At 41.2% G+C, this 288,358-nt stretch overlaps 3 protein-coding genes across 3 annotated transcripts; 2 read left to right on the top strand and 1 right to left on the bottom strand.

Annotated features, from left to right (window-relative positions):
* Nucleotides 1-26,815: 26,815 nt before the first annotated feature.
* LOC115822738 (A-kinase anchoring protein 13) lies at nucleotides 26,816-93,192 on the top strand. The gene is made up of 38 exons (XM_030786659.1): nucleotides 26,816-26,848; nucleotides 32,648-32,801; nucleotides 36,370-36,696; nucleotides 38,125-38,139; nucleotides 41,983-42,166; nucleotides 45,041-45,233; nucleotides 45,580-48,085; nucleotides 49,528-49,604; nucleotides 61,651-61,738; nucleotides 62,912-63,036; nucleotides 64,816-65,150; nucleotides 66,170-66,217; nucleotides 66,759-66,818; nucleotides 68,199-68,385; nucleotides 69,121-69,223; nucleotides 72,300-72,342; nucleotides 72,497-72,611; nucleotides 75,124-75,286; nucleotides 78,525-78,592; nucleotides 78,815-78,881; nucleotides 79,103-79,250; nucleotides 79,384-79,496; nucleotides 79,875-80,021; nucleotides 80,641-80,894; nucleotides 81,174-81,299; nucleotides 81,535-81,652; nucleotides 82,323-82,574; nucleotides 82,872-82,948; nucleotides 83,552-83,733; nucleotides 83,903-83,985; nucleotides 84,338-84,529; nucleotides 85,547-85,702; nucleotides 85,827-85,897; nucleotides 86,675-86,719; nucleotides 87,142-87,192; nucleotides 87,622-88,101; nucleotides 89,119-89,455; nucleotides 89,987-93,192. The coding sequence occupies exons 1-38, from the start codon at nucleotides 26,816-26,818 to the stop codon at nucleotides 90,043-90,045; spliced, it is 7,782 nt and encodes a 2,593-aa protein (XP_030642519.1). The 3' UTR covers nucleotides 90,046-93,192.
* A 15,712-nt stretch (nucleotides 93,193-108,904) lies between these two features.
* enc2 (ectodermal-neural cortex 2) lies at nucleotides 108,905-121,011 on the bottom strand. Its single transcript, XM_030769592.1, is given in 6 exon segments — nucleotides 108,905-110,153; nucleotides 117,539-118,251; nucleotides 118,254-118,301; nucleotides 118,303-118,379; nucleotides 118,382-119,389; nucleotides 120,895-121,011. Coding segments are annotated over 5 exon segments (1,875 nt in total). The 5' UTR covers nucleotides 120,959-121,011; the 3' UTR covers nucleotides 108,905-110,153; nucleotides 117,539-117,573.
* A 28,742-nt stretch (nucleotides 121,012-149,753) lies between these two features.
* On the top strand, nucleotides 149,754-251,660 carry agbl1 (AGBL carboxypeptidase 1). Its single transcript, XM_030787767.1, has 23 exons — nucleotides 149,754-149,813; nucleotides 153,085-153,148; nucleotides 153,817-153,963; nucleotides 155,033-155,164; nucleotides 156,339-156,432; nucleotides 162,063-162,100; nucleotides 166,882-167,090; nucleotides 167,479-167,647; nucleotides 170,814-170,881; nucleotides 172,231-172,347; nucleotides 175,814-176,277; nucleotides 179,663-179,746; nucleotides 180,063-180,158; nucleotides 181,626-181,774; nucleotides 182,817-182,904; nucleotides 183,351-183,483; nucleotides 183,710-183,863; nucleotides 191,908-192,088; nucleotides 219,324-219,453; nucleotides 221,302-221,433; nucleotides 222,031-222,207; nucleotides 232,484-232,647; nucleotides 251,378-251,660. The coding sequence occupies exons 1-23, from the start codon at nucleotides 149,763-149,765 to the stop codon at nucleotides 251,658-251,660; spliced, it is 3,324 nt and encodes a 1,107-aa protein (XP_030643627.1). The 5' UTR covers nucleotides 149,754-149,762.
* The last annotated feature ends 36,698 nt before the right edge of the window (nucleotides 251,661-288,358 follow it).

The raw sequence follows: 288,358 nt of genomic DNA, 5'->3' as shown, positions 1-288,358 counted from the left end.
TAGTTCAGGTAATTTTTCTACCTGACCATAAATGGAGTTAAGTTCCGGGCACTGTGGGAGGTAAAAAGCTCCGCCCCCTCCAAAGTAAAAAGCTCCGCCCCCTCTATCCCCACCCTGCTGACCACCCCCACTGCAGAGACACTGGTTGGTTTGCTCCTTTGCTCTGATGGACCATCATTATGGTGAGTGGATATTTTGCACAGGAGGCTGAAGAGGAAGAGGAGGAGGAGGGAGGGGTGATCCTTAATCCCAATGCCATATAATTCTGCTCATAAGAAGATTAGATTTCAAACCGACTGGCAGAGCACACAACTAAATATAGATCATACTGCATGTCTTCATCAGCCATCATCGTTACCTTTACCAAGCTTACTTTACCTGTCAATCAAATCATCCCACTTCCCATATTATGGAACTGTTAAGTCTTCCTGTGTGGACGCAAACAATGTGTCAACGGCTATAGCCAATAGCAATTGTGTAGCCGTGGAAACAGCCCTGATAATCTCTTTCGCACGGAGCATTTCCATCTCTGTGTTTGGGTGGAAAAAGGATGTCTGATTGGGTGGGGATGGGTGAGAGCCTAGCAGCAATGGACTCCACATGAGACACGTCGCTTTAATGCACAAACACTATTCGATATTTTTGGCTACGCGTGTGGGTGGGTTAGTCCTCAAGGTTGAGCCTTCATCGCACGTTTTAGAAGACTGATTCAGTTTTCAATAAAGTCTCCAGAATGTTAGAGAGTCAAAGTCTGAGAAAGTCTACATTTATGATCAAAGCCTAACCAGCAATGACAAGTTAAAATGGAAATGGTATATTGAATTGTAAATGTAATACTACACAAACAGTCTGGCAGTCAGGGAAGCAAGAGAGAAGTCATTGTGGCCAATCAGTATTGCAAACGGAGGAGCTCTCTCTCTCTCTGTCTCTCTGTCTCTCTGTCTCTCTGTCTCTCTCTTTCTCTTTCTCTTTCTCACTGTCATATCTAAACCTTTGGGTATGAAAGATCAGTGGTTAAAAGGTTATATTTTCACTATTGAACTCTATAGCCCTGTGTTAATGTGAAGTTTTAATTTACAAGGCAACTCTGCACAGAAGGAGCTGGCAGTAGATTGGCAGTGTGGGGAACAGTGCTGCACCAGCAAGACAATATATTTCAGGTCTGGTAAGTACTTTCCTGGCAGACACACAGTACTCCCTGTCCACATTCATCACTGCAGAAATGCGCCATTTGAATGTATGACTGGCAGTTTCTGCCAAAACCTCATTTAATCAAACGGGATGCTTTCTTGCAGTGAATTCAACGGTGATTCAACAAACACATGATCAGAAAATGAAGGAAACACATCTTAAAGCATTTGGAAGAGAAAAGATTTTGTTGTATTTCTTAAAAATGTGCTTTTCTGTTTTACACGGTCAGCGATTGGCTGACCCCTTCAAATCATCCTGCATGTTCTTTTTCCTCAGACAGACAGGAGAAATGGGCGGATTGAATACCCTAATCCTTTTGCCGTGTATGGGCGTGGGTGAGAAAGGTCTACTGTGGCGTTTGGGCAGGGTAGGATGTTTTAAAACAGACCTGCTCTCAGGAAATACGGCTTGATAGCTCAGCAGAACAGCTCAGTCAGAGTGCTGATGAATCACTGAGCAACGCAGCCAAGATGCTAGTCCCCAAGAAGTGACAAAGATCATCATTAAAATCTGAAACATCAGGTCTCCACCAACCCCTCCTGTCCATCCGTCTATCTATCTGCTGTAAATCAGGGCGAGATTACGGTAGCCACAGCAAAGTAGATCCTTTCATTTCTATGGGAAAATAGCATCCACCAATAAAACACTGTTATAATGTGTCTCAGTATAACATTTAAATGGTAGCCCCATGCTGCTTTACAAGGCATCACAGACAAAATAGCGAAAGCATAAACTGCGGTCTGCTGGGTGCCTACACATAACTCAGTATCACATCTGTAGAATTGTGCATGTTCCTCAATGGCCACAGTGTGTGGCAACCTATTAAAACCTGTCTATTTCAAGATATTCAGGAGATGCAGTTACCCGTGCTTTCTGTCTACTGATACCCAGTCTATAATCTGAACTGTTTTATCGAATGACATCACTGAATGAAGCGTATGGGACAAACAATCAGAATCCACTTTAGTCTCTCTTTCTCTACACGTATACATTACAGGTGGGTAAGGCATCACATTCACGTGGATCAGATGGAAGGTTTTTAACCTGGCAACCCCGAGAAAGGCCAGGTGTGTGTGTATGTGTGTTTGGAGGTGGATTATCTTTTCTTTGGTCCTTGTAACAGCTGAACGATAATGAGGGCATTGAAAGACTGACGCATAGACAAACAAAAAGCTTTTTCCGGAGTGAACTGAACAGGGGATTCCCTCTTTCCTGATTGTTAGAGGTATAATTATCGTAGTTAAACAAATATCCTATTACCTGATATCGATCAGCCACACGCCCTCTGAAGAAAATAGTCAAAAGAAAAAAGAAGTCCTTTCACTTCGCTACCCGCTATCTTTCGCTATCTTTCATGTTTTTCAATTTCTGTATCGATCTACATATTTCAAACCATCCAACAAAAGAATATCAAAAGATTATCTTGTTCTGTCTGGTTTTGCACTCTCCCTCTAAAGGACCAACTGACATTTCACCACAGACGTATCATTATGTTACTTTACCTTTATCTCATATTGACGTCTCTGCCTTACTCTGTCCAGTGTACCTTATGCTGTAATACTGAATCAGGCCCCATGATCTTTCATTGTCATAACCTCTTAAGGCTGATGCAGTGCAATTATTAATGTTCTCCGTTATGCTATTGTGTGATAGATTAAGATAACTGGGTAAAGGACAGTGGCTAAACAGCTTCCAGTTGTGATATGGTCTAGTATTGACTTGCTGTTTCAGTACTTGGCAATTCCCTCCTTGGCGAGTCCAGCAGATGGATGTTGACAAACAGCGCTCTGAGTGATTGGCTGACAGACTGATCTGGACTCTGAACGTGCTGATGATATTTCAAAACACATTTTTTCCTTCCCTTGCCTTACCTCATTCTGACAGAGTTTGAGCTGATGGAAAACAACGGAGACCCTCGTGGAGACACATCAATCAAATCCACGTGTTTTTTTGTTTTTTTTTGTTCTCATGGCTGTCTGTACAGTGTCACTCTTGTAAGTGAAAGGAAAAGACAGGCTATAACTCTCAACTAACGTGAATGCTTATGAAAGGGAAGTTACAGACGTTTCAGGGGACCCTGTTGAAATGAAATATTCTAATGACTTCACAGTCACATAGCCATATGTATTAGGCCCTTCCACGGTGTTCCTCTGTTACATCCTTACATGTATAAAATAAACAAGACATGCTTCATTATTTTTCATTATGGGCTCAAAGAACAGACCCAATCATTCTTCTACAGAAACTATTTTACAAGATACATCACAAACTATGTGAATATAAGAATATATAATCATCAAATATCATTATTTAATTTCTGTCCATATTACACATTCACTATTTCTTCATCAGGGCATTATCTAACTGCTTTTTTGAACTTAGGGAATGGAGTCCTCCACCCCCCCCCCCCCCCCCCTCCACACACACACACACACATTTCCTTGTAATGAAAATGTAATTATTCTGGCAACCTGGACCTGAAAATGACTGAGATATATAACTATGACTAGGACGCACCATGTATTTAGAGAATCACAGCTCAGCGACACTGGAAATGTCTTTTGTAAACTTACTGTATGTCCACAGTCTGTTTTTGCTACAGGTGTATTTCCATTAGACATAACTGTAAAGTATCAGGAAAGTAATGCAGTCCATAACCAGAATTTCAGAATAGATATTTGATTGCATTGTTGTACTTTTTATCAAAGTGGTGGGTTAGATTTTAACTGCAGCTGTCCTGTTTGTTTTGACACCTATAATGCTTTCTGAGATAAGATGACTTCATAGACTTCTAATCCTCTTAAAGACATCAGTTAAAATAAAATATGATTTACCTTAAAACCATGAAATCCACACTGTATTCCTTTTGTGTGGGAATGACCGCAATCAAGCAGAGCAATGCAGAGAGAAAGGAGGTGTCGGGGAGAGAGAGAGAGAGAGAGGGAGAGAGAGAGAGAGAGAGAGAGAGAGGGAGGGAGAGAGAGAAAGAGAAAGAGAGAAAAGAAAGGAATGGAGTAGAGTGGAGTTTCTTGATGCAGTCTGAGCAAGAACTGAATGCTAATCAGTTAAGGGCCTTTCCCCATGTATGGAGCAGAGCTGGGTGTGTGCATAGATCTTGTCATCCACCACAGCACCAAGCTCTCACTACAGAAACCAGCCCTGTCAGCAATAAACAAGGCAAAGACCAGTGTATACACACACACACACACACACACACCTCATACACGTACATGCACACGCACACAAACACGGACATGCGCACGCGCACACACACACACACACACACACACAGTACTCTGGTCTTTGCACACAGGTGGCAGAGACAAGAACACAAAGAAACAGTTCATTGGGGGATTGAGAACCCAAACCACGCTCAGCAAAGAGCACATACGACACATGCTGAACATCTGTTTGCATCATGTGTGATGCTGAACAGATTTGTTTTCACTTGTTGGAAACACACTGTTACCGGTGAATATTTCAAAGAACAGTAGTAACCATAAGTAAGCATGTTTTTTTTTTTTTAAATCCAGATTAAAAAGTCTGGATCCAGATGAAAATCATTTATTTAATTTTTTTGGAATTTTTCAATAGATCGGTAATGCGTTTTTTTTTTTTTTTTTTTACTCTGCTGTTAACACCAAAGTAAATTATTCACCGTTATCGATGTGTCATTACACAAGGGCAATTCTAGGCAACAGTCATACATTATTGCAAACTGCAGTGCTTTGCAGAGCCCTGTCATATTTTATGCAGTGAGAGAACTCCACCCCAGTCCTACTGTTACCAGCCAAAGGGGGTAAAAACTGCATCAAAACCCTGACACTTCCTTCTGTGTGGAAAATTCCTCCACGCGTGCTATGCTGTTGAAAATACAGAAAAACATCGTAAGGGTAGATCGTACCTGTAATCTTTGCTATATTTTCCTCAACTGAGATAAAATTTTTGGTCATAAATCACGTTGTACACCCAGTGGTCAGAGAAGGGACTGCCGTTCCGTTTTTCGTTTGGGTATTATACAGTTTGTTTTTGTGTGATTTTACACTTTCTAGAAAGAAAACAGAATTTCAAGTTTTCTTCAAGGTGAAACTTTACTGTAAGGCAGTTGTCTTACCGACGTATCAACGTTCAGTTTCTGCGAACTTTAATTGTGACTCCAACTATCTGTCTCTTTCAGACTGTATTTTCATGATACAATTACTGTTTTCTTCGATTACATTCGAAATCGTACAAGAACACAAAAGCTTTGTGATACACGCTTTTTTAAAATGTTAATCAATCGAAAAGAGAAGATGTGGCTGCAGTATTGTTAAGATCGATAGCACCATCTGTTGGTCAAAGGAGACTTTTTTATAACGGGCAAAAAGATTTACTAGGCCACTGAGAGAGGAGAGCAACACATGAGAGGAGAACAGAGGTCATATTCCGTTTGACATCAGTCCTTTACCGATTCAATTCTAGTTGTAACATACATAGTTCAAAGCAATGTGTAAAATTAGACAAAAGAATTTGAATTAAATTTCACTGTTTTCCCAGTAGGCCTTTACTCTCAATGCACGCATGTTGAGAGCTACCTTTAAACTCCGTGTGAGATTAAAACAATACAGCCGCTGCTAAATTTAGTCTTACGGGTGTTTAAACTTTCATTTGCAGCCTGCTGAGAGTGTTGTTTTTGGAAAGTGTCAGGTGTAACGGGTATATCAAGGGTTGATTTTGTTAAGCTTAGATGTCTCGTTTGGCAACGCATTTCGTATGACGGAAATTCCTTCCGCGAGACATGTCTCGGCTTCTCCTAACCTTATTATTTTAAGGGACCACTGCGTCGAAATCTAAGTGAATATGTTAACTTTCCAACCTAACATCATGTGTGCAGTCCCTGTAAAAAATCACGCATGTTTCTTTAAGTCTTCTTTCTGTTATCCTAACAGAGCAGAGAATTAGAGAGAAAGAAGATTGCTCTTGCAATGTCTCTGTCTCCAGTGGCAGTCTCCAGATGCGGTCACGTGCCGGTGTGTTTGGAGGCAATGCATGGTGATTGAAATCGGACCTGGCTCATTTTGCACCGTCCTATTTAGCTAACCTCGCACTAGTCACAGAGGAGCAGGAGAGAACAGATCTACATTTGCTCTCTAGCCAGAATACACGACGGCTCCTCGCTAACGACCGTCACGTAGTAGCAGCAAAACCAGCGGCAAACTCCAGGGCATTTGTCTCTCATAAACAGAGAAAATAAAGACGAGGAAAGGAAATGAAAGGAGAGGAGAGGCAGGGGACAGCAGGAAGGTTGAAAAGGAGTTGAAGTTTAGTGACAAAACATGAAAGGATTTTTGCAAAGCTCAACAAATTGTGATGGTGGTCTATCCAGCCCTTACTTTTATGACAGTCTGTCTACTCAATGGGTCTAGCTGTGGTATACTCAAGCACATTCCCCTTGTATTAGAGACAAAGTGCAAGGGTCACTGACTTGATCTAATTCTCAGATCGCCAGGTTAGGCATGACTGAGTCATTTGTGTTCATAAAATACTTTAAACCACCCACTGAGCAGGTAAAAAGAGAGCATAGCACCAACAGTTTGCAACTACAATATTTCAGATTTATAGCTGTGTGTGCACTATGGTGTCAATTATTGTTTTAAGCCAGTTATAAACAGTCAATAAACACAATCCACGGCAAAAACAATTTTATGGTGCATTGTCATATTAGTATATATGTGTGCTGTGGGGGCAGGGTGTGAATATGACTGATAATGGGTTTGATGTAACCCATGGTCATTCCAACCCTGAACCCTCCTCTGCCATCTGATGTGTAAAGTCCTGGACACTCTACGGCTTATGGGAGATCCTTCTTGTGATTAGCAGCGTGCTAAAACCCATTCCTGGGTTTCCAGGCTCTTAACAGCACGGCACATGGTTCCACTTATTCAGGCAGCGCATTCAAATGAATATTTATTATCTGCAAATTCATTGGAAGTGGACCTGATCCATCAACAGCCTGGTGGTCTGAGGAACCAAACGAATGCCTCAGAGAACCGTGCTGTTGTCCTTTGACACCCTGTGTGTTTATAGTATCTCAACTGAGAAGCCTTTGGGGTCAACACAAGGGCTTTGGTAACATCGTTTAACTAACAGGGGAAGTTAAATGGAGTCTAGAGTGTAGGCCTCAGTTGTCCGTTTCTCACCAAAAACTGCCTTGTTTCCTGAAAACGTGACAGTAACACATATTCTCAACACATTCACAGAGCGTCCACAGTGATTCACAAACTAACACAATTAATGAGATGAGATGACAGTGAATGAAAGTGGATGTAACTCTCTCAGTTAACCGGTCAACACAAGTGCCTAGAAGCGCCTTGGTACTTTTTCACAGTCGGGATTAGAAGGTGTTTTATAAACTGAGGGTTCTCTAGTGTGGATTATTCCATGGTGTATTGGCAGTTAGCAGACATTTGTCACATTCTCATTGTTCAAGTTGTGAGGAATGCTCTTTGTATTCCAGATTTTAGATTGTTATGCATGGGTTTATTGACTGTGTAAGACCGCATGGATTATTAAAATTACTGGATGAATTGTTTGCAGGATTAGATGTGACATTCACACCAAAGTTTTTTTTCGCTGTTGTTGTTTTTGGGTTTGGCTATACACAGACTCACAGATGCAAACACTGATTAATTCTGAACTTGGTCAAGCTAAGCTTGTTGTTTTGGTCTTTGAACACAACAGAATCTAGGGCAGTTACTTAGTGGACCCTCTCCAAGTTTTTAAGGAGAATACATTGGCCTGCCTTTGGATTAAGTTTACACTTTATCACATTATAAAGAAAAGAGGCTGTTTTCAAAGAATTATGACGCACTAGAGAATCAATCTTGGTCACTGACAGTTCCATGCGATGACAGTTCCAGTACAACTGACAGTTCCATGCTATGCTTGGCATAGTGCTATTGTGTTATAAATACAAATGTGTAATATAATATTTAGTCGATAATTATGATCAGGGGTATTGTATTACATTGAATTGTGTCATAGTATTATGATAATGTGATGTACTCTACTGATATTAGAATGTATTGTGTCACAGTGTGATCTGTTCTATGGATATTACTTGTGGACATGTAGACATCTGTGAATTTCAGTTGGGATTTGTACAGTAGTGTAAAGTTATCCCATGACAAAAGGAGTCTCTCTCTCTCTCTCTGACCAGTGGTCATTGACAATCTGGTACCTTTTTAAGTGCTCAGGGTTCAGAGCTCCTAATTCCTAATGTGAAAGATACAGTGACTGGCTTATCATGTGTGTGTGTGTGTGTGTGTGTGTGTGTGTATCACCTCGACTGAGCAGATAGCTGTTGTGTAAGAATCTGTAGAAATGTAGACATTCCAAGTGATAGGGTTTTTAAAAACTGAGAATGTGAGAGAAAGTGACTTCATTTCAAAGTTGCAAATGGTGTTATTTCAGACGCATTTGTTAACTGGGTTTATTTAGTTTATTTTGATGAACTTAAATACATTTTTTATATTCAAAAGTAAAATCATATATAGTAGCTTGTTGAATTTTCTTATGTTCTTGACTCTCGTTGTGGAACAACAACAACAAAAAAGATCAGGCCTAAAATTAACACACCGCTGACCCTCATGGGGAAAGAAATATTATACTGCCTTTCCCTGCCGCTAGAGGGCGGTCAAATTCACCTTAAATGTGGAACGTGAGCCACAGGTTACTCGGGTGGTATGATTGGTATACCAAGATATTTACAGATAGAACACCTCTGATGTTTGGCTTCAAAATTCACGTGCAGAGAAACGGGAAAATTTATATTTTATTTTTCCCACAGTGTTAAGAATACGCTTGCTCAAATTAAAACCGCACTATTGCAGCTTGGTAGAAGTTGGGGTCCTCGGCATGAGGCTTCAAAAATGTGCGACTCTGTGGTTCTCATAACTGTTACTAATAACGTTATGTCTCAGTGCATATCCCATATATTTGAAAATTTACGTGTGAACTTCATAACCTAAACCTTATCATTGTCTTTCAGCATCACTAAAAAGCCACTCACAACAACACGAGTCTCTCTACAGAATAGTTGGCACTGAATTTTTTTTTTAATCATGCAAATAATCTGGATACCCTGGGGGCAAAAAAGAAAAACGAGAATGCAATTAACAAACTCGTGCACTCATGATAACGACAATCCAATGTAGTTTCAAACTCTATTCTCTAGGGACGCTCCGACCCGCCCTCTGCATGCTCCGCAGAGACTGAGCTAGAAGAATAGAAGTTTGTCTCCGAGTAGGCTATAGCAAGCGGACGCTACTGTAACACTGATCGAACACTGGGACAATATTTGCTTCGGCTTTAGTGTGCCGTGGACGTGACATCTGAGGCAGACAGTATTTCTCGGAGGAGCTGGTCGTTGTTCGAGCATATGAGCTTGATGAGACGACGCTGAACAATGGTTTGTGTCCCTGCTAACATTTGTTAGAATCGTGAGAGAGGGTATGCTTTTGAGAGAGGACCACAAGCAGTAAACACTTCGTACTCTGAGGTAAGACGCGTTTTATATTGTTCGAAGAAGAGTAACAGTCTAGTTATTAAGTTTTAAAAAGTGCCCAGTCAAGCCGGCTTTGAGCGTCGGTCAAACATTGCTAAGTTAAAACAGACATGCACAGGACTGCTGCTTAGAGGCAGCACTACCGATACCCCAGTCGGTATTGCTGGTTGAATGTCGTTGCAATTTAAGTTGTCAGTCTGGTATTTAACTGCGCTACTCGTCGTGTTGTTGTTTGGCTTTTTGTGCTATGTTTTGTTATTGTTGCTCTTTTTTTTGCCTCCAGGTTTTACACCCAAAGCGCATAAAGAAACTATGCATGCAAAATAACTTCTAAATTGGCTGATTTAGCCAGTTAAATCCCTCTGCTGTAAGTGTTATTTTATAATGCCGACAAATTAGGCCTGTCCCAAGTATCCTATGATGAGTGCTATGAAAAGAGAGGAATTTGGTACTAAAATCTGTCTCATATCATTCTTGCCTACAGTTTAGTCATCATGTCAGTTTTTGACATCACCTGCATCCACACAACACCCACTGTATGCTAATAGGGAACAATGACTTTCGTGCAGGTGCGTCACTTGAGTTGGGTGCCGAGTCGAGAAACAGAATTGGGGTTATGAATGAAACGTCGTTTGTTCCACGGTATAAATCATGACATTGTTCTCGCTTCTCTCTTCTTAAGGAAACAATGCAGAACGGGTGGAGCTCGTTCGCCGTGCTTTGAGAGTATGTCTGGAAGCATGAGAGCATAAAATCATGATAGCAGATGATCCGTCATCCGTGAATCTTTTAATATGCGGGATATTAGATCACTTTTTGACTGACAGTTAAGATGGCAAGATGCGATGATGACGTATGAAGAACATGTTAAGCATTTAGAGTCATTACAGCTGAGTCTGGTCTCATGCCACATATTTATATCAATCAAGTCAAAATGTCTGTCCCACCTTTTGGCGCCTGATGAAGTGAGTGTCAGGCTGGTCCAGGTACATATTTTTATGAATTCCAAAGTCTGTGAGAAGCTACACTTAAAACTTGATAGAACTTCATAGGGACTGCAGACATTAAAATTGGTTCATGGATTTCTATTTGGCATGAGAAATAATGTCAAAGTTTTTTCTCCCATTGTGTCCATAGTTAATATTTTGCCTTGAAGTTGTTGTTATTGAGACTTGGAGATTTGGGATTCCCAGACTGAGTGCAGTGTTTGTTCTTCCCTCATTCCACACCTCTCTCTCTCTCTCTCTCTCTCTCTCAGTTGAACTTTCCTACATACTTGTAATCCTTTTTTTTTCCAAGGCCCCCACATCTGTCTGTCTCCAAGATTCAAATCCAAGATTGAGCTTTTTTTTTTTTTTCCCTGTGAAATTTGTGTTGCCCCAGTGGTATCAAACATAGTTTGGCAAGACTTATATGTGAGTGTGAAACGCTTATGTATGCTTATAATAGAAAACAAACCTTGCCTAATAATTTATGATTGAGTATTATATCCTTGAGGTTGCAGATGTCCTCGGTATACAAGTTTACGTAATGATCCACACTTGAGGAGTGGAGCAGAGTCTAGAGCCATAGACGGGAGTGTGTGTGTGAGTGGTGGGGTACTAAGTTTCCATTGTTAGTGCGAATTTGGGACTCTTCAAATAGAACTGTCAAACAGCGAAAGTGTCTGCTAATATTTCTTACGCTGCATCTGCAGCCTGATGAAATTCGAGGGGGATTGTCTGCAATGCCTGTGTGGACGTTTTACTCTTTGAAAGAGTAACATTGCAAGGAATCAAAGGTACTTGATTTCGGCGCTTAAAATGTGTGGAGACAGCTGATAACTGCCGACTGATAAGTCACTGACTTTTCAAACACATACGCTTTTCCGTTGGAGAATATTCCCACACAAATTATCTGGAGTAGTGTTTTTTTTTCTCCCTAGTACTCTTTAACATGTTTTTTCCCCAAGCCTGACAAAGATAATGCGTGCTAATTCTTGTTGCTAAAAGCCAAATAAGTCAAAATATGGCTCCCTAGTCCACGATGCTTTCTGCCCCTTTTTGTAAGCTAAGGTCTTCCATGTCAGGTCGTTGCAAATTGAAAGAATTAAGAAACACAAAAACAATGTTCAAGCCCAAGATGGTGCTGATATAGTTTTTTTTTTTGTCAAGTGTTCCTTAGTTGTTGTGACTTTATTTAAGAAGAGAACACCTACCAACGCAATCCCATGTGCAGATGTTGGCGCTACTATTACTGTCTGCTATCCTGGACAGAACCACCATGAAACAGCTCAAAAGGATCTGATTGTTTTCACCTGTGCGCTCAGGGTTTCGGTCTGGAGTGACAGAAGGCTATGTTGGTAGAGATTCTGCCAAGTTTTTTCCATTACTCCCATTCCTGTGTCCCAGATTTTTATTTTCTTAACAAGAATAGCTATGCAGTAAATGAAGGAAACCAGAAATTCTGCTTTACAACCTGTATGACACACAACGTCAGTGTCTTATTTCTATGGGAAAAAAAAGAAGTCACCTCAGAAGTGTCTTATCTGGGACTGTTACCTTTTCACCGTGACTGAAGAAAAGAAGAAAAATCACAGCACGTGTGGGAAGTCCCCTTACTCCAGACAAACTCTTACATGTGGTTTAAATGTTTCAAAAGAACCAGAGGATTGTGTTTATTATTAGCATTCTCTAGGCCAGGGGTTTATGGGAAATGTATGAGAAAATACACAGTACTATTTCTTTCCCTGCCTTGAACTATGTGTTTTCCCTACGCGCTCCTAATATGCCTGTGGTTCGACTGCTTTGTAAAACGTGGTCACAATTCCATACATTCCTGCTTTTCCGGTTTTCTGTGCAGACTTGAGAAATGCTTTTCCCAGTATGTCTCTCTCTCTCTCTCTCTCTCATGATGGAGTGACATGTCCTGGGCCTCCCCTTTAATAAAAGGTAATAAAAGGATACAGACAGTGAAAGCAGACTCGTCTTCGGGAGACAGGGACTGTTATCCTTCCGCTACGGGACAGGAAACATGGCTCTCTGAGTGAGGCTGTGGTGGGGGAGTGTATTTGGATAGAAGTGCAGCGGTTCTCTGGAACCCTAATTACTCATGGTGTAATGCCACAAGAATGATGCTTTGTCAGTGCTAAGTTGCCCGTATTGTTTAACGTAGGCTACATAGCTAGTGTGTGAACTGGCAGGGTGCAGTGGATTTAAAAAAAAAAAAGAAAAGAAAAAAATTTGTCCGGTGCAGTTCGGTTTACATTACATATATGCTGTTATCTTTTTTTACCTTTGGTGTTACGCGTTCAGAAGGAGACCTTCTCTTATGTGTTTGCCAGGTCTCTTTTTCTGATAAGCTTTTTTTTTTTTTTTCTTAAAGCAACCTGATTTTCCTCTGTTGTGTATAAGCATAATAATGACATAGCCTTCGTTTGTTTGTTTAATCTCAGTTTACCTAGTCTGTCTATGCTGATGTGCAGAGTTTTGTTCATGCAGCCAACATCAGTATAATTCCAAATCCACAGGTGATTGTATTTTTTTCTTCACTGTGTAATGAATCAGGTGCTAATAATTTAAAAACGATAAGCTGAAGTAGAGCGAAATCACTACACTGGCTCTAAAGGTGTCACAGGCTGTCTGTTAAGGACTATACAGTCATGAAGGTCAAGAGCATTTAGTCTTTTTGTCACCACACACACATGCTCGCTCTCTCTCTCTCTCTCTCTCTTGCTCGATTGCCCCCCCCCCCCCCCCCCGCCCATTAAGTAGTCACGTTCAAGAATTTAGAAAACTGTGGTTGTGACCAATTGGAACAACATTAAACTGATTCAGTACACAGTGTAATACTCATGTCTTATATAGCTTTATACAGAGTTCACTTTAAATTGGCCATTCAAACAGTCATTAATCACAAACACTTTGTGTGGCTGTTGTGTCAAAAGGAACCACACAACAGCTAATTATGATTTAATTCTAGTGCCTTTTTTATGGCATCATAGAACAATACACAAATAGTCTGAAAGTGCATTTAATTTAGTTTTGACTTCTTTTTCTCCCCACTTTGCAGCTATTGTCCTTTCTTGTGTGTTCAGCTATTTCAAGCAGGGTACATTTAAAAATAGAAGCAATGAGAAACTCTACATAGAACTGATTGAAACAGTCTGTGTACTTCTGACTAGCTGCTGGACTTCTCAACCACCTGTCAGAAGTTTAGTAAATTTAGTAAATAGTTGTGTGTGTCTGTGTGTGTGTGTGTGAGAGAGAGAGAGCACATGTCCAAAGTGCTGCACTCTGTTGACACACACCTGTCCAGTGGTCAGATTGCCGCCCCCCCATGACATCACGGCTTTTTTATCTTGTCCTGCCATATTTAGCCCTGCTATGGAGTGCAGAGTGAAATGTGGCTCAGGTCACAGGCCTCTTGAGAGTCACTCCATACCACAAGCTCTTACTCATTCAGCTGTGTCTGGCATTCTTTACAAGGCTACACGAAGACATAAAGGCCAGTTTGCATCGACCGGATAAGAAGTCTGAACTGCTATTACAAAGTCCGGTCTGAACCAGTGTGAATGCAAATCAGCCTCACATTTATATGCACGCTGTAGATATTACAGGAGAAAAGATAAGAAGAAGAAGAAAAAACATCCAACCATCAACCAAGCAGTGAATGGGTTGGTTGCTAGTTAAAGTGTCACGGGTTATGTAGATTGTAAGAACTGAACCTGATGATCAACTGAAAAGGATGAACTGTTCTCTGTGCTGACACATTCCACTTTTCATGAGCAGGATGTCTAAAGTTTTACTAGTTATATTTTTGGTTAGTTTGTAGGTTTTACCGGGGGCCGTGCCCTTGGTGCTGCTGTACTTCCTTCACTACAGATTATAGTTTAGTCTCTAATGTGAAAATTCTAGCTAATAGTTACTTACCTCTTACTGTGTTTCTGTGTTGATTACCTAAGCTAAAGGCAGAGAAATGGACTATTTTTGATTCCCATTTGATCCAGCTCATTGTAACCTATTTGATTTTTTTTTAACCTCCAGGAAGCTACTTAGTTTCAGTGTCAATTGAGGAAATCACCTTGAACAAAGAAAAGGGAAGAAAGATGGGAAAGGAATGAATCTTGGAATAAAAGGCTTTGTCTGATGGAAAGTTGCTTTTGTGTGACATTACTAAATGAAATATGTTATGTCACCAGTCAAAACAATGATTATTTCATTTTTGTTTGGGATTGTATCCTCGACCACAATTTTTTTTTAACTTGCTTTGATTTTTTTTTTAACATTCTTGTCTATTTTCGTGTTTTCAAATCGTCAAGAATTCGGGCGAACACTCTCATTGAAAAGATATTCTGGGCATTTGAACTCTTTGAATAACTAGTTCTATAATAAGAATTTGGGTGTTGGCCTGGGTCCGGTAAAATCTTATCAGAACTTTTTCAGTGCAGCGGCGTATGTGTTGATAATGACTCTTAATGAGGACTATTTTACAGTTGACTTGACTCATATCTCCACCATGTCTGTTTAGTCACTTCCTTCTGGGAAGCCCAATTTGTCCAAGATGCCTTTGATCACTATGGCTTGGATTTTTGAACTCTTTGCTCTCCAGTTTTTACTAAAGCGACCGGGCTCCCATAAGAGAACGACCTCTGAGACATTGGGTTTTGAATTTAAGCACAGGAAGCAGTTATTTCTGTGCATTTGCCATTTCTCTGATAAGTTTGAGGGTCTACTTAGATTTAGTCTTTTATTTAGGTTTACTGAATGGACAGCAAAACGTACACATTAAAGTTAATGTTAAATTTATGAATTATGGTGCTAACCAAAGAATCAGCTTTTTTGCCATTTTGCGTTTAGCCTTGCTCATTTTTAGATGCGGAAATTTTGGTATATGTCAGTGTCTCTTGTTAGCCAGAGCTCCACTGGGCTGACCTAACCAGACATTCCAGAAGGATCAATGGCACCTTAAGTCACTCTCGTCTTCTCGTAGAAACCATCTCTCATGATGTCAGCAGTTAAATATTGACATGTCCAGTACACAAACTTCTACCGGTACAGTGCAGGCTGACTGGGTGAGTCAGTCAAGGCTGTTATTGATTCATTTCAAGGGGGAAAAATGGAATACACATGCCTACAGTGGTATTCAGAGATATCCAGGGAATTTTGTTTATGAGAAAAGAACATGTATTCATCCAAGTTGGTATGTTGTTAGCTCTGGCATTGCCCAAGGTTAGACGGGAATGTCTCGTGATGCTTTCATTAGAGGCTTCAGATACTGTCCTAGAGCACTTCTCCATGTTTCAAATCAGAAAGCTCTCCTCCCTCTCGCCCATTTTGGTAGCAATTCAAGAGGTGAGAGTTGTAATTAGGAAATTGCATAATGACAGGATGGATCTTGGGACACTTAATCTTTTCAGTCTCTCTTTTTAAGAACTTTGACAGTCAAATCTATCACTTCCTCTGCATGTTTTGGAGTCAGTCGTAGAGCTCTTTATTGTTTCTTGAATCTGTCGTTTTGGAAATGGAGGAAGAATACGTAAAGTGCATTTATGAAATGTCTTTAGTAAAATAGATGTAAAAATGGTCCTACACTGTGCTTATGTGTTGATTTAAAATGTCAGCATGCTTCAGAAGTACTCAAATTCTCCACTGACAGACATCTATGATAAATTTCTTATTGGATACGCACAGCTGAAATATTGTAGTATGAAAACCCATAAATCAGAATGTTGTTGTTATTGTCTCTGGCATGGCAGGCTGTTGAGATGGGTCTATGCCTACTCTGCACAATTCTAACGATATATCAAAATGTTCCCTTTCTTCTTTATAAAACTGGTAAAGCTCTCTCAAGTTAGTTGAAAACTGGGCATATTCATTAAAACTTTTTTTTTTTTTGATAGAATGTAGCTTTGAAGCTAAATATCGTTGTGTTCCTAAACCACTCCAGTGTAAGTTTGCCTCTGGATATGCTTAAAATTCTTGCCATACTGAGCAGCGAAGTTTCCCAGTTTCACATTTCTTAAATATCTGTAATATCCCTGTCATTTTGATGAATGCCAAATCTCTAATGAAGAGGGATAGCTCTTTGGCATTGCTCTGATTTAGACTACTGATTTCACTTAGTGGAATACTTTGCATAGAGGCCTGAAAGGTGTATGAAACTTTCTTCAGCACTGCAGTTTTTTCCCTTATAATGCTTCAATATACCTATTAATGATTGTCTTTACTTTATCCTAGCAATACTACCACTTTTTCTGGGTGTAACTTTCTCGTGATGCACACCTTTCCGGAACATTCCCAGGGTTTTTTTTTTTATTGGTTAAGTGCTTGTTTCTCATAGCTGTGTCTATGTAGTGAAATTCAGCCCACAGCAAACTAGAGGAGCTGTTCAGTTCATTCTGAAATTATGCAAATTCACATATGTAACCCAGTGAAGCTAAACCTGACCTAATTTTGGATTTCCATTACATTGCTTTTTTTCCACTCAGAAATTGTGAAGGAGGATGTGCAGAAAAGCCAGAAAATAGATGGAAAATATGAAATTTATGAACCTTCTGTAGGCACCAAACTAAAATAACTTTGGGGCAAAGTTGCGCTATCTCTACTTTTGACTCAGGAAAAAAAAAACCTGACTGTAAGTGACTGCGTGCCCTTTTTAAAAGGCCACCAGTGCTAGACAAGAATGTTGTGGTCGTTAAAGTGATTGTTTTCAGCTCCAGCTTTAAGAGTTGCCAGATTGCCTACTTACATGCAAGGCTCTCTCTCCCTGCAGAGCGAATACTCCACGACCACAGGAGCGACAGAGAACGCTCTCTCTCTCTCTCGACAGGCGGAATACCAAGCATTTTTTTTCCAGGCTGGCAACAGTAATCTAAGCATGAACAAAGTCGAAGCTTAGGTGCCCGGTGTGTCGTTTGAACTCGCCGTCGATAATCAGATGTTGAGGGGAGTGACCGCCGGCTGATTTGGGGCCGTGTGTCCCAGCTTACCTCTTTTGTGAACTGTACGTTGAGTGTAATTGGGATTGGCTCTTGCCAGGCTGTTTATTGTGCTTTTTCAGACCGTGCTTGTTTACCAACAATGGGGGCACTAAGCCCCTGTTTCTAAACCATCACCTCATGTGCTCGTGAGTTAAAAAAAACAAAACAAAAGAAACCCTCATTGTGTTTCTCGGTTGCGTTTAATTGGTTGAAAGCTGCTGTCGTACAGTGGGTCATATGGTGCAATCTGGCTGGTGTTCACAGGGTGCTTCTCTTAAGCTGACACACTAAGCATTGGATCAAAGTATAACAGTGTTTCCTAGCAATGTGTGACATGGTTTCTTTCATTTATTACTGGTCTTTGTCCATTTCTAATGAGCTGTTACAGTATTTCAACTAAACACCACTTCAGGACCCTCAGGTTCAAAGGAACTGACATAACTACTAAATATAAGGACTAAATATTACGAAGCACTTCAGCATTTCCTCATCAGTACGTATTTCAAAAGGGGCTTTAACTGGTCTAGGATACATTCCTTTGAAGGTTTCTAAGAAGGAACAGTTGCTAAGCAGAAGCTCTAAGCTCTAATGGAGGTGGTGGAGGAGTGGGGGGGGGGGTGGCAATGCTGTTGCCAGTGGAGATGTCTGAATGTGTGCAGCCAGAGCGAAAAAGAGAGAGAGAAAATCTGTAAGACCAGCTACTATATATCAGTTTTGTGAAAACAGCCAGTGAGGCGTTGGAGCCTCGCTGTCAGCTTGAGTCTCGACTTTTACCAAAACAGCGCCTCAGGCACGCTCAGAGACAAAACATTTGTTGAATGCTTACCTCAGCCGACCTTTACAGTCATAAAGAGACATCTGGTCTCTCCTCACGTAAGGATCACATTTATTCTGCCTGATGTTATTACCCAGTCAGAAATCTACACCCCTCTTACGTTACCCCCCTCAACGGTTATATCTTGTCTGCATCAACCACCACTTAGCTGTTACCCTTCACCTGTATAGCTGTTTCTATGGCTGACTGTTCAGAGAACAGACTTTTTTTTTATAAAGGCATTTATCTTTCTTTTTTGTTCTTTCTGAGAATCTTGTCGAAGAATGAGCAGTTCTAGTTCTCCAGCTGACTGCTGGTCGTTGTGGTTTCTTGTTCTTTCGCTCCGCTCTGAAGGGGACTGTGGGTTTAGCATGAAGCCAGTTGCTCCTGCAGTGACCCGTTGAAGGGGGGCTGTTAAACAATCCTCTGGTTTAACTTAAAACTCCATCAAGGCCTCTCTCTTTCATGCTTCTCTCTCTGTCTCTCTCTCTCAACACACACACACACACACACACACACGTGTACACTGCTCAACACATCTGATGGCTTAATGTTTCTAGCACATCCGGAGGCAGATACATAACAGTGAGAGAAGCCTCCCAGCCTTGACATTTGAAATCTCTCCCTCTTTTCTTTCTCTGTCCCGTCAGCTGTTAGATTCATGAATGATCTTCTCTTATGAGTTAGTTATGTTTTTCCTCTGGATGGACCAACTCTCTCCTCATTCCCTGGAATGTCTCATTGTCCAATTAGAAAACTGGCCTGCAAAATCGGTTCCCTCACTGTGATATGCTTGGTCTGTTTTTGTTTGCTGGTCGCCATAGAGACCATGAGACAGCTGATTGGTAGTGCTCCAGGAAGTGTGATGCTTATGACCTCAAAATCAGACTGGCAGCATATGTACACTCCAAATCATTCATCATTCTGTTGTTGTTGTTTTTTTTTTTGTTTGTTTTTTTAACAAAAAGACAAAAGATTGAGACAGTCTAATTGATTGATAAATGTGCAATATTTTGGGCTGTCCAAAGTCACAAGAAAAGGTACTGCTGATTGATCTATTAATGCTGTAAAATGGTCTTGATGTCACTGGAAACTTTGTTCGCCCTACAAGTGCATACCATTCCTATTATGGTATCTGAACATGTACGCATTTTTCATATTCCATATTTTTGCATATCCTTTGTTGTTGAATTGGTATTCAATGATTTTCTCATAGTCACTACGACTGTGTCTGCAGCACAAAAATATAAAAAGTTAGGGTGTTTTTTTTACTGCATCAAATGTCACATTTTTTTAACGTATCTTTTTTGTGATTTGGAATACCGACACTATATATACAGAATATCACAATGTTTTCTCCAAAGGAGCTTTCCAAATGAAATAAAATTAAAAAAAACCAAAACAAAACAAAAAAAAAACTCCAGGACAGCATCCAACCTAGTTACTCTTTCACATGGAATGACTCATTCCCAGGTCTGTGTTTGCTCTTTAAATACTTAATACTTGCTAAAATGTGTTTAGCGATTGCACGGTTCCTGCCTCTTTTCACCAGAGTGTTTACCTGCTAACAGGATCGTCACCATGACGACGGAGAAGTAAGTGACAAGCCACATCCCGAGTCTCAAATACTGATTCAGAGCAGTAGATTATACTGATGTATAATGTCCATTCATACAGAAGTCAAAAGCTTCCTTTTTCTATTAAATATCCGGTAGGACCTGCTCTACGAACAACTGTAATGATCCCAAATGATTTGGAAATGTTTTCTTGGGTTCAGAACATCCAAAGTGGGACGTGACATGCTATCATGATAGTTTAGCTGTGGTTGTTTTCATTATATAACTGATTTCTTCATGTACAATGTACCTCCAGCACTCATGTACAGTTGTCCCTGGCACTTCCTCCAGGTCTGCTTTATTTTACATTAGTTTCATCTAATAAACCTTTCTGTCACATCAGTTAGATTGTTTTAAGGGTCTGAAATTTGTAAAACATTGCATTAACAGTTATACAATGTGTATTTGACATCTTAAGCGTAATGGAAAGCCAGTTCTTCCGTAGATGCCTGTCAGTTCATTTGCCCTATTGTGCTCTCTCTCTCTCTCAGAGGACAGAATAGAAAAGAGTCTGATTGGTTGACAGTATAAAGAAGTCTGTTCCCAAGGGGAAGTCCCATTGGGAGTGTGACACACTCTACATCCTGTCTATGTCAGAAGGGCATGAGCGTTGACCCTCTCCTCTCGCCACCCTTCCCCCTCCCCATTTCCCCAACTCATCTGCTTAGCAATGACATCCCAACTATTCCGGCAAGCAGTTGCAAATTAGCATCAGCCCCTGTTGCGCGGATTGTTCACGCATTCTTCCAGCGTGACTCCGCCACGCATATTTAAAAATACTCCGACCCAATCAAGTCCAAGACCGCCTACGGCGAACCTGCTTTAATACAGAGGAATTAATAGTATTGAATCAGCTTTGCAGTTATTATGGAAGTTAAAAAAAAAAAAAAAAAAAAGAGAACAAAAAATGAAATAATCACTCTCTTTTCAGATTGCCACTCAAGGTGCTTATCGACAGTGTTGAGCGTTAACCAATCCAGTGAATGAGTCAGTGAGTTAAAACTCTTAGCCCTTAATCCTATTTCAAACATGAGCTTCATTCACTCTGCTGTCTCAGCTCCAGTCCCTGGGCAATAACAACACCACTGACCCACGCTGGCCATCAGATGGGTTGGCTGAGTCTCCGGGCTGGTAGCAGCGGAGATGGGGTGGGGGGCGACGGGACAGAGAAGCCTGAGAGACGAGTTGTGTTTACTCAGACTGAACAAACAGGTGTCTGGCTTGGGCTGGCGGTGGTAGTATGCTTCAAACACCAGACGAGGAAATGAGATTTCTCCTGCCGCTCGAATTTGTGCGGCCCTGCAGATTGGAAGAGCCTTGGCACTGATAAAATGTTGCGTAATGCTGTGTTGGTATGCTTAAGGAGAGAGAGAGAATGTTATAGGGAGAGAGAGAGAAATTAGTCTTACCTTATCACTGTTGTGTTTGAAATAAGCTAATTTGCAACACAGCCGCATACTAATCTGTGACCATCTTGATATGGTTCTGTTTTTACTTTATCCACCTTTGCAGCTTGTATTTGTGTTCATTTTTATCAACAATATTACTTTTCCATAATTGTTGACAGTGGTCAGATCATAGCAAAATGTTGTACAAAGTTCTTATGGAATCCACATTCCCTAACATGTAGAGAGTTGATTGATCAAATGCATCCACGCTCAGTGATTGACAGTGGCACAGGTCAGGCCCTACCTGTGTTCTGTGCCTTAAGGGTGACCTACAAAAAGCATCTTCTCCTTCCTCTCTGACCCTCATTACCCCACTTGAATATAGAAAGTACAAATGTGTGACCTGACTTCAACTAGATTAAATCAAGAGCCAATTGGCTTTTAACCAGGAAACAGATTATCCATTTAAGCGTCAATGTTTCAATGTTTTTTTTTCTTCAGCAAAAGCTGTAAGGTCTAAGGAGTCAATGAAGATGATTGTGTATTAAAATTTCATATTTGCAGTTCAAAATTTCTCATACATGTATTGAGCATGCCTGTCCCATTCGTGCATCAATAGCTGACACTACTCAGACATGTTGGCAGTAGAAACTTTGTCCTGTTAAGTTGGAAGATTTAGACGTAACGACTGGACGTTTGCCAACTCTAGAGAACAGCTGTAGTTCACCTCCAGGACCAAAGAGTTAGGCTCTTTATTTTTTCGACTGAAGATGATTTATTTTAAGTTCACACATCGTGTTGCATCTTGTCAAGATTCTTCGTACGACGGTACAGAATCTCTCTAATTATTTCTGCCACCTTTTTTTCTGATGATTTTTGTCAAGGTTTGAGTTCATTTGCTTTGCAGGGGTTTTTTTTGCCCAGTCTCTGACTGTGCGGATTTGGGGTAAGGCCGAGACCCCGCTCGCCGCCCTCAGGCAGCGCAGATGAAAGCGTTTGGACCTGCTGACCTCTCTCTCTTGTTTGTGGGGGACTCGTGTTTCTGCCACATCGAGGTGTACGCCTGAATGCCACAGTCAAACGACAACCAGTTTGCTCCGCCTTGCATCGTAAATGCAAACCCCACCGATACCAGACCTGAGTGATGATGATTTTTGCAAAGTTCGGTGTTGTGGTATTCCTCTTGTTCGCTGTCTGCGTCTGCCACAAGGTCCCAGGACGACCCAGAAAATGCTCCCTGATTTTCTGTCCTGAAATACGAAGCGACATGCTATGGACTTCTTCTGTGATGTGGATATCACGCAGTACTTCCCTTTTGGGGATGCAAAGCAAGAACCAAAAATAAAGGCATAATTATTATGTTTACCAAAACATAGCTCGCATAACTTGAGACATGTTTTTTCTCTTAGTGAGAGACCAGTGCTGGTTTTCTTGTGGTCTTGTGTTGTGTTCTATTGTGCTTGTTGCTAATTTAGAACTTTGGGTTCTCAATTCAGACACACAAAAGTGCCCCCCCCCCCATATCTCCTTTAGAAGTGCAAAGGTGCAAACCTCATATTTAACTGGATTCTCCATAGTGATTTGGAGGATTGTTCTTGGTAGCAAAGCCATCTCAGTGGTAATATTTGTACTAGTTGTCAAATTTTAAAGGTGCCCTTTGTTTGTTAGGGGCATATGAGAAAGAAAGCACGGATTCAGAAATATCTGGAGCCCTTTACATCTTTAACAAACTTTTCTTATGACTCTTCGAGATTTTCAGGTGCAACTGAAGAGGGACTTATGGAACAGTTGCTTGGACTTGTATCACTGCGTGTAAGTCTCAGCCTGTCTTTGTCTGTCAAACGGCATTGCCCTGCTTTACTATTTGAGGTTCAGTTTTTACAAGTTGAGTTATCATCTTTAATAAGGATTCGGCACACATGCTAGAAGGGTCAGGCTTCGTTGCTAGCGAGAAGTTATTTGTGCTGCGTCTCCTGGTTGTAGGAGTGCGTAGGCTTAGCGCGCGTGAATGAGATCAGCGGGTATAATTAGAGCCAGCTGATTATTCCTCTGTCTCATCCCGCTGCTCTTCAACAGAAGCCCATTTATTCAGCAAAGAACAAGAAAACTGTCCCAGAGAGAGAGAGAGAGAGAGAGAGAGAGAGAGAGCGATAGAGCGAGAGGCCGTGACCTGGCCCCGTAACATAACGACCCTTTCAGCCCCCCCCCTTCACTTTTGACTTATTTGTGTCACAGAGCTGCTAGTTGTCAATTCCTCTTATTTCTGATTCCTGCTTTCTGTTGTCGTCTCCCCCTCCCCTCTAGGGAGAGAGCAAGCTTTTCTTGGGGTTTATGGGTTCCCGAAACAGACCCAGTGTGCCACTAGAGTTTCAGCAATGCAAGTGTGCTGGCCAAGATTCGCAAACAAAAGCCTCTCTCTCTTTCTCTCTCTCTCTTTCTCTCTCTCTCTCACTCTGTCCCCTTCTCTATCTGTCCCTCTTTTTCTCCCTCTTGCTCTTTTTCTGTCTTGCTCATTCTTCCTCTCTCTCTGTTTCCTGAGTGTCTTTAGACATGGATCTGGTGCGGGAAACCGCCGTCATGCTGACTCTGCAGAGAGCTGCTGGCTCAGTTGCTTAACCAGGAGGCCCCGCACGGTACAGCTCTCTCTCTCTCTCTCTCTCTCTCTCTCTCTCCTTCTCGAGCCCCCTCCTCTTCTGCACACCACAACTCATGTCAGTTTTGTGGTCACCTTTTTTTTAATGCTTTCTGTGGCTCAGCATTTGCTGCGCAGTCAGGCTCTTCGCTTCCCTTCTCACCCTGACAGTCTCCCTGTCTCTGTCTTTATCTTTACTCCCCCTGCTGACTAGGCTAGTCCACAGATCTCTACAGCCGGAAATAGTACGGGGGCTCAGTGCTGGTACCCATGATGGTAAATACGCACCTGTCTGGGGGATGGGAAGCTGGGTGTGACAGGGACTGGAGGGTTGGATAGGAGAGGGCACAGACTGCACAGAGGGGCTTGGAGAGGGTAAACAGAATTAGAATTACCAGCATGATGTGAGATTGAGAGATTAGAGAACCCCATTGGTGCATTAAGATCCTTGGTAAGTACGGATCTGTGAAACTCGCACACAAAGGACCTGATCCGTGTTCGATATCAAAATATATATATATATATATATAAACAGCGGTTTTTCCATTTCAAAATAAAATCGTAGCAGAGGCCTTTACTTTTTAAGATCTTTTGAAAGTGAACCTGACATGGCTGCTACCCAAGTAGCTTTACCTAGGCAAATCCTCGCTTATCCTGGCTTTGCATTTCTTCATGACACGCTGATATCCAAGCGCTTATTATTCAGCTAAAAATATTTCCACTCCCTTTCAGGAACGTGTGTGTGTGTCTGTGTATTTGTCTGTCTGTCTGTGAAAGAGTTTGGGTGGGCATTTCTGATCGCTCCAATATTCCCACTTACCCCACTGATGTTTTCCACAGAAGCCCAACAGATTAAACTCTCTCTTCGGGCTGATGGCAAAGCAGTACAAGGGGATGGGTAATCGTCCCCTGTGGGCAGAGCGCAGAGCAGATAGCCTAATGCTGGTCCAACGTCTACTCTTAGGTCTCCTACAAGAATAACTATTAATCATTGTTTACATTGAGCACATGTTGAGAAACCAGATAAGATAGAAGTGCTGTCTTAATGACTGGGTTTATGTTAGCTATTGGCTGGAGAACTCACTCCAGGTTTACTCCAAGGCCTTGCATGTTTTGCATTTCTTAATAGTGCCTTGTATGTGTGCATGTGTGTGTGCGTGTGTGTTGTTTTATCATGCCCAGTTGGAACACACTAACTCTACCCTGTAGACAGATGGCTTCTATGCATGGCAGCAGACTGTCAGATTTCACAGTATGTCTCATTCACACAACACAACACACAGTCACTCTGTCATCGGGCTCAACTGTTCGCAGACATTTTTTCTCTCTCTCTCTCTCTCTCACTCTCTCACTCTCTCTCTTTTTTTTTCTTGGGACAGCACTCCGTCCCAGCCTCAGCAGTGGTTGTAATGGTGGGTTTCTTCTTTGTCTGCAATTCTCTGACCCCTGTATCTGCTCCTGTCAGTGCGTTTGCAGATCAGTGCGCTGAAGCTCGCCAATAGCATTTTCAGACAGTGCTGTAAGCTTTACCACGCGAGGAGCACTGGTGATACGAGAGAAGAGCTCTGGGATTCAGGGCAGAAGCATCGATTCTTTTTGAACAAGCAGTCTGGGCTCGCGTTTCTCATGCCTGCACATAGTTTGTGTCTACTGGAGAGTCCAAGTACGCTGAATGATGTGGCTGAAGCCAGATTGGAGTTGTTTGGGGTTCTCTGTTCTACTGAGTTCGCAACACATCCTGTTATTCGTCACAGACAAGTCTCCGTATTGAAAAAGACACGAGCCCTACTAAAATAGAGTCTTCTCTGTCTGTCAGCCCTGATTCTAATATGGATTTGTGATATTTGAATGATTTTCCCTGGCTGTATTAATTGTGGCAATTGACCTCCTTTCTTTTTCCATCTCTTTTTTTTTTTTCCCTAGTCTTGACCACAGAATGCTGAGGGTGTTCAGCCTACTTGCTGCTGTGCCAAGATTGTCTTTTTTTTGGGATGGGGGAAGGGGATGCAGGATGTGGACTAGTGTTTAAAAACCAAGTTGTACCTTTGGAAGTCTGAAACTTTTAGGTTTTTTTTTTTTTTAATGTGACTTAATAAATATATTGCAAATCACTTGACACATCATTAAGCATTAAGTATAGTAAAGTCAGCCACAGTAACATGGTTAACGTTAGAATATGCCCTGGTCTGTAAGTTATTGAAGAGTCTTTCTGATTTACGCGTCTTCCTGTACCCTATATCAAAAATTGTTTATCGAAGCCAAGTTTCATTTTGTGCAAGTGTCCCATTCACCAAACATGACAAAACTCAGCTGTCAAAGTGTCCGACTTAAATCAAAAACAAAAGCCTATGCTACCGTAGCCTTATTCACCGAACAGTAGGCTTCCAGCTGGAAGTTAAAGGGAAAGAAAAGCCATTTTTGAGAACAGCCACACCAGTAACCCTAATTAGGCTTCGTTTTTCCTTGTACAAGTCCTCTCAGAACATTCGTTTTATACTGCGGCCCGCAAAAAGTCCCCACCACACACTAATGCTTCGGGGGGAATCTGTTCTCTAAGATGTGCCAAACAAAGGAGATTCGCTGTCTGCAGCCTCCTCTGTTTTCTGAAATAATTGTTTCAAACCATCTAACAGTGTTTTTTTCCCTCCCTCTCTACAGTGGCCAGGGTCATGAAACTGAATCCACAGCAAGCTCCGTTATATGTAAGTGTTGAGTTTTTGTTCTTTTCATGAAAAGTAACAATGCTTTTACTTATACTCTAATTGATCATTTGTTATCTTTGTGTGTCTGTGTTTGTATGTGTGTGTGTGTCTGTGTGTGTGGGTTGGAAGATGGTGGAGGGGGGTGTCAGTTAATGATTAAGGAAAGTTTCCAAAAGTATTGTAGTAAGCACTATGAGAAAAAGATGCAGTCTACACAAGTCTGCCTTGTTGAACTAACCTGGCCTGCTCTCTACGTGGGTTACGACCAAAAAATGTGGGCTGGGTAATTGCATGTTCTTCCTTTTGTTTGGCTTTTAGGGACTCTTAATTAGATTTGCTCAGGGCATGAGGCACCCTCATGTCCAAAGGGTGGCTGCATAAGAACTACAGTGTTTTTAGAAAATATATGGGACGAGTTACGCTCGTTAGAAAGAAAAAAAAAAGTCAACTGTAAGAGGCTGAAATCTTGGTTCTTCCCCAAAGGCCTACCTCTGTTACAAAGGCTCATAATGAGATCATTCTACAGTAATGTAAAAACAGCCTTGCTTCAAGGATTTTTTTTAAAGAATTCTTTTTTTTTTTTAATATATATATATATATAACCCAGTTCACTTTAATGGCACAAATCACAGCCAGTAGAAGTATTCCAACAGTTGTGGGCTGCACCAATTTTTTGACAGAGGGAACTGTAGCCACGTTTAAGGTAGGGCTGAATAGTCAAAAACATGTCTTCTGACAGCAGTGCAGGTTTTTTTTCGTGGGTGAGCCTTTCGGGCCATCGACTTAAACTAGGGCCTGTCTTCAGCATGTTATTGGGCCCTGGAGCTTCCAGCACCACCTACAGATTGGAAAATTCAGAGAGGTTGGTTATGTGACGTGGGATGTGGGACTGGCTTCTAATATCAGAGAGTAGCGAACGGGGGGGGGGGGTCTCAGTAGACTATACACAGAAAACAGAGAGAGTGCCAAGTTTGGCCTAGTTAGACTTCAACTCAGAATGACTGATGTTCTTTTGCAAAACCTCATTGCTGTGTCCAGTAGCTCCTTGACTACAGACACTGTAGATCTGATTGGTCTTATAACTTGGTCCATAATTTTTCATTATTTTTATTCAGTAGAGGCAATGAAAAGCAAACACATCAGTCTATTACAGACCCACTTAAAACAGGCTATTTCTACTACTTGTAGTAAACTCAATGCAGATTTTGATTAAAACGTATTTATTTACACAGAGATATAATTAATGTAATCATTTTCACAGACTTCAGTGGTTTGCACATGCATAAACATGAACATGGCTAAAGATTAGTGTATTACAAATAGGCTTTAACTTTATGTTAATACTTATGTTAGTTTGATTGCTCTAAGGCAGGGGTGGGCAAATCCGGTCCTGGAGGGCCATGGTCCCGCTGTTTTTAATGTCGACCAACTCAATACAACCTGTGATTGAGTGAAGAGTGTGACACCTGTTGTCAAGGTGAAAATCAACAGATAACTAAGAGGCGAAAGCGAAAACCGACAGGACACTGGCCCTCCAGGACCAGATTTGCCCAACCTTGCTCTAAGGCATGTTTTTATAGTTATTTATTCATTTCAACAGTTTTGTTGTGCGCTGTCTCCACTTCCTGAGCTCAGTTTAGACTTATTATTAGTTTGCTTTACCATAATGATCTAAGGATGTGGGACGTGTGCTGATGCGACTCTCTTCGTTTGTAGTTCACCTGTTGGTTTGTACAGCTGCATTTGGCTGGGATGTGCTGTTTTTGATGTGTGTGTATGTGTGTGTGTGTGTGTGTGTGTGTGTGGTCACAGACCTCTGATTTTGCTCTTGCATGCATGCAGGTTTTTCCTGTCAAGTACGTGACATTTTTAATTTTGAGAGTTCCTGTGCGTTGTTTTCAGAAACTTTTCTTCACAAGCTGGGTTATTTACTTTCTCCTCACAAGTGTGTTATTTATTCAAGTTTATTTTTTAGGGGAGTCAAATCAGCCTTGTTTGCATGTGAAAAAGAATTCGATAAGTACCTCCTGCCCTCCTGTTTGACAGCGGAGAGATATAAATAACTTTCTCTTTAAGAAGTATGTTATTTAATGCATGCAGCTTTCTCTAAGTTTGTTTCTTTTTCATGTTGTTTTGTCATTCAGACTCCGTCACTCACACAGCCACTGATCAATCCATCCACACTGGAAATCAATTTTGTTTCTACTGTGGACCCTGGGTTACTGTCAGCAAGAAACTACACTTGGGAAAGTTAGTCATGTGCTAGTCAGTTGTCTTTTGACACTGACTCACTTTTGAGAGTTACAGTATACAGGGACATTATTGATTGGCTTCCTATACAGCAGCGCAGACGCGCGACATAATTTAGACTAAAGAACAAGCTAATCTTTTGTTTTTTGGACGGAGGAGAGTCTTTTCATTTAGTTAGGTGTAAAATCAGGATTTCACAGGCTAATGACTGTATTACAGTGAGGCTGAGCTGCCATGGCAGTTTCTGACACGAGGCTGCGTAATTTACTTTAAGTCCACGTTTTTTTTGAAGCACAGAGGGAAAGAAAGTGTTTATATAAGCATATGCTTCAGTGTAGCCTTTTGAGTGTGGACAAAAGTTTGTCTGGCCTGCTGCCCTGTCCTTCTTTTAGCTTGTAATGTAGAAAACCATTGAACTACTCACAAGCACAGTGTGTAGCTCTCACACACCCCCAGCTCTTAGCGAAGCCACTCCGGGGCTGTTCTTAGAAACGCCGAGCTAAAAGAGGATAGCTGCCCCTCCTCGGACAGTTTCTTGGCTTCTTTCAAACGCCTTACAACCAAGTGCTTATTTCTGCATCACAGCTCCGCAGGAACATCAGCCGCACCTTACCAATCGCCAGATGTCGGGAACACTTAGCATTTCAGAAATACTTTATTTCTGTGTTAATCCATTTATTTATCCCTTCATATAAGATGATCCGTGATGGGTTTTTCACTTTGGATATTAGGCACTTTACGTGCACGGCAGAAATATAACTTGGCAGGGATGAAACTGAAGAGTAAATCTGTTCAGTGATTAAACATTTTCCGTCAAACTATTATACTTGATAATATGTCACACTGGCTACAACAACATAGATAAAAGCAATCTGGAAATCTATATGTAAGTATGAATATGTGGTTGCATATGGAGCCTGAGTGGCTTCAGGGTGGTCTTTGTCTCATGGTTTTGTTTCATTTGTGCTCTTTGCGCCGCTGGCACCGATCCTGTAGGAACACCTGTTGTCCATATTGGGCTGCTAGACTATAAGTGTCCTGTAGCCAACTTTAGCATGCAAGCACTTAAAGAGACACACATTTAGAGACATCAGTTTGTTTAGGACATGTGCAAGCTATAGTTAATAGGGGTGAGTCCTTAAAGTCTGGAATCCTCTTTGTCACTGGTGAAAGAGACATGGCTTTTTATTAAAAGGCAGCTTTGGATCGGTCGTCTCATTTGTCCTGGTTGGCCCTCAGACAGTCTGACATATCATTGACAGCACATGTTAAGCCTTTTCCAAACATGGCAGTCTGACTAGAAGTGTTTTTTTTTGGTCCTGTTTTCAAACTAAGGATTTGTATTGACACCTCAGTTGTAAAAGCATATCACCAGCAATAACAAAAACAAATGTGGTTTGACTGTGGGTGGAATCTATAGCATCTTTATCTGTGCATCTTTCTCCATGCCCATACAGTCTTGTCTGGTAAATGTGGTGAAAGAGAATCCACTGTTTAACCCCAGTCCTCTTTTAAACTCTGCCACACCCTTCAGATCTGTCATGACTTAGGATCAGGGTGTAGTCATTTCCGACAGGTGAGGCAAGTTCTTTACATCAACGAGAGACCATAGACCATCCATCTCTCTGAAGATTAATCTCTATCATATTTTGATAGCTTTGAGGCATTCAGAAGCCTTAGTGTTGGGAGGCATGTAAAGAAGCTTGTCTGTCTGTGTTATTAAGGAACAGAAGTATAACTGTCAGCCCTGTCTTTGTCAACATGATTTGAATGTTACTGCTTCAAAAGGATAACTTGCTCAAACAGTAAACGTGTTTTCTTTACGCTAACTTGACACGTCACTGCTAGATTCGGTGTGGGTGCTTTATTTAAAAACAGGTTACTTATTGCTAGCTTATGCTTATGATGAGCATACTCAGGACTGCATGGCTGTATTGTCAATATTATAATGCAGATAGCTGGAGGGAACGAAAGTTGCGTAAGACTGATTTGAATTTTGAGCGCTTAGTCACTTTGGCGATAACTTTCTGCGGTTGTCGTCTAGACCATAAAGCTGTGTGTCTTAAAGAGGAGTTGTGGAGGTGTATTGTACTGTCTTTTTTTTGGGGGGGGGGGGGGGGCGGCGCTGTCAGGTGCTGCTTTGTGTTGAAGCATCTTGCATAAAAGTAGGACAACCTGTGGTATTTCAACCATTTTGGAAATTTAGTAGAGTTACATCTACGCAGGGACTAAGGGTTTTCTTTTTTTGTTGCTGTTGTTTTTTTACCTTGTGTAGAATTTGCTCTAAATTGTACCAGTCCTTTTGTCATCACCCAGAATAAGCAGCTGACTGGCATTTGGCACAGGAGGATGTGGTCTCTGCACTCGATCCAAAGAAAACAGTTCCCACCATCGCATTCAGCCCCGTTGCTTACATCACACTCTCTAACCCTGTGTTTTTGACATTACCAGTACGGGAAGCCAGCGAACCAAGCATCTAATGGATTTTGATGATTCACCCATTGAGATTGGCTCAAGTGTGCTTCTGCCAAGTTGGATCTGAAATATAAATTCCTGTGTTTTTAAGGGCATGAAGTACTGGCAGCATATTGAGAAAGTTTGAAAGAGTGACAGTTAGACTGTTGAATTATGCCTGGCTGTGTAGACAGACCTGACACTATTGTGCTTCATACTCTTCCATTGCATATGCTAATCTGTTAGCAGCAGTGGCTACACAGAACAGTGCTGGAGTCAACACTGTAACACTTTTTAACTTCACTCACTCTCATAATAACATATAAATAATCTTAGTTCTTCCAGGAAACATAACTGTCCTCCAATCTTATCTGCTTCCCCTTAGGCTTAGCTATGTGTTAATATTGCTTGTGCATGTGTGTGTGTAGTGTCATCTAATATTGTGTGTGTCCCAAGAGTTTAAGGTAAAACGAATGCTCTCAGGGTTATGTGAGGCCTCTCACAAAGACAAAGCCTTGGTCTCCTCATCTGTGTGTTAGAAAAAAAAAAAAGACGAGATTGTGACACTGGCCAAAACAAATGTTTCAAATTTGTTTGATTTTTTCGTTCAGTTGTTTCAGTGTTCTTTTTCAAATGTTTAACTTTGGTTCAGACCGTGATGAAAACACTCAGAAGCTTCCAGAAACCCACACAGTGGTTTCCTTCACACACACACATGCTTATTGTACATTAAAATACATGATGTAATTAAGTGGGGAGGGGTTGGGTAATTATTGTTTTTCAAAAGTCTATTTGTATTTACAGAGAGTGCTGTCCTGCTATAGGGTTGACAACAACATAATCAAAAACCACGTCTCCTTTATAGGCAGGTGTTGATGCCTCTCTTTTATGTGTGGTCTTTGATGCGAGGGTGTTTCTGTCACCTCTCTGTTATTTAGGGTTTGAGTTATGTCATTTTGACATTCATACAAGTTCAGACATTTTCTTTTCTTTATCGACCCTCTGATGCATGTACCAATGCATTTCACCTGAAAAAAAGCATAAATGTTAATAACCTTCTCTCTCTCTCTCTCTCTGTCTCTCTCTCTGTTATAGGGTGAATGTGTGCTGACTGTGCAGCTCGATAATGAAGAGTGTTTGGAGGATGAGGAGGAGGTAGAGTTTTACCTGCTGTTTGCTGGCACCACCCAGACACACCTGACCAGCACGCACAGACTCAGCCATGTCACCCTGCAGGCCGTGTGCCCAGGTCAGTGCCCTAAACACACACACACACACACACACACACACACGCACTTTCATACGCGCACACACACACACAGACACACGTGTGTGTGTGGGCACCTCTTAACCACTGCCAGTGACCCTGCCATTCTCTCTACAAATTTCGGAAATGAATCGTTTAAGAGAGAGAAGCTATGCAGGTTTTGGTTTTTTTTGGTGTAGGTAAGCTGAAGTTATTATCAGTCATGGTGCGGGGAGAAGGTGTTAATCTGATTCACTTGGCTTCATCCGGTTTGCTTATCAAACAAACTGTCAGTTATGTGCTATCTTAACACTTTTGAAATCTGTCATGTAAAAGAAAATCTCCCAAATTTTATCGTTACCTTTCAGATAGAAGAGTTTACACATGTATAATGTACTTCATACATATATAACACCTCATTGACCCCATTGAATACACTGAGAGTGAACTGGGCATAGAGACTTTGATTGGGAAGTCTTCCAAATGCAATAGTACGCAACTCACAGACATATATTATACACACACTCACTGTGTTCATAGCAAAAGAGCTGGACGTGCAGTTGGTCTGAATGTGAGGAAACATTATGGCTTGTTGTACGTTAAAAAATGGGGAGTGGCTGACAAGATTGTGCAGATACATAAACATTTATCTCTTGAATCTATGTGTGCATGTTTGTGGGTGTGTCCGTGTGTGAAGTCTTAGTTACCTGTATAAGGACATGTCTTCTTTCCTGGAGAGAACTAAGCTTTACTCAGTCCCTGCACTTTGAATTGTAAATGTTTTCCTTATATGTCTTGATACAGCTTAGACAGTGGGGGGTATATTTTAACATGGTAAGAACACCTCAGTTTTCCTACAGGAACCTATGACCATGTAGGTGCTTCTCATAGATCAGCAATGTAAAACTCTTTGGCATTGACACATTCTGTCCAAAAAGTGTGTAATGTTTTTTTTTTTTAACCAAACAGCCTTGAAAAATGCTCAGATTATTTTTGCTTGATGAAAATGATCCTTTTTTCTCTGCTAATAATGACTGTTAAACAGTTTGAAAACATAGGATGCTGTAACATAACAGTAAGTGTGTGTCTGGCTAAAAGTCTATTGTGTTCATTTTAGGGAGGAGGGAGGAGGGGGCAGAGGGGGTGGAACTGTGCTGCATCTTGGCACAGAGTGCTGTAATCACCCCCCCCCCCCCCCCCCCCCGGGTGAGCACTTAGAGGCTTTTTAGCAGTGCATTAAGAGGACGAGATGGATGGGTTTCTGTCGTCTGCCTCAGGTGCACTACTCTCAGCCTGCAGACCAAAGAGACGTGAAGCCCCCCTCTCCTGTCCTACCCTGGAGGTCTCTGCCGCTGTTGCTGCTTTTGTTTGAGTCAGAAGTCTGGTTGCTAAGACATCTTTATCAACAGGAATTAAACAAGACAGCCATTTCTATTTTAATTGTGTGTGTGTGTGTTTGAGAGAGAGAAAGAGGGTGAGTCTGTGAGTTCGTATGTGTGTGTGAGTGAGTGAGTGAGTGAGGTTTTAGCTTGTGAGTGAGTGTGTGAGAAAGTATGAAGGGCAGAAAGAGGAATGTTTTTAGAGAATTCACTTGTATTTTCTGCTCTATGCAAGCAAATACACACATGCGTACATACATACACATTCGCACATTGATTACTGCTATTATGTGTCCTCCACGAGTCAACTGAAATAGGACAGGCCCCTTGGCTATAGCCACAGGAAAGTCATAATTGTTTATGACTGTTTCTATTACTGTGTACCACTTCTTTCTCCCTGTTTCCCCTCTTCCAGTCCTGGAAATGAATAGTTTTAATGTGAGAACATTTTTCAATAATTATATCTGCCCCAGCTCAGCTTTTGGCAGCCAGACATGTTTTTCATCTGTGGATGTTTATGTCTGCCGTGCTTTTTTTAAGCATACGTTTCTCTTACTAACATTGCGAAACAAATGAAACGTATGCTGTGCATGTAAATACAGGTATTTAATGGTGCTGTAGTTTACAGTTATTGTATGCTGTAATATCGTGGAATGAACTCCTGTCCATTACACTGGTCTGATCCTTACAGTATAGTTATCTCTGATACTGAGTACAGTATTTGATGACTTGGTACTGTGGTGGCATTTTGGCCATGGTGACGGAAAATAATTAATTGGAAGCAGTTAGGGAGGAACTGCTGCTTGTTAGCGGTGTACTAGTTACTTAGCAATCTCAGACATGCAGGCCAACACCCACTCAAGGTTTGTATTGTTAACTCTCCACTCCCCGCTTACTTATTCGAAAATGATTGGTCATCAAGGCCACTGTTCGACAGTTTGGTTGGTTGGGTAATCAACCGCATACAACTACAGAGAAAGTCGTTTATTTTGTTTATTTCTGATTTAATGATTACTCAAGTTCAGATGATTCATTGGCATTCTCATCTATATTTAGACCGCACTTGGGTACGGACCAGCAAAACGGACCAAGTGCGAAAGCAGCCTAATTTGTCAATCCAACAGTCATGTGTCCAAACGCTGATTTACATCTGTTTGCGTTGTGTGTTGTGGACGTCAGCAAAAGTCAGGAAAACACGCATATGTTGGCATCTTGCATATTTACATGTTTTGTATTCGCTTCTTGTGTCATGGGGTAACATTAGCCCTCATAAATACAAGACTCCCATCTGACCCTCTGACAGACTCTCTAGGGAGAGCTATATCTGCCGTGTACAGTTTCGTGACAGCGATGCGAAGACCTCCCATGGCTATGCATATCCTTTTGACACTGATGTCCGCCGTACTGCTGCAAAAATTCCCTGTTGAAAGATCTCATTTTTAAGAGTAGCCACTTTCTCTAATTCTGGTCTCCTCGGAAGCCCCAATGTAATTTTAGACTCCAAAAGTTCTGTCTCCTAAAATATAGATATGAATCGGCTATAGTTGTTGCATCTTTTCACGGTGAGATGATCAGTGAAGTGTGCGCGCTGTATGGCGTAATGCATAGGTCTTTTTCTATCTGCTCCCCTTGCAGGATTTTTTTTTTTTTTTTACAGACTGTTCAATAAAATTAATGTTTGTGCCTTGTTTCTAATAGCAACTACTGATGGCACAGAGGATGTGGTAGCGGTTCTAGTAAATTGTCTGCCTCTCCTCCCTGTCAATGAGCTTTTCAGCTATGGCCTCATCTAATGGAACTTACGGAGAGTTTCACTGCGTTTTCACACTTTGGAGTGATCTCACTTTTGGGCACACTTCTGCTCGGATTTTTCTCACTACCCTGATTCTCTCAGAGAAACCACAGGTCTTACAAAGCAGTTCTTAAGAGAAACATCAGCCATTAAGAGTGTAACAAATATATTCAGTCAGCTGGAAACTTAGACTAAGCTTGGTATCTGCATAAATTTTCCAGAGTATCTTCGTTGCTGTAAGCCGGCCATGTATAATTATGGCTTGAATATAAAGCAATACTTTCTTTAATATGCTGTACTTGAGATGCTGTGGACTTGACGACTGCCTGCTGACTGGGGAACATTTAAATGTTAAATTGTGTCTAATAGACTCTGTGTTTGTTGGTTCTCTTCTCCACAGCCCACAACTGCAGTGAAACGGTACAAGTCACGTTGTGCTTGGCCAGACCAGGAGGGCCAGTGGACCCCTTGGCTGAGGAATGTTTCCAGTATGTCCAGGACCTGGCCTTGGACATGGCCCAGTTTCTGGTGAGCGCGTCAGGACATGCGGATGGCCTGGAGGGGGCGCTGCTCCTGGACGAATGTCAGATCCCCCTGCAGGAGTGTGAGAGGCTGGACCACACGTTGGCGCTGGCCCTCAGACACCTGTCCCTGCCCCAGGGCTGGAGCGTGCTGGGCACCGACTTCGCTAACACAGACGAAGGAACTCAGCCAACCCCAGCATTCGGTAAATACCTGTGTGGAATGTTTTTCTTTCGTTGGGTTTTTACCAAGAAATAGGCCTATGTTCTGGTTTTTGCACTCAGTAGGTGCTTTCAGACCAAACAGTTCTAGGGACTCGTTGAGAGGAACTACCTACTGGGGAGCTCCCCCAAGAACTACATACTTTCAAGGGCTTTTTTTCTGTTTGCATTCGCACAACCAGTAGGAATGTTGAAGTGACGTTTTACATGGATTTTTAAAAATGGCGACTGCATACCAGTTTTTGCTTGGTAAAATTTATAAAAAAAAAAACGATAAATTAAAAACTTGCCAGTCAAAATGTCTGGTAATAATGCTCATACAAAACGTAGCTATAACAGGATATTTGTATTTTGACAGCGAAACAGCCTGGAGGAGGAGAGAGTAACACGGCTTATGTGCATTGCAAGCTGCAAAGACACATTGGACACGTTTGATTTCAAGTCGGCAGGGGACTTTGCTGCAATGAAAAAAAGGAGAAAATAAAATGTTACCTGGCAGCCTTATAGGCTACATTTGATGCCATGTAGGCCTAGCCTTTTTTAAACAGACTACAGATGTTGCAGGTTACACATGTTCTGTAATGGCCTACATTTACAATAGCTCAGTCGTTACTGTGCGTTTGGCTTAATCGTAACCGTTCATTAAATAGTGCAACTGGTTTGAAGTCATTGTCACATCTTTCGTCAACCTAGGTGTACATTATATTTGTGTTTGTAACATAAACTGTTACGTGACTGGTAAGTTTCAAATTTGTCCGGTAAAATAATTTTTTTCCGGACACCAAGAAAAGATCCTAACGGAAACCCTGCTGCACACTTACGCCACTCATGGTTCCTCTTGTGCTGGGAGACTACCAACCCTTAAGTAGGAGCTAAAAAAGTCCTAAGTTCTAAGAACTATGATCCTCCTCAGTTCCTGCAATGCAGACACACAAAAAAGGGGGTACTTCCTCCAACAGTTCTAAGAACTGTGAAAAAGTTCCCCAAGTCCGAAAGCGCCTAGTGCCTTTGTAAAAAAAACAGAATTAACAAGAGACCTAAGGTCCTGAATGAGTGAATATGTTTGAAGGACACTTGCGTAATGTAGCTAAAGGACTTTAACGGTTAACCTTTCTTGTGAGTTGATTTGGTCTTACCACAGCTCAATGCTTTTTGCTGTGTGGTTTCTGAAGTGTGCATATCAGCACGTTCGCTAATGAAATTGGCCCTGTACTGCACTCTTAGCTAGTCATGGCCCCAGGAGAATGATATGTATGGTAAATATCCAATCACAGGTTGAGCATACTGAATTATTATTATTATTAATTTTTTTTTTCTTTTCTTGTAATGTGCAACTCATGTCACCAGTTAGAGAAGTAACTAGGTAAATTGGCAGGAAAACGCTGTTCAGTGTGTCCGTGGTTGTAATGAAGGATTTGGAGTTGTGGGTAGTATCTAGGAGATCTGTCTCTGACTAAAGGCCCTACTTGTCTGAGGGAAATTCCCCCAAGAGCTGCACCATTTGCTCCTTTTGGCTACTGATTTTCACTTCTAACCCCCCACCCCCTCCCTTTATTCTTTTCTGCCTCCCCTCTCCTGTTGGGACGCAAGAACAAGCCATGAACGTACAGTCAGATATTCTAAAGCAAACATTCCCACCCAAATTAAAGAGCTCGTTTTGGCACACAGCATGCCATGGCCTATTAAGAAAAGCAGGGAACTTGTTTTAGAACTGGCTGTAGATTGTTTGTGATAAGTGGGGAGGCCCTGGTCATAGATGACTGATCTTTTCTGTTTCTTTCGAATTGGCAGATCAGGCCGTGTGTTACAGTTGTTTTCCCCCTCTGTTGTAGTAGTTGTAAATTACAAGGAGAGGAGTTTGAGATGTCACTGCATATATGGTTCATAAGATTGTTTTGTGAAAGTTGAGATGTCAGTGAACGATGTTGACCGAAATCTGTCATTGCACAAAATAGGATTTAAATATCAATCATTTGCATACGGGTATTATTGTGTCCTACCGTTTTTTCTTTTTTTGGTTTTTCATATTCAAATTTTTCATTTTTGCACCATTGAATTAGTGACTGAAGTAGAGCCTTATGTTGAGTTATGTGCAGACTGTGGTCCAATTCCGGTCCAATTCAGATTCATAGGTCTGGATTTTGTCCTTTGCTTGCACGGACGGATACGTACCTGGTCAACACATGTGTGGACTCTTAACTCTCTGTGTCATATAGCGGTTTATGGAGACGAAATTTAACAGGATCTCACTATTCCATGGCCAACGTTGAATAGTTTTAGAATATACAGTACAATGTGAAGAATGGACTGCAGGTGAATTTGCAGTATAGCGTGCACAGTTTTTGTGGCACATATGGTTTTGTTGCAGAGGGAACATTTGAGAATCGGATTTTTAACACATTAAGTACGGCCTTGTCATAAAGAGAACTCCATTATGCCTGTCATGTGTCCATGTTTTGTGTATGACCTTGGAGCATTTGCAAAGAAGTTAAAAAAAGACTTGACATGAAATGAAGGTGCTAATCAGTCTAAGAAAATGGAGTACATGATTAAAGTGGTATTAGAATAGAGCTGATTGCTGCTGTTAAACTGAACAGTGCCTTTGGGAATGCTCAAATTCCTTTCGCTCATTTCGGACAGAGGCAGAAGCTTTGGCTCAGATCCTTGTTTTCCTTCTTTTAAACTGGTTATCAGATGCGCTGACTCATGTAAATGTGTGTTAAGCGTCTGTTTGTGCATGTGTGTTTATGGGAATATCTGTATTTAGATGAATTGGAAGCCATTGTCAGTGCTGAACGCACATGTGACAGATGTGCGGTTCAAACCATTTGTACGAAGATTAGAGAACAGCTCACTTGGATGACCTTAACCATATCTGCTAATGGTATGGTAGATGCGCTAATTTAGTGGCTAGTTAATGATTGGTGCCAGTGTGGAGGCTAAGTATGAGCTGTCTTGCTGGTAGTTAAAGACTAAAGCTTTAACAGTTGCATAGAATAGAAGACTAGCTATACAACAGCTTTGCTTGCTCTCTATTTTATATAAAAACAAAAACAAAGAAAGCCTGTCTTATCTCTCACCAACAGTTCTGGTCTCAAACAAAAGCTCTGTCATGTAATTTGATTGTCCTTTTTTTTATACCACAGAGGAAGTGGTATAAATACATTTGCTTTGCCTTTGAATGCTGGAGCAATGTTATTTTCCTTTTTGTTTTGTTGCTTGGCCTTGTCATCAGTCATGCCGGATGTATTGTGTACACAATCAACATGCCCACGGTGCTATAAAAAAAGGCATCTCTTCTGTACCAATGTTCTTTCGTAGGTTAAGTGACAACCTTTAAAACTCTGGCGGGATATTACTTTGCGGCTTTGTGATGCGCAGATTAAAACAAAGACAGACGATCGGTCTCGCGGCGGGATCTCATGTGTTCGGAAAATGAAATTCCTCCGGAGAAAACCTGCCCTTGGAGGAGAGACCAGCTGTGTAATGCTCCTCTGTAGCCTTGGCATTTCCTGCAGCTGGCGGAGTGCACCACCTGGGCCAGCCCCTGAAACTGGAGCTACCAGCGGGCTCTCGGCCCAGATCGTCTGTGGGCACGCGCTGCCCTGCCAAAAGTTCTCTCTGAGAGAGAAATAAAACATACTGGGCATTAATATAAAGGGAAAAGTATTAAATTAATATGAAGCATTTCCCCATCCATTATACTTCTTTCCAAGCTTTTCGGTGCCAACTTTGTGTTCGCTGGTATTTCGACTTGCTGTCCAGGGTTTATGAGACACGCAGTGTCTGTGGGAAAGAGCTACGTTGGATTTGCTCAAAATGTGGAAAATGTGATTTGTATGTGACCCCCCCCCCCCCCCCCCCCCCCCCCCCCCCCCAACAACGAGTGGCTTTTGTATATGATACACTTTTCAGTCCCTCTATAAAATCTGACCAAGTGAAAGGAAATGACTTGCCCTTGCTCATATTGTTTTCATGAGCCATGAATGGGTCTTTTGGTGCTAAGGCTGTTAGGGCGTGTATGCTGCCAGTGATTCAGCTGAGCATTGTCTCACAGAGTGAGACACGCTGCATCTAGGTCTGTTCCTAATAGTTTACATATTTGGAGTCTCCTGCTGCTTTAAAGATGGTTAGGGCCATAAACTGAATGCTTACTTACAAATATTCGCTTTTGATTCGGTACTAAATTTGCACTGCTTTTTATCCTCTTCTGTGCTTTTTTTTTTTTGTCCTCCTTAAATTGTGAACTTAAAAAAATAGAAGCCACATTGAATGGAGTGGGGGAAAAAAACTGAAAGCGACAGATTAGAGGCCATGTTATGACCTCACTATTTTACATTACTACCCCTGTCAGCTCTTTCAAGCACCTGAGTGCTTAGTGATCCTGATCCCCTCCTCAGTTCTCTTTTTTTTGACTACCAGATTACGCCCCACTACAGCATTTTTTTTTTCTTTTTTTTCTTTTTTTTTTTTAGTCAGGGCTCCAAATTGGCTGTTGAATGCCCAGTGGGGCTGTTCAAACGAGGACACTTTGGTTCCCAGCCTCTCATTAACCAGTCGGAACAATCCAGCCTCTGTGTCTCTGGGCTTGCAGGGAGGGAAGCTTCCAGAACAGCTCCACATAATCTCTCTCATTACCATGAAAGCCCACAAACGTTTCATTCCACACAGGGGCATCACACTGGACCTCCGAGGTCCCCCTAAAATACAACCACAAAGTGGGCAGTTTGCCTTCCATTTGAATGTTTTTATTGACATAATTCACCTCTTACATGTGAAATGCGTTGTGTAAATTAAATTTTTCTCCTTAAAACTCCTTATCAGGAGTTTTAAGCAGACAGGTAGAGGAATTTCATTTAAAGGGATGGCCCCAAACCTGTGTACAGGGTATAGATGATATGCTCGGCTTTAATTGGTCCTGCCGGTTTGGCAAGAGGAGGGACTAGTCATTGATTGGCTAAAGTTTAGAGAAATCCATGCCCTTATGCAACAGAGGCAGTGAGAAACTAGGAGGCTAGTCAGAGTCCAGTGTAGGAAGTGCTGAATCTCTCTGCTGTGAATTCTCACTCACTCAAATATTGTAAGAACTCTTCCATTAGACAGACAGTTCTAAGGATCTCACTTTAGTAAATTTACTATAGTTTTATTTTTGTAGCCGTGAAACCTCTGCTTGGGATTGTAGTGTGTTCTTAGTGACGTAATGCGTCTAGACTCTCTGTATCAGTGAGTGACACTGTCCCTGATCGAAACCACCTTCTTCTATTCTCCAGAACCTGGACCACACGAGACCCTCCTCCACTTTGCGGCACGCCGTGGGTTGCGAAAGGTTGCCCTCTTCCTGCTTCAGCAACCGGGAGCCAGGGAGGCCCTCAAACTGCCCAACAAACAGGGCCGCACACCGGCCAGTATAGCCCAGAAGAGGGGCCACACGCAGCTTCACAAGCTTCTCACCGAGTGAGTACCACTGAATTCCCACACATGACATGAGGAACAGCATTCTGGGAACAAGCGGGGGCTAGTTATGCAAACAAGGGCACTTCTTCAGCATTTGACAATATCTTTGTCTCTCTCTTCTTCTGTGCCCAAACTGCAAATGATTCCCATATGAGATAAATAGTAACATACGTAATGCTGCCAGGATTGTATTTGCTTTAAATTCCAAAGCAGACAGAATTTTTTTTTTGTCTTTGTCTTTTTGCATTCTGAGCAACGTATTGTAACAATAACAATAGGTATGTCTGCTAGTTCAACCAAAGAAATATTTCATGTCTGCTATTTTTTTTTTGTTTTTCATCAGTACATTGATTCATCTCACATGTCCAAGGATCATTTAAAAGAAAAATCCCTCTGCTTTCGTTGTTTTTCTTTTGCCATGTACCAGTATGTGGTTTGGGAATAGCTGATGTTGAAATATATTTAGAGCTAAGCAAGCAGCAGAGATAAGAGACGGCTACACAAGGACGGGTCATACGGCTCTGTCTGCACTGTGTGTGTAAACAGTTGAAGCTTGCCTTCCGGAGAGTTTTACAAACCTTAGCAACACACACAAACACACACACACACAACCACAAAATACAAAACCGGTTTCAAACAAGGCAAAATTCTTTGCGGAGTAAACCTGAAAGAGTGGACACACCTGAGAGTAGTGGGAACAGTTCGTATGAGCTCAGTCGCCTCAGACCGTGCTCTCTCTCTCCCTCTCAGACGGTGCCAGGGAGGCGTGGGACGGCTTCCATATGCTCTCTGACCCAAGCATGCTATAATAGGACAGATCACTCTATCTGCTGCATTAAGCCGACAAGAGCTCACTCACGCACCTTTGGCCTGTGCATCTCTTTTTCTCTCTTCTTGTCAGTCTTCAGTTGGCAGAGACAGTCTTGAGAATGTCCAGAATTAGTGATTGTTAATATTCTTTGTGAAAATACTGTTTATATTCTTGAATATTTTGTGAAATTTCCGTTGTCTTCTTAACCTTCATCATACTTTTCTTAGGCAAATGTTGCAAACTTAATGCTGTGGATAAAAGCATGGGCCACACTCTTGGTGTGAACTGAAGTAATCCCAGCTGTAAACAATGTCGTCATCTGACCCAACCCGTTTGTTTACCTGCCCTTTTGCTGTCCCAGACCTTTGTGTTCAGGCTCCTGACTAACTGGAACAAAGATCAACATTTTGTTGGGGGGAGTTCGGGAGGCGTCGCAGTCGGTTTGAACATGTATTACGTCAGATGTCAGCGATCTTGCCGCCAACCAAGAGCTTCTCACGTTTTGACAACTCGCGACTGTTTCGCCCGTGTCACACAGAGACTGATGTCTCCAGGGTCGTATGCTGTTCTGTTTTGGTAGTGAATGTGACATGTGATAGCCGTCAGAAAGAGAAAGCGAGGAGACGGGCCTCGGCCCGGCCATTACATGTGATCTTAGCTTCCAGGAATAGGGGTTTGTTACGGAGCGTTTTCATCACACCAGTCTGGTGCTAATGTTCCAGGGCTGCATTTATAGGACCTTAACTGAACCTTGCAACACCTTGTCACATTACTGCGTATTACCTGCCTTGCTGACAGATAGAGAATGTGATTCAGCATTCAGGTGAGAGAGACACCAAGATAAATGTGTTAAGTTTGCACGCAAGTGTGTATGTGGGCTCATTTCTCTTCAGTCTTCTCTGTTATGATTTGGAGTTATTGTGACATTTGCCAGTGCAGATGCAAAGATTTAATGGGCTATCACACTGATTGGTTGTATTGCATTCTAGGTGTAATTATAGTCCTTGAAAAATCCAGGCTCCCAAAACTTTGTTTCATACTGTCTTCATTGACAGTATCATCTACAAAGAACACTAGTGTGATAATCTCACATTGATCGGTGCACAACTAAATTCTCTAGAACGATGCAGCATCTTTTAAAACCAAACAAACAAACAAACAAACAAATTACTTTAGGTTTATGTCATTTCCAGAGACAGGGTGTTGTATCAGTAAAATTTAGCCCCCTCCAGGAAAATCTGACAGGAGGTTACATGTCCGTAGTTTTCTGCTCTCTGTCGTCCTTAAAGGTTTAAAGGCTATTATGTTTTAGCCATAGGCAGTTGAGAGCTGGCCCATGGTTTGTAGGAACTTGAGAATGCCCTCTTTTCTCTCAGCACGCCATTTAAGTCCAGTCCACTGAAAGCGATGCCGTGGAGTTGCCATGGACACACTTTTTTTGTCTCTTTAAAGCTTGGTGTTGAGAGACATGAAGCAGGTGGGAATAGAGCTCCCAGGTCTTACTCCGCAGACAGGGCCCGGGGGACAACTTTGCTCATTCTTCTGTTTACAATGCTTACTACCTCTTTTTATCTCCCTTTTCCCTCCTCCTCCTCCTCCTCCTCCTACTCTTTCTAACCAAATCGTGTACCTTTGGGTTGGTTACCTTCATTCTGTGCAATTTTACAATTCTCAGGATTCACAGTTCTTCTCAGAAATGCAGGTTAAGCCTAGACACAACTGTGCAATACTAATTCGCCCTTGTTCTTCCTGTCCCTGCTCTTCTATTTTAAGCTGCGCTCTCTCTATAGCTGCACAGGTTTCTATACGGCCGCACTCAGAGCTGTTAGAGTTGTTAAATGTCTGTGAATGACTACATGATCAAAAACAATTAAATATCCGTTCTTCGTATGATCAGTTACTAAGGAGTCAAACTTGTTTTGAATTTTACTGGGTTGAACACCGTGTTTTAATAAACCAATGCCAGAGGGAACTGCTCTTTGATGCACAGGGGTGTGGTGATTGGATGATTCAGCACCATATGACTGGGTGTTCCTCTGAGAGTCTCTGTTTGTATTCTGCAGGGTTGAGACGTTGCCAGAGATCGAGCTGAAGGCAGCCAAACGTAGTTACCCAGGAGGGCGGGCACTCCGGCACCACCCCAGACTGAACACCTACACCCTGACAGTGGACACAGTACCAGGCAGTCCTCTGCCCAGCCTGCAGAAACATGTGGAGGAGCTACAACATCTCATTCGGTGCCATCAGGACAATAAGGTCATTCATTTTTATGCCCATGCAGAAGCTGCATCCATCTTTGGAGTTGCGTTTCCTTGTTTCATGTCTTTAAGGATATGTTGTTACTGTCGGCTGGGTGTTATCTCCATGTTTGTTTGCTCTTGAACTCGTTCTCAACTTAAACTTCTGCAACAGGAGGTAAATATCAGTGGGGGAAGACAGCGATGCTGAACATATTCTCTTATTCTCTCTCTTTCACTCTGGGGGTGTGTGTGTGTGTGTGTGTGTGTGTATTCCTGTTTGTGATCGGATGTGTTTCGTCAAAGTATAATGAGCACTAAGTCAAGGACGCTGCTCTTAATAACTGTTACGTTTGCTCTTCCAGGAAGATCAGTTGATGCAGCAGCAACAGCAACAGTCAGTGGAGCTGAATCCTATCACAGACAACACTGACAGCCCATCTATCGCTTTAAGAAACCTGTCGGATTTATCGCGACTGATACTGCCCTGCACAGAGCAGCAGAGCTCCAGAGTCAAGCAAGGCAAAAACGGCGAACCCAGTTCTGCGGAACTCCTCCTCGACGGTTCGTGTGTAAAGCATGGTCAGTGGGACAGTCCAAACAGCGAGGCAAATCACGCCAAACTAGAGGAAGGGGAGGAGGGGCCTGCGAGGGGAGCTGTAGAGGTTTCTGAGAAGGCGTCAGATAAAAGTGACAGTGAGCAGTGGCTGGCAGAGGGCGAGCCCACAGCTTTCAGCAGTCCATCCTGTGGAAACCAGCAGGAGGAAACTGATAGAGCATCGGGCGTAATCTGTGCCAAGCGGGAGCCCGCTACAGAGCTTGATAAAGGGAATCAGGAAAGGCAGAGAGCAGACAGCAGGAGACCACAGACTGAAACAAACGATAAAACTCAATCTGGCAACACTGTGCGTACAGATATGGGACACGTTCAGTCCCAAGGGCTCCTCCCCACGGAAGCTGAGTCTCACGTTCTAAAAGGGGAGACTGAGAGGAGAATGAGCGGTAACGACATTCAAGGGGACTTACCAGAGGAAAGGCAAGGAGAAAGAGCTAGTAGTCAGGAAATGAACTCAAACTTGACCACCCCTCAGCCTGCGTCTCTTTCTCCGGCAGAAGACTGTAGGCACGATATCGGCGAGCTGGGGCAGACAGAAGTGAGCGCAAACGCAACGATGATGGGTCCAAACCAGGGTGAAATGGAAATAAAGGCTAATGCTTCACAACAAAATGAGGAAATTGCAGCGATCTTTCTTTCTGGTGATGAGCCCTGCTGTGTCCTGGAGCCACAAACAGGAAACCTGTGCAAACAGACTAATGGCAGCATTGACTCAGTCTGTAACGTTGCAACGAGTGACGAGAGCCTAAACCAGAACCACAGTTTGGGTGGATCAGAAACCGATCCTTTGGACTCTGTAAGTCTCCGACCCAATATGGCAAAAGGACCCAGGCACCATTCACAAAGTAATCTAGAACCTTCTTCTGAATCTACTTCATCTGAAATCACAATAGTGGATATTTTGAATGAGAACTCAAACGACTTGGTCCAACAACAGCACAAGGACAACAGTACTGAGGCCATGTTGGAAAGTGTGGAGGACCGGTCCGCCAGTTCAGCCAATGACGATAAAGAGAAGCCTGTGCATGCTTACGATGTCACAATAGAAAAAGGTACCCAAACCTCCCATAACAAGGGAAAGCCTGTTGAATCCGCCAGTGACTCTTTGGTTCAAGACTCTCACCCTCTCGAGGGTAAAATAGGAGAGGAATCCTCCAGTGAGAGCTTAGATTCAGAGGAAACAATGTGGACTGAGGAAGCTGACAAGAACAAAACCACTGATGAAATGCTTCCCTCTCCAGAGACTTCTACAGGAAGTGGAGTCAGCCCAGAGGGTGCACAAGAAACATCTTCAGCCTCCACTTGTACAGCATCAAATGAAGAAACAGCTGTAGAAGCAATCTCTGTTGACAAGATGTTACCTCAAGCACTTCCAAATGAGGAATGCAAGAGGAATGAGGAACAAGGTCCTCTTAAGGACCAGAAAATGGAAGAAGTGGTTGAATCCGAGATTCAAGATACACAAAGACCACCAAGCCCAACTTGTGAGAATTTAACCCCAACAGAAGAGGTGTCAGAAGGGAGTGCTGTACAGGAGTCTCCTCACCATAAAGAAGACTACAATTTAACGTCTGAGGAAGTAATCACTGATGTCTCTGAAACCAGAGATTCCTTTGGGAACGATTTGAAAGCCCTATCGCAGGGTCATGCCGATGAGTGTGAAGAACTCTTAACGGACAGTGAGAACAAGATGTCAGAGGCTGTTGGGGATTTTGTAAACAGGATGGTAACGGAGTTGCCCAGTGATTCATGCTCAGAGGAGCGCACTGACAAGAAGCCCATTGATTCTCAGCACATCGACGAGGTCAGCAGTTCTAGTGTTAATTCTGTCGATGAGAGCTGTACCTCTGAGGCTCCTGTGAAGTCCCTGGAGGCGACAAGTGAAACAGCTGTTTCAGACAGCCCTTCTTCCTCCTTGGACACAGCTAGTGACTCAGCTCTAGGTTTGGAACTCACCTCGCTGTCCGACAACCATAATGGTTCGATCCAGTGTGAGGATTTTCCTTCCTCGCAGGATGTAGACAGCACTTCGGTTTTGGATTCGGACCTGACTTCCTCCATGGATGTTGACAGAAGCCTAACCCCTGATTTAGGTCTTAGTTCCTCTGTGGATGTAAACAGTTTTTTATCCCCGGAAATGCAGCCTTCAGATACACTGGAGGATCTTAATGGACTGTGTGAGGACAATCTGAACAGCGAGAGAACCAAAACTGAGGAAAGAAACATAGAAGAACCAAATGCCAAAACAGTCTCAGGTAAGACCATCTCCATCCATCACAATATTATTCTTTTAAGTATGTAAGCGTTAGTTTATTTCCTCCTTTACATAAGAAAAGGAGCGTCCGAGGGTGTAAGTCTCACTGCCTAATTGTTCTTTATTGCTACTCTCTTTTTCAATGACCCAAGTTCCAGCCCAAAGCACTATTATGTGTTGTAGTGGCACACCATGTTCTCAATGCTGTCCTATGACTTTAAACATGTGATCATTGCTGTAGCTACTTGTTGCCCTGTGTGCTGTTGCTGCTAAAAAGAGCTTGTCATTTGTCATGTCAATCCATTCGGCTCATTCACTGCTGCTGTGGCCACTGTACGGCATACCAGAGCTTATAGAACATCGCTCCATGTGTTTAAGCCCCAAAGCGTTTGTCACAGGGATTTGCCCCCGTTAGATACCACATGACTTTTTGACAAGACAACTCTGTGTATGCTGTTAATTAGATCAAAGACACTATGAATGTTTTTTGGTTAGTGCTATCAGTTTCAGCAATGTTTACCAAAAGCTTGGAGCATCTGTTTGGATAAAGCGCTTTGTTTTCTTTTCAACGGTTGGGTCATTAATTGCTTGTCTGGCAGGGATGTGTGTATGTGTGTGTGTGTGTGTGTGTCTGGTGGAGGGGGGGGCGCTCTTGTATTCGTCATTCAGAGACCTGTGTGAATAGGCAGCATTTACGGAAGACAATATATGTATATATTCTGTGTATCGTATCCTAGCAACACTATGATCTCATCACCCCAGTCAGATCAGAGAATGGAAGTGACTGAAAGGTCGACTTCCGGTGAACGCATGTGGGTTTTTTTCTTTTTCTGTTTTGTTTTTGATTATATGACACAGCTCCTACTTAGCCATGTGAGTTTCCTGACATGAATGAGATTAGCACATTATTTTATGAAGAGCTGATCCTTGGAGACATTGTGTGCTATGAATATTACAGTCACGCTGATTCATCCCCAGCTGGCCTGATTGTTAAGAGACCGGTGTTTTCCCAGTTCCCTTTTTCCGAGTACTGTGCCATTTAATATGTCAGCCAATAACGACACTGTTGATGCTCATAATTAAAGTATTGTATTATTAACGCTGAATAGATGAGGGTCTGAGAATATTATCCATCCCCCAGAATGTGATAAGGATCAAGTAAACTTAAACTTCTCCTTAGTTGAACTGTTGTTTTTAATTTTTTGCTAGTTATAAAATGGTCTGAAAATCTGGAAAATTCTTACGTAGCATGCTGCTCTGGTGTATGTTGCTTAGTGGTGTGATCCAGGTCAGTGAACTCTATCATTTGTCTTCTATGGTTTGTTGTTTGCTCTGCAGACCTCACGTGGTTTGCGTGTATTCGGAAACCTGTGGTCTCGGAGATTTGACCTTTCCGTGATCCTCTACTTCTCTAATTCATTTGTCCTCTCTTCCCTCTGACAGATGAACCAAGTCCAGCGACAGGAGATGCAGTGGTTGAACAGCAGCACTCGTTGACTGAAATAACAGATGCTGTAGAGGTGAGTGTACACTCGTGTCTGTTATCCACCCAGTCTTTGAGAATCATTCAGACTTCCGTGTTAAACAAATGTTTTACTTATTTAACTAACCTGTTGCCATGTGACCCCCCCCCCCCCCCTTTTTTTTTTGTGGTGGGAATGGGGTTGGGTCAAGCAACTTTGTCAGTGAAAAGGAGGTATGTTCGCTTCCTAAAAGCTTGTCAGGCTGAAGTAATGATGCCTCATCCCTGACCTTGGCATCATCAGTCTGATGCCCCTCGGTGCCCTATGGCAAAATCTCCAGCCATATGACGCAAGTTTGGGCCTGAATGGCAGAACCCTGCCTTCCAGGGGTCAGGCTGGCAGATATGAGTAAACTCCCTGTGAGGCATTCCCTGCATGAGTGTCTGTGTGACACTCTCCCTCTCCCTCTCCCTCTCCCTCTCCCTCTCCCTCTCCCTCTCCCTCTCCCTCTCCCTCTCTCTCTCTCTCTCTCTCTCTCTCTCTGTCTTTTAGCAAGGAGGAGAGAAAAGAATGACCTCATCTCTTTTTTTTCCCCTTTGGTGTGTGAGAGAGAGACGATAGCCCAGAGACCAAGAGAGAGGAAGAGAAAGGGAGAGAGAGTATGAGATAAAAGCTTGCTGGTTCTGAGCTGCAGCTGTGTGAGAGGAAGTGCCTGATTAGCACCAGGATGGGTCCACTCCAGAGGGGCACGTTCTGCCCTCAATGCTCTATAGTGTCTTGTCTTCCTGAGTCAGCCCTTATTGTTTCCAATCCCTTTTCCTTTGCCGTTACTGAGCACCTGAGGCCTGACACCTGCAGTTATGCAGTAGCCAGTGTCCAAATGATAGGCACTTTTCTTTGAAAACAAAAAAAAAAAAGAATGAAGGAAAAATAGATAAAGAGGTAAATTTATCTAACTTTGACGGATTCCGCTGAATCCTAAATAAATATTTATATTACACTCCACATGTTGGAAAATGACAATCATAGCTCTTTACCTGACACAGTCCTTTTCTTGTTCCTCTCCTCAAAGGATGTCAGTAATTTTATAACTGTATATGACTGAAGCGACTAGTATGGCCGTGGGTCTCTATTGACTTGGCTTAGACTCAAAGCAAAAGCTAATCCAGAGTGAAATATAACAGTCTTTAGAAACGCATAATACAAAACACTGTGTGGTTGAGGCGTGGAGCTGGTTTTGTTTTACATTTTGAAGAAGCATGTCAGTCTGGGACATCTGATGGTGTATTTCAGTTCAGTAAAGGTATTTGACGTCCCGCTGTAACTTCATAAAGAGCCACTTTCATGAAGAGGAGTTTCTCAAAACTTCTCTTCGTAATGTTTGTTGTTGAATATAGTTGTTTCTGTTTAAACCGTCTTGTCCTTAAGCTCTCCGTGAAGTGGCATATAGACCTGGCCATAGAATGTCTCTCTTGGTCTGAGCCACCTTCTAAGGTAACATTTGAAAGACATTACACTCTAGAATGTTCTCTTTGAAGTGAATCTTGAGATAAAGTGACCAAGAGGAGTTTCTGGCTCAGCCACGACCTACATGGATGGAACAACATGATCTCCGTTAATCACTGCGCAGTTGTAGTAAACACATGCAGAGAGCAGTTTCTCAGTAAAAGGCATTTTTTCAGTCATCAGAACTAATCCCTGGGATAGTTTTCATAAAACTCTTGTTTTTTGTTGTCTCAAGTTCTGGGTTCTTTTTCTGTTTGCTATTGTTTTGTGATGAAGATGGACAACCCTGGCATTGCTATAGATGGCTACATTCACATTGTGTTTGCTCTGCTAATGAATTGCGTGTCTCTGCTTAATGGTTTGCTTCTCTAGTGTTCTCCAGTGATCATTGCAATATGTCAAACTCAGTTGGCACAATAGGAACTTCACAAAAATAAGTACCAGCCAAAAGCAATGAAACATCTGAGTCTAATTGTACGTTGGCAAGCAGTGGAGGCCCTTTTCTGTTATTTATGAAGGTCTCAATTTGAAAAGGAACTACAAGCAAATAAGAATTGAGAAATGAGCCTCTAAACCTTTCTTTTCTCTTCACTCTAACCGATTTGAATCCGTACAGTTTGATGTCTCTGTAAGATGACTGTGTCATGAAGCTATGTAGAAGTAGAGAAGAATAAATAAGCCCTAGATAAAATAGAAAGTTGTGGGACTGAGAAACTAAATGGAACTGAGTAGGACCCATGAATCCATGGAGCAGACAATACCAATGAGTGTGCCCATTTGTATAGGCCTGAGGAGTTCATTACTGCCCTCTTGTGTACAGATATGGGATAATTCTTTCCAGATGTGCACATTTACTGCTGCAGTGCTGTACTTCTTTTCATGTCGGAGAGAGAGAGAGGGGGAGAGAGAGAGAGAGAGAGAGAGAGAGAGCGAGAGCGAGAGCGCTGCAGTATCAACCCACACTTTGCTTTGCTCTCAGACATTGGCCTGTCTGACCAGAGGTGTGAGGGAATCCCCCTCATGTTTTTTCATTAATCCAAAGAGAGGCAAAACATATAAAACCTGACAGTAGGCTTATGGTCAAAGGGAACCCTCAAATCACTTTCACTTAAATACAAAACACATGCTTACCCAGATGCACATTCACTTTCTCTTTCTCTTCTGTCCTCTTTTCTCTCTGTCAGAGAACACACACACACACACCTACTATACTGTGGAAAATAGGAATAAGTCCTATTTTTAAGTCTTGTAAGTCCAAGAATAAGTAGTTTCTGTGATAACTGGTGATGATGTGGGTGAGGGAGTGGTGCAGTAGTGGTACATACTTGGAGTAAGATTGTACACACACACACACACACTGTGATAACCTGTTTGGCTCAATGTTTTCTGACTCACTCCTTTTCCTCTTCATCTCTCACTTGCTATTCCTCTGTCCCTCACATAGTAATGGGGTATGGGAGATCCTCAGGGTTAATGTGCACCTAGCTCTCACAAAGAACTCTTTTTTTTTTCTCTCCCACTCCATTCCCTCCCCCTCTTGTCCTGCTCCCTGACCTCAACGCTTTTATGTCAATTGATCCTTCTCTCCCAGTAAAGATCGCATAGGCTGCAGCCGGCACACAGTAAGTCCACACAAAGACTCCTCAGCATTCTGCCCCTCATTCAGACCCAAAACCATATGCAGAGACATGTTGAGACTTGTCTTTAAAGTTCTTCTTGTCTTTGTAGAACTTTGATTGTCACTGATTGGGGAAAAAAAAAAAGAAAGATGTTTATTGAAAGGGTTTAATTGAATGCAACCATTTGTTACCAAGCTGTTTCAGTTGTCCTTTGTGAATAGGATTGTTCCATTTGAATGTTGCTGGAAGGACAGGGTGTGTATGTGTATGTGTGTGAATGTGCGTGTGTGTGTTAGGGAGAAAGAGAAACAGATGAACTGCTCTGTGGGTAAAAGCAGGAGGTAGAGCTGCATGTGTTTACTTTGATGGGGATCAGGTGGTCTTGGGGGTGGGGTGCCAAAATGAAACTAGAAGGTGAGCTTTTGTGTGTGTGTGTGTGTGTGTGTGTGTGTGTGTGTGTGTGTGTGTGTGTGTGTGTTTGTTTGCGTGCGTGGGTGCTGTCAATGAAAACGTAGGTTCACTGCATTGAGAATTTATGAGAAAGTAATTAGGCCACAAAGTCAACAAATGAAGGAACTAAGAACAAGAAAATACACCATTCTGCATCTGTCAAATCTTCCTGGAATCCACCCTTGTGTCGTATCACAGCTGTGCTGTTTTTCTGCAAGGCCTCTCGTCTTCTGTCATGAAATGTCTGCCTGTGACTAGTATGACCATAAAAAACACAAAATGACCGCTAATGAGGTTTGTAATTTCATTTCCAACTCATATCCATGTGACATTTGAAATGCACGTTCTCCGAAGAGATTTTTTTTTTCCTCCAAACTTTTTTTTCCCTCGAGTCTAGCCGAAGCAAATTTGGCGACACCTGTGTTCTTTCGCAGGGGTTTAAGTAACAGCTCTCTCTCTCTCTCTCTCTCTGTCTCTCTCTCTCTCACTCTGCTACCCAAAACTGTTAACAGCAATTCCTCCCAGCTGTCCATAGGCACTGCCTTGCATTGCTTAGAGTTTGGTTGAAGTGGTTGCCATGGTTTTAGCTGTTTGGGAACTGAGAGCCCTCTGCAGAAGGGAGGGTCATGTGACCAGTTTGTACTTTTGCAGCTGCTCTCTTCTGATGTGCAGTTCATCCCTGGTATCATCATAAGCTTAAAAAAAAAAAAAAAAAGAAGGAAATCGGGCAAAAAGTTCTCACCAGAAACTTTTCAATTCTATTTGGACATTCTGTCAGAGAAACGGCTGTTAAACAGCCTGGCAGATTATTACCAATGCAATTCCTCTGGGGCTGAACAGCGTTATCTCACTCTCAGACAGAGCTCAGAAAGCCAGGAGAAAACAGTAAGTCGGCTTCATCCCTGAGACACACACTGGATCTGACAACTAGGCCTGTGTCACATAGGTCTCTTATCACATCGTGTGCTTGTCTGTATGCACAGGCTCTGTCTGTTCCTCGCTGCTCAAAACCAGGGGATGAGGCTCCCATCTTTACCCAGCCTACACTGCAGAGACAGAGAGAATGGATGAAATGGGGGATTTGTTGGTTATAACAAGAGATATTATTAAGGAACACATTGAAATGCCAAGGAAATGTGAGAAAATGATGGAGAAAATGGGAATGGAAAACAGACAGACGAGAAACGAGGGACCAAAAGCAAAAAAAAAAAAAAAAGAGAGAAAAAGTTTAGGGAATGCAAAGCAAGCCTTGTGAGAGAAAAAGAAAGGGAGTGTACTGAAGGAAGGGGAAAAAAAGGAGACCAAGGAGAGAGTGAGAAAGAGAGAGAGAGAAACAGAGGGAGAGAGGGGAGGGAAGGGAAGGGTAGGGAAGGAAAGGAAGAAATGAGTGTGTGAGGGAAGGAGGGAGGGAGGGACGAAGGGAGAGAGAGAGAGGGAGAAGACGTCTGGGGGTTGGCTTCAGCACAGATGTGTGGAGAGTCGCTCATTTCCCCCAAAGCTTCTCTGAGGACTCTACACGTTTGGGCTTCATGTTGGAATCTAGCGGCTCTCTCGGCATCTTCTCGACTTCTCGGCCAGGGAAAAGATGTACGAGCGACACAGGCGGAGGTACAGCCTCTGTGCCAAAGGGGAGAGAACAGTGGATGTGGTTCTGATCAAGGTACGAGAAGCTGCTCTTTCACAGCGATTAAAGGTCTTTGAGTTCTCCTCCTGGAGACGTAGAAACATTCTTTATTTCTGCATTTAAAGGATACGGAACAGTTTAAATGCTGTCGTTTGCCTTTTTAAGAGATTTCTTGGCTTTGGCTTTGCCAGTTTGGTTTTGGTATGTGATATTTGGCTTTGCAGAAGATGACAGTCATGTTTTCTGTCATTTTGAGATGATCAGCATTGCTGGAAAGCACAGTTGAGATGGCAGAGATGTCCTTGGCTGTCGCTGGTCTATGTGGGCTCTGCAGCCCCAGTGTCTGACTGGGGTGGAGTTTGTTTTTAGTTGTGGAGAGCCTAGATCCAGAAGTCTTGCTCTCTGCTAGTTCCCTCGATCCCTTAGCGTTTGGTTCTTGACTTTTGTATACTCTAGACATGGGAGCTTAAAGGGTTTTTGCTCTAAACGTGCATTTTGGGCTTATGGTTTGCCATTTTTATCGCAAAGAAAATAATTGTTGAGCGAAAGAAGAAAGTTCAAGTTTCAAATAGTCTAGAGAGATTAGGCTGCCTCCAGTTTCTGCAGTATTTCAACCCTTGCCCGTCAGCATGCACAGCAGACATAGTTTTCATTCTCTTTTGTCTAAAATGCATTCTCAAAGCATGACACTTCCAATTCTAGAACACTGAGGTCCAATAGAAGAATGCTGAACAAATGTTCCATGTAAATAACACTTGACTGAATGTCATTCAAATGACACTCGCACCTCCATCACTTTAATCACATGGTGTTTGTGTTAGTGCTTTGTCAGAAACAGGTTAGTGTCAGTTCTTGGTAAACAAAGCGGGTTCACTTGAACAAGCTTCCCATTTAATGCCATTAATCTTACGAGTGTCTTTTTTTTCCCCCGTTAGCTTCATCACCTTAAGTAACTGTCACTCACTGACTGAGAAGTGTGGGAACAGCAGGGTCCTGTGTGTTGGAATGTGGGAAGTCGTCCTGTGAATGTATATTTAGTGTTGAGGAGCTCTGTATCTGAGCTTCAATGAGCTCTGGGACCAGACGCACCAGGGCCACATTCACAGACCAGTCTCTGGATTTCAAGTCCCTGATAACAACATTGGTTTAGGCCTGCGTCAGCATCTAACTTTACCCCTCTCTCTCTCTCTCTCTCTCTCTCTCTCTCCCTCTCTCTACATACACAGGATTATTGTAATGCCTGTTATCGGAAACAATAACAACGTAAAATGCACTAAAACTACAGTGCTTTTCTGTGCCCTGAACAGTTTGGTTCACTCTGACAGGGAGTTTCCAAATACGGAATTATTTTTGCATTAAATAGGAATTTATAAAAAAAGAAACAGTTGCATGCTTGGTACTGTGGTCTTTCTGAGTGATGTTTAGTTGTGATGATTCTGTTCTCATTCATTCTCACAGGAAGTAAGATAAAGCGTCAGTTTTTACTATTCGCCCTTAAGACAGGATGTGAACCTATTTTTGCTCAGTCAGTTCAGCACTGGTATACTTACTAAACACCAAATGTCAAAATGCTAAAGACAAAACACATTGGTCATTTTTCTGATGTAACATTTCAGAAAAAAAAAATGATATTGACAATTTAATTACAGGGAGGCAGTTGTCAAAATTTGTCAAAATTTTCTAATAGTTCTAATCCAAGCTTATCTTCTTTTAATTTTCCAAATTCATCCAAAAAGCTTGTATAGTTTTGTGTAACTGAGCACAGGTCAGTTCAGATCCAGGAGCTGATTGCTTCTTCTTTGTGACATTACTCTTTTTCTTTGTCGTGTTCTCCTAGACCCACAGGCAGAGGGAAAAGAGACGGCTAGTGCTGGCTAGCAGAACCTAGCTTTCTTTACACAGGCACGAAGAGATGGTTGAGTGACCAGCTTTTTGGATGTTTGTCTCAAAGCGATTTTCTTTCACTCGAGGAGCATGTGGGCTCCAAATGTTACAGCGTAAGGTGGTGAATTAGGACAACACAAACACAGACGTGTGAGTCACATGCAAACGTGCGAGCATGGCTCTTTTCTGGTTTTTGTCGAGTAACACGGAGGCACAGGTGCTGGTTGAAACCTTGAGTGGAACAGAAAAGTGCACCCACACCCAGTTTGACAGCTCCCTTGTGACCGCTTAAGACTGTAGCGTGGAAAATGCAAGGTCCTTTGTTGGGTAGGAGTCCTTTTTAACTTAGGCAGGATTATAGCCTAGTAATGGGAATACCCAATAAGTTCACCATATGCTCTGTGTGTGTGTGTGTGTGTGTGTGTGTGTGTGTGTGTGTGTGTGTGTGTGTGCGCGCGCGCGCATGCGACTTGAGAAAGTGAAAACATGTTGGGACTGTAGCAGTCCTACATCACTTCCCGACACAGACAGAGTAAAACACTGTAGAACAAAGAGCTGATGACTGACTGTGGAGATCCAGTGAGTTAAGGAACTCATTTTCATGTCCTTACTGATGACATGGCCAAGTTTTGCATCCTGCCCTCAGCAATAGTAATACTCATATTTGAATAGTGTGTCCCGTGTGATGGATTTCCCTTTTCTTATCACAGTTAGTGCCAACACAGTATGCTAAATCTCTCCCAGTCGTAACCATAGCTCATATCCATAACTGTATCTGTAGTAGTTTCATCACTGTTCTAGTCTTCCATCGCCTTTCTTTGTGTTATCCAGTCTTGCAGTATAAGCCTGTGCTGGACTTATATTGATTAGCTAAGCTGTAACACATTGTATCTGTTTGTAACCACTCATTGAAGTGACTTTAATAGAGTTCTTTCCAAGGATGATCCTACCGCCACTACAGCACGACGCACGCACACACACACACACACACACACACACACACACACACCCTCTGTTGTGTCATCATTTTGGGACTGTTTTGTGGATATTTTTAATGAGGACAGTTATTAATGTCTTGGTTTTGAAACCCACCCACTCCGGTCCCATTCTCATTCGCTGCCCCCTGTATTTCCCAGGAAAGGGATGGGGTTGGTTCAGGGCTTGTTTTTGTTGGGCAGTTCAGGCCAGTTCAAGTTCGTCAGTCTCAAGTCACAGGAGGATTCTTTACGATTTAAATGAATTAAAATATCAATAAATTAAAATTGACTTTAATAAATGAATTGAAATCTATATTTATCTTCAACATCAGTCAGCATGTGGTTTGCTTTGAAATGGCCTTGATCTAAATGCTTCTTTGATATTAAAAGAGAAGGCTTGATAGTCGAACAGCTGTATTGGAACATAGATCTTTCTCTGTTTCTTTCTTGCTTTTTCTCTCTCTCTCTCTCTCTCTCTCTCTATCTGTCTCCCTGTAAGAGTGCACTACACCCCCCACAGTTAGCTCTCTTGAGGCACACACAGAGTGTTCAGTGTTGCGTTGAGCGGTCTAGTCAATGTGGTGTTGTGTATTGTTCATAGCTTTAAAACTGTACAGAGCTCTGTTATAATTCCACTCTGCCCAACCCCACCCCCTCCTCAAAACCACCACTGGTGTACAGACAATTAGCCGCACGCCTGGGGAAATGCTCCACTGTTTTACTGCCTACACATTCCAACTGATGAACAGAGAGAGCACTGGAAAACTCACACACAAGCACATGCAGAGTCCTCTCCCTCTTCTCCCATCTCTCTCTCTCTCTCTCTCTCTCTCTCTCTCTCTCTCTCTCTCCCTCCCTCCCGTCTTCTCCATTCTCTCTCTCCCACTCTCTCTCGCAAAAAAACAAGCAAAAAAAAAAACATACAGTGATGAGAAAAATCTGCAAAAAAACAATAAACGTACTGACAGTGAGCTCCATTCACGGTCATACAAACTGCATGTCTGTACTTTTTAGTGTCTTTTACAGGAGTCAGACTGTCATGATTCATAGTGTCATTACTATGTCATAAACCACTGCTCCCAACGAGTTCTTTGTCTAGTTTTTCTTAATGGTCCCATTGTCCTGTTCTGTCCTCAGTCCCTTAGCCCCATGCAACCAGTCTGCTTACTGGTTTGTGTACTGGCTGTTGACTCATGTATATTTCCTCCTTAACAAAGAGGTCCTGAACCTCCTGACCTTCCTCTTTGTCAGAGTGAAAAATAGACAACTGCCACTGTGATTTCTTTTTTTTTTGTGCGCGCGCATGTGTGTGTGTGTGTGTGTGTGTGTGTGTGTGTGTGTGTGTGTGTGTGGAGTGCAGTCGGTGTGCTTTGTTGGGGTTATCAAAGTTTAGGGTGCAATACACATTCACAGACTACAGTCCAGATAACAAGGATCTGTCGGTTCTTTTAAAGTGCTTTAATAGTTTTAAACTTAAATGGTTTCCAAGTGAAGTCAAACTGATTCAAATTGAAATTCAAATCTATCAGAGAAAGTCCAATATATTTGTATATACTTCTCTTTGTTCTAGTTTTTGTCCATGTTTGCTTATTTTTTTCCCGTTGGTATTCCTTTTAAATTTTTGTCCCATTTTGTGTTTAACATAGTAGGAGGACAAGCTCTTTTCATCAAATAGCATGCACGTTCCCCTTTTCTCCTGACAGGCGTGAATACCGCGGGCTTTCTGTCGTTTGTCTCATGTAATTAGCGTCGTAAGGGAATATTAAAAGTGCTGAAGTGGTCGTCATTAGGGTCGACCCTAATCCATATTCCTGTCATACGTCGCACCAGGACCCATTAGGTTATGGGACTTAATTTGTCTGTGAGGTGTTGGTGTGTGTGTGGCGGGTGTTATTTTGAGTGAATTCCTTTCGTGTCATTCTGTGGCCTCTGCTAAAACCTCATTTCTCTTGTTTGCTACATCCATTGGCATCATGAATTACCACACAGTAAAAGTGACTTCATCAAATATCTGAGCAACAAACCTGACCAGGCTTCTACTGTGTGCTGATTTGACACAAGTAGTAGCAGCACACATACGCGCATGCAAACATGCACTCAGTGGACAACGACACACGTATTCTAGACGCGTTCTGTTTCTCATCTCTTGCTGATAAATCTGCCAAAAGGTAAACACAGACCAGTAATTTGTGATGTCATCTCCTTTTTTTAAAGTGGTAATCAGCCACTGAATCAACAGATGCTGCTCAAAGTCAAATGTTCTCGCTCATTTCCTTTGAAAACGGAGGCATTTTACCGGTTGCATTTATGCTAGTGAGTCACTAAATTTAAACTGCTGAGATCACAAATCAGAAATCCCATCAGTGATGACATGTGTCGGTCGCAGTCAGAGAAACTGTGTCCAAAGCACTCTTTGTCCGGCGGGGCATAGACATTCATGGCATGATAGAGTCGGTTTAGATGTGTTGGAGGCAAGGACTGGACTCGATTCCTTTTTATCTCTCTGGCTGCAGAAGCTGCAGCTGCAGACACACAGAGAGCCGACAGAGAGAGTGTCACCCACTGCTTCTCAACGTTAACACACTGGCCTTCTGTCATTCTATGGGCTCTGTAAAACAATGAGTGCCTGTGCCTGCCACACATGCACACACACACACACACACACACACACACACACAGGGTATTCATGCATCCGTTTCACGTTGGCGTAAGGCTTGTGTCACATGCTTTGCTCAGTGTTGGTGGGTGTGTTGAGGGGAAATGATGTTGATGAAGATGATGATAGTAGACGTGGAATGTCCAGCACGACTCCTTTCTACAGGTTTCGTCTCTCGTTCGCTTTTCAGCCACACTTCGACATACCAGTCCAACCTACAAAATCTTTACCATAGACTTCATTAAAACCTCATCTCTGAAATCTTTAAAAGGTGAATATGGAGTGGAAATAGTCATTTTTAGCCTGTTTGCAGCTCTGGGCCACAGGATTGAAAAAACACTGCATTTGTTGGCTTAGAGAGATTGAAAGTGAGGCATTGTTTTTCTCACACGTGTTCGTGATTACTCTCTGTCCATGTTCACTTTTCTCTGACTGTTGGACGATTTACCAGTCCAGGCCTGGTTCAGACCAAAACAGCCACAGCGGCCAGAATGAAACTGGCGCGGTGTCCAATAGAAGTGTTACGACATGAAGTCACGTTGAATATGGGGATGCAGTAAGCTGCCGGCATGTCCTGAAAGAGAGCAGTTTATATAATTGCCCAAATTATCTCCAAAAGTCTTGTTGGAAAGTAACTTTTTTATTTATCCGAACTGTTCTCACAGCTTTCATCATCTCTGCATAGAGTTGTTTGGTTTTCTGGGTGGTGTTCTAACTTAAGCCAAAACACAAAAACATCTTTCTATACAAGGCGTGCTGAAGACTGACAGAATCACCAGTATCGCAAGCTCAGTTTTCGTGAACTTGTCTCTGATGTAAAAAGTAGTCCCAAATATTGCATCACTAGTGTCATCTGTGTTGAGGGAATGTTTCATTTCAAAGTATTCAGCTAATATTAAAGCTTTTGGTCCAGACAGATTTTGTCAAACAAAATGATTTATAACAAGAGTGAAACCATTGTGACTTTAGGATTGTAACTTTAAAGCACTTTTGAATTCCAAAAATAGTTATGGTTCATTGTTAACAATTAACAAACTGTTGATGGCATTTTTTCTATGTACATTTCAGTAATGTTTAATAACATTAGGATGTGTTTATGAGACATGCTTGTAAGAATGGCATGTTTGTCAGAACACACCAACAGTTCAAACCCATTGTATGATTTTTTTTTTTATATCAAGTGTTGCATTACAAACAGTTTGAGTGAATCTTTTTGTCGACAGTCTTTGTGAACTAGCAGGACACTTCCTGCTTTGATCATGTTCTTTGATTTTTTTGTCATTGATTTTTTTTTCTTTCTCTGTCTTGTCAGTTGAGTCCAGGGGCTGGCTGAGTCTTGATTAACTCAGACTGTTTCTCTCTCTCTCTCTCTCTCTCTCTCTGTCAGATCCACAGGGAGAAGGACTCGTTCTGTCCTGTCGATTCCTGTCCGGATGCTCAGGTGCAGGAGGCTAAAGCCAGCCCAGCCAGCTCAGGTAAAATAAACACACACAAGTCTCTTCCAACTATGGGTTAAGAGAGTGAAAATGCTAATGATGCTAAAGCTACAGAAACAGGAATCTTAATGTTACTGTGTAGTGAAAAAGACGTGTTGGAATTTTAACAGGTTGCAGATTACAGGCATGAATTAGTAGGTAAGTGTGAAACAAAAGACAATACAGGAGACAGGATTTTTATTGGGACAGAGTTCATAAAAGGCTAAACATTTGCCTGTCGTAGATAATATCTGTGTGGAATGGAGAACCTTAGGGCGGTAAGGTCGTGAGATATGAATGATCTGGTCTTGTTTGGGTTTTCGTCAAATGTTGCAGCTCTCTTTTGGGTTGTGTGAGAAACGGAACGGTTGTGATGTTGGTTTTAAGGTCAGTTTTAGGTTATCTGATAAGTGTTCAGTGCAGTAGTTGGTAAGATAGTCACCATGAGAGAGTTTTGAAAGATTTTTTTTCAGCTTTCTGCTCTGCTTTCTTTTGATAACAAAAACTTCTTTTTTTTTTTTTTAAGTAAGTAAGTACCTACTTTGTCAAAAATTCCTGTTAGTGTAGTAGACTACTAGTAGTGTGTATTCACTTAAGTGGAGCCCTTGTACACACAAACAAATGCATAAAATAAACCAAAAAGTTGTAAACAAATAGAAATGGCATTGTGAACAATGCTATTCATCTTACTGTACAGACCTTTGAGGCTTGTGCACCTTTGTTTCCTCTCTCTCGACTGCTCCCTCTCACCTGTCTCTGTATGTGCCTGTCTGCCAGTCTAAACAGTGCCCTCTTTGTATCAGATGAGAATAGACAGGCATGCTCTTGCACACCCTGCAGGAAAATGGATGGTTTCCTGTCAGTTTAAAAGACCGAATGAGTCAAATAAATAATCTGTTTAAGTGGCTGACATCAGCATCCTGTCTTGTGGGATTGCACGATGAGATGCAATACTGTTGGCTAAGTACACTCTGTCTTGTCTGTCTCTCTCTTTCTGTCTGTGGTTTTTCAGCTTAGTCAAATATTCAGTCTTGTGTTAAACCAGTTTTAAACCACTCTCTGTCTGTTTGTCTGTTTCTTTCTCTTTCTCCCTCTCTTCTCCTCTTCCTCTGTCTGTCTGTCTGTCTGTGTCCCTCTCTGTTTTTCCTCTCTCTCTCTCTCTCCCCTGTTCAGATTTCCCTCCATCTCCCTCTCCAGAGAGTCTGGGTCGATCCGTGTCCACTTCCCAGCGTGACTCAACCAGTGACGTGGACGTCCTCCTCGTGCCAGACGCGGGCGATGACAGCGTCTTTAAGAAGGTAAGCCTGACGCAGCGGAGACGGCGAAGAGTCGAGAAATACCGGGGGCTTGACCGCGTAATGTTTGTCTTTCTTTCTGCTTGTCTCCAAGGTACCCATAAACCTCTCCCCCCTCTAATTAGAAAAATGTGAACTTTCAGGGCCTGCATCACTGTTTGGTGTCCTCTACCAAATCTTATTTCAAATCTCACATGTCTGCTGGAGTTTACCTAGAAGAACCAGCGTACGCATGAACGGTGTGTCTGCAACATCATGTGACTCGCGCAGACCGAGTCGTAATTATGAAATGAGCCCATTCACTTCTTTTCTGCCTTTTTTTCACCTGCCTTTTTTTTTTTGACTAAACCTTACCACAGATTAAAATAAAACAAAAACTTTCTCTCTCCTGCCAACCATCCTTTTGTCATCCATATAGTCATCTGTATAATCTATATAATCTCTCTAACTTTTTTTTTTTTCCCTATAGATATGCTAAATGTAGTATGTACCCTCGTCTTGTCATCTTGTTTATTATGTACTTCCAAAAGTGTGAATTTTTATAATACTTTCTGTGCTCTTATTTCCGTCGTGTGTTGTAGTTTTGCAGCAGTGCAGACTGCTGAGCTATGCAAAAGCTTTCTGAGAAAATGTTCAATGACCTCAGCAGCTTAGGCACAGTCTGGAGCTGAAAAAAGCATCTGACTAAGTTTGCCTTTGTTACCGGTTATTGGTAATGATGCAGTTTCTCTCGGAAATTCTCTGTTCTCTTTACCCCATACTTTGGCCTGTATCTTTTTTTTTTTTGTTTCTTTGGTTCAGTATCTCTCCATACTGTTGAGTGTGTGTGCACTTGGCCAGAGTCATGTGATCTGGAAACGTTTCCAGGGCCAATGCTTGTAAAGCCGACACGGAATCAGTCTTCTCAAAGCTAACGCTAATGCACTGTAGCACGCCACACCCGTCCTGACTCTGGCTTTGGCATAGGAACAAACTAAAGATGCACTCTGAATGGAAACAAGCTCTCTCTCTCTCTCTCACGCTCACACACACACACACACACACACACACACACGCACTACATGTTCTCTCAGCATGGAGCGCATGTTTGACCCCCCCCCCCGCCTGCACAAAGTTGTGTAACATTTATGGGCCTGGAAAGAACTCCTGACAGCATGTCTCTGCTGTAGTCTGACCCTCGTGCCACAGAGAGAGGGAAAAACCCACGTCACCGGCTCTGACGCTGCTGGGGCGTCACCTCCGCGTCACCCAGAGATCCAGCGTTAAGGCTGTCAGGAAAATAAACAAGGAAAAGTGAAGTCACCCCAACCCAGCCTTGCAGCTCTCTTGTTATTACATGGTTAACGGCTCCAGCTTTTCTAGTTTCATAACATGTATCAAATCCATACAAAGTGGGGAATTCATTTTTTTTTGCTAGTAATACCTCAGTCCCTGTTCTAAAAACTCTTCTCTTGCCCTTTCGCACAGTGTACCAGAGTTATGTACTGGTTAAACAACAAACTGACGTTTCCATAACAACAGATAGTCGCGTGGATGTGTCTTGTTTTCGATTCTTTTATCTAACATTGACTCTCAGGGATCTTAACAGGCAACAGCAGATGTTCCTCTTCAGACTGATCAAATGTGAATTTAAAAGTCTCCTCTGCATCGTCTCAGTCAGACCAATATAGCCCTCAGGATTGAGAGCCTTTATGACTGTATCGTATGCAGCTTGTGCTGTTTAATGAAAGATGATTTATACTCCAGCGTTTGACCGGTCTCCCATCACCTCTCCGTCCGCAGGGAGAGGACAGCGCGACGCTAACCGGGGACAGCACCAGCGGCGTGTCGGTTTCCTGCTCTTCCACGGATGACACCGGCAGCCTGGGTTTACCCAGCACCCCGCCCAGTGCCGCGCCCAAAGCCAACGCGGAGCGGGAAGCCCAGAGAGGAGACGGGAGGCCCACGTCCACCGCCGCCAGAGAGACAGAAGAGGAGGAGAGGAAAGACCGTCTGACGGAGGTGCCGGTTCGCTCCGCCCTCATGAGGTCATCCATCCGTTCATTGTCCCCATTCCGAAGGCACAGCTGGGGCCCCAGCAAAAACGCAGCCGGAGAGGCAGAGATGAACCAGCGCAGGTAAACTACACCAAAACAAAGAACTGAACTCACACCTGTCAGTGACTAAAAGGGGTTAATGTAGGAAACCAGCATTTTTATGGCACAGCCTTGTGGTTGGTAAAGTCATCTTTAATCTTGTCATAATATGAGTGGCCTTGCAGATTAAATTACTATTCTGAATTTTATTAGGAATCACGGAAGAGTTATTTGTCCTCTGCGATATCAGAGTGTCTTGCTAAGGCTCCTACCATATAACACAAAGGAAACTGTTATTGTTCTCCTGTCTGTTTAATGTGAATGAAGCACTCTTCCCTCACTCTCCTTAATGAGAAACCTATCTGTGCCCTCAGACACAGAGGCCTCTGTCTTCTAGCATCTACTGTCTGCGCTGGCCTTTATGAGTCATAGGATTATGCCTTTGTGTGTGTGTGTGTGTCTGTATGTGTTTGTGTGACTGTGTGTGTGTGTCGGGGAAGTCCTGTTCAGCTCTGAGGAAGTTGCTCTCGAGGGGAAGAGTGTGGGTTGTGTGACTGTGCTCTGTGGGAAAAAGACCTTATCCAGTCAGAGGGATCCATGTCCTGTCCTTTGAACAGATGCTTGACCCCCTGTGCTGTATATACTTAAAGAAACTGGGTAGTTTTAAGGACAGTGGTTGTTTTAAAGTCTTGACCTAATTCTGCCCCCGTCATTCACGTGTTTGTATGTTCAAGACTTGTGTCATACAAGTCTTTGCTTCATCTTCCATCTTTTTTTTTTTTTTTTTTCTTTTTCTTTTTTTTTTTTTTGAACCATCACAAGGTTCTGTGGTCTATGGCAGGTCCGGTCACAAGGTTCTGTGGTCTATGGCAGGTCCGGTCACAGAATTTTAGTTTAGTCTCCTCCTCTTTGCTGAAAAAAAAAATCACTTTAATTTAACTCCATCTCTCTCCACACAACTCTCATTCATTTCATGTGTCAAACACATCATTTTCTCTTTGTTCATCCTTCTTTTTTTTTTTTCTCTTTTTTTCCCCCCACCACTTTTTCACTTTTTTCAGTACGGTACAAAGCCAAGAAGGAGGCAGGCCGGCAGGCCATAGGAGAAGGTACTACCAACCCACATTTCTCACTCTTTCCATTACCAACCGCTAGCATAGTGCCAAGCTTGTGTTTAATTGTTGAAGGAAATGTATAAAAGTTATTCCGTGACTCTTGCCTTGGCAGTGGGTGTTGAGGTGGGTGGGTGGGTGAGTGGGTGGGGGAGGGACACATTCTATGTCTAATGTGCTGTGGAAAAATGTCCCAGTTAACCATCAACTATACACTAAGCTGTATTAAAATGCCGCCTTGCAAAAAAGAGCGGAAAATTAATCTTGTGCAATTTGTAGTAAGCTTATATGCCGAGTGAGACTTCGTTCTATGACGGGCGGGAGGGGGGTGGGGTTGGGGGGGGGGGGGGCCGGGGGTGCTTCATCAATATCAGACTGTCTTTCTGAACTCATGATAACCGTCACTCTTTTGCATGCGAGTAACCAGACACTTTTCTCTTCTTTCTCTTGTCACTCCCTCCTTTTCCATCCATCCTTCCGTTCACCCCGTTCTCCATCCTTTCTCCATCTGTGCTTCATCACCTTTTCATTATGTCAGTATGAGCTGGTGTCCGGCTAAGGCTTCGTGTCCTGAGCCGGATGAAATGAATGGCAGAAGGTAAGGTCATCCAACGTGTCTGCTTATCAAGAAAAAAGAAAAAAAAAAGAAAGAAAGAAAAAAAGAGACGCTCAGAGAAAAAAACAAGAGTTGTTTGTGAGTGTGTGCATGATCTGCACTTTGGTTTTGCTTTTGTCAGAGATGAAGTTGATGAGATAAAGAGTGTGAGAGATGGGGAATATAATCAGCTGTGTGATGCTCTCTCACTTGCGTAGCCTGGGGGTGTGTGTGTGTGTGTGCGTGTGCGCGTGCGCGTGCGCGTGCGTGTGCGTGTTTGTGTGTATGTGTGTGTGTGTGTGTGTGTGTGTGTGTGTGCGTGCATGTATGTGTGTGACTTTGCTTCCTCTGGCGCTTATTCTGCCTTCTGATGGTGGTGGACTGGACTGGTAAACCTCAGACAAACCGACGCAGTCACATCCGCTTGCCTCACTACCTTAGACACGGAAACTGCCCTGTAACATAGACAGTGTTGAAGAACAGCTGTGCATACAACAGTCTGTAATTCACACTTCAAAATGAGCAATATAATAATTTACGTCACAGAACCTGACGTCAGGTGAGCCTTTTTCAGTTGTTATCAATTAATTAAAATGCTGTGATCGAATTCAAATGCAGCATTAATTGCTGATGCTTATAATAGAGTCCCCAGAATGCAGAGAGACAGAAATTTTAATGTGTCGTGTACTTATACTCTAGGAAGTCATTCCGTTTAGAATGTTATGATCTTCAAGCCAGGAAATTAGTTTGTTATCAAAGGTAACACTAGGTGAAGAAATATGTTTATCCGTCCAGTCAAGGACGCCATTTCTCTGATGCAGTCGCTTTTTCTTTCTTTTTCCTCCTTTTATCTTCCCCAGTTGTTTCCCACAGCTGACTCTTGCTCGCTGTCTCTTATTGCTCTTCTTTCTCACTGAACTCACACACAAGCCTGACTTGTGGTTTCGTTTTCTTTGGAGTCTCTTAGGGGGTATTATTATTATATATGTGTCATGTGTGCATGAGTTTGAATATATGCCTGCATGCACAGACGCTGGGCAAAAGGGAATGAGTGCATCGGCACAGACCAGAGTGTGAACTTGTGTGTTTGTTTTTTTGTGGTTTTTGTATAAGATACTAACACCTTGAAAGTTTTGTTACCATGTAAGGGTGAGCTACTTCAGTAGTACTATTAATTCATAGCAGTAATATCACACACACACACACACACACATACATATATATATGTATATACAGACACACACACACACACACACACACACACACACACACACACACACACACACAGCAGCCATATTAGCTTCGCTGCTGTCACACTGGTCAGTATCTCAGCTGGTCTGTCCTGTCCTGTCTGATTACTGTATTTGTTCTTTAAACGTTCAGTTACAGTCTGGAGGGGCTGTCGGCAGACAGGGAGGTGGGGAAGGCTCAGGTGAGTCGAGGAGGGGAGTCTATGCAGGAGCCTGGGCGTGCGGTTCGGCAGGAGAGTGAAGAGAGGGGTTCTCTGGTGTCCCTGACAGAAGAGGAACACGAGTGGGATCTTGGGGACTGCAGCAGCATGGACAGTCAGGTAAAATTCTACAAAACACCGTCGTCACCGTTTACCATTTCCCATCAGCTTCATCGAGAACTGACTGTTTTACAAAGCAAACAGGAATCTGCTGGAAACTTGTAACACTGGCCATTCCCATAGCAACACTTTTTTTTTTTTTTTTGCCATGGTAACATTTTATGTGGGAAGCAACTAACCTTTAGTGCTAAGTTTTTGCACCTACCTATAAAATGACAAATAAAAAAAAACACTGTAAAAGACACAAATTCATATGTACTACATCAAAAGGCTCCATGTTTACCTGATACCGTTTTACTTCACATCCTTTAGAAATGAAAATCAGTTTCCCAATGAGTTTTTTGTCATATAGTTTGAAGCTTCCTTCCAAAGTAGTGTTTGCATGTAAAATGAGGTTTCCTGTTAATTGTTTGTTTTAGTGGCGATTACAGCATGACTCACATCCATAAAAACAGACTGAAAAATGTTTTGATGAGGAATTCCTTAGCAATTCAGTGACCTTATGTCTGTACTCTGAAATCAGCTCTAATGTTCTGTCTTCATGCACAAAATTCCAAAGGTCTTTAGGATGTCTAACTTAAGAATGTCTGACTGAATTTTTTGTTGTTGTAGTGTGTTATACTGGAACTGACTGTTTTACAAAGCCAACCGGAAGTTGCTGGAAACTTTGACCATTCCAATAGCAACGCCTTTTTGATGTGTCATTCTGTCTTTCTTTTTTTTTTTTCCAATCAGAAATCTGCTGGGGCACACCCTGGAAGACGAGATCGCCCACCCACGCATCAACTGCTCACCAAGTCAGTGTCCATGCTGGCCATCAGCCAGAAAGATCTGGACGGTTAGTTGAACATATCACAATGTGTCTGATATCTCTCAGTGGCTTTGGTGTCTTTCTGCACTTAACAGCTGGTGTGGGAACACCTGTTTTAACCCAAATACTTATCTCAGCCATTATGAGCTCAGCATCGCCACTGACCTGAGATCAGCTGCTGTCTTTCTCACTGTCTCTACACTCACACTCTGGCAACTGTTTCCGGATCAGCAGCATCAGCAACTCACACCTCACCTTTTAAGAAGTGGTCCCTGATCCTCTCTCTCCCTGTACGGTTTTTTGGTTATGTTTTTTTTTTCTCCTCGGACTGTAGTTGGTTGAGGTGATAGGCTTTGCTTGACTCCTCCTGTCTTATCATTTAACCTCAGCGTTCCTCAGGAGATGCCCTTTCCCTCTACGTGGTGTTTATGGTGCGCTCACTGAGAATAGACACACATGCGATAAGTCACGCCCCCCGTTTTTTTTTAATTTGGTTTATGTAATGCCTGATTTGATCTTTTTTATGCCCCTCAACTGGGAACCCTACAGCAATTGGACGGCCTCGACCCAAGCGACGAATCTCCTTCTCCTTCAGCTTGTCTCCAGCCCTTTCCAAATCTAAAAGTGTCTTTTCTATTGGCTCTTCATCCAGTGATGAGGAGGGGACAGTCAGTAAGTAAAAAGAAACAAACAAACAAAAAAAAACCCCAAACTCCTTTAATGCTAAGTTCAAAACCCCTACCTTCACTCTTGTGAAATGTGAAATGTGCCTTGTATGCTACTAAATAGCACCCCCCCCCCCCTCAAATAAACCATGATCTGTGTTTCACCCATTTAAACTCTGTCCTCTTGGGTAATGTTCCCCAAATCAGATTTGTTCAGATAAACAATTAAAATAGAGCACAGAGAATGCAAATGGTTTTGGAATGTCTTCCCCTCCCCCGGATATACTAACCCTAAAGTTTTTTCCCAGACTGCCATTGAGCCTGGTGTGTATATTTCAGTCAAGCAAGGCCTGCCCTTGTGGCGTGGATGACATCATGTGTGTGTGTGTGTGCGCACTAATTCGTTCAATGAAAGAGTGCTCTGATGTACTAAAGACAATCACACAAGAGTGCTAATAGTATGCGTTGGATTTGGTTGGTTTTCATAAATATGCATGATTTTTTCATCTGATGTAGAATCTGTGTTATGGAAGCTGTTCTCTTGTACTCTGGTAATCTTGTTTGGTTCTTCTGTAAATGGTCCTTGAATTGCGCGCCTTGGTAAAAGGCTTGAACACTTTCAGATAAACTTTACAGTTTGTGTGAATATGTTAAAGCATGGCCTTTAGTATATTTTGTAGCAAAACAACATTAGTGATAGCAGTTAAGTTACCAAATAGCTGTATTTTGATTTTGGTTCTCTTTAGATAGTACTAAATCAAAATTAAAAAAAACAACCAGACTCTTAAGAATGTTTTTATTTCTGTACCCCCGCAAATACTTGAAAACACACGGTGGCCATTTAGACTTACCTGAATCGACTGCATATGAACCAGTATTAATAAGAATTCGTTCACTACCACAGAAAGAAGGGGTTGAGCAGACTCGTTCACCATCTGTTATCCTCATCTGCTTTTCTCCTGGTGGAACGTCCAGAGCTCCCACCCAGAAATTGACGTATTATTTCTCATTATTGGTTTCTAAAGGAGACTTGAGAATTGACTTTTTGGTAAATGTAGACCGCTACTCAAGTAACCTTTTTCCCAGATATATGAGGTTTCACCCGTAGATATTGAGGTCCTCCTGACGAACTTTCCGCCTTTTTTTTTTTTCCTCCCTCCGTTTCTTTCCGTTGGCTATGCCGTCCTTCGTCTTAAAGTTGTTCAGATCCACATAAACACGTTTCAAAGGACTCCCTTTCGACTTCGCAGCTGCTGAGAGAGAGAGAATTGCCTTTAGAAGATTTCATTGCTGACTGCCCACTCAGCCCCTCTGCGAGTTATAAGACCGACTAGCACATTTTTTTAATACAAAGAGAAAAATAAAACCCAAGCTCTCGCTATGCATAGTGATTAAATATAAATTGCACTTGGCAGAGCTAGTTTAGCATGTTATTTGAAATGGCTTAGAGACCAGTGGGGGGCTTCTGAACATTCCTTTAAAAAAAACCCAAAAAAACCTAATGTTAGATATTAAAAGATGGTTGATATAAGCCTTGATTCAAAGATCTGTTGTCCAGTCAAAAGAGCTCTACTGAACCACTGTTGTTCATGCACATGACCAGTGTGCAGAATGAGCTCAGTTCTGGGTCAGATAGCACTGAGTGTGGTGTGAAAAACATGTGGTCATGGCTCATTCATACAGTTGTATAGATTGTTGTATAGAATGACTCTGAGTTTTCTTATGCCCTGTCACATGTTGCATCAACCAAATTTTTTGCCGGTAAATTTCTGAAACTCCTCAGGCTCAAGTTCAAGTTAACCTTTAATTTTTGGACTGTGGTGTAGAACTATTGTACTTACTGTATGACATGCCAAAGTTCTGCCAAAAATACCATAATACATCACATTCCGTGTACAGTGATACTGAAATATGTGTACCATGGTAAAATTTTATGTGGCCTCAATTGCTAAATTTTTGCACCTACCTATAAAATGACAAATAAAAAAAACACTGTAAAAGTCACAACTTCATATGTACTACATCAAAAGGCTCCATGTTTACCTGATACCGTTTTACTTCACATCCTTTAGAAATGAAAATCAGTTTCTCAATGAGTTTTTTGTCATATAGTTTGAAGCTTCCTTCCAAAGTAGTGTTTGCATGTAAAATGAGGTTTCCTGTTAATTGTTTGTTTTAGTGGCGATAACAGCATGACTCACATCCATAAAAACAGACTGAAAAATGTTTTGATGAGGAATTCCTTAGCAATTCAGTGACCTTATGTCTGTACTCTGAAATCAGCTCTAATGTTCTGTCTTCATGCACAAAGGTCTTTAGAATGTCTGAAGAATGTCTGACTGAGTGTTTTGTTATTATGGTATATTATATTGGATCCACTCAGAACCATGTCAGTAATACTTGTTTTCCATTGGCTGATGACCTCTGTTTCGTTTCAGGGTTGAGCTCTTTCTCAGGTACCTCAGGATCCGTAGAGTACAGGTAAGACCCCCTGCTCTACCGCACTCTTAGGGCCAGGCCTACACAGGAACCTTAGACACCATGGATAGAGTGTCTTCACTGCTTAAAGCTCTCTCTCTCTCTGTGTCTCTGTGTCCCTCTCTCTGTGTGTCTTTCTTTTTTTTTCCTTTCTCAGCATATCTGAGGAGGATCCAGGGCCACTGAGGAGCGACAGCGAGGGGAGAACAGGGGGAACAAAAGTGAGCCGCACCTTCAGCTACCTCAGGAGCAAGATGAGCAAAAAGAACAAGGTCAGTTGGCCTGATTCACGCCTCAGCTCCTCCCACAAGACAACCATACTCAGGGTGTGCACGTCACTCTTGAGCCAAAGCTGAATCTTCTTGTTTTTCCTAACTCTGAAAATTTACCTTGCCCTCCCCAGAGCCTCGGAACTGTAATGTGATATTGCAGCATGGGTAAAAATTTAGCGTCTTATTGGGCTCCATTGAACCCAGCTAGGTCTTCAGTAAGCTTTGACAGAGCATGGTTTGTCAGACTTAACCCAGTGCATACATTCTGGAGATTTCTGTGTTTGTAGGGCCTGTGTTGATAGACCTTTGTGCTGCTTGTGCTGTGATGAGGGGAAAAAAAAGATGGGTCATGTTGTCACGACAACCATCAATATTTACTTTTTTTTCTTTTTTCAATCTTCTGAACCAAAGCTTTTGCCATAATGCTATGTGTGTTTTGAGGTTTCATATACTTGGCTTTACTCGGTGGTCAATTCTCTGTTTTCCCCACATCACTTACAAAACAGGCAGAAGGTTGGCGGTGGTGTTTTGCTCTCAATCTGACAGGTTGTGTGCAGCAGAGAGGCAAATGGTGTATGTCAGCAGTAGGGAAGTTGTGCAGGAAGTCGAGAGCGCAGTGCGGTCGCTTTTTGCATCGCAGTTTCCAGAGCTTCTCCGCTTCTGAACATCAACCAAAAAAAAAAACACAGAAAACAACTAAAAAAAAAAAAAAAGTCACAGCCCCGTGACATCATGGATTTGCAGAACGGTGTGGTTTGTTTGTAACCTGTGAATGCAGAAAAATGTTACCTCCTCTAAACTCAGAACATCCGCTTAAACTTGTCGGTTGTCGGTCTATTAAACCATTAGTGTGACTTTAGACTTTAGTGTGACCTGATGTGAGATCAGATCAAGAGTATAACACAAGAAACTGAACGAGTCAAGCTCGAGGGGGAAGTACCTTAAGAAACGGAAGGTGCTGCATCTTTAAGCTGTACCAGAATAAGAGAGAAACAGAGAGAGAGAGAGAGAGAAAGAGAGAGACGCGAGACACTTTACTGCTACACCCACTGCGACTTCACTTCCTGTAGTTCGTATTCAGTCACCGGTGTTGTGGGAATGGCCGACTGTTTGTAAATCACGACTCCAGCGCGGGGGCCAGTGCACCGTCGGCGGCTGTTTGCCCCCTTGTTAGACAGCCATGTCCATGCTGTGTCGGAGGTTTCTGCCCCAGGGCCGGTCCTTGAAGCTGCGGGGCCCTGCGGAGGGGCTGGGGGAGGTAGGTCTTTTCACTTGGCTTCAGGGTTGGCACATATGTGGAGAGTGTAAAGATAAAGAAAGAAGACTCTTTGTTGGTCAGCTTTGGAAAGTTTAGTACGTAGCCTTGCTGTGAAAATGTTCTCTGGAGCTGTGTCTTCAGTTGTTCCTTTTTCCCCCCCCACTTTTTCTGGATTCCTTGTCTCATGGCAGTTGTTTGGACTTCCTGTTTGCATGTAGAACAGTTTTCCCCATGTTGTGTTAGTAAAGTTGGGATAAGTGACCTGAAAGTAGTCGAGCATGTGATATCTGACCTGTGAAGCCTTGTGTAAGTTCGCAGAATCACAGAAACCCTTGGTCTTGTTCAGGAACTTTAAAAAAAAAAAAAAAAACTCGCTGTGTACAAACACCAAATGCTATGAAATGACTTCTTTTTAACATGTCTGAAGATGTGTTGCAAGACCTTTGTCGTAAGACCATAACGAGTGGTGGGAAGCTAACTTAGTAACTTAGGGGGGGTTAGGCTGTTGAATGAGAAAATGACACTTGTGTGTGGTGGCACGCAAGCGTGCACTGTTAAAAGGCTTGTATTTTCTCCAATTATGAAACAGCGTTTTGTGTTTCAAACAAATATCTGCTTGGATTACTGAATGATTTGTCCTCTACTTTAGATAGAGAGGAAACTTGTCTGAAAATAGCAGAAGGTTTGAACTCCCTCCTTTGTGTTCAGTATTACTCATGAATCAGAAGTGTGTTACTGCTTATAATCTAAACTGTGAAAGCACATTATATTGTGTTGTGTCGTATTGCGATTTCTTTCTTGAATATTTTCAAGATTTTCCGGTGCATTCATATTATGAAAACCATCCAGTCCAGTGGATACAGGACGAAGGTCTCCTTGTAAACTTCACCTGAAATTATGGGTTCTTTAACCAGTGGAAATGTCCACTTGGATGGATTCCGTTGGTTGACCTGTTGACGTTGGAAGTGCATAAAGAATTTGACTCGGTCAGTTTTAATTGCACGTTGGTGCCAAGGGTTCTGGGGTAATTGGAGGTCTAACGCACTTAAACCTGGCAACCTGCCAGACAATCTTAACTGTGGGAGGACCGATTGAACCCTGCAGCTCAGAATCAGAGAGACAGAGTGGTAGACAGTGAGTAAAAGTCAGAAGAAGAAAGAGACGGAGAGGCACTGAGTGGGAGTGATAGAGACCGATATCTGTTCTGACATTGTCTTCTTTCACTTTACCCATTCATCCTGTCTTTCTTCTCAGGAGAAGGACAAAGAGAAAAACAAAGACAAGGAGCGAGACGCCAAGGAGAAGGAGAAGAGAGCCTCCAATGGGCACCTCTTCAGCGCCGTGACTGTGGCCCCCGGGGGTCCCTGTCATCAATGCAACAAACCCATCAACACTAAAGATGCCTTCATGTGCACCAGTAAGATTTTTGTTTTTTTTTTCTCTCTCTTCCTCCTCCACTGCGCTCAGTTCAGAAAGCACCACTTCCTCCCTGGAGACACTGACTCTGCCCCTTTACCATGGTGGTGGGGGGGGTGGGGTGGGGGGGGGCACTCACATGATCAGTGGCTAAGGCAAATAAGTACATATTTAGACTGGAGATAGTTCTGGTTTTGTGACTGGTCTGAAGATAGTTTATGAGATTGATGTTGGATGTTCTCACTGGTCCGTTCTGATTTCTACTTCTCAATGCCTCGCCTCTTCTTCTTTTTCTTTTTTTTCCCCCTTCAGTTTTCATGCACAATACACCATCTTCAAAGACGAAAAAGATGAAATGCTAGATTTTGCATGAAAGTTCCAGAGCTTTCTGTGTGAACTGTGCTGTTTAGGTGGATGATGCAGTCAGTTCTTGGTCACTGGCCTTTTGTGTGAAAGTTCCTCCTTCAGTCACAGCTGCTGGTTGGCCATGCATCAGAGGGTCTATTTAAAGAGCTTTTTCACTTGTCTTTTTACAGATCAGACCATAGGTTACGTTAAAAGTTATAGACTGATTTTTGTGATTAAAAAAATTCACAACTGCAATTACAGCAACAACAGTAGCAACCCTAATAACGACAAAAACAAAAGCTAGTGTAAAACCAGGGCATTCAGAGGCATTTACATTTTTGAAGGCATCAAGAGCATGCCTTTGCTTTCTCACAGAACTTTAGTTTTTATGTAAGCAAACAGACGTGGTAAGTTTGCTATAACGGTCATTGTGACTAATGATGGACTTGTATAGCAGCGATAGATGAGAGCATTTCCCATGAGCTTAGGAAAAGTCTTTGTTTGTTTTCAGTCTAGGAGAAAAGGAGTTCATGTAGTGTCTCTCTCTCTCTCTCTCTCTCTCTCTCTCTCTCTCTCTCTCTCTCTCTCTCTCTCTCTCTCTCTCTCTCTGTGTGTGTGTGTGTGTGAGAGAGAAAGAGAGATTAGCCAGGGGGAACGGGGGTGGGGGGTGCTGGGGAGGTGGCGGTATGCCCAGTTCAGACTCCTCAGTCTTTCACAGAGTTGCATCACCCTTCCCCTCCGCCCTGCCACAGCTGGTGCAGCCGTAGCACAGTGCTGCATGGAGCAGTGCACTGTATGCATGGCAACATCCTGTCAGCTTCTTACTTCTTTTCTTTTCTTTTTTTTTTAACCTCCGTTCACCCCTCGTCTTCTCTCCTTCCCTCTCTTCTGTCCTCCTCCCCCTCACACAAGTTCTCAGAACACTCTGTCGTCGAGTTCCCATAAGTGACTTACACGTTCTCCACACACTTTTGGTGTTCTTTTTTTTTTTTTTGGGTTTGTTGGCTTTTTGTTTGTGTTAATTGTGTCATCAGATTATGTTTCCAAAACGCAGAAAATGAGCAACAACAACAACAAAAAAAGACCACACACCTCTACCAGTTCACATTTCACCGTAGCATTTCTTTCCCGATTTAGTCTCGAAGTTTTCTAATTCACTATTAGGGCCCTAATTAGGGAAAAATTCCATAACATTCATATCACATACCATAATTATTACTCTTTCATCTGAAACTCACTCTTCATCTTGACCTAAAACTCCTTCCACATCTCCTCGTAATAGAATTGAATTGGTGGAGAGAGATAGTTATAGTCTTATAAGATATGGCAGTAGAACATTTGCCAGACAAGTCTTGATCTGTTTAGCCTCACTTCATAATGTCTTTGTGTTCTTATGCTGCATTTCCATAATGTTTATTGAGGACTTGTGACTGTTTGTGTGTGTGTGTGTGTGTGTGTGTGTGTGTGTTGTAAGGTAGACAGGAGTAAGCTACTGCAGTAAATGTGTTCATGTGTAGTCATTAGAGACATCTCTAAGAAAGTGGATCCATGTGTGTTCTCTGCCGCTGACCCATTTCCACACATCTGCTCTCCCCATGCCTTTTCCTAACGGAGAAATCTCTAAAAAAAAAAAAAAAAAAAAAGAAAGAAAGAAAAAGAGTGTGTGTGTGTGGGGGGTGGGGGTGGAGGGTGGGGAGGTTGAATGGGGCTGACTGTAGGTACTGAGGACTGGGCTCTCCTCTGTGTGTGATACACCCAGGGTAGTGATTAAAGCAGTTATTAAAGACAGCATAATTATACACACCCCAGAGTTGTGTCTCAAACCAGACTTTAAAACAAATCATTCAGAAGAGGAGGGGAATGGGGAGGTGCTGTGAACAAACAGGCATTGTCCTCCTCCTGCATGCAGAATGATATGTGTGTGTGTCTGTGTGTGTGTGTGTGTGTGTGTGTGTGTGTGTGTATGCGTGTGTATGTGTATGTGTATGTGTATGTGTGTGTTTATGCGTGTGTGTTTGTGTGTGTGTGTGTTTGTGTGTGTGTTGTCAGTGTTTGGTGAAGGGGAGATGAGTGGAGGAGTGTAAATTTGAAGTGAACTGAGTCTTTGCTGCGGTACAATGGCACTGTACTGTATAGACATAGACTGCTTTTGTCTGTGCTCTGTTTGCTTTAGCTTTGAAAGAGCCCTTGATCCTCCTCTGAGTGTGTAGAGGATAATGGGTGTGTTTGCGTGTGCGTGTGTGTGTGTTGATATGTGTGTTTGACAATGAAAGCGCAGCCATTTGGAAAGGGTGTAAAAAGGTAGAGACCAGAAGTAGTTATTCAGTACATCAGCAAACTTATATGTGCACTTATATATTTTTGTTGTTGTTGTTTGTTTTCCTTAATTGGATGTAAACCTTTTCTGTGTGGTGAGATGTGACTGTTTACCCAGTGATATTGATCAAGCAGGAACAACTGAGATAGATTCCAGATTTCAAAGGTTTGTAGATTTTTTTTTTTTTTTTTTTTGTTTTATTTTTTTGTTTTTTGTCCAGTTCGTTTTAGGTGACTCTGTGTGTTTGAAGCGTGAGCGAAGTTTGACTTGCTCAGAGCCTAGATGTGAGAGTCAAGTGCGTGCGTGCGTGCGTGCGTGTGTGTGTGTGTGTGTTTCAGTCGAAAAAGGGCTGAACTGAAGCCCTGAGTTATAGACTCCTGAGCTGTCAGACAGTTAGGAGATGAGATGGCCAAGGCGCTAACTGCCGTCACACCACACTTTCTCTCTTGTGACAGAAACTGTCCTTTCTTAATCTTCTCCTAACTCTTTGAATCTTTTTTGGAGGGGCTGCATCCAAAAAGATTTGAAATCATTTTCAAATCACCTCTACTCCATTCCATTCCTTTTGTTTCAGATTGCAATTCGCAAGTTCATAAAGGATGTAGAGAGAATCTTCCTGTGTGTGCCAAAGTTAAAATGAAGGTAAGTTAACTACTCTATTTGTTGCATCCCTTTTACATGCACTTGCACACAAATGCGTAAGAGAGTATTGCTTATGTAGTATTAATATAACAGAGCTGATAAGGCTATGTATAGTTTACTGAGAAACTGGAAGGTTACGCATTAGTGTGTGTCTGTGTGTGTGTGTGTGTGCCTTTATATCGTACTTCTGTTGGTCTGAATTTTATCTCTTTTCATTCACAGCAACAGAGGCAGCAGCAGTCAGTTCCAGATTTTTCTCCAGTGCCCAGTGTGACCATGAGAAGCAAAAGTGAGTCTTTCATCTTTGATCTTAACATCCAATCCTAGATATTAATGCCAGTCCTTAATTAATTAATCTCAAAAATGAATTTCGGTCATATTATTTTGTGGTGTAGTTTGAGTGACAGTACAGCTCCATGCATTTGGTTTCATCTTTCTCCGTCTTTGCGTTTTTTTTTTTGTTGTTGTTGTTGTTTTTGTGTGTGTGTGCGTGTGTGTGTGTGTGGTTAGCCATCCCGGCACGGGAGCGACCGTGGTCGACCGTGTCTATCCCGGACGAACAGCCAGCCCCCCTTGTCCCCCTGGGACCCCGCAGGAGCACCGGTCTTATCTTCAACAGTAACCTGTCCAAAAGCGTCTCCATTAGCAACATAGCAGGGTAAGTCGCAAAGCTCAGCGCTTAACGCTTTTCACCCGCAGCCTGGTTTCATGTACCAACTTGTAGTTAATGCTCTGTCTTTCTCTCTCTTTTTTTTCTTCTTTCTTTTCTCTCCCTGTGTCAACCTGCACAGGCCCCTGTTTGATGAAATGCCACTGAAAGTTCCCAAGTACCTCTCCCAGTCCACAGACTCTTTACACAAGACTAGCAAAGTCAACGAGTCCACAGAGTCCCTTACTGATGAAGGTGAGCTTCTTAAGAAACTCACCGCAGAACCTGGGCTTGGTCTTGTTCTTCAACAAGTTCCACTGCTGTTACTGAATCGCCTTTTGGACTTACAGCACAAAGAATGGACTTGACTTAGGCTGGATTCAGATGATATTTTGTAAAAAATCACAACATATAGATCATCATCTGGATCCTGTAATAGTAACATTTGAAGCTGTTCATTGGTCTTCACCAAGATGATGATCTTATATAATTACAGTAACTGAGTAAATAATGATCAACAGTATTGACACTCTCTTTTAATCACACACATGAAACATCAGAGTTGGACAGTTTTGTTTATTTGTGTGTGTGTGTGTGTGTGTGTGTGTGTGTGTGTGTGTGTGTGTGTATCAGGGACAGAGATGATGGATAGTCAGCTGATGGGTGAGTTTGAGGCGGATGCTAAAGAACTAGAGGCTGATTCATGGAGTTTCACCGTGGACAAGAAGTACCTGAAGCAACTCAAGAAAGATGTTGTCAAAAGACAAGACGTCATCTATGGTAAGAATCTCCTTCTATGGTAAACTGTTTCTCTCCGCTTTCAATTGAAACCAGCAAGAGTAAAAGCAATGACGAATTTGCGTCGGCAAGAAGACATGCTGCAACAGCATGAAGATTCGATTTTGGTGGATGAGAGAAGATTTCAAAGAGATCCTTACGTGTCTCTTATTTTAGCGTGAAATTGAACACACTAGCTCACTTCCTCTTTCAGTTCCTCTTGGTTACTTTGTGCAGAGTGCAGTGTTCTGTAAATTTCATCTCTTGGTATCTGCAAGACTGTTTCATTTTGCTGCACACCAGTACTAACACACATCAAACGCTTGGCAATAAATAAGTGATCTGAATCAGGCATGTTTGTATGTGATTGCATTCAACATGTACAATCTTAATTGTAGAAATTCTTGCCTGTATTTTGTATTTACAGATCTGATCCATATACTGTTATTATTATCACTATGACATAAACGAAAAAAAAAGGAATCAACCAATGCAGTGAAAACTGTATTGGCTTCCGTCGACGTGTCATTTGTTGTGATTTGTCAGTCAACCATATTACACACGTGTCAGCCAGTCGTCTGATGGTAAAGTAATGTTATTTTCCTTTGCCCCACCCCCACAGAGCTGATTCAGACAGAGATGCACCACGTGAGAACCTTAAAGATAATGTCTGATGTGTATAGTAAAGGTTTACTGAAAGAGGTACAACTAGAAGCACAGACAGTAGAGAGAGTGTTCCCTATGATGGACGATCTGTTGGACCTACACACTCACTTCTTTTCCCGCATGCTGGAGAGGAAGAGAGAGGCTTCCTCCCAGAGCTGCGGGGAAGGTGGCTTCATCATTCGAAAAATCGGTGATGTTCTGGTCTCCCAGGTGAGTGAGAATGAACGAAACAGTGAGAAAATTTCATTAAACAAGGTTTAAGAAACAACAGATGTTCCTCTATGGAAAGTTAAATGAAGACAATACAAAGAACAGAAACATCAAGCACTTAGATTTAAAGCACATTTAACGATACTTTAACTTACTATGGTGGTTAACTTGCAATACATTGTGGGGATACTGCTTTTTAAGTTCCTGTTTTTGTCTTTGCTGAGGTTTTTTTTTTTCTTCTTGTCACTCATTTTAATTTCTCTGAATGCAACCCTTCAGTTCTCTGAATCTAACGCTGAGCGTATGAAGAAAGTCTATGGCAAATTCTGCAGTCGACACAGTGAAGCAGTCAACTTCTACAAGGAGCTCCACACCAAAGACAAACGCTTCCAAGCTTTCATCAAGGTAGCTTTTGTCTCTCAAATCACAGTGCCACAGGTGTCCACCAGATGGCACTGTCCAAAGCTTTTTCCCCTCCTAAAAATTTCTCTCTTTTTTTTTCCTTTTTCAACAAAGCAAAACTTTCATTTTTTTGGCCAAGAAGCTGTACTAATTCTCTTTCTTTTCGTATATCCACACTGACGGTAGTCCTAATTCAGACTGTGTGGTCTAAACTCCTCCATCTGGTTTTGTTGTGCAGAAAAAGATGAGCAGCACGATTGTTCGAAGGCTCAGCATTCCTGAGTGCATCCTCTTAGTCACACAGCGCATCACCAAGTACCCTGTCCTCTTACAGAGGATCCTGGAGCATACGAAAGGTAAAACCACACTCGCACACCACCACTTAAACGCGCGCACACACACAAACTCGCACACCACCACTCAAACACACACACACACACAAACTCGCACACCACCACTCGAACACACACATGCAGAGTGAGAGTGAGAGAGAGTGAGAACTTACTGGCCCATTCACCAAGTTCTCAAGCCAGTGTAGATCGGAAAGAAACTGTTAAGTAATTTGCGTCTGTTTCTTAGCGCCAAGTTAAGCGAAAGTCTTTGCCTAATAAATATTTCCAGTGCAGAATCTCAATCCAAACACCACCTCTTCAGCTGTTTGACTAGGTTTAGTCTCTGTGTGTCAAATTGGCCCCAGAATCCAGGGGTGAAATAAAAACACTGCATAGCTGAGGCTGCTGGGTACAGTAACGTGTATGTGTCTGAGTAAATGAACAGGCCTGGTCTGCTTGGTTGGTGTTGACAAACTGAACAAGGACAGATGCCAGATTCAGCTGCCATCATTTCCATTTTAGTCTTGCTTACTCAGCCGCCGATCTGAAAAATTGATATGCCAGACTGAAATGAAGTGGACCTCGATTCTGTATGGTGTCTCTCAAATTAGGTTTTCACAGGAAGAACCGACCAGCTGTAACTCATTTATGTCTCGTGTGTGTGTGTGCTTGTGTGTGTGTGTGTGTTTCCCAGATAACGAGGAGGACCACAAAGACTTGGCACTGGCTCTGAGGCTAGTCAAAGAGTTGATAGCTGGCGTGGACAACAAGGTGAACGAGTACGAGAAGAAACGGCGGCTGAAGGAGGTGTACAGCCGAACGGACAGCAAATCCATCATGCGCATGAAGAGCGGACAGATGTTTGCCAGGGAGGACCTGATCCGAGGTCGGAAACTGATCCACGACGGCCCGTTACAACTGAAGAACTCGGCGGGAAGACTGAAGGGTGAGTAATTCCGCATCTGAGTCTCTCCCCTCGGAACCGTGGACGTCTGGCCTGGCATAACCACACTCTCAATTTACACATTTCAACCTCAGCATCCAAAGCGTCTGGTCAACTCATCCGCCCCAGAATAGCTCTGAGCAGCCAGTTTTCACTGGTGCCCGTCAGCAGCTTCCACACAAAGACTGTTTGGCCAAATGATGTATTAGTTAGCTGTCTTTTTGTGTGTGTCTGTTTAAAATAGTCTTAAGTGTTACATTTCTTTCTTAACTCATTCTCTGTCTACCTTTCTTTCTCCAGATGTTCAAGCCATGCTGCTGTCTGATGTCTTTGTGTTCCTGCAGGAGAAAGACCAAAAATATGTTTTTGCCTCACTGGTATGTTTAAGAAATAAGATTGTCTCTTATGTGTGCTCACGCACACACTTAGGCATACACACACACTCAGGCATGCACAGGCACACACACACACACACACATACACACAGAGTATCACACAGCATTTCCAACACTGTCCTCCAATTGCATGACCTCGTTGTTTAGCAAGGCTGTGCAGTGTTGTGTAACGGGTTGTGACTGGTGTAAAAGGAAGTTGGAACGGTGACCGTGTGAAGCTCATGGCAGATTATAGCCGTGCAAACACAGCCGCGGCTCCGTTTAGCTGTTATGCCAATCTTTTCCAGGACTCGCTAGAGTGACTTTCCTTGCAAAAGCATTTTAATGTTGTTATTGTGACCTCACCCTTCCTCACCCCTCCCTTTAAATCCCTCACTCTCTCCTTTTTTTTTTTAACCTCTTTTGTTTCTCATTTTCTCCATCCCTGTACTCCTCACGCTTTCTCTTCATTCTCTTGCTTTCTCTTCATTCATTTATCCTCTCATTCTCCACCTGCCACCTCTCTCTCTTTTTCTCTTTGTCTCTGTCTCTCCCCTCTCTCTACCTCTCTCTTTCTCTCTCTCTCTCTTTCTCTCCTCACTGTAGGACCAGCGCTCCACGGTGATCTCCCTGCAGAAGCTGATCGTTAGGGAGGTGGCCAATGAGGAGCGAGGGCTCTTCCTGATCACGGCTGGCAGCGAGAAGCCTGAGATGGTGGAGGTACACGCCAGTTCCAAAGAGGAGAGGAACACCTGGATGCAGCTCCTCCAGGATGCCATGCACTTAATGTAAGGAGAGAAAGAGAGAGGGATGACATTGCAAAGGAGGAATGGAAAGACTAGGACTTATCTTATTTGTCTCTGTCGCTCCATCCGTCCGTCTGTGGTGGAGACGTATCTATGTATCTGGGCTCTTATTGATCTGGATAAATTGTAATTGCCTCTCCTCCCTCCCCAGGGAGAAAGACGATGACGAAGGCATTCCGAGCGAAACAGAAGAGGATAAGAGGTTACAGGAGAGCAAAGCCAAAGAGTTGAGAGGTACACAGCAGACATCCCGCTCTCGACCCATTAACTCACTGGCACAACAGCGTTTTCCATAGACAAACTTTTTCCGCTCACTGCTTACTGAACGTAATCCCTCAGACTTACACAGATCCATTCCAGTGGTTCTGCCAGAGGTATTATGAATGATTCATAGCCATCTGAATGTGACGAATACATAATGCAGGTTTTTTTGCGGGAAATCACTGTTATGTAAAATGCCTGAAAGAGGTGGACCTATCCAAACAATTGTCAATGAAGTGCCACAGTTCAGTATCCAAGACAAAGAAAGACATTGTCGTTAAGTAGATGGACAGGCGTTTGACTGGTTCCCTTTCCGTCTTATCAGACCAGCTTCATAAGAAGGACGAGCAGATCCTGGCTTTGCTGGAAGAGAAAGTGAAACTCTTTAGAGATCTGTGTCACTGCGGAACCCCAGAAGAAGGTTCCCCCACAGGCCTGAGGAGCAGGATGCTCTTTAGGGCTACGCCTGATGACATCACCAAAGGCGAGCCAATCATGAAAGACGCGCTGAAGGAAGGTGAGACATAATCCCCCCCTTCCCCCCCCCAATAAAGAGACTTGAGCCACAGGTTCTCGAAACTGAGCCGGAAACCCCAGACTTACCCAAGAGTTTTCTTGCTAAAGAGATCCTCTCTCTCTCTCTCTATTAGCTGTCCCATTATTAGCCGTCCAGATTATGACAACATCTCAAAGAGCCATTCTGTTTAACTGAAGAGCAGTTTTACCACATGGTTCTCTAAACAGGCTGTCTTCCTTAACCACCATTCAGCACTCCCTCCGCTATCGCTGCCCTTACGTCTGAATCGTGCCCCTTCAGTTATTATAATACAAGTCATCCGAATAGCTCAAACAAAGGAAAAAAAAAGGGAAAAAAACGCTGACCTGTCAGCATTGGAATGAGCTGAATTGAGTTCCAAACTGCTGAAATGCCAAATTGTTCCCATAAAGCTTTGATGATGGATGATGCTTGTCATTGCTCATAGTGAAATCTTGGTATTCATTTGGAAGATGTAGACATGGCTTGAATCAAAGCGTAGATGTAATAGGATTCTGGCGGGCAGAGAAAGCTAATGGATTGCTTTAATGTTGGACTGGCTGAGTACTGCACAGTGCCTATTGATCTTACTCTACAATTCTTTTTCTCTCAGTCTCCATCAGTAACCTGGTCAGTGTGTGTGTGTGTGTGTGTGTGTGAGTGTACATGTATGCATGCTCACACATGTGAATTCCTGTCCTGGTTGCAACAGGAGTATCTCTGTGATCTATTTACTTACTCATTTTCTTCTGTGTTTTTGCGTGTGTGTGTTTATGCGTGTGTATGTGTGTGTGTGTGTATGGTTGTGTGCATGTGGTTGTGTGTCTGTGTGTTTATGCGTGTGTGTGTGTATGGTTGTGTGCATGTGGTTGTGTGTCTGTGTGTTTTTGCATGTGTGTGTTTATGCATGTGTGTTTGTGTATGCGTGTGTGTCTGTGTGTGTGTGTGTGTATGGTTGTGTGTGTGTGTGTGTGTGTGTGTGTGTGCGCGTGCGTGCAGTGGAGACGTTACAGGAGCTGGTGAGTGGCAGTTTGGGCAGGGCAGTGGGCCAGCAGGTGTGCCCAGCGGGCGACAGCTCCAGTGTGAGTGTGTGTCTGCCCCGGCGGGCGGAGACCTTCGGTGGCTTTGACAGTCATCAGATGAGCATGGTTAAAAGTAAGCAGACTGGTCTATGCTGGTATGAGTGTGTTACCATGTGTCTGCATCCATGTATAATATGTATGTTGTGCCCTTAGAGAGCAGTCATGTAACATCACTCTTATGATCTTAATCCCCACAGACGGAGACAAAGAGGAGACTGAGGATCCAGCAGATCTGCGCAGGACTGAGTCAGACAGCATGCTCAAAAAGGTGCGTGCGTGCGTGCGTGTGCGTGTGCGTGTGCGTGTGCGTGTGCGTGCGCGTGTGCGTGCGCGTGCGCGTGCGCGTGCGTGCGTGTGTATGTATACATGCACGTAGAGTCTGTGTGAAAGTTCTTGGCTCAGATAGGAAGTTAAAGAGGGTGTGTGTGTATATTTGTTTAGCTGTCAGTGCTAAGAGTGTGACCAATGAGATTTGTTGACTTTGGTCCTTGTAAATATCTTTGGGTAAATATCATTCTGGGTGAAGGCCTATAAAATATATGCCCCATGTCTTCCTATATCACTTACCCAGCTCACATTCATATACACTGTGAATGTAGCTCCCATAAAGGCCTTAGTTATCAGAGGAGAAGAGTACAGTCTTTATCAGTTGAAAACACACAACTGGTTATAGAGGAAGTCTCTCTTTATCTCACACACACACACACACACACACACACATTTTCTTACACATATGCATACATTCACACAACCACACACGCACACACATATTCTTTGTACTTGTTTATGCCTCCATTTACTACTATTCATTGCCATAACACACAGAGAACACTAGACCAGAGTGAAAGAAAGGCGCAGTCATTAATGGCAGCAGGTTATGTGTGGGCATAAAACCTGTAATCTAGGCTAACGCTGTCATTTCCAGCAGCTGCTCTCAGGCTTTTCCCGCAGGAAAGGGAGGTGCAAACACAACATGATTAAAGCAAGCATACCACACCCTTTCCATCCACCTACCTAACCCTGCAACTGCACTTTTTGTCCACAGGGGGGCAATGCCAACCTCTTACTGCTGCTTAAAAGGAACAGTGAGGTAGGTTATAAAACACAGAGTTCCCTTTCCAACACACCCTGCTGTGGACGCTATACACAGTGGGTAGCAGTTACACCTAGTTAGATCACTGTGGTCTCTCACCAGTCCTGTCTCAAGTTATGTTTTAAGTTTGTGTGTGTGTGTCTGTGTGTCTGTGTCTGTGTGTGTGTGTGTGTGTGCGCGCGCGCGCGCGTGTCTTGAGGAATGAAATAGAAGGGGTCTATTCCGCAACAGATTATTGAGTGAACAGTTCCAAATGACAGCCAGAGTTTTGATTGACAAACTTGACAGAACGATGATAGCATCTGAATACACTGAGCCCATCTCAAACAAGTTTCAGACAAATAAGTGTGTATAGCCTTAATCTCTCTCTCTGTCTCTGTCTCTCTGTCTCTGTCTCTCTCTCTCTCTCTCTCTAACAGCAGGTCCTTCAGGGCGTCACTCGTCTTCACGACTTGCTCAACGTGCTGCAGGTGAGCTGACAGCTTCCTCACTCCTCCCCTCTTTTCTTTTGCTTTTCTTTTCTTTTCTTCACACCGCTCCACTCGTTTATTGCCTGCGGCTGGATTGCAGCGGTTACGTGAGCTTGGCACAGAGTAAAAAGGCAATGCAGAGATGAGCTTTAGAAGCCAAGCTTTTAACTCAGGCCCAGCCTCCCTAATCCTTTGGAGATTTTTTTCCCCCTCCTAGATTAATACCGTGTGTACCTGAGGTCAAACCCAGAGTAAAAGGCAGATGACTGGAACACATTATAGATCAAAGCAGCCTAGATTCTCAGCATGATACATTTTTATCTGTTAACAATGGAATTCGAGTATAAATTTATATATATATATATATATATATATATATATATATATGGATATGTTTGGGCTCACTGTCTCTTTCTCTCTGTGATACAGGGTGTAGTGATACAACAGGACACTTTTATCGAGGATCAAAGGCAGGCACTTAGTGAACGTCCGCCATCACGCCACCCCTCTGTCTCCTCCTCCACCTCCTCTTCCTCCTCATTCTCCTCGTCCTCGTCCTCTCGGCCCAACTCCCTGATCGAGCAGGAGAAACAGCGCAGCTTGGAGAAGCAGAGACAGGAGGCGGCCTCCCTCCAGCGTCAGCAGGCTGCCCACGCCGAGGAGAGGAGGCGCAGGGAGCGGGAGTGGGAGGCGAAGGAGCGAGGGCTGGCCGAGAAGGAGGCACGGGTACGGGAGCAGCAGGACGAGACGCAAAAAGGCTTCAGGCTGTTGGAGGAGGAGAAACAGGAGCTGCAGAGACGGAAAGAGGAGTACCAGCGTGACCTGGCCCGACTCAGAGACAGCCAGAAGAAACTAGAGAGAGACCGTGAACAGTTACAACGGGAGGTAGAGCAGTTGCGACACACGGAGGTAAAAACTCCCGATTCTCACTTAGGCCTTTTCCCAAGCTCAGATGTACTCCATGGTCTTCAAAAACAGTTTGAATAATGGTCTCCACTGAACGTACTTTTTAATTCAGTTCTGATTCTGAAACTCACCATAATGTTTCAGCCCAAATAATTTGACATACTGGTCAGCTAGTGTTTTTTTGTTTTTGTTTTTGAATTTATTTTCCAGTAGTTAGTTGTTTCATCAGTGAGCAGATTTTTTCTTTTTAACTTTTCACAATTACACGTGATATTCCGCTTTGATTTGACTTCTCAAAAAAAATAAGTCACTATTATAATCATAAAGACAATTGTCATTGTATTAAGTCACTATTATAATCATAAAGACAGTGGTCATTGTATTAAGTCACTATTATAATCATAAAGACATGGTCATTGTATTAAGTCTCTGTTATAATCATAAAGACAGTGGTCATTGTATTAAGTCACTATTATAATCATAAAGACAGTGGTCATTGTATTAAGTCACTATTATAATCATAAAGACAGTGGTCATTGTATTAAGTCTCTATTATAATCATAAAGACATGGTCATTGTATTCAGTCACTATTATAATCATAAAGACAGTGGTCATCGTATTCAGTCACTATTATAATCATAAAGACAGTGGTCATCGTATTAAGTCTCCATTATAATCATGAAGACAGTGGTCCTTGTATTAAGTCACTATTATAATCATAAAGACATGGTCATTGTATTAAGTCTCTATCATAATCATAAAGACAGTGGTCATCGTATTCAGTCACTATTATAATCATAAAGACAGTGGTCCTTGTATTACGTCACTATTATAATAATAAAGACAGTGGTCATTGTATTAAGTTGATTGCAAGCATACTTTGTTAGTGTTTTATTTAAAAGAAAATAAACTGAACTGAGACATTTTAGTTGCCTTATAAATGAACTGTGTTCGTAAACCCAGAGAGATTTTTCTATGTTGATCTTTCATTAACGGTAATATCCTCCTCCTCGTTTTAGGAGCAGACACAGAGGATGTACAGGACCTCCTCCACCACCTCGGAGGACTCCCTAAAGTTTCAGAGCTCCGGGTCGTTGGACCGGGACCCCAGCGAGGTGGAGTTGTCTTCCTCGCCTTTAACCAAAGAGTTCATGTTCCGCAAGGCCTCCAAACACAAAGGGAAGAACCTGAACCCCTTTTCTGCCTCCTCCTCCTCCTCGGCCTCCGGCCCGTGTGATCCACAGGGGACGGAGGCTCAGAGCCAGATCCCCAACCGCCTGCTGCAGCTGGCCAAACCCAAGGACAAGAAGGACAAGAGGAAGAAGAAGAACAAGGGCCAACAGAGCCAAGCAGCAGGTACCAAGTCATACCCCCTCCCCCATGCCAGCATGCCCAGTGCCACCACCGCTGTCAGTGAAGACTGCAGCATGAGGGCCTGGGATTTTTAATATAGATGTAGGATGCAAACAGACAGCAGACCAGCACAGGGTGCAAAGAGGATGTTTTTTTTTTTTTAATTATTATTATTATTAATTGTTTATTATTTTTAATCATTATTTGTCATATTTTAAATCTTAATTGAGAAGCTGACTGAGGAATGGATTTAGATTAAAATGAGTATTTCATTGTATTTATGTTATTAAAGACACACACACACACACACGAGCTCTGATGATTCTCCGACATGAAGTATTTCTAGCGGGTCTTTCTTTAGCGTTGTATCTTAATCCTTTCTTCACAGACCAGAGGAAAACATCCAGGGTTGTGAGCCCTGGAGACCAAACACTGTTCCCAGCAGAAGCTGAGACTTATCCTTTTATTATAGTGGGGTTTTTTTTCTGTTGACTGGGTAATACCGTGCTCATGATCTCTTGTTTATGTTTGCAGACAAGCAGAGCACCGTGGTCCCTGGGCCTACTACAGATGGAGAGATATTCTTCTGTTGATCCACTCCTTCTTCTTTGGCCTCTCCCCCAGCAAACCCACCATGCACTCTCTACACACACTTGTGGTCTTTTGGGGGTGGGAGGTGGAAGGAGGGGGGGGGGGGGCCTGTCATGCCTGGACAGGAAGCTAAAAGTGGATGTTTCCTGTGACCCGATTGCGGCTGACTACATGCCGTACACCCATGCTCACGGTGGCAGGAGTGCAGTCTGGGACTTTGTGGGAGCATGATGACATTTGATTGGATAATGAGCGGTCATCTGAAGAATGACTCTGAAAAATATGTGTGGAATAGCTTCAGAAGGAGAAAAGAACACATATGGAGACTTTATTTTTTTTTAACGCTTGACTTTTTCTTCATAAAGAAGTGAAAGAAGGTGCTCTCTCTCACACACACACACACACACTCAAAAAAGAGAAAAAAAACCCCATCTTCTGCAGAACACGGCTTGAATGCTCTTTCTGTCACTGAGGGAAATCTCATTGGTAAACATACTAACAGTGAGTGTCAAATCTGAAGTGAACACATGCTGTTTTCGACAGAAGAGACCCACTCCACCTTGCCCCCCCCCCCCACCCACCCTTTCCTCCTGTTCCATACCTCTCATGTTTCTCTCTGTCCTGCTCCAGTGGATTTAGTACTGAGTCTATTAGAAATTAAATCCCAGTGTCTACAATGACCTTTCTCTCAATACTGTCAAGGATAGGAGAGCATAATCTATGTTGTGGTGCAAAGCATGGGATCTAGTGTAGCTTCGCTAATCAAAGGTACTGGCATTTGAGTTTGGGAACGGTCCACGCTGTACAAAACCTGAATGGCGAGAACGTATTTCAGTGTTTCTTATTGTTTTAATGTGCGTTTATCTCCAGTCTTGTCAAGTGGCTTTGAACCAGTGTTTTAGCAAAACACAACACAAGCATCAAACCAAGGTCCTTCAACAAGTGACAGGAAAAAGAGAATCGGTTTTGTAGTCAGCGTGGTCACAGACTGTCCTCCATCCTGCGTAGTAGTGGAGATGTAAAATTAAAATGCGAAATAGTTATTACTCGCGTCAGTAAGACATTCTACACGGACGTGTAGAAGGAGTGGGGGAGGGAGACAGTTTGTTTAAGTTGGTCAATGGTTGCAGACGGCAGAAAGAGACGGTAGACAGAAGAGATGGAAATAGTAAGATGATGAGAGAGTGAGATGCAGGATTATTCAGGGGAAGTTAACCTGAGGGACTCAAAGACACTCATGCAATTTACATTTTGTTTTCCTTCCCCTGTTTGATTTCACAAAATGACTGAAAAACAAAAATACCTGAGAACTCATTTATGGCTCTTTATACTGAAGGAAACCTAACTCATGGTTATTGGTTCATCTCCTTTTTCTAAATGCCTCACATGCGACCATGCTAGTCCATTTGTCATTTAAACTCAATGTCATTTTTCAACAACATGGTTGTTTTTGTTTTATTTTATTTTATTTTTTGAGCACTTTATAAAAGTACAGTGAGATACAAAGTGGAAATACTTCCTGCTTTAAGATGAGTGACAATCAATCAGTCAATTCCACGAGACTGAAAATGCTTCTTCCCTGTAAAGGAAAAGAAAAAAGAAAGGAAAGAAAGAGAAGTTGTTTCCATTGTAGTAACTTTTGGTTGTACCAGTTGAATGTTATGTAAATTGATTCAACCAAACTCAAAGCTAGCTTTGGCATAAGCTTTTCATAATGCTTCTATCTGATACTGTCATGTCAGTATTTTTGCCTTTCGTTATGAAAAAAAATGATATTGTTGCTTCTTTATCAACAGATGAGGGAATCATCATTCTCAGGATTTATGAGTGATGATAATCATAAAATTAGCGGAAAGCTATGTTGAATGTAACTAGTTTGATTTTCGTGTTGTATCATAAAAAATACACACAAAAAAAAAAGCCAAGCCAATTTTTTCTCATATGAATTTGACTGACTGGTGTGTGCACTGAAGGCCAGATTTAGCTACTAAAACTATATGTACATTTTTTTTTAGTAATCATACATCAGTAATCAGTAACGTTGCGTGACTGGTGCGTTGGAAAAAAAAAAAAACCCTGGACCAACCGTTAGCTTTGTTTCTAGTTTCGCTCAAATTTTCTAAAAATGTTTGCACATGCTTAAGACTTTAGTAAAGCAGGCCCAAAAGAGCAAGAAAGAAAAAAAAACTTGTGACCATGTTGCTAAAATTATCGTTTGCCTGCGGGCCAGGCCCTAATTTTTATAAAGATACAAGGAAAAAAAAGTAGGACTGTTTAGTAGCATGAATGAAATATGAATTTAAGTTCATTCACATATCCCTGTATTTAAAGCTATTTTTCTCCCTTATTGACAGTCTGACGAACCAGCAGTCTTTTTGCCTCCTTAATGATGCAGAAAGAAAATGTTCCAGGATTTCTTTTGTTGATTTATTCCCCTGTCACTCTCTCTGCCTTTGATTCATATGTACATGAGGCAGTTGGAGACATGCTTTATTAGCTGTCGTTATTTTCTGCTGATGAGTGGAATATAAGCAGAAAGCAAAGCCAGCAATATCCTCTTCATGGTCCTACAGACTCGCACACAAAGGGTGCTAAACTGGCATGGCTTGCATTGGCCGTCAGAGGGCGCTGTGGAGACGATTGTAAGTCGCTGCCATCAGGACACCGCATAAACAGCTCAAAAATCTTCTTTGTTTCTCTTGAACGATTCTTTCTAAGGTGTTCCAGGTGATACACATGGGTCACGTTCCCAGGGCTACGCATGAATGTAGGACATGGTTTTATGTGCAGATGAATTACCGTCGTGTCCTTTGATTGCTGAAGAAATTGAATCTTAGGAAAGGTGATTGTATGTTGCGGTATGGTTCATGCGTTTTGCACCTTGCCGTAGGGAACTGTGATTCCTCACCACCTCTGCTACCGTTCAGGGACTTAAAAAAAAAAAAAAAAACACCTGAAAAAGTTACGCTTCCCTCGACGTTCAGAATATAAATGCAAGTTTAATTAAGTGAATTTTTATTCATGAATTGAGGATTATATTGAAAAACAAGTAATGTTGGGGCAGCAAATGCACTAGACAATAACCCGTCATTACCGTAACAGTGAGGGCAGTCATATTAAAGGGTTGTTACTTAAAAAAAAAAAAAAAATAGGTACCGTTTTAATTTCGTACTTAATTTTGTATAAAGAAGGGCAAAACAACCATTTGTAAATATCTGTAATGTAAATGAAACTGTAAAAGTATTAATTGTGTTTTGTGGTTTTGATTTAAGCTTTTTTTATAACAAGCTTTATTTATCAGCCTTCTCCCTGTTTTGGAGATATGAAATGTAAATTCAAAACTTTTCTCTTAATAAATAACTGTTATTGTATGTGAAGTGGTTGTTGTGATGGTTGTCATTTGCCTCCCGACTGGAATGGATCTTACCATTATATAATAGGCCTAGTTGTGGACCCCACTTATATCAAGTTTCTAAGCTATTGGACGTGTGTAATTGACAGGTTGATGGCAGCTGTGCGGACACAGTGAGTGGTTTATCAAACCACCTGTTGCTACTTTTTCTCTTGCTGCCCTTTCCGTTTTGAAGTTATTTTTTTAGTCGCGTGGCGCCGTTTGGATTACTCTCTTTTAGTCATAAAGTGGAGAAGGACTTTTGTTTTCAACCTTTTTTGTTCTTCTCTTTGGGCTATCTTACGGTAACGCCATGGCGTGAGCATTGGACAAACTCGGTGGGTCGGACCATGGCACGTTCGCCTTGCTTGGTTGCGACCGACTTGATCGTTTCCAACACCAAGCGACGTCGGACAGCTAGCTACCCTAAAGGAAGGGGAGAGGAATAGCGGGCTGCAAGGTAAGAGATCACGATACAATCTATGTCCTGTTTACATTCACGAAGAGACGGGCAAATTTTAAAGAGACCTTATCTTTGTGGAGGTCTCCTTTTTTTTTTTTCTTGGGTAACCATATCATTGATGATAATTTTGAACTTTTCATTGAAGGTATAGGTATTTTTTGGGGTAATCAGGTAAAATTACATTGATATATCAAATGTAATCAGGTAAATGTCTGCTCAACAGCAGAATTTTATCATCCTAGCTCAGGTTTCAATATTTCCAGAAGCTGAAGCCAATAAAATGGCAGGTGTGCTTCATCCTGACATAGATTCATCTCTTCCAGAATGACCTTTACAGTGGTCAGGGTTGCCAAAGCTCCCACCAGCTCTTCACGCCACAACAGCAAGACTGAGCAAGAGACAATTATTAACCTAATCCACACTGTCTCATGAAAATTTGGCTTTTAAATGATGAGGTACATGTTAGTTGTGCAGAGTGAAGTCCTCCCCCCTTTCTGTTTGTTGTGTGGGGAACAAAGAATAAACCTTCAGTCATACAGAAACCTGAGCCTTTGTTGTGTGAGGCTGGTCGTTGCTTGTATACCAACTGTGTGTGTGTGTGTACGATAGAAGACAATGGGGGCTGGCAATGGTGACTGTGTTTTCCTATTCGAGTGTGAGTGAACATTGGTTCCTTTTTTTGTACACTTTGAAAAACCACACACAAACACACATCTCAGTCAGCGTAGAATCACTGTAGGATTAAGCTACGCAGAGCTATCTGATCCGACTGCTTAGAGTGTGACATTAGCATAAAAAAGAAAGCCTTGGTGTCAAGGATAAATAATATCCTGTTGTTATTAGGTGCTCCAGAGATGACAACGAGAACCAGATGAATACGCCCAGCGCAACGTTTAAGCGTCTTGGACACAGCGTGATAAATTGTGCCTGAAATGAGCACTCTCTTGAGAAACCTGTGGGACAACCAATGGCACCGCTAAAGAATGATTCAAACAGCGACGAGATGCTTTGAGCCAAGGCGTGAGTGGTCTGCTAGTTTACATGATGATCAGATTAGCGTCATGAGTAAGGCGTTGATTGGTCCAGTTTGGGGATATTCAGCAGTAATGGAACTCCTGAGACAAGAGACGGTATGCGGCAGTGAATAACTATGCAAGCTCTTTGTTTTAGGATGAGCTGTGCAAACTGACAGGGCGGTACCTAAAAAAAAAAAAAAAATGAGTCCCACCCTCATCTCGTAAATCAGAGAGGTTGGCTTTTGTTCGTGCCATATAGTCCAATTTCACTGGTGTGCTCTTTTCTCTCCTCCTTCCTTCCTTCTCTCTCTTCCACCCTGCTTCAGCATTTAGGAGCTCCATCTCTGTATGGGGTTAATGCAATGAGGGAAAGGGAGGGTGAGTGAACGAGAGAGAGAGAGGGAGAAAAAAAAAAAGACACATTCTCTCTGGAGCTCTTCTCCCTGGGGTGGCCTGTGATGAGGCTATGAAGCTGGGCCTCATCATTTAGCTGCCAGCCTCCCCCCGGTTCCCATCAGCCCCTAATCATATCTCACCTGCCACCTTCAGAACAGCCTGCCAGTGTTCCACTGTGCACTGCTCTTTTTTTTTTTTTGTCTTTCTCTTTCACAATCACCTTTTTTTGGCCCCCCCCCCCCCCCCCCAGTCTGTTTTTTTTCCCCCAGTCTCTTTGTTGTGCCCAGCTCCTCTTCATCTATTTGGTTTTTACCTCTCTCATTTCCCCCCTCCTTTTCTGTTTCTTTTTTTACTCGCCTGGTTCGCCTGTCTTTTTCTCCTAATTGAACCTCTACGCTCAATTTGCTGAATAAGCCTCTTTTTTTTCCAACATCTCCATTACCCGTAAATTATGATATTAGGGCCTTTATCGATCAGACCTGAGTGGTAGGGAAAAAGCAGGGCTCACAAGTTACACCCTGCAAATCTTGCTCTTTTTTTTTTTTTTTTTCTTGTATTTATTTATATATTTACTTTTTGCCCTACTCAGGGTCTTGGTAATTATTGGGCTTTTATCGAAATTCCCCTGAAATAACCATTTGAAAATGGATTTAAGGATTCAGTCTGAGGGGTATGGGCTTGAAATAGGTATATTATGTTCTGTGTGTGTATGTGTGTCTCTCTTTCAGATTAACCCCCCCCACCCACACACACACACTTGCACACACTTTTTTTTTTTTTTTTTTTTTTTTTATTGAAGCACCCATTTCCAAAATGCAAGCCCTGCAGTGAAGAGGGGTGCAGGCCCAGGTGATTTTTGCCACAGTCCTCCCTGTATCTCTACAGCCACTGTGGTGGTACCTACAAAAAAAGGAAAAGAGAGAGAGAGAGAGACGGGTGCAGGAGGAAAAGGGAGGGGAAAGGATGAATGAATGAAAAAGAGCATCTTTTTCTCTCCTCAAACGGAAAAGAGGAGGATTATGCAAGACTATCTCACGGGGGCCCACAGCGGGACTCCGTCGGTCGGCCATTTAGAGTGGTGGCTGATGGAATGATTTTTTTTTTTTTTGTTCCTCTCTCCATTCTGGCTGTCAGTTAGGCTTTTTTAATGTGTCCGTTCAGTGGGAGATTAGCGCGGGGCGACTGGCTAGCAGGGAGGCCTTTTGGAAGCTTCTGTGCTGATTGTGTGAGATCACGGTGCTTTTTGGTCATTAGCAGTGGGCTGACTGTGTTCTCTTTGGAACAGATAGCGCCACTGGCAAGAGGGCAGAGGGAAAATTTTCAGTCGGCCCGCAGTCGAACAATGGATCAAACGGGTCAGGCGACCCAGCGAACCTACAAACTGGCTATGCTTGAAGGAAGGAGGGAGGGAGGGAGGGAGGGAGAAGGCCGTGATGAGCAGGAAAGCACCATGGTTTGGTCAAGTGTCTGCTCTGACTTCACATGCCTCCACTCCCCTGTTCTGAGTGTAAAGGGGAAACCCATTCACTTGTGCCGACTGGGGAAAAACCAGTGCATTGTGGAAGTTCTCTGAAACAGCGTGGGCACCCTTTTCATTTCCATTTCGTTGTTTTTTTTTTGTTTTTTTTACAGCAACAAGTACAAGTCTTGAATTGATGGTGCCTGCTTAAGTAATTGTTAGCATTATGATATTATTGAATAAAAAGAGAAGAACTGACTTGTCAGCGTTTGACATAAATGGGGATTTCATTTTAGGCTTAATGAAGCAACACATTCACATTCTCCCTCAAAGCTTATGTTAAAGAGCATTTGAACAAAACACAAATCATGACTTGCAATCTTGCTTTACCGCTTTGTTTCGGCAACCAGAATGTTGCAACATGTGTGTATGGAAAGTTCCAGAATGACACTTCCAGAGCACCACAAGAGTACATGCAGTGAATACAAAAACAACTGCACCACAACTGCTGCAGTCAGTTTGTTACAGCCACAAGCTGAGAAGATAGCTGCTACGTCCCGCATGTGCAGCCAGATTGAAATTTCGGAGCAGTTCATTTTCACGTAGCACCCTGAAAAAACCCTGAGGGCTCCTTACACACATTGTCAGTGTCTACTGTTGTCGCTGTCCCAGACCCTCTGCAGAGACTGCAAACATTCGGAAGGCGTAGCCAGCTACAGAGAACCTGAATATTTCATACTCTAGACTATCTCCTGTTTTAGGAAGAGAATCACGGGTAAGAAGCCATCGAAGCAAGGTCAGACACGTATGTACGCATGCGGGCCGTGCGTCTTGTCGGTGTCGGCTATTAGATAAATTTGTTAGGAGACAGAGAAGAGTGTGAGCAGAAGAGGAGGAAAATGTGAGGAGGACTTAAAGCCAGAGACACGCTCCACTCTCAACGAGGGTGCGTCTAATGAGAGAAACCAAAGAGATGGACAGCTTGAAGACGTGAGGAAAACTGCAGAGAAATGGCCTTTCCTTCCCAGGCACATCCTGTCATAGACCTGCTTTTAACACATTAGCCAAGCACCATGGGAAAAACGGAAGTCCTGTGTTGTATTGATTTGTGCACAGCTCATGAAGAATACATCATGGGATGTTACTCTCACTCCTTGAACCAACTACTTGGTTAAAAGCCATTGCAAAACGCTGATTTGCACAAATTATGACCTCCATCATCAAAACAACAAGAGTTGTGATGAAACACCAAAACCCTGACACACAAAAATCTTTCAGTTACATAAATTTTAAATACGTTTAAATACAGTGCAATACATAAGTTGATTGTGTTGTTCAGTTAAAGGTGATAATATGGACTGTCATACCAAAAAAGAAAAAAAAAAAGAAAAAAACCTTGATGCAGAGACACAACTCTGGGGCCTGTCAGACTCTGAGTTGAGATGGCAGGTAGATGAAGGGGTAGAGATGTCATAATGAGAGACTATTAGGGAGACGGGGCTTAGGGACGGTTCCGCCGGAATGAATAAGGTTAGTCAGCCCGGCTCAACAAAGGGCCCTTTTTTAAAGGAAAGAGAAAAAAAGCCCCTCAAAGGCGGCAAGCAGGATAATAGTTTGGCTGCGAGTGGGGGGGGCATCTACTTCTCACTACAGCACCCCACCCCCCACCCCTCTCTCTCTCTCTCTCTCTCTCTCTCTCTCTCTCTCTCTCTCTCTCTGTCTCCCCTCCTTAACCCCATCTATCCACAGACTAAGCCCCTAGACTGCCTTTCGAATGCAAATGTATATACAAGAGGAATTAGAAAAAAAAAAGCCCTTGGACAGGCTTCGAATGCTCTGATTCTTGTGCGCTGCTCTGTACTGACTATCTTTAAGAGGCCCATTTTAGAGGGGGGGGGAGGAGGAAACGGGGGGAGAGAAAAGATCGAGATTACAGTGTTTAAGCCAATCGGTGCGTGCTTGGTCGAGCTTCAAAGTTCAATGCCAGATAAAGGAATGCAGAGGGGGAGTCGCGGTCCCAGCCCATGAGAGAGCGCTGCTTAGCTCTTACTGCATTGATGACTCAGAGGTATGTCTCACCTCTGTGCTGCTGGTTTAGTCAGACCTATGGCCTCAGAGCGCCCATAGCACCAGGGCTGCAGCAGGCCAGAGGCTATTCCTCAAGGATAAGAGAGTGAGATGGAAAAACTCTTCAACTGTATTTTTTTTTTTTTTTTGCTTTTTACATCCATCCAGTTTAGTCTTATCATGTGGAAGATGTCTTTCATCAGTAATAAGCTGAATCTTACACACTGGAAGTTGCACTTTATTGATGCTCTAGTATCTGAAATATGCAAAGAGGCCAGAAATACTTTCACTGGAAAACTATGTGTCTAACATTTGTGTCTTAATTAGTTTAAATGAAATGATTTAAGGAGCAGTAGTAATCATAGTATTTGACACAACCCTGAGTAATTTCTGGAACCTTCTTCCAGCTGGCTGCCTTTCCTCCCATTCTTGCAGTATGAAACAAATAGATTATGATGACTGTAGTATGAAAAGGAGACACACAATATGGATTAAAAATAAGTACCGTGTACAGGGGCTCACATTTTTCGGTCTGAGTCATGACTGCCCCCCCTCTCCCCACACCCATACCCATACACCCACCAATACTTCTAACAAGGTATCAGACACTCTATTTTTTAAACCCTGCCTATACATTACAGCTCACATAGCAACACACTATAGCACAGCCAGTTTGCATAGCACGTGAGTCCTCAGTTTTTCACTTGCACCGTATAGAGTGTAGTGTGTGTATGATATATCCTGAGGTGGTTGTTGCTGAATGTCTGAATGTAAGGACGATTCAGGAGAGTGCAGCGAGCCATTTGGGACACAGCCCAAAAGCGCTCCCACCCACGGAGCAGCAGGGCTGTGGGTTGTCAAACAGCTGCGGGGCGGTGAAGCTCAAGGATGAGCGCTGTATTTCAGTGAAGACCGTCTGAAAATAGCTCTTCCATTTTTTTTTGCCGCAGTTTCCACTCGGATGAAACGCTCGCACGGTCGGCCCGACAGCACAAGAATGCTTTTAAAGCGTTCGGTCAGTTCCTCCCATGTGTTTACTCGTCCAAGACCTTACACAATCGATGGCAACTGTCCTCATGTCTAAATGTATGTGTGCCAGTGGCCATTCCATTCCCAGACAGACTTAAGTGCTCCTGCTTTCAAACTGCGGGGACGTCCACCCGCAGGGTTTATTTGTAGGTGTTGTGTTTATTATGGAGGAGATGAGGCTGCAGTGCGGTCAGATCCTCACCCCCTCCGTCTGACACGAATGAGGGCATTAGGGCTTAAACACAAACCAATGTCCATTTCAAAAGGAAGCCAAACACACTTGACCTTACACAGACCATATGTGATTAACAGACTGCACCACTACTCTTAAAGGATTGGTTTACCACATTTGAGTCAGAGGAGAATGGTCTATAGCCTACTTTCAGTGCCTCCACTGCCTTAGTTTTGTTTTTTTTTTTTTAATTAAGAGGAATCGACAAAGTGAAAGAGAATGGAGGGAGAAAAGAAAAACTTCAGCATTACGAACCATCCGGTTGGTCATGGCTATCGGAGGCTAGTGAAAAAGGCCGTGTCGCCCCCCCCCCCCCCGTGGAAAGTCTTCACGACTGATTGATTACACCAGGGAGATTTCTGGACTCAGAGCTTGGAGTAATTAAGCCAGCTAATAGGGTGTGACTGATGAAGATGATAATTAATTCTGGAGAGGTCTTTTCACCTCTCGAACAATGACACTCTGTCTGCAGCCACCATTTTGTCTCCTCTGTGTCAGCTCAGCTTTTGACTTCGAAAGGCTTTTGTTTCCTGTTCCTCTCAATTGCCTCTAACACTGTACATCGCACACACTTTGAGCAATGGTGCAGTGGGGCACAGTTGACTACCTCTCGCTGCTGAATTGTGCTGGTGAACTGACGTTCCTTGAGATTTAAAAAGCTCTGTCAGTCAAGCTTGGTGGTTCCATCATCGATTCCCTTTATCAACGACATCAAAATCCAGCGCTCCAAACCATATTGCTTGGAGAGGCCCTGGATTGAAGCACAGACCAGATAGAGTTAACCCCATGTTAAGAGCTGTCAAATCTGAGCACTGCTGTCGTATTACATGTTGTACCACATCTTCCTCTCCCGTGCCATCCGTCATATTCCTGGGCAGACTGACATTCAATTTTCTTCCATCATAGAAGCCCCTATCCTTGTCTCCCCTTCAATTTTCTATTGCTCCCTCCCTCTCTCTCCCTCTCCCTCTCTCTCTCTCGCTCTCTTTTCCCCTTGTATGCCCACCCTGGGCAGAGAGGAGGTGACAGGCGAGTAATTGAGGGGACGATGTCATTATGCAGCCTGGTGAAGTACAGCAGGAGACCCTGAGAGTTGTGAAAGTCCGTCACCTCGCGTCAAGTTCCTGCTCCCTGGACTGGCACGCCGACAGCCCCAAAAAGGCAGGCCTCTCTCACTTTCAGTGCCCTTGGATGTCCACTAGCAAACTAATGATTTACACCTCTAGAGTTGGCCATAGATTTTAGTTCATTTACCGCCCCCCCCCCTACCCCCACCCCTCCTTTTCTTTTCATTCCTCCATTCTAATTATCAATTCTTTGACACATATGTATGTATGACCAAAGTGCCTTCAGCATGACTGAATCCTAGCATGAGAGAGAGAATGGAAATGAGAGAAAAGAACGTCTAACTCATTAGCTCTGGGAACTATGGAGGTGCACCATTACGAATAAGGTTCCACCAGTGAGCTCTGGCCTCAGGCTCATCCTCACATTGCGGTGTGTCTGCCATATCCTTTTTCATTATGCGCTAAGAGTGCATTTGGGCTGTGAGGATCAGAGACTCATCGAATCAGCCAGAGAGATGAGGAGTCACACTGCGCTAAGTCCTTATCTCTCTCTCTCCCTCTCTCTCTTTCTCTCATCAATTGGAAAATGCATTGAGACATTAAGAAGCAACAGGAGGTTAGTGGCATGAACAGAAACTCTATGGACCTTTCTGCTGAAGCATACTCAGCTGTTGATGTAGCTCATTAACCAGGATTGATCTTTTCTGCATCACCAAAACAGGAATAAATGTGCTTTACATGTCCCCTGTTTTTTGTTTTTTTTTCCCCCAGTGCTTTTATGTGCTGATTGTGTTGTATTATGTGCTTTGTCATAGTCTGGTACTTTAAATATGAGAAGAGATCGGAATGAGTGACTGATGACTCTGAATAAATGAGACGTTAGTCATGCTCTGATTCAATGAAAGAAACTTCTAAAAGTCCAAAGTGCTGCAGACCTCAGACACTATAAACTCATCTCCTGAGGAAATTGAATTCTGTCCACTTAGACTCGGATAGCTGTTCCAAAAAGGCCGCATGCCAAATGCAGCTGTGCCATCATGGGCTACGGTGGATCTGAGCAGTTTGGCTCCTATTGTGCCATTAAAGTCCTTCTCAGATATTTCCCCCTTTCCCCCTCTCTCTGTCTCACTCACTCACCCTCGTGCTTTCTCTTTCTTTTTTCTATGAAAGGTCCAGTGGGACTAGCAAGATGAACAAAAATTCATTCTGTCCAGCACCTGGCAACCGTACCACAGAGAGATTCCCCTTGCTCCATTCCACCTTGCTCACACACACACACACACACACACACACACATATACATGCACGCAAGAAAAAGAGATGTGGTTGGAGGAAAGGGGAGGTTGTGAGCATATGCCTCTTGTTTCTTGGGTGGATTTTGTGAACATTAACTTTTTTCCCCCAAGGTGTCTGAATTACAGCCTGATGATACAGTAGGGGCTGAGACAGGCTGAGTGCAGGGATGGTGATCTTTTTAAGGACTGGCTTTGACTCTGTGATCCACACCCTGCCCAGAACATCTTTAATTGCCAGTCATTACATGACACAGCGGCTGCAAGGTGACTCCGCTCGGACAGGTTAGGCTCTCGTCCCCCCACCCTCTCGCCCCCTCAGCCTTATGTCTCTTTGACCGGACTGTCTGGGCTAGTCTAATCATCTTTGGCTTTGCGTGGAGCAGCTGTGTTTACCTAGGGCGGGGGAACAAGAGATGCCAACGCGGGCGGCCTTAATGAGAGAGCTTCTTCGACCCGTTCTGCAGGATCGCCACGGACGACGGCAACACAGCAGCCTAGGAAACAGAAGACCGAATCCATCTGCAGGGGCTCTCTAATGAATTCATACCAGTGGGAACAGATCTTTAGTAATGCTCTCCCTTTGGGTTTTTGTTTTTTTTTTTTCTTTTCCCATCGGTAACGAAGATCTGCTGGATTGCTTTTAAATTGCACTGGGTAATGCAGATTAGATTCCCATTCTGCTGCTATGAGTTTAAGCTCGTGCACACGCTGGCCTGCTATCAAATAGGTAAACAGACAAACAAGCATCTTTTAATGAGTGCCTCCCTCAGGTCATATGAATCAACGGCAGCAAAATTGGTACATAGAACCGACTGCAGCTGAAATAAGAATGCTTTTCATTTTTAAACAGAGCTACATTAATGATTTGTGCTGATTTGGAAAGACGCAGCCTTTTGTGATTGAGCGAAATGTCATTTAACCCTGCTGCAGGCTGTCAGTTTCTATTTAATATCCGCTGAAAGGAAAGAAAGAAAGGAAAAAAAACGGAAAAAAACAGGTGAGGTCTATTAAGTCAGCATAGCACATCCTGCCTCCAGCAGATCTGCTTTGGTCTCTCGTTGAGTATCGATTAGCTCAGGGGAAGCTGGCAAAGAGGAGAAACCTTACTAAGGGTAGCTGGATGGAGCTTGGGCTTAAGTCTTACTGTTTTTTTCCTTCTTTTTTGTTTTTTTTTTTAAACATTGTCTAGTAATTGGACTCTTTAAATATGTATAAGCAGGAGAGGGGAGTGTTAGGATTGACCTTCTGTCCCTTTGAGGGGTCTCTATGAAAGGTCCTGACGAGTCATCGCTCTTGACCATGTCACCTGATACCTGATCTCACACACAAAACACACAGTCCTCACCCGTTCTCTGAAAGGCTGGGCATATTTGAGGGTTATTTGTTTTATATTTGTCTGAATAATCATGTTAATATCAGACAGGAGCATAAAAACAAATGTGAGGGATGTTAGGTCTTACAGGCCTCAACTCAGACACCCCCCCCCCCCCCCCCCAAACGCACACACACACACACATTTTATTCACCAACAAAATGGTTTTGCTCTACTTATTCTCAAATTGTCAATTCATTGATTTGAAGAGATTAGTCAGTTCAGCAAATCCGCCAGTTTACACAGCTGAGTGACATGTGAACCGGGGGCGAGATGGCTTTGCTATGCTTGGTTGCCCTGTCAGGGCCTACTGACTGTAACAGCTCCCTTTATTTGTGAATTCTGCCTCAAAAACCCCCCCCAGCTTTTTCTTTAATGTGACCCTAAGAAATGAAACTCACTGCTGCTACCACCCCCTTGTCGTCCCTCCTATTCCGAGCGAGAAGCTCACTTTCATAACTCGACTAACGCTCCCCAGACAATAGGAATGCCATTACAAACAACAGCAACAGCACACAAACAATAGTGTCCTACATTGAAAGGCGAGGTGATGAATGGCTAAATGTTGCTCTCAATAGGCTCCTGCTTACTTTCCTCACTGCTCCAGAACAGCAGTCAAACATAATCTTTTCATCTTTGGCAAAGACTTGAAAGACTATGGAAATTTGTTTTGTTTCCTTGGCTGAATATTTGTGTTTATTGCACTATGGATGTCTGTGAGATTTGTGGTAAAAGACCGAGGTCTCTCTGTTGGCTTAGGATGGGATGTTTCGCACGTAGATCTGAAGAGAAACATGCTTTTTGTGGTTTTCACATAGCTCTTCACCCCCACACTCCGTGCTTGCGCGTTGTAACAACTGATGACATCACCACAGAATTATGTTGTAGACAGGTGGAGGTGGCCTCTGTTTACCTAGACGGCTGACTCCAACAGCAGCACACAAGAGCGGTCGCATAAATCACACCTGGAATGAGAAGACAACAGTTTCCTGAAAACCTTAAAGAACACCTATGGACCATGGGCTGTGGAAATGCCGAGGTGTTTGTCCCTGCCTGACAACCTGAATGCTTTATCTATCATGTCATGGTCTTTATGGGGTCTTCTCCTACCAGAACAGACAGCTCACTCACTCACTCATTTTCAAAGCTGCTTATCCTAATTGGGGTCGTGGGGGGGGGGGGGGGGGGTGCTGGAAGCTATCCCAGCGCTCATAGGATGAAAGTCAGGGAAACACCCTTGACAAGTCGCCAGTCCATCGCAGGGTAGACATACAGACAAACACACTCACACACACATTCCCACCTAGGGGCAATTTAGTGTTTCCAATTCGCCTAACCTGCATGTCTTTGGACTGTGGGAGGAAACCAATGCAGACACAGGGAGAACATGCATACTCCTCACAAAAAGGACCCTGGCTGGGAATTGAACCCAGGACCTTTTTGCTTTGAGGTGACAGGTTTACCCATTGTGCTGCATGCAGATGCTTCATAAAAAACAACCCCCCCAAAAAACTCATGGTCCGTTTGGAAAACGGCACTGCCTGTCACATTTATAAAAGATTTATAGGGCAGAAATGTTACTCTTGGTTTTTTAAAAGACCAAACCGTAAGAATATGTGTTATTTGATGAGATCAGTCACAGTGCTTTGTTTTTCAGTGGAGCTTGACCTCATTCAGTGGCTTTTCCTCTTCCACCCCACGCTCTGTCCTCTGACATCACGGCCGTCTGCCAGCCGCTCGGTGCCTGGACTAAACCTCAGAGACTCCAGTCGGCCGGTCACTGTTTGACAGGTTTGACACCGCTGTAGTCAGGTCCTGGCGTTAAGGTCACCGTGGTATGCATATGCTGCGGTTGAGAAGACTCTGTGCTGGGCTTTGTGGGGGTGGGGGGTGGTTGCGGGGGTGTTGTGATGGAGAAGAGTGTTTGGAACGCCATCAGTGCCAGGTCTTATTTATGAGACAAGCCCCTGAGTTATTGAACTGCACTGGCTGCTAAAGAAGGAGCTAGAGGCATTAATCCTGCCTGCCTTGGTGTTGAAATAGGAGTCAGAGTATGGAGGGTGGATGGATGATACGTTAATCAGATATCCATTTGCTGTCCTGACAGAGTGATCACGTGATCTGAGAATGATAGCGTGCCCTTCTGCCTACACTGATAAGACACTTCTTGAACAGGTTTGTAAAACATCCAGTTTGTAGTTTATCAGATTTTTTATTTTCATAAATGTAGTAAACAGAGTCTAAAAACAGAGCTGAAGATCACATAAAGATCATTTTGTAAAATAAAAAAAAAAAATCTACTGCTTTTGATAATTTCACACACCAGTTCATGATTCAGTTTGCAGTTTTGCAAGGGGGGAAAAAAAAAGACCAGATACCAAACAACAAAAGGTTTGACGTCATTCGTGAGACCATCTCCACCAATAAACAGGGACTCGGATCAAAGAGAAACACTTGCATCGTTTCTACTGAGCTACACTTTTTTTTTTTAATGATGTTTGCTTTTCCCAGTTCGTGCTTAAGTCCACATGTTGTTGACAGACAAGACAGTGCAGCAAACATCCAGTTTCTGTACAGGCCTTGAACCCACGCACAGTAAGCCAATCAATTCATCCTGTCAGTTCAGCGTGCCTCTCAAACTGACAACATATTTGTTCCATAAAAACGATATTAGTAAACAGTAATGTCCTCAAACTATGCTCACGTTACACAAATCCCCTTTATGTTTGCCTCACATGCTAGACCAGCACTCGACCTGTTCAGTAAAACACACACACGCCACACTCCCTGGCCAGACCCACCTTGATCCTCGACCTCTCTGCCCCAGTGGAATTCTGTGCATGTCACGGTACTTTGAGATGTGCATGGCTAATTCTCTGCTGGGTCAGGGGCAGTGAGAAACAGTAGGGGGCTAATGTATTGACAGGGACGTATAAGGACTAATGGAATTATTGATTTCACATAAGCCACTTAATGAAATGTAAATAGAATAGGGGCTGCATGTAGCTCTGATGCACTCTGATTGCTGATAAGTGTTATCTGGAGGGGAGAGTGTGTGTGAGAACATGAGTGTGTTTGTTTACCTCAGAACATCAGGACACCAGTGTTTGCATTTGTGAGCTCTGGACAATTTGGTTATTTCTCTCAGCACTTGGCGATAGCTGTAATAAGATGGTTCGCACAATGCTATCAAGATTTGAAAACAACAACAACAAAAAAAAAAACTAACAAATTCCAGATGCGGAAGCTTCTTTCTTTCTCTCTGTAGCTGTAGAAAGAGTCATTGTAGCCTTTTGTAAATTAATGTCACAATCCAGCATTTCTATCCTTGGGTATTATTAAAGAATGTGGTTAAGAAGCTTTACTTTGATGTGCACTCTCTTATTACAGACTGAAAATACAAGCAGACAATGGTGGCTTGGACTCTTAGGGTCATGTAATTGCTGATATTGAAATGCAAGACAAATATCTGAGAGAGACATTTCCAAGACCCAGGATTCTGAAGACTGTATTCTGTACAACACTACCAGGCTTTCACTGCATCAGCAGAAATACTCTTTTGCAGTTTTCGAGTCAAGCCCAATTTGATTTGAAAAGGCAATGTTTTACTGCAACCAAAAAGCAGTAATGTAGCTGTATTAAAATCATGTGTGTGTGTGGGGGGGTGCTCAAAGATAGCACTGTGCGACAGTCACTAAATGCCTTTTGTTGTGAGCTGAGGTCGTTTGAAGTTTTATCAACACACAAGTGTTGCTTCAGGGACTGTCGAGGCAGGCAAAGGAAGGTTCATCTGTTCAAATATACATGAGCGAGATGCTTCACAGGCTCTCAATTATGCAGCCCTTCAGAGATCAAGCAAAACACCAAAGCTGCATCTAAATTAGAGATGTTTTCCGTGTGAACTTTTCCTCTGCTAATATGGGAATATATACACAGCCGAGCTCACAGAGCCTCTATTGTGGTAGTTGGAACCCATAAGAATAAATTCCGAAGTCATTCTCGTTCGAGGTCGCGTAAGCTGCATGTATGGAATGTAAAAACGCTAACTCCAGTTTTGAAGAGCCTTTGCCTAGAGGCTGATATGTGATGTTTATGCTTCCAGGCAGCAGGTGGGCTCACAGGCAAGAGGAGTGGCAGATGGGACTGGAGCAGTGCTCTCCCCTGGCAGTGTATGCGTTCACCTTTTTCCCTTTCTCAGGAGACTTTCTGCGGGGGACCGTGTGCCCTTGCCTGCCTCTGGAGCCCATCTCTCCCTGAGAAGTGTCTTGTGCTGACAGCCAGTGTCCAGTGTGTTTTTTTTTTTTTTTTTTCGAAACCGAGGGGAATTCATTTTGAGCTTTAAAATCAGAGTTGGAGGGAGGGAGGGAGGGGAGGACATGGTATTGAGAAGCCCTGGAACCTTGCCATATCTGACCTTAATGTTCTGGGAGAGATTGCATCTTGATAGCTACTTTTGTTGAAAAGCTGCCAGTAAGTACTAGCCCTACTGTTTGCTTTCTTTCTGAGCCTGTGCCAGAGAAGAAAGGGAAGTAAGTGCTGTTTGCATTTTCTCCTGAGCAGGACAAAAAGATGAGGAAATATCATTGTTATGTAGTTCTTACCCAGCCGCCAATCAAGTGTCAGCCATGATGTTCTAATATGTCCTTACTGGTATAATGCAAACACAACAGGAATCTGTCTCACAACAGATAGCCTCCCACCCCCCCTAAAAAAATTCCCCACACCCCATGAGGCTAATACTTCTCTTGCCTATCAGAGGCTTATGATAACATGTAAATCACCAATTCTGGAATGTTCTGTGAAGAATTTCAGTTAAATCCAGAGAGCTGGATATTCTAAATTTTAAGAAATGGATTAAAAAGAAAAAAAAATCTAATTTAAGAACTATTTTTAAATAAATCCCCCACATAGGTTTTTAAAGCTGACAGTGTAATAGTGTGCTATTAATCGAAAGCTTATTTTTCAGTGCTTCAAAGCACCTAGGAATGTTTCTGTTTTGAGAGGTGATGTATGTGCTGTGAGACTGAGCGCATGTTTAAGCCACCACTGCACTTCTGAAACCATTAAGTAAGCATCAAAAAGTCATTTATTCAAACCCTTGAGCAGAGTGAATTAACGACAAAACATTTCTACCATTATTAGGCACCACGAATCCAATTCACAAGAGGGCATTCAGGATCAAATACGGTTTCCCAGAAATGCCTTCATATGATGATGACAAAAAAGTTTAAAAGTGTTTCATTACTATTTAAAAACAGTTCCAATACCTCCTCTTCAAAAATCCCTTAAAAACAGTTTGTAAGACTATATCAGGGCTGGAAAACAGGCCCTTTCCTTCTGAGTTCTCATTTCCAAATTCATTCAAATCAGAAAAAAGTCCAGTAACAAAGCATTAAGTACCCTCATTGACCAGTATCAACCTCATAGAGACATGTGCAATTTCTCAATTTTTTTTTCCTAACACATCACAGGCAATGCATTTCTTACTCTTGTATCTTTAGTAATCAGGGGATGTTCAAAAAAGCAGGAAGTCCACTATTGTAGATAGTGCTGTGGATCTATATAAGTTCCAGGTTACATTGTATTTCACAGATAGCAAATAAATATAAGTAGTATAAACAGTTTACCACTCAGTCATGCCTTCGATGTTAAACCTGCGTTTCCCCAATGGGATATTTTGTATTTTTCTCTGTTTGCATGAAGCAGAGGTCTGACTGAACGTAATGGTCATAATGTAACATCCAGAAGTCCCTTGAGGCAAGGGAAACCAACATTAAGCATATACTGAAAAATTAAGCTTTGTGATGGCATAGTGATATTCATGCATTGCTTGCCTTTTTTTTTTTTTTTTGGTAATCCTTGTAGTTGGCCTGGACTCCTGAGTTCCCTATTGGAATGTTCTTCGCCAATTGCCTTTATGGGTTGCAAAAGTGTTCACTACACAAATACATTTCAAAACAGTCCTAAAAAAGAAAAGAAAAAAAAGAAAAAAGAAAACCAGGGCTGAGGTCAGTGTGTAAGTGCGCCTCTTTATGGTAACAGAAGAGAAGCACTGACATGGAGTTTTAGCTTTGTGCTGTGATGAGATGTCCAAACTTGTGACACTTCTCCCCAAAGACCTTTTTTGTTCTGCTACACCCTGCTGTTGCTCTTGGAGGTGGGCAGCTGGTTTGTTTTTGAGTGACGTTCAGTGAAAGAGACATGACCAACCACACTGCAGCCATGTTCTCATTGGGCACACGCTGAACTTCCCTGGGCCGACCTAAAAGACAGTTCCAGCAATGCCCCGTCCTGTTCACTGTGTCCGGAGTAGTGTGCGGCACCTGCCAAGACAGACAGGATACAGTGTGAAACCAAAGCTTCCAGGCACTCAGGCAAAATGTTGTCATTTGAACCCAGCTCTAGGGTTGTCAGGGACATGCACATGGAAGATATTCATTTAAATGCTCACCCAGTTTAAACAAGAAAAGGACACAACAGTCGACTGAAGGGTCTTCTGTATTATACTAAACCCATATTTGGTCTGTTTGCACGAACACCGCTATCACTAGACACATGGTGACTGTGTATCTGATGTTGCATTCCTCTGGTTTGGCTTCTAGGCAACACCCCCCTTTGCCCCACCCCACCCATCCACTTTGTCAGCAGTCGGCACATTGTGCGAACGATCCCGTGTATGGAGCATGAGCCGACTCAGAGGTGGTTGCTTCACTGCGGCTTGTGAAAACAATGGCAGAGTGAGCTGTTCTGCAGGAGATGGCTTCAGGTCAAAGGGTGAAAGATGACTCTTATAAGGCCAGGACACAGAAAGCAGCCCAACCTCTTTTTTTTTCTTTCTCAAACAAAGAGGCATTTAGGGCCAGGTATCATATCCTTGTTTGTAACCTGTGCCAATTCACAGCACAGCTATAAATCAAAAGTATGTTGAAATATGTGTATTGTGTGAATGGCTGTCTGACAAAATGGTGACCCCTCTGACAAGAAAGCAGGGGAACAGCCTTGTGGAAGGACAAATTAGTAAGTTAAACTGTACTGTCCTGGAATGGCTCCCGGAAGCTAGCCTATATTTTATTCTCTTTACAGCAAAGAACAACATCAGATACAAAAACATAAGCAAAGGAGGAAAAGAATCAGGATGAACAGAGTAAAAAAAAGTTGCTTTCAAACTTCTAGCTGAATGTTTTTAGGGCACTTTGACAGAAAAACAAAACAAAACAAAAAGTAGCCAAATCAGTCTCAAAAAGCCTTTGAAAATCTTTCCCGTTGTCACCCATGAACAGATGAAGGGATTTGTGGTCTCTTGGCACTTCACATCTGCCTTCTGATGGAGTCCTCCCCCAGACATCCCACTGTTCTCTCAGGAGGATTTGGAGCAGCTCACCGCTCGCAGGGCTTCCTGGGCCCACCTTGGCAGCTTTCAGACTCTGCTCAGCTTAGCCTGGTTAATCCTATCCTCATCACCTTGACATGTTTCTATGACGCTTCAATTTGATGCTAATCCTTTCTTCAGAGGGCATGAAGGCATAACACTAGAGCAATCAAACAGTTCCTCCAGAGAGCGATGCAATGCAGCGTAAACAGACATGAATGGAAACACTGTATCTGCAAAAGGCGACGAGCTACACGAGGCCTTGCATTCCCTAACTCTCTCTGAGCACAGCAGACAACCCTCTATGGAGACTTCTCAGACCTCCCAACCTTCTCTCTTATTTGCAAGCTGGTAGATAATCTGTAGCATGTGGCATTCTGAGGTGGGCTCAAATGCATTTAAAGACATAACCTAGGCCATAAGAACCCCGTGATGGTTAAATCTCTCCAGTAACGCGGAGGATTTTGAAAGGTCTGAAAAATCTTAACTGCTTCAAAACCAGGAAATGTACAATAGAGTACAAACTAGGAAAGCCCGTTAAAGGAGTGTGTTTTGTTAAAAGAATAGGAGGAAACACTGCAGGGCAGACATTCAAAACAGCAATTAATCAAAAAAAAAAAAGAAGAAGAAGAAGAAGACAAACTCCTGTCAGTGACCGAGGGCACATCAGCAAACAGAATAAGCAGAGGATAATTAGTCACTGAGTATTCTCATTCTCTAAACAGCAGGCTGCAGTTGTTTATAGCTTTCTGACAAGACAGAACTTGTCCAGGAAGTTCAAACCAACAAGGTTCTATCAACTGGGCCCTGTATGTCATTATTTTGTGGCACCAAAACCACAGCTAACTGGTTTTACACTCAGGCACCGCATGAGAACTGAAACAAAAGGAGGAATAATTAAAAGGGGTTTTGTTTGGAGATGACCAAGGTCATCAAATCCAAAATAGGAAATGGCTTTGTACAGATAATGTTTCTGCAGAATTCTCACTGTGACTCAGTCAACATGTTTTCACCCTGTAGGCTACTGATTAAGGGCAAAGCAAAGCATGAAACGCAAACTTTTTTTCTGTTGCTGGTCAAAAACGAAAACAGACACGGTTCATTTCCATGTGGTGTGTGACAGAGAGGTTGTGGTATCCTTACTAAGGCACTTCTGTCTAGACTGGGGTGTGGATAGCACACAGCTTTGCTGCTTAATGCGTTGATGACAAAGTAAATTTCAGGGCTCAATGAAACAAGCCAAACTCACTCCTAGGAAAGAAGGTCCAGTTTCATGCCCGTTCAGATGACTGCTTAAAACCAAGAACCAATTTAAAACAGGGCACGTCTACCAAGCACAGATTATCTAGTTTTTTGCCCCACTGTTTCTGCATTTGGCAGGGAACGGGGGTAAGTCTAATGCGTCACTTGGGAAGCTTCTACCTGTATTAGTCTGTAGTCTCCAGTTGGCAGAGTGGCAAGTTGGGCCAAAACATCGTGTTTCCAGCAACAGTAACATGCATTCCACAAAGAGAGATCAGATTATAGTGGCACAATCCGATTTACGGGGCTCGGCAACAGCAGAACAATTAGCTGGCTTAGTTTTTCTAGAGGCAGGTTGGGTGGGGGAGAGATGGTGGTATGGGTGGGGGTGGAGAGTGGTTGGCATTGGGTCAGGATTTTTCCAACTAGCATATTACCTGGATTAGTGGAGCACAATGCTCTCCAATAAAACTGCACTGTAGGCAGGAAAAAGCAGTGACTAGGCCTCGCAGTGACCATATGACACAGGCCAAACAAACAGGGGTCACATCAACTGCCATTACAAGGCAACAAGCTCCCGTGATTTGCGTTCCCTGCTGCTGTTATAGCTGCTGCTGGTAACAAGAGACCCAGTCTGGCCTCATGGATTAATTCATCTACATCCATATTATCTGTACAGTAAGAATTAAAGCCTCAGGAAAAAAAAAGAGCATGTTCTGGAACACGTGGCTAATGGTCATTGCCAAAAAGCTCTTGGCAAAGCTCAGAGGAGTGATTTCCATAGATCATTATGTTCTGCAATAAGATCTATTAATAATTCATCTATCCCAATCACATTATATCAGCCAAATAAAGCAATTAGGGAAAATGACTGCAACACATGTGGTGAGACACAGAAACCCCATTAGAATCCCTCCTGGATTGAAGTGCCCAGAATGGACTTTTCCAAGAGGAAAATGGAGGTAGCCCGCGGCGTCCAACTGTGACAGTTCCCGTGAAGCGCTGTCACAATTCTCTCCCGCTGGGTCGCAACATTTCACTATCTATGAAGTGGAACAGTCTTAAAAACAACTTTTTCCTTTCCTTCCGCCAATGGTATTCGCTAATACACAAACAGCAGACGTAGCCAATGGGTCTTTTTCAACAAAGAAGCCATGCATGGTCATTGTTATTTCTGATCTTAACTGGTACATTAAAGCAATCAGATGCCGGTGATTTTTAAACACATTGCATGCCAAATCAGACATTACACCTTAATTCCTGTGATGGAGAAAACCTACAGGAATGACAGAAGCACCTCATTTCCGACTGACAGGTCACCTCTTGCCAAGCAATGACTCAAAACGAGAGCACACACCGAAAGCTGTCATGAAAAACAGCTAAGTTTATCCAAAGAACTAGAAGTTCAAGACTTACCAAGAATCCACAAAAAGAATTTGATAAAGCCTTTCCCTGTTCTGGCCCTCTAGAATCTAATTTTGGGTCATGCGCATTTTGGAGGCCAGACGAAGGGTCTCGAGATTTGTTACAAAAAAAGAGGCCAGACCAGAAGCTTTTAACAGTGAAAGACAGGGTGGCATTTCAGTGGTCCTTGAACAGCAGCTAGATGGTGATCCAGCACTCCATTTACACTACAGTAGTCAAAATTCACTAAGTGCCAACCGCTCTCCTTCTGAAATTACAGAACCGAAAGTCAGCTAACTCTGGGCAGAATAAGATGCCTGGGAAACAATATTCTCAGCCAGACAAATGTCAAGAGTGCTGCAGGGAGAAAGGCCTTTGTTCACCATTTTTTTGGTGCGCTGAGGAGAAGAGAGAGATTCACCCAGGGGACACAGCTAAAGACGGCATGCCATGTCCTTGATGCCAAAAGAGGCTTTTGTGTGTTACATGCATTCTCCTCTTCTCTAATTAGAGCTTAGTTGAGAGAACAAAGCCAATGAGACTACCTTAATATGAGGGCAGGGAAGCAAAACTATGGTCATTAGCCTGCTGCATTTATTCAAGTCAAATACAGGCTAAATTCAGGCGTTTTAAAATGCTTTACATATATATTTTTTTTTTTAAAACATGATTGTAAGATGTACAATAATATTCTATATTTCTACATCTGGTTTTACCTCAAAGAGTTAAAATGTTATAGTAGTAGCAGCACACCCAACAATCAGACCACCCAGAGACATCCGTTTTGTAACCTTAGTCCTCATGGGATTAGAGCGCAGGGCGCAAATGAGGTTGGACATGGCCTGTGTCAAGCCTCCATCAGCTCCACTTTCAGATGCCATGAGAGCTGATAGGATGAAGGTAATGGTTAGGCTTAGCTTTGATGTGTTATAATATATCTGAGTGAGAACTCTACAGACATAAATACCCAACTTAAGAGGATCCAAATACAGAGCCTTTCTATCATCAAGTGCATTCTTGCTCTAAAAACACTTGCTGTCACATGCACCTACAAACAAAACAATTACGATACTATATTAACCAAAAATCCTTTTCGTTTGATCTAGTCTTTCACAACCTCTAAAGAATACTCGACAAAATCTGTTTTTATTAAATAAAAATACTTGAAAACATGGCACAGAATTACAGACTACAAATACTGGTGATTAGAGAAACCGCTGATAATTCCAGGGCTATTTGGTGTATGACAGTACGGTGCTTTGATGTTTGGTTGTTTGATATAAGACTTTCAATTGCAAGTAGTTAAAAACTCTTCTGAGATATAATGAGTATGAAACAACAGCTGTTTGAAAAAGTCATTCAATGTCAGAACTACCCGACCATTTGGTATACTGCTACTCCTGGAAAAAAAAAGGGACAGGTTTCACTGGGATGACATTGGTATAGGAAGGCCAAGGTAGGAGAAAAGGTTCTGAAAAGAGATGGCAGAACAGAGTTGCAGTCAGGTAGGCTCCTGCTCTCCCCTTCCCATCTGCTGCTGCAGTTGTTAAAATATTTATGAGCTGAAACAGGATTCCCAGCCTTGTGTCTTGTGTGTTCATCATTCATGGTACTTGCTCCTTCTCTCTCTCTCTCCCTCTTTTTTGTTTTTCTGCTGAGACATAGCACAAAAACAACATCGAAGCCCACAGGTATATTTTTAAAGCCAGACCAAAAGAACGCAGCAAGATGTACTGCTCACCTACACAAACACTTTTGAGCAAGGAGACCGCTCAAAACGGAGACTGCCGTTCACTCCGACAAAAGGAGACGAAAGCGAGAGACACATCTGAAGTTCTGCTTTCGTCCAGAGACAAATGCTGAGGGCGAGCGAACAGGCGGCTGGCGAGCGTGTGACGGGATGGCTCAGCTGTTGCAGCATATTTACCCAGAGCCTTTTTGAGTTTCCTCTGGGCGTCCCTACCCAGAACCACCTACTGCTGCCACCATCCTTCTCCAGGCCTGCCAGGACCTCCAGACTGCACCTCCAGGATCTAATTATAAAGTAGAGCATACACTTGGCCACCTGCTTCTGTGTGAAACAGTGCGCTGTGATGCTGTGTCACTGGCTGACTGGGGGTAGAGTGGGGTGGGGTGTTAGTGATTACTCATAGGAATAATCATTCACTTCAGGGAGCACTGCGTCTGCAGCGGTCCTAAAATGCCCAAAGCCCATGACAGACTGACCGGTCTATGGGAATACGCAGGAAATGATCACACGCCAAGTCTCTACTCTGTGTGCTTGCACTAGTCAAGTGGCCTTGGCTGATATTAAAGGAAGAAAGAAAAAAAAAGGCTGTACGGGAGCCTGGGATTGATAAAAGTGTAATCCTTACACTGAAGCAGAAACAACTGCTGAACAGTATGCACAACCCCCCCCCCTTTCCTGCTTTAATGAACTGTGAGACAAGGTGTATTGACATTCTGCTGAAAAAGATGGCAAGAGTTCAAGAGGACACTTCCTATGATCTCATGCCAAGTCACCACAGCGGTGATCTTTCAACAAGGCAGAACACAAAGGAAAAAATATATAAAAGCAAAAAAAAAAAAAAATAGTCTTGAATGATTCAGGATATGACATAATTGTGTAAAACAGTGTTAGAAAATTAAAAGATAAAACAGACATATACTTGTATATTGAATACAGTTAGAAGGTAAAAGACTGAATGAAGGACTATTCTTTAGTTGTTTACATATGTAACAGGCTCAGACATTCGAGGTAACTTAAGGGTCATTTTGTTATGTTTATCCCACAAGTCATTTAGACTTGGGTTTTTGTTTTTCCTGTCCAGCAGCAATGAAACTTCACTGGCCATCATCGATTAAGAAGCCATAATCAACACTGTTCGCAGTTTTAAAAACCATTATAAGTCGCTCCTGAGATCATAGATCTGAAGGTGAGGGAATACATTTGAGAGACAATGCTCAAAACGATATTAGCACTCTCCTCCTCTCTTCAACGAGTCCCTCTCTGCAGTCTGTAATTACTCAGACTGAGTCTGAGCGTGTTCACCAGCTTGTGAGCTAATAGCCAATTGACTGAAAAACCTCTGTAATGCAGATCACAAATCAATTTTTAAGTGGCTCATTGCTTCACTGGTTGAAATGTGTCACATTGATCCCGAACGAGAGGCAGTAGGATTTTTCAAACTCTAAACCTTGAGCTGCTGCTGTGATTGGTCCCAGCGGTTTGCCAGACGCCGCAGTGTTGCTGATTTTCTTTGTTAGAGCTCCAGATGGTTTCACAGTTTTTTTTTTCCCTTTTTTTTTCCCTCCCTTCCTCCTTTAGAACCCACATCGCCCCCAATAAAACAAGATATTCTGCTCCTGACTTCAAAAAGGGCCACTGACCGTGCTTGGCAGTCTAGCTTTCGCTTACACTGACCAAAAAAAAAAAAATTCTGTGTGCTTGGTATGTTTATGTCAAAAGCAAGCAGACTGCAGTGTCTCCTCCACCTCAGATCTTATCTCAGACATTTTTCCATTGTGACATAGCACCACAGGGAGAACAGAACATGGGCTGTAGCATTTAAATATTCTTAGCAAATGGAAGCAAGTCACATGACATCAAAAACAGCACAGTCCATAACTTACAGACCCAATAAATTATTTACTGAAATTAAAATTAAAAATATATTGTTATGAGATTCTTACCTGGGTTTAGTCTACCAACTGTTTCCGGGAAGTTACTAGGCGGGAAGATGCTTCCAGGTGCTAACAAATGCAGTAGGAATCAGTGAGTAAGGCACAGTTGTAATACTGTTCCAACTATCTGATGTTGGATCGTAACAGTCCAGTGTTTTGCAGCGCTGTGTCCCAAAGTAGCCCCCAACCACATAGAGTTTGTTACCAGAGGCTACTGCATGGCAGCTCATTCGCTTAGAGGTCATATCGCCCACCCGCGTCCATAGGTTTGTCTCACAGTCAAAACGGTAGGCGGAAGCGGCTGTGAATTCCGTGTCCCCGCCCATAATGAAAATCTGGCTGCCCAGAACGGCAGCCGCCGTGTAACGCCAGGGCTGCGGGCACTCGGCTGCGATGGTCCAGCGGTTCTCGATGGGGTCGTAACACTGGACTTTGGAAGCTTTGTCCCTGTGGATGGTGGTACCACCAAAGACAAACAGCTTCAGCTTAGCACTGACCACCGCCGCATTACTGACACCGTCCCTCAGAGGTGCCATCATCGTCCACTTGTTGGTAAGCGGATCATACCGCTCCACCTGCTTAAGGGACACAGAGGGTGAGGCTGGGAAGACACCTGCTATTGCTGTGTGTCCTCCTACTACGTATAAGCAGTTTTCCAATTCGGCTGAGCCATGACCGAAGCGCGCAATTAACATGGGAGCACCTTTGGACCATTCCTCGTGGGACATGTGTCGTATATCCACACATCCTTGGATACTCCATTCTCTGAGCCTTCTACCACCTGTCACGACAACCTTGCATCCAATGCACATGCACTAGAACTCTTTCCTAGGACTAGGCAGGTCTGATTGGGATTGATTTCTTTTGCTTTATGGTCCACTTGATAGATCTTATCACACATGAAGGTCTGACCACCGAGAATAAGCAGAGTGTGACCTGCTTTACGAGGTCTGGCGCAGGGACTGGTGACCACGCCATCATTCTGCAGGATTTTTTTTTTGCACTGCATAGCCTCGTCCACTATCTGTCTGCTCCGTTTGTCTGAAATGACCAGCTCCTCACAAGCCACTGCTTCAATCAGACACTCAGAAGGTAGCAGGGCTAAACGGACGCCTCTAAGTAGCTCAGGGAGGTAGTCCCTCCGACTGTCCAGATCGTACCGGACCCAGCGCATGACGGCATTGAACACGATTTGCTCGTCCTCTATTTCCAGCTCGTCGCTCAGAATGAGGTCCAGGAGCTTGTCTTTAGAAAGGCTGTAGAAGTCCTCCGTGTCTCTGACGGCTTCAAAGTGGACAAGGCACATCCTCCACGAGAGTTCGTACAGGCGCTTGCATTGATGAGCATCAGAGAGGAGCATCATGCCAAGGCAATTGGACGAATGCAGGTTCTTCTCGAGGAACTCCGCAGCTGCATCGCGAATGTCGTGGAACTGCAGCATATCTCCCGCCTCCAGCAACGACTCTGCGTTCTCCTCGTTGATGATGACTCGTGACGAGTAGGCGAAGTCTAACAGCAGCTCCAGTACCTCGGGGTGGACGCTATCACGGAAATTGACCTCGCTGTCGAGACTTTCGCGAAGCCCTCCGCTGAACATGGCCTCAAAGTAGCGACTACAGGCGGCCAACACAGCACGGTGGCAAGGGAAAGAGCGGTCGCCTGCCCAGAGCGTGACATCCGTAAACATGCACTGCTTGCGGAGGGTGTTGAGGTGGGTGAGCACACTGTCTGGATGGGAGGGCTTGTGGAACAAGGAGATATTCATGGAGCCTGTGCTCGTTCGTGACTTGCGGTTCTCGTGGACACTAACTGACATCTTTTCTGGCACCTCCAGAGATTCGGCTGCCCCGATTTCTCGAACTGAAGAAAAATAAAGGAAACAAAGAAAACGTTTCGATTACAACATTTAAATTTTTTACCCACAAAAGCTGTTCACTTCAATGCAGGAAACAGAGGGGTATTAGGCAAGCATGAAGGGATATTTGAGGTACAGTTCATTGTAGTACCAAAAGATATTCCTCATTTACATGGTACTTCCAGAGTCCAGATGCAAGATATGTTTTCCTCTATTTAGTCAAGATGATTCAGTGAGACTCTGCTAATCTCGACGTATTAACATGTCTGAATCCTATCTTTTAATTCTTTAATCCATCCATGCACACACCCACCACACTGGGTAGAAACATTTTAAAACTAGACTGCTTATATCTGCCAAGTTCTAAAAGAGTGATGAATGCAGTATTTAACAAAAATGGCATCATAACAAAAAAAAATCAACTGAGGTCAGTGACAAAGGATTATGATGTGCCAGTCTGATTACACAACCGGACTATTTCAGATTCAGAGTTCGGATTATCTGATATAGGCCTAATACTCTTATTGAATCAGTTGTAGATGATGTTGAAATATAAACTAAAGCCATTGTGTCTGTACCTGTGGTAGCCAAACCAGAATCTACAATGTACAAAAGTTATTGTTACTGCACTGTACCAAAGTGAAATTTCAAGTCTGGCTGAAAGTTAACCTGTATGCTATAAAGGTTAGGCAGGATTTTTCATGGAAACAACAGCACCAATTTATATGTTGACATCACACAACTTCTGTTATTGCTGAAATAAGACTACTGACCTTTTTAAATTATGGATGAAGCACTTTTTTTCTAACCACTAATCAATGACAAAGCTTGTGTAATGTATTTCAAATCTTGCCTTGCTTTGAGGGACCAAAGCAGAGATCAGACGTTCAATTTAGATACAGAAAGATGCTTAACACACTAGTTTTAAATCCATGGACATTATGAGAAATGACAAATTTTTCAGACAGAAATGTGGCACAGTGTGTCTGCTGACACAGCCTATTTCTCACTGCAGCTTCTCTGAAGAGCTTACATCTCTTTAGAGCTAGAGCAAGAATTAAGAAACAGGAGACATTCCAAAAAAAAAAACACACAATGGCTAATGTTACAGCAGCCAGTCCTCTCAGAGGCCAAGGGCTAATTGTGGAGTCAAACATGCTGACATGCATATTGATGTCAATAATTTGAGAGCAGTTTTTTGGGGGGGGGGGGTCTGCTACAGAGAGCAGGGGCTGCAGGAGCAGGCATGCACACATCAGCAGGGTCTTTAAAACAAACAAACAAAAAAAAAGAACAACAAAAAAAAAAGAATAATGATGGTTTCGCAGGGATCACAATACCAGGGGTCAATAACAAAAGATGCACGGCACAGCGGGGGTGTGCAGATGAGGCGACGCAAGGGGGAGAAAGAAGGGGCTCAGAGGGGGTGCGGCTAAGGAGAGAGTGGGATTTTGATGGGGGAACTGTCATGGGGTGAGCTGGAGGTGTGTGTCCGTGTGGTACCACTTACAGCGACAAAAATTGCTGACCCAGGCACAGGCACTGACAGTGAAGATCTGAGGTGGGGTCTGCATCAGTCCCCAAAAGTGCTCCCCCCACAGGCTGGGCTGAGAGAGAGGGAGAGCGCTGTCCTCTAAGAGGCCATCGAAAAGGGAAAAGATAGGCAAAAAGAAAAAGAAACACAAAAGATTTGTACTCATGATGCTGGGTTTTTTTTTTGTGAGAGAGAGAGGCTGATCTAGAAACACGTTTGTAGATTTTTCCCCTCAGGTCTTGGTGTTGGAGAGAAAAGGAAAAGGAAAAAAGAAAAGGAAAGAAAAAAAATAAGCCTACTGATCAATATCGGTAAGCAGAGCTTTTGTAGTCATTTTTGCCTTCAGAAGAAAAGCTTGATGAAAAGGCAGTGTGGCTTTTATCCGCGGGCACAATAAAACTGTTGGGTTGAGTTCCTCAACAGTTCATCTCACTGCCTATGGCTACCGTCACTCAACAACTGCCAAAGCCATGCCAAAGGTGCTGAATCACTCACCGTGAAGAGACTGCCTAACTGCATAGACATTCACGTAAGCATGAATGACACCCCTTAATTGCAATGCCACCGAGCAGCCCAGGCACAAAGGTCCTCCTTCGATTTGAATGTGCCTCCATAAACATCCCAGCTCTCTAGACTAATAGCCTTTCCAGGATCTTTTCACTGCAGAGATTTGGTATTCTGGTGCTTCTCTAGTTTAGCAACAGCAAAAAGAGGAGAACTGTGAAAGGTATGTGGGTGGGTGTGCTGATCTTTTCTACTCAAGGCAAGTCAGAAGCTAGCAACCTCTGTTCGTTTTGCCATTCGGACCGCTTCAGCAGTGGGCATGCAGTCTCTGTTGTTGGTGATGAGGAGAGATCCTCCATGTCCGGGGAAGGAATGCATCCTGTTCATGGCCCTGGAACAAGGCAGCCATGTCAAACCCTCTTAATGCACCTTGGGTTGTCCCGTTTTAATTTTAAAAAGTACATGAAAGACAGGCTCCAGGGCCACCGTGTCCAACTCATGAGTCAGACAAATGGACAAAAGTATGTAATGGCTAAGAAACGATTGCTACAATGACCACTTCTCTTCCTCCTCTGACAAGAGGAGAAAGCCACAGGAAATCAGCAACTAGAGATGACTGTTTTAAACATGGACAACAAAATCTTGTTGATAACTAAGGACCCTGTTTATTATGTGCACTGGTAATAATTATCTTGGGAGGAAAAACGAAATATGTGTGGAAGTCACTCCCTAAATGCAGGTAATCGAATCAAGGTGGTGCAATAAATGCTAGTACATAATATATAACCTAATTTCTATACCTGACACGCCTTTGAATGTCATGTTTGCGTGCTATGTTCCTCTGGCCTACAATATGTGCAGGCTTTCTGTAGTTCATGGGAGTTTGCAGCTGGCTCCTCAAAGTGTTTAACATTATGACCAATTGTGAAATCTCAAGCCTTTTTAAATCACACTAGACCTGTAAATCAATCTATCTGCATTACACTAATCCCCTCTTTTCTCTATCATCAATTTTCGGACCATCTGCACACTGTTTTGAGACACTGCTGGTGTATGAGATTGGTTCCCACAGTACATATAGACTACACACGTTTTTTGTTTTTTTTTTGCTCACACCTTTACACATCAGCGAAGTCAAGCCCATAACTGGGTGATTAAGCTAATATTAGCAGGAACAGATGACTAGTGTTGTTGCAATGGTATCATTCACCCAGTAAGGCAGATGAATACGGTTTTCCATCACCATTCAAGGTGAGTACATCAGACCTTATCTAGTTTCAGGTCTTGATTAGCACACCAGCCTAGATTTGCAAAGCAGTAAACAGTCTGAGGACAACCGGAAGTCTAAAGTACTCATGGCTCCCACACATTTTTCAGTACATAGTTTCCTGTATAAATCATAACCGATAATTATCCGATTTTATCATTACTTTTGATATTACACCAACCTCTAATCCTAATCGTGTGAATAAATGAGCACAGAAAGTACAGAAAGTAACCTTTTGTTGTTGCTGAATTATTTATGAAATCTACAACACTTTGATTATTTCCAGTACCTCTGAAGGAAAAGTTAGTCTCTAAATACTAGGATCAATTAGATACACATGGTTATGATTCCAGACTGTGATGTGGGCTTTGTCAAAGGACAAAATGTACTAGAGTGGGCTCCCTAAATGTGGTAGATTTATTTGTCTTAAAACTTGTAAATGTTGGATCATGTTATTACGTGAACTCAAAACAAACAGGTTATAACTTGAGAAAATAAAGACACGCAGATGTAGGGAGCCATGTAGAATTTGGCACTGGCCCGCGTAATGACCCATCCCTTTTGAGAGCCGGACAGCGGTGTTTTACTATCGCCGGGGCAGGAAGGCTGGAAGTACGTCTTAAAACCAAACTAACCCAGGACAAATAGCTCCTCTTCCCAGGCCGTAATTTATGTCAACGGCCAAATTTACTTTAGAAGGCCTGAATTGTCTCACCTCCTGAACAACGTTTCTAATAATGGGAGTGTAAAACCAGTGGGGTTGAAAACGTTCGTTTTTTTCCCTCAACACCTGGTTTGGTACATTCATTTGATAAAAAAATAACAGCACTAAACAAGTTGTCTGCAGAAGCTACATGCAATATTCACACAGCAGCTGCGGTTAACTTTCAGGCATTGTTACAATGAAGTACAAAAAGTTGGTACAGTTACTAAAGTGATATATGCTCGTGACAGACATGCAAACTATTTTGTCAGAGCTTCTAGTTCATTTCCAAATACTCATTTTACACACTCTCGTGGACTCTGACCTCATGCTCTTAACCTGAACCGTCCACTAACATTCCAAGAATAAACTGCTAGCTAGTTAGCCAACCTGTAAAACAGTATCCAGTACAAACTGCTACATGACAGCAAGTAAACGGTAGCCCGGTGTCTATTTTCTGTATTACAGCTCGTCAAGAGCGTGAAAAGATATATGAAACCCTTAGAAATTACTTCAGTACAAGACAAAAAGCTCCCTAGTTATCCACAAGCCACAGTGCAGTTGTTCACAGGGGTAGCTAACAGTAATGTATTGGCATGCAGAGCTACAAGCGTACACGCGCGGCAACGTAAGCAAACAACTCATCGGAAGTTGAGAGTGAAATCTGGCCGTATGAATTAGCCAAAAGAGAGAACTTTTGTATGAAAACTTGATTACGATTGTTGAAATAGTTTAAAGATGGTATATACCTTGTGTAGTAAGCGTACGATAGGTTGACAATAATTGAACTACCCAGCTAACATAGTCATAGCCTATACGCTAGCCAGCTATGCTGAAAACATATGAAGTCAAATTAAATAGCTCGTTTGAAGTCTCATGTGAAAATCGAATTACAATAAAAGACTCCTCAACTGGAAATGAAACTGCGTACTTACAGTAATGTTGTTGTTAGAAAAAAATCCAAATATTTAGTAGCTTCAGGTTCAGTGACCAAATCATGTTTTACTCAATGTCTCTGAGATCTCCTGCGTTACTTTTGTCTGCGATTCTGGCCCCTCTGAGAGAAGAAATTTCTGAAGTATCCAACGAAAAGAAAGCGGGGCAATGGTTTTGTACATTGATTGACATGTTTTCCACCAATTCTTAAAATGCAAATACAAAATATATCCAATAAAAATAGAGAATTACAAGAATGGGCGTGACCTGAGGACTAAAGCACCCAGTTGTTGCTTTGAGTAGGAGGGAATTTGTTTTGAGTGATGACAAGGTTTCAAAACAATAGCTGGGAAATACTGATACATAAGCACAAGGTGCATATGGTTCGAAGATAAAAATAATAACAGAAATAATGATAAATAAAAACAACAAAACCCCCTCCATTTGTTGTGTTTGTCATCCCTCTTGAGTCAAAACCGCAGATTGTTTTTTCTTTTTCTTTTCTGCGAGAATAACAATATTTAAAAAAATGTAAAGTGCGATATCGGAGGGATGAATATACACTCACATTCCTGTTTGTATGCGAAACCCTGAGTTTTAAAGTTGTTGCACTCTTAGTATTTTAATTGGTTGCGTGAAATGTATAATAAACAATATGGAAATAACCAGTTTTGAAGTTATCCTGGAGCCCCATCTAGTGGAATAGAAAACACCCCTCTGTATCTGGGAATCATGTTGAAATTACGCCATAAACTAAAGAACAAACAGTTCATCGTCGGCTTCGTCTCGCTTGTTTACAGTTTATAGTCTCATAATACACTAGAACTCTTCTGGTTCTATTACTTTGGGATCAAATATGTAATTGCTTATATCATACGTTATAGAGAGACAATTCCACCAACACTGTGCTTGTACCATAGTTGTACCGTAACATTTAACATTGATTTAGACTGATGACAAATACTACAGTAATACAGTAAATAAAATATACAATGACTTTCTGTTCTTCAACTGCTGTCTTTGTTTGTCTTTTACATATTAAACAGATAAAATCACAGTTTAGTATAGGCCTATTACTCATAGCCAAATCTGTGGTTTCATCTCAAGGAGACCTAGCTCTTGATCGCTATTTGAACTCAGTTCGACCAGCGCTGAACTGGGCTTGAATGGTCTTCTTAAAAATTACACCTCCAGGGTTTCCTCTTTAGCTGAGGTGTGGAGTGATTTTGTTACCTCTTAACTGATATTGAGGGTTGCAATTAACCCATTTCAAGCAGCTGGTTTGCATGAGGATGCGGTGAGTGTAGTAGATCACTCTGTTATAAATTTTAATTCAGATTTAGAGAAGGAGAGAAATGAGATTATATATAGGCCCCATTGCCTAAATTCTGATGTGCTTTAAAGGCACATGTGCTGGTACCATTAAGATTTTTTGTTATAGTCATAAGCATCTAGTACTGGATTAAACTCACAGCTATTTGCTTACAGCAGCTTAGTGGATAAAAGTGGCCTCAGTATTAAAGGACTGTGAAATATGAGTCATATCTAATTTTATGTCTACATATTAATAAGCACATCTGAAGCCACTTTCAGGTCCTTTGGGGGAAAGGAGAGTCTTCAAAATATTTTATTATGGTAGATTGTTTGATAAGGAGCCAACTTGTATGTTTGAAATAAACTGCAACCTGTCTGTGTGGAGTGGAAGACTATCTCAGCACTATGAAATTTCTAATATGACCCCCAACTTGTAAAGAATTATATTTTGGGCTGTGTGCCCAGCATGCAAATTCATTCAAACATATCTTGTACTGGATGTCAAAAACCAACAGTAAATCATCCATTGTCAACACATATGGAATAGTACTCTGGTATGGTCATTTAATAGGAAAATCAGAGGTCACCTAGTTCTCTCATAGAACTAAGTCCTCTCCTGAAATAGAGATAGTCTAATCCTTGTGATACTTACAGGATCACCATGAATTTCTGTAGGTGGTGGTGGCCAACCAGAACTAATCAGCCAACAAGACCACATGGCAAACCTCTCGGTCTTATGCAATTCTCTCCGTAAAATCGAACGTCAATTGGTGGATTTTATGATAGGTTGTTAAACCGGATCTGTATAAGTTCTCTCGGCGAGTCTAGACTCAAGCCTCTAGATGCAACTGCTGGCTCCGTGAGTATATTGTCAAATTGTCATTTGAGATTTTTGGCAGTTCATTTTCATTTTTCTTTGATAATTTACACTTCAAAAAATATTAGTAATTAGTTATTATTAAGCAGAATGTTACCATGGCTGAGGGGTCAGCTGATATAGCCAAGCTTCAGGTCACATCACCAAGGCCATTACGCAAGTCACTTTTGTTCAGAAAGTTGAGAGAACATTTACAAACTGGTAAGTTTGGCATGGTCACATCAATCAAAAAGTTATTCCCATCTGGTTATTTTATTTCTTTATTATATTTATGTATTTAGTATTATCTATTTTTTATTCTTGATATTTTTATTTTCACTGTGCATGGGATGATTAAAAATGCAAAAATCAATGATTTCAGTAACTAACAAACTTAAGGTATGCCAATCTTTATGTAGCTAATGTTACAATGGTTTTCTGTCACAAAAAAAAAACATATTAAGATGTTTAGTGGTATTCAAAGCATTCAGTGAAACCATGCATGCATGTGTTTTCGATACTTGGGTGGAAAAAGTCAGTGAAGATCACATAAGGGCCAACAGCTTGGTTGCTGTCACTGTCACCATGACTATGGGACTGGTAGTGATGCGTGGGTCAACCCATAACCCATGGGTTGGGCAGGTTCGGGTGAGCTTGCCAGAAAATATCATGGGTTTGGGCGGCTCGGGTCAAAAAGTGACAAAGCAGCTTTCTGGCTCATTTATAAATGACTTACAGAAACGTTGCGTGCAATAGGCTTTGCGTTATGAGCCGATTTAATCAGAGAAAAGTTAAAAACGGGTGATGCTAAGGTTATGTGCAAAGTGAACCAAAAAAGTAAAGTATTGAAGAGATTCGAGCAGGTTGTTCTGTCCGATGACACAATCAGGCCTACAGACTACTTTATCTGCTTGAGTTGTGAGGGATGCATCATTTTTGTGTGTATGTGTGGGAGTGAGTGAGAGAGAGAGGAAGAGAGAGAGGGTGTGTGTGTGTGTGTGTGTTCATGTCTTTAATGAAAGGTTACTTGTTTTGCTGCTATTCAACAATAAAGAACACCGTTTGGAATGATGCATCTGTTTATTTGGTAGCCTAGACCCAGACGCTATTAGGTTAAGATACAATAGGCTAGGCCTTGCTCGATGTATTATGGTAATGTTTGGGCAAACAGCCCAAAAACAAAATAGTGTAACACTGCTCACTTTGAAATGTGCACTAAATAAGAAAACGTCATCTTGCACTTTATGATATGGATTCCATCACTATAGAGGCTAAAGTTGGTGGTTTGCAGGTCAGGTCGGGTTCAGGTGGTTCATTAACGCATGTTTTTGTGGGTTGGGCGGTGCGGATTGGCCCTCAGGACGGGATGGGACGGGTGGGTGCAGGTATTAAAAACCCCTGACCTGCGCATCACTGGGGACCAGGGTTTGAGATCACAACCTTTTTATACCACCTCTTTTTTTTCTCTGAGCCCAGTGGATTAGTTTAATTTAGGCTGAGGATGTTTAGTGGGGGCTTCTCTCACAGCTGATAGTACAAGGGCAAACAGCTAGACAGCTGATCTCTTTGCGGTTTGATCCTTCCACATTTAGACTTTAGTCAGAAGTCTGCTGGGTAAACTGAGTAATGTGTCAGGTACAGCCTGTGATTTGACACCAAGATGGATTGTCAAAATAAACGCATGAAAGTACACAAAGATGGGAAATACTGCCAGGCAGGAGAATTGGTCGTCTCCATCCTCAGGACCATAGCTGCTATCTTAGAGACCTGCTGATATTGAATGAGACAAGCCTTGTTTTCACCTCGAGATAGAATTGGCTACACAGTGCATTTGCACTGAGCTATACAATACATATACAGCAAAATGATGTGACTCTGCACACACTTTAGGAATAAACATGAGCTTAGACCGAGTTTTAGTGTATGTTTGATCAATAGACCATTGCTGTGATTCTTATCACACAGCTGCGATACGGTTCCCCTTTATTACTTAGACTGAACAAGTCAGTGTAATGTTAAAACTGCCCTGAATAGACGGATTCTACTCCATTCAGATGTAAAGAACATGTGGAACAGAGGGGAAAAGGCCTCAGAGAAATATGGGAATGGAGGCAACTATTCAAATGCATCCAATCGGGCATGACCTTACACTTTCTGACTCGGTTACATCACAGCTAGCCTGTTTTCACGTGTAATTTCCTCCCATGCAAGAGATGGTGAGGTGATTATGTGTTATCTTCCATTATCATGCGCTGTGTATTGTAATCCCAGCCTCACTCTTTTGCCATCAGTGAGCACACTGACAAACATTTCAGTTTTCAGCATTCAGTTCCAGAGATGAAAATGAGCCTCCTCAGACAAACTGGACATTTCGAGAGCTGTTTCATAATCACTCACCGGTTTGATTCTGTAGATGCCTAAACAACCCAAACCCTTGAATATCATTGCTCACCCATCATGTAGGAGAGCAATTTGGATTATCTGATCACACTACTGAATGTTTTTTATAATGTCAGGCTCTGTCCTTGCGTTGGTAAGCAGATGTAGATCAGGGTTAAAGCTCAACATGTGATCAACGTGTGATTTGCTGTGAAGCCAAAGAACATTGCCTGTGATGTTTAGAAGTCACCAGAGAGCTGAGACTGAAATGCAGATTTGTGTTTTGTTTCCCACCATCTGTTGTTTACTCTGTCCCATCCCTTAAGATAGAAAGAAAGATGATAGATAGATAGACAGAGAGAGAGAGAGAGAGAGAGAGAGATGTAATTCCATGTGTGAATCAGATGGATTAAGAAGGCCTCGCTGGATAAAACACATGATAAAAAAATGGCTTTGTGTGGTGAACCTCTTTAGGAAATGTAGCTGAAACACAGCGTCTTATCAAAATAATTTTATTTCAAAGAGAAGTGGAGTTACCAGAAGAAGCTCAGATCTCATAATTGCCTTCAGTAAAAGCATTTAGCCTTTTAAACCAGATGATGATGGAAATCTTTCACATGCCAAGGAGGTTAAAGCAAACAACAGGCTGTTGGAAGTTATCTGCATTCATTTTTGATGGTTGCACAATAGAATAACAAAGACCCTCTGAAAAAATATTTGGACAGGGTTTGTGAGGTGAGGTTGGAGAGGGTGCTAATTACACTAATGGACCAAAAATGTCTCTTACGAAGAAAAGACTGTATTATCAAACTTCACTGCATGTCGTTGAGGTAGAATCTGCAGCGCACCATTTGCATTCACAAATGTATGTCATGCCATTTATCCAAAAAGGCTGTAGGACTCAGGCTGCCCTTGCAGTCATTTTACAATATAGCATTTCGTTATTGAATTTTTTTATCCATGCAACCGGATGTACTGATCTGTCGTCAGCAATACAAATGTCAAAAGTTGTCCGCACTCACTTTACCTTTAGTTTCTGCCTTTCGTTTCACAGAAATTGATAGGAACAAGAATGACCTTCCAATTGTGTTTAGTGCAGTGCAAATCCCTACTGTGCGTTGCTAAGCAGTGTGTGCTTGTCAGACAACTCTACACACGCATGTCTGCCAGCCTGCTCTATCCCAGTGCTTGCACAGAGCTTCTGCTGAACCTGCTGAATCAATGTAAATAATATTTAGCCTGCATTTGATGACAGGGTATCTGAAATACAATCTTCACACGCCTTGGCTATTTGCTGTTACATCAGATAGTGGTCTCCTAGGAGTTTCAGATGAGGCAGGGCAATATATACGTGCGCATATGGTTTTAAAATTATTTTCATTCATCTGTCATAATGTGTGCGTGCGTGCGTGTGTGTTTGTTTTGTGTGTGTGTGTGTGTGTGTTTTCGCCTGTGTTTGTGTGTGTCTTCAACGGTTGCCCGTATAACATGCTGTTACTGTATTGAACTCATATTTTTCAGCTTTAAGTCACGAGGTGTTGAAGTCATGACTCCAGTCTTCAGTTTTCTTGAAGTGTTCATGAAATACCACCACCTCAAATATCCTTCTATAAATGCTTCTCCAGCTGCATTTTAATAACATGCACCTTTCCCCATCCTGTTTCATGCTGCAAACTGTCACAGGCAGTGTGTCCATACATTAGACAACTCATAGTCTAATTACTGGAACACAAATGCAGTCAGTAAGAATGTGACCACCAGAGGGAGGTGACAAGCTACTTATTTCACTCTGCTTGCCAAGCAGCCATCTCTTCAGCTGATATGAAGAAAGAGAGAGAGAGAGAGAGAGAGAGAGAGAGAGAGAGAGAGAAACATGTCTCTTCAAATCCCTTTGAACTAAGTACACATCAAGATTTGTCCTAGAATTGAAAGGCAGGCTGTATTCTCATTCAGCATTCATGCCATGTTATATGAGACAAGACAGCATGACAGACTCCAGTTCTTTTGTCACAGACAATACTCTGAATGACTGAATGAATGGATAGTATTGAAATGGGAGCAATTCCATGTTGAGATTTTTGATGTTTGTAGTCTAAGAGGCATTTTTTTTTTTTATCACAGTCAAGTTTTTTTTTTCCTCAGCTGGGGATGCAGGTTGTTAAGCTTACTTCACAAAACAGTTGTTTACCCACTCACTGTTCTCTTCATCAAGAAGTCAACAGAGAAGATGACTGCTGTAATTTCCAAAATTCCCTGAAGTCTCCTTACTCCTCCATGAAGCAGTATGGTAGGCTGTCAGTAAAGTGTGTGTGTGTGTGTGTCTGTGTGTCTGTGTGTGTTGGGGGAAGGGGTGATTGGGGTTTTTGGGCTTGGGTCCCACCTTGTGGTCAGATTTCACTGGCCTCTTCTTTCTCTTCCAGTCCAATGGAAAGTGCTATTTCAGCCACGCTGGGCATGTGAAGCCCTGTGTTCAGCCGATCTCTCACGTTACAGCCGCCTGTCACTGATTGACAGTTCTGTTCTCGGGCTCACAGGAGCACTGCACCTCACTAGAAAATGTGAGGTTAGGCCACGACGTACAACCAAGACATTTACACACTCAATCGAGAGACAGCTGGGTGTTCTCCAAAAATACAATTCATGATCAAAAACACGACATAACATGTGTTTAGCCTAAGTCACATGCAAGGGAAATTAGTTCAGTATGTAAACAAAACCATATTTTAAAGGTAAAATCAGCAGGGTTTTTTTTTTGTCATTTTACAGCAAATATGTTGATGGAGAGCAGGCCTGCTGTGTCGTTAAAAACATTCAGCCTGAAAACGCTGATCAAACATGCATAGAAAATTTAATTAGCTCCTCTCAGTCAAGCCCAGTCCATTATCTGTTGTATGCATTTGAACAGAGACACGATTAATATGACTAATCTCGTCCCGACTGTGTCATTAGAGAATCAAGTCATTCTGATGCAGCCTTGGCATTTGGAGTAAAGGAAGTAATAAGTCAAGTCCTAATAATTTCTGACAACACGTTTGTGCCCTGCTGGCCTGCTGGGAAAAAAAAACCCCAAAACTTTGAAAGATGTCTAATTTTCATAACTTAAGGCCAGAGGCACATACGAGAAAGGGAGTCTGCGTTCATTTCATGCCAAGGTTATCTTTCACTAAGCACATGGGATGACAAGTATGCCAGCTTAAGAGTCTCAGTGTCCACTCTTACCCCGTCTCCTTTGGGGGGAAAGCATGTTAGCATGGCATGAAAACACATCTGAGATATGGATTGTACAACACTGTTGTCATCACCTCACCGGCCACTGCGATGCTAGCCACTGGTTCGCTCTCTTGGTTATGACTGTCTCACTGCCTCCTCATCTGTCATGAACTCTTGAATACAAAGGAAGTTATATCTATGTGAGCCTGAATGTGAACTTGTTTGGCTTCATCATTCAGGGGTTTGTGATGTCCTTGGACAGACACTACACAGATGCTTGAGTGGAGAGCTGAGCCTAAAATCATCAATGATTTCCTGGTTGACAAAACACAGCTTAGCTTTGATTCCTACATTTATGGACCATCTCTGGATGCAAAGATGTAGAACTCCATTTGCATGCTGATGAATTCTCCCTTCTCTCCCAAATATCTTGACTGAATGTAAGGTGTTCGTGTAGATAATGGAATTACTTTTTTTTGCCATAGATATTCATGCCTTAGGTTACAAATTCTAGTTTTGTTTTGTTTTTTTTTACTTCTTGGTTGGTTTGTTTATTTGCTTTTGTTTTGCTCATCGTCTCTGTTACCGCTTCACACAAAAAAAGTGTTGTGAACTTGCAAAAGCCGCTTTTGTTTTGAACTGAGAGACGATGTGTCGTGTTGGGACCCAAAAATGGATTATTCATTGACAGCTCAGGGCAGCATACTCCCTTCCCATGACCCCTTGTGCTCTCCTCATTTATTCATACACTGTAGCTCTGTGCAAAGCTTAACACAGAGGCTTTCATAAGCTGAGAGCAACATAGCCAGATAGCATGGCAAACACAAGTACCCCGCTAGCGCCGATAATTTATTTATAGAGATTCTTACCAAAATAAAGGAGGAAACAAGACAGGGGTCACCTCCAGTGAACAAACATTTAGTGAGTGGAAAAGAAAGAGAGAGAGAGAGAGAGAGAGAGAGAGAGATAAACTTATGTTCATGCTATGCTGAATCCACTGGTGAAGGTTCTTCATGGAGGTTGATAAAGTAGGTTGAGATGATTGTCCGTGGATCATTCTTTGCCCAAGGGCAGTATGGATTAAATTGTCCACTGCCACTGACTCTGGAGCAGGCCAAGAGCTTTATTAACCCTTAGCCTGAAGACAGGTTTCATCCCACTCTGTCTGCTCTGTCGCCAGCAGTACTTAAAGTGTCTCTCTTTATTTATTCTCCCCTCATGTCATATGCAGCCCTAGCAATACCTGCTGAAAGAGTCTTTACTTCCACTGCAGATGCTGAAAACAGCCTGTGACCATGTATTTGACTTCTGACATAAAGCTGTAATAGCCAGGCAAGTGTACTTTTGTTTTATGGTTGGAATGGCCAGCATATACTGTTAAATGTCCAAAAACTGACTTTAATAGACACAGAAATACTATTTTCTGCTATTGCTTTTTGTAAACCAGTTTCAGTGCTTAGCCTTCATATCGGATAAACTCAGACTGAATATTCCTGAAAACCAATGAGAACAGACCGTGAAATATAGAGAGAAAACACAGAAATATATAAAGCATGGAGGGGAGAGAAGCCAAGAGAGCTTCTGGCTCCATATTGCACATGGTGCACGGTGGCAGTCATTCTAAGTGTTAATTAAAAAGTTGAGAGGCAGCTTGGCAGTCGTAAATCTCGGTCCCTGAGGCTTCTCTTTAAAGACAGACCATTTCAAGCTCTCCTGGCATATAATGAGACACAATGTCACAACTTTGTCTTCTGACGTCCGGAAGCTTTGTGAGAGCTCTGGCAGGTCAAACACTGTTACCCCGCCTTGGGTTTCTGACATTGTTGCCAATGAGAACATTAATGGATTGCTTGACAGTAATGAGTGTTTGCGACAGTGAATTATGGCCCTTGTCTTTTTTAAGAACCAGTTTAAAAAAAGAAAAGAGCGAGTTTGACTTTTTTTTTTTTTTGGCCTATGCGTGTTTTGAGGGCTCCATTCAGTTCTTATACATTCTACACCCTATACTCATTCTATACAGCTGTATTTTGGACGTTCCACCGCACTGAATAAAAAGGTTTCCAAATTGTCAGTAGACCCAGGAGTATGAACTTTCACTCCAGCAACTGTTCACTGATGGTCTGTAAATTGCTTAACCAATTATGCAATTATGACATTTAACACGATCATCTGAAATGAGGAAAGTTGTCTCCAAGTTACAGACAGTGAAACAAATTTTGCATTCACACGTATGGAGTCAGGTTTCGGTCAAATTCTTGTCACGCCATACTGTTCATATTGAAAGGTGCAGAGGGACTCATCAAGTGGATCTGCCTCAGCGCAACTGCAGACCCTTCAAAAGCCAGATACTATATCCACCCCCCCCTCCAAAATCGACCCCCACCTGCCCCCAACACTTCACTCTCCCTCACGTCTCCTGGTCTTCGCACTCTCTCTCACACACACATACTCTAACACACAAACACACACACACACACACACACACACACACACACACACAAAAACACAGTTCCGCCAGTTCCCTGAGTGTCCATATCACCACAACAAGTTTCCACCAACACCGGTTTATGATGACAAGGGTCTCCTGAGATGATTTAACCCCCCCCCCCCCCCCCCCCCCCCCTCCTCCTTTTGGCTCCATGGTTTTCCTCTGATTCTGTGTCACTGTTGACATTTGGGCTGTGCTCCAGCACAGTTTTACGTACATGGGGGCTTTTTACAAAAAAGGCCAGGTGTGTCTCTTCAATTCACAACGGGTGGGCTAACAGTACACTGAGGGAGGAGAGGACAGCAGGAGAGAGAGAGAGAGAGAGAGAGAGAGAGAGAGAGAGAGAGAAAGAGAACAGGAGAACAGATACACCCCACTTTCCCTCTTTTTTCTGTCTATTCTCTCATTTTATTTATTTATTTTTCCACTTCACTGAGTAGCTGAATAAACCTCAAATGATGTTCAGCTATGCTAAACACAGTCATTTTACCTGGACGGGGACTTTGAAGGAGTGTGGTAACCTCACTGGCAACGGTAAGACGCCATTCATTCTTGACATGTCCTGAATGCACACATGAAATCCTTCACTTGGCACAAGCACAGCGTGTGTAAGGAGAGACTGTAGAAGGTGCTGAGATGCTAAGCTTCAACTATGCATGCACAAGTTTTCATTTTTGAATGTCTGTGTTTTCTTTTTTTCCTCGTTCTTTCTTTCTTTCTTTCCTTCTTTTTTTTCCAAGTTCACACTCCACCCTCCCAACACTTTGGCTCCTGTATGTGTTACTTGACAGTCATCTCTGACATGTCTGTTGCTATATTTGTGCTTTTAATCTGTTGGCTACCAATGATGCGGCATAATATCTCCATGCATTAATACAGATAACAGTCTGTTTGTCCTACATTCTTACACTCACTGCATGATACTCAGTTTTTTTCCACGCTAAATTAAGGCTCCAAATCTGAGTGTGTGTGTGTGTGTGTGTGTGTGTAAGCATGTGTTGTACAAACAGCTGTTTGTGCTACAGGGAGCAGAGTGTCACCCCAAGACATTTTGTAGTTTGACACTCACCTTTCACAAATTCTGGAATTGCACATGGAAAAATTCAGCTCTCCACCTGCTCCTTGCTTTTAACTAAGCCTTGAGTTATTTCCATGCACCCAAGATGTTGCACAACAGCCCTATCAGGTTGTGTTTCTATTATGAGATCTACTGGTGACTATATATCTCTCCTCTCTCTCCTCACACAAGTACTGCTGGATCATTAGTGCCAGACTGCAATTACCTATTTTTTGCTCTCGTATCTGTATCCAATTACAGGGTCCTTTTCATCATCATTTGTGTAGTCTTGTTTTTTCTTTTTTCTGTTTTTCATTTTGGAATCACAACAAGATTCTTTTCATTTTTTTGCACACACACATCAAAATATTTTTGGTTAGATTTTCCTCATATGAATTTTTACATTGAACTCAGTGAAGGCGGACATGCTCTGCAGTGTTAAAGAGCTGCTGAGTTGTATTGGTATTAAGTTACTGTATTTGGCCCGTTAGATAGAGAAAGATAGAGAGGGAGAGAGAGAGGGGGAGAGGGACAGAGAGAGAGAGAGAGAGAGAGGGGGGGGGGGGATCAGTTCCCAGGTGTGGGTCATAATTTAAAGGACTTGTCTGTGTGGATTAGCTGGAGAATGTAGTGCTGTTATGACAGACAGAGTCACCTTGTTTCTCTGGCCTGGTCTGCCTAGCTCAGGGCTTTGTGAAATGCAAACAACTCCCCCTTAAGGACAGAGGAAGTGGAGTGTGCCTGTATCTATCTGTGTGTGTGTGTGTGGGGGGGGGGCATGTATAAGCCTGGACTGTAAAGAAAATCAACTTAATTGGTTGCCTCATATGTTTTTTCCCCACTTCAAGGTAATATGTGAAGTGATATGTGTATTTTTAGAACCAAGGACAAAAATAAACATAGGTTTGTTTGTCCATAGAGTGCACCAGCTCTTTGATTAATCAGGCTTGAATACAGTTTTGATATGAAAGAATAAGCTTGTTATGTATTTAGCTGATTTTAGTCTCACAACAAAAAAGTAGGTATATATATATGGAAGTTATACATAATGTATAGGAGCATACATAATGATGCATGATTAATTATGAATGACATTATTGCAATAGTTCAAAACATCTTTGTTTGCATCTTCACTTGCAGTAAATTATGTCTGACATTTCTTTGAACAGCATCTGTTTACTTCTGACATATTTGTGGCATAGATGTTATTACTGAATGTTATCACTTTGACTGGCAGTTAAAATATGTTTTATAATAGAAATTACCATCCTTTGTCACCTTTTTTTTCTCAAGTACCTAAAACTCCCCTATAAATGTTTAATGTTTTGATTAGTAAAGTGAATCAAGCTCTGCTTTGAAGAGCTCAGTCATCTAATTGTAACTGCCTGTCAGATTGAAACTGTGAAATCATCCTGATTGGCTCTTTATTTTTCACACCTCAGAGATTACAGTAACCTTTCTCATTTGTATCCAATTAGCATTTGCCAGAAGCTTCAGGATTAGATAGTTTCTTAATGCTTAACTGACACACAACTTTGGTGCTTTGTGAATAGGTTTTAGGCTGGGGAGTCTGCCATAGCTCAGTTTTCCACTTGACTTGTAACTAAAATTAGACACTCATAGTTCATGGTTCCCTAATAATTATGGTTTTGTAACTATCTGCGTAAGTATGTCGTTTGTGTGTCAGTGTATTGTGTACTCAGTCGTAAGTAAATAAATGTAATGTGAAAAAATGTAATTATGTAGCACTTAGAATGTATCACTTGAATTAATTTGCAAATAGAGTTTCCATAGACATCCAGTGTATTGAGCAAACAGAGCTACCTTAGACATCCAGTGTACTGAGATTACAGTGGACAGAGATTGAATCGTGCCATTTTGTTGTGTCTTGCTTTCTTTGCCCAAGACCAACAAATAATTGCCTTCCACAGCCACCTGAGGAAATATGAGGCCATTTAGTTTTATTGGAACTTTTTTTGTCCCTCCTCTTTTTTACTATTTGTTTTGACATTTGTCAATCAATTTTATGAAACTCAAACTGTCCTTCTGACAGGGTCTGTCGTATAGCAGGAAGAGCCCAGGCTGTTGGAGGTTGGCATGGCACAGTGGATCTCAAATCATATATCTCAACATTACGTTTCCTTTTAGCTTACGATGCTAAAAACAGCTCGAGGACACATAACTGATATCATGTTATCTTATTGTCGGACACAAAGAATGATCATTTAAATCTGGGTGTGCCAAGTGAAGCTTTTACATATTTAGTCTATCCATGTGTGCGAGTGGCGGCTTTAGGTGGCTTAGGTGCAAAAGTCAAACGGCGTTACTCATGTGTCAACAAACCTGAAGCAGCACACAAAAAGGGGGAGTGGAGGAACGGGGCTTCAAGTCCAGGGTCAGGCCATTACTTATAAATAGCAAATTATTCACAGAGATGTGGTCACCCCTCTGTTGAGTTGTGCAGAATGTGTTTCATCAAAGACAGCTCACAGATCAATTTCTGATGATAAGTGGGCTCAGACCCTCCCTTCCACCAGTCTCCCCCCCACCCACACACACACACACACACACAGAGACAGTTGGGTCACCATGTCGCATGTTAATTGTTCAAGGGCCATCTTACCTGTCTGGGCTTGCCTAGGTGCTAATAAAGTTGTAGCTCTGTTGTCGCGCCCACAGATTAGATGTAGGATAAAGCCGATTCTCGAGTGGACATCATTATCCCAATGGCTTTAGGGATCACCTTCTCCATTCTCCGCGCAGTGCCAGGAGCTCATCTCCAATTTCCTTTCAAGGTCAGTCCTGCAGCCTCCCCCCCCCCCCCCCCCCCCCCCCCCCCCCCCCGCCCCCATCATGTTTAAGGCCGCACGGATGGGTAAACAACGAAAAACAAATCTTGACAAATAAGCACGGGAGAGGTGTCTCACAGTAAGTGGCGTCTCTGCAGCACGGTTCCTACACTGTTTTCAAAAAGTTTGCTAAAAACTTTTTTTTTGTATAGCTGATTCGCTGTTTCACCCAGAGTTTTGTGTAAAACCACAGTTGCTAGATCTCTAAAAGTATTTTTCCCTATACTTCTAAATGCTTCTTTTTTCCTCCATATTTCTAAATGCATTTTCCATATTTTATTGCTGGAGGATTACAACTTTATTTATTACATTGCACTAAGTCTAATAACATGGAATGTCTCAGCTTTGTTTTATGACAGGTTTTTTATTTTACCGTATCAGTATAAATGCTGCATTGAAAACAGGAATTTACTGTCTGCCAGCCTTGTCATCATCTTAAATTTCACATGCATCATAATATAGAGTTATTAAACTCCCCCAGCCCAACTCCCTGTTATATACCACCAGTGATTTATCGATCCCATGGAATGTGTAATATTCTGTTTTGATAATATCACATTTGTCTTTACCCAATGCATTTTTAAAAATCCAGATTGAGATAACATGACAGTCCATTTCTCAACAAGTTGTAGATTTTGTGGAGCTGACATAGGACTTGACACTTGTCACATAAAGTGTCAGTTTTGCATTGGGGTGGAGGAAGCAAGTATAGACGTGGGTTTCAGCTTGCTGCAACTGAGAGGCAGACGCTGGAACGTCTAGAATACAGGGTAGAACCTTGCAATCAATTCCCACCTCACGTTGAAAAACCCCCAATATTAGGCGGTGTAGGTGGTGTGGGGGCTGGTGGGTTGGCTGTTGGGGAGGGGGGGGGGGGGTGGTCCGAGCAGGGAGGACATGATGTAACCTTTCAGATCAGAATTTTCTGGTGTTAAGCTAACCTGCCTGGCCAGCTTGCTTTACAATGTTGTTTTTTGCGCCGAATGCTGCAAGGGTCAGCCTGCACGTCATTTCTCTCCCTGTCTCTACTCTCTCCCCCCGCGTGCTTGGAAGGAGGGGAGTGGGCAGTGGTCAAGCCTGGCTGGAAGCTGTACTTGGCAACGGTCTTAGCAACAGGTCTTGTATGTTGTCTCAGGCATGCGGCTGTTGGCCTCTTGCCATCAGAATCTGCCGCGACAGGGTTTCAGAGGCCAAACTTGATTGAAGCTTTTACGAGCCTACACATGGCAGTGAAACCATGGCCACGGTCAGGGGGAAACTGCGAGGTTGACACCTGAAGTCAGCAAACAGTCCCACAGCAAAGCACATATAATGCACGGTTCTGCTTTAAATCACATTATCATACTGTTTCGACACTAAAGGTGACCTGGTCCCATTAACTAAATGGCTAATTGACTGAAAAGGCTGATTGCATATAGTTAAATTGCAGAGGTTCACCACTTTGCAGTTGCTTGCTGTTAGCTGGAGAAACCCCCCCCCAAAACAACAACAAGAATTTTTTTTCTTAAATCACCACATGACCATGGAAAAGGCAGAAAAGACATTCTGGCTCTCTCTCTCTTTGTCAGCACTTCGCATTTTTATCACTGAGCATTAAGAGCATACAGTGTCTGTGCATGAGAGCAATCAGTTTAATATGTATGCTCAGATTAGGTGAGCTGGTTGCTTAGCAATGAAACCTGTTGCTTGGGAACAGTTGACCTGAATGAACTACACAAACAAAACTCTAGAACTTTTAAAGTGACACTCCTCCTAATATTTTTTTTGTTTTGTTTTGTTTTTATCTTTCCCTTCAGTGTTCCCAGTTCATGTTGTGGAGTTAAATTGACAGGAAATGAATGAATGCTGAGAAGAGCAGAGCACAGATGGGCGTTATTCTTTCTTTTCCTGTCATAGTCACTTGTAATAACAAAGAATATACATTGTTCTATACAAATCCACCTTTCACATACAGTACATGGTATTTCTGCCTCCAGTTTTATGATGATGTCTAAAAAAGGATTATGGTCATGTGTCCTTTCCATTCAATACATGTCATGGAATCTGACGCTTGCTAACAGACCGAAAATTTAACTAGACCTGTCCCAGCTTTTTTAGAGTCAACCTAACGGCCAAGAAAAAAAAAGGGAAATTATCATTGACATCAATTAGAGGGCAGATTTTTTTTTTAATCTTTAAATCTTAATCAGTGGTCCAGTAACCAACCTCTGGACTGCTTGGACTACTCCTCAGTCAGCCTAGAGTGCTGAAAACAAACCGTTTTCGTAGCCTGTTTTGTTAGTAGCTCAGATTTCTGGTGACATTGCTAGCCAGTTGATCAGTTAAAACAAAATCTGTTTTCAGATGCACTGTGTGAAGAGAGTGATTGTCATTACATGACAAAACCTCTGCTATAGCATCTGTTTTTGATGCTCAGTCTTGAGAAGCCAGTGGAGAGATGGTTTTATGTCAGTTGAATTAATCTGGTAATAAGAGCAAGCAAAAGTAGGAAACCTCATTATATCAAATTCTTAGTCTTCATTAAGCCATATTGTGTTTCCTTACTTTCCGCCTGATGTCAAATGCAATATCTTCACTGTGGATCATGAAATGATTTGCAGCTGCAAATGTTAAGCCAATCATCAATCATTCAATCATCTGTGTTTGTTTTGTTTCAATTCTCATTTGGCGGATAAACGTCTAGTTTTTATGGTCTTTGTCCAGTTATCCCACTGTTCACACACCCTCTCTCTCTCACACTCAAACATACAGATCTACTGCTTATACAGTTGTTTTTAGCCATATAGTGAAACCTTGTAGAAAAGAGTCCTGTGTCTATGGGATGTAGATTTAGGCTCAAGACTTTGCGTGTACTAAATAAATAAATAAAAATACAAAATAAGGGCAGATGATTTTCTCCTCAATTCTCCCCTAATGTCTCTTGATAGAAGATGATCGTCAAATTATGCTGTTATTTTGAAGCTCCTATCTAGCTATCAAAGACCGTAATTCATGTACGTGGTAAGAATATGCTATTATGTTCTACATTGTCCCCTAATCTAAAATGGGAGTTGCGTTTAAATTACAGTTAATCATTACGAATCAGACTCTTCCATTAACGAGCGACCCCATAATCACGCACAGACCGTCATTTTCACAATATATTTCTCTGTCTTTTTGAATGTGAGGTGTAACCAAAAGAGAATAGGTCATTACTCACAGGTAATTTTGTCATAATGTAACATACCACTGGAGGAACAGGAATGGCACTTATGTAGTGTTCCAAAATCTAATCCTTCCATTTAATTTAATTTTTGAGTGAATTGACTGGATTTTTCTTTTATTGTGAAGTCCTCATGTACGTTATGGGAAAATTGGAGTTAGTGTGTAAGTGTTTTTATGAGACTGGCCAGCACTATGCTGGAAAGTTCTGTAAGTAGCCCTCTCTGTGCTGTTTTCTTCCATGGCACCAAGTGGTGTGTGTGCCTGAGCAAGCTGCTAAGGCCTGGCCAGTAAATAAGGTGTATGGTATGAGTTACTGGCATCTCTCTCTCTCTCTCTCTCTCTCTCTCTCTCTCTCGCTACTGGATGCCAGTGGGCTCTTAGCCTGGGCCATGTCAACAAGGTGGGCCAAAGGTAAAACATATCTGCCTGCACCTCCCCTTAACCCTGGTGTCTCCGTTCTGTTGTGAGCGACACACACACACACACACACACACACACACACACACGCACGTACACTCTTTCACTGAATTGTTTGATTTGGAACATGGGCCCCTATTTTCTCAATCTCATCGACCTTTTCTAATCCTTTAATTCACTCCAAGTGATTAAATGCTGGACACCTGCGTGTGTGTGTGTGTGCATGTGCGTGTGTGTGTGTACGCGTGTGTGTGTGTCTATGTTTGGGGTTTGTGTTTGTGTGTGTGTGTTAGAGTGTGGCTTTGTGTGTGTGTGAGTATGTGCTTTATGATGGAGTCAGTAGGATTATGAACCCATGTGTCCTTCAGTTGGTCCACATATCCACTGAGTGGTCTTTGCGTCTCCGCCTGACCGCGCCCTTCACACTGAGCAGGCTGCAGCCAAGTTTTCAGTCTGTGAACCTCACCATGCTTTTTCCATCCCGCCTGGGATGACATCGTTAATCCAGTCCTGACATCAGTCAACTACTAACTGCCGTGTTTGTAACATAGAAGTCCAGTATCTGACTGAATCTGCCGCCACATCAGGACATAATGTCAGAGATCAATCAATGCATTCCACCTAGCTTAGCATAGCAGTATTTAGCTGTGTAATTATATTTCACTCTATGCAAAGATTCAACACAAACTAAATTTAGCGAGCTATCTCTTAGTTGATTAAAGTGGTTATTTGGTTGAAGACTGGTAGGATGATTGTTAAGCAAGGAAAGGGAGGGGGGAGGGGGGGGGGCAGGGGGATAATTTTCTATTGGGGGGGGGGGGGGGGTCTTGACTTGTGCTCTTTGACTGTCTAGCCAACCTGAATATAAAGGTTAGAGATATTTTTAAATTGACTGCTCAGGGAAACCTTTCTTAATTCATGTCTCAGACAAAAGGGGAAAGAGGTGTGTGTATGTGTTTGTGTGTGTGTGTGTGTGTGTGTTGGGGGGGGGGTGGTATCTTCTAACACTGATCAGAGCACAATGCCACAACTGTTGTCCAGCCAGTTAAAAGGTCAGTGTACACAACATATGCACAAGTAATGTTTTAGTGTAAATCTTCAATATTCTCATATTATAAACACTGTTTGCACATTCTGTGAAAAGTACACTTTAACAAGGAATGAATTTACTGTGGATAAATACACAGTTGTTAGAGAAATTTAATATATAACATATGATAGAAGAGTGACTGTTTTTGTGAATATCTGTAGTTTATCAGTCAGTATTTTGTTAGAGGATGCCACTTTCTGGTTGATCACTGTTTTATCCACTTAAACTTATCTTAAACGGACATAGTTATTTTGTTCAGCTCATATTAAAAACATATGAAGTCATTATGACCACTGCCCTGTCTGTTCGTATCAGGTATACTGCCCTCTAGTGTTGGAGAGGAATACCCTACCCTTAAATCTAACCAATTCTGTAATTTATGCTGTATGGTGAAGGGAAAGTGTTCTCATTCCATGCCTCCCGCTGCTTAGCTATTTAGAGTATACACAAGGCACCACATGTCTGTGAAACATACACATAGGTTCTGGACATGCTATATATCACCTCACTGGCCAGCATAAGTGATCTGTAGATAAACACTTATGTGGATAGAATGTTGTCTCTGCTAATTGTAGAGGCATGTTTTGAAGAAAGATAAAGTAACCTTTCTGTGGATTTGTGAGTGCTTTTCAAGGAAAATATGTTAGGCTGTTAAAAGAGAAACAGATATTAAATAATTTAAAAAAACTGTCCATATGCCTGACATCCTTTAAGTTATTTATAACAGCAATAATAATAATAATAATAATAATAATAATGTTCAAAATATGTCAGTGCAAAGAATATTACATGTGGCTATGATTAAGTTCCTTTCATTATGGTTATTGGCAAGCATTCATATGTTTTGAATTTTTTCAGTGTTTCTCAGTGATTGTTTTCATGTTTAGTGGAGAAACTGATGGAAAAGAGGATGGGTATATATTTAATTAAACTGAACGCTGATGTGTGGCATACTTGTATCATGTCTTACGTCATTTACGTTGTCCAAAGCACATTGAGAGACAATTACATTTTCCTGTTTCTATTTCCCTGTTTTTTGTAATTAATAGGATTAGATTAAATACTGTTAACACAAATAATATTCCAACTAATTTGGAGTCATTGAATGATTGTTGTGATTGTGCTTCATATGTAGTGGAGATACTAATGGAAAAGAGGGTGGAAATATACTGACCTGAATTCAAAAGAGTGATGCATTGTCATTCAAAGAGTGACACTCACACCTGCAGAACTCTTGTGTCACTGGGTAATGTTTCTCTGTCTGTCTGTCTGTCTGTCTGTCTCTCTTTTTTTAAATGACCAAAGACCAAACAGTATAGTGCAAATCCAAATTAAAACCGGTACCAGCTGTACCAATTTTTACTCATATTATAAAGATCACTTACATTTGTCAAAACCCAGTGCTTGAGATTCAAATGAATGAACCAAAAGGCATTCGTTGTCTTTCATTTACGGATATAAAGCCATTTTCAAATACTGTTCTTCACTTAACTGAAAATCATTCTTTGACATTTCTACCAAAGCAATAGAAAAAAGCACCGATTGGAGAATCACAGGGGGTGTTGTTCTGCTCCTAACAGCAAAAGCAAAGTGAAATGTAGAAAAAGACAGGTTCAAGAGAGCTAGAAGTCTGACTTATCACAAACTAGCACAGTCAAAGAATAATGCTTAAGAAACCATACAGCCTGTGTAAACATGTGCATTGTGTTTTTAAACTTAAAGATGGAACAAATAACTTGTGTCTTTCCCTAATTTGTGAAGTGCTTTTGGGCAAGAGAAAAAAGCCCAAAACACATTAGTTGGTTTGCATTGCGCTACATATGTAAATGATTCATGCTCACTTCAAAACAACGCTTTCAGATGTCCGGCTGACCAAAATGTTGAACGAGAGGATTGGTACCCTCATTAGGGAGTAAATAACTGAGGAAGGCTTTTGTGAGTTTTGAACAGAGATGCTAATGTGTGAATTCCAGTCACACAGTTTATTTTCAGACGTCTCTAAATAGCTTGTTTGTGATATCTGATTTTGGTGGTATGTTGAGTGAGAATTACTATGACAAGCAGTTGCATTTGGACTCTGATGAGAACAAGGGTCTGCAGTCCATGGAAACCATTCTAAAATTAAAAAAAACAAAAAACCCCCTCAGCGATTAAGGTGGCAATTAGACCGGAGTCATTAACTTACATTTTAACTCAGGAACACCAGTCACAACTGTGGAAACAAGAGCTTCTTCTTTTGAAATCAGATCTTGAGATAAGACCTCTTCAGATGAAGCTTATCCAGTCGGAGAGGCGAGGACAGATTTTGTGACGCTGGCTGGGCAAGCTCAATATTTTTGTCAGCCAGAAAAGTGTCCCCTTCACCCCATCCTACTGGGTGTCTGGTTGGAGGTCAAGGTCCTTCACAGAGATATCAAACTACGCGCCGTTTTTGTATAGCAACCATTTAAGCCGAGTCACTCCAATTTGTGTTGTTCATATTCTAAGGGGCGGTTAAGATCGGTATGTGCTATAGACTGCATCACTGGGACAAGAAGAGCAGTGGGAAGTAACGTGAACACTTGGCTAGAATTGCAAAGGAAAACAAAAAAAAAAGCTCTGATGAACTATTTATCGCTTGACTGCGACAATACTTTCACCTCACTGGTTTCCTCAGTCTTGTTACATTGTCTAATGTTGTCAGTATAGTGAAACTATATCCCAACCGTCAGCAGTTTGGTTCTGTTCTGTCGGGTTTGTGTATGGAGGTTAAACACGTATGCCTGTCCCTCTGTATACTAAACAATCCATCCCAGCTGTTTACTTGCCAGATATCTCAGTGTTTAACTGTGGTGGAGATTTAGAAAATTCCTTCAACCGTCCACAACACAGCATGACGGTACCGACCAAAACTGCTTGATGACGAATGGTGGCTTGATCAGAATGGCATGAAAAGCCTTCTTGGCTTTCTTCTATCATCTGAAAACTTTCCATCAACCATTCTTTTCAGACAGCTTGGCTATTCGGCGCATCCTCTCTCCTGTACGGGTGCTGCTTTAGCTTGCCACAAGTCTGTGGTGTTTTGTGAATTCGAGTCTACATTATTTCTTACTTTTACATACGTCTCTCTTGGACGTCATGTTCTCCCCCGTCCGTTACGCCAGGGCCAGGGTCTTCCTGAGATGCCCGCCTGTCGTCGCGTGTGCTTTACGGCTTGCGCCGTCCATCCTCTCTCTAATCCCGAAGGTAAAAATAACCGTGCACATGCTCGGTCAAGGCCCCCCCCCCACCCCGCCACCCACCCCCCCCTCTCTGTCTCTCTCTCTCTCTCTCTCTCTCTCTCTCTCTTCACCATCTCCCTTCCTCCACTCTGTATACTCTGATGGGACATTTAGATTCACTCTGAGCCCATAATGGTGCTGTCATAGGATGTGATTAAACACTAGAGGCGAATGAGCTTTTAATGAGGTCTGAGTGATGGACAGTGCTGTTGGTAAGTTGGGGAGATGGTATGGGGTGGAGTGGACCGAACAGTCATTGTCAGAGAATGGCTGAGGGGTTTCTTGTGCCAGAGGTCTTGGGGGATGGGGGTGGGGGGTGGGCAGTGATGAGGGGTTTGGGGGGTTGGAGTGGAATGAAGTGTTGCCAGGGCAACTCTCAGCAGTTGTGCTAGAGGGTTGTCTTGTTCATCTGTCAATTCCTGAGATCTGGAAGCGTTAAGGGGACCAATATAATCAAACAGTGTCATGTATCAGCTTTCAAAAGCATTCGCATTTCACCGTAGGATGATCAGTTGCCAGAATGTGCTACGCTTGCGTTTTGTGTATGTCAGAAGTCAAATCTTTTTGGAGTTGAGTTTAATGGGGGTTTGGAACAGTACAACCTAATAGAGTGGATTTGTTTAAGCATGACTGTGACTTCAGCTTTTGAAAGATCTTTCACTTCTGCCTCAGTTTTCAGGTGTTTTGTAGTTGAAGAGAAAGCCAAAATCCTCTGTAAATGTCCCTTGATAATGAGTTTAGGTGTGACCGTTAGTATTTTGGTGTTATCTCTATGATCATAGACTCAGAGTACGTGTGAAATCTACCTCCACTTTCATGGTGAGCCAGCGGAGAGGATTCTCTCTCTCTGATGTTTGGTTTGTGTGATGCACTTTGTGGAAAGTGAAGTTTACTCAGTGTATTGAAAAATTCAGTCCACGCTGCTTTGGCTTTTTAAGAGTCCTTCTAACAACTGAAAAACTTTCAATATTATAGCCATCGCGCACACACAATATATTTCATATTTCAAATCTCAAAATTTAGATGTTCCTTTACAGATTACTTAATCTTGAGTATCAACGCGTTATCTTTACAGATAGAGGTTTATTCTAGACAAAGTGATGTTGTTTATGTGGAGTTCTAAAACAATCCATTTCTCAATCTGTTACTTTAGATGAACTGCCGATTTAAGACTAACTTAAACTTTAAATTTTAATTGTTTCTCCATCATTCATAACTGTGTGTTTAGATTTGATATAATTGTGTATGTATGCATGTGTGTGTGTTTAGATGTGACTGTGCCGTATACTTCATTGTCCTATAGCTATGAAACAGTGTTGTCTATGGGATATAGCTGCTGTTAATGTGCACAGTCACCTTTCATGGTCACACAAGATGTTCTATCAAAGGAAATCTAATGAACAATGTATTTCTCTCTTAGATTTACAGTATCTCAGCAATCTGTGCACTCTGACATTTTGTTACATTATTTCATCATGTGCACGTTTTGGTGCTTTTTCTAGCCAGATTCTCATTTATGGCCATACAGTATTTTCAGATGTGCTGTGTGAAGAGAGAGATTGTCGTGACATGATAAAACCTCTGCAATAGCATTTGTTTTTTGATACTCAGTCTTGAGAAGCCAGTGGAGAGATGGTTTTATGTCAGTTGAATTAATCTGGTAATAAGAGCAAGCAAAAGTAGGAAACCTCATTATATCAAATTCTTAGTCTTCATTAAGCCATATTGTGTTTCCTTACTTTCCGCCTGATGTCAAATGCAATATCTTCACTGTGGATCATGAAATGATTTGCAGCTGCAAATGTTAAGCCAATCATCAATCATTCAATCATCTGTGTTTGTTTTGTTTTAATTCTCATTTGGCGGATAAACATCTAGTTTTTATGGTCATTGAAGATACTAACCACTTGCTCTGCTCCACATCTCTTTCTCACACACACACATGCACACATGAACGAGTCACGATCAAAATAAAGGAAATGCTTGAGTAAATGAGAGACACAAAATATGTTGAAAACACTAGCTTTCATGCAGGTGTGTTTACTGAGTTAAATAAGCAATTAGCGCACTGTTATGCTTTCGGTAATGTACAAAAATACTGAACAGACACAGGTTTTCAATTATTTTGGTTCTCATGACCAGAGAGAGAGAGAGAGAGAGAGAAAGAGAGAGAGAGAGAGAGAGAGAAAGACAAAGATCTCATTGACTTTGAAAGATTGGGTGATTGGGCATGTTTGGCAGGAGCTTCACAAACGAACACTGCTTGTGGCCTGATTCCGACGTGGCATTCATTTTCCTGGAAAGGTTTAGGATTGCTTAATCCCCTGTATGGAGAGGTAAACACCGAAGAATGGCGCAGTTTATAACGGAGATTCAATGAGGAGAATATTACAAGCGCATTCTCACATTGTTATTCACCACCAGTGAATAACTGAGCTATTGAAATGCCAATAAATACAGGCTAAGCCATCATCAACATCTTATGGGGAGGCAATTCTATCCTGATTGAAGTGGTCTATTCCAGGAATGGCACCGTTCGTAGGGTACAAGTTGTCGCTGAACGGTTTGACAAGCTTGAAAACAATCTAACCATACACCACAGCACAGTCACCGTATCTCAACCCAGCTAAATATTAATATGCGTCTCTAGAGCGGCAACCATGACAGCTTTTTCCACTACTATCAACAAAACACCCAGCTATAGAATTGCAAGTGAAATGCTGGTGTGGCATCCCTCCAACAGAGTTCTAGAAATTTCTCTACAATCTGCGTGACGGCACGCTGAATATATTCCAGCAGCTTGTGGTCACCCAATGAAATACCCTGGTAAAGCACTTTATATTGACCTTTCCTTCATTTTGGGTGTTCTTCACCTATAATCACTTCATCTTGCTTACGGGTGGTGTGTGTGTGTGTGTGTGTGTGTGTGTGAGGGGGGGGGGGGTTTCTGTGTCCCGCCTTCTATAAAGTGCTTGGCTTGGCTTAATCCCTGTGTCTCATCAGGCCTCTTTTTATAGGAAACTCATCTCAATGTTCAAGCACAAATGGACTAGGGAGGGAGTGAGGGTGTGAGTCTGTGGGGAGGTTTATCTGCAGAGATAGAATTTCAGCCTCGGAAGCTGAAAGCGCCTCTGACTAACGGCCTCTATCTCGCCTTTCTCTACAAGTTAAGACAGAGGGAGGCCGCGTGCCGCAGCTGGTCCTTCCCTTTGAGGAGTGTACTGACACTCTCTCTCTCTCTGTCTTTCTCTCTTTCTCTCGTTTCCCTCCCTCTATCCCCGTCTACTGTCCAGCAAGAGCAAGGCCCACTATGGCAGCTCCAAGCTCCAGTGGTTTGGAAGTTCTCCTGTCCTCACTTCAGGTAGGAAAAGGCTTTAAAAGCATGTGTATGTTTTTATGTGTGTATGTTTATATATGTTTATGTGTGTGTGTGTGTGTGTGTGTGAGTATTTGTATGTGTGTGTAAGAGAGGGTATTTATATTCTCTCGTGTTTCTCTGACGTGGTACAACCTGAAACAGAGCGGTGGTCAAAATAAGTTAAACGACTCACGCAGCACCGTCACGGGCTCTCAAACAGAGTGTTTCCATACCGAATGTGGGGGTGAGGTGTGTGTGTGTGGGGGGCAGGGGGTGGGGTAAAAGAGTGTGAAGAGCAGTCTCTCAACACCCAGAGAAAAGTCCTTTATTATCACCGTGTTTACTCTCTCTCCTGTTAGGCTAGTTTATGTAAAGTGCACACAGTGCCGTGATTTTTTTCCCCCATATATGCTGCTGCATGTATCATCACATGTTAAGACTGACACGCTTCTACTGGATAAAACACACTGTCATTTCCCGTCCTCTTTAATGTAGTTGTAATGCTGGGGTTGGGGTGCGGTGTGGGGAGTTTAAGGGCGAAAACCTGATGTTCATGAAGTCAGAAAGTCGTTTGAGCTGCACACAGTTGTGTATCAAGTTAAACATCTTGGACAAGGAAGTGAATAGTATTCAGAGTGCTGGTCGTGGTTATTTGCCTGATGGCAACTGCTAAAGTGATTTGGGATCAAATTATTTTCCAGTGACACTGGGCATGTATTTGGATTGATAGCTGTAAAGTAGAATATTAGCCTACGTGGTCCAGGAGTCAAATGAACTGTTTGAGGAGAACTCATTGCAATCAGTGTATTGTGTTTGAAATTTTGGTACTAGCATGCACATACACACAACTTCAAGAAAGAGTTATATATCCTAATTAAAGCTGTTTACACTTTTCATGGTTACTAAAGGTAGTGTAGTCGTGTTTCTTTTTTGAAGATAGAACAGAGAAATTAACTGACCCTACCATTACCTCCTCATACTTGAATTTACATAAAACTTTGTCTAAACTGTCTTGGCTCTACTATATCTACTTTATACAGAAGTCTTGGCAATAACCAGAATAAATAAATAAATAAATAAAAGCTAGAAAAAATCTTCTGCCATTATTAATCATAATCATAGAGTCATACATACATACATACTACTACTACTACTAGTACTACTAATACAAAATGTTTCTATTTATTGTTTCTCTTAACCTCAACTAAAAACTAACTCTTGTGAATAAGCACCTCGTATGGTAAGACTTGATTGCCGTGTAATCAATTTGGATTACAAAGTTAGAAGTAATATAGATGGTCATGCAATCTTTTGACGTAATTCTACCTCTAAAAGGTTCGGATTAAGCATCCTGCATTTGAAATCTGATATTAATTTGTGTATTAATTCTCAGAAGATAGAGATAATCAAATTCATATACAGATTGAGAATTTGGTAGGGTTAAATCTCCCTGCAATTTGTAAATTATTATGAGTCTCATGGTAAATTTGTCTCATCAAGTAAGACAATCTTGATATTCACAAACAGGCTGTTTGTCGCATGATTGTAGAAGCACACTCCCTCAGTTGACAGCAGTACAATGATGATTATTGCTATGGAACCACATTTAGAAGATTTATCTTTTGAACTTTTAACCAAGGATAGTTTCTTGCTAGCTCAAGTCCATAGTAAGTATCTTCGAGGCCAGGTCAACAAAAGGCAAATGCACTTAGCCTACAAAACGCTCGTCATTTTAAACTACACACATGCAAACTCCTAACCCTCTATTACTGGCCCATAGTTATGGTTATTGAAGGTTGTGTACCTGAAATTACATGCATGCCTTGAGCCCAACTCACCTCCAAGGTTAGTTTTCACAACTAGAAGGATTAAGAGGGTTTGAAAAAATGTTTTGAAGAGTAGCTCAGCGGAGTATAACGCCCACGTTATGGTCAAACATAACATGATACATTTTTTCAAGGCCGATGGATATTTTTAGTGGAATGTATTGAAGCATTTCCACCCAAAGTTAGATCATCTTTAGTTATTTGGGTGCACGAGCTGGCAAAGTTTTCTAGTTATCCTTTTGTGACTCAATTAGGCAGGTATTATCCCAGATGGTGGTTGTAGGCACACTGCTTTCTGAGATGGATTTGTGCGGCAACTAATGTTTTAGCTGTGTGAGATTTCTTCCTTAGTTGTTCATTACCAGAAAAATCACATACCTCCAACCACAAATGTTATTTTTGTGCCCTTGTCTATTTTTTGAATGATGTAATCGTTACGGAGGAATATTACACAGTCTGATGGCTTACACTTGCCACACAGCGAATATGTCTTGGCGCACATTTTATATGCAGATATTTAACTTACGCTTAATTCATGCAGTGCTCAATCACATTTCATGAATGTTCTTACTAAGGTGGTTGGAATAGCACTAAAACCTTATATAACGGTTTTGGTTTCTAGATATGTTTTTACATAGCTTTTGAAGTTATTAGTGTCTGCTGAACACTGAGCACTACGATAATAATTTGTCTTGGTCCACAATTACAGTGAAACTGTAGCCACTATAACATATGACCTCTGTGCTGACAGAATTCTCCTTTGTCAGAAGACTAATGTGAAGTAGAGACAGTTCCCTGGCATAAGTGTATTGTAGTCCTGCAGTGACTTGAAGAGATGCCTTGCCAAACTGTACTGCCATTGGATAATCATAGACCAAACATGTCAACAAGCTACTCAAAGTGCAGACAGGACAGCTCTCCCTCTCTTTCTCTTGTTCTCTTCCGTTTCCTATTTCTCTCTCTCTCTTCTCGTTTTCCTGACTTGCTCTCCTTTGCTTCTTTTCTAACGAAGCTGAGTGTGGAAAACACAGCTGTGAGGTCTTTTCTCAGTGGTATTATGGACCCCCATAGACCAGCCGCCAACTGCTGCTGCTGCTTTTAACTGCAGGACCCCAGCGGGGAAAGCTCTTATGAGTTGGAGCATTGCGTTCCAATAACAGGCACTATTTGAGACTGTCCCACTGAGTTGTCTGGGACACTCTCAGTGCCTGATTCATCAGTGAGAGAGAGATAGAGAGAGATAGAGAGAGAGAGAGAGAGAGAGAGAGAGAGAGAGAGAGAGAGAGAGAGAAAACAAATATGTTATAAAGAGTCAGAAGTTTGAGAGACAGTGGTGGTCAGCTGCTCTGTAACGTTAAACTTTGAAGAGCTGAGGAATATACTGGATCTGCAGGATCTTGGTTTAATTCATGTCCTTAGATGAGTCGTTGTGTTTTCTGCCTTTGCAGAATGGAGATGATACTGAGAGTATGCTTAACACGCTCAACGTTCTGGATGAGCTGCTTTCTGCAGGTGGGTTACAGCAAAGTCATGCTGTTCTTTTCTACCTGGTCTCGCTGTTAAAACTTAAATCTGCCTCACTATTTAAAACATGCTCATGCAATGGCAGGTGTCACAGGTTGACATCAATAAGGAAATATAAATTCATAAATATTAATACGATTAACCTTTTCCGGTATAGGGAAGTGTTCTGTGAGCATAGATTTAGGCCTTGTGTTTGGAACAAGAGACCAATATTAGAAAAACAGAAAAGAGGTGCTGACATCAGCAACATTTCCTCCCCCTTTTTCAGCTCATTCAAATGCATTATGTGTAGATATCTGGCCGAGCATTTGGATATCAAATGAAACAACTGGAAAAATGTGATTCTAATGGCAGAGTAACATAGTAAAAATCCACTAATATGAAATTAATGTACTGTGAAGTAATTATCCCTGACTTAGAGACTTCAGCCCTAGTTATCACGTAGAGTACATTAAAAAAAAAGTTTGAGCTCACACAAAGTGCCACAGAAGTCAGAAAACATAGGGAATTGTTATTACCCATTACCCAAAGAGAGAGAAATATCATTACCATGCAGCAATTTGAAAGACCTGCAAATAAATTTCAGCTGATTGCTTGCAAAACCGTAACGTCCATCTTTGGACAGTGATGGAGTATCCCCCTGTTGTTTTCTCCAGGCACGGACAGACGCATCCATTACATGATCTCAAAAGGTGGCAGTGAAGCTCTGCTGATGGCCCTGGTGAACACGGCCAGGACCATTAACCCCAACTACACCATCCTTTTGCCTCTGCTGCACCTGCTGGCTAAAGTTGGCCAACGAGGTGAGTGAATAGATGGAGGAGAGGCGGGAACGATTGCCCCAGAGTATTAAGCCTTCATAACGTCAGTATTACGGTTTGTCAGAGACACGTGCTCTCGACCACGTTGGCCCCAGTGAACACGTTTATTGCTGTTAAATGCTTGTCAAAGCTTTACTGGAACAGCGCGTAAAGTTGCTTCCATCCTCCGTAGTGGCCATCGGCCAAAGCAAAGCCTGAAATCAATCGAATTCTTGTAGCTTCATGTATATTGGATCTTGCCTAATACAATGCACTTGTCTGTGGTTTTCTGAATTTAGAACTTATCAACAAATACTTATCATTGGGCCCCACTGTGTAATTCTGCCAGTTTGGTGAACCAGGTCTGAGAACATACACAAAACAATGGCTCAACTCTGTATAATCAACAGTCAGCACTTAGCTCTTCAACTGACCTTGATTTTTTTTGGATAATACTGTTGCTAAGCTAACTCAAGGGTATCAAGTATGTTCAAAAAACGTTGTGGGGGGGAAGGTTTCCTCCTGTCCTTCATTTTCTGCTGCGAACAAAAGAATTGAATAGTTTTGACCCTATGACCAGATGTCTTAAAATCTTCAACATGAATTTTCCCGTTCTCTTGTATGTTCTCCCTTAACACTACTATTCATTTCAGAGAACTGACTAGCTGAATTTAGGGGCTTGCTCTAAAAATCACTACAGCTGACCTCAGCGAACATATTGTGACTGATTGATAGACTTGAGCTGTTGGGCCATCAGTTCTGTTTAGCAGGTTTGTACAATTCTAACTTGCTAAAGCATAATACTTCAACTCCTTGTAGCATCAGGTCTAAAGGGTCCCATTCCATCAGAACTGTCAGAGAAAAACACATTATTAATTTAGAGATAAGCTGAAGAAAGAATGTCAAGGATGTCAAGGAGAATTTTTGGTGTCAAAAGCAGAGGCTGCGGTTATACCGTGATAAAACAATGACATGACCATTGACACACCACATCCAGTCTGAGCTGCCATTCTAAAGCAGTGACCGTAGATCCGAACCCTGTGTGTGTACATGTGTGTTTTGTCTGTTTCAGATTGCAGGATTGGCGTGAAGGCAGAAAAGGCTGAGGCTGTGTTGCTGACTTTGAGTCTGCTGAGGCAGAACATGAACCATGCCAGGAGAGCAGCCGCCTGTCTCTGGCTCCTTAGGGTCTTCTGCTCCTCTGGTAAGTCCTTATCTCCAGAACAGGAACGGTATTAAGCCACTTTGTAGACCCAGCATTGCACTGTACACTCAGAATATTGCACAAGGGGCACCAAACGCATTCTGAACGCTATTTGTATGCAGTCAGTATTCTGTAAGACAGGGACATTGTGTACAAAGCTACATTACTCCAGTTTGTTGATGTTACAATCCTTTTGCATTTGACTGACTGAAGTGAGAATGATAGTCTATATCCTAGCAGGAGACAGTCCCTAGCGGTAAATAGAGCTTTGTTGTGCCATTTTGCATGTACACAAAAGTATCATTGAATTTTGGAAGGTGAGTAAGATAAGGAAATTGCTCTGGGAGAGAGGATGGGTTTTCCACCTTTAAATGCAAAATGGAGAATGTGTTTATGTATTTAAGTTTTATTGGATCAAACATGCTGTCATTTTGCTTATGTATTTGGTTGAAATTTGCAAGGATATGGGTTTACTTATCGTGAAAGGGATTTCAGCTGCTCTATGAATGATACATTTAACAGAACTGTTTTTCCCATTGTAGCTATGGGAAGCTTGAACCACTACTTATCAGTGGGAATGGCATCCAAATGTTGCTTTTATGTTTTATCGTAAAACTTTGAAATATATCTTTGAAACACTAGAACCTCCACCCTCTGCTCTAACAAGATGCTGCTTCACTTCTGTCTGTTTATATGGCACCATCAGCTCCAAAGAGAAATGGGAGAGAGTGAAACGGGGGCGTAAAAATAGAGGAAGGATCATCTGTGCACATTCCTCATTTATGTTTTGGATATTTGAGTTTCATTAAAAAAAAAAAAAAAAAAAAAAGAAATCTTGTAACATGGAACCAGCCCTCTAGTACCATGTTTCTCAATCCTTCACTCAAGTACCATCAGGCATATCACGTATTTGCCTTAATCGTGATCTGTCACACCTGATTTAAACTGTCAGTTGATAACGTAGTCAGGATTTTGGCAAATCAGTTGTGCTGCCTCAAAGCTACAACAATTGCTTAAGACATTTGGAAGTCCCTGAAAGGCTTGATACATGCTACTAATGGGAGAAGAGTATCCAATTAAATAATCTCCTTTTTTGGGATTAAAGGAGTCAGAATTGTCCCTGTTTACCAATCCACTGGGGTTTAAATTTATTTATTTATTTATTTATTTTCAGTCACCACGGCAACCTTGCTCGGAAGGAACCGAGGGCTGGACGCGGTCTTCAAACTGATATACCCTCACACTACCAAGCACTTGCGTACAGTTAAGTAAGTATCGTGTGTCACATTCATCCATCATTTCTGGGCCTTGCAGGATACATGCCAAGGCCAGCAGTCTCTGGCTCTACAGTCTAACCAGCTCTGCATTCTGAGAGTGCTGGAAATTACTGCTCCAGCTCCCATACTCACTCTCTCTTTCTCTCTCTCTCTCTCTCTCTCTCTCTCTCTCTCGAACATACACAAACACATACACACACACACACACACACACACACACACACGCACACACACACACACACACACACACACTCACACACACTCACACACACACATACTCACACACCAAAAGAGTTTACAGTAACACGTACTGTGTGGATGAAATATTAAGCCTGACTAATTTCTAAAGTGATTCCCAGGCCATTTTATAAAGACGAGTGTGTCTGTCTGACTCCAATGAGTTGGCAAACAAGCTGTGTGTGTGTGTGTGTGTGTGTGTGTGTGTATATGTGTTTGTTTCTCATGTCGGTTATAGTAGTACCTTGAGCAATTCCATTAATCCACTGATTTAATAGGGTAAAAATGTTTGACATGTAAGAATGTGTAAATGAAAATGATGGAATTCACATGGATTGATTAGCGTGATGGGAATGAGTCAGTGGGGGTCATGTCTTTAGGGTCACGCTCATAGGAGTAACTCAGTGCTATACTGAAGTATTCCTGTGGTTGCATAGCATGTTGCAATGGTGCTGTGTTGTGTTTCAAGTCTCTGGGTGGTTCAACCAATAAGACAGTCATCAGCTGTCAAGCACACTAAATCTACTAAGCTTCGTTCTGCATGTATGTGATTACTCACACTACTCTATCATCTAACAGTTCATGCATAAAGTCAAATACTTGAAATAGTATACGCATAAACAATTTTACATGCTTTGATTAAAAAAAAAAAAGTAAACAAGTGGAACAGAAGCAAAATGTTTAGTTATCCTTTGCTCAGAACCACTTTTTTTTACCCCATGTGGTTTCCACGAACAATTTTTTCATCTGCGCGTTTATAATTAGTACGTGTAACCTCCCACTCAGTGTCAGCTGGGCAGAGAGGCTGAGAGCAACTCGGTGAACTCACGTTTACCCCGGTTCTCTTGATTTCACTGAGAGGGAACAGTCACCCCTGGGAAGCCCGCTGACTAAAGCTGAAAAGCCTGTTGTTGAATGAGTCATTGTACCATAGCAGTACTCAGTAATTATAAAGGGCACACTTCATCCAACTGTAGTAATCTAGCACTCTAGTAAATATTGATTAATACTGACCTTGTTGTATGGGCTGTTTTTTTTTTAAACATATTAAATATAAGTCAGTGCTGTGAAGTCAGATAAGTACTTTTTAGGTAAATACACGATCAATACACAGGGCATAGTTGGCCCTTTCTTAGGACCCCGCTTTTGCATAGTGTATAAGAAATCTATTTTTCAGTCAAAAACATGCTGAAAGGTTTCACCATGGAAACGCCAAATGGTCTATTGATATTTAATAATCAAATTTGTTATTCAAATTTGCTTGTAAAAGGAATTTAAACTGTGTCTGTTTCTAAACTGGACTGGTGTTTAGTTGGGCAGGTCATCAGTTCTTTGAGAACTGAAAAATGTTTAAAATGTACTCCGCACTTGGTTCTCCAGAACCTTCTATGAAGATTAGGTGATGTGAACAAGAACAAGTGATTGGATAGGCCTGGAAAGGTGTTTGACCTCATTCTAATCTTCAGTAAGCTGCTTTTTAAATCCATTTAGCAGTCTATGGTTGTGTATGTGGCATTGTTGCTTTAGAATAATGCAACCCTACTATAAACTTGTGTTGCATTGTATTTTTTTTAACAATATCCTAATAACCATACTGCAAAGCTTTGACTTGAGACCTCTGTTCCTTTTTGCTCTTGTAGTTTTGATGTATTAGGTATGTTAGCTATTGCCCTTGCTTTATTCAATCTTTTTTTTTCCAGTTTTTTTTTGTAACATGTAAACTTTCAAACTCACCATCTGGCCTCTTTTAAATGTCTTGTAGTGCTTTCAGAAGCATGCATTACTGCTGCTGATTGTCAGACCTCTTTTATAGCTGACATATTTTGATAATTAGTATTCCACTTAGTAAGATTGAGCTGTACAGCTGCCTTTGTAATTGTGCTTTAGCTGCTTCAAAATTCGAAATGTTTTTTTCATGTAGTGTAGCAGTTGTTCTTATCTGGAATGCCTAAGGATCACAGCTTTCCTGTTTCTCTGAAACCCTGTAACGTGTGTGTACAGATGTGTGTGTGTGTATGTGTGTGTGTGTGTGTGTTCTTGGTAGCACTGTCAGTCTTTACCCCTTTGAGTGACAGTTACAGTGCATGTCAGCATAAACACAGCTCAACCTTCAGTGACCCAGGCTACATTCTCACTTTTAAGTGACCAACAAGGCCCAAGTGTTGGCTGACACTGGACAGACAAGCCTGACCCCTGGGGCCCAACTGCCATCTCTTCTCCCCCTCTCTCTCTCTCTCTCTTTCTCTGTCTCTCTCTCTTTCTCTGTCTCTCTCTGAACTACACCCCACCGGGGTCTCTCCTTCTCTCAGTACTGTTGCTAACTGACAACAGCAACAATCAACTAAAACATCAGCTCCTTCTGCTGTTTTTCTGTACAAACAAAGCCTTTGTATCAAATGTGCTCTTTCACAAGATGGAAAAAGGGAAGAGAGAGAGAGAGAGAGAGAGAGAGAGACAGCTGTCATTGTCTTTTCTTTACATTAATTGTTGTGTTCTTTTAGTAAACAGAGATAATGAGGTAGTGCATGCTTTTTGTTTTTTGTTCTCTCTCTGTTTCCCTCTCTCCACTTTTCTCTCTTTCCCCAGTGACTGCTGCAAAAAAATTGGACAGATTCCATATCAACCTGCTGATAGCCACACATACATGCAGGGTTGTGGGTGGGGAAGAACACAGCAGAAAGTCAAGTCTAATTACTAAGCTCCCTGTTCTTGGCTTGGAATCTAATGGGAATTCTGACACATACAGAGATACACACATGCGCACACACACACATACATATACACACACACACGCACACATACAGACCACATAGACACACATAACAGACATTTGCTTAGCCTTACCCCATACTTGTCCAGCATTCATGTAGAATCTAATTTGACATTGTGTCAAGTCCAGGTCTGTAGCCCTTGGGCATGAGGCACTGCAGGGTTGGCAGGTTATCACACAGACTCAGAGTTCCATTGATTAGCTGCAGCAATTAGTTTGATGGAGAGTTAAAGCTTAAGAGCAGCTCCCATTTGTGAAAACTCTCTGACCGCTAATTGGTGAGGTCACCGTTTGGTCACCGAAACTCAGAAAAATCCATTTGGCACTGGTGTCCCGCTAGACCAACACCGCAAACCACCAGAGCTAGTCAGTAAGCAAAAGATATTAAACCTGTCGTCACAGAAAGTCCTTTAAAAAAGGACTATTAAAAACGAATACTACATAAATTACACACACACACACAAGAAGAGACATAAAAAGGAGTATACTAGCTATACCAGGGACCTCTTCTAAGCTTAATCAGTTACATGGGAGAAATGTGAATAATAATGGTCTCTTTTACTGCCAACTGACGCCAGCTCACTGACTTAGCTTAAGGTCCCTCCTGTAAAAGAAACCCCTGTTTCTCTGCAAGGAATTAGAGCTGTCTCATGATTTTGTTTTGTGTTCATCCTATGAAGAATACCCATTGGTGCACAGATTACTGGAACATATTCATGACAAAGCTGATTTCAGTCCCCTCCCTGTGTTAGTGAGACAGAAGAGCACATGCTGGTCAGGTTCCAGTATTTGTCTGCTACTAAACAGAAACTCCAGAGTTTACAACAGTTTGTATGAATATTTACAGTTTGTGAATCAGACTGTTTGTTGATTGCAGATACAAAATGATTACAAAATGGAAATGACATTCAGCGCTTAACCTTACAGTGAAATGGGTCATAAATTTCACTGGAATCAAGAAACATCAAAGAGTACCCACATTACCCACTGTCACGTCAACACCGTTGATTACGTATGACTGATGAGAAACGTTACCATTTGAGTAAATATATGGAATCTCATAGCTGCTGATGGGTGGACAGGATATTTCTTCTCCCCTGTAATTGCTGAGGTTAGAAAAACTGATCCAAACCTCTGACCTGCTGTTAGAGGCTGAGAGTAGTCTGAGCTCCACAATACGCAGTCACAGAGAGAAAAGAGAGAGAAGAGAGAGAGAGAGAGAGAGAGAGAGAGAGAGAAGAGCTCAAATGCTGTTCAGTGATGAGCCTTCACCACCTACCACTAAGATAATGCTGGAGACTCTATGTCCTGTTTGATGTTCCCACCTTTCACACACACACACACACACACACACACCTGCTGTGTCTGAGGGAGAGACAGGGAGACAGAAAGAGAGAGAGAGAGAGAGAGAGAGTGAGCACAAATGTTGGCTGTATTGATCTGCTCCTGGCTGCCTTTCATTGTCAGCCACAACAACAGCAGTGGCAGCAGCAGCGGGTAGAGGTGTTTGTATGTGTGTGCGTGCGTGCATGCATGTGCGTGTGTTTCCATCGTGTGTAACAACTGCATGACCCCGTGTTCAAAGAAACATAACAGATATGGATCCTACTTTTGTATTTTTGATGAGCTGTACTGGGGAGAAATTGGCCTGATGATCTGTTTGGTGTTCATTGCCTCAAACAGCACAATGCTGGCTTTTGTGCAACATTGGCTGAAGTGCTATGAGACCACTAGATTCATTTGGAGTGAAAGAGACGATAGAAGTAAAAGTACCAAGGCACACTATGAACTCCCCTGTGGAATAATAACCATTATCAGACTTCATTAATGAGATATTGAAATAAAAATCATACAGGTTAACATGCAGCAGTCTCGCTTTGCCTCATGGAACAAGTGTCTCTTGAGGGAGAAACACCTTCTCCCTCCCTCTCTCTCTCTCTCTCTCTCCCTCCCTCTCTCTCTCTCTCTCTGTCTCTCTCTCTCTGTCTTTCTCTCTCTCTCTCTTCTCCCTCTCTCTCTTTCTCAAATGCTGAGCAACCCAACAGCATAAGCGAGTGACATTTTGCTATGTTCCTGGAAGAGCAACAAGCGCTGTCTTGTTTTCCTCTTCACACACATCCCCTCCCCCCAATCCCTTAGTGGCATAACAATATGTCAGCACTCTCATCCGTAACTCAAAATTTCACATTTTGTCGGACGGCTGGATTTACGGAGAGCAGAAGGACTGTAAAATGCATTCATAATTATTCCATGTTCGTTCCGTGTCTTTGGTCGGGGAAAATAGGTGGTGGAGGGATGCTGGGGTGGGGTGGAGGGTTGTTTCAGACGGCACTGATTCAGCAGAAATCCTGTCACTGTATATAACAGCGTCTGATGTCAGCGACAGGAATCCTGTTCGTGCAGACAAGCGTAGCTCTGCCTTGCGCTTCAGCAAACAGAAATCGCTGACTGCTGCTGGAGGCATGCCCTGACTTCCAAAATCTTGTTTTTCTTTTTTCCCCCCTCTATTTTGCATTCCTCACAAAGTACTACTTTATTATCAATAAAAGGGTGTGAATTATAAATTGTATAACCCTAGATCCATTTCTTTTCTTTTTCTTTTTTTTTTTTACAGGGCTGCTATTGATGCTCTAGCAGCATTACTATGCTCAAGTAAGTATTTTCCTATCTTTATTATTGCTGTTGTTGTTGTTGTTGTTGTTGTTACAGCATGATACAGAGTAAAGGATGAGGGTTGTTGCCAAAGCAGGGCCATCTAAAACCATGTAAAAGGGTTCACAAGACAGGGATACCATGTTTTCACATCTATCTGAGGAGTCAGTTACAAGGCCACACTATGGCCATGAATTCATGCTTTATCATCATACAAGAAATGCATTCTTTGACGTGTAAGTTGAATATGTAGTGCTTCATGAGGCCTAATTACTCGCTGTATAGGCATCACTGTTTTTTTTGGCACAAGAGAGGAAAAAAGCAGAAAATGTGTTGTGGTGACATTGGGGTATGGGGACCTCAGTGAGACAGATGCTTGTAACCAAAATTGAGAGAAAATACACTGTTCTAGAATTTTCCTTTCAAAATACAACCCCCCCTCCCTTCTTTTCTTTTTTAAAGTACAGAGTAACCTCCTTGTTGGTGAAGGCTTTTTAGAAATGGAGAGTGGTCCCTGATGAACATGTTGTTAACAGAAACTTGCGGTGACAGTTGTTGCATTGTTTCTAAAACGGGTTTACTGAATGTCAGCTCAAAATGGAGTCGACACAGGGGTTGAAAAGGGTTTATTTTTTTCACTGCAGTCTGTCATGTTGCAGCCTCTCCACACGACATCTAGTTTATCAAGCAGCTAGCTCTAGGTCGTTCTTAGCACAAACCTTAGTGACTATTTCTCAGTGACTCTACTCAGTTATATTTAGTAAACCTGCTTTTAACGTCTCTCACTTCATTTCAGATGCACGACATTCCTGTTAGATGTGTGAAGCTCACCTTGATGTGTTTTTAGACACAAATGCTTTGCCGTTTAGCTTTTCATTCATTAATGTGATCCTTGATTGATAATGGATCATTTAGTTTACAGCAAATGTCACCCACGTACGAGGAATGTTTTCAGTACATTTGTCTTTGTCCGTGCGTGAGTTGTTTTTTGAACTGTAAACTGTAGTCTCCTTGTTTACTGTCGCATATGCGACAGTATGTGATCTTCATGAAGTGGTTAAATTGATTTGTTTACCTGCGGCAAGTCACATATTTGTGAAAAGTAATTGTACACAGTTTATTTATTCATTCACAGCAGTACCAGATAGCCAAGTGTTTATCATACGATCCCTCTCAGTCTACATGCTCCCTCCCCACCCCCACACCTTATAATTCAGCTTTTATTAGGCTACAACTATTACCACAAATCTAAAATATGATTTTGATATAGAGATATATGTCTGTTTCACTATTATTGTAACAGGCTATGCTTATCGCCCTAGTTTTTCAACAGAAATTTCATTTTCCTTCCCAGAAAAAAAAGAATCAAATTATGTCTTCAGCTTCATTCAAAATGCATAAGGAGTGAGAAAAAAGAAAGAAAGAAAGAAAAAAAAGGAAGAAAAAAAAAAAGTCGCTTCCCAAATCCTGGAGCTATTAATCTGCCTAAAGCTAGTGGGCAGACTGTTTTTGCAAAGATTACCCTTATAAAACACATTTCCCCCCTCTGCATTACCAACATTAACCTGCAGGTGGCAGTGTGACTCTGTTCTAGTTCCCTCATTGTGTATACAGGCTCTGCACCTGTTGATGCACTGCAGTTGCTTGAGTATGCTCTGCCTGTGAATAACGTCACGCTTCCAGGGCTTTCAGGAGCCACCTCTGAAGATGCTGCTCCTGGGGAATGATGGTAAAATTAGTCCTCTTTCTTTCAGCAGCAGTAGCACTGCTACCATCACCAAATAGTGCGGTCAGCTCTCTTTATCTTCGTAGTGTATGTGAAGCAGCGTGACTTTCTTTTCTTTTTTCTTTCTCTTTGCGTTGTCTCTCTCTCTCTCTTCTCTCCTTCCATCTCACTTTACTGTTTCTTGCTGGACCTACGGGGATCAGAGAGAGATAGAGAGAGAGAGAGAGAGAGAGAGAGAGAGAGTGTGAGTGTGTGTGTTTTTTTGGGTTTTTTTTTACAAGTTTTTGCTTGTCTTTTAAGGTTTTGTTTTTAATATGTTATGGTTTCGTAGTGTTACTACAACAAGCCCATGTACTGAAATGTGTATTAAAGAGGATTCATCAAAGTAGACTGCCTCTTTAATGTGGACCCATATCCTTTCTCATGTACTCCTCCTTTTTCTGAGAGATTTTATAGACATTTTTATAGAAATGCTGATTTATATTATTAGGTCAGCAGTACGGGTATAAAAACTCCAGTTCCATCTAACATCTCCAGAAAACACAGACAGTGTTTCCCAATTTCTTTCTTATTGGCTATATCTGGCGTTAATCTGATTCTCTCGAAGCCATTCTTCATCCTCTTCGACCTAACACAGCAGGACCCACTAGTGAGTAGAACAACATGAATTAGTATGTGTTAGGTGAGATTTCCCTCCCGTTTATCCGCATGCATCCATCTCGAGGTGAACCCACCCTGCATCACCAGCGCCTCCCCATGGGAATGTGATAAAACCAGTACGGTCATTAATATTTTAACAAGCTGTATTTGAGACAGGCAAAGGACTGCAGCTCTCCCAGCCCAGAGACCCCATGCTGAGTTAGTCCAGGGAGAAGTGAGAGAGAGAGAGAGAGAGAGAGACAGACAGAGAGACAGAGAGTGAAGGAAAGCACGCACGCGCACACACACACACACACACACACACACACACACACACACGTACAGGCACAGCATGCACACACTTGAGGCTCTCTCCCTAAGGCCACATTTTCTGGATCCCATAGTGCGTATTGATATCAGTCAGCATGAAGGTGTACAACATGCTTCTCCAGCACTAACTACAGTGTACACGCACACTATACTGACCTTCATACCATACTCTTGGTCTGGGTTTTCCACCCTGTTTTTTCACTACTTGTGGTCTGAATTCACCTCTTTACTAAGCTATTCTCCAAGTCCTTCTATAGATATGAGGAGACTTGATGTTAGGTCCTACTGTTAGATCTGCAAGCTGTTGCTTTTCATGTTGTCGTCATGGAGAAGTGCCTTTAGCCTTTTTTTCTTTCTTTCTTTTCTTTTTTTTTTTTTAAAGAATAATAGGTTTATTTCTGCACTGTGAAAAAAAAAACAGCTGCAAGTGATGCTGAGGGCAATGTGACCATGGTTTTGGCAAGAAAAACAAAGCACTCAGTGCCAAAACATATTTGTGCAACATTATTACATAGCCTGTTGAGACTCTGTTGCTCGCTGTAATTTTTAAACAATATCCAAACACATAAAACTACAACAACATAAACAGAAGAAGTGACAGAAACCAGACAGGCTCAAATCAAATGTTACCAACATGTTTTAGGTAGAGCGGTGACGTGACTCAACCGCTAAATTGTTTCCGCTGTTGAGTCATCAAAAGGAAAAAAAAAAGTCAATTTTTAATGATTCAGGATATCACACTTTTTATGTATTCCCTAATGTTTTAGAACGCTAAGAGGCTGACCTTTGAAAATGTTTGTGTGACAGCACAGTTCATTTCGTGTGTATAAATATAGACAGTTATTGAGGAGGAAAATGCAGCTTTCAAAACAATGGGTCTGTTTATCCCTTTTTGATGGTGCACATACTGTAGACCTCTTTTACACTGGCCAGGATTTCTAAGCCAATCAAACAATACGTTCGCTTAACTCTTCGGAGTAACATGTGAACGACATTGAGCTCTCCACTTTGTATTCGGCTGAACAAACCAAAAACTTGAATATTAATATTAATGTTCAGCCGTGAAGCTGATAAATCTTTAACAGGATGATATAGCGATACTTTACCTTGTGCTGCTATTACGTGCAGTAAGGAATTTTCTCTAGATCGACTATTTGTCACTGACCTCTCAAATACAACTTTGATACAGACAATAAACCATCCTCACCCACATCAGCAAAATAACTGAATATTTTCTTATCTCCCCCTAGCATCCTCTCGCTTCTCCCTCTCTTTTTTTCTCCAGCTTTACCTGTTGTACCAATTTGAAAACATTAATCACTCTGACATGCTTTTTTTTTTGCCCCGCTCTCTATCTCCCTTTCCCATTAGAGTCCGTTATTGTGCTGTTGATGTAACTCTTTAGTGCAACAATGATATATGCTCTTTATTATTATTATTATTTTTCCCAGTAAAATGCATCGTCAACCATGACATAGAGGAAAAAAAAGAAAGAAAGAAAGTGATGTATTCGCATCATTTGGAACACAAACACCTAGCGTAGCTCTTCCCGGTAAATATGTACTCATTCGCGAGAGAGTAAACAAACAAAGAAGCTAATGCGACTGCAAAGATGCTCTTTTCTTTCATGCCATCCCGGCTAATGCTTAAATGGAGGCCAGGGATCGTTGTTAAATAGATGTTCTGAATCAGTTCCTGACCCTTTTAATTATTCCTAATCCATTCATGACAGTGTCTTGGGCTCTCAACCGGTCAGACGATGTTTGGTCTCTGCCTCATTTGTATATTGAAAAAAAAAAGAGTGAGATTACTGGATTATTAAATACAGAAGTGCAGTCTGTTTATCAGTACACTACATCACTTTACTTCTGTTTCATATCATTTATATTTATGACATAACCCATCTGACTTTTGCCACTCTTAAATCTGATTACACACTATAGTCAACTGAATGCTATTACAAATTTGCTCTGTGTTTATCTTTAAATACCCTGAAGTTTTGTTGTTGCGAGTTGATTGATGTTTTTGGATTGTCTTATGAAGTTGAAAGGCATGAACAATGTTTTGTTGTCGTTGTTGTTTTTAGAGGCAAACTGTAAAACAGCGGTTGCCAAGGGCTACATCTCTGACCTGTTAAAGCTGTATGAGGACTGGCACATCAATGATGCCAGCCACGAGCACGTTCCCATTCGCCGGTCTCTCCTCCACTGCCTGCATCACGCCTCAAACACTAGTGTTGGCAGAACCACCCTGGTGGCAGAGGGGGGCATTGCTCTACTGTACCACACCACACAGGTAAAAACAAATCTCCACTATCTACAAAACACCGCCATCTGCGTTCTGTTTCAGCATTTGAGAAATTCTTTCCCTCTCAATTTCCTCTAGTTGTATTTTCTGTTACCTTTTGGTAATTGCACTCTTCCGTTCATATTGCTTTAATCATATGTCTTTGATATTTCAAGCAGTTTGAAGGGCAATGGTTTTTATAGCCAAGTGGTCCAACCCCAGTCATTAGCGAATGCCCAAACCAATTGCTAATACGCTGAAAGCTTTGAGGAGAAAAAAAAAGACTTTATAGATTTTCTGCTTTTTGCTGCTCCATCTGCTTTAAGGGGTGACATTTGCTTTCTTTTATTGTGTTTTCAATGTGCATGATCCTTTTTTTTCTTTTCTTTTTTGTCAGATGTGCTTGGCCACCAAGAGCCTTGAGTGTTTGGTTGAATCTGCAGTGCAGCTCATGAGGAAATGCTATCCAAAATGCCCTATTGCACTGACCTCAGATCAGAGTGTTCACCGTTTCCCACTGCCTGGCAGGCCTGATGACGGCTGGGACGATGTTCTAGGACTTCAGGGTAATATCTCTTTCCTTCCTTTCTCTCCTCTTCTTATCATAATCAATTCCCTTTTTAGCTCAGGAGAATAAATAAAAAGAAAATGACTATGATGGCACAGTGGAAGTTATGGAACTGTTTAATAGGAGGCCAAATCATGATGAAAGAGTAATGGATTCAAGTTTACTTCTCAAAGTTCTCTTCAAGTAAACTTTCACTGTGCTTTGAAAGGAGCTACTTTGAAAGAAGTACTTCTCTACATCTTTGTAGTTCTTTTGGACTAAACTGACCCACTTTCAGTGAGTTTATACTCTTAAGTGTGATGGAAATTATTTAACAGCCAAAAGTAAACAACAACAACAACAACAACAACAACATAAAAAGTTGCAAAGCATATTTAGATAAACACACATTGTTTTTTTTTAAAGGTTTTTTTTTCTTTTTTGTATTTTTCCCTCGCAATGGTCCATTTAATTTATATGATCTTGTTCTTTGGCTCTCGGCGCGGTGGTTACTTCCTGTAGAATATCAGAATAGCCTTTTCTGCAATTATATTGCTTTTAGCTTAATACACCACCCACGTGCTTCTCACAGTAGAGAAATCACGCACCATACTGTATGGCTTTCCTGCCCCTGTACTCGATCAATGTTCCTGAAACTGTGCAGAGACTATGACTGCAGTGAACCGGCTACATAAACTTAGAGGTCCCGTGGGAAGATGTTAGTTGGTTCCACAGTAAGAAAAAGGGAGAGAAAGCATCATTTTGGGTGAGGGCTTACAGATATGGATTTAGTTACTGTGTTAGGTCATTGTGCTGGGTCACTGGGATCTTTGTGCTGGTGTTCTTTCTCAATGATCTCAATATGATTTTTTTTTTTTTTTTTGCCAAGGTCAGAACAATAATTTCTATGATGGCAAGAAAAAGAACATGCATTTAATTCATTGTCAGACTTTAAAATCCAAACCCAAACACACACACACAATACACAACAGGGCAAAAAGAACTGGAGCTCGCTCTTTGTCGACCTCCAGTAGACTTTGCTTACATTTGTCATTCGGGAGGAGTGCAGCAGCGGTTGCTCTGGCAACCTTTCTCAATGACACTGAGAGAGAGGCAAGACTGTCAGATTCTCAGCTCTGTTCGTTCAGGAGAGAGCTAAGGCTATGTGCTCCATTTTATATACACCGCCCATGTGTGTGTGTTCTCCAATGCAAACCTATGTCTCTCTGCTGCATCCCGCTGAATTAATACAGGAGACAACACGAAAAAAACAAAGAATAGAAACGCTCGCAGACATTTACAGCGGTCATGGGTAACACACAGATCTGAAAGGCTGTCAAAAACAGAAAGGGTGGTGTCTTTCTGCTTATTATTAGCCACGAAACAAAGTCCCTCTTCTCCTCAGACAGAAACAGAACGTAGATGTGTTTATAAGAGCAGATAGATGCATTGGCTAAATGGGCTGGAGAGTAATTCATGTTGGATCTTTGTCTATACTCCAACTGGGACATAACCACATGAGCTGTTAAGCAAAGGAAAAAATGCTTTCAAGGCTGTACCTGTTGCCTATGGAAGATTTTTAAAGAGATAGACAGAGGATTCCTGCAGAGAGCAGCCCAACCAGACCAATGCAATAACAAAGCTTCACATTAAAAGCCCTATGTGGGCTTTAGTTGTCCAAAGGCAAGTCTTAGTTTGACAAAGAAAATCCCTTTAGTAGCATAAATTAAAGCATGACAGGTTCTTCAATTCTTCTTCTTTTTTTTTTTAGCATCTGCTGCTTCTCTTTCCTTTTCTCCTTTCCTTATTAACTGGGTAATATCCTGACTTGACAGATTAGCATTACAGTATGGTCTTGTTCATTTGGTCTACAATCTGACAAAGCTCTCTGCTGTGACCAATTCAAACGGTGCCAGTACCTTCTGGTTCCTTTTCAGTAGTACTGGTTTTACTGGTACAGCGTCTCAGTTCCTTATGAGTGTAACCAGTTCTTTTGCTCTGTAAGTGCACATGGAGGGCTGTATTTTCTCTGTTGTTTAAGGTGAACTAGCTCTAAATATCTACCTCTAAAGCATTTCATATGTATAATGACTGACAATTCTTGTATCCAACAATGTAGATAAAGTTGAAGACTCCACTCTAATCCTCCTCTTAGTTTCCAGGCAAAGTGCTTGGGCTGATGTGGTGGAAGTGGGATTTCTGGCTTTAAACTAAGGCTTTGGCAGAGTTAAAGGACTGTACAGAGTTATGAGAATTCCTCAGAATTCTGAGGTACGGGATGCAGAGCCAAACATTGTATTTTTAAATGTCCTTCTTTAAAGACTCTGTCGCTGTATGGGTAGTTTCTCTCTCACTCTCATTACTCCGGGATAAACTTGGTCAACCTGCCGCAGGGACATTTCAATGGATATTTTACTTTGCTCTGTTTGCTCTATTATATTTTACAAGTAGTTTGTTAGTTTTGTTTTTGTGTCATTCCAGGCAGAGAGACGTGCCTAAACTACATTAAAACTTTAAAAGGTGAAGCACAGCGTGCAGAGGTCTTGGTGACCTGATTTATAGAGTCATCCAAAATTTGTACGTATCTGAAAAAGAAAATAACCAAACTTGACAGAAAAAAAACAAACTTCACACAACTTCAGAAGATGTGAAAAAGATCTATTTGAAGTCACCCCAAAAAAAAAACTGTGGGATGAAATAAGAGATTTCTATCAAAGATAAGGCCTTTGCTCTAGGTTTTTTTCCCCCTTTGCATTATGTGGCATTTCTATGTATTTCTCACTGCTGTCGCCTCTCTCTCTCTCTCTCTCTCTCTCTCTCTCTCTCTCTCTCTCTTTCACACACATCAGTCGATTTCAAGACCAGAGTGAAATAAGACCTCAGGAAGTTACTCACCCTTTGATTTGTGTGTATGTTCGTGGGAGTGTGTGTGTGTGATTTAGATTTGTGTGGTATTGTGGGGACCAAAAGTTCACTCAAGCATATATCCACACTGATAAAGCTGTGTGTTCATTTTGTGTGTGTGTGCATGTACGTATGTGTGTGTGTGTGTGTGTGTGTGTGTGTACACTGAAACTGGGCAGAGAGCATGTGAGTACTAGCTTTGTTTAGCTGTGTTTGATCTCATACTTGAGTTGTACCAAAGTGTGTGTGTCCTTATGTCCCCGTTTTCTTCTCTGGCACAGATGACAGCTTTGAAGACGACAGTGATGATGACAACATGGAGAACGAAGAGTCTGACTACAAAGACTATGTGAGTACGTCAGCACTGATGTCCATGTCTCCTGGACAACATAAGTGACAGTTTTACACACACACACACGAACGCACACACACACGCACGCGCGCGCACACACACACACACACACAGAATGTTTCTGCATCCCTCTGAAGCTTAACCTATGATAGGTAGTCATTTATGGTCAATGAATTAAATGCACACATATTCAAGATAATGAGATGCTGGGTGAGTGTACTATGAGCTGGACAGACAGACACACACACACACACACACACACACACACACACACACTCAACAGACAACACAACACACTTCGCACGCTTGCATTACCTCAATAACAGAGTCCCTGATGTGGCCATAAATCAATGCCAGTACTTTACACTCCTCATCTCTGAGCTCAGATTGGAATACTGGTCTGATGCACTTATTCTAGTCATCCTCAACACCAAATAATCCACTTTTTGTTTCTCTCTCTCTCTCTCTCTCTCTCTCTCTTTCTTTTATGAACCTATTGTTTTCTGTTACCTTCTCTGGCCACATGTCAAGGTTAGCTATGTGTGAGAATGAAAAGTTTTCATACTGTAATGAGATGCAGAGGGGGCAGAGAAAAAGAGACAGAGCTTACTGTCAGCTGAGGGCTTCTTGTTCACACACACACACACACACACACACACACACACACACACACACACACACACACAGAGAGAGAGTGAGAGAGAGAGAAGGAGAGAGGCAGAGCCATTAGTTATCTGCTTTCCTTGATGGTGCTTCCTTTCTTCTTTGGACAGTACGGCATGCCAGTTAGTATGACTGCAACCTATAGATGCCATAACACTGTATCTGTACATGATCCCCTCCCCACACCCTTACATGACTGCTCTTCAGTATTTACTTAGCTCCAAAGGCACGGGACAAGGACAGTGTGCTTAGCTACTCTGTCTCACTCCTACGGGAACATGCCTGTGTCTGCATGGCATATGTGTTTGACTAAGAGGCTCTGGCTGTATGCTTGTGTGTGTGTGTGTATGTGTGTGTGTGAGTGTGTGTGTGTGTAGTGTTGTAAATGAGATACCAGAGGTTTGTTTACCTGCTGTCTCTGGCCGACATGTCTGAGTGAGTGAGTGAGTCAGAGGTCTTGGCCTGCTCTTGCTTATTGACACTTGCGTTGTTGTTCGGACTCCCAACCCTGGCATGCACTGATAGAGAGAAACAGAGAGAGAGGCCTTGTTCTGTTAGAGAGGCCTTGTTGTTTCTGTTTGTGTGTGTGTGTGTGCTTGTGTGTGTGTGTGACAGGGCATCTGTTTATATGACAGAGGTGAGCCTGACTGTAGTTGTCCTCAGTGTCTTCTCTCATCTGACAGGAGGATGACCTGGAGACAGACCTGAATAAGCTGCGTGCGCGGCCCGAGTCAGACAGGCCCCTGGAACAACTGGCCCAGTACATGCACCTCTGTCCAGAACTACACCATGATTTCCAGGTGAAGCTCCTCTCCACTCGCCAGTCTCCCCCGAATCAAAGAGTTTAGAGAGATGTCATGCACTGAGATCTGTATGAAAGATCTGTCTCTCAGCTATAGACCTAATGTCACATGTCACTCAAAGGCCGAAAAGTCCCTTAATTAGCCCAAAGAGAGAATGTTTCTCTGAGTCAAAGACCTACAGGAAATACTCTGCTTCAGTCAAGATTTTGAAGGCATTTTTTTGGGTCGGGGTTCGATGGAGAGAAGTAAGACAAATTCACAAGGAAATGTACCATTTTACAGCCAGTCAATAGACTTAGAGCTGAGAAAAGACAAATATACCTAGTAGAGAGTTGGCGCTGGCTATTTTCCAGGAGGACGTCTGCAGATAATGTCTGAATGTGTGGTAGCTCTGTCTATGAGCTTGGAGTTTCAGCACTAATAGATTGTTGTGAGTGCATACTGTGCAATAACGGCTAACGAAAAAACCCTACAGAGAAACTGTAAATACAGTGCTGGGAGCCAGCTCTTGCCCAAACAACCTCATTAAGTTTGAATACTTAACACTTGTGCTTTTATTTTCATACAACTGCAGTTTTCTACCTTCAAGAAAGTGTTAATCAGTGCTGATTCTGACTTTGTTCTGCTGACTATAGAGCTAAAAAGCCTGAGCTAAAATATTGTGATCACAGGAGATGGTCTATGAACTGATATTTTGTGAGATAAAAATGTTTCCTTTCAGGTAAAATTATGGATCACAGCTGAATGCAACAGTTATCAAGCTACCTGACAGGGAAACCATTTACCCTCCCCCCCGGGCTATGGGGGTGTTTATTTCTCTAAGGAGATAAGAAGTTACAGCACCAGTATTTCTGTCAAGTTTTGAACTATTTATATAGCATTTGGTTGCCGTGGTAATGTTAAAATAACTTGGCTCTCCTGTCATTTAGTGTAGCTCAGTGTCATTTTGACAGGTATCTTCAGAGTAAGATTTTGTCCAGCTAGAGAGGCATTGTGTGAATTTCAGCATATTAATGGGTTTAAATGAATAGAAATGTCAACATGCCCCTGGTAAATCTGCTCTGCCTGGGTTCTGTTACTTTAATGCAAATGATATCGCAAGTTGAACTGCCTCTGTTGGAAACTGCTGCTGCTATGCCTGTCCTCAATTAATTTGTTGCTGCTCATGTTGATATAGTAATTTAGCGTGCCACCAGACAACAGATAAAGTGGTTTAAGTTCAAGATTCCAATTCCTGAAAACAGAATTGAGCAGTACACAAAAAGGTCAATCAATAAATGAACTGGCCAAGTAATATCCTGACTGCCTTGTAGTGTTTCTTTTAGGAAATAAATTGAATACACAGACCTTTGGCGATAAGCCTCGATGTTTATCCAGGTATTAAGCGTTCATGGGAGTTTTTTTCTGTTTTAATCACCTTAATCATGTTTAGGTCCATGACGACAGTAACAATGATCAGATTGGATTATGAGATGAAGTTTATTACATGTGTTCAAAGGAAAGCACAATAGCACAATGAAAAGAGGCATGTTTCGATTCATCGAGATGTTCTTGTTTCATTAAAAGCCTGTTATTAATCATGTATGATAACCTGACTGGCTGTCTGAGCAGCACGCCAAAACAGCGCATCAAATTAAGCCCGCCGTAATTCAGCGCGGCGCGCTCGCACTTTGCCGCAGCCCGTCACAGGTCTGACAAAAAAAAAAAAACCCTCTCTCTTTAATTGTGTGTGTCTCTCTCAAGCGTTGTCAGGCCAGATGAGAACATAAGATTTTTCCCTGTTCTGCCCTAGAGAGAGTGAGGATAGTGCAAATCTCTCACTATGGGAGCGTAGAGGAGGGGTCTGTTCTCCCCTAGGAGACACCTCAGGACACACACCAGTTTTCCTTTGATCTCCCTAACTCCACAGCAGTAATGAGGAATGAGATAGAGCTTGTATGTTTTCATCACATTCCCCCAAGGTTTTCGATCCGACAGTGCTATATCTCCGGGGGTTTTATCAGTGGTTAAAGTCATGGATTTATTTTCATAATCTTTTCGATACATGTTTGCCATCTGTCTTGTTAATGTCGTAATCACGCAGACAGTTTACAGTTGATTCTACGACGTAACTGGGTTAGATTAATCTAAAATTAAGTGTATTTTCAGACACTCACACATACAGACCAGAGACGTTTTGGTAGATTCAAAGTTATCAAATCAATCGCAACAGATTCACTCTCTGTCTCTTTCTTTGTTCTCCAAATGAAAAATGTGGGTCCACTCTCATCCAAACACACCACGCTATGCGTTAGTATCACATTCTTGATTAATATAAACATGATCTCATTGGGTAACATTTGTAAATGAGATTGTCTGTTCTTTGTTGTTATTTATTCTTTTTGAAATAAACATGACACACAGATAGCCTAGTGAGATCTAATATAAAGCTCTTAAGCTCATTCTTTTTTATGCTGCCTAAATGTTGTGGGAGACATTTATATTAATGTATCTGCGTCTAATAGTATTCATGAAAGTAAAGCCCCCCCTCCCCCCACCTTTTTTTTTCTGCTTACACATTTTTTTTCTGGTCCCAAATGTAAAATTAAAATGCAGCAAAATAGCAAGGAGCTGAAATGCTGTAGCTAAACATATAATGAATTCACTTTGATAGTGAGAGAGCGTACTCAATGCGCTCTATACAAAGGATCACAGCTGTCACACAGCATAAGGAGGGGGGGGGAACTTTTTGAGTCATGACTGCTGTGTAAGGAGGTCAGCACAAGTGTTTGTAGTCATCTGAGGACTTCCTATACTTTGCCTGGCCTAACAGCGTGAGTCTCTGTGTCCATGGCCTGTCTCTCCTCAGGGACTTCAGAGAATTGGTCGCCGCTCGTTCCTTTCTGTGGACTTGTGAAATGGGAACGCTTATTATATTAAATATTTAAATTAATATTTAGGTTCTGTTAAGACTGGCAGGATGTCTACAGTACTTTTGATTTGGCAGATTTTATGCCTGTCAAGAGACTATAATTGGAAGACCTAATCTGCTTTCAATATCAAAGGAAGGATCACCTTTTTGATGTCACTGGAAAAAGGGGGGAAACCGCAACGCTTATTCTTGGCTGCATCTCGAGAACGCTCCTTTATGTCTTCCCCCAACAGCGTCGAGACGTCTTTTTTATTTCCTCTGAGTTTATTTTTGGTTGTTAAGCGCCGGGTATTGTCGGGAGGAGCTGCTGTCTTGGGAGAAAGGGTACCTTTGAGTGATGTTTAAAGTAATTCTGCCTCTATTCCCTCAGGGAGTTTTTTCTCTTCTCTTCTCTCTTTCTTCTTTCTCTCACACTTTCTAACGGGGGAAACAACTGATGTAGTCGCTAACACCATTTGCTGACATCTGTGGATGTTGTTTTTCTCCGTTGCTAGTTAAATTCAAACATTAGCCTTCTTGCTGCTCTAATGGTTGAGTAAACATGTCTTCCAGGATTTGGACTCGGGTTCTGAGGGAGAGGGAAGCTCAGACGAGGACAGCCTGCTGAACGGGAACTTTGAGGACAAGAGGCAGAGAGAGAGACATTTCAGAGCGGGCCCCAAGAGTTCTCATTCACCTTCTTCCTCAGATACCTGCTCTAAAGCTGGGGAAGAAAAGCAGAGCCTGACCTTAAAGGAGGGACACCCAGAGGAGAGCCAACTGAAAGCCCAGGACTTTCATAGCCACAATCTGAGCTGCTCCAGAACCAAACAGTCGGACCATTGCAGCATGGTGGACCGACTTCTGGAGAAGTATGGAGCCTGTGTTCCCCATCACGACCCGCGGCTCTATGCTGCCTCTGCCGCCCACACCAAATCCATCGCTAATTACTCCATCCTGGCCTTCCCAGATTTCTGGGGCCACCTTCCACCACGTGGTCAAGAACCAATGGCTAACCGCCGACCCCATGTGCAGAGGTAACCCATTAGATACTTCTGGTACATGATTGCTGTGTTGTCTTTTAGCCTCCTGAGACTTTTTTTTTATATTACATACAACATACAAATAAACACAAGAGCACAATACATGTGAGGAGTTCCACTCCATCAATAGTACATACTCCTTCCCCGCACTATTGGACACTTACCAGGGAATGCCCTGTCATTGCATTCATTAACCTGTACTTTTGTCAGTGGGGTATCTGCACAGATGCATGGGCTTCCACACATGCAGATGCACGGGTTTCCACACACGCAGTGTTCCCGTGGAGACAAGTGAGCACTAGCAGATATAAAGAGAAGCTGACGTCACACGTATTGGAGGATTTGTGGTTAAGTCTTCACTCTCCTGCATTGCTGTAGTGAAAGTGCAATGGCGGGGACCTGTTAGGGTACTGGAAATTGGACAACCAAAATTGGGAAGAGAAGCAGGGGGGAAAAAAAATCAACCCTTCCCCTCCCCCTCCCCTCCCACAAACTCTAAAGATTAAGCGTATGTTTCTGTATACAGATCTGTTTCCTTCATTCTTAGCACTGGTCTCTATCAATGAGACTACATTCTCTTTTCCACAGGTGTTAGGTAAGAAGTTGAGAAAAAGGCAGTTGAGCTCAAAGAATGGCTAAAAATAAGGACCGGAGTATAGATCAGTTTTCACCTTAAAAACATAGCACCATATCAACACAGATACAATCCCCCCTGTTCTCTCTATTGGACCATTATGAGGTAAGCCATAAGAGCCAGAGTTTTATGGTGCCTGTCAACAGAAGACTGAATCAAACACAGATTCTGTTCCTCTACCACTGCCTGGGCCGCTGCTTCCAGATTACCTTGTCTGCTTCAGCTCCATCTCTGTCACAAAAGGCTGCACACGTGAGATGTTCATCAGTTCAAACCACACCACTGGAACATACAGGAGCTCGAACAGTGACCAATGGCGATATTCGCATTTACCTTTTTTTTCCAATTTTCTTTTTCTCATTGTTACGAAAGGGTGCCGCACAGAGCGATCATCACAGATTCTGTCAAAAATCAACAACTGGAGCATTTATCAGCCTTGCAAATGGCAATTCTGTATCTGGCAGCAAGGGAAATATGATAAAGTCCTGATTATAATTCATGTAAACTCCCCCTGTACCTGCTCCTCAACAATATAGTTTATTACATCAAGCCTGGATTCTTGTATGAAACAATGTCAGTTGCTTATCAGCATACCAAACATACAATAGCTTGTCCTTGCACCCGCACACTTAAAGAACCTGATTCATTCAGATTACGGTCATGTGACTATGGTGAGCATGTCTAGAGTGAATAAGAGAATGTCCCTGGTGAAAGGAATCATGTGATGGATTTCACACTCTTCAGAAATATGAGGCAGAATGAGCTTGCATGTAACATTTACCAGATAATCTGATTATAGATTTCAATCTTATTAAACAGGTGTGTGTGTGTGTGTGTGTGTGTGTCTGTGTCTGTGTCTGTGTGTGCACATTCACGTTTGTGTTCTGCACAATCCTTTATATAATTATCATTGAAATGAAATGAAATGAAAATGAAATGAAATGAAAGAATTGGAGGCTGTCTGACTATGCTTTATGAAGTGATGTTTGGAATAGTTTAAATCTTCATGAAGAGAATTGGAATGGTGAAATTATATTATTTTCTTAGAGTCTCCCTGACTCCCCGCCCACCCCCCCTCTCTGTCTCTCTCTCCTTTTTCTCTCTCACTTTTTTGGCTTTTCAAATTCAGTTTTAAATGTCCATGCACATCGTCATCTTGCTTTTACTCTTAAGTCAAAACCAAAGTCACCCGTAGTCATCCTCATCAAAAGAAGGCTTCTCATATCTAATTACGTGTCAGGGTCCTTCAGTGGAAAACCTGTTTTCTCCAAGAGCTTTTTCCATGTGCACAGACGAGATTGTGGTGAATTGACATTTATTTCAGTCATTTCACAGTTCATTGTGTTTGCTCAAGGGTGAGATAAGTCCCCCTGGTTTCTGTTTAGTGTCACTTCTCTGGCAGAAAATGTCATTTTTGGAGTCTTAAAGAAGAAAAGTGTCAGACAACCAATGACATTCTGGTGGAACTGGTATTTTTAATTTCACTCTGCCTCTTCTTACCACTCTATTGATAGAGCAGAAAGTTGTTGTTGTTGCTCTTTTCTTTGTTTGTTCCTCAGATTCTGTAGCTTACAGAATGTTTGCAATTAAGTAGTTTATTTCTTTACGCTGACTAGATGTGATTTTTTTCATATCATGGGACTTCATTATCCGAGGTAAAATGCAGTTAACCAGGATTGTTGATCTGCTCTGAGGAACTAGAGTTCATTCAATGGCTTTTGTTTTTCATGTCTGCTGAGTCCCAGTCCTTAAACTGTGCCTTTCACATTGTTTTGCTTACCTAAAGGACTGGATTGAAATAAAGCATGTTTTTTGCATAAAGGACATAACTAATAAACAAAATAAGTCAGTTTATATAACTCATTCAGAGACATAGAAAAGAAGACCTTGGGGGTGGTTCTGAATTGAATCCTCAGCTTTGGGAATTCTTATTCTCTTAAGCAAGCTAGCGCCCCCTACAGGCAATGTCTAACTTCATCCAAATCCTGGCAGTGGAAAATCAGCATTGGGTTGGGCAGTGGATGTCTCAGACCCAGATTGGACAATCCCCATAGAAAGCTGACAGAAGATTTTGTGTAATTGGGTGGACTATACTCTTCTCTGTCTGCTCACTGGTCATTTGTGTATATTGAGATATGAAAGTGTGAGAGAGAGGATAAGGGATAGGTAGATAGACAGAGAGACGGGGGGGGGGGGGGGGGGGGGGGGTGTGCAACAACAACAAAAAAGATGTACTGTTCATTCTTGTGCTGAGTCAACTCTGCAGAGAGAGAGAGAGAGAGAGAGAGAGAGAGAGAGAGAGAGCAACAACTTACTCAGTTCATATGAAAGTGCAGATGTGCCTGGAAGCATAGAGACACACACACACACTCACACGCACACATGCACACCCACACTCACATACACATAAACAAATGGCTGTGAAAAGTGCAAAATATCCCAGAGGAAAGTGTATGATGACTAATTGTGGTGACTAATCATTCCATTTAAAAGTGAAAATGATTGTCCAGAGTTTTAGACGTTTATAGACAATAATGCACAAATAACATTAATGCGCACTGTCCACAGTAATATCTTTTTGAAATGACAAAATTAAACATGACAAGGGACTATCCTTTTTCCTCATTAAATCAGCTCTAGTCTATATAATAATTAAAGCTATTCAGTCTGTCAAGCCCGGGAGACTACACAATCCCATTCAAATTCGTATCCATTCTGAAAGAGATGTTTTTTTCTTGTTCTCAGAAAGAAAGTATTTGAAGACATCAAACGCCTTCTCTGTCCTGAAGATATCATCAACAAAGTTGTATTTGATTTAGAGGATCCCAGGTAAACACAATCAGTCATTACTACCTGTCAATCAGCATATTCCATCTGTACACCTCCATGTAAACATTTGCCATCTTGGAGCGAGTTTGAAAAGTTTGATGTAATCTACTTAAATGAAAGACTATCCTGGCACAGTTATCCTTGTACAAGTTTACCTCTGGGTACATAAAGTACATCTCGGAGATGTCATGGGAAAAAATTATAATCGTTTTATAAACATCAGTAAGCTCCCAGGTCTTTAGATCTGATTATGTGTTTCCATGACTCCTTCTCTCTCTCTCTTCTCTCTCTCTCTCTCTCTCTCTCTCTTCTCCAGCACCCAGTGCTCCTCTACGGAGACTCATCCACCCTCTCTACGTTTCTTTTCCAAATTTGAATGTGGTAACCTTCGCAAAGCCATACAGGTTCGCAGGTGAGCTTTTGGGTTTGCTTGCTGACTCTTGACTCTTTTTTCTTGGAAATTTAGAACCAAAACTTGTTCTCTCTCTCTCTCTCTCTCTCTCTCTCTCTCTCTCTCTCTCTCTCTCTCTTTCTCTCTCTCTCTCTCTCTCTCTGAGCATGCTTAATGTCACCTTCTGACATGTGATCTAATTTCAGTGACACTATAACCATTAGAAGGTGACACGGGAGTGGGTTTTCACTCCTGTCCAATTCCACTCCCACAAAAATACTCCTGTCCCGTCCCAATCCCATGACAGAATAAAAAATAATTCCTGTCCCATCCCTGATTTTGGTTTGATGTTCTCAGCATCCTTTTCTTAGATTACTTTGAGTTCTACTGTCTTACAAACAGCGTCCAGAGTTTCAACAGGAACTTCTTTAAAACTTTAGACTTGCCCGAAAGCTCTGTCAGCATGATACACAGATGATTGTTCTTTACTCTGTGTTGCAACGCTGTCTTCCCCCAATCTGACTCCGACTCCATTGTTGGCAGTGGCATTTTTTGGTGAACTGCACCATGCGTCTCCAATCCACACATGTCATGCAGTGGTCAGATGACTGCCTGCAACCAGCCACCAGAGCAGACAGAAGAGAATAAAAAAGAATATAAAAGAGACAACAGAATGATCAGCATTAAGTTCGAAATAAAGAAAACAGCATTTATTCATATTAGAACTGCATATTTATTTATAAAAACTGACCTATTGTCATTATGATTCCCATCCGGCCTGCCCCCGTTGACTTTTTCTCCTGTCCCGTCCCAGTCACGTGATGAATAGTGAAATTGAATTCCATCTCGTGGGAATCCCACAGGAATCCCGTGACCCACAGGATTCCCGAAAAAATATCAGCCTCTAATTACTATCAATTGAGACATCTGTAAAAAGAAAATCTGTCCGTAATGGCGTTCCATGTACAAGTTGTGAATAAGTTTTGCAGGGCATATCTATGCTTCTGAAGTATTTTATTTATCTATTTTTTTACTTAGCACATTCGTTTTACTGTTGGCTTGCCGTTTATTTCACTAGTTTTGAGGTTTATTTGAGCTCAGAAGGTTCTGGATTTGATCGTCCTCTGCAGTAAGGTCTACTGCATTGTGTTGTTCAGGAGAAACTGAAATGGTGGTCTTACATCTGCAGAAATCTTTGAATGTTGTCAGAGGGACATGGGGACAAAAACCCTTGGAAAATATCTTCAAAACACACTTTAAACTAAGAGGACAATCATGTTTTGTTCTGTTTTTTCTCTCTTTATGTAGTCCATTGTCATGCTGTGAAAAAGAAAGGCATTGTTTCTGTTCAGTAAACATATACAAAAGAAGAGAAACAGCTTATTTCCCCTTCCAGCTGAAATAATGCCTCTGTTTGTGGCTTTGAGAAATGGAAATTTCCAGAGATTTCTCTCTTTCCTAATACAGTCTCTTTCCTCTTCCTGTTAGCCATGAGTATGATCTGATTCTCAACGCAGATGCCAACTGCTTTCAGCATCACCAGTGGTTCTATTTCGAGGTTAGCGGCATGGTGGCTAATGCTCCGTACCGCTTTAACATCATCAACTGTGAGAAGGGCAACAGTCAGTTCAACTACGGTAAGCCAAAAAAAAAAAAAAAATCGATTAAGTAAACAAACCAATAAACAATAGTCCATGTTCCCTCTCTTTCAGTGCGGTCAGCCATGCAGAAATGAAGCCATAAACACAAATACACAGATATAAAGAAGTCATGCTGTCATTTTGTCTCTGACAAAAAATGTCTCAGTAGCATTGCATTTTACAATAAAATACGAAGATATCAAGAAACAGCGATATAAATACATACCAATTTTCTCATTTCAGAAGGAATTAATTAGGACCTATCCTTCATAGATTTGAACATGCGAACTTCTAAAGTACATATTTAACTCCTCAGCAGTGTCTTCATGCTCTAAATATATGCATTCAATAAAAAATACAGTCAGAATGACTTAAAAAGGTTTTATATGTATATGTATATATATATATATATATATATATATATATATATATGTGTGTGTGTGTGTGTGTGTGTGTGTGTGTGTGTGTGTGTGTGTGTGTGTGTATATATATTACACACCCCGTATAAAGAAAACACCACTGAAATTCTCTGGCTAAATGCTGTAGCAGGTGGATGGCTGAGGGATGAGACATCATGGATTTGATTGTCCCTGATGATTTTGATCTCCAGGTTTTTCTTACAACAGCAGCAGGTATTTTGAGATTCCCTCCTGTGCTGTGCCCATCAACCCCCCCCCCCCGCCCCCCTCCGCCTACCACCGTGTTTGGTGGTCCCTTCTGCACCCAGGTGGGGGAACAGTGACACTGCGCCTGTTAAATTATGTCCCAGGCCAGGTGTTGCTCAGGAGTGCAGCAGTGTGTGCCTAGACTCACAATAAAACATCTCTTAAATCTGACACAGGTCGCATATCCAGGGGAAAATACGGCGTCGCCGTGGCATCCGAGGGTCTTCGTATAGAGAATGTTTTTCAGTGGCCCTCAGTTGTCTTTTTATGCCCCCTGTTAAGTGACTGACTGTGAGAGAGAGGGAGAGAGAGAGAGAGATTGGTTGGAGGGCAGATCTTTATTGGCTCTCTGAAGGTAACTTCTTTGTTGACAGGCATGCAGCCAGTGCTGTACTCTGTGAGAGAAGCTCTGGAGGGCAGGCCCCATTGGATGAGAACAGGCAGTGAGATCTGCTACTACAGGTTAGCAGCAAACATCAGCTACCGTCTTCATTTTGTCTGGTCTAAGAGTGTGTCTTGAACAAATTATGTTCAAGTAGCGAGTATTAAGTCTTATGCATTTCAGTCTGCTCAAGAGCGTTTGGCATTTTCTTTTCTTTTCTATTTACTCCATTATTGGAAAAGAGACTTTTTATTTTCCCATGGGAAAAAAAAACACGACTTAAGACTCACATTGGTGTCTTCATTTCAGTTAAGAACGCTGACTGAGTCAGAACATTTTTAATGTACTAGTGCTGGAATTTATAGTTATATAGATTGGCATAATGTTTGGCTCATGCCACTAAAGAACATTGTGTTTACCTATCAATTTCATTTTTTTCTCTTGACATAGATCATTATTAAAACCGAGAATATGATGGACACATGCACACACACACACACACAAATCTCTACATTTTCCTCTTCAGAAATCACTTCTGCCCCAGACGAGGTCAAAAGCGAACCAACTTCTACACCCTGACCTTCATGGTGACCTTTCGACATGAGGAGGATGTCTGTTACTTAGCCTACCACTACCCTTACGCCTACTCTGCCTTACAAGTACGTGATATTCTCCTGTGTGTGTGTGTGTGTGTGTGCGCACGCGCGCACGCACGCGTGTGTTTGTGTGTATGTGTATGCGTGAGTTTAAGTGCATGTGAATACGTGTGAGCGTGAGAGAGCGCAAAGGAGGAGACCAGAGAGATGAGTTGAGACGAGGTTTTGAGTTAGGAGTTTGTGTTTGTGTCTGTTTGTGTTGAAGGCTATTTATTGCTTTGCATTTCAGAGCCACCTTCAGCTGCTGGAGCAGTCAGTAAACCCCCGTAAAGTATTCTTTCGGAAGCAGAATCTGTGCAGTACACTAAGTGGAAACCCGTGTCCACTAGTCACCATCACAGCCTGCCCTACATCCAGAGCCTGGAAACATCTTCATCAGCTTCGTGAGTCAACTCCTTTCTCTGTGTGTGTACATTTGCTTGTTTTCGAATCTACTGTGTGTTAGAATGTGTGGTGTGTTGGTGTTCACGTAGCTGCAAATGTGTCTGAATGTCTAATTGTGTTGTACAGCAAGGTGTGCATTCGCATACAATCTGATGGCCACTTGATATGCCTTCTGACACTGATCTGACACTGATGTGGCCTGGCAGAAACTGCTGGGGAGGGGAGGAATATGTTTATGTGTATGTATGTGTTTGTTTGTGTTTGTGTGTGTGTGTGTATGTGTATGAGGCACGGGGGCGGGGGGGTATTCAGGGAAGCAATAGACTCAACGCCAGCCAACATTTGACTCACTAATTGGTACACACCATTCTGCAAGTCACCTGCCCAGCCAATTCTTTGAAGCAAACTCCAGCAAACAGGGCCGAGAGGAGTAGCTTTGATGCACATGCTGTAATCTGGCTACAGAACATGTTGCTTGTGGGTTTTGCCCGTGCCCCAGAGGTCATCGTTAGCAGGATTTGGGTTAATGTCAGTGCAGATAATGGTAAGCCAGCATGGATCACCTGTGTGCCGCTGAAACCAATGTGGAGATGATGAACTGACAGAGAAATGAACAGAAGGATGGCTCGTTGAATCAATGCATGGATGTTTGAATGAATGGATGGATGGCTGGTTGAATGGATGGATGGATGGATAGATAGATAGACGGGTATTTGAGTGGATGGACTGATGGATGTGTTGAAGGTGGGGGACAGGATTATGTGATTTAGGGTGGTTGTTGGTGAATCCTTGGCTGCTGTGTTGGTTTAGACCCACTGGGCACCCTGTCCACTGAGCCCTGGCTACTTCTGATGTTAAATGTTTGATAGAAGCAGCTGTAGCCCTGTGTTCGTAGAGGGACTGGGAGTGTATGGTACAGAATGGAGAGAGGGAGGGCAATAAAACTGGCTGTCACTCTTCCTGGTTTTTTGGAGCAATTGTAAAGTGACCCTCTGATAATCAACAAGGGTGCTTGTACGATTGATCAAAGTCAGACACTTATTTTCATACTTACCATTACTGGGCGAAGTGTGCAAGTGTGCGTGTGTGTGTGTGTGTGTGTTGTAAATGAAATCACGTTATGAAAGTCTTTGTGGCACTTTTTTTTCTCCCTTTTGAGTCTTCTTCGCTTAATGAAATTACCGTGTGCATTGATGTGTGACTTGTTTCCATCATTTTGGTTTTGGAGTACTCGGCCATGCATTAAAATAACTGTGAGTCAGGGAAAATGGCTCCCGCCTCTCGAAAAAAGCTCTGACGGGTTAAATGACCCCTCCGTAGCAGAGCCAAGTTAAACTTCATTTGAAGTTTTCCGTGCTGGTGCATTTAAATGTAGAGACATCTGGCCATGGGACAGACCCCATTATGTGGAAAAGATCACACTCTTATGCAAGGAAATAGAAGTTAATTCCTAAATGGTGTTTGGCAAGCTAATCCTGTTTAGTTACAAACCATCAGGAATCTTATTAGTTCAAAACAGTTTACTTTGTTTTGTGATGCGTAACACTCTGGAGCGTTCCAGAACTGACTGGAATATGGATTCAAATGCTTGTCTTTTTTATATTTTCTGTTAAAAAAAGAAAACACTTGGAGCTGTCTTTCAGACATGGTAGGTGCATCTGCAATTCATCTGGCAGCACTTTTGAGGTTTTTCAAGAACTTCTAGGCTCATGTGAACTCACAAACTAGCACACAATGCACCGCCATCCATCTGCCACACACCCGAGCTTGTCATCCCAGCTGCCACATTGCCAAAGGAAAGAAAGGGTGAAGAAGAGTAAAAGAGAGAGGAAAACAAGCCAGTTTTTCTAACTCACAGATGCTTTCCCATTAGCTACACAAATAACAGTGTCAACACGCATGTTTCTTTTTTCTTCAGACATGTTACTTGTTGTAGTTTCCATTTGTTGTATTTATCCAATTAAGGAATGCAACATAATTAATGCTATCGCAGCAAGCAAATTAAATCTCACTTGTTAACCAGCAATAATTACAGTGTTGTATAGGTCACAGATAATTGTCTTCAGCTTAATGTATCTGAAGGATGGGTTTCCAGGAGAAAGATAAAGAAAAAAAAATGTTATGGTAGGCAAAGGGTCTGTTGACTTGTTGAGACGTCAGAGCCGAGTCAAGTCAACTGCTGTTTACTGTAGCTAAAGCCATGCAAGAAGAGATAAGAGGGCCTGACAGCGAATAAACACTGAAGGAATTCAAAAAGCAATAAACCCAGCAGCTTAATTGGAGTCTTGTTTGTTTCCAAAGCAATTTGGAATAGTTATGAGCTGAGAAATATTGTTGCTTCAAAATTGAGTGCAGACCCACACATTATACTTGTTTGTGGGGGGGGGGGGGGGGTGCAAGCTAGCATTGATGGGCTAAAGTGAAGTTCCTCTCATTAGCTGAATGAAATACACTTGCAGTTCACAAACAAAAAAAGAAAAGAGAGAGAGAAACATCTATGGTTTCTCACTTTTAACACCGAGGTGAGGTTATAAACAGTCCTCAAAGCTTTCATTTGTACTGGGTAACAGTTACCACATAAGCGAACAGATGTTTGTGAAGCATGAGGATATTGCAGTATGCCTCTTTACATAGTCAAACAGAAAACCACAGATCTATCCAAAACTCGTAACCCTGACATAACTGCATAGAAAACTTGTTATAACCCCTTTACGACACTTATATAAGCACAACTCATGACTAAAAACAACCTCATGTGAAACCTGCATCAAAACTTTCAACATGTAAATATACATAAGTTTCTTTTGTTGCGAGAATCAGACGTATCCACATCTTTTTAGCACTGCATTCCATATTCCCCAACACTGAGTGAAAACTTCCTTCTCTCGACGCCTTGTCAGTCGTGGTGCCTGTACTCCACTGACAGAGCAGTAATATTATTAGTATGCATCCTGTGGCCCGTTTGTTTCAGTCAGGCCATCTGTGCCGTTTCTCTCGTCTCCCTCAATCAAAAAATCTCCCCACGTAGACATCATAGCCTCCCGTCTCTCATAGCCCATTGGACACAGGGCCACTTCGAGGTACATTAGGTGAAGATAATTACTTTGATATCACATGATGAACTTGTCTCTGGTGCTCTGTCTCCCAGTATATTTTGTCAGCAGGAAAGTGTAGTTCCAGCTTGAGAAAAAAAGTATTGTAATACGTGCCGCATGTGCATTGACCTTGGTTATTACGATTTCTTTTCTTTTTTTTCTTTTCTTTCTTTTTTTTGCCTTGTATTTCCTTTGGCTATAATAAGACATCTGGGATGATAAATGGATTATGCTATCTACTGTAACTTTTTTTTTCTCTTCAAATGCATGCAGTACAGGAGAGAGTGGCCGAGGATTTACACTTGAGGCATGGTTGTGATAAGAGTCGTTCAGTAGCTGTAGGTTTTGTAATTATGAGGTCTCTCAGCCTCTCCCATGAATAATTCCATCACTGGAATTTAACAGTCTTTGAAATTTCAGTGTATTTGGGTGTGTGACGTGACATGCATTATTTGTATCTGAATCTATTATTTTTCTGAAGAATATAAACTTAATATCAACATGTCTGATTTTGTATATATGTTTATATATTATTTTATATAAAAGAGTATGATTATATTATGTATTATATATAGAATATACTGTGTACTATATATATGACTATGATTATATGTTGTATGATGATTATCCTATGACTGAGAGATATTTTGTTAAAATACCATTCATTCATTTGGAGATTTGTTGTTTTAAGTAAAAAAAAATCTGCTGATCTGCACATACATTCAAAGAACAAAACTTCTTTAAAAGTGTATTTTTCTTAGTATTGCTAATTCAACTAGTTTGGCACAATTATTTATGACAAAACAAACAAGACAAAGTAGCATTTGAAAAAAAAAAAAAACATCCAAAAACTGCTCCAAATGTCAACTGAGATAAACTGACATGTGGTGCAACTGACATAAAAAGCCATTTTATATCATAAGACTTGGAGCAAATCATAACACAGAGGGACCTTGTGAGGAAGAATCAAACGGATCCATGAGCAAGTCTCCCATAAATTTTGGATAGTTTCACATTTTTGAGAGCGGGCAGAGTTGGCAACTTTCCATGTTGAATGGTGTAACTCATGGAAAACTTTGGGGAAAAAAAAATTAAAAATGTAAGTACAGATCTCAGCTGAAGGGATCTCAGCTCTCAGTATAGGTTCCAAAGTTAATGATAAAAAATTCAGGTGGCGTAAACAATAGACATTAAATCGTGTAATCCTGATGACTACTTACACCACATTGACTCAGTTACATGTCCCAACAAAAGTAATTTAATTTCATGTCTCAGATGATATTATATAGTATTTATTGATTAAATGAAGCTCAGTGCATTACATTAAGCAGCTTTTTTTGTGGATTTGTATTAGACTAATGCATTAATGTATTGACAAATCTTTGAAAATGTTTTTCTGAGAAAAGAAAGAAAGAAAGAAAGAAAGAAAGAAAGAGAAACCAGAATAAATGATTTTGGGAATAGACAAATGTAGCGGAATGTCAGAAGGGATAGCCGGTCATGGCCAGATGGTATAAATAAATAATTTAAACCGAAAATGCATCTATTTCCATTGCTATTGCTAACTTAGCCAGTAATATAAATTTAATGCTTTTTTAAAAGCTTTAAAACCAACATAAGCACATTCTCATTAACTTAAAGGAGATTTTAAATCCATTTTGCACAGTACATAGTAACTTTATTTTTTTCCCCTCATTTTCAGACCTTATTTTGTCAATGTGCCATTTACACAGAAGTTATTAGTACTTATTATACAGCAGAAATTCTCAGGCTGCCTGTGTTAGCCAACCTGATCCATAATAAACCATTAGCATAAACACCTCACAATGCAGTTAACAGCACAGATGTGCCTATAATTACTTCACACACCCCAAAAAGAGGAACCTCTCATTCTGCAGTGTTCCTCCTTTTCCATAGCTTTTGGCCAAACTGTCACGCTAAACAGGATTACGCTTGATAATTAACAACCCAAGAAATGAGCCCTGAATGCAACTGCGGTGGAACACTTTTAATTAATAAGAGGCAAAATGAAAACTGCATTTTCATAAGCTTCATCAGGGCAAATTCATCTGATGATTATAAATGGACAACCCTGATTTGTACTAATTAGACCCGATTTGCATATACAGGAAAGGATTACAGAGATTGGTTTTCGATTGCTCAAGGCTGCCTTTGTACTCAGTGTATACGTGCATGCGTGTGTGTGTGTGTGTGTGCAGTACAGTGCAGTGTAGAGTAGTGTATTGCTTTTCCCTTTGACTCTCCCTCATACAGAACTCATGTTATTCTAGAGTCCTGAAGGCTCTCACATTCTCTTTTACACTGATGAGTGTTTATGGGTTGTTATGTTACATCTAGGCCTCCTGTTAGCTCTCAGGTCAATTTCTTATACAAGTTTGTGTCAGATGTCGATGCCACACATTGTCAGGGCAGCCATTAAACAGTCTCTCTCTCTCTCTCTCTCACACACACTCATGCATAGACACACACGCACGCACGCGTGCACACACACACACACATTTTTAGCATGTTATGGGAAAGTGGAGAAGTAGAGGTAGGCTTTCTAATACAGCCAGAAAGCAGCATGAAATAAAGGTACAAAGAAATCTCTCTCTCTCTCTCTCTCTCTCCATACTCTGTGTACCTTTTTCTGTGCTGCGTGAGCTAATGGAGAGTGCATGCCAAAGACACCTCCATAGACAGAAAACCACACATAAAAGCACAGCTGAAAACCTTAACACTAAAACCTTAACATGGCTGTCTCTACCCACAACTGAAGTGTGGGAAGGCAGGCTTGTGTAGGAGCAGAATGGACTTGTAGTGTCAAATGTGCACTTTCACTTGCTTTTCTCAACACACCCACTCCCTTCCGCACTCTACATGTGCCAGGAAAGATCTTTATTAGGTATTTAGTAGTGTAAAATATGTAAATGGGGTTATATTGAGAATGACTAAAGAGAGAAATGTGTGGGCACTAGCCTGCTGAAGCAGCTTTTTGTGGAGGTCTTTTTATATAGCATGTTGTTTCTTCTTGGTTATCAGAGGAGGTTGCTTGTTTAGGTTCTGGCACATTCTTCGATGTGAACATTGTATTTGCAAAGACAGATCTGGTGGCTGTTATATATGCCTTTCTCATTGTAAAATGATTTGACAAATATACTGCATTCTGGTTTTACAATGTTTGTACAGTCTCCTGAAAAGGTCTAAGACTTACAGTGCAGGGGAATGCATACAAACAGGCGCCACTGCCATGTGTGTGGCTCCAAACAGACGTACATGCATGCATGTGTATATGTGTGCACTCAGAACACACACACACACACACACACAGACAGAGAGAGAGGATCAAGAAATCTAAACCAGTTAAGTGAAAATATGTTATTGTGTATGCAGCATGCTAGCAAGAGAGATAGAAAAGGAGGGCGAGAGAGAGAGAGAGAGAGAGAGAGAGAGAGAGAGAGAGAGAGAGAGAGAGAGAGAGCACTAAAGCTCAGAGACAGTATTAGAGAATGGTGGAATCTGTCCCCCCTCAAATTGGAAAAGAAATGATCAATTTTTCCTGAGCTCAAACGGGCTGTTCTAAAGGGGAATTGAACGCAGGCCTCAGCCTGATGTGATATTTATCACTCTCATTTTATCTTCTGGACACTTCCCATCAAATATTCCTGCTTTTTCACCCGCTCACCTTTTGTATATTTCTCTCTCATCGTTCCTCATTTCAGCATATACTTTTTCACATGTTTATTTCACCATCTATTTAATTGATAGCATATTTGCGTTTTTTCTTTTTTTTCCCCCTGCAATTGAAATTTCTCTTCAACACTGACAGCGAGTGAATGACTAGATGTTACAAAATTACGTATCTACGAATAAGGACAAAGAAGGAAGAGAGAGAAAAAAAGAGAAAGAATTCTTTTCTCATTTATTTTACAAAAACAAATTACTCATTACTCAAACCCGATTGCACAGGCTTACCGAGATTCAATTAAATACAGAGATTAAATGAAGCCAGCGGAGAAACAAATACACCTAAACACTCCACACAGAAACTAATTACCATCTGATCAATGCCAAAGTTGCTGAAATTTGTCTCCTCCTCTGCCGTCCTTTTGTTGAGTGGCGGCCGGGTCTGCAATTGTCGGATGAAATGAAATTTTAATTCGTTTTTGATAAAGCGTGTCCATCTCGCCATCTTTTCTGAAGGTAAACACGCTCTGGAGTGCGATGCAATTTTCACCTGCTGGTGGGACAGACATGTTGAGGCAGACATGGCAATTGTCCAAGCTCAGTAATAATTTCATCGTGTCATTATTGTCATGATAACGATAGCTTTGAGGCGTCATCGTACATGGGAAAGCTTCACTCTCATTTTGACACGACAGGTCATAACATCTATTCTTATTTGATTATCTGTTCATGTTGTCTTTTCATACTTGTGTGCAGCAAGGTCAAGAGGTTTTTTTTTTTTTTATCTATGCCTATATAAATTCCCTTGTCTAATGGACGTAGACTTTGTCAGAAACACTCACTGTGTGAATGCAGTCTTACAAGTAGCCATTAGGAACTTTAGGTTGTTTTGATGCTTCAAACTTTTCATCATATGTGATAAACTGGCTCTGATATATTTTGTTGGTCTTATGATGTGTTACTACATATGGCATACATGATATAACAACAGAACAACTCTAAAGTAAAACCCATAATGTATCTTATCTAGCCATAGCTCTGGCTAATGTTCTGTATTTGTGCCTGAAGGGTGTTGTGACAGCCATCCTTCATACACATTAACGTGACGACAGTTTGCTATTATCGGCGTGCTAATCATAATGCACTGACCTGGCCAATTCACACTCCATATCCTTCCTCACATCTAGAGATGGCTGAAAGTGCTGAAAGTGATTTCAGAATCTCTGTCGTTCTCTCTCTGATGCAATGTCTCGTCTGCTAGGCAACCGGCCATGTGTGGTGCTGACAGCGCGGGTTCACCCAGGAGAGAGCAATGCCAGCTGGGTGATGAAAGGAACCCTGGAGTTCCTGTGCAGCAGCGACCCTGTGGCAGAGAGTCTGCGTGAGGCCTACATTTTTAAGATCATCCCCATGCTTAATCCAGACGGAGTCATCAATGGCAAGTGAGTCCCTGCTCTTCACCAACACCGTTCTATTCTGGCGACAGTGAAGGCGACGGTATATGGAAAAAAAATACAACCACTGTGGGGTTGAATAGGTGTCAGAAACCACATGCAGGCATATTTAATATTAAGCAAGCTTTCTCCATGTCAGCTAACTGTTTTCAATATGAAGCAAGCAGCACAGTGCTCTGGTGTGTATGAGTCCATGTGCATGCATCCTAGAGTTCAAAAGATCCAATCAACAGTCTTCACCAATCAGTCATGCTGTGATTGGTCAGATTAGATAAGCAATTGTGTTCTGGTCCATTGCAGTCAAAGTCACTGGTTGGATATCTAGCTCTAACATCAAGGTGTAAGATACTGGAGAGAGCATACGTGGGTATTTCTCTGAGAATATAATGTCTTTCAAGGGTGAGAGAACATATGTTTTTTTTTGTTTTGTTTTGTTTTTGCAAGGAGTGCATACAAGTGAATTTAGATAAACAGAGTAAGCAAAGCCTGTGTAGAGAGACGATATTCATGCACTCAGAGTCTGCAGGTGCAGGTTTAAATTATGTCATCTTGTTTGATTTCATGCATCTGTGTTTATCTTTCTGTCAAGCCTGATATTTCACCTCATCACCTTATAGCAAGATCATTAGTAGAGCAAAGTAAACATGTTGCTCATAGGAGAAAGTTCAAGGGTGTTTTGAAGGTCATCTCAATGCATGAAGGGCGTGAGTGTTTCTAAGTCCATGCGAGAGCTCAACTTGATTTGGATCTTTGGCGAATTTCTGTATCCGGGATTTCAATTTTCTGGGGCTGTCAGTCACAGATAATATTTTCGACTAAACGCTCAGCAGTACCAGTTTTTTTGGTTCATACTCAAATATCTGATTTATCGCCGTCCTTGGCGTCACCTTCGTCCTCTGTGTTCTCGCTTTATACAACATCTGGTCTCAATTTGTTTTTCACTTCAAGTGTAATAAGCAGATGGCAGAACCATGTTGGATAAGATCACTCACGATGGAACTTTACATGTGTTAAACCAATATCTAGTTTAACCCCAGCTACACACACACACACACACACACACACACATACGTCCACCACCCCATCCCATCAGGTGTTCTTGGAGCTTCACGCTTATTGACAATCTATTCTTGGCCAGGAGATGATCGATGCTCCACTTCACTTCCCTGCACCCCTCACTGAACTGATTTCCTCACTTTACTAAGCTGGGTGGACCTGGGCCTCCTCAACACCACAATCTTTTCTTTATCAGCAGTCACGCGTCTTAGGGAGCAGCCTGTTTAAGAGGCCTATTGATCACATCTACTAACTGTATTAAACTGAAGAGTAGGTGGGGGGTGATGGTGATGCCAGTGGGAGGTTAGCCATAGGTAGCCTACTGTTGTCTCACTGAAGCTTTTTTTTACCTTTTGGGTCAGGGCTGCCAGAAGATAAAAAAAAGAAAAAAAAGTTTGTTTCGAGAAGTTGGAGGTCAGTATTGTCTGTGTCCAGCTGCAGAGGTGCTTAGTGGTGGGAATGCCAGTGTAACAGGCCTCAGATCAGCAGACATGTTTAATGGTGGGAAAAGCTAACGTAACAGGGCTCAGGTCAGCTGAAGTGTTAAATGTCGGGAATTCTAATGTAACAGGCCTCATATCAGCAGATGTGTTTTGTGGCAGGAAAACTAATGTAACAGGTCTGAGATCAAGCGAGGTGTTAAATGGTGAGAAAACTGATGCAACAGGCCTCAGTTCAGCAGACTGATATTTTGATTCTGTGCCACGGTTTTTTCATAAATTCCAGTGGCAGATGTGTAAATGCATGTGTAATGAAAGTCACATAAAAACAACAATTGGCTCATCAGTGTTAAATTGAGTGTTTAAATTGTGCCTTAAATTGAGTGTTTGATGAAATGTAGGGGTATAATATATTTTGTCTTTCATAAATCACTAAACGCTCCAGATCTGACATTAGATTTCTCATTGTAGCCATGCAAAAAACATCACCATAGCTTAGTAATGGCACCTCCAAGTACACAGGTTGCTGATAACTCTGTGAAATGCAAGCCAATTTGCATCTGTAACTCATTCGGAGATGGCTTTGAGCTCACCTTTAAGAGAAGACAGGCTCACCTAAATATGGATACCTTCCTCAGATTCATTTATATGTTAATGTGGTTTGCCTACATTTGGCCTAAATGCGTTGCCGCCTTTTGAAATGAAAATCGTGATTTGATATGTGAAAAGGTCACATATTTTTTGATCGATGTTGTGGTTGAAACTTTAGATTCTTTTTAAGAGGACTATGTGTTTGAGAGGTCAAGGACCTTGATCATAGATCAAAGCCTCCTGTCTGTTTTGATTCGTCTTTCAATTTTACGCTCACCTAATCTCGTAAGATTTAAGGTATAGCGCTAAGAATGGCGCTCAAATCATTCAACTGACAGTGTTTCACTTCTTGTTTGTTTGTTTTTGTTTATCCATCATATGCAAATAATCCAATTCTTCTTTTTTTTTTTTTTTTTTACTTTGTTCATTCCTATTTGCGCTGGAACAACCCAAAACATTCTGCTTGTCAGTCGATAATGATGCAGTGAGAGAATCTTCCTCCTTTAGTCCTCCTCTACTCTGAGCTTGTAGCAGGTAGCATCCAAAAAGATCCTGCTGTTGTTTTTCTTTTTGTCCTCTGTTGTTTTTCCATTGCTGGAGGAACCGGGAGATGTAAATCGAAGTGACTTGTCACTATCAGCTGTTTGCATTGGTGTTATCCCATTTATTAAAGGAGAGTGAGAGAGTGATGACAGAGTGCAAGCTTGTCGTGTTTTGTTTGAGCAGCAAAGAAAGAAGGTGAGAAGACACTCTGAATCTTCAGGGAATGGTTTATCGTCTGGGGGGTTGGGGGGGGGGGGGGGGTATTCACATTCTTGGCCATTGCTGAAAAAGTCATCTGTTTTTTTTTTCTCCTTATTTTATCTTAGTGGCAGTTACTTTGATGCCTCACCTGTGTTTCACTGTAAGTCTTGCACAGATTGAGACAGCATTCAGTGAGGGGAAAGAGGAATGAGACAATAATACAGTACCTGTATTTTCTCTGTGTTTTTATAGGATTTTAAAAGCTGTAGTCCTAGCTGTTGGATTGCCTTGAAGATCCCCAAGGTTCCATGATTTGGGAAAAAACATATAATTTAGAATAACTTGTGTCTTTGTCTAATTGTCACGCTATTCATCACCATTTGAGGTCTTAACACATGTCAACAACAACAAATGTATGGTGTTAGACAGTGTTAAATCATTACTGGCTTTGACTGACTAAAGACCTCATGAAATAAACAAATAAATTAACTGTAAACTGTATTTAGTCATGTATGATGGAGGATATCAACACAAGATGGCAGTTAATTGTGCCTGAAATGAGATATGTTCTTGAAATGCTTTTTGGTCTTCCATCAGAGCTTGCAACATGTTCCCTTTGATATGATGTTTTGCATGAGCATTGGGAAATTTAAAGGGGCCTTCTTGCTGGCCAGTTTTTCCAGTTGTCAGATCACAGGATTTGTAACATGGAAGCTACGGTGCAGATCACAAGTGTAAGCCAAGGCCCATTATTGCTGCATGGGCTGCGTCTTGTACCAATCAGATTATAGTATCTTCACTCAATGATAGCCCTTTGTGTTCCATTAATGGTTGATTGTGATTGGTTGCTTACAAGCACCAGGATGATGACATTAATTGGTGAATTTAATTAACACCAAACACCAAGTGAGTCATGGAATAATGAATCTACAAAGGTAAAGCTAAACAGATTTTCTGCAGGATCTTTGCCTTCTTCTCTCTATATCTCACATCTATCTGTATGTGTTTGCACACAGGCTGGTAGAGTACAGTGTGTGCTTTCCTTCATGTTTTGTGTGCCCCTGGAACATTCTGGAAGGTTTGCTTTTGGAGAGAAAGCATTAATGTTGTTTGACTTGGGCGATGAGGTTTGCTGGGACAGCTTGCGAAACATCTTGGGCATACTCCTCCACAGCATGACTGAAGTGAGAAAGCTCCCTGCATCTTCTCTCTGACTGTCTGCCTCACCTCCCTGTCTCTGTCAGTGATATTTATCTTGACCCTCTTAGCACTAATTATAATGGTGAGGTAGTTCAGGGCACAGAGGGAAAGGAGTGGAATGCTGGGTGTTACACGCTTACCTGTGGCCCCCCATCCTCTCCTGAAACAGGTAGGTAGTGGTGAGAACAGATTGTAATTTACAAAAATGACCTTGAGAAATGAGGGCAGTGAATTGTATTATGGAGCTCCCTTGGGGAGTGAAGAACAGATCTCCTGTAGCCAAATGTGAGAGCCTGTCAAGGGGGATAATCTTGTTATCAGCTTGCAATATGGTTTTCTGCTCCTGTTGTGATCTGCCGTCAAAACATGAAGGCCGGAGTATGACGCTCAAACACTTTGAGCTTGTTGTGTATGTTCGGCTTTTCTTGACCTCCCGGAAGAAAACAAAGTGGAGGACAAACACTCTTATGTAGACAATATCACAAAAAAAAAAAAAATTTAGATGAAGGTGTTACCTCCTGAAACTTTTGAACTCAATGCAAACAGGAACTTTAACTGTTGTTTGTTCTCAGTTTGAGGAAAGGAGTTGATGGTCTAGTCTGTCGTAGTGCATTCCTGCCCCTCATTTACACATACCAACCTTAGAGTTGGCACCCACGACAAAGAAAGTCTAGTTTCAGCACAGAGTGGTCCAGAACCACACCAATGACGAAGAGGCAATTAAATTCTCCAGCTGCCCTGGCATCGGTGACAGCCTGGCTCTCTGGTGTATTTCTTGACGGTAATGAAACAGCTCAGCTGGGATATGCTTAACCCCTGGTCAGGGACAGAACGCTTAGTATTGTCACGCCCACCAAAGAGGTGCAGCTCCAAAATACAGTGGCTCCTCAGAGGAGATTATTTATACCAGTGGTGCCCTGCTGTCCTGCCTGCTCACGTGGGGATGGAGAAAGCTGGCCTTGGTCATGGACGACGTAAAAAGTTTGAGGGGAGATCGACCGTATTTGGCTTGCGTCACTGATGTACCTACATGGCTTTTACTGTTATGGTAGACCCCGTCTGGTTCATAATTTTCAACCTCTACCTGCTAGAGTAAAAAAAAAAAAAAGGGGGGGGGGGGGGTAGATGCCTCTTAGCATCCCAGCTTATAATGGCCTTGAATTGTCTCTTCTCCTCTGGTATCTGTACTCTTTTTTCCCCTCCTGATTTGCTCTGAAGTCTCATCATTCAGATTTCTCTACAAGAGATATTCTGGTAATTCTGAAAGTTTCTTTGGATGAATGCATTTTACTTTGTGCTTGCCCTCGCAGTGATAAGTAGTTCTATTAAGCTAAAACTTTTATGTCTTACTGTCAGATGGTCTATTTACTTCACAGGTGAACTATTACTCCTGCCTCTCAACGTCAATGTAACTGCTCGTCAAATAGCTAAAAGATCACCAGGCCATTCAAATCTACATTTCATTTAGTCAGTGATACCAGTATTCCCCTCAAGCGCTCTTTACAGGGAAGCCATAGTCTGTGTTAACAGTAAACTTCAGTGTAAGTTATGAGATCTGATAGACCACATCCTGGGTACACTCTTAAATTGTCACTTTGTTCTTGGGAAACAATTCTTTGGTTTGTTTAAACTTTTTCTTTGTTCTTTGTCAATTACTCTTGTGGTTTTCTTTTGTCTTCTTATTTCAGTGCAAATAATTTGTCTTGCTTCTTGGATACCCCCTAGAAATTTAGCAGAAATTGTATGATCATCTTTCATCTGAGTCGTTTCCAAACAAAAAAACACTTTTTTTGAGTGTGAACAAATCTTTATTGTCTGCTGTTTATAGGATCTTTGCTGCAACAGTGCAGCTTTTTCCTCTGTTGTTCAGGGAACACTTTTTTTTCTTTCTTTCTTTCCTTCTTTCTTTCTTTTTTTTTTTTTTTAGCTCATCTTCATCTGCATATTATTAATGTACTTAGGGGTACACACTTCCCTCTGTCTGCTATTACAGTCGCAACATGTTTCAATCAGATCATTAATATTCTCCTGGAATTGAAAGCAATTTTTGCATTCATCCCCTAGAAAAAAAAAACCTCACAAATAACCTTAACAGGCCAAATGCTTAAAGGTGAAAAATCTTAGATTTGGGTTATGTCATGTCACAGATATGAATCCAAATGCAAAGTGTGTGTGGCAGGCAGGTCACAATGCTTCCCTGTGTTGAGCAAAGAGGGAAGTGCCTAGAGGAAGCGTGGAACACAGTCTGTATTAAAATGTTTTGATGCATGGGGGCGGTGTGCCAAGCGACATTGACATATTGTAGAGGCCCCTATGGGCTGGACCGAGACAGGCTGATGATAAATGGCACCCGGCCCGTGCTGTTCATCATTCCGCTGGGTTAGAGTTGACCACAATCCAGTCAGCCAACTCCCCCCAACCCCCTACCCCCGTCCACCTCTGCCCTCCTTCTTTCTCCCTCTCTCTCAACAGACCTCTGCTCTCGCGTAGGTGACAGCCATCTTTTTTTAAAAGCTGAGTGTCAAAGTGTCAAGGTCCCCCCACGTTCGCCAAACCACTCTACTGATCTCTTACCACCCTGTTTCACGGCCCGCCACTCGAACTGGACCATGTTACACCCACAAGAACTCAATACAACAAGGGAAATAATTCACAGCTCTGCCTGTGGATCAATACGCTGCCATTTAAGAGTGACACGCTGATAAAGACATCGAGAGCGCTGTCAGTGACATACGTAAATTATTGTATCTTCTGTATCTGAAAAAAATGTGTTAGTGACAGGATCCTTGGAGATCAACTTCAATATCAAGGTTATCACAGAAATCCTAATGTCTTAACATGAGAGAGAGAGAGAGAGAGAGAGAGAGAGAGAGAGAGAGAGAGAACCTTTCATGCAAGTGGCTATTTTAGTGCAGGATCAGTAACTATGGTCTAATTATGTAACATTAACAGTGTATGAAATTTATTTGTGTGTCTTTTATTAGGCAACGGCGAGTATAACTGCTTTTATCTGCTAACAGTAGCACGCTCAATTGCAAAATGTTTTTTAGGTTTTAAGTCTTTCCACATTTTTATATGGGTTTCATCTCTCAGTGTGATATTTTCCATCTAGCCTGACATCTGCAGTGTGTGTGTGTGTGTGTGTGTGTGTGTGTGTGTGCGTGTGCGTGCGTGTGTGTGTGTGTGTCCATTTGTGTTCAGCACTTGTGAGTTTTTCAGGAGATAAAAGAAAGCCATGATGCAAAATGAAACATCAATGGTCCTAGAGGTATTGACCAGCATGGGGCATAATATGTGAGCAGATATATGGTTTACAAACAACAAACAGTCCCGAATGGTCGATTGAAAACATTTTTCACGCAGGGAATCTCGGCGAGGTAATCTATCACACAAAGCAAGCCTATCATGTTCATCAGCCAAAGGGATGTCACCCTCCGAGATTGCTGCTTGATCAGTCTCTGCGTTGGAGGAGATGGAGAGTTTGGCGATTGTGTACGAGCAGTGCCTTGATTTTCAAGCACAGTCAGAACACTGTAGACCTTTGAAAGCAATTCAGCCTACTTGTCCAGAATGAATAGCAGGGGTTTAGTCGATTCAGTTTTGAGACACTCGTGGTGGCGACAAAGAATTGCGTAGATAATACAGAAGTTGATGGATGGCAGATAGGACTAACTCTATGGCCTGATTAAAGGAGACAGTAGCTTTAACCATATTACCATCAGATGACCTAGTGTAAATTAAATTTGACCAACACAATGGGATTTCAGTCCCAAGGGATGGTACTTGATCCTTATTGAACCACTGACTTTCACTTGGCTCAAATCTGCTAATTTCTGATTTCTTTCCTAATGTAGTGTGGTAGGAAACTAACTGACCATGAAAACAACAAATGGCATCCTGTACCACTGGACACGCGTGTTGGACATCGACATGTGCTTAAAACACTGTCATTGACACAGTAATTTCCACTCTTATATCTCTTTATCTGTAATGACAAAATCAAATAAGCTGGATCAAAGTCACTGGAGCAAAGGGCTAACTAACAGACCAGGATCATCTCGGTGCCACAGACATGCTGTGAATGTTCACATGGTCTGTGGATGGCATGACTGATCCCATGTTTCCATGCAATCACACAGCCAAAGAAATTAGGACCAGCATCTATGTGAACTGGAATAACATCACCTGATCTGTTACAAGAAGAACCTTAAGGGAAAAGACTTATCCAAGAGCCACACCAAGGTCATGAAAGGGAAGCGTCGCCACCATGCTATACAACCAAAGCCCAGAACATACACCTGAAGCACTTCATTTAGTTTCAGAAAGTTAAGAAAGCTCTGGAGAGCCAGAAGAATTGAAGTCTTGCAAAAAGACCCAACAGCTGATTGAGACCAACTTTAGTGTTTAAAAAGTTTCACGCTTGAAACCCTTGACAGAAGTTTCTTAATCCTTTAAATATGTAGCTGAGCAGCGATGGCAGGTACAAAAAATAAAAAGACTGCAGAACATTATTTAAGTTTTATCTTTTTTTTTTCATAGGTGCATAGTGTGGTCTGTTTGTCATTCCAACAGAGAATGGTGAAGTGGCAAAGGAAGAGAGATATGGACTGGTTCATCATTCTTTAGGCTTGAAGAGGGAGATGCTTTATGATTGGCTTGCTGACATGTGCAGGTTTTTCTTTTCTTTTTTTTTTCTTTCCAGAAGGAACAAATAATGCATGAACAATGTATTTCTCAGGGACTGAATGAATATAGGCCCCCCCCCACCAACAAACAGTTTCACAAGCTTTCCATTTTGGCAAGCTATCTGGCTATCTGAGGCTGAGAGAGAAAGCCTGTTGGCCCCAAGATTACGACTCGGCTAGAAGCTTCATTTATTCAACACACTCAGGAGAACACCGAGCGCCAGCTTCTGGCTTTATACAGCACATCCTGGGGGCACTGTGATGATGGGGGGGGGGACTCTTCTCTCTAATCTTCTTCTCACTGCCATCAGTTCTACGTCTCTTCCACCCAACACCCATAGTATCAGCCGAAAGATCCTATTGCTGCCCTCCTCTTTAAAAGCTTTTTCTTCAATTTTTAGAGGAGAGGGACATCCTTTGATATAGATCAAAATGCCACTCCCTCACATTCTCATCCTTCACAGGCTAGTTGCACAATCCCTCCCACTCCCTTTTTTTTCCCCGCTTCAAAGAAAGTGGTAGCTTTCTTTGACAGGTGAGTCATTTTGGCAGGGATAGAGGGTGTTCATTTGAAGAAGCAGGGCCATGTCTTAATGCAAAGTGGGCAGAATTCCTTCTTAGATGTTGGTAAGAATTTACTGTTTGTTGTCAGTATTCTTTTGGACAGGGCAACCTTTTCTTGGCGACCGGTGTGGATATCCTTGAGCCAGCCATTTGACAGTCACTTCCAGTCACTTTCAGTAATAAGAGAACGTTGCTGAGTTAAGACCCTGAGTTCTGATGATTTACTGTCTGAGAGCATTACATCTTCGGCTGTCACTGCTGCCATAGTTCTTCAAATGCAAATTCGTCAGCTAATAAACATATTAATCTCTGTTGTTCCTGCTGCCAAGTGTGTTCCCACCCACCCGAATGTTAGGTAACCTGGGAATCCAAACTGTTGTGAGAATTTAAAGCGAAAAAAACGTGTATGCATCTGAGTGCATTATGCATTAAGATTCCCTCCTCTGTGTCCGTACAGCTATTCCATGTCTTTGAGGAAAACCGGTAGTGTTTGTGGTTTGCGGCTGCCACTGCAATGACAAATTGACGGAATAAAACAAGCCTCATTTATGGGCACCTGTGATGGCGATCGAGTCTTGGCATTTTACTCAATTGCAGACCGCACCGCGTCTCCTCCCAGGCCGGAATGTGTTTCAGCAGGGAGAAACTTATTTAAATACACCTGAGTATTTCACAGAGGGAAAACGTGCCAATTAAACCGCAGAGGTCACCAGGAGGTCCCAAATAAAACAAACATGGGCTTACATGTCCAGAACGGGGAGGGAGAAAAAATGGAAATATATTCTGCCGTCCCTGTTTGGTCAGGCCGAATGACGGTGGAATGGAAAATGCTCTGCTCATTATAACTCTGGTGCTGGAGGACCTTTCGGCTGTGACTGCTGGAGTCAGGGCAGAAGAATGTTATAAGCTCCATTAGTTACCCTTTGGTAATGACGAGGGGCACTCAGACAGGCACACGAGACGAAAAAGGGAAGATGACCGCGCGCTTTATGACAATGAAGCTCTCCAGCCTGTGGTGTCCCAACACGTCATCAAGCACTTAATTGGTGATTCACCTGAACACTTCGGTTTGATATTTAGCATAAATTAATGAAAGTGAGCTGGGGGCTGTCCATATTCAGGGACCATTTCAACCAATCGACCGTAATTGTTTGGAAAATAGGAGAATGTTTGAAGGACTTTGGGTTATGCTAATGTACTTGTCTCAGAAGTAAACACAATGCTACTTTTGTTGCTGTGTCATTGTTTTTTTGTTGGCTTGTTTGTTTCTTTTGCTAAAATACATCTCCCTTTCTACTACTACTACTACTACTTCTACTACTACAACTAAATCACTGTGATGTGTTTCTTTAGAGTGAGGAAGAAGGCATTATTTGGAATAGTATGAACGGCACTGTGATGCTTTTGTAGTTCTTGTTGTGTTTCTCCCTGTGTAATACACCAACAACAAGAACAACAACAAGAACAACAACCACTACTACTGCTACCTCCACTACTACTACCACTACTGCAACGTCATTTTTTTTTTCTTGAGGTTGAGAAAGGAAAGGTTGTTTGGAAGTACATAAATGGCTCAGCTTTAGAAATATTACCACCCAGATGACAACATTCTCCACACAGTAACTGGCATTTACTTGAGCCTGTGACTGTTTAATGAGATGTGTTATGACATAAATGACATTGCTCGTGGTACCTCACAAATGTATGTGTAATTGGATATGGTACACTAGTCAGGTTCCTTTAAAACAGAATCATGGAGGCTCCAATCGCTCACTAATTTTATGGCTTACATTTAGTACCCACACTGTTTTGACTTATGCCCAGAACCATTGAGTAGTTTTTTTTCCCATACCCTGCTATTTGACACCTGTGGGGAGGTAACACTCAAACAGGGCTTCATGTGAACTCCACATCACAAAATGGTGATACATTCCTGATTTCATAAACATATCCTTTCTCTTTGAGAGGTTTTGATTGCCAGTTTCATGGGAGAATATTAATGCCTAAACTTTTTGGAGCAGAACATTCACAGGAAGTGTCTCTTCAAAGTGTTTCATTACCTCTGTGTTGATAAGAGGTCAGGGCTAAGAAGCAGCCCATAGAAGTAGGGTTTTCTTTTGTTAGGGGTGTGGCGTGTGGGAAGGGGGTATTGCCACTGTTACTGTACTCCTTTATCAGTATGAGCCGTGTTGTCAGTCAGGGTTAATACCTGACTCATAAGGTGACTTCATCCTTAATCCTTCCTGCCCTGGGAGATGAATGTGACCCCGGTCTGATGTTCTTGTGTAGGGCACATCAAGTCTAGTGTATGCTCATGGTGACATCTTTTGTTAGAAGCAAAATGAGATATGTACAATATGTATTACGTTGTATATTGTGAGAAGGTGGTGAGTTAAGTAGGACTTAAGTATTGCTTTGATGCATTTCATGGTGTTTTTAAGACTATAATCACCAGACATGGCGTATATGTAGCTCAGTAGCATTGTGTGTGTTTTATTTTTTCTCTTTTTTTTTTGTCAGGGTTTTGCCTTTCTGAGCAAGGTCTTGAAATCCATAAATGAGTTCCGACGGCCCTTAATTTGCTCGCGTTACAAAATGATAATGAGGCTTGTGTTTCCGCTACAGTTAGCACACTGCTGGACAAATGAAAGCTTTCATAAATGTAAAGAAACATTGTCACTCTCATCTGTAAAATATGATGCACATAATGTGATGGCAGGTAACGGTTGCTGGGGGAAATTTGAGTTCAATGCAGATACTTAAGTGTGGGCTTGAATAAATTGCTGCTACTCATTCGATTTGACAAAGCCTCTGTTTATGCTTTACTTGGAATGAATAAGCCTCAAATTATGTTTTTTTTTTTTCTTTTTAAATCATACTCAGTGTGAAGAGTTTTTGAAGTGTTTGCACTTAAAAGTTAACACGATGGACATCAGCATTATGAGATTAAATCCAGAATAATCTTTAGTTTCTATTAATGATGCGATGACATCATTAATGCAGTAACATCATGATGATGAAGACAATGACAGTGATGAAGAGGATGATGATAATGATGAACCCTGGCCACCACAATACTCTATGTTTTATGTCCATATCATCTCAGAAAGTATTTTCTTTAATTCAGTTTCTCTTTTAAATTTAGCTTTTGCTATATGCACATGGCACTGCAAATTCTGAATTATGATGTTTGTGATGTTGATTATTATTATTATCATTATTATTAGTAGTAGTAGTAGTAGTAGTAGTAGTAGTAGTATTGTTAGTAGTAGTAGTAGTAGTAGTGGTAGTAGCAGTAGTAATAGTAATTGAATTGGTAGTAATAGTAGTAGTACTAATATTGGTAGTAGTAATTTGTTACAAGCCAGGTGTGTGTTCTAGTTTCTGGTAAGCTACAGCTGTGTGAAGGGGGGTGTGTGTGTGTATGCGTGCGTGTGTGTATGTGTGTGTGTTGATGGGTATGAGTGTTTGAACCAGCTGCAGAAGATGCAGATCAGGCCAGAAAGGGGGACTTTCAGTGAAGGGTCTCTCCAGCCACAGTGCACAGTCACCCAGGTGTGTGTAGAACGCCGCCCAGGGCAGTGAATATGCATGAGTTCTCGTGAGCCACTGATTCAGGGTGTGTACTCTCTCTGCCACCAGAGTCTCTCATAAACCCAGACACTCATAAAAAGCCACTGCCAATGAATCATTTAACATATTTTTAAATAATTTTCACAGGACTGGAAAAAGAGAGAACACCATGTACAATACAAGTTTAACTACGCCTGTGCAGCTGACAGGTTTAATAAGAACAAAAAACAGGATGAATGAATAAATAGTATTTGGTATTAAAGTTTTTTTCTTCCTTCTTTTTTTTTGTCTGAGGAAAATGAGATGCCTATTGAAGTGGCAGGGATAAACCTAAAACTCACATAATTATTCAAAATCAGAGTGCAAATAGTGTAACATATACTGCCTCCTGTTTGACGAGAAACTCATTTGAATTTGTACAGGCTACAAAACCACATTCAGCTCGCCTTTGTATGCATAAGTATTGTAGTAGAAGAGAAGCATATTCAGCCTTAAAAGCAAGGGTGCATGTGAGCATGGTAGTGTGTGCTGATGTGGAAGGACATGCATAGAGCAGTTCTGTTCACATCATCTCCCCAGAGAAGGTGCCATACAGATGGGTGGCTCGTATGAGGGCTCACGCTAAAAAGGTTAAACACATACAGGAGGGAGATTTGGTCTTCCAAAGGCCAGATGTCTGGCCAGTGTTCTAGTCGCATAACTTTAGTTAATGCTTACAGATGATATCTCAGTGCAGCATAACCTGAATTAAAAATGCACTGTGAACGGGAGAGACAGGAATCAGCAGACCCAAATCAATTAAGTGAAAATATGATATTGTTGTAGGATATATGCTCGCAAGCCAGAGAGAGAGAGAGAGAGAGAGAAAGAGAGAGGGTGTGTGTGTGTGTGTGTGTGTGTGTGTGTGTGTGTGTTTGCGTGGCTGTGTGCGCGTGTATATAAGTGTGTTTGAGAGAGAGAGAGATAAACCCAACTGTTAGGTTGATGATAATCATGCAAAAAACCTCTGAAGATAGGTGCTGAAAGTAATCCAGACTTATTTAAGATACACATTAAAATTTTATTCAACATATGGATATCTAACACACCCCCATTTGCCCTGCTGAGTGTTCCTAGTTCTACCCATTATAAAAATTATGGAATATATGATCATTTGTTCAAACCATCGGACATGAGGAATGAATCTATAAAATTGAATGAACATAATGAAAGTTTGAATACTCATTATAAAATGAATATAAATTAGACTTTACATTTTCACTAGGGATCATGAATATTTCGATTTGCGAGTAAGCTTCTCATTTTCTGTAGCCTGTATGCTTGTCTTTTTCCCTCATCCTCTTCCACTGCTGGTGCAGCAAACAAGAGAGATATTAAACAACCTCCCATGACTTCTCCCTTGGCAGAGTTATTGTGCCTGTTGGGCATGAGTACATAAACACATGAATATTCAAAACAAAAGCTGTATCCAAGCTCCTTCATGCAATCCACACAGGTGATAATGCAGAGTTACCTAACCATGCCCAGCAAAAGGGTCGCTCCCTGCCCTGTTTTTCTTTTTCTTTCTTTTTGAAGTGAAGGACGGAGAGACATCGTACACAGAAAGGGGAGGAAAGGTAGGTGAGATGACATAGAAAGAGGATAACACACACACGCATACACACACACACACACAGAAAACGAAGAACGTCTACAGACTTAAAGGGAGAGAGAAAGAGAGAAAAAGAGACAAAGACAGAGAGGGAGCACACATGCAGAAGGACACTTGATGCTCCTGAGACACTATAAAGGTGCCTGTGCCTTGTTGTGTTACTCAGGGTAGGTGTGCTGCACCGCGGAAAAGTAATACTTGTATGAATAACTCATGAGCCTTGGAAGAGGAGGGCTGGCTGCATTTTGGATCGGCATAGTCAGGCCGGTGTGCCTGGAGATGCATGGCATTTAATAAGCACTGAACGCAGCATAAAGAACCTGTCAACAATGAAAAATCGCCAGTAATCTGTTACAGTGTATTTCAGCCGGAGCAGCGTATAGAGAGTATCAGCCATCGTTTCGGCTTTCAGAAGAGGTGTGTGTGTTGTCGTACACCCCTCCCCACCTCCTCTTTTCCTCCCTTGACCCACTGTCGCTGTGAACATTTTGATGGATATGACAGAGAACCTAGCCACGCAAAGGTGCTCAACATCCAGGAATGGTTGGCAGGAGTGAGCCACTGTAATACCCTTGGAAAAAAAGTGATGTCATTTTCTCTAATAATTGCCCACTCCAGCAATCCCAGCAAAGATGTTGCCTTTAAGCATACTGATTTTTTTGTTGTTTGTTTTTTACGCTGTCCATGTTGACTGCAGTAGCATTTTAACACATACTTTAACACAAACTGAGAGTCTGCTTTTCTACGTACTGCTATACATACCATATGAAAATTTCTATCAAGATGTAGTTGGTAGACTTCCATAAGAGACTCAATTTAACCACATTTGCTTTCATTTTGCCAGTTTCTTCCACAGTGTCATGTCCTTAAACAAGGCGTGCTATTCAACCAGTACTGAATGGCAGGATCCCTAGTGGTTCTAGGAGCTCTGAATGACTGATGTTCATTGGCTAAATTTTACAGTGATGGTCAACATAAAGTGATTACAAAACAGATTCACGTACTCTATGAGGCAGATATGAAGCTATCAAACATATAGCTATGGACCAATCCATGTTTAGCCATTCGTCAGTTTTGTCACGTTTCAGTTTATATTAATTGAGCTGTACTCAAATGAATGGAACCAGGTCCTGAAACCTGGCCAACAGTAACATTCCTAAATGATTAATGAGTATTCATGTTAAGGTGATTCATTTATACATGATCAGCAAACATCTCGTAAGCGGTGGTACTACTCGAATTTCTTGAGTAGTCCCAGGCAAGCCCTTTAATGACATGTTGCTCCAAGCCAGATCATCTGATCTGACTCAAGACTGGGACAACACTGCAGGGCTACAAGTCACCTACAGCTCAGTGAATCTTTTTTTTTTCCTTCTTCTTTTTTTTTTACTGCTGTTTTCTTGAACAGCGCTAACTTTAATGGAAGCTGCAGCGTTTCTGCGTGAACACAGACAGTTTACGGTGTGTTTATGTCAGACTGTGCCAATTAGGTGTTGAGGTCTGGGGAGGGCCGTTTGCACTCACTGGTGGAGGAGATGACATATCCTTGGGCTTTGACGTTCAACAGCATTTTACATTTAACACTGTTAAAAAAAACAGCCGTTGTCACGTCAGCTGTCGTGTACGCTCACGGCTCCCTTCCCGTGGGTTAACCCAAGGGAAGTGTCAGTCACACGCACTGGCGGCCTGGAGACCCGACAGCAGCTCTGGGGGAGTTTTCATATGTAAATGAATCAGTGAATAGTTCAACATTGGAATGCATGTTGTATTTAGATTGGGGATGTAACAGTACACTAAGCTCACAGTTTCGATTTGATTCACAATACTATGTTTATGGTTCGAGTCTTCCAAGATATTTTTAAGAAAATCAATTGAACTGACACTGGAATGAAAACAATGGATTTATTTTAGATGCATTAACAGTGCTGTACCATTAAACCAAAAGCTTGACCCCTAGGAGGAATTCTTTGAAAGTTAGACAAAAATAAATACTCTTCAGATGTAAAATATTAAATTGTATGGGTCTGTCAGTATTACATTAATATGAAATTATGAAAATTGCACCTCAACACACAACGTTCAAATTTAGACACAAGTTAATGAGCTAACTCTCCCCACTTTTCAGAATTACTGTCACTTTGGTTTTTGCTTGGTTGTACAAGACTAGTATTACAGACTGACCAAAGTGTGGGCGTGACAGAATGTTGTATTTGGGCTGTAGTGTGTTAAAAAGTACGCAGAATCCTTCGTTGTCAACTACCGAGAGCAGTCTCCTGTCTTTAGCAATAAACACTCCTATGGATTTGGTGATATCTTGTGCTCTTGCAAAATGGATGCAAAAACTTTTTTCAAGAGAAGTTTGGCCTTCAGGCACTTTCTTTCTCACATTTCCTGACTGGAGTTTGCTGTTCTGGTGGCGTTGTAGATGCTGCATCATATTCGTGGTATTAGCAGTAGTGTAGCTGATAGCTTTTCTACAGTACATACCATCTTCATTTTGTCCGTCAATTTGCCGCCATTTTCCTGTTGAATGATCGGAAAGCCACACTTCTGATTTAAGGAAAGATGACACATCCTCGAGCTCAATCTCAGCTCCAGCCACACTCATTACTCTTAACACTGACGCTGCTAGTCTGCTACTGAAACCTCTTCTTTTTGTCTATGACTGAAACAAGTAAAACGTGAGGCCTCATTTGGAATGGCGGAAGCGTGACGTATGACTTTGTGCACTGGTAACACAAATAATGATACAGGTGACTACTTTCATCTCATATATTTATTTACTAACGCTGATGAAGTGTAATGTACTGTTTGTTATACTTGGTGTTTGTATGCATTTGTATGTCTAAACATGTGAAATAAAATGTATGTTTAGTGATGATAATAATACAAAAATATAATCAGAGCTGAGGATCAAAACCGTCAAACTTATACGGTGTCTACTGCCACATTTATGCACTGCGATGTCTCGTGCTACGATGCATTGTCACACCCCTAAATTAAATGAGGGGTGAGAGAAGAGTAAGGATTTTTTACAAACTATAGGTGACATAGCTGGAGTCACCAAAGGTTACCAGAGTGGAAGGATGAAAATGTAGAACTGTTAAATTGAAAAAGGTCAGAGACCTAGTAAAGTTTGTTATTGAGGATGAGAATAGATTCATTATTCACTATTCATTAGAGCACCTGGTCTGGAAAAAAATAAAATGGATGCAATTCTTCAGAAATTCACCAGCGTTTATGACTGTTTGGCTCTTTACATTAACAGAGGCTACATTATGTGGAAATAAAAACCAGTATTATGTTATCTTAGGTAACACTTGCTATGAGTCAGTTGTATGGACGTATGGGAGTCTTTCTCTAAATGAGGGAAAGGAGTCACATATGAGGAGCTCTTCAAAGTCAGAGGAAGGCAAAGGAACATACAGCACTCGCAACTTGAGTGGTCAGGAATACACGTTTTATTTCAAATTATTGTTTAGGTGCTTGTAAACAAATTGCTGTTCTTGTCTGCCAACTTTCCTGCTCCAATTAAAAGATGTTCGCAGTCTTTATTATAGGCTTTTGGAATCTATGGCTTGTAAACCATTTATGGCTCTTTTCAGGACTTCACACAACTCTACAACATTTAGGTATACTATGAATATACGGTCAAAAAGTACTCTAACAAGACTAAAAGTGATATTTTATTTACAAGTAGATGGCGTGTTTCATTTGGAAGACTGATAATGATTATTAATATTAGTATGTAATTTTTTTTAGCAATTACCCATAGTCTAGACTTTTACATCCCCACTGTTGCCCGTCCCTTTTGCAAATTCAGGGGGGTGAAGTCAGTCACCGCTTCTTTTCACCTGCCAGTGGATAGCATCTCCACAGGAATGTAACATGCTGTTTCCCCAAATTTACCTGCAATGCTGCAGGTGCCAGAGGAGTGTTAGGAGTCACTGAAGGCCAATGAGGAGCGTACCCTGCCTGACTAACCCTCTCAGAACATGGCCAGTTGAGCTTTTGACAATGCCCGACCCAGCCAGTGGTAATTCTGGGATTTGAATGCACAACCCCAGTTCTGGGCATAGTACCCGGATTAGACCCAGAGAACCAAGGGCCAAGTTTAAATTGGACAGTTTCAAAGCCTCTGACATGGTCAGGCTTGACAACTGGCTTAAAAAAAAAACCTGTTCTATGAAAAGAGTGGAGTGGCAAAAATGAAAAAGAAAAATGACAATGGAGATGTATATCTATTTAAGCCCAAATGAGTAGATCAAAGTAGACTTGTGGAGAAATCACAGTGTCATTAGTGAAGAAGATGAAAACCACTGGGATTGAAATTTCTCAGGAAGTCCTAAGATTTTTTAAAACTAATGATCGATATTTCCTATATGTAATAGATATTTTTGTGGCATTTTGGGGGTGCTAGAAACCTGGACCTTGGCTATGAATTGGCTAAGGCACATTTTATTTTTTCATTTATTGTATTTTGTTTTGTTAGTTTCAGTTATCACAGCCATTTGCAATAGGTCTCAACAAGTCCTACTACCAGCACAGGCTTTGATATGTTATTGTGGTTGCATTATTATATTTTAAATGATTAATTATTGAAGCCACATTGAGCTGTTTCAGTTCCTGAAGGATCCCATTTTGTTCCTCTGTATGAATTTGTGTCATCTATCAAGATGTATGTGATGTTTTGTGCCGCCTGTAGTCCCCGGTGTGTCAACTACACAAGATGATGACTAGCTTTCTTTGTCTGTTTTTTCTCCTGTATCACGTCTGTATTTCTGCAGTGTCAAAATCAATCAGACATACTCCATATCGTCTGGAAAGGTGACAGTTCATTACCGCTCTTTAAAATGATAGAAAACATCACTATAGAAAGCGTTAATAAGATTAAAAGGAACGCATAGTTCTCACATGTACGTAGTCATTGTGAAGACGCGGCTGGAAATTATAGCAGTTCGATTTATAATGCAGGATGTAATTCAAGGGAAACCAGGAGCCCATAGGGACAATGAAAACAAACATAGCTTCGCATTGAAACTCTCCACGGACATTGCTGGATGCCTACTGTATTTCATGAATTGTGCTTTGTGCCAAACAGCTCTGAAAGATCAAATGTCGTCTGATTTCATTCAAATAACTGCTTAATTGCTTGAGTTTATGACGGCAGATTTGAACAGTTGACTCCGTACTCTAACCTGGCCTTGCGATTCAATTTAAAATTTGGACTCTATTGTTCCAGTCTAATCTCCTCAGTTATTTATTTATTTGTTTATTTACTTATTTATTTGAAATCATGATTATTAAGCTATTGTGAACTTCAGAATAAATAAAAATACTTTAATGCTGCAAACACACTTATTATATTTTGCTCAGAAATGAAGTTGTCAAGGGAAGGACAAATCTCAGAATTATAGTTCCTGATTTTTAGCCCAGTTCCTGTGTTTTTGTCTAAATCTCATAAACAAATGTGAAAGACCACGGATTGAATAGCAAACTGGGGCTCCCATCCAATAAATCTCATGCCAGTCGGCAGCCCTATCTCTCTCTCTCTCTCTCTCTCTCTCTCTCTCTAAGTGCATTATTCCATCAAGCAACTGATGGCACCTCTTTTTTTCCAAACAGATGTATTATACATGTAACCTTAATGCTTTCACATTTAAATAAGAGCCATGTGTCACATGGCATGTCAAAATGACACAACAGCTTTTTGACGCATCGCAGAGAAGCACTGGTTGAAAATAAGACCTTTCCCTGTTCCTACCCAGGTCGTGTTTATGAGTGGATGTACCACATACCAGCTTTGATGAAACCAGCCATGTGATCTGCTGCAGGTGCTTTTGCTTGGACCCTTCTTGAGGCTCACTTTAACCTCTATCTTCCAAGGCCATCATCGCACTCCAAACAAAAAGGAAAATGAATTTCCACTTTCCAATTCTCTCAGTTAATGGGACTTGGCCAATGTACAGACAGATGGCCTTACAGCCTCTTCCTTCTCTTGCTTGTTTCTCTCTCCCTCTCTCCCTCTCTCTCTCTCTCTCTCTCTCTCTCTCCCCTCATCTCTCCTATTCTCCATCCTCACATTTTTTTTTTGGAATTGAGATAAGAGCTTCAATATCAGCTCAATGGTTTTCATTAGTTGGAAATGATGAAGATAAACTCAGTGATACAGTAGCTTAGATTTTTTTACTTTCCCGTTTCTACCACAGCCTAGCACTTCTGTTCTGGTATGGTGGCGGGCAGTATGTCATTTTTTCTGTATTTACTCTTTCTCTCTCTCTCTCTCTCTCTCTCTCTCTCTCTCTCTCTCCTAAATGCCACTTAGCATACCACCTCTATAGCTGGTGGAGACTGGAGGAGAGAAGTCAAATGTAACCCCATTAGACAGGGTGAAGATAGGTATTCAGACCCCTGAGTCTTTGAGCCAGCACAGAGCTAAATTGAACTGTCTTTCCTGTGTGGTAAAGTCTGTCACGAGGGACAGCAAGAGGCTTTTACTATCAGGTAATCTAGGGGAAAGAGCTGAATAAAGTTGGTTCTACCATCAATAACTTGAAGATTTTGCCAGCCCAGGACATTAGGAGAACATGATACATGACGTCGCCTTGAACCAGGTTACAGCATGTTTAACAGAGATCGAAACAAGATGGTAATCAGAGAGAGAGAGGGGCAGCCATCCCTGCAAAGGTTTATGAAATTAAAAAAAAAAAAGAAAAAGAAAAGAAAAGCGACTCGAGCGACTGCTCATCGACCTCTTCAATTCCTGGCACGTCAGGTGATTCAGAATATTGATTTAGTCCTTTCCTAATAGTGCCCCAATCCATTGTAAGCAGATTATGAAAGATTCCTGTTTATCACACTGCATAAAGCAATATCAGCTCGATCAGGAGCCCATAAAAGAGATTGGGCAAAAGGGGACCAAGACGGAGAGAGAGACAGGGAGAGAAAGAAAGAAAGAAAGAAAGAAAGAAAGAAAGAAAGAAAGAACGGAAGAAAGAAAGGAAGAGCCAAAGCCAGAGCAGTTCCCATCTCTTTTCCTCTACCCTCTTGAACACAGAAAAGTCACTCTGACATAACATCCGTGGATTGTACTGGATTGAGTGCTCAGGGCAGCGGAGCAGTATTTCATTCACACAGGCTTTGGCAGCGTCACTCAGTATCTGGCCAAGTGGCCCTCAGCCTTAACCCCGAACCTTAAACCCCAAACTCAAACCCTAAACCCAGCCTAGCACAGATAACATGTCAAAATATATGTATGTATGTGTGTGAGTGTGTGTGTGGGGGGGGGGGGGGGGGGTGCAGAGAGCCCAGCATTTCTGTTTGTATGTGTATTTGTTGAGGCAGCAAAATTATTTGTATTTGTATTTGGATGAAAGTGGAAACATAACAATACAATCATAACAATCCTGTTTTTGTTTTTATTACACTTCTAATTTTAGGATGTTAAAGTGTTAATATAAGTGTTCTTCAATAAACTATTATAGTAATTATGAACACTTACAAAGGAATGTGAAAGATCCCACATGCAGACTAAGGTCTCAGAATGATTCAAGACGTCAAAACATGTAAACATCTTTGACGTTGTTAAACATTTGGAGAGGTCATATTCCACAAAGAAAATAATGAGGCACATTATTGATACACACACATACTATGTCAAGAGGTTTATGTGGTTGGAAATATAAATGTTTGTCTGCAAATGTGGGTTTATGTATATTAAAAATGTGAGTTTGCTGTTTCACTGGAAGTTAGAACTTCAGTGGCATGCAAATAAACAGTGGGAGTAAGGATGACACATCATTCCGTGTTGTTAATTGTGTCTTAATGAAACCTATTTTACAGAGAGGAAATACATATCATCATGACATGTCAATCGCCACATATCAGGTTTTGGATCAAAACAGCTAATTCTTCCGAAGTCAGTGGCAATGAAATAGCTATAAATATAGCACTCTGTTTCTCCAGTGCGATATCTGCAACCATGTGACACACAGGCTGACTAAGCAGTGAGCACAGCGTGTTGGTGAACTAGCTAGTAACTACACTGCCAGAGATAATGTAGGCTAATCTCCTCCTCCTGGTCAAACAAACTCAGCTTCACATACTGCAGGTCCAACAAGAAAACAAAAGACGAGTAAGGTTATGATTAAACTACCTCAGCAAACCAGTGAAGGAAAAAAAAATTACTGATCAAAACAAAATAGTGGCGTAGAAATGTACTGCGTTCTGCATATATTTGAATAAAGCTGCACTGCTCCTTTTCAGTCTGTGCTCTCTCTCACCCTCCACTCTCCCACTGTCTCCCTGTCACGTCAGCACAAGCAGGCAGAGCACCACAAATACCAACCGCCCTCACAGTTCTGAGGAACACCTCAGCTATTTTAAATGTTTTTTCTTTTTTCTTCCCAAAAACAAACCAGATTGTTAGGACCAAGGTGCCTGAGTAACATAGGCCTGTATGGACAAGGAGCACTTGAGCTGCCTGTCTCGAGTCTTGCAGAGAGGTTTAAATGCACCAAAGTAAGGCTAGAGATGACCCACTCAGAGTCTCTGGACACAGCTAGAAGAGATGCTGGACCACCCTTGGCAACAGGATGGAAATGGACACCAAAGGAGGCAGTACAACAGGTGAAATCAGCCCTCCAGTATGGTGAGATTGTTGGCCATGTTCAACAGGGAAGAGGAGGCTTGGGTTTCTGCCAGGGCAGACCCTTGTGGAACAAGACAACCTTGTCTGAATGGTGAAAGTTGGTTGTGCTGGAAGTCTGCCGTCAGGAGAAGGTGGCAAGATGCGCTGAGGCAGTCTCACAAGCCAAACAGGGACAGCAGATGAGATGGGAGAGTGTTGAGAAAAGGAAGCTCAGCTGCAAGGACTTGTGGGGGATGGAGGCTTCTTGCCTAGGGCAACCTATGAGGTTCTTCCTTCGCCTAAGAATCTCAACCAGTGGCTGGGTGAAGATCCGTGATGCCCCTTGTGTTCAACACCAGTTACACTCAAACACATCCTCACTGGGTGCAAAGTGAGCCTCTCCCGGTAGTTACACTTGGAGACACAACGAAGTGCTGAAGTGACTGGCAGCAGCTCTTGAATCCAAGAGAACAACTACCAATGCCTTGCCCATAGAACATGGATCGCAGTCCTGACAGAAAAAAGCTCCCTCCACCGACCAGGGTCAGACAACTGGAAGCAGCCCAGGACTGGGAAATGCTGGCTGATATAGGCCAGCGTCTTACAGTGCCATAAGAAATAGCTGCTACCACTTTGAGACCAGAACTGGAACTCTGATCCTATTCTCTGCACGCTGTCTACTTTATAGAGCTGACAATACTCTGGGAGGATGCTGTTGATGAAGCAAGTGAGAAGAGGAGACTGCGGTATGCTGAGTTGGCAGCTGATGCAGGCTGGAAAGCAATGGTTCGTCCATTGGAGGTCAGTTGTTGGGGCTTTCTAGCAACATCCACTACTAGGCTACTGAAGGACCTGGGAATTTGCGGCCAAGTCCTACACCAGACTATTAAGGAAACATCAGGGACTTCAGAATGCTGTAGCCAGTGAATATGGCTGAAGAGAAAGGACCCCAGCTGGGCCCCAAAGTGAACAGAGGGCTGGGCAGATGCTGAGGGGGGTGACTCTGGGACGCCAGATTTCATTGTTGAGCCTTCTGGAGACGTCGTGGGCTAATCAACAAAACGTTAATGATGGAAGGTGCCGACTTGAAAACCTCAATGACAGATCAGCTCAGTCCCTATCACTCTTTGTACACAGCAGCAAATTTCATTAGGTTGGTGTGAAAGGCCTTCCACAGGCACAAGGGATCATAACATCACTTCCTGTGTATTCAAGAGTAAAAACCCACTTTTTGTGCTCTGCCGAATACCGTATTCAAATTTGTCTCCATCCCTAAATAGGAATATATACATACATACATATATACATACATACATACATACAAACATATATATATATATATATATATATTACTATTTAGGTCAGTGTCATACAGTTACTGCTTGTTGATGCTTTCACTGTCTTTTGGGGTTCCACTGGGAATTGTACTTTTAAATGGCAGAGGCTGTCATTAGTAGCTTCATTATATCTCTTTTTGGTTCATGTTTCTCATGAATGACAAATGCATTTGCATCCTCACACACTTTTAACACTATTCCTAATTAAATCTCCCAACCTCTCTAAACAATCTCTCTCCTGCTGTGGTGAAAATCTGTTCTGAGTGCTGTTTTTTTCCTTTTTTTTTGCTCTTGGTCGCCGGGGAATACTCGCCCCATGTTTGATTAAAATGATGGGATATGGATTGAATTGAGGATTTAATCTTTTTTCTTCCTGGGTATGGATACGCCATGCCAAGAGATACTGTGTTATCTCACAAACAAACAAACAAACAAACAAACCAACTAACAGAGAAATGCTTGATCATGTACCTGAAGAATCAGTTGTTGGTTTTTCCACTCTGCACTTGTGACATTTTTTGTTAACTGTACATTAGTGTTTAAATGGGTCGAACTGTCTTGACGTTCTGGTCTAGTTGGTTGTTTTGGATTTATGATCCCAGGCAGTTGTCAGATAGGGTAACCATATTCCTGCTGAAATAAGTAAAATGTAGTTCGAAGGTTGGACATGAGCCTGGAGTCACTTGCAGTATTTACAGTGAGTGCTTGTTGGCTGATTAGCACCTTTCATTTTGTTTTTGCATAAAAAACAAAAACACATCGAGTTTGGCAGAAAAACAAGATATTTTAAAAGCACTGTTGGTTTGCTGAATTCCCAAAATGTTGTACCACCCCTGTTGTCATTAGAGAGGAACTAAAAAGCCATTATAATTTATTACTGTTGAGAACAAAATGGTGCTTTAGAATGAAAGGAACAAAAATGATTGTTGTCATTTTTAGCAAAGCTTCCCATTAATCAAATATTCATGATCAAAACATCTGTAAGTAAGCATGGGAAAAAAATAAATGAAAAATTCAGGGATAGAAAATTAGTGGAGATAAGGTTCGCTCACACACACACACACACACACACACACACACACACACACACACTGGACTGTTTAGATTTAATGCAACACTAGAAGAACCTCAAAAAGTTGAGGTCAAAAAGTAAGAGTAATTAACACAGATAAACATCCAGCACATCAATATCTAGAGCAGTGTCTGCACTGCCCCAGACCACTACAGTTTATTATTTGACAAATGCAGTTGTAAACCCCTTCTCAAATTATTAGAATACTTTCCCTCTTTTTACAAGACCTTACAAAAAGCTTCAAAAAAGTCTGAAAGCTTCAAAGGAGTAGACCCAAAGTGTGTTTTCATAGTGTATACGCTTTTCAGAAACCGCGGACAAAAGAAAAGTGAAAAATGAAATAAGCAGACCGACACTGCAGACCTACATCTTCATAAATGGAAATGTCAGTGGATTAAAATATCACGAGATGAATATCATAATTACTCAAACTCTGAAATCATTTGAAGAACCTGTATGCAGTTACTTATCAATTTCTATTTTTTTATGTTTACTTATTTATAAATAATCCACAATGTGGAGGAAAATCATGCCTGAAAACGTATTTTCTACTCTGCCTCATTGTACCCGATATCAATCAGCCATTCTTTTAGTTCAGCGAATTGAAGGTAATACCATTCTCTTGGTTTCATTCTTTTTTAGGTTTTCAAATGTCAACAAACAAACAAACAATTTATGTCCTACAGACCTATTCTCCAAGGCTCCACTTAAACCCCCACATGGTTGATGAAATCACCATGTTTTTTTTTTTTGTTTTTTTTTCTGTCATTCGCTTTCATTCAGCTTTGATATAATGCCTGTACTCTAAGGACCCTGTATAACAGCACAGGAAGACTATTATTGAATCCATATTAAAGATTCCAGATAGCACTTTGTGAAGCAGCAGCTTAAAAAGGGAATGCAGCTCTCATGCAAAATGAACGAGACTTGAGCCGGGTACACCGATAGCATGCAACATAATGACTTTCAACAATATCGTCCTGTCAGTTGGTTAACATGTGAACATTGTGTTTTATAATTGGGGTTCAGATTCTGTGCATAGGTGTGTGTGCTGTACATGCCCCTTTCAAATGCCAGCCTGGCTAAACGAGGGGACAAAGCCAGGATAGGCTGTCGCTCCTAGATGGCCTTTCCCTCTATTCAATGCAGTGTGTAGTCTCCCAGATAGCTCTGTCCGCCACTGACCTTTCGCTCCCTTGTACCAAGAGTTACAGATACGGCAATATCGTGGTGGACCTGCAGGTTCAGTGTCGACAAACACTGGTTATCTTGCCTGTTGTGAATGGGCAGGTACAGTGGTGTCGGAAACTGGATCACAAAATTTTCTTGCCTTTAGATGTTTTGTTTTCATTCACGCAGCTATCAGTATCATTAAGTTAGCACTTTAAGTTAGCAATTGACTTATTCCAACTGTGTAGGCTGGGAAAAGTGAATTAAGATTCTATTTGTCGGCTGAAATCCTTCACTGAAATTGATGGGTTATTGTCGAAGAATGAATTGTGGTTCGGTTCGTTCTCTGTATTAGCTTAGATTGAAATTAAAGTCTGTTTCATTTTACAGACTCTAATGTGTTCCCATTTGTCTCAACTTGTACTCTCTGTTCCATCTGAGAATCATTGGCATTCATCAACCTCTGCTGCTCTCTCTCTGATTCTCTCTCTCTGCTCCCTTTTGAAAATAGTCATCGATGTTCCCTCAATGGACAAGATCTGAACAGACAGTGGATGAAACCAGATCCCAACCTGAGTCCGACAATCTACCACGTCAAAGGCTTCCTCTACTACCTCAACAGCATTGGTCGAACCCCGCTGGTGAGACACTGGATCTATTTCAACGCTTGTCTTCCATTGCATCCTGTTTCTTTTTTTTTCCTGAAAATAGTTAAATAGAGATAAAGAAATAGAGAAACGGAGCTGGAGGAAGCTCTGTCATGACTACTCATACCCTCGCTGCCTTTTTAAAGACAAACACCAAGAGATATGCCAAGATATGATGCATACACATTTTTGCTGTGTTGCACTGTGTTGCAATTGGGTCATTAACTTTACTCCTCCTGTTTGGCTTGTCAGGTAAATTAAGGGGTCCTTGCAAATGGGTATGGATTCAAAGCTGTTTCAGACTCAGATTTAGTTCAGTACTGGCTAAATTTATCAGTCTGCTCTGCTGTGTCCCTCCAACTAAGACATAAAGAGGGCAAAAACAATCCTTGTACAGAACACTGAGTCTTTGCCATGCATTCTATAATAACCAAGTCATCACAATTCTCTCTTTCATGTCAACCAAAGAGAAGGGGATAGAAGAGAGAGCAAATGGTGGAATTGGAAAAGAGTGAGCTGGAAAATCCGCTAAATCCTTTAAAAAAAAAAAAAAAAAAAAAAGATTTACAGCAATTCAGTTTCTCAGTCATGGAGAGAAAGAGCGGGTACCTGGTGTCTGACTGTGTTTGACGCCTGATCTGAGTGTCTGGGTGCTGTTTAAAGTGGTATTTCATCGCGGTCCTTTGTCCAGGATGATGTACAGTTACCAAACAATTCCCAAGTTGTCATGTTCCATTGCAAAATAATCATAGATGTTTGTGTATTTCTTACTGGTATAGTCTTTATAAGTCAGCCAATGAATAATTTAAAGTTACTGGATGTAGGCCAAGATTTTTGTACCAAGACTAAAAAATACAAATATTTAGACTCCTGGCCTCTGAGAGTCTTAGGATTCTTAAGGTTAGTAAGTTTAATAAGTAAAGTTTAGTAAGCTAAGTTTAATAAGCTGAGTTTTATAAGTGAAGTTGCCAAAGTAACATCAAGCTCTTTTCCTAACAGAAAGAAGGGCTTTTTACTTATAGTGGACTCTATTCATAGAGCTGCTTTTAGTGTCTGTGTGCTAGTCGCTGTAGTACATACACTGAGTGAGAAAGCATCAACGAGAAAAGAATCTTAAAAGAATTAATAGAGATAAGGAAAAAAAGAAAACCCAGTGCAGAAAAGAATGGTAGAGTAGGAAAACAGTTCTTTCAATAAAATGCCCCAGTCCACCCCCCCTTTTTTTTTCATTGTGCATAAACCCACTAGAATGGCTTGATGCAATTAGCTGGATTTGCAGATCATCTGAACTCTAATTCATAATTCATTGCTGTGTGTAATTGTGCTGTGTACCTGCACAGAATAATGCCCACTGGAAAATTAGGTCATTGCCTGTGTAAAATAGAATTGTTTGACAACATGCAATTAATGAAAGAAGACTGCCTTTTTTGCTAATCGGCGCTAACTCAAGTCTACCGTGCACATCGACGCAGCCATTCCAATTAGCGGCCCTTGCTGTCACAAACAGCTTTCTATTGTGTGTTCTACATAGTCTCTCATATGATCTCTCTCTCTCTCTTTCTCGCTCTCTCTATTTCTCTCTCTCATTCTCCAAAGCATGTCATTTGTGTGTGTGTGTGTGTGTGTGTGTCTCATAGAAAGATTAATTAGGCTCTGTGAGGCCCAAAGTTGGGCAGCGAGTACTTATTGAGTCAGCAGAGTAACAAGGGAAGGCTCCTGGGCCTGTCCTTGTTCCTCTGTGACATTTGACTTTCATACACTTCACTGCCTTTTTTTGTTCTTTATTGTCCTGCTAAAAACCTTTTTTTTTTTCTTTATGCTATGTCACATCACACTCTGCAGGTGTTCTGTGATTACCACGGCCACTCAAGGAAGAAGAACGTCTTCTTGTACGGCTGCAGCATGAAGGAGACACTGTGGCAGTCTGGCTCAGTTGTGGACACAGCCTCGTTAAAGGAAGATCCAGGATACAGGGTACAACCATCAGCCCAGTTCCCGTAAACCAGAAACAGCTTCCTCTCCTCGCCTCCTTTCCTTTGTGAGTGCTGCTCTACACGTGGGTCGTATTTCTGTTTCTTTCTGTGGAGAAAGCCATTCACAACCAAGCCATTTTTTTTTCATAAGAGCAAATCAAGGAAAGGATGAAAGGAAAGGAAACTTCTTCAAAGCTTCGAAGTTGGGCTCAGAACTCTGAAGACGTTAACAGAGGTTGTGAAGCTGTGTGATTGTAAGCCAAAAAAAAAAAAAAAAGGATCTGATGGAATATTTTGTAAACAATGTTTTTTTTTGTTTTACAATTTGCGATAAATATTAAATGCCATGCTCATGCTTCTTGGATTATTATTGTGGATAAAATCATAAATGGATTAGATAATATGACCATTTGGAGTTCTGAATGATTCATTCATACATGAGTCTTTTTTTTGTAACATCTTTTTATTTATTTTTTTCTAACATCACTGTAATATCTCTCTCCTATGCTCTTGCTCTGCATGTATGTAGGTATCCATCAGTCAAAGAAAGAACACTTTTATCTGTCTGTCTCATTTATTTTTTTTTTTTAAATTTTAGACAATCGCCAAAACCCTGGATCGAATAGCCCCAGCATTCTCTTTCAACAGCTGTAACTTCCTGGTGGAGAAATCGCGGGCATCCACCGCACGGGTGGTGGTTTGGCGGGAGATTGGAGTTCTCAGGAGCTATACGATGGAGAGCACGTATAATGGCTGTGACCAAGGCATCTACAAGGTTAGCTCTATGACAAATACAATCCTACATAAAGTACATATAAAGCCCGGCCTGCTTTGGTTTGTCCATTCCTGGGTAACATTTTCCTTCCACATCTTCGTTTCCTTAACTGAAATTTTTTCCATGGATACAAAAAGTGCTGATATACTCCGTGAATCAAACGTATATAGAGAACCATATGATTCAGATAATAAAAAGGAAGAGGTACCTTAGCTGTGTAAACGTATGATATGCAATAGTAGTACTCTGCAACATGTTCCCACCCATGCTGCTCTGATAGCCTTAGAGAAGATGAATTACTTTATTATCTCGAGAAGATGATTATTGATCTTGTAGTATGTGAGGTTTTTGAGATTTTATCTGATATCAGTTTAAAAGTCACATGCTGGAATAAAGTAAGCTGTACTTGTACAATAAGAACATTTTACAATTAGAGTACATTGTCTGTTGTTGTAGGCTCAGCCTCTACTGTCATCACCAAATGCAATATTCAGCTTGACTCCAGACATCCTACTGCTTATTGTCTCAGCTTGTGGTACTGGCTGAGGAATGCGCACCCTTTTTTCCCAGGTGGAAATGAGAATAATTTAAGGCAAGAATGAAAAGCAGCAGGGGTGTCGTGTTCAAAGAGTGAAACTTCCCTGCCTGAGGGTATAAAATGCTGTCAGCTCAAACGATCAAGACATGAAATACTCAGCTGAGGATCTGCTTAAAGTATATAATAATTCTCTGTGTGTGTACATGTGTGTGTGTGTGTGTGTGTGTGTGTGTGTGTGTGTGTACATGTGTGTGTGCGTGTGTGTGTGTGTGTGTGTGTGTGTGTGTGTGTGTGTGCGCGCATGTGTACACTTGTGCACAAGCATGTGCACGTACACTTGCACCAGCAGTGGTGAACAGAACAACATCTAAACCTAACTTAAATGTGATAAGACAGTAACAGCATAGTGTGGAGATGTAGCTTTGTAGTGTCTTCCCATAGTTTGCCCCTTTTGACTTTCCCAGACTCTAATGATGGTATCTGAGGGACTGATTCACTCCCTGAGCTCTCTGTTATGACCTCAGTGTGCTAATGTGCTAATCATTTACCACTGGGCTGCTTATTTGTTAACGTGCAGCTTCCTAATTAGATTTTCAAACCTTTAGTATTTAACCTTTCTTAGTCAGTACTGACAGTTTCCCAATACACACTTTTTTTTTTAAATCTTAAAAATCATAGAGAGTGTGTGTGTGTGTCTATGTGTGTGTGCGTGTGTGCGCAACATTCAGACCTGGGTTATACCCTTTACAGAGAGGAAAGACACTCTCCTTAGAGTGTGACCTTGACATAGATATGCTGTCATGTTTAGTTACACATTCAAAACAGGGCTGGCAATTGGTTTTCTGCTAGCATTTCAATAATAAAGAATATTCACCATTTTATAGTATATATCAGCTTCACTGGCAAGCTTGTGACACATAACCTGACACCTTACAATGCAGTGCACTGAAATAAAAGTGTAAGGGGCAATTATGGTTATAATGAGATGCTACAACTGAAGCTTGGTCAGTGACCTCTTGTCTTTTAAAAGTAATGACTTCTGTCTTCACCACACCACTGGTCAGTTATGTTATGTGTAATAAGCCTGCCAATGTAGCTGACACATACTATATGGTGGTGAAAAATCGTTATTCTGTAAAACACAAGTAGAATCAATTATTAACCTCGTTTTGAATGTGTAACCAAATGTGACATCTTTACTCCAAGGTTGTACTCCACACACCAAGTGTCTTTTCAGAATTTCGCTAAATTAAATTGCCCTATTGCTAAAGGTTTCTCATCTGGCACAGGAATCAGCTATAATTAAGGTTCATTGTAGACAGTATTCAACAAGTGATCACAGTCGCCTGACCATAGTCTACAACAGCACAATAAATGACAAAGCTGACTGCATCTCACTGGCTTGTACAGGAGCTTGTTGAGATGGGTCGAGCTTACGCGAGTTGCTAAACGTGTGGCGATTTGGACTAATGGATCAGAAAATCAGGCGTTTCATTAAACATGGTTGTTACAGAGCAGGTGGTGGACCAGATGTTTGCTACATGTACTTTTAGGTTGGCTTGAGTGTTACTTGATTAAAAAGTCTGTACTAATATTCGCAGACGATGTCAGAAGTCCGGCAGACCATTAGGCTGTAAAGTGAATTCGAGTGGGCCCTCTTCTGGTCTTTTAATGTGCATCTGAGTCAGACACCAACAGGGGAAAATGAAAGAGTGTAAAAAAAAGAAAGACACGAAAGAGAGAGGGAGAGAACGGCAAAAGGGAGAACCCACCCCCTGTTCAGTGCTAATTCATGCCAATTAGTGTCTTCGGTGAGTCGTGGAATTGGCTATGGGATTCAGTAGAGAAGAGAAGCTTAATTATCCTCTCAGTCAGTGAATCAGAGACAGGGGTCATTGTGTAGAGTGGCGTCTAGTGCATTACCACCAGTGCTTACAACCGGCCCTGTTTCACTCAAGAACAGGCACTTTTTTGTATATGACTATTTTGAACGATTCTGGGAAAACTGACAATTTGAAGCACACCGTACTTTTGAATCTCCATGTCTAATCTGAATGTTGTAAACATCACCTCCGCTAAGGTTGTATGTGTAAATGTAAGGGGCTTATTTATTTATTTATTGATTGATTGATTTATTTACTTATTTATCCTGAGTTGATTTGATGTGAAATCTGTTGTCCTTGCCTTAGACCCCTGATACCTCAACCCACTAAAAAAGGCTGACCGTGAAACCTGTACTGTGGCTACTGATTGTTTTGTTCATTGTTTTGGGGAGAATTTGAAAAGTAAATCTTTACAATTCCCTTTGAAAACAACAACCGAGACAGTCAGCGTTCCACTCCTGTGACGCAGAAGGCAAGAGGATTGTTTTTTTTTTCCCCCCCACATCAAATTCAGTTGCATGCAATACGTTCCCCTTATCAGCAAAACAGGGGCAACATGACAGCTCACAACTTCTGAAAGGAGTGAAGTCTTATCCATTCTTTTAGATTGGCTGTGACAGAATGCACTGGGACCTCTCTCAGTCTTGATGCAGGGGTGTCTTTGCCAAATGAAGGCTAATCTTCAAAGGATTCTCATTTGCATCACAAAGACTTTACCTTTAATCACCTTAGCTTTTCCGGTCCCTACTGCAGAATCAGGTATCTGCTGACTGGTCCCCCTACTTCTCCTTCAACTTAATCAGGATGTTTTTTTTTTTTTTTTTTGGTAAGGTGACATGAGAATTAAGAAGAATGAACACCCTAATGAAATTGACATGAAGTGTTTTAATGAAGTATCTCCACAGCTACAATCAGACTGGGTTCAGTCTCACAGTCTAGGTGTTACATTTTTTCACCTCGGAAAAAAAAGGAAAGACAGAGAGAGAAAAAAAAGACAAAAAAAAAAAACAGATTGGCACGCGTCTAACTGATTCCCCTGCGGCTTGTACGGGTTCTGTTAAGACTTTGGAAAAGGAAACATATTTAAGAACATTATTGTACATTCTGTTCTAAAATGAAAGTTTAATGGGCATCAAAAGCTAATTCTCCAAGACCGTTTACAAACAATTTAGATGATTTAAAATGTAGAACTCATGCAACCAAAGTAAGCGATGCAAAATGATGTGTAGCCTGACATTCTCGCAGTTAGACTGTAACTGATGGTTAACCATGCAACTAATGACTCGAGATGATGAAAATATGCTTCAGGAAGGTAACAGACTCTCTAAAGTCGCAGCAGGTGACTGAGCGAGGGAATATCTTAAAACCGGACCCGGTTTTCATCCGACGTCTGCGTTGTCCTCAGAGGACTCAGCGGCCAAGAGAGAAAAGACATGAATCACCGCAGCCATAGGAATCAGATTTGGATCAGTCCCTTTATGACTCTGCCTTAGAGGCAGATTATGGATTTATGAATCATATTTCAGGACAGTAAATGTGGTTATGGCTGATCTGATTTTGAGAATGTAATTGGCTCGCAAAAAAAAAAAAAAAAAAATGGTGACAGACAGTTTGCTTAACATACGCCAGAGACAGTAATTTGATGTTTGCCAATTGATTAAAGCAACTTTCATAATATGTGATTAATCTCAATGGGTCACTTTTAATTAGAGTAGATGTGATTTTATGAGGGGCAGAATAAGGGTTGGGATAAAGTGTCCAGTTTATTCTGGGAATGTACGAATATGGAGCTCTGTTCCAAATTCAGTAACCAATTTAATGCTGCTTAAGACGAGAGTCAGTAGACATTTTAATAAGGAGCATTAAAGTCTTTCATCCAAACAGATATGTGGATTTCATGTTCTCACAACACTGAAGCCAAAGCCGATATTTACATTTTCATACAATTGCTTCATTTAGCTTTTTTTTCTCCCCTCAACGACATAAACTTATTCGTGCCTATGCATGTAAAATAAACAGGAAGTAATAAAATGAAAGACTCCAGCTGTGCAGTTTCAAAGCATGTAACAGTCATTAAGATGAGCAGAGAGAGAAACAGAGAGAGAGAGAGAGAGAGAGAGAGAGAAAAGAGAGATTTCTCTCCTCCTAGCTATCTCTTCCTGTTGTAATTCAGTGGAGATACACAGTCTATTGCACACATTTCAAGCATTTGTATTTTCAGCTGAACAGTGCTTCCATCATGGCAGGAAACATAGCTGTGTGTGCATAAGATGTTTTTTGATTTGTCAAATTCCACTTCCCCTGAGATGGTCTTTTAATTCGCTCTGAGGCCCAGCTCAAACCAGACCGGCATTCACATACTTCAAAAGGCCCGTCAGTAACCTTAGTAAATCGTGTATGAAGGTCAGTCTGTCCATCATTTATTTATCAGGAGTTAATATCAAATGAGAGAATGATGCGAGAAAGCCTGTGGAGTTGGGGTGGGATGGGTAAGGGTCCAAAAAGCAGACTCGTGGAATGTCGTTAGAGGGTAAACAGTACAAAGAAGACGCCTGCGAAACCACCAACCCTGAACACCCAAACACCCCCACAACCCACACACGTGCCAAACATGTAGACGTTTATAGAATCCTCTTGGCTTCGAATCATTCAAGTCGAGCCCTGCAGCGTTCTGTATTAAAATGTGTGGTATGTCAAACACCAATGTCTCATTTAGCCTTACTTGAAAGAGAATCAGTGAGGGAGAAGGAAATGCAATGAGATGAGATCATTGGCCGATCTTCAGATCCTACTTGACTAACATCACTGGCTGGAACGTCGGAGCAGATGTAAATATATTAGGTTGCACAATATGCTTACTGCCCTAGTGAGGGTGAGACTTTGAAAGCTCGATGTCCCGCGGGTTCAGAAGGCTTCAGAGATTTAAGTGTGGCCGAGAGTTAATTAAGATCTTCATCAAAGCCTCCAGCTCTGGCTCCTCTATCGTCTTTATAAATCTTTGAGCGTTCCCAAGCAAACTCACAACTTGCGACTAGAGAGCCACACACAGCAGTTTATTTTAATTACGGGCATATGCTTGACAAATTTACTTCTTTTTCTTTTTTTTCTTGCCCTGATGTCGAATCATGGATGCCTGTCTCCTCTAATTGGGCTTCTTTTGATTTTCTGTGTTTGGTACAGACATTTATCAAAGAGATTGCATGTTACCAATCAACAGTTGTGTGTTGTCAATCTCTCAGTTGTGTAGCTTTTTTTTTAACTGGGGTGGACATCCAAGGTGTCACAGAACCAAATTTTGTAACTGTAGATCTTCAGAAAGGTTCTCTCGAGGAGAGAGAGAGAGAGAGAGAGAGAGAGAGAGAGAGAGAGAGAGACAGAGAGACAGAGAGAGAGAGAGAAGGAAGAAAACTTCAGCATTTTATGCTATTCTCTGGCAGCTAATACAGTGCTGTAGTAAAAAGAGAAAGGAACTGTCATGGAGAAATGGAGGAATTTTTTTCCTCTTGTCTTTGAATAATTACTCCTGTTGACATTTAAACTCTGAATGTCAAGATATTGTTTAAAACTACTCACTGTGTGAAACAAGAACTCACACAGCCAAACATCTCACTGTAAAAAGTCACACAGCATCTGAAAAGTGGTACACAATCTTCTAAGGGCTTTCAGTTGTATTAAAAGCACAGTAGTAGTACAAATACCAAAAAAATGGAAAAGTGAAAATACTCACATTTTGTTGACATTCATGGAAACTGCTCTCTTCAAGAAGGGGGCAAAGCTATATCTTGTATTATGGAGACAAGAATACAACAGATGGCTGATGGTACAATGAGATGGGTAAACACTGTCATCCCTCAGTCCCAGCACACACACACACACACACACACACACACACACACATGCTAAGCCATAGAAAACTGCTTCTGAAATGATGCAATGACTCACACCCACACATAAACACACCATCTTCTATGAAATTCTGTGCAACTCAACAGAAATTTCACCAGCTATATGACTTAGAAATACAACTACCTCAGAAAAATCAGTTAAAGATAAACCTCTTAAGATAAATCTAGGGATTTTCTTCCCTCGGCAGGCATATAGGACCCAAGGCATTGTTTTAGAGGTTTCTTCTTTATTTCCACATTTAACTACTGGTTCAAACAGAAGTGCATGTGCAGCAGTGAATGTGCAGTGTTGAAGGGAGAGGACAGGAGGGAGCTTGCTTTCTAATGATCACTGTAGGAGGTCTGAAGCCGTGGTCTTCTGGTTTCTAAGAGTGGGGAAAGTCCACAGTCCATTCACTGTTTTCGTAACTTCATTTACTTTACAGTTACACGTAAAGCAGTGCCTCTTGGGTGTGTTACTGGATCAATTTTTTAAAGTTGCTTGATCGCATGCAGTTTTGGTAATTTCTTTAAAGCTTAATGTATCTAAAAAGGCAGAAACCAAGGGTTACAGCTGACTAGTTATCTCCTGTTGAAGTTTTATAACTTTAAACCAAAAGGGATGACTGATGAAGACCATTGCAGTTGCTAATAAACTGCCAATACAATGGGCCCATTGTAGGAGTGCAGGCTCGTAACTGCCAAGATTCCATATTAATAAGACCAGACAGAGAGGGGAAAAAGCTCAGCAGACTAAATTAAAAGTGCATTATGTTTGCTTTGTGTGAGTCGGAATGGCTGGGCACACATTCAGTTCTGTCATTATCAGCCTGGAAGTGTCACTGGAGCAAACAAGGAATTGCCCCCTACAGACTCAAACATTTTATTGTAGTTGATGAGTAGGGTTGTTTTTTTTGTTTGTTTGTTTTTTTCACCCTATTTCTAGACACAAATAGAAGCGTCATTGCTGTGGAACTAAGCATCAAAGTGAATTAAAGAAGCTAATTTGACAACAAGCAAGCGTGAACCGTGCTCTTGTGTGTGTGTGTGTGTGTGTGTGTATTGGCCATTGTTTGTGTGTGTGTGTGTGTGTGTGTGTGTGTGTGCATATGCATGTTGCGGAAATGTGGGGGAATGTTTAATTTCTCTCTGTGCCATGATTTTTCAACCTATTACAACGTTGCTCCAGTGATATGCAATAGAACTGGTTAATTGTGCTTGTTAACAACCGACAAATTAATGACAACATTGATGCAATTAAATAATAAGTATTTCCAGCTCTGTTTATGACTATGGAAATCTCCTAATTTCCCAGACGGAAATGTTTATTGTTGGGTTCATGTTTACGTCTTACACGTATTAACTGAGGCCTTTTTTTTTAGATTTATTCATTGTTATTGTCTATCATCTCCAGAATCTCTACCTCTCAAGAACTGTTTCTAGAACAATTTTAAACAGATAGTCAGAAACTTACTTTAAGAAGCATAAAATGAAAGTGTTTCACGGTTTAAAAGTTTAAATGTGTTTAAAAGCTCTGAGTGGGTATACTGTACTTCGTATTTGCTCCTTTATTCCTTGATGCCAATCATTTTGATTCAACTTGCACAATTAAAGACAGTTTTCAGCATTTGATCCAATTATAGCTTCTCTAATCCACATTAAATATTCGCATCATACAGTTAAGAACCGAGCAGAACAGGAAAGCCTCGTTTTCCGTTTTTTCCGTAATATCCTGCTGCCAAATGATTTGACACTTCAGACTGCCTGGGAGCTAAGCTGAGGGCTGACTGGCCCATTGGAATGACCAGCGTTGCCTCCACAATGCAAACATGGAGAGAATCGATTTTCTCTTAGAGCAAACAGCCGTGGCTCTATGCATTCTGCACATGTAAACCTCTCCCTCGCTTCTAAATTATTGAAGAGCCGTCCCTCGAACACGATGTACATCTCATACTGAGCAGCTCCCCACACTCTCTCTCTCTCTGCTTCAGCCCTCTGTGACTTACTGGTCAGCTTAAGAGAGAAGGTGAGAGAGATTGGGGAATTGCTTCGTATGATATGTACATCATGCTCAAATGGATATCTCCTGAGAAGTTGTGAGAGAGTATGTGTCTTGGGTGGATATTGAGACCAAGACTGATGGCATACATCTCATTCCAACTTCCCCATGAGAGAATAACAACTGTTTATTCTGCAGTTTAAAAGCGATTGGTTGGTGGAAAGCATTGGATCTTACTCAAAGGTGGTGCTGACAAGTTACAAGCATGTACAGTGTGTCACAGTTCTACAGGGTACACACTACAGCAGTAACGGGTGAAAAAAGAAAGCCCAAAGCAGCCAACAAGATCCTTGTTGAGGACAGGCGGTCTCGTTCTCCTCGGCTCACTCTTCCAATGACAGAAATATTCAAAATAATCCAATGAATTACAGCCCTCATGGGAGTCGCCGGTGGTCTTCTTAAGGAGAGGCGAAGAGAAGTGCATACGTTAATTACATGCATGAGCACGCAGGTGCGGCAGCCAGAGTTGTAATTATCTGCAATCATTATGACATGATGAGACTCCCAGGCTAACATGCAGAGGCTGCTACTCCAAAGGCTTTGGTTTTACTGTATTCTCTTACCCTAAAGGTATAATGAGCAGGTTGAAGAGGGGTGGAAACTCTCGGCATGTTTCCATGGTGCTTTACCCTTTTTTAAGGGGAGGGGGAGGATGGAGGGAGTAGGGGGAGGGAGGTTGCTTTTACAGAGCAGGTCGAGGTCAAATTAACAGTCAGGAACATTTGTGGACATATGACGGCCGTGAGGTGTCGGTGTAGGAGTGTTCATGTTTGATGTAGAGTCAAGGATTTATGTACCATCCACCAATCATCACTTTTTTGGTTTCCGTTATATTGTAGACTGCCATTTACATCCATTAAAGTATTTGTCCAAAGATATGTAGCAGACTCACCGTCATAACTGCTAACACACATTGTCTTTTTTCTTTTTCTTTCATAGGATGATGATTTTCAATTTTGTAGTTTGAGTAGACATATTCACACACACACACACACACACGCACGCACGCACGCACATAATTGTCTGATTTACCAACACACAAAACTCCCTGAAACTCATGTAACATTTTGGAGTATGTGTTTTCAGCTGTACTGCACTGTTTTCTCTGAGAGAATGTATCATTATGTCTGCTCTGCTGAGGTTCACCCTGTACCCACAGGAAACGTATGAACTGATAACACAAAATATATGTTTTTTTTCTCTAGGCAACATGAGTTCTGAAACTTTTATTCATTCAGTATTTATACACGACATATGGTGTGACGTGTGCAATTCAAAGTCACCTTTTCCAGTTAAGGTCATCGCAGTTATCATTTTTATTTCCATTGTTACTGTAGAACTCTGGTGGATTAGGGGAGCTGGTGAATAAACAGAGGAACCATAGAATGAAGATGAGAATGTATATTAAGGTGATTCAGCCTCTTTAAGGCTGCTACACATGACTGAAAGTACAGCTGCCCACAGAGACAAGGTTGAGCTCTTGGATACAGACTGGGCTTGCTTTTCCATTGCGCTGTCTTTGAAGGTTGCTGGAAGGGGTTCGGTGTAATGTGAATCACAAGAGTAGCTATAGGATTGCTTAAGGTTATAGATTTCCTCTAATCTCTTGTTTCTGGATCACTTCGTTCTCTAGAGAGGCCTGATTCAGGGCAGGAAGTGCCACATCTTGGTGTGACACTACAGATTAATGCACAAATCTCACTCAGCATGTAAACACGTATGGCCTTATAAAGTATAAATCAGACTCAGGCCCTGCTTACTAAGTATTGCATTGTTTCAGAAGCACTTTTCTCTTGTTTCCTGTGTGTGTGGTGTGTGTGTGTGTGTGTGTGTGTGTGTGTGTGTGTATGTGTGTGTGTGTGTGTGTGTGTGTGTGTGTGCGCGCGCGTGTGTGTGTGTCGTGGTGGAGCAGGGCTTGCAGATGGGAACACGAGAGCTGGAGGAGATGGGGATGAAGTTTTGTCAGAGTCTGCTGACGCTCAGAAGGAGCACCATGCTCTACAGCAGTCGTCTCATAAGCCACGCCTCCAACCTGCTCGACCTGGACGACAGCCTCCTGGACCACAAGTCCCAAAAGTAAGTGTCAGCACCACTCTTCCTCTTCTCCTCTTCCTCTCCTCCAGTCAATCCCTCATGCTTTCACCACTGGCATTTTACACAATCCAGTGCAATAAGGTACCTTTCAAAAGTACATTGTATGTCACTAATTTAATACATCTCACACCACTTCAGTTTTAGTATTCATCTTATTTGAAATCCCTGCTTTGATACTCATTTTCAAACTCTGTGCCGTATTCAGGAGTTCATATTTCCCTGCCTTTATGTGGTAAATCTGTAAATTTGCCTAGGCATTGTCGTAAATTAAGACAGAAGATTCGGTTTGAAACATGCTGTATCACCAAGAAATATTTCATTTTTTAAAATATTCTCTGCGCCTGCTGTGGATAAAAGCGTGAGTCAGTTTCCAGGAATGTATTTAGTCTCATCCTGCTTTGCCTCTTAAACCTAATCTAAGTCAATAAGACTTGGACTGACAAACAAACGACATACATTTGCCAATTTTTCAAGTTTTCATTCTGCCTGACAAGTTTTCATTCTGCCTGACAAGTTTCTCAGCAGCATAGTTACTCCACTCTTTTTATTTTAGTTTTATTTTAAACAATTTTTTTTTGTTTCTCTTTCTTCTTGAGCTCCTCTACTTAAAATTCACCAGTTGTCAGCATGTAGACTATTTCATACTGCAGAATGGGCATAGAAAGCTCTTCATTTATAAGAACTTCAAATAAGTTCCTTGTAAACTTTTTTTTTTCCCCTTAATTGTTACATCTTATCCTCACAGACCCCTTGATGTTATGCTGAGATTATTCGAGTGTTCTCGATTTCTCTCTCTCTCTCTCTCACTCTCTCTCTCACTCTCTCTCTCTCTCTCTCTCTCTCTCTCTCTTCTCTCCAGGATTTCTTGTTTCTTTTACTGTATGCTCATGAATAAGGAGACAGGTTTCTAAGATGATAGTTCCTGTGTGGATTATGTAACTGTAGTGAGACAGAACAGGTCTCTGTGAGAGCTGCTTATCTCTTGTTCTGTGTCACCCCGTCACCTCACATATCTAGCTCATATGATATTTACATCTACAAATTTACTGCAGATAAATTTGTAGATGTGAATCAGAACAGCAGTAGTGTAGGAGTTTAGCTGTAACAGTGATAGGACTACAGCAGGATTTTTCGTTGGACAAAGCTAATAAAAGAAACTGTGGTTACACTTTTATTTTACGGGTTCATAGTAAGGACATTAACGCAGGGGTTGATGAGTCATGAACTAATTGTCAGTTTGACAGTCATAAGAGCCGTACACAGCCTAATTAAGGAATTTTGAGGCGTTTTCATATCCTGGACTTATGTGTTTCATTATGTATCAGTTATTTGCAAATCATTAATAATGCATAATGAAACCATTAAAAGTTAATAAGGCAAAGAATTGGCAACACACTTATGACACTTAGTGTATTATTAAGCTATTTATTCTACATGTATCGGATCTACATGACCAAATGCATGGCTGCAGAATTGGACTGTCTTACACATTAGTTGCTCGTTAACAACGTCTTTTAATGATACTCATTTACATATTAACTTGTAAGAAGTATGCACAGATCTTAATGCGCATGTGAAAATACTGAGTCAAAAATCAATTCATGAGCATGGACTTTATGTATGCTGTCTCTTCAAACCACAAACAGGAATGAACATAGAGAAACGCCAGACAAAAGTGTTATTTAATGCTTAGCGTGTTAGTCCGCATTGACGTTACAAAGACAAAAACAAACAAACAAAAAAAAAATAAAAAGGAATACTAAAAAACTAAAAGCTAAAAGAAAACTTTTGGAGTATTTGGGCATGACTTTATGGAGTCCCACTTGGAGACAATGTTTGAAAAAAGATTAAGTGTCCAAAAAGCCTAAAATAAAGTGTTACCAAACTGGTTTTCTCAGACTGAAGTACTCCACAGAGGAAAATGAAAGGAAAAATGAAACTTTTGTGATAATATACAATGATAAGATTTAGGGATGATATATGTATGATGATACAAATAAGATTCGTAAAACAATAACCACATTTTCACCTGACTATTCAGTTAAAATATCTCTCAGTTGTGTCAGATTTTTGTTCAGCAAGGTATGTCACCAATCTACACATCCTAAAATGTTCAGGGGAACTGATGTTCTTCATTTCATACATGTCTTTGTCTCTGAAGCAGAATTTAAGAGATAGGCATTCTCCATTTGTTTTGATGTTACAACATGGATGAAAGTTTACACTTTGACTTTCACACTTGACATTCCATGTTTCCATGCACCACATACTGCCAAAAACATCCAGTGTTTCTGAAAGGCCCACTTGTTCCTACATATGTATGTGTGACCGTGTAAATGTATATGTATGTATATGTGTGCGTGTGTGTGTGTGTGCATGCGCGTGTATGTGTATGTGTGTGTGTGTGTGCATATGAGTGGGTGTATTTGTGGGAGAGATGGAAGTAGGCAGGAGAGAAGGACAGAGAGGGACGAGAGAGAGATAGAGAGTGAGAGAGAGAGAGAGAATGAGTGACTGAGAGAAATAAAGAGAGGCAAAAAGAAAAGAAAGAAAGAGCTGGCCTGTCTCAGTGTGGATGCTTTTCGTTGCTATTGTTGTAGAGATTTGATCTGTTTCCTTTGACAGCCAACACAGCTGCTGTCAACAGATGGGTATCACCTTGCACTGAAAGGCATGCAAAACCACACCACCTCTTCCACATCCCTCCAACTCAAACAGCGTATTCTGCACCTCTTCAGGTCACCTCAGGACACCCAGGCATAGAGCAATGCTTTGAATTTAAATGGTATGCTTAGCAAAAAGTCATCGAGGTGCTTTCCCTGGGAAGAACCTTGCAGGCCAGCACACAAAAGAAAGACAGCCTGTTTAGACCAGACGAATTCTTTGGCTTTCTGCGAGCGTCTTCAGCACAGAATGAAGGTTAAGAATAGAGTTGGCATAGGATGCGTGGAGTTATACCGAGGCTGAGATCATGTCTGAAGAGCTCAACTAAACGGAGAAGAGAGAGATTGTGTGATGTAGATCACACTGAGTGGTTATAAAAACTCATGCTCACAGTCAGCGTCTGTTTAACGTGAGGGAGATGTAACCCCAACGGCACAGGTCCACTCTAATCACCTCCTTTGCTTTTTGATTTGATTTGATTTTATTTTATTTTACTTTAACCACAGCCATGCATTACCATAAATTACCATTAAAATGCAGTAAAATATCATCATTTTCCAGCGGAAATAATGCTGCTCTGGAAATAACAGTTATTCAATTATGGATTTGTAATATCTCTATTTATGACTGCAGTCTACATTCATCACACACAGAAAATAGAAGAATAAAAAAAGAGGTGGATGGACATGACAGTGTTATCTTGGGTTAGCACCAGAGAGGTGACTGAGGAGATATCATATGTACTGCAAACATCAAATAAAAATAATCAGATGTAGATTGAGGTGGATGAATATTAATAACACAATTATCTTATTAACTAGTTTGCGAGTTATGGTAAAAGAGTAAAAGATGACGGTTCAGCTAAATTGGGTTGCCAACTAAAAATCAGGTAACAAAAACGCCGTATTAGGACAAAGGCAAGAATCTTTTGTTTGGTTGTGCCTCAGGTAACATATTTCTGCCAATACTTTCAAAAGTTTAAATAGAATGTCACCTGACAATTTCATACTGAATAATGTCAGATCACCATGTAACTCTGTAACCAAAGCTGCCGCTGATGTTAGACAGGATTTCTCATTGTCCCCTCAAATTTGCATTGTAAGGGAAAAATGACTGGATGAAATCTCTCAGACTGTGAATCCCTTCTTACCCTAACACAGATATCTCTGTTGGTCCTGTGTTCATTTTAAGCCGTCTCAAATGTATGTTTCACTTTTTTGTGTCACAGACAAAAGTTAGATACAGCCTGTTCCTGACGTACAGCGTATGTAACTCACCACCACTCAGACTTAAGATGGCCGTCCCGTTAACCTTTTGACATTACTTTTGAGTAGTGAGGTTTGGTCCATCTGAGGTATTGCCCGGTCACGCTGCCATATTTGCTATTGTTTTTGTATGAGTGTGTGTGGATGTTTGGTGTCGTACATGATTCATATAATAATTTCCAATTTACGACAAATCGGCTCACGACTGAGTCATCGGAACAGAACCCAGTCAGAGGCCGAGGACAGGTAAAAAATTAAGCACAATTTGCAGTTTGATATTGCCTCACAGTCTTCCATTACAGACAAGGACAAATGTCTTTTAGATTCACATGGCCTGGATTGACTGCCGCACCTTCAGCTGATCAAATACAGAGAATTAAGTTTGTTCTCACGAAAGTTCTTCCATCAGAAGTTGTCACAAAAACTACACCAGGTTGTTAATCCAGTTCAGAATTGAGCTTTGTCCTTGAGGAGTTGCTGTAAGGTGAAAACCTGCAGTTAACTGCTTCATTTCAATTTATTGTCCACTGCTTAAGGAATCCTGTGTGAGAGTCTGTTTCTCATTGTTCCTCTCACAGGCTGATTGGATTCCTATATTAATATGATGAAATAAGGTTAGTTCAATTTCTTTCAGTAATATGGTTATTACACATTGATTAAGACACTTTTCCTATATAGAATACTGCCATACCACAGTTAGTATTTTAATAGTTTCTTCTCTGTCTCACTCACTCACTTTGTCTTCCTCTTCTTCTCCCTCTAAAACACATTCAGCCCTAGAGACAAAACAGTTGGTTGTTCGCTTTCTTTCAACAGTTGGGGCTTCACAAAGGGAATTCGCGACATTCATTTTATTCTGGAATTCCCATACCAACTTTGTAATTGTATTGAGATTATATACTAAATCAATGACACGTTCGGATCTCTCAACTGTCCTTTATTCTTCTCGTAAATAACCTGCCTCCTTGAATTAGAATTAAAAAATCACGAGTTGTGTGGCACTGATGTGGGGGAATGCTAATTTTGTTGACAAAACATTCTGGGAACTCATGAGATGTGCTTTACAAACTGCTTGTTTTGAACTGAGGTTCATTAGCAACACTTGTCTGTGAGTCATAGCCTCTGCTCTCACTCGAGGACGTACGGAGACACAAACCCAGGAGATTTTCAAGGTTGGCAATGCATCTTAAACAGATGGAGCTAGCCAGGTGAAGGCATTCAGGGACTGGTGAACAGGAGAGTTGAAGAGCAAAACGAGAGACATCTCCCCCCTTCTTTGCCTTCATTGCCCTGTGAACTGTGACAACCACATCCTCCCCACGGCCTATATAGCGTTAATATTTTTTTTACAAAGGGATTACTCCCTCTAATGGAGTGATGTGTCGTACAGTGTAAAATTGAAGCGCGGTAGTACAACATGGAGGAATTTATAAGATTCAAGAAGTGGCTTTTCGGTGACTACTAGGGTCAGCGTCGGCGGGGGGGTAATAAGCGTAGGCCATTCCCCCCAAATGAGTTACTGCACCTCCCTCCGCAGGCCAGGCCTTTGATGCCAAACTTTGCATTTCATTAATTCATTTATATTTATCATATTAAAAGTGAAAACATTTCGCTAAATGAAATGGAATAAAAACAAAAATAAGAAAAGAAAAAAACACACCCTGTTGGTCATATTTGCAAAAGGTCACATTTGGGACAGTAGTATGCTCAGTGGTCTGGTGCTTTGGTGCCACTGGTTTGATTTGTTTGATTTGTTGATTTGTTGTTATTACGTCAAGTGTATAACGTACAGTTAGCAGCACTTGCTACCTGCAGCTCCTCTAAAGGTAAGCCATGCGTTTAATTCACCGTATGATGCCAGCCTTGGCTTTCATGATTATTAGGCAAAATGCTGAATGATTTTTGGGTCTGTCTGCATTTGTTCGATAAGATTGGAGTACATAGTCTATTTCACACGATGTTCTAATGACACGCACAATGCAGTGTGTGTGTGAAAGAGAGAGCAGTGGCGTAGTCTAGTTTACAGTAGTGGGTATACTGTGATGATTCCCCCCCACCTCCTCCCTCCACACACACACACACACACACACACACACACACACACACACACACACACACCCCAGCACAACACCCAACAATCCCATAACCACCACCATAATCACCAACACATACTATACATGCATTCACACACAACTGAGGCCATTCCAAAGGACTGGGTGTGTATTTTCAGTGGATGAAACCTATTTATTTCAAGCAACATTACATGTTTAAAGTAGCATAGTGTCCATGGGGAGCAATTCACTGAAACTGACAGAAAGTGTACTGAATAAAAATCGCGGAATGCACCTTTAAAGTCTGCATTTAAGCACCTGACCACTAATATTCACAGTTCCAATGTTTGCGCATTGATTGCCTCCTAAAAATATAAAATCATAGCCATATCAAATACAATGGGTAACAGTCACACTTAGTAGCTACTTTAACTTAACTACGCCTTGAAATTAAGTAGCCTACTTTTGCATTTACCAGTGTACAGCTATTTTAGTAAAAGTGATGGAGTCATAGATGGAGTTCTCGAACGGCAATTTGTGCCCCCCCACTCCCACACGGTTACCCTAATGCCCCCCTATTAGATTTATTCTGGCGCCGTCTCTAGTGACTCCAAACTTTATTGTTGTTTTTTATTCATATCTGTCATATTTTTTGGGTCCATGCTTGTGTATGTACATTTTGAAGACAATCTGTGGGTCTTTATTGTTAAACATTATTCTTTGTTACTACAGATGTAATATTTCTCCAGCACTTCTCATAGGTCAGTAATAACAAAACAAAACAAAAAAAAAAAAACGGTCCTGTACATACTGTTAAATTATTCTGTAGTATGGAGTTTGTTTCAAAACTACAGGAAAATGCTCATTAATGCTGTTTAATGAGTACTTATCACTCATTTCCTATTCTTTCCCCATAAATCAGTTGGTTGGCTTTTTGGTCGATGAGAGAGCATAGCAGTGATTTTTGTGCATCTCAGACTTTTGCCCAAACTTTTGTATTACATTATTCAGTTCTGTGTTTAAATATTTATAAATAGTTGTCCGACTTTAAGAATATCTGGGAAGGGCCATCTCTAAATTGAAAGTTATTGTTATCTTAGTGCTTCTTTACAAGACTGTTAGGGAACGTAGAGATGCCACTCGTAAAATGAAACTGACTCATTTTACACTTTCTGGCTCTTTTTACTGGACAGGGCCTGTCTGGACAATGAAAAGGAAAAGAAGAGAAAAGAACAGCACAAAATGGGTTTGGTGGTGTTGATTTAATGCATCCTTGTGGAAATTTAGTAGCAGTTGCTTTTATGAAGTGTCTGTAATGGTTTTTAGAGCACATCAGCAACCATTACGTTTGTGGTAGGTCTCTGTGTGACACTAGACTTTCTCTCATAGGGGAGGAAGTGATTGAATCATTGCTCCACCCAGCATCACACTTGCCCCTTTAAATCTACAAATGGCTTTGGAGTGGAAGTAAATTCATCAGACCGTAACCAACATACGTATATACAAATACAAACACACACACATACACACACACACACACACACACACTGGGCGGGGAGAGAGAGAGAGAAAGAGAGAGAGAGGGAGATTTTTTACATAAAATTGCTCCAAGCCCAGAATGTTTCACTAAGGACTTACTCAAAAATGGGGGATCTAGAGCATTCTGGTCTGGAGAACATTTAAGACGTCACGCTGCAAAGTCTTGTTCCATTGCCTTCTTCAGAGTCAAACCTTTCTTCTCAGAGATTTTCACACATGTGATTGAATATAAAACACAAATGTTTTATATTCGAGGGGAAGACATTGAAAAGCGTTTTCAAAAACTTTGAAAGCCATCTGAATGGTGACTCTGGGTCATTGACAGTTTTTTTTTTCATTGTTCTAGTGTTAATGTTGAACCACTAGCACAAATACAATAACTTGACACGTGTAAGACCAAATGTATTTCGTTTTTGAATGTGTCAGAGGCTTAAGTGAGAATCTGTTGTAATATTCATTGCGCTTTACTCATGCTGATCTTCTATATATTCACAAAGGCCCAATTAATGTACCACACACACACACTGCATGTCTAATGACTTAAAGCTGAATGAGAGGTTGTAAACATGGGCACTGGGGCTTCTTAATTCAATTAACCTGGGATGTGCATTATGGATGTGTACATGGAACAGTGGCACAAATAAGAGTCGCCCTCCACAGGGACGAAGAGGAACTACAAAAGTGTTGGCCCCCTTCTCCCATTCCCACAGTCACCCCTCAGCGATGACAGACTGACAAACTAAAAGCCCATGCATGCTCAGAACAGTTAGTCATGAAATTTAACGAATGACAAACAGTACTGTCTTAAAAAACGGTAAAAGTTTTCAAATTTTTTTCTGAAAAATCCCCGTCAGCCATAATCCGTATTTTCGGTACGGTCTTTTGCACAGGCCTGTATTTAGGACTTTCAGAAACAGTTATGTGTGTTATAATAGTTATAAGGTAGAAGTTTGTGGCTGGATTGTATTAGCCTTCCCTTTGATATAATTTCTTTTACTTTTTTTTCGGAATATCCAGGATGATATAATTATGCTAATGCATTTTGAGTAGTAATAGTGTTAATGATGTTAATAATGCCTTCTGGGAAATCAGTTCAGTGGGTACATATGGCTGACTTTTCCATTCCTGTTCACCCCGCTACATTACATACAGGGCATTTACTCCACCCACCAACAAAGCAGCCTTATAATGCCATGGGTGACCTGTCCATTAAATCAATCAGGGAGATGAGATTCATCAGTTCTATATTAATAATGGTTATATTGAGATGTTGGTACAAGTTATATAAACCAAAGTCATGAGCATTTTGTGATTGTATCCTAAATGTCAAATTGATGTGAAGCATTGCTGGGTAGCAGCTCTTACTTATTAGTTTTGGGTTGAAATGAGGAAACAATTCCTCAAATGCCCAGTTGTTTATTTGTTTTTGGCTCCTCTGATGCATTTTTTAAATAGATAGACAGATAATGACTCATTAAGATTGTATTATATTGATGGGCTGGTCAGTCTACAAAAAAAAAAAAAAAATCAATATCCCCCTCCTAATTATTAATTATATGAGCAAGAGCAAAATTTAATTTTAGACTCAAGGATAATTATTCCCCACTTAACAATATGAGAGGTTTTAGTGATGAACAAAGGAAGCACACATTTCTGATGCAAGATGTCTTGTTAGTCAATACAAAAACAGATTAATATTTGTGCCATCTGATATAAAAATGTGATGAGAAAGACTGATTTAATACAAACTTTAATATGCATGATGCTTATTATGATATCTCTATGTTCATCTTCTATATGTGCCTGACTGCTTGGCGGTTCTTTTCTTGTGCTCTCAGGAATGGTGTGTAGTATTTAGAATGCTCCCTGTCCCCTGTTTCTATGAAGAACAGTTATCAGAAAATGAATTGGGCGACTTGTTTGACTTCCTCTGTGACCTGCAGGCTTTTGATTAAAATGGGAGAAAGAAACAAGTATTTTCTCAACCAAACTACCCAAAGTTTAAATCCTTTCTCTCTTTTTTTTTGTTCCTAATAGAGAAATGAGGTTGTTAAAATTCAGGCTGCTGACATCCATTATGGTAGGGGCAGAGAGAAAATTATCGCAATCTAGGATTTGGTATTGTGGAGGTCAGGAACTGATATGGGAGCGATGTCCCTCCTCGTCAGCCCATTGTGTGTACAGTAATGGATGTTGTGCTATCTCTGCAGATCGCTGTGTCTGATTGCGGTGGCGTTTGTTGAATGGCTGATGCGAATAATCCGATTAAGATTGCATTTACTTCTAATTGTGAAAAAAAAAATGATGAAAGGATTTACGCCACTGATGTTGTTGTCTGGTCTTTCCTGGGTTTCTTCAACCATCAAGATGGGACAATAATAAACACTTCCAACCAAAGCTTTGAACCGGTTCAAGGAACGAAAACGAAAAACAGAAACAATCGATGTTTCGCTAGGATCAAAAACAAAACCAGAAACTTTATATTTGTTTAATGTTCTGGAACAGAAACATTTATTTGAAAAAAACGTTAAAATACCAATTCTGCTCGGAACGAACTGGCTGAAAAAAAAAAATCTGGTTTGAAGTCCTGCTTCCCACCACACCAGCCTACACATAAAGTGTAAGATATGAAGTTTGAACCTGGTGGCTATCTTTTTCTGACGTAACTTAGTGAAGGGTGACTTTCAAAGTTCTCAAAAATGTATTCTCGCTAGAATTTGTTCACAACTTGTGAAGCTTTAGCAGTATACCACGGCGTAAGTGTGACAAACGTGAAAATCCTAAATTACTGACAGTTTAATTCAAGTTGGTATCACTACAAGTCTCAGCCAAACTGACCTGAGATGGTTTTGCTAAGGACAAAACAAAACAAATATATTTTAAACATCAGTGTTTAAGAGCATACTCTAAATCACTAATTACTGTAGAGACAAAACCTTAGCAGTCAAAATCACAGACTGAAGTCCTACATTACAAAATCATTCAAAAAATAACATCATCTTAAGGAAATGCATAAGATTTCAACGCATCTGAATGAAATGATGAGATCTTTTTTTTTTTACCCGTTGCTCTTCAAATCATACTTAATATACTGAGACAGAAAAACTATTTATTTTGTGAGAGAAGAATATGATTTGAAATAGATTTTCTTAATATACTTCTCAGATCTGTTTCCAGCCCTACCTATGTTAATGCCTTATGGAGGGAGCATTGGCAGCACTTAATAGGAGTGCAATATGTTTAATGGATTGGATAAGATTTATCTCTGCAAACTTTAGAAGCCTTTTTTTTCTCAATTTTCCCAGTCTCCTTTACAAGGCTGCTAAAAATACCAAATACTTTCCCTTTTATGGAGAACATTCATAAACAACAACCATCATCTTCCACAGGGTTTTGATCTGGACTCTAAAAGGGTCTATTATGGTAATTTTCTTCTTGTTTGTAACCTACTTTTGCCACTTAATTTGACTTTTGGCCATGTACTGTTGCTCATCAATATGCTGAGAGAAGAGGTCTTATTCCAGTTTTAGCTTTTATACAGAGACCAGCAGCTTTTCTGTTAAGGTTTCTTTTTCATGAACCATTCATGTTCAAGTAGCATAGCCATTCCAAATCAGAAACGTTACATGGTGTTTTTACCACTGAGATGTGCTGCTTGGTGACGTTCTGTGGATGTACAGTGCTGTATTGAAGTGATGATGTGTTTGAAATCCAAGCCATAAGTCAATAAAAGTGTGGGTACTCTTTGTACAACAAAATAAACCCTTAGATCAAAACACTGTGATACTAAAGCTAGTCAGGGCAAGTCTTCTACTAGTTCATTGTTTGTGTGATTTTTTTTCTACCAAAACATAAATAGACAAACATGAACTACATGAAACTCTGCCTAAGAACCTCACTGAAGATGATCAAACGTTATAATGCTACATAGTTGCATGGTACTGTTTAATACCTATTATAAATGAAAATAAAGGACCATCAAGTTCAGAAAAAGCCATTTATTTCCCTTTATTTGTTCTTTAAATGCAAAACCTCATTGAAAGAATCGCTCAAATGTGAAAGAGGTTTTGCATTTAGTCTACTAATGCGTATAGGAATACATGGTCTCATTTAACAATGACCTCATCTCTTTCCCCATACCCTCCTACTGCACACTCTTCACTCGAGTTGTGTATATTTGGTTGGGCCTGTTACATAGAATGACGAAACTCCTCTCTTCAAGTTTCTTATAAAGGAACCGACAACTAAGCCTCAAGCTCCGCTGTTTTGACATGTTCTGAGACAAACACTCTTAAACCTTCTGTGATTGGTGGATTTCATTCCACACCACTGTATGTCTCCAGCCCTAACATTCAACACTCAATGGTTAACCCTCTGTAAAATTGAAATCTGTGCATGAATGAATGATGTTTTATTTATATATTTACTTAGCAAGCAGCTGTCTGAGGAAATTCAAATCACTCTCTAGTGATATGCCAGTAAGACAACAAACAAAGCTTCCACTGGAGTTTTATTGGCATTCACATCAATTTAACAATACCATTGGAGACTTCAATGTATCATTAAATGAAAATAACAGATTTGCAGAGCTGCTTCTCACATTCTCAATACAGATTTCAAGCAATCCATGGATTCACTGAATGTCAGCACTGAGTTCAAGCAGGACCACAGAGACATTTATACAACTTCCAATCTCACCAAGCTTACATTCCTACCTAATAAATGCTTCCAGATATTACAATAATAAAACAGTCTCCACTGTGGTGGCAGGAATGATGGGATGCTCGATGAATAGTGTTACACAGAGCGAATAAACAAAATACTGAAATGGTATTTTGTATTATAAAAGACGGTATGTGAATATTTCTAGCATTTTTTCTCTCTCTCTCCTTCTCTCTCTCTCTCTCTCGTGTGGGATCAGACCAATGCAAACATCTCTTGACAGATGCTTACCATAGACAGAATTCCCATGTTTCTCATCAGAGACAAAGTATCCTGTGAAGATATGTGGAAAGTACTGTGAATTTTTAGCATACATCCTTATGAGTGTTCCTTCCAGAATGTTTTGTCTTTCCTTCATCTGCATCCTGTATCTCTAATCATGCCTGGTCCCTCCTTAATTTCTTTGTATCTACTCTCATGTGCTCCACCTATAATCCTACTTGCAATTATTGATCTCCCCTTGATGCAAACAATGAATCTCCAGTGACCTATTAATCTGCTATCTATTTAACGTATAATTAGATCCTTTTGACTGAAGTCCAGCTTTTTTTTTTTTTTTTTGAGCTCAAAGCTTAAAAGCTGAATGGTTCATTGTCATTGTCAGGAAGATGCATGATCTCTATCTGAGAAATGATGAATACACAGTAGTTTGGCACCACGTTTTGATTTATTTTTGCTTTTTTTTCTCCTTTTAGTGACCACTTAAGGTAATAACAATTTGGCTGATTTGGTTCCTAAAAATAGAGTGTATTTGATGTAATGTGATTAATGAATGCCAGTGCGGCAAATTGGCTGCGGTGGTGCATCTTTGTAGTGTTTCTTGGTTGACAATGAAGCTCATGTAACATGCAATGCTACAGCAAGTGTAAAGGCTACAATATCATGACAAAAAACCCCCCAAAAAACCAAAAACGTGAGCTATGTCATTTTTTACCGGTGCAGTGCTGGCGAAGTCCATCACTCTCCTACGGCAATTAAGGGCTTTCAGTCTCTTTAAACTGGTCATTTAACGACAATGGGCTGTATGCTTTTACACAAGCGTTTCCAAAGTAATCCGACTGTGACCGATATTTATGTAGTCCATTATAGTATATATTTGGCCTATTCTGGTCTGCAGTCCTACCCTTTCTTCTCCTGTCATTCATTGTCCAACCCATGTGAATGGACTTTTCTCAGCACTCATTTTCCCAGTTTGCACAGTGGCTTTGCATGATGTTGACCCATGAAGCTATAAAACATTACCATGAAAAGTTGCTGAAGTGGACTTTTTTGTAAGAGGTTCCATGTATAAGTTTTGCGTTTCATTTTTGGGTGAAATTTCTGCTAATCGGCCTAGTGGTTATAGTCTTTAGCTTGGTGTTCTAATCACTCTGCCAAAGAGATCTCTCATTTGTCTCCTCTGGTTAAAGCCCAGTCCACTAACTGAACACTTTACGAATAATTAAAACAGACAGTATTTGGTGTGCTTGGTGTAATTTAGTAGGTGATGAAGTGGAATTTTTCTTAGTTCTACTTCAGATATGTCTCTCATTCGCAAAACAATGAAAACACTAAAAGTGCAAGGAAACCTACCAGAGTTAAATGAGGTTTTTTTTTTTCACAGCCTTAGGATATGGCCTCATTTCCACATTTAGAGTTTAAGTTTCTCAAGAGGATTTTTTTTCATGGCTATGCTTAAGGTCAGATGCCATAGTTTTCATCCTCAGAAATTTGAGAAGAGCTACTGTTTAATGATTTGATTTGGTTTTTTTTTTAAATTATTTTATTGTCTGTTTACCTTTTGTTAGGCTTGGTTTTAAGAGCAAATGTAGCTTAGTATGGATACATGAAACACAAGTGGTCTGTACATTGAAAGTGTATGAATATCAAGCTAGTATCAGTTTATTTTAAACTACATGTCAATACAGATATTAAAACATATTATTGTCAGGATTTGATTTTGTTTGTTGTAATTGGCATCAAATGAAAGAATATGACCTGGACATTGTTTGAGATGTTTTGCGGTCTCGAACTTAGAATATAGCTACATAATGTAATGATTTAGGAACTGATGACATTTAGCTTTACCTCTGTGGGTTAAGTAACCTAACAAAATAGTGTGTATTGAACTCAATCTGTGGAATACTATTGATCCTGAGTTCATCACGTTTTTACTGGAGAGAGACCTAGAAAGATAGTCCTCACAGAATTTCTGAATATATCTGAAAATACACACACACACACACACACACACACACACACACACACACACACACACAAAGAATATAAGTTACATGTGGAATATTTATTTTGAGGTTTTGGTATGTATCTGACTTATTTGAATCAATGCATCGCTGTATAAATTTGACATAGTTGATTTTTTTTCTTTTGGCTCCCAAGTTGGACTGTTACTGCAGTTTGCAGACCTTCCTCTTTTGATAACCTAGGAGCTGTCTGGATGATGTATAACGTTTTGAAGCCAACCTTTTTACACTGTGAACTACATAGTAATGTAAGAAGATGTGACATTTGATTCTATGATTGATTCTTGCATTAATTAGTCCCACAGGTCTATTTGCTATAGTGACAGACAACTGCATTGCATTGAAAAGGAGAGGTATTGTTTGCCATGTGGTCCAACCATTGGCCAGTTGTACTTTTTGGAATTCAAAGGCACGGACCTTAAAAAGCATCTCACGTCAGGAGTCAAAGATACAAGATGTACTTCTGCTTCTGCAGTGTGGAACAGTGTATGACTAGAGTACAACAAAAGATTTAATTAAAAGTAATGCTGATACCATGTATTAAAAAGCCATTATAACTCATGCAATACTAATATACTGTAGAAAAATACCTTCAAAGTAACAAATGAATTGGTACAAAAATCCCCTAATAAACTGTCAGTCATATATTCCTGTTTCTTGATTCAAACCTCACAAAATCACCTAAATTATTAACATGCATTTGTTTCACAGCTGAGAAATGATCGATTCTTTTGGGTGTAATTTGCTGGTAGCTCATCTTACATTATTGTATGTGTGCCTGCTTGAATCACTGATTGCTTAATGAGCTTTTAATCACTTCTGATGTCTCCTGAATTTGAAATACCTCCTTTCTTAGAATCTTGAAATATTGCACAAAATTGTAACATGATAAAAAATTTAACAAGACTTAGGAGCAGAACTGTCTTTTTTGTATGTTCAACACAGTGTGGGGTTTATTAAGTAAATTTATTTAACTAAAAAAGCCAGAACCTTTTTGGCATTTTGTCTTCGAAACTTGCTTTGAATGGCCCGAAGGAGCGATATATGAGGGGATTACTTGTACCTGTTGCTGTGCAGACAATTGCACAATAAATTGCTTCATTTTCCTGAGTCGAGAGGACGTGATAGGTTTGAGAAATGGATGAGACACCAGGCTCTCACGAGACCTCTCCTGAAAGCAGCTAAGTCTCACTCTGACAGAATCATCCCATCATTTTTCTGGTAATGAAGAGGAGGGGAAAGTACAATGTTGCTTTTCACACTGTGCTTCACCAGCTGTTATTTTTCTGTTTAATTTCCATCCTGAGTGGAGGAAAGAACAAACACTTGCTTGTGTGTACAGGGACAGGGGAGGGGCAAACAAGTCTGCGAGTCACATCTCCATTCACAATGGATCTCTGAGGTTTTAATCTGATCAGTGTGACTGGGCTTTATGTTTACTGTCAATCAAAGTATGAACTTCTGTTAAGATTAGTGTCTCCTTCAATGGCTAGCACAACAGACCCTCAAACATAGAGGACTGAGACTATCATAGTAATATCATTTACTGCTATCTTTTCATTTGATCTTGTAAATTACATTTAAGTTAAAATATACAGTTGATTGCTTTCTTGATAATCTTGGTTGTAACATGGATTAATTAGAAGAGAAGAGAAGAGAAGAAAAGAGAAGAGAAGAGAAGAGAAGAGAAGAGAAGAGAAGAGAAGAGAAGAGAAGAGAAGAGAAGAGAAGAGAAGAGAGGAGAAGAGGAAAAAGTTGTTTATTTCGACAGATATTTTCCTTCTCTAAATTCAAAATTAATGTTCTGTGTGGAAACAACAAACCATTATTTTCCGCATATTTTCATATTCCAGACAGTTGGTATCAATGTCATGAATCAGTCATATTTTTGTATGGAGCATATGCTGTCAAGTAGCTTCTGTAGGGATTCAGAGGTCATAATGTTACCTGTTTCAGAAGTGAGGTCATTCTAAAAGGATGTCCATTTAGTTAAGCTTGTCAAGTACAGTCATAATACTTATTACCATTTTACCTCCAGTCCTCACACTTGGTGTAACTGGACGTAGAGACACCTAGAGATGACATTTTGAGAAAGGCTTTAATAACATGTTATGAGCTGGAGTGGTCCGTTAACAGAGGGAAAGTCTTTTTTTTTTTCATCTTTTTTTAAGCACAGAGCATAAAGAAGTAATCACGTTCAAAACCTGTGCTACTTTAAGACGGGCCACAAAGGTTTCCTTTAATGTGTAATTTAACGCCATTAGATATAATAATGTCAGCCCTCCATCCTCACAGTGATTATATAAATATGCCCGTTTCATTTTGTCTCACTTATCATTCCATGCAAATTTAAAGATTTTCTTTCAATTACACTGTTGGCAAGGATAATGAAATAAATATGTATGTAAATTGTGTTTACTGGTGAATTCATCAGGACTTTTTTAATTCCATGATTGCAGTTTTTAAATTTACTTCCTGTAATTCTTTTTCAAAACTTGTTCTAATAAAATCTTTAATGAGATATGTGGATCAATATTTAAAATATTTACAGCTCCATTCATCTATTTAATGGGTATGGTACATGGAAGAATGAAATTTGTCTTTTTTTAAGCATTTAATATTCAGTATCAACTTTCAGAATTGGGCACTTGGTCATAATTTGTAACTTATGACCATAGAAATTAAAAACACTTAATGGCAAACAGGTATCTCTCAATCACTCACACAGACACACACACATACACACACACACACACACACACACACAAACACAAACACAAGTCATTACACTGCCTCATTTAAGAGTGCATTTAATGATGGTTTCAAACTGGACAGATCATTTTAACAAGTGAACACCATAATCTCCGTCTTGAAATCAGAAATTCATAATGGGCTGTTGGATTTTTCAGACATGACGGCTTTTCCTTTCTTGCTTGTCCTATCCATGTCGATGACACTTAGTTTTCTGACCTATTGTTTCCTTCCTATCGAATTAACTTTTTCATGCAATTTTGGCTGGCACTGTTCAGGACAGTGAAGTATGCTGCTTATGTTACAAGATAAAGCTGTTCCAGTGGACCACCTGTGAAAGTTATGTAAACTTTTTCAGTTTATAGACAACAAACAAACGCTAATGTTTTGACAGTGAAAATTCACAGTTTGATCCAAAGTTCAGTTTATCATCATTTCTTGTACCACAATATTTGTGCTGCTGAACACATTCAGCAGTCTTGTGTGTTTTTAAGATGTGTGTTTTGTGTGTTTTATACAAGGATGCTGACTTTTATTGCACTTTAAAACCTGCCATAGGCCACTTTGTCCTGTTTGTATGAAGACTGAGGGCGTTCCATTCATACCACTACTTTAGCATGTCCGTGGTGGCTTAGATCAGGTCACAAGAACTGAGTATGGATGTGAGCATTGACTGTGACTGTCTCACACTATCATTAGTGTATCTGATGAGTGTCTGGGCTTGTGCTTCCACAGTCATTTGCATACAGTGTGAACCAGACCAGAAGAGAGCTGTTTATCCAGTGTAAACTGCTTCTGCAGCGCTATACTAATCTTTTGCTGTGACCTCAGAATTAAAGTCCATGTTTTAAGTTTCCAGCCTTTAATATTTACATGCAGACTGAACCTCTTGCAACCTCTTGATTATAAAACATCTGTTCAAAGTAGGCAACAGTAAAGCTACACTATTGCACCATTTTTAACTGATAAATACAGTATGTATCATGCACACAGTGATACACATTCATTTTAAACAGGGTGTTGTAGTGTCCAAAGCTGCAAATGTCTAGACTGGGAGTGTTATTCAGGCAAATAATACAACATAGACAACTTCTATGCCGTAAGAAATGAGACCTAGCACGTGTGACTGATGGTATTTAAAGAACTGTATAAATACCTGTATACTAGTGCATAGGGCCAGGTCTAGCTCATAATTTAATCCAGGGGGCTGCAAGGGAATTCAGCCTAAGGAACTCACTTGACCACATGCCACAAAAGTCCTGCCATTGTCACACCAACTCTGGGATAGCACCTTACGTTCTCTGTAGACCACAACTATAGATGGTGGTGTTGTGTGACACCTGGTACATACCACTTCTTTCACAGGTTCTGATAAAAATCTTGACACCTGACTGGGAAAAGGACAAAATAAGGGTCACAACACTATGTCCCCTTGAGGCCAGTGCCACCAACTCACCCATTTCTGTTCTCTTCACAGCTGCTTTGAGGATGACGAGCCTCCATGTGTGGAGGAGATTGAGTTCGCATCCTACACTTGCCAGGATCAGGGAGGAGATGAACTGGATACAGAGGTGAATGGTAACACGTCCAGTGCAGAGGATGAAGAAGAAGAGCGAGAGAAGGAAGAAAAAGGCCAGCGACGCTCCGACAGGAAGTCCCGTCTCTTTCCCCATTTGGTGCACGCAGAATCTCTAGAGACACTGACGATGAAGAAAAACACATGCAATAGCATTGACATCACCAACGAATACCTGAGCTAGAATCAGTGCATTGCCTTCGCTACTTGCCACATGTAACCATAGCTACACACAAATCCATGTTCATGTTTCTTGAGGACTAAAACATCGAGGTGAATCTTAAATTTGCTGATAATTAGATATAAAGGAGTTAAGAGCTAAATTTTGAAAGTATTTGAAAAGCGTACTTTACATTTTACATATAGGTGTATCTTGTAGTCAGACAGTATGTAACTCATGGGTTTCAGTGAATTCGAATGGTGAATTGTGCATATTAGCTTCAGTAGTTGCCTGGACACATGACACATGTCACGTGTCACATGCAGTCCTCAGCTTCTTTAGTCCATTGACGTCAAGGGATGATGTTCTCATATCTACCATTATAAAAGCACTAAAAGTCTCTATTTATAAAAAAAAAAAATATTGTAACTTCGCACTCTGTGTAAAGGAGAAAAAAGTTTACTTGTAGGATTATACTAAATAATTTAATGTTAAGTCTAAAACCAAAAGACACAACTTAACTAATTCTACTTCAAAAAAGATCTTAATTATAGGAGTTACTTCTAAAGTAATGTATTTCTAAAAATGATGTAGCTTTAATAAAACAATTACACTGTAAGTCATTCAAAGTCATCTCTATCACTGAATGGTGAACCACATTTGTGAATACTGTAAGGGGTCTGCCCAAATGGAAATGAGGCAGTGTGGTGGCATTATAAAAACACTTAACTGTAATAAAAGAAACCTATTTCAAGCCATTTTGTTCATCCAGACTTCACTTTACAACTACCTTGTATGTTTTTCTCTTTTTTTCACCTCCTGCTTAGCCTGTAGAGGAAGTGCAGGCTGTTCCTCCATCTAAAAACATAGAGTCAATTTTGGTTCCCATACATGTGAAATTTTGAACACAATATGAAGTTAGGAGGAGCAGCAAGGCACCATGAACCCTAGCCCTCTTGTCACAGCGTGCTAAAGCAGCCACAGTGAGAAACATTACTTCTCAATCCATACTGACAGACTTGTATCATGCTATATCGCCCGCTCCCACCTTCTTTTTGTGGATTTCTTCTTCCCTTTACCTCAAATGCTCAGAGACACCAGTGTCTGTCAGCCCACCAGCAGCAAACCAGACGCTACCTGCTGTTCGGCCCTCGCGGTGCATAGCTAATCCCATTACTGCAGCTTCGCTGAGCAACTCAGCGCTATGACCTTGAGTTGGGAAGGTCAACAGGAGGATGACTTGTCAGCACTGACCACCTACTGCTCCGATACAGCCCGACAGCTCAAAGTGAGTCACCGAAATCTGGACAGATTATGACCTTATTTCATCCAGACAGTCATGAAACATCTCGCATTTCCATACCTTATAATGTAATAGAAGAACTGGGAGCAACCTGTATTCCTAGCACACGCAAACGTCATGATATCCTGTCAGAGTGAAGCATCAGGCTCCCTCAGACAAATAAAAACTGAAATGATAAAAGACTGTAAGCCATTCTCTTAGCTACACTTGCTGGTAATAAGGAGAAGACTGTTCAACTTTTTTTTTAAAGGAAAGTTTGAATACATAATAAATTTGTCCTTTTCATGTGAGCATGATGAAGACAGGGCTTTTGTCTGGGTTTTCTTGATCACTTTTAAGTTCAAAGCGCTGTTACTGAACTTAATGAAAATTTAACTTAACATAGCAAAATATGCAGTTGCTCAAAAAAAGTCTACAGACTATATGTGATATTTTTCTCCTTTTTTAAAATTTCATATGGAAGACGGTTACACCGTGTGGCCTATTTTGCTTCTCTTTAATGTGCTGTACCTGGTTGATCCATGCAGCCAGCTACAGTTAAACACACACCAAGAGAGCAAGGTACAAAGAGAAGTACACAGAATAATATTGAGACAGGTCCAATGATTAAAATACAACAAACATACATATTCACCTCTTTGTCTGCAACACACCATTTTCATACACCGTTTATGCCAAACACGAGTCTGTCTGGTCTTGACAGTCCTGTAATCTTATGCCCTTTCTAGTGAGATTGCCTAATTAGACCCTGGCATGGCCAACCTACCTGAGCTACTGTGAGATGAGTTAGGTCAACATTGGTATGCTTCAGGAGTAAAAGGCAGGACACACACAACTGGATTTTTTAATTAACGTTTCACTCTAGGGTCTGTCTGCTTCTCTTTCTCCCCGCCTCACTACGAGGGCAGCCCCCCAACACCACCGCCTCAGACATGAATCTGTTGTCCCTGAGGAACCTACACACACACACACACACACACACACACACACAAATGAACACACACACAAAAAAGGGCTTCCCAGCCTCGAGGTGGGTTTGTTATCACCATATAATGTCAGTGCACTAAACATTCTGTTTCACTCTGTTTAGAGATTGTGACTGGTCTGTGTATGGCATTTTAGTGCACTGGTATGATGTACAAATTATAGGCAAATCTCACAGCCAAAGTGTCTTCAGGTATTACTATGGCAGCGTTACATATGACTGTAGGTATAAGCATATATATAAGCTCTTATTAAGAATATATTCCAAATGTAAGCTTACACATTTATGCTAATTAAAAATTGCTTTCAGAGCAAGTTTCTTACTGAAATGATTTTAATTGAGTATAACCTCCTGTAACACAAAAATAAATCCACTGGCCAACAAATTGATGACACCACCTGCCACTGCCTTCACGACTAGAGATTGTTGGAGGTTGACATTTAGAGGAAATGCTTCCAATTTTGTACCTCAAAGATTAAGACATTCTGTTGCACATGTAACTGTACTGTGTCTGAAAACTGCTTGCAGTCGTGCGTATTTGTACAGAGGTCAATTCCAAGTCAAGTAGTTTTCCCTGAAAGGTTGAGACAAGTTCAGAAGCCTGAGGTCTGTCATGCATGGAATGGTCTAGCACAGAATCTAATGAGTTTACCACGCAAGTTTCTCAATCCTTTATTCATAACCTGTTCTTCATGTATTTTTCAGTGCCTTTCATTTTTTTTTCTCCCCAAATGTTATTACAACTCTTCCCTCACAAATAAAAATATACTTTGTTCAAAATGGGATTTTATTTCAGTAAGAAAAATATCACACAAAAAAATCCATCTTTAATCAAAATGTTCAAATTCCCTGGGCAAAATAATGACATCCTGTAGGAATGATGTCCAAAAGCACATAGATGCAGGCATCGCTCTGAACTAAATAATACATCAGCCGGACATGTCCACTTTATTAATCATTGTTTCCTTTTAGTTTGATTTGCAATTCTTGGCTGAAGTAGATGTCACATTTTTTTTCTTATATAGCATGTCTGCTGTCATGAGAAAGAACTGGTTTACAGGGAACCTTACGTTCTATGGTTTGTGTTGTTGTGAACGAGCCATTTAGATGTTACTTGATTAATCTCGACATGCTCAAAGATAGCCTGTCAGAGATGTGGACCTTAAAGTCAATACCAGCTACTCCTATGCATCCTGGGTGGATTTTGAAAAAAATGACAAATTTCTTTGGGAAATAAGAAGAAGTTGTTATGGCGTAAAAGAGCATCAAGATCATTCAAAGAGAACTGGTGCCTGCTCCAGACTTTTGATGAAAATGGATACTGAATTTTTAAATGCAAAATCATCAAGGTCACAGAGGCCTCAAGCAAAGGTGTGGATGATGTATACTTGTATTTGGCTTATTGAGTACACTGTTTACTATACAGCAAATCAAACTATCTGTGAAGAATTCTTATTTATCACAACACTGTTGCACACGTTTTAAATGCATTACATTTTAACCATAGCAAAAGAAATGAAAGATGGAGATGACTACTTTAGTTGAATCTCAAAAATTAATCATGCAAATCTCACTGACAAAAAAAAAGCCTATATGTCGACGCCTAAATTAATATATTTAGTATAATCAAAACAGTGGCAAAATGTGCAGTCCTTTGAGTGTGATCATTACACTGAAAAGGGAGAAAAGGCAAGTGGGGGAAAAAAAGGGAGTCTCTGGAACATGACTTTTAAATGAATTATGAAGAGTAGCTTTTCCCTTCCTCGCCCAATCACACACATAACTTTCAACTGTGCCTTTGCTCAAGGCATTGCTGTCATGGCAGATAAGAGATAGGAAAAAAAAAAGAGTGTTACACCAAATTACCTGTGTGATATTTGCTTGATAATTGGCCACTTTTCCTGTCTGCACTGCCTGCGGAAGAAGGATGTAGTGTAAAATAGTTCTCTAAGGAATCTGAGGGCTTCTACTTGCAGTGCATGCGCAGTTAGAACAAGAAGTAAAATGGGAATTTTCAGCAGAAAACATACAAGGGTGGTTTGTTACTACCTACTAATGCACTAGAGGTCAGAGGGTAAAGATGACATTATAGATTGTGTGTAACCCCTCTGTCCTGATTCCAGTGTATAGCCTACACAGACACAAGAACATAGCCCATTATCTTAACAGAGAAATAAGTAATTTATTATGCAGTTTGACTATGTATTGACTGTCAAAGTTAAAAGGTCATTGAGTATGTTAAAATCTTGTCTTCGAGCAAGCGTCTGGTCTCTAATGTCTTTTACCTTCGTGATTGGACCATTGACTCCAAACTCAGTTGAGTTGACACAAAGGTCCAAGCAAAGAGCGTTTCATGGCTGATTAAACACATATCTGATTGCAGCATTCTCTGGTAGAGCTTACTTTCCCTTTTTAGTTTGTATGTTTTTTCCCCACGCCTGAAATTTATAAAAAAGCCTCAGCAAAATCAACAAATGTAGCTGAGCCACTTTGACAAAAGTAGTAAAACTGTCACACAAATCCCTTGAAACATGCTGCACTAAGGGTAAAGTGAGATATAGTGAACAGGAATCAGCCTTAGTAGCTAACTAACTAGTTTACAAAGCAGATAGACAAATAGATAGACGGATGAATGGATGGATAGATAGATAGATAGATAGATAGATAGATAGATAGATAGATAGATAGATAGATAGATAGATAGATAGATAGATAGCAGGCACAGAGAAATAAATCACTCCTCCTCACTCCCCATCATTAGTCCAAGCCCTCAGGCTTTTGGGAAGCATCTCTCCCCTTACACAGTGGCTTTGCTTTTGTGTTTGGGGATGATAATCCTCCATACTAGCTTGTGTGCCATGTACTCATAAATAGTTTAAATCTACACCTCTCCAGTCTCCCAACCCCCTTCCACATTATAATGTCTCTCTGCAGGGAATTTCATTATGGCATAGATTAGAGCAATCACTCTCCCCCAAGTGAGAGTGGGGGAGAGGAATAAAAAGACAAAAAAAGAAAGACAGAAAAAGGGCACAAGATAAAATGTTGCATGACATTTCAGTGGCTAAAATGCAAGCAAGTTTATCTACAGCTACAAAAACCTTTGCTATCTATCATGGATTTCTCTCTCTCTCTCTCTCTCTCTCTCTCTCACACACACACACACACACACACACACACACACATACACACTCTGTCTCTCCTGCTTTTCTCCTCTATAAATACATATAATGAGAAATTATTGTCTTCTTATTTTTTTTCACGTAAAGAAAAGAGATGTAAATAGCATATGAAACTCTGTTATGTGTCCTATGTACTTAGTGTGACTTTCAGACTCTAGGAGTAATTTTCACAATGTGTTCACATTCATGTCATTAACTCTTATTCTGTACATAGCTGCATTTCCCTTTTCATGTAAGTACAGAAAAAAGAGGATACAAAGAACTGTTTCTATAACATTATATCCAGGGTTCGAAATTACAGGGGGAGTTGGGGGGGTCTGACCCCCCATAATTAAGACTTGGACCCCCCCAAAAGAGGTTAAAAAAAACAGCTCGGGGGAGTTGAAACATACAAATCCTATACTATATAGCCCTGGAGAAAAAGTTTCGTCCCCCCCCCCCCCCCCCCCCCCCCCCCAAATGGTCATTGTATAATTTGCACTCTGATTATATCCACTTGACATTCAACCAAAACCCCAAAATACAGTAAAAGTTATCAACTCTCCAAGACTCAGACGTTTTTTTTTTTCTCTGGCGTAACTTCAAGACCCAGAGACTGAGGGATACAGCACAGAGGTTTTCAATCACCTTTTTTCCAGTAGAGATAATCTGTGTAAAGGAGAAGAACAATGAAACATGGCAGAAATATGTAGGACGAGATAGAAGGAGGGTAAAGAGATGGAAAGGGAGGAAAAGAAGGAGAGGAGGAAAGTGTGACTGTCGACTCACATCGCGTGTGGAGTCAAACAGGCCCGGAATGTTGGATGCCACCATAAGTTTTTGGTTGGCAGCGCAAGGAGCCAATGAAACATGAAATTAAATTAGCATCTCTATAAGTTCTAGAGGCAACAGAGCCTCACAAGAATGATAGACTTTCTCATGGTTGGACTATCTCCCTCTCTCTCTCACTGCTGGAACAGCATCTCTACTTTCCCTGATCGTTTTCTCATTTTGTGTCCAGCTAATATGTTATGAAAGAGACTGGCTGTGTGTGTTTGCAAGCAGACCTTGAAATCACTATTTTATTACGAAGCACTTAGTTGGCAGCACGGGCCAATGATAACTGGTCATCACCACAGTAAATAAAGTCATCTGAACCTCGAAAGTCTTCAAACTCTGCCTGAGGATCCAAAGCTTGTCTGTTTTGAATCAGTTCTTCATTCTTTTAAATATTCAGTTTTTGCTCATTATGTTATAAGGTGCTGAAGCAGCCGATATACCTCAGCTACCAAAACCCCAGGACAAAAGGAAGTGGAATCCAATGTAAAAAACAGATATTTACATTTATTTCTTTTAGCAAGACTAACAACACTGGCTAGCTAGGTATTACTAGCAGGACTGACAACCTTACACTTGCTAGCAAGTTACCGCTAAGCTAATATCAAATTCTAATATTCATTTAAGATCATTTTAATTACGGTAATCAAGACTGCTTTAATAGGAAACACCTGACACTCATTACTGTCTGGACTGGCAACTGTGCAATATCATGACCGGATAGAATACCACAGGCTCGATGAACTGTTAATGTTTCCTATAAAATTAATTCAGGACACTGGAGAGACAAACTTTAAGCTTTAATCCTCACGATCAAACGTATACTCCACATGAGACTTGTGAGCAAGTAGTCATACTCATGTTTATTTATGGATTAAAAGGAACCTATCCTACTGCTAATGTATAGAACTTGGTGAAATTAAACATAGAAGGTGGTAGTTTCTTGAGAAGAAGTTAAAGGCCTAATTTTTTTTTTAATGCTGTGGGGTAGTGGTGGCAGTCGACGAAAGAAAGGATCACAATTTTATTTGTGTTCCATCAAAAGAGTGTGAGTGAGCAGGCGAACAGGGGGCGTAAATAAATAAAACCTTCTAGCTGAAGATGGGCATTATAAATTTTTAAGGGGAGGTACCCGGCAGGCTTGGCAGGCAATGGACAACCAAGGGAAAGGGGACATAGCAGCTTTGCTCTCCTGATTTGTAGCAGTGATTTAAGTCTCTTAATAGGAGCAGACAGGAATACAGTTCCATGTTTATATTTGCCATCTGGGTAGGTTAATAAGTCTTGCAAATGAATGGCTTGTGAAAACCTATCACTTTTCACATCCATAAGTTGAGGAAGCTGGTTTTAATCACATTTTAAGATCTTAGAAAAATTTGGTGTTTTGACTTGTCTGGAAATTGTTACGATTATGGATAGCATGAAACTTTTAAATGGACTGCCTACCTTGAAAACTGTACGCCAGTCCGTGATAATCCAAGTTAGGCAAAAATTGTGAAAATCTTGAACTAAGTTTATGTTTAGTAATGTTAGTATCAGTGTCAGTATTAGTATTAGATTTGTCTTTGTGCTAATGTGTTTAATTATGTTGTGGAGTTGAGGTCATTTGTTTATTCATGGACTAGGATTATTAACCATGGTTTAGTCAAGCGGGGGATGTCCTAAGCAATTAGAATAAAGTACATGACATATACAGTAGCTTAGCCTCTGATGAGCAATTTAGATGTCTTTACCTATTATATTATTTCTTTAAAAAACTTTTATTCTAGTTTTATCAGCTTCTGTGGCTTAAAGACAGTGTACATGTGTAAGGGCTCATGGGTACACAGCGTCCTATTATCTAAAAATGGGAATGTGTGGCCTGTTACATCAAAACTTTTTAATCTTTTTGTAAGTCAACTCAACACAAGCTAGGACATTTCGTTTTTGATGTTTTGGGAATATAGAAAACTTATGAGATGGCCATTATTGCAATGCACAGTGACAAGTTTGACAGATTCCTTCCTACATACTGCAAATCACCGTCTTAGATATGAGTCTGTGAAAATGTTGAAACAGCCAAAAGTTTAGAAGTAGCCCACTTCTATTGTAAGTATGTTTGTGTTGTGACAGTCTTGGCAGGAAAGTACTTTTTTATTTATTTATGTATTTATTTGTCTTTGTCCAGGATTTGGGTTACAGCAAGTCCGAATGTTAAACACACTTTTTATATTCTTAATCAAAACTTTGTCTGTTATGAAAAGGAGCATGTCGAATTAAAAGCAACAGAAAGCAATGGACATGCATGTGCCACGTGACAACTTGGTAATCAGTCTCTCTCTCTCTCTCTCTGTCTCTCTCTCTCTCTCTCTCTCCTCACAGGGTCAAAACATGAAAACATGTCACAGTAAGTTCAGTGAATAAGCATCTCTTTATGCCTTCTGTCCTACCCTGAGCTAGCCCTCAAGCCATTAGGGAGAACAAATGCCTGGTAAAGCTATCCAGCTGCAAGCCAGAGTTTTCCCATCTGCTCATGCCAGAGGGGGGACTAGGGCTCTGGCTGAACAAACAGCAATAAACTCACATTTACTCCAAATGGGAGATCAAAACACACACACACACACACACACCTGTCTTGTGTCTGTAGTCATGGACCAGTTAACCTTTGCAGATAAATAAGACACACTTTGAGATGCAGGGGTGCAAGGCAAGAGGCAGAATCCGAGTCACATCCCTCTCAGCTGACTGTGCAATGCTGTGTAGCAGGCCACATTTGGATAGAGACTGCATTCATGGTCCACTTCCCTTTAGAGAAATATATAGATTTTTACATCTGAGGGCTTCAGTAATCTTTTTGTTAACTACGGTCGTTTGGTTAAGAGTAAACTCTTGTATATTGCTACATCAACTCGTACGTGTGTTGCCTGACAAATCGTGAAACATTTTCTCCGTAAAACTTTAAGAAAACTAAGGGCACAATCTTTACTGTCCAGTTTTTTTTTTCCTGTGAATGTCATCAAACTTCGGCTATACTTAATTTAAAAGATAATTCCCACGAGTGTTCAAATGAAATTGCCTGCCACAATTTTTGATTGGTGTAGTCTTCAGGGATTTAAAATACTGATGCATTGTAATCTCAAAAAAGTTGCAAGAAAAGGGGGGGGAAAAAATCACCGCTATGCCGCTTAAAATTCTCCCACTCTAAAAGACGTTGTGAAATAATAAGATTGTGTTTCTAAATCCCTCATCTCCAACAAGTCATCCTATATCACCATCTATAACTCCCCACTCATTCTCTAGCAAAGGTTACACTGACTGATTTTCTCACTGAACCTAGAGCAAAATGACTTTTGAAAACATGTGGTGCATACACTGAGAAGCTCATTAGAGAGAGGAAAAAGGTCCAAAATGAATCAATGCTTGTGCCCTGGGAAATGTTGGACCTTGGATGTTCTAGATTGCTAGAATAAGTAATTAGGTGTAGGAATTTTTATTTTAATGGCTGCTCTTTTATCTGTTCGGTTTCATTAATATGTTGTACATTTGCAATCATCTTTTCTCGCTTTCCCGAGACAGTCCAACTACAAACACACATCTAATGGGAGCTGCCATGAGCTTAGTGAAGATAAGTGGTCAACAACTATTTAATAATGTCAATTTGTTATGTACTTCATACAGTATATAGGAAGGAACGAGTAAGTGTGATTTGTGTATTATATTTTATATGTGTTATCTTTGCCACTAAAATTCCATTCATGTCTGTCGTACCACCTGTCTGCTGAGTCGAGCCTGGAGCCCAGCTGACTGAGTGTCAGACACATGAAACACGTGTCGCATATTTGGATGCTAATCTACACTTGAAAAAAGGGTGACATGGAGATGTTTGATAGCGGGAGTACATTTGGTTTCATACCCAGTTGCAGTGAAGCCGAGCAGCGTTCTGGAGCAGTCACAACTTGGAATAGTGTGGAGACTTTTTTTATTGTGTTTTATTGCTTCAGGTAACCCTGGGTGTAATTTCCTAAAACAAGCTAAAGCCTTTTTGACTATAAAGGGAAATTTATGGTTTCCTGTGGCACTGTAGGCCTACTGTATCCAAATCAGTGTGGAAAGGTTTACGTTTAAAAATAATATGTGTGTTTCCATGCCGGAGAAAAGATGTCATGATAGATCTGCTGTCAATCAACAACTTTAGACTTGTCAGTGTTGCCTTGGGTAACGCTACTTGAATAACTAAGGCTTGACATTAGCTGTTTAGATTGACAGATGAATGAGGAGTAAGTTGGTTGCTACGGCGATGCTGCAGAGAATTTTTTCACTGACAACAAAACATTTTACAAGTAAATGTGTGATGGTATAGACGAGATCAAAACCTGTTCTTTAAAGGGAACCACTCTGCAGCAGTCAGTGCAGCAAAGGGGAAAAAATTCCCCAAATGAGAGGGACTTAACCATTGTAGTAGAATTTAAAAGTCCACCAGAGCCTTGTCCAAGAGGGTTTGATCACAGGAAATTTTGCTTTTTTCGATTACTTTGTAAGAGCACTCTGGGTTGTGAGTCCTAGGAATTTTATGAAACTATTTTGTGACAATGCAAAACATCAGAGGAACTGAAGAGCTGAATATTATTATTTTTGTTGTTGTTGTTGTTGGTTAGGTGTTGTTTATCACCTGGTTTCACTAAAACATGCTTCTCCTTTAAAAGATATGTTGTTTACTTTACATGTCCTGAAAATTCTCCCTCAAATTGAATCTGAAGCATTTGAGCCTTGCTGACATTTGATGATAACAAACATCAATACTAGTTAATGTAATTTAGCTAGACCGCATCAGCATTGTAAGTCCAATAAAGGATCTTGAGAAAATGCAAAGACTCAATGCAGCTCCTGAAGATCATACCAAAAATTGGCTTTGATGCAGAGAAACACGGGGGAACGTGTATAAGCTCCAAGTCCTCACAAAATATGCATACATTAGAAAATAATGTATAATAAAACCTCCAATAGCACAGAATTCTCAGTGTCCAGAAGATACCCATGATTTTTATGTTCAGATTTAATTCACTAAAACACTACAATCTGTCTCTTTTCAGTAATACTGAATGTGTGAAAGGCAGCAATTAAAGTCATAAAAATGAGAGATGAATGTGAATAATAAAACACTGTCCACAATCCATTAAAGAAGAAAGAACTGGTCATCTTTGGATAAAATGAAAGGTGCATTACTGTGACTGTCATCAAACACATCTAAGATGGTTTGCTCAAGGTGTGTCATGGAATTTAAAAAAAATATATATGGTGAAAGACAGAGAAAGAGGGGGAGAGAGACAGACAGAGAGAGAGAGAGAGAGCGAGAGAGAGAGAGACAGACAGACAGACAGACAAACAGAAATGAGAAATTGTCAGGATCTCACATTGTGCCAGGACATCCTTGTAGCCATAGAGCATTTAGAAATCAGACTGTGTTGGACTTAGATGCAGTCTCCTGCATTCATAACCAGTGATAACTCAAGCAGAAAACATTGATGTAGGTGTGTGAGGAATCCTGTATGAGCTTCTAAGCTCCCCAGATAGATTGTATAAAAATCAAAACAGACATTCATAAAGGTGATCAAATATTCCACTACAAAAAGCAAATCTGAGGGAATAAACTGCTACAATGCAGTCAAAGTAAAGACTTGCAGTTTGGTGCAAGTTTTCAAAGCACTGCAGCTCACTGTTTTATCTGAACATCCCAATAAAAAAATCATAACGTTGTAACAAGAGACAAAAGGTCAGGAATCAAGGTCACTCTGAGTACACCCTGGTCCTCAGAATCACAATGAATGCAAAAACTCATTAAAAAAAACAGCAACAAAAAAAACCCCACTTTTTTCCCCTCATTTGACCGACTCCATTAAAAAGTCAGAAGGAATTTTGAAACAACTTGAGATGTTTCTTCATGTCATGGAGAAAATGGAAAGAAAAGTGCAATTTTAGAATGCAACATGGAGCATAAAGCAGTGACATTACAGCAATTTGATGACTTTACACATATGCAACACACACACACACACACACACACACACACACACACACACACACTGCAGCATACTACCCAGCATGCATTTATTGAACGTGGGTATCTATTATTGCTGCTTTAAGTGAGGCCTTTCATAATTCAACTGAAGGAGATTACGTGGTAAGCAACATGTCAACAAGGATGAAAAGAACAAAGAGAAGTCCATGTGAAGAAGTAGCAAAGAGTAAAAAAAAAAAAAACTTCTCACTTCTTTAATTAGAGCACCAGGTCTCAGGTGAATTTCTCTATAATCGCACAAAAAAGAGAGGATGCTTATGAAACTCAAGGACTGGAAAGTACATGATGATCAGGACACATTTAATCCTCTTCTCAAAGGAATAAAAGTCAGGTTTTATTCCCTCAGAGATGTATGTGTGCTGGGAGGGAACTTTCTACACAGGCGTAGAATAGCAATAGCACATTTGATGACAGTGAGGAGAAATTTATAATATGAAGATATAGTTAGTCTAAGGTTAATGGTGGACGTACGATTTTGGGTTAAAGTTGATACTGGAGATGGGATGAGATGTATGGGGGGTCTGGAAGAATTTCAGGTTAGATTTGATTTTCATGATAGATTTTTGTTAATTCTGGATCAGAACAACCTCAGAGAGTCCCTAGAGATTTAAGATGTGATCTCAGCCACGTAGCTTCACAATGAGCGAGTCAAACAAAGCACATATTGAACTGTTTGCCTCCTTCTTTTATCACACGCCATAACATTTCCCATTCTCAGAAACAGAATAACCACCATATAATTCAATAATTGGTAATTCAATTCTGTTGTCCCTATTTACTATCAGATTCACCTTCCACACATAGTGTTGCCTTCCAGTGCCTGTAGTTTCCTGTATAAATCTAAATGAAAGGGAGCAGGATGTTGCAACATGACACAGGCAGAGATCAGACCTCTCTTAGCAATGCTTCCAACGTCCTTCCCCAAAGCCATTCTCTCTCCCTCTCTCTCTCTCTCTCTCTCTCTGTCAAACAACAATCTGCCTTAACACACACTGAGACGATAGCCCTCAACCAGCAGGATTTCTGCTCCACCATATTAAGTTTTTCACACTGGATTACACAGATGCCCTAACTGAAGGACAGTAAAAAAGGAGAAAAAAATTGTGAGTTGGAGTGTAGTAGAAACACTCTGAAGCTTTTTTTCTTTTTTTTTTTAAGGTTGTACTGGGATTTGTGGGAGTATTAAAGCGGATAGACCCCTGCTATGATTCTGGATCATAGATCATCATAATGAACATCCCTTTTGGTGTTTATGATAGCAAGTACAGATGATGTACAGCAGATTAGCCATAGAACGCTTTGCATAATCACTTGGTGTCATATAGGCTTAGAGGGGCTGTTGTAATGCCAGCGTAACACTGAAAATTTCAGTGACGTGTATGTATTCTCACTGGAAGTGGCACTTCAATCCAAACCAAACCAGGAACTACGGGTCATATTTCCATTTCAGTCCCAAAGAGGATTGAATGTTAAGACACAATTGGACTGAACTCTTCAAAGGTCTAACCCAAAAGGTGAGTGTTGTCTTCTACCTTGGCAGTTGAGCACTGTGACTTCCAAGAGTTGAGGAGGTGACTGCCACCTACTGTCCCACATCCTCCAGCAAGAACCATTTTAATCCAACATGATCTATCCCTGTGGTTCCCAACAGGGTTACCACACCTGACTCCATTTACTGATTACTCAGCCCTTGGCTTCTGTAACTGTCTAATGAGTTGAGAAAAACTGATGTCCCCCATCCAAAAACTGGCCAGGCTTGTCCCTGCTAATGTTCCAGTTGGAAGGCAAACTCTTCCCTGATAAAGACCATGTAACTCTCATGATATATTTTAAAGAACTATATCTGCATCATTCACAGGAGAGGGTAGAAACATCATGTATTCATACATACAGAGCAAGTCTGTCAGCTCCTCAGTATAAATTATTTGTATTCTGTTTCAATGAAGATGGCGATGTCTTAAATAGGCATTATAATTCCAGGCATTGTGTGGCAGGGTGAAGCCGAACAGGGGTTCGGGTTGCCCAAAACGCACCAAACAAACAAAAAAAAACGGCTCTGTCGCAATTAGCACGTAAGTGCAAGGTGTTTTATTTATAGTGCAAACAAAAACGGTCCCAACCAAAGTGAAGAAAAGTGGAAAAAAATGTCCAAAATGGCAAGTATGTACAGTGAAAAAAAAATAATATATATATATATATATATATATAAATATATATATTTACAAAAAAACAAACAAACAAAAAATATATAGATAAACAAAAACAGATAAACAAATTGCCAGCACAGCACAGCACACTCTGTTCTCCTGACTCCCTCAACCTACAATGATGGGAAAAAAAAAAAAAACCCTTTTGTCTGTAAGCCCCTCCTCTCGGAACATACCAGTTTCTTTTTGTTGACTTAAAATAAAATGACAATTAATCATCCACTCCAGTACATATACACAATCACAAACACAAATTCACAATCCCCAGTAATATTTTATCTTTTACTAGTTCTGGCTAGTAACAGCCGATCGTTACATCTTAACGTAACAACCCCTTTTCGTTGGAGTGGCCCCTTCCCCGTGTGCATCACGCATGCGCCGCTCCGGCTAAACCAAATAAACGGACTCATGTTCCTTCGGTTCTGTTTGGTCCCCCCCCCTGCACCTGTAGTCCTATGCTACTGTAACCAAACAGACGGACAAACAGAGAAAACAGAAGGAGACACGACAATCCAACAAACGTTACAACGCAGTACGAACATTCAAATTAAGCGATATGTATAATAAAGACGGGACAAACATTTAACTGGGTAATCGTGTGTGTGTGTAGCATGATAAGGACGGTAACGGTAAAACAGTAAAGACGCTAACAAACATTTAAGTGTAATTGGGGGTGTTTGTGGGGTGTTTTATACTGTAAGATTGTGAACGTGAATTGGAAATGTTTGTGTGTATGAAACCGGGTAACCTGCTGCGTGCTTCGAGTGTGCACCCTCGAAGCTAACGCAATATGTTATTGGAATATGTGTATTATAGATATGTATGAATGACGTACACTTAACAGGACACAAACACGAACAAACACTGTACAACTAAGGAAAAGTGGTTAATTTGCGGGGAAAAAGACGCCGCTCGCAGCCTGAGACAGAGCCCTCTGTCTCACATTGGCAGCCTCATACTGTGAAAGAATTTGCTCCAGTCAACTAACACAGTCCCTAAATGGGCTAATTAGGTAAAACCTTGGGTCAAGGAGGGTTGTTAATTCCTTAAATATGTGTTTTAATACATTAGGTTAACATCTCCACCGTGCAGCCTTTTCTCCAGACTGTTTTGAATCCCAATGGTCAAGAATTTGAACTTTGTGATGGTCAAAGCTTCGTGCCGCTGTTGTCCATGTGGTGGTTATACCTAATTGCTCTTTGGATTCTGACCTTTCCAGTGCTGCTGCTATCACAAACCTGCAAGCCAATTTGGTAATTATGTTCCAGTAATTTGACATTTGGGGAAATACCCTGTGCAGCTTGTGTTAAATTTTCTTTGTCAGCTCCTAATTATTGCCCTCACAGGCACCTCCTTTGTTCTCGGACCTTCAAGCTCAGGTTTTCTAATGCAGAAAAAGCAAACTGCAAAATCGAATCTTTTGGAACACAGATCTGGGAAAGTGAGAAATTACGCAGTTCTTCATTTCCTACCTCCTACCTCATAAACCCATACGAAATATATGTTTTTCTGTGACTGACAAGGGTACAATAATCACAATAGAATAACACACAAAATATGTTCTTCTTGGGGTAGATAGAGGCAAAATCATTTTTTATATATATATGTGTGTGTGTGTGTTTATATGTACACACACCCACGTGTATATGTGTATAAAAAGAATATGTGTGTGCATATGTCTCTCTCTCTGTCTCTCTCTCTATATATATATATGTGTGTGTGTGTGTGTGCATATAAAAAGAATAATGAACATGTATGGCTGTGGCATTTTCGAGCCAAGGGGTATTGCCATTTTTTCAGTAGCTCATAGCACAATCATAGGAGCTTAAGTGTCCTAAATGAAGCTGTCAATATGACCCTGTCTCTGAAATTTTCAGTCCCTCAGGGAATTGGTCTTTCTGGGAAATTGCTTTCACTGTGCAAAATTAAACAATATAAAAGTCTTTTTGGTGGCTGATAATTTGAACTGCGTATTGGCTTTCACCCATGTCAGTGTGACTGTTTTACTTAAACAGAACAGCTTTAATCTTTCCCACAATTATGTTTTATTAAAATAAGTCTCTTTGAGATACTTAGAGACATGTATATTGCTTTCTTTTTAGCCTGATCCTGTGGCTCGTTCAGTCAGGATGGCCCGAGAAAAACAGCTGTCATTTTTAGTATGTAGTTCTTTTTTCCCTTATTTTCTCTTTTAGTCAGAATCTAAGACCATGCACATACAAGCCTCAACTGTATGAGCAATACCACAGATGAAGACAATATTTTGGACTGGTTCTTGAGTATTGCCTGTGTTCAACTTATTTGTAACACAGGCTTTGGGCAAAAATCCATTTCAACTTCACACTAATCAGAATTAAGAGTTAAGAATTCATGGCTGAACATATCGGATAGTGAGGAACATCTAAGACGAGTGAGGCATGTTCAAATTACTGGAAATTCTCAAATAATAGCCATGTCTCAAATTACAGCTGGGGGCACCGCCTGTTTGGGCAAATAAAGGCCAGTCCCAAATACAGGCCAGGTAAAAAAAAAAATGCAGAAAAAACATACCGATAGTGTTCTAACTCACATGGATTGTGGTCGCTGTAGGATTGTGGGTGCGTCCAAAACCGCACACTACATGCTACACATTAAAGTTGCACTCAAGTATGTGCTGCAGGAGTACACACTATAAGATTGTAGACAGAAAGAATGCTTGAATTTAGACGCACTAATGAGATATTGAAATCACGTCATACTTTTGCACGTGAGATTTATAATCGCGGTTTAATGATGACTTCCTGTAAACAAAGACATAGCGGTACATTTAAAAAAACCTGTCTACCTGACTGCACCAACATGTTTCTTATGCGAGTTTTTATTGCACTTATTGGTGTTTTACTGATAACTTCAAACACTTCAAGGTTCAAGTGTATTTGAGGTAGGGGAAAACTCGCATATAGAAGTTGTTAGTTTTCCGCTATTTTCTCAGTCACAAATGACCATGACAGACATGCCCCTTTTTTCCATTTGGCCTTATGTCTAACAAAATACATCAGAGGTGCGTTCAAATTCGGCAAACTGATGCGGACGTTCCAGATGAACATGGTTTTCTTTGAACTTTTTAATTTGAATGTTTTTTAGGTCAGCATACTTCGATGACATCCATCCTCTAGGCTACTAGTAACAACCAAAGTATCACTTCAAAATTTAAATACCTAACGCTTTAGCTGTATGTGATGTATGCTCATTGGCTCAAACTAATGACCAGAGAGTGCAGTACAATCGCTTAGCTACAGCTGGGGATTGATAACATAGCATACAAAAAACAGGCTTTCATTTTATGCCAATGCTACGACTGATGAAAAAATAATAAAAAATTTCAATAACCTGCTTCACTAACTGGTTTAAACACACAGTGGCTGAAAATTCTTCTCTGCTGTCTGCAAAGCTACCTGACGCAGTTCTGCTCAGGGTGGAAGTTCCCATGGAAGTTTGAAGTTCCAAGCCATTTAATGCATGTCATTCTCTCTGTTTCTCACCTATGTTTCCTGTCTCTCTCAACCATTGCTATCAGATTTGATTATAAGAATTTTCAGTGGTGAAGAAATTTCAGGCAAATGCTACTGATGCTGTAATTTTACTGAAATTTCTTTAGGATAGACAGAAGTGTCCATGAATGGCACAGAGGACACACTGTAAATCTACGGAGTTATCTGTTTTAGGATTAACAGAAGCATCCATGAATGGTACATAAGATATACTGTAAATCTACAGAATTTTCTATTTGAAGAAAATGTCCATAAATTAACAGAAAATGTACTGGTAATTTTCTGCCAGGACATTATCCGTTTTTCTATGGATTTTTTTCTTACAGTGTGGCACAAAAGATGATTCACAAAAGCCACCAAGCTTACTAATGATTTCGTTTTCATAAATAATCAAAATAGCTCATCGTTTGGAGAGAACACACAAACAAGCAAACAAATAGATAGACAGAGAGATAGCTAAACAAATAAAAGCAGGATGAAGTACTGTGATTAATCTGTCCTGGATATTTTTTTCTTTTTTTCTTTTTTGTTGTTGTTGTTAATTAGGGACATTCCATTGTATTGGGTGTGCTTGATATACCATGGGACATTATTTAATTGCTGTTTTTGGCAGCTAAGCCTCTTTGAATAATTTAAAGAAGTCTCAGCCTTACTTGAAGAGTTTGTAATCTGTGCTGGTCTTAAAATGGGACTTAATGTTTGTTAAAAATGTTATCCTGACACATGGTGCCTGTAAGTCCTTGAAAAATAGAAAACAAAGGATTACTGCTTTAAAACAGCATTTCCCAATCCTGGTCCTGGAGGCCCACCCAAACCATCGCACTCACCCTTCTATAACACACCTGATTAAACTTCACAGCTAATTATCAAACCCTTGAGGAGCAGACACTTGGGTATTACAACAGGGAGAAGCCTCTGCACAGAACTGTTGGTTTCCAGAAGCAGGAACTAGTGTAGAAACACTGCTTTATAAAGCTGGTTCTGGAAACAGATTTCTGAGTTAAAAAAAAAGGAAGAAATGTGTGTGTCAGCTTTAAAAACTCTTTTGACAAGTTGTCCATTCCATGTCAAATGGTGGTTTTTCAGTTATATTCACACAGCATTATCAATTATCAGGGAAGACATATCTCCGTCAGCGTTATTTGTGTATTTTGTTATTTCCCTTTCAACATGTGAGCAGCAAGGAGGGGATGACAGTTTGATGGATGTCAAAATTAAATGAAAGTACCCTCTGCAAAAGCAGCACTTTATATAGATACTGCGTCTGTCAGCCACTGCTGGAATAACACATATGTATACCTGCACATTATTCCATAATATGTCAGTAGTGAATTTACCTGTGATAATGAAAGTCATACATCAGATAAATCAACATATATTTGTTCCTGTCTCTGTGTAGTGCTTTAAGAAAAACTAAGAAATGTAGAACTTTTTTTTAAACAACTGTGTGAGGCAAGAGGCTTGAAAATGAAGAGTACATTTGATTTTTAAAAGATTGACAATACCATTTGATAGAAAATTGGTCTGTCAAAGAGAATCATATTTAAATACTCTTTTTTTCCCTTAAGTGTGCCCCATCATAGTTATTATTCAGGTTTAGTTCACTGAGGAAATTGGAGTACCACTTGACCTCTGTGCTGTCCAAAAGACCTCGGCAACTTGCATTGGCTAAAGTATGTCTTCTCTGGCTGACAGGAAAAAGAGAGAGAGAGAGAGAGAGAAAGAGAGAGAGAGAGAGAGAGGCCGAGGCAACACAAATGCTGCTCATGAGAGATCAAAAAGGGTTGAGAGAAGCATTAGCCCTTGCGTCAGCCAGCCCAGTGGCCATTTTCGTTTGGTGTATTATATGATTTTGTGTCTGACCCTCTCTCAGTCCTTTGGGCAACAGGCTATAATAATCAAATTCCCATCTACACCGCTGCTGATTTCACATCATCTATGTCTGTCTGCGAGCATGTGTGCAGGCCATCTTAGCAGTAGCACACTATGCTGTTGTGACATTGCAATTACTGCGACCAAGGTGGCACTTCAAAACATGAGAAAAATTATATACATATATTGAAATGTACACGCACACTCACACACACACACACACACACACACACACACACATATATATATGTGCGTGTGTGTGTGTGTGTATTTCTACACTATGTAAGAGTCTGAGAAGTTCCCTTCCCTCTTCTTTTCCCTTATTTTAGAATTTGAAAATCCAATTACCCATACCCTTGTAAGTCTCCATCTTACTCAACAGTAATCTCAGCTGAGCCGTAAGAGACTAGCACACACTTCTTCTAATACATGAAGCAAGAGGCAGTATTTTCTTTCACACTACGAGTCATATCGTACCATCATATATCTTAACGCATGTGTAGGGGCGTGCGATTTCTTTAATTTCTCATCACAAATCACATGGGGGCCTGACCTTTGACAGACTAAAGGCTGAGCAATATGAGGGAAAGTGACCCTGTCCAAACACACCCACCAGCCCACTGAAAGAGAGCAAATCCTTAGACTCCCTGCCTCACTCAGCAACTGTGGCACAGCTGTACTTCCAACAGTAGAGAATGCTCTGGGCTGGATGTTGAAAGACATGAAATATGAATTTCAATATGTTACACGACTGCATAACTGTGGAATTTCTATTTATCGATCCTTTGCCTCATGATTCAACCAAATGAAACACCTTTAGAGACAGAGAGAAAGCAGTGATATGCTCTGCTCAATATATTGGTGTGTGTGTGTGTGTGTGTGTGTGTGTAAAATACCAAAGACTGGGGAGCTTTGACTCTCAAAAAGGATCGAGGGTCAGGACCACATCATGAGGCTTCATGCTGAGAAAAAAAATGCTAAATCAGAGAGAATTAAAAACAGCTCCTCCAGTCAGTATAGAGATGTTTACTGCAGAAGTCTTCGATGGTAAACAAATGCAATTCCAGCAAAAATTTAGAAATTACAGACTGCAACACTCACAGTCCCAACTATGGTCTCTGAATGATTATTTTAAATCACTACTTTGACTAAATTATCTTTTATGAAATACCACCAAACAAAGTGAAACTAGGTGGAAAAGAAAAGCAAAGAAAAGAAAAGACAAGAAAAGAAAAGAAAAGGGGAAAAACATGACTAAGCTATGACAAAGCACAAAGACTTCCATTTGTACAGAAAAATGACCTTTACTAGTCCAAACATGGTATGGAATGCCACTCCAGCATGTCCTGTTTCGTTATCTGGCCAGAAACACATTTTCGAAGTGCCATGTGTCCCCCACCGCTCCCTGTTTTGTAATCTTAAAAGCCACTCACTACCTTATCAGCTCATCTTTTCACGTCTCCCGGTACGGATCTCTGTCACATGTCTGTCATCCTTAGGCGCACACACACACACACACACACACTCACACACACACTCACACTGCCCATCAGACACTATCACCAACTTAATATCATACCATCTACTGTCATATTTTCGTCATTGTCTCAGAGCCTGTGGGGTCAGTGCGAGACTACTGAGTTCTCTCCTTTTCAAATTACAGGAGACAGCCACAGACAAACATATAAACTGATCTTAACCAGCTCTTTTCAGATGCCTTATAATGCTTTGAGACTTTCCCTGGAACACACACACTGATACAACTTCTTAAACAACATCATAGACATCCTACATCATGCTTATTCCAGTGTAACTTATAATACAGCATCCAATAGTTGTAAAAAATACACACACACACACACACACACACACATATATATATATATACACATATATAATTTACTTTTGTTCAGTTGTCACAAGATTTAGTTAATTTTGTGACAACTGAACTGATGATGGGGATCTCATGGGATTCAAATTATGCTTTTTTGTGTCATTTCTGAGATGCAATTAGCTCCGATCACGCATTAAACAAATAAACCGGACTCTCCGTCTACTAAATGTTCTCCATTACTATTCAGGGACAGGCTTGCCTTCCTAATGCTGTTGGATTACTGCTGAGACAATAAAGTATTCCCAAAGACACTCACATTATCCCGTAATCCTGCATCGGAGTATAATAATCTCAAGACCAGATCGGGCAACAGAACCTTTCCTGAAATCTACATGGCCATTTTTGGCAAAGCCAGTGAGAACGTATTTAGTGAAAGCCTCAGGTGACTGATTAAAATGTTTGATAGTGTATTTGTGAAGCCTCTTTAAATGTCAGGCAGCTGCTCTCTGCCAGAGGAAAGCCGAAACACATCTTTGGGGAATACTTAAAGAAAAGTCAAACGGATTTCAGCGTCTAGTCACCACGGTTACTCTAAAAGTGGTGAAACTCTGCAAATGTATTACCTCTGACATGTTGTTCACCGCACAACATGTATTTTCCCTGTTCAGTGACTGAGCTGATTACTCTCAGGATAAGAACTCCATCACAGTAATTTTTGCCCATTTTCCCCTTGAAATAATACGTTTGAGGAGAAAAAAATAGGCTCTTGTGTTTACAGTCTGATCATTTTGAATGTATATTAATGCTTTGAAGAGCCCCTATGTGCAGTGAACATAAGATACAAAACTGACCTGAGGTCTTTCAGTGTTACCCATGCACCATTTAAGGACCTCAATATAAGATAAAACACACATAGGCAATACTTGTTAACTGATAACACTGCTACTTTTATCAGACTTGACCCAAAACAATTATATTACAATTCATTCTTCAGTGGCCACCCTGTGACTAAAAAAGTTGCCTTCCTCATCACCTTCTGATAACAGTTGGATGGACAGGTTTTCTCCACCAGAGCTCCACGGGAAGGTTCAGCCACAATGCATAACCTCAGGAGTAACCTGGGTTTAAGTACGCTACCCAGAGGATCCTTCAGCACTGACAGGAAACCAGCTCTTCAGAAGACACTTCATTTTCCCCATTGTGTCAGGATCTGAACCCACAATCCTCCAGTTGCTCAGCCCATTCCCTTTCCCCTAAACCATGGCCTTTACAGGGTACGTTGCATGGAGAGCTTAATAATTCCATTTAGCCGAAAGTGCATGGAGTCTAAAAAGAGATATATCTGCTATCACATTTGTGTGCGTGCGTTTGTGTGTGTGCATTTGTGTGTGTGTGTGTGTGTGTGTGTGTGTGTGTGCGCGCGTGCACGTGCGTGTGTGTCTGTGTGTGTTTGTTCCATAATTTATTCTCAGTGCTGTTGGTAAAAATTGATGTCCCCAGGAAGGTAACCGAGTAATACACAGGACCAGAGTAAGTCACTCGTGATGCACTTCAACAGATTATCAGTAGGTTCACTCCATCACACCTTGTGCTGAAAGGAAGAAAAACAGGGGCAGATGAATCCTCGGAAGTCTGGCTTGCTTATTTATTTATTTATTTTTACAAAATGTAATTTTTATAACCGCCTGAAGTGCGAGTGAATTTTAAAACACAATTTAGTATTGAGAATCACACTGCTGCATCCCCCAGGTTCTTGAGTATTTGCCATTAGGAAAATAATTCAGAGTAATTATGACTCAATGTCTAGCCAGACCTAGAAATAATTTATTCTTCAACAGAGAGAGAGAGAGAGAGAGAGAGAGAGAGAGATCTCAGCACTGAATGTTATGCAAATCTATTCAAACGCAATAAGCACACAACTCATTAAAGGAAAATAATCCAAGAGGTATTTCTCAAGACCTCATTGACAAATTTCCTATCAAGTACAACACAAGTTTTTGACCCAAACCCTGCTCCTGCCTTAGGGTGTAAGTTACCCTTAAATTAACCTCTTATGTAACTTTCTCTTTAATGTCAACATGTTACAAGCACTTTCAGTGACTGTTAGACTGTCTGTGCAGTGCAGGAATTGTATACTGGTGTTTTGTGCATCTATACACACAAATTCAACATTTACTTCCCTGCACTATGGCCAGTCCTACACACACACACACACACACACATAAATATATATAGTGCATGTACTCTGTGTGTGTGTGTGTGTGTGTGTGTGTGTGTGTGTGTGTGTGTGTGTATAGAGTACTGTAAGTCACATGGCACGACAGATACTTAAGCAGGGGAAGATTACACATCAAAGAAATGGCCACTTCATTACTCCATGTGCACAAGGTAGGAGGGTTGGGTAAACTGATCTGCATTGACCGCTGGAGTGTACAATACTTTCCCATATCCTCCAATCAGAGAGTTGTTTGGAATTACTCAGGGAAATTAAAAGCCCTACATTTTGATCCACATACAGCTTGGTGCATCTTACATTTGTCCTACTCAATTTATACCTATGAGTAAATCATTTTTTCCTAATGTTTTTCAAGGCCATTTCACTCTGACTTGTGGTGATTTATCTTTGATCTTATATTTTTCCATCTCCAAGCTTTTCCCTGCTTTATTTAATTGGATGAGATACAATTCCACTTTTTTTATGTGCTGCTTATGCAAATACCTAGTTCCAAGAACTATTAAAGAGGGTTTTACGCTATATGTGGCAATGCATTAAAACGAGCAGGGCAATTATTAACTGTCTAACCCTTCTTTCAGCACAAACTACAAAAGCATCAAAACAGCACCCTCCACACTGAAATAAGTGGCAGATACCATGAATGTAAATAGGGGATGAGAAGAAAAGGAGAGAATATAAAGGCTTGTGAGAGGGATAAATAGAGCTATGAATCTGGCTTTGCATGCGATATGAGTAATAACAATGAGTTGTACATCCAGTCCAAACCGAGTGCCACTCTCCTTGGATTAAAGCCAGATTTGCCAACAATGATGAGTCTTTTACTCTGAATAGTCCAGAATATTAGACCAGCACCTATGATATCTGCTAAAGGCAAAAAAGTAAAAAGATTGCAAAAATCATTCCTTAATTTCAAGAAGGGTCTGATTTGGCTACAGACAGATCCCAAAATTTCCAAACAGCTCATCATATGCTTTAGAAAGTGGGGGTGCTTACTTAGCACATATGTTTGATAGAGGTTTAACTGTGGAAAACAGACTTCAAACAAAAACTAATGTTTCCTTCAAGTGAACCAGTTTGAGTTCACTGTTTGTATGGGTGTGTTTGCGAGGGAAGGTATTTTGTTTATCTGTTTTTGTTTTTATGAACACCTTGATTATGCATGATTTTGAATTATAAGGAAAATGTGTAACATGCAGCAATTATGGGCGCCAGTATGAACTGGTTACGAGAACTATTCCACATGAATTAAAAAAGGAAAGGAATATTGTAGAACATTCATGGTTTTGATGAATTAAGGATGGTGAGTAATATTACATGTTGCTCTGAATTTCATATCTTTTTTCTTTAAATCTCCCTGCTTCCGTTTACTAAAAGTTGCATGTTAGTAGGTTCACTATAGGCTGTGTTCACTTCTTAATGACCCCAGGGTAAACACTAGAGCCAGAACATATCCGGTCTGTATATTAGAAAAAGTTGTGTGATAGCCTGTGGTGAACATATATACTTTCAATTTTTGCAATTTTATAGTTTTTTTTTTTTTTTTGATGTTATAAAATTGCCCAAATAACCTATTTTTGGCCAATTTTACAAACCGCTGTCTATGGTTGACCTGGGTAATGTTGGATTCAAGACAGCAATATTCCAACAGATTTGCCTTGAAACCCCAGAATGTTCACTAAACTGTTGCATTTCTACACAAACATTTCTTGTCAAGCCAGTTATTTAGTTTGATGTAGGGCTTAACCCTTTTCATTTGAACTCATTGTGCCTTCTAAGTTTGTTGATGAAAACGATGCTAAGTTGATGCTGAGGCGCCAGATAGTGTTGGAAGAGTTTGGATTTGTGTGTTTAAATGTTTCAGGGAAAACAGAGAAAGGTGACATTATCAACAACCATACGCTGAAGTTTTCCTGACGACCTTTGACACTGCACAGTGAATGTGAGACATATATGAATGTGAATGAATACTGTGATGTATCGCTTTTAAATGTAGCCAGGGTTAATAGCATTTTATAGCGCCACCAAGTGGCTAGCTAAGGTCATTTTTCACGTCACCTGCAAAAAAATCACATTCCAACAGAGTGCCAGTTGTCATCAAATGTTAGCGATCAGTTATGGTCTAAAATAGTGAAAAAGGCAAGAAGAATAGGGGGGGGGATTACAAAAATGACAGGGTAATTATAATCATCATCGTCATCGTCATCATCATCATCATTATTGTCTTACCTCTGTCATAAGGAAACACACACACTCACACACTCACACACACACACACACACACACAGTGAGTATTCTCTCAACTGCATCTCACTCTGTAATTATCTTCTTACGACAATAACTCCAGTCCTCATGTTTACGTGAGAAAGTCTGCACCTGCCTCCCCTTCCTGTTAAACAGTACAAGCAATTACCTCCCTAATTCAGAACTTAGCCACAACAAATCACACTCAAAGAGCAAATCAGTCTATTTGCATCATACCCACCCCTAATTTTGCACTCCTCACCCCACTTTTGGGTGCCTAATATTGCATATTTTGTTGAGTGCTCATGCAAAAATCCACAACTCATTTATGAAATGGACAATTAGGAGACTTTCATACTTTCATATATTCAGACATTTGCACAGTACCTCATTAGATCAGCTTCTATGATTTGTGTGTGTGTGTGTGTGTGTGTGTGTGTGTGTGTGTGTGTGTGTGTGTGTGTTTGCATGCGTGCGTGTGAGTGTGTGCTCATACATTTACGTGCACTGATACACTGTTAAAACTATATTAACATAGGCTTCATCAATCCAGTCTTTGCACTCTGTGTTCCTCTAGCCATTTAGTTTGACTCTGACAATGATACAAAAAACACAGGTGTTACCGACTTTCAGTGAGAACATGTAGCATATTAGACGCCAAAGGACACTGAAATGTTTATAGAGCCTCTATGATTAAACCAGGGGAATATAAGTGGAGAATGTTGTGGAGGTCAGCAGTCCCCTCATATCTATAGATGACCAAAAAACAAACAAGGAAACAAAAACAAACATACATACATACATAAATGTTAGAGGCAGTCTTGTTTTTCTGACAGCAATGACCACTAAATATATGTGCACTGATGCAGCATTTCCAGTAGGTAAGGAGAACCTGCCTCTTGACTTTCTATATGCAAAATACATTATACAGTGCTTTACTACTGACAACACACATGTTTATTCCCATGAAACTGTTTAACAGTATGGTCATACATTTATTTTATAATGCACTGACTTGGTATGCCCTACCGACCAACATTTCCACAAGGTTACTGCATAAACACCACACACAGAGGACTTGCACACCACTTAATGATTGACATCTCTCTCACCACAAAGTATTCACCAGTGCTATGGAGGCAAATGTCGTGAGGAAAGGTAACAGAAAGAAGCAAACACAGATCACAATAAACAGCAAGCTAATAGAAGTAGCTGTAAAACACCATAACAGGTATACGATGTTTAAAGAAAGTCGAAGCCATCTCATTAAAACCTGCCGGATCCCATGCAATCCCGGAATTGTCCATTAAAATGATTAAAGTGGAGAGAGAGAGAGAGAGAGAGAGAGAGAGAGAGAGAGAGCTCACAGAATGTTAAACGCTGGAGAACAGAGAGAGAGACTGATTGAGAGAAAGAGTAAGTGACTGAGAGAGAGAGAGAGAGAGAGAGAAATAGAAATAGAAAGAGAGAGGGCTGAGCTGCTCCAAGCTGTATATAAACAAATAAACAAACAACATCTAAAAAGCAGAACAACAACAACAACAACAACAACAACAACAACAGCTGAGGTGGACTCCAGAGCATGGCCAGCGTTAAGCTCTTCTTACAATGCGTGACTGAGGAGTAGAGGTCATTTGAGGAAGGTCGGAGCTTCACTGCACTTGCATCTAATAACAATCTCAGACTTCCCTCCTCATTTCTGTGCTGTATTCTCATTTAACTGTCTGTACAAAGCCATCATAAACAGTGTAGTAAGGCTGGAATTAAGGACCACATTGCAGTGAATGCTTTATTAGCAGACTGTAACAGTGAATGCTTTATTAGCAGACTGTAACAGTGAATGCTTTATTAGCAGACTGTAACAGTGAATGCTTTATTACAGCAGACTGTAACAGTGAATGCTTTATTACAGCAGACTGTAACAGTGAATGCTTTATTAGCAGACTGTAACAGTGAATGCTTTATTACAGCAGACTGTAACAGTGAATGCTTTATTAGCAGACTGTAACAGTGAATGCTTTATTACAGCAGACTGTAACAGTGAATGCTTTATTACAGCAGACTGTAACAGTGAATGCTTTATTAGCAGACTGTAACAGTGAATGCTTTATTAGCAGACTGTAACAGTGAATGCTTTATTACAGCAGACTGTAACAGTGAATGCTTTATTACAGCAGACTGTAACAGTGAATGGGTATAGTTACACTTTTAACAAAATGGCTCCACAAACTGTGGCATTGACAAGATGCACCTATACCTATACCTATAGTATAAACGGTTCATTTGACTCCGATGTTTACGTCATAAGTAGCTCTTTGAATTGTTACAAACACTGGTTTTATTGCATCAGTCTCCTGGTAACATAACATTTCTCTCATTTACAATCAAAGTAAGTTTATTACATTTAATTATCATTTCAATATATATGAATCAAGGATTTGGTCTAAATCTGTATCCCAACAAACTAATCATCAACCAGTGTACACCACCCACTGTGTTTGTCAGATGCAGAATGAAATTAGATTTTCAGCATACTGGAAACATAATTTAGCTATCACATATGGTAGATCTATAGCGGAGAGGTGGGGACAGACAGAGGGAGAAAAAGACTGACAAGATTAAAAAAGCGAAGGTGAACAACATCAAGCAGTAGCAGTCCTTTAGTAAAAAAAAAGAAAAAAGAAAAGAAAAAAGGATGATGACTGAGCCATCGTCTTTGGGATTACTACTGGAGCCCTGTAAATTCTACATGATTTCTTAGGTGCACTTAAAAGAGAAATCACTCACAGTTTCATTACAGCTAGAGCCCGGCCCAAAGGAAATCCTCCATTTCACTCACTGCATGTGCATGTGAGCCTCACCGTATTCATCAGCAGCTAGGCCTTGTCCTTCTGACAGCAACATCATGACACTGACAAACATCTTTTCAAATAATTGGATGGCCCCTAGCATTTTCCCTTGTACAACAAATATGATTTGGATAAAGATACACTATAGAAGGGGAAAAAAAGAGGGGGTGGGGGAACCATATAAATGAAGAGGTTGATGAATTTTGCACATATAGTCTTAGATCTCACAGCCACTGAATTGATGTATATCCCCTATCAGAGTTGCTGTCTGAAATTGTAAAGCTTTAGATTTATCTGCAGTGCCTGAGAGAACATTTTGATTTTTTTTTTTTTTACTTTTCATCAGAAATCAGGGCATGCTGATGTCAAACTGATACACTGGAAAAAGGAAATACAGATTTTCTTTTCTTTTTTTTTGGAACTTGTGGCTTGGTAGCTTCAAATAATTTTTACAGGATTTTTCCCCCCTACAGGAATCCATGTAGATCAAACAAATCAGATCTTTCTTTATGATTATGATGTTGAACAATGTCACTGAACAAACAAACAAACAAGCAGAGAAAGAAAGAAAGAAAGAAAGAAAGAAAGAAAGAAAGAAAGAAAGAAAGAAAGAAAGAAAGAAAGAAACCACATGGGAAAAAAAATCAATTATCACATCAATGGATCTTCACCCTCCTAAATATCAAATGTAAAATCACTGATGAAAGATTAATGAAGAGACCACATAACTGAATGAACTGAAAGGAGTTTATTGGGAGTTGAGACCATACCCTGCCCTGTACTGAATTCTAGATGCACCATAGTACACATCATTACTGAAGAGGATGATTCTGCTGCCGTTTGTTTAAGCAGTCATCTGAAAACTTTTTACTACCTCACACAACAGGCGACCCAGCTCCTGGTCCAAGCGCTTGTCATCTCCCGCCTGGACTACTGCAACGTTCTACTGGCTGGCTTGCCGGCCTGCGCCATCAGGCCGCTCCAGCTCGTGCAGAACGCCGCTGCACGCCTGGTATTCAACCTCCCTAAGCACTCTCATGTCACTCCACTGCTTACTGCGCTCCACTGGCTTCCGGTAGCAGCCCGCATCCAGTTCAAGACACTGGTGCTGGCCTACCAGGCCACAAGAGGCTCCGCCCCATCATACCTTCAGTCTCTTATAACTCCGTACACCCCAACTAGGACCCTCCACTCTACGACCTCTGAACAACTGACGGTCCCCTCACTCCGGGAACCCGGCAGCCGCTCCTCCCGACCACGCCTCTTCTCCGCCATTGCCCCGAGATGGTGGAACGACCTCCCCCATGCAGTCAAGACTGCGGAATCTCTTACCATCTTCCGCAGGAAACTGAAAACCCATCTCTTTAGAACACACCTGTCCCCCAATGCCTAACCTCCCTTTCCTAGAAAGAAAAAAAAAAAAAACCTTTGTCTTGTATCTGTGTTTGTCAAAGTATTCCAGGGGCGCAATGCGAAGGGGCAATTTGACGCTCAGCCTTATTGTGATCTCTGCTCACAAGGTATTAGAAATCTGACTGATGCACTGATTGTAAGTCACTTTGGTAAAAAGCGTCTGCCAAATAACTAAAATTGTAAATTGATAGGTGTTCGTAGCACATTCTTGCTAAATCCTTTCATGCTGATATTATCATTGTATAATCAGCAGTTATACTTTGACACAAACAGCAGCTGAAATGAAATGAATTGGCTTCATTGGGACGGTCGTATAGCATTGTGCTATCCTTTATATTGTATCCTCCTTTGGTGTCCTTTCCCTTCAACCTCAGAGCAGTCTTTTGCCCTCTCTCTCTCTCCCAATTCTATGAGTCAAGTGTCAGACTGATGCTTTGTTTCCCTGGGGCGGGGGGGATCAGGGGGAGGGGGGGGGGGTCTGATTGTCTATCGTGAAGGGCACCCTTTACAGACAGCATGCCTGCACACCTGAGTGTTCTGTCATGGCGTTCCTAAAACTTTCATTTTCATCATATGAGCGATTGTTTGGCCTCCTAACCCAGTCTAAACGCCACATTACCTCTCGGATGCCTGGGCCAAGAGGACAACCTCAGCATTAAAGAGTCAGTCATCAGCAAGGGTCGTACTGCTCTCAGAGGGCAATACCTCAGGGGTAGTGAGGCATTGGGAGCATTCTTTTCCACTGCTACATTCATAGGGAACAAAACGATGACGGGGAACAGCAGATGCTGAAATGTTAGAATACACAACAATTTTGTGCTCTACTTATTCTTCTCTTTATTTGTGAGAAAAGGGCTACTGACTTTCATTCTTTTCCTTTCCTTTCCTTTTTCTTTTTTTTTCCTCCTACAGATCCTTCAGTTCATGGTTAGCTTGTTAATTAGAAGTGCATAAATATTCAAATATAGAATGCAAAAAAACTAAAACACTGTTTACTCGTGATGCAAATACAGTATGAGATCAAATATTTTGTGTCTCTTATGAAGCTTCTCTGGTCAGAACTAAAGGAAACAGTGTTTATAGAAGTTTATGGTTCATATTTATCTACTTAATTTAACATTTGGCAAAATGAATCAAACAACTCCCCAGAAACCCTTGCACCATTACCCTCTTATTGTTTCACTGTGGTTAAAATTATGAGGTTCAAACAATTTATTAATGTATATGTAAATGACTTACTCCCTTTACTAGTGAAAGGCCACTGCATAATAACAAAGTCCCATTGCTGGGCCTTGCATAGTGTTGTGCCAATGGTATAGGAAAATTCTGGTTAATGGTCCTCTGTGAATATTAGACTTAATACTAATATCACTTAGCTGTGACCACAACCTTATTTTCGGAACCTGAACCCAGTGAAATTACAGTTATCCATCCATATAGTAAATAACAGCATTAAAGTAGCAAGTACAATAATTCTCTCTGAAATCAATACTTCTAGCTAAGTTCCTGGATCACTACATTCAGTAACTTGGAAATAATTTAACATGTTCTCAAAGAGTAGGAATACGAACCTACACGTTTATTACAACGATCAAATTCAAACAGCACAGAATGAATCTAATGTTGAATAAATTGCAATTCAGGTGGAATTAAGGCACATCCACTTTACACACACACATACAACAGCATGTAAACTACTCACAAGAAGACAAACGACAAACGATAGACAATAGCAATATCCTCGTTACCTAAAGTATGTATGAATGAACAACTATGTGAGTATGAGGCATTACTCACGAAGAGGCACGCTTAACCAAAAGAACTATCTGAGTGATGTTCCAGTGGAGTTACTTACACACAAAAGGGTAGTGAGGGAGGGAGAGAAAAGGGGGAAAGAAGAAAAGCAGACCCAGCCACGTTCAGGTATGAGAGACCGGAGTAGGCGAGGTTGGCAGTAGACCGCGAGCGAGACTTCGTGTGGGTGCAGGGAAAGTCATTTAGATCTTCCGTAGTGGTGAGCGTGGGCCAGTTCTCCGTGGAGACGAGCAGGACAGAACGAACCGACTTACATTACGGCTGATACAACCGGAGCTCATCTGCAGCTGAACTTTAGTGTTGCTGAACTGAAAGTTGAACTCAAAGCTGAACTGTAGGATAGCAGGGGGTCTAGCATTTTGTCTGAATTGCAGGGGGGCTGCTGTGCTATTCTTTTGGGGGTGTCTCTGCCTGAAGGGAGGGAATTTGGAAAGTATTAATTTTACATAACTTTTTCCAGTTACAGTATAGTAAAATTACATTAGCTTATAAGTATCTGCCACATTTTATGCTTCCGAACAAGACCAAATATGGTTTCTTTATCATTAAGAGCAGCAGTTTCACCGATGGCCAGAAAATTTGCGACTCGCTGCTCGGCTTCTGGTGATTCTTAAGCCTTACCGCACTTTATGACTATAGAAATGGTTATGCCTCGATATGCATAATTATTTGATGGTTTAATTTTTCCTTTGTTCTAGTTTGTGCCCAAGTGGAACAATGCACACTGAAGAAAAACTGAGTTTGCTCTACTTAAAAAAAATTGGTGCAACTGTTTGCAACAGCTCTTAAGGTATTCCTAACAATTTTTTTCAGCTTGTGATATACTCAGTTTCTTCAGTTCAACATTTAACCAAATCAGTAGAGCCAACTTAATTTGATCTCTTACCAGATAGCCATATTTGAGTTGGAACTACTTGATTGACTTTTCTACTTGTCAGTGACATATTCTATATAAATTGACTCTACTTAAGTTTAAAAAATTATTTATTTAGTTAAAGCCTACTTAAATAAAAGCAGAATGCAAATAGTTGCCCAGCTTGCTTTTAGTACCCTTTGCTCAATACCGTGGTGAGCTGGGTTGTCTTTTACAGTGATGAGACTGCTTTGGCTCACTTTGTTAACAACCCTTTCATTTAGCCACCAGGAAGTAAGATACTTAACTTAGGAGGTAGGAGGGAAGTACTTCATTCATGATGACAGTTACATTCACGATAAACAGACAATATGAAACTATCACAAGAATTAACACAACACAAAGACTGCATGATGAACGATACACATATACTTTTACACAATGGGAAACACAAACTGAACAATAAAGAACTGGGGCTAAACAACACTCCATTGCCCCAAGGCACGCTGGGAAGCTCTGCCCATCCACCTCCCGACATGCTAGAATTCTTTCTTCTATATGTCAGATATTACAAAGTACACTGTATGAAATCCACATTCTGGATTTGCACAGTCTGCCCACAGTGTTTTACGTCAGCCAAAGATGGTGCAACAGAAAACATTCTAATTTCACTGAGTACTTCTTGATTTCAACAAAGACACATCATCATCAAGAGGAAAAAATATATAATCTGCCTTGTATATTTTTACAAAAAAGATCAACTACAACAAATTTATTTCTCAAATAATTGCTTAGGACTTTAACAGTTAAACCTCTTATATAAACATTATATTAAAAACACGGTCAGCACACCTCTACCGCCCCTATCTAACTGTACTGGCTAGCAAGCACGACAATATAAAACCTAGCTGTCGCTTAATCGAAGTTTGCAAGGCATATTGATAACAAAACACAGAGAAACATTGCATTGGATTGTGTTTACAGGTAACTAGAAACAGTAAAACAACATGTTTTAGCAAAATTTGCCAGCTAGACAGAAAAGTATGCTACATGCATGACCAACACTGAATGCACTAAAGATTAAACTTCAGTCCTCCTCAAAATGGTGCCTGTTCTGTTGAGTGCTCTGAACTTCACAGTTATATTTAAGTAAATGCAACTTAATGGATATCAGTGGAAGAATACAACAATATAATTATGTTGAAATTATGCAGCTTCGTTTGTCCAGAAAAATATTTTTTTAAATCATGTAAGATAAACAAATGAAATTCACCCTTTGTAATACAATAATAATGTAGAGTAGGAAATACAGGGGGTTTTTTTTCATGTCATGTTTTGTGTTGTTTTTTTGTTGAATTTACTAACCTCCTGCATCATTTTTTATCAGTGCAGATGGGGCCTGTGGCATGGTCTGAATCCCATTCTCACAGGGAAACTAACCTCCCGAGGTGATCTAGTCTCCCTCAAATTGATCGTTATCAACTTTTGACCAAATGGTACGGGTGTTGCTGCCCTAAAACATTGAGTCTAGCGTCTGTTAGGTGTTGAAGCAGGTGGTTTCTGCTTTAGCGTGCATTGGTCCTGAATGCAGGGAGGCCTTGGCCATACAAAGAGAACTGGGATCAAAAGGGGTGGGGATAGAAACGCTGAGTGAGAGTGATAGAAAGAGATAAGGAGGTGTGAAAAAGAGGGAGAGAGTTTACTCAACTGCAACTTTAATTACTAAGGAACACTAAAGGTTAACAAATGTCCTTCACTTCCTGAAAGCTGCATAGCGTCCACCCAACACTAGGGATGTGATTTCAAAATGCCCTTAGTCAATATGAAATATTTACAAGTTTCCCCATAGCTGTGATACCCTTTTTCCATTTTGGCCGATGTTATGTCCCCTACCATTTTAGTCCAGTGTATATGACAGAATAGGAGGCCTGTGGGAAATCAAATTCAATCATTAAAACCCAAAAACAGATTTGCAGATTTTTTTCCCCCCTAGTTAGATATTCAGCTGTCATCAAGAAACCATTCTCACAATATAAGTACCCGCGTTAGATGCCTCATCAAATATTAGCCCATTTATATTGGAATTTTCAGCTTGCTGGGTAGAATTAAATTTGCTTAGTTTCCTTTGAAAGCAAGCGTCTATCAATTTAAATAAAAACGAAAACAAAATCACATTTTTTTTTCTTCCCGAAGTTCAAGCCTGAGTGAGCAAACATGGTATAAACAATGGCAAGAAAAGAAAGAGAGACAGTTGCAGCAATCACGTCAAGTTCAGCACGTCTCCTTCAGCTGAGCAGAAAAGGACCCCCAAACAAATACAAAAAAAAAAAAAAAAAAAAAGAGTCTCAATTGCTTCTCTGCATGTGTCTCTAAGCCCCACTGAGGAGCTCAGTGGCCTGCTTTATTTCACTTGGAGACACTCTGTGCTGTGTAATGGCAGGCATCCATGGGGCGCCAGCTAACGCTCTGCGGGTAGACTGATATGGCACCTATGGATTTGAAAACTGCATGGCTCTATACCTGAAAGGGAGGATGAAACCTAGCTTTGACTATTGTGCGCATTTTTTTTTTTTAGCTTCCGGTATATTCTCCTCCTGTGTTTCTTTTTCTGCTCCAATTTTTTTCTGCCGCTGACAGAAGCTAATGCCGAACTGAAAAGTTAAAGGAGAGCTGATGAAGTATCTGTTCCTAATATCTTTTTTTCCCCTTAGGATTCTTCTCTGTATGCATTTTTTTAAAGGAGGTTACCTCAGATGGATGAGTGGATCAGTGAGTTATTCTCTAATGAATACTCTAAAGTCAACACTTTGGCGTTCCAGTCAGTGCAATCTGAACCGTGTCTCATCTTGCAGCTGTTTGGCTATCACTTTTGAACATCCTATTGTGTCAGTAGTATTGGGTTCTTTTTTCAATCCCATTGAGGGGTATTCAGTGGAAAATTAAGAAAATATCTGATATCATATGATTATGAAAACCATCCCTTGCCCCTGTTAAAAATGTCTCAATTCCGAGGTATCAGGTATTCATCAGAGAATACCGTTCATACTCAGTCACCAATGACATCATGACACAGTGCCTCTTAGCAGCCGATGGAAATCTGATTTGTCCTCATAAAACTTTCAAAAGCCTTATCTGTGACTCACCAAAGAATTATGAACATAATGTGGCAATAGCAGGGCGGTGATATCAACTCCATCTAAAATATAAGTATATATAAAGAAATAAATAGACTTAAGATAGAAAGGGTGAATTACAAAGTAATGGTTGGAAAGCAGGGTTTTTGCGAGTCTTTTTGGATTCACATGGTTAAGAAGGAGATGAGAAGTTTGTGTGTGCGGGAGGGGGTGGGGATTGGAGGAGGAGGTGGTGAGAGTTGTAGAGAACCTTTTTTCATGCATAATTGATACCTTATCTGTGTCTGTCGCGTTCTCTCTCCCCACTGATAAGAGTGACAGCTCAAATGCGCCCGCTAGCCAAGCCGACAGCTGCAGAGTCCGAGATGAGACGGATCAAATGTTTGACACCGTGCAC

The sequence above is a fragment of the Chanos chanos genome, chromosome 1, assembly GCF_902362185.1.
Source record: "Chanos chanos chromosome 1, fChaCha1.1, whole genome shotgun sequence".
Classification (NCBI taxonomy): domain Eukaryota; kingdom Metazoa; phylum Chordata; class Actinopteri; order Gonorynchiformes; family Chanidae; genus Chanos; species Chanos chanos.
This window is presented reverse-complemented; position numbering and strand designations above follow the sequence as displayed.

Excerpts from the sequence above, each read along its gene's own strand:
- agbl1 (XM_030787767.1), top strand. The coding sequence starts at position 149,763 with ATGGCAGCTCCAAGCTCCAGTGGTTTGGAAGTTCTCCTGTCCTCACTT. Across the intron at positions 172,348-175,813 it reads AACTACACCATGATTTCCAG|GATTTGGACTCGGGTTCTGA; the intron begins GTGAAGCTCCTC and ends CATGTCTTCCAG. Across the intron at positions 181,775-182,816 it reads CAACAGTCAGTTCAACTACG|GCATGCAGCCAGTGCTGTAC; the intron begins GTAAGCCAAAAA and ends CTTTGTTGACAG.
- LOC115822738 (XM_030786659.1), top strand. The coding sequence starts at position 26,816 with ATGAAACTGAATCCACAGCAAGCTCCGTTATAT. Across the intron at positions 82,949-83,551 it reads AATATGTTTTTGCCTCACTG|GACCAGCGCTCCACGGTGAT; the intron begins GTATGTTTAAGA and ends TCCTCACTGTAG. Across the intron at positions 89,456-89,986 it reads CCAACAGAGCCAAGCAGCAG|ACAAGCAGAGCACCGTGGTC; the intron begins GTACCAAGTCAT and ends TTATGTTTGCAG.